Source organism: Agelaius tricolor, unplaced genomic scaffold (assembly GCF_023055355.1).
Source record: "Agelaius tricolor isolate 1412-34295 unplaced genomic scaffold, bAgeTri1.0.p SCAF_1, whole genome shotgun sequence".
Lineage (NCBI taxonomy): Eukaryota > Metazoa > Chordata > Aves > Passeriformes > Icteridae > Agelaius > Agelaius tricolor.
Window position 1 is genome coordinate 74,501,344 of NW_027269261.1, and position 206,869 is coordinate 74,708,212.

The following is a 206,869-nucleotide window of genomic DNA, read 5'->3' on the forward strand; positions in this document are numbered from 1 at the left end:
CAGCAGGAGTAGGTACAAGCCACGAAAGAACACATCAGCAACAGAGCCAGCACATTAGAAAAAAAAGCAGTCACACTCTGGAAAGCCCATGTAACCACACATTAATCTGTTTTCTTTGTAAAACATATCAAGAGACTAGGAAATAACCTGGCATTTTTTTGGCAAAGGGAGAACCCCCTTCAAGGAAACCATCACCTCATGCAGGTGCTACCACAGCAGAAGTTACCACCATGCCAAAATTACAGCTGGGGCAATGTTAACCCTTTTCACAGGTATGTGGAAACCAGCTGTTACAAGGAAGTTCTATGGTGATGACAAGGAGTAGTAACTTTGTCATAGCTGATTGTGTCCATACATGGCACTAGGAATGAGAAAATTTACCACTTCTAACTTTAAATCAGTATTAAAAAAACTAATTTTCTTAAAAGACATCATTGTCACTGCCTTTATGATTTTTACTCCCTGTCTAGTTAGTCCATCTCATAAAACAACATTCTAGGTAATTTATTTTTGAGGAACCCACTATTTTTGTCCTGTACCAACAGTTTATGTAGATCCAGAAAGTAAAGAAAAGCCACTGGTCTGAACTCTCTAAATAAATAGGCCAAATAACTAATACATTGTATTCTTAACTACTGTTTGCCTTGACATTCTCCTTCTTGAAACAGCATTCAGTCATGACTGAAAGACTTACAATGATGCAAAGAATCTATCATATCCTCACAATCTTACCTGTGTTATTACAAATATTAATTGTGGGCGTTGAAGAATTTTCCACTTTTTTTTTTAGGCACAATTATCTAGAATTGTATTCTGAATACTAGATTCCTCTGAGAACACTTCAAAGGTAAGAAAAAAAGTAAAACACATCTGACAGGAACATAACCACCACTTGGTCTACCAGAAGTATCTGAAAATCAAGCAGGTTCCTATCTCTTCCATATTTATTGGAAAAAGAAAATAAAAAAGGGAGGGGGGGGGGGGGAGCATACTAATGTCTCCAGCTGGAAAAGCCTAAATCCTTTTTTGGCTATTCTGCACTATAAAAACTGAAATATGGACATATTTACAAGTGTAAAAAAACCACAAACAGTGGGGTTTTAACCAGAGAAGCATTTTCCCTGACTTCTTTTTTTTATTATTTGAAAAGCACCTTCCTGGGTTGCATTCTATGGACAGGTTGGAAATATTTGAAATGTCTCCTTTATTGTCTAGTTGGGATGATCAACAGAGATTCATTGTTAAATGTAAACAAATAATTAATTAATTTTCTCTCCATTTTACCACTTCTAGTCAATGCATCAAGAGGAAAATCTTTGAGTTGGTGGAATGATTTCTGCAGTCTCACATGATTCTAGGAGGAATCCCTATAAATACAGAAATCACCTTTGTCAGTGACAAACAGGGCTTTAACAGTCATGGTTCCTATAAACTCCTCATCAATAAACATATCAAAAAAGAAATATGCATTAAGTGGCAACCCAAAGCCAGTATAGATTTGGCATGCATCACAGACAATACTTAGTTAAATGCTGAACAAAGCTCATCAGGAATATTGAGGATGTTTGAAGTTAATTACTTGAGCCATGGAATTCTTTCAGGGAATGTCTTTCATTTGCAGATCTCTCGTCATTCAGCTTCAGTTTGGACTCTCTTTCTCAGGCTTGCCACACATCTGAAAATTTGGCAACTATTTTATTACAAAGCATGAACTCATACTCTTGTATAAACTTGGAAAAGATTGGATAGTTTGGTAATTTCTCCTCCTTGGCCCCCACCCTGATTTGTGAACCAACCAGCATAAACCAACATAACATTTCAGGCTAAACCAGTAAAAGAGTCAGTAAACTACTCCTGGACTATTTCTTACCTGACCAAAATTTGGAAGTTAGATTCTCTACCCTTACTAAAGAGGTTGCTCAACCTTCTGCCATCCTAAGGAAACTCAAATAGTTTCCACATGTGTGTGGCAATCCTGCTCATATGAAATATTGGCAGAAAGTGTTTTCTTTCTTCTACCCATTAGAAGGCCAAATGGCTGCAAAAGGTTTTTCATGGGAAGAATTTGTTAATTTAACTAATGTTAAGAGAAATAAGAGAAGAAAATAGCATTATATTTATCAGTCTTCCACAGAAATAAAAACTTCAGTATCTACAAGCAGAGAAATAACACTGGAGTCTAGCTCCTAGTCCCAAACACCCACCCAAGGATGCTGATAACAGTATTCAGAATCAAAAATGTGTTTTTCTACTAGTAAGCCTTTTCCTTTGCCCTTTATAGGCTATTGCAGGTATCTATGAGACATTTTTGTATCTAGTGGTCAGGAAGAAAAGTTTTGAATAGAGAGAAAACACAAGCTAAGACCCTTAAGCGTATAGTCTACCACCAAACTATTATTGGGGTTTAAATATTCTGATGCTTCTGATTATTTTTTTGCCAAAGAGAATCCAACTTCCCTATGTCCTAAAAAATCCTTCCTCCGACTTCCATCAGAGGTCTTTGGAGAGCAAAGCTTTCTAATCATTATATTAAATAATAAGTTCTTCAAGACTTTGAATGCATATAATTAACCCAAGGGTGTAGACAATAAAATGCTAAGAGATAAAAGATTACTTAACATGGAAAAACCCAAATCTCTTAGAAAAAATAACAGATCAGAGCAGAGACACTCCATTCAAATTGAAGATACCGAGCAAGGACTAATGCTGGAAAAACTTTGGTATAAGAAGCAAATGCAAATTTAGCACAAGTTCACAAAGTTATATGGCTTTTATAGAGGCAAATAAATCTCTGAACTACATACAGAGGAAAAGGAATGGGGTTTTTTTCTTTTATCTCTGGACTCTGCCATGGTCCTTTCTACCTCAGTGCTTGGAAGCTATTAATAAATTGGAGGGATTACACAGGAAAGTACATGAATTGTCCAAGGTTTTATAGCAGTTGATTTAAATGAATATGTGAATTTCAGAAGGTTAAATGCTAAGCAGAGAATATTAAAAAAACATATATTTTAAAGTCCAAAACACAGACCTGTTTAATAATTCTGGCTGGGTAAGTTGCAACTTCTTTTGTCAACATTGGGAGACATCAATGCCTTCCCATAAAAAAAACTTGGTTCAGGTGTTCAATTTCTGTATGTGTTTAGGTGTAGAGCTCCCAGATGGCAGCAAAGGTACAGCACATCTGTGAAGCAGCTGCACATGCATTACTTCCACATATCTGAATCAAGGATTTCTGCTGGTTTTGGAACCAGCACATTTACTGTACATATGCTACCCAGTGTAAGTTCACCCAGATGTCCCTGGGATTCCTTAGCTGGCTGTCAAAGATGATGTCTGAGATGTCCTCTGCTATTAATAGTTGGACAGTTGACTCCTGGTTGCCTTTCTCTTCCCAAAGCAAGTTTAGGGGATACATGCTTTGAAGTAACCTCAGCTACTTCCTAACCATCTTTCTTCAAGGAAGACCTCCCAGCTCTAATGGCAAGAAGCATTGCTATTGCTGCAGTAGATCAGTGGAAATGTTTATTTTTGTTTGTAATGTCTATCAAATTTACATGTCTCTCTCAGAAGCCATATCTTGTAAAATCTGTCTGCTAATGAGACTATTGTTTATTTCCTGTATGCTGTCTTTTTTATATACCACACCAAGAAAAGCAATTGACCAAGAGCAGACACAGCAAAGATAATGCAACTGCTGAGAAGATAGCTATAATTAAAAGCTATTATTTACCAATTTACCATGAAAAATATTCTAAGTGAAATATAAACTGAAATTTTCTCTTGGAGATAGCTGAAAATAGTCCCTTAAGACAAAGGAGTAAGAGATTGTTTATAAGGGCCAGTTCTCAGCAGAGGTTTTGGGAAGGAAATAAGCATTCTTCACCAGTTGCACAGTATATTGCCTTAGGCAGAGTACATTGATACTAAAACAGTTTGTCTTATTATTCATCTCTGTTCATTTCTGTAGTTGGTTTTGGTGTTGACATGAAAATAAATGAATAACAGAGTATCTAAACAAATGTTTTGTCTAATGGAGATCTTATAAATGACATGCCAGTTACACAAAATGTCAGATTCTCTTCTGTCGCTGTGTTTTGCATCAAAACAAAGTATGTGATTTATGAGAAAAACAATTAAATACAACCAAAAGTGCATGGAAAGACTCTTTCTAAATTCCACAGAGCTTCAAAATGGATTTTTTAAAAGAAGAAATAAAATTTACTGACAAAAAGCTTTTAACCTCAGAAGGCCCATGGGAATATTAAGAAACTTACACTACTCTGAAAAGAAAGACCAAGTGGAAGTTCCACAAAGCATTTATAGAAGGGGAACAAAATCTAAAATAAGACATGTAGAATAGATTTAGATTAGATTACAGTAATGTAATCCATTAATATTTGGTACACAAGTCTACAGTTCCCACAAACATACAAATATAGATGTGAAAAGTTTAAGTGACCAGTGTCTCTAACTCCTAAATTGCATGTTTCTTATGGTATCAACAGAAGGGAAGAAAGACTACCCCAAAGAATGCCTAAATGAATTTTCTGCCCTAAATTCTTCATCAGAGTCTAGAGAAGTACTTGAAGGAGCATAGATTTGCAATGCCTAGTCCAATTCCTTACTCCTCTTGCTACAGCTACAAGAGTAAGCACCCATGGCTTTTCATATATTGGCCTAAATCTTTTGTGGAATGCTTTTCCCTTGAAATACTCATCAGATCTGAGGTGGAATGGTGTAATTCCCTGCCCTATTTCTTGTTGACTGCTCTTCCCAGGTCTTAATTTCTGACTGGTCACCAGCTGCTCTTACCTACCACTCACTACGAGTTTTACTGATGCTCCCAGTATCCTACTCCACTGTGACTGCCCATGGTGCAATTTATTCACTGATTAATCACTGCTACAGAGGACATTTCTAATTTTTCCACTCTTTTGGGGACTCACGCTTGCCCAGACACCTGAATAGGCTGCACATGATGCACATTACAAAATGTCACAAAACTTGATGCCTATAGTTAGCTGGCCTGAATTGCTGCTCTGTGAACAGAAAAGAAATAATCCTGTTGAACAAAACTGTAATTGTACCTACAGATGCATTTGATTTTTGCCACTCAATACATTTCATTCTGATAAGCTCCTCTCAGGTTCTTTAAAGGAAGAGGACAAGAAGGCCACTGGACCAAGCCAAGAAAACATTCTAGACCAAGTCAATAAAGGAGATCAAGAAGCCAGATGCTGATAACTCTTTTGGGGATGAATTAAAGACTGCTGATCAATACTTCTCTTGGGGCACATATCCTAGGTTCAAATGTGACTCCACACATCTGGAGTTAGTCTTGACTGGCCTGACTTGGGGCTGCCACATTTGCCTCCAGCCCATGGGCCCTGCAGCCCCTGCTGAAGCTGGAGCCTTCACCTCCTCCATGAGCCATAACATAGGTGCACCTGCCTCTGTTTCTGGCCACAGACCCTTTGACTCGGACTCAGATCTATGGACCCAGTTGCAGGCTCAATCTTGGACCAGCCTGGGGATCAGTGGACTGTCTCCAATTCTAGTTACCATTACCAAAGCTGACCCCCATCCTGACTCATGCTCTGTCTCTACCCTGGCCTCCCCGTCACCATGGACTAGCAGGTGATCTGGACTCCTGGCCAATCCCAGTTGCCATCTCCAGGCCTGACTTACTCCCTTGTTTGGAGGCAATGGGATGGGGCTGGCAAGGCCTCTGCCCTGCTGGCCATGGCTCCCATCTACCCAGCCCTTAGGGAGCAGAAAACCCACGCTTGCATTCCAACACCTGGTCTTGAAAGAGTGATCCCACCTTCCCAGTGTAAATCCTGAGTTCCTCTTGCTCCAAGCTCCAGCCACAGTGCCAAAAGTGAGGTGCTCTTTGTACAATTGGTCAATGGAGCTGTATCAGTCTGCCCCATGCCCTACACCCTGCTTGCCATACACAGAATTGCCTTCTGCAGGAAAAATCTATCCCTCTTGGGTTTTGTGTTGCTGAAACGGTTCCCAAGGTATTACATAGTCTTTTTTCCAAGCCCCATGACCAAAGAAGAAGTTGAGATTCCTCAGCTCTGCTTTTCAAGGTTGTTTATTTGCTCTTATCTAATTCTTTCTCTGACACGCTGAGGTCTGTCTGGCAGGTCGGGTTGTGGCACACTGACCACCCTCAGGGCAGTGTTAACTTTTTATTCTAAAAACTACATGTACTTTATTTGCAATAATTTTCCAATATCTATCACCTATGTTAGACAGTCTGTCTCTACCGTAAACCAATCAAAAAGTGTCACCATCACAGCAGAAGATGGAGGACAAGACTAAGAAGAAGAAAGACAGGACATGCCCAGATTCCTCCATCTTGCCTCTTGAACCCCCATTATAAATCCCCAAAATTCTACTTTTCCATCCTGTGATAAATTAATTTTCATTCTACTCAAACCCTTGTGGCTTGTAAATCTTCACACAAAGTTGGTAATTTTTTCCATGGGTTAAAATTGATGGCACAGGTGTTTTTGACTCTGTGCCAAGGTCTCTGAACCCCTTGCCAGGGTCTTGAGCCATCCAGGGCAGTCAGAGGAATGTCCTGGGTTCCAACATATCCCCATGTAAAATTCAAGGGGGATTGATGCTTTTTATCCTCTGTGTTCCAAGATAACTCTTCCCAAGCAGATTGTTCAAAATTTTCCAAGTCAGCCTTGGAGCTAATTCAATGTACAAGCAGGGATACAAAAGTCCCAAGACCAGAAGGGCAGAGAAGGGGTGAGCAGTAATCCCCTTGGCAGGGGCATATGTCGGGTACCAGACCCAGTCCCCCGGAACATGCATTGCATAAATGGATAAAATAAATGGAAGTGGTCCAGAGGTCATCTGTGCTCCCTCTTCCACTCATATTCTAATAACAAGATGAAGATGAAGACTGCTTTTGCCTTTTCTTTTTCCCCAAGACATCTGCCCTCAAAACCAGACAGCCAATTTCAAATTACTTCAACCCTAAGAAGTGAGTTGCCTAAGAATTCTAATACTCTGAAGGATGTTCCAGTGACTTAAGAAGAGTTTGAGTACCTCTATTCTAGGAATGGTTCACATGCTCCACATTCTAAATAACACTAATAACTGTATCTGCATTCAAAGATAGATGACAAAAATTGTATCACACAAATATAAGATAACGGCCCTCCACACACCTTTACAGTCACCTGAAACTAACTGCTCCTCAAAGGAAAGAAAATCTGAGGGTTATGTAAGAAGGGTGCGTATTATAAACTAATGCATATCCAGCTGTTCTAAAATTTTGTCAAATCAAACAAGAATTATACCAAAATAAATTTGAGTAAATTGCTGGCAGTTGTACCTTCCAGTGAGTTAAACTGAAGGCAAACAAAATTTAAAAAGCCAAATATAGAATAATTTTTCATCACAAAGTCAAAATATGGATTTGTTTAGCTGGGGTAATTGTGTCATATTGTACTGTAATCACTCAACAATAATGATATCTATGAGGTTTCTAGAAACAAGGTGGTTTTCTTCCTTAGTAATTTCCAAGAACAGTCATTTATTCTAGAATCATATTGACCAGAAGGCTTTAACTAAACTTTTAGTGAGCAGCTACAAAATACTGAATACCAAATAACTATGCTATATAATCCAATAACTAGACCTTAGAATAACTCTGGGCTTTTGTGAGTACTGGGGAAAGAACCATGCTTGTGTATTCTTTCTGTGCAAGAATGCTAATTTAAACTGATTTAAGTAGTTTAATTTTCTAATCTTTCCTTTGATTGAAATATTTATGGGATTATTGATAGTCCCATAAATTCTGAGCACAGTAAAGACCTGCTCACAAACTGAATACAAATGTGGATGGAAAAGGCCAGATTTCAAGCTTCATTTTAGTTCAGAATTCTATAGAATCAGTATAAATCCACTTTTGAGTCCTATTATTTTAAGTAATTTGATTTATGAATGATGTGAACTAAAAAAAATGCCAAAATTTGCTTCATAGTCCTTTTATTTAACTTTAAATTCTGCTTTGAATTCACCAAGTTTCAAGTTTCTTTAGTTTCAGAGCAAGTAAAAATTCAATAAATTCTTAAGAAACATGTTATGGATAATTACCTTGTTAAAATTCTTGAAGCAGTATGGGTGTTTTTTACTGTACTTACCCTAATATTTGCCCATTGCACACATGTACACTATCATCTTTTATTTGATTCCATAGTTCCTCTTTCTTTGAGGCCTATATATTAAGGAAATAATATTGTTAGGCTCATTTGCACAATCAAAATATCCTATATTCCCATGATTCGTGCATTTCTCTTCTCTACCTTGATAAGGATTTTAAAATTACCTACCTGCACATGGCATGATGATTGGTAAAGAATGCTGTATGAAAGACTGTGCCGGTTAGAACTGAGATTACCATTTGTTTCAAAATGTTCCAGAGAACAATTGCCCACTGAGATAATGTATGTTAAGTAAAGAAAACATCAAACAGAGTTTAACAACAAAGTTGAATCATGTCTTTAAGGGAAATTCTCTGTATTTAACATAGTGCCCTGTGTTGCAGAATGCAATAATAGACTCTTTAAAAAGCTTTCTTACCTATTTTTCTATCAGTGCCATAAAAAAATGCAGTTACAATTCATCATTCCAAAGAGGTGACCCTAGGACTTTAGGGAAACACAAGTAATTATATGGAAAGGATATGTTATAGAAATAATAAAATTCCAGTATAAAGGTCAAGCTATGTGAAGTATAAAGCTTTTATTAAAGAACCTCTAGCTCTGACCTAGAGACCCTCAAAATCATTATGATCATCCCTACCTCTCTTAAAATTAAATGGTTACGTCAAGAAACATATTTTAATATCTTCAGCATAACTTTTACTGAGAATGCTCTCTTGAAAGATCAGATTATAGCAGTATCATGAGGATATTTGAATAAAATACCAGTATTTATGAATAGCAACTGCACCCAGCCTATCTTTTACTTAATTTTACTCTTCCTTGTGCCTCTGGTTCTTTACTTTTAAGAGCAATTTGGGGCAATATTTATTTTAGTCTTAGTCAAAAAATTAATGAAATAAATTCACTCTGGAGTAGTTTCTTATATACTGTTAGAACAGATAGCAGTTCCAAATTTGTCAAACAGAATATTAAAAAATCTTGTAAAAATCACAATAACTGTACCAAAGAGCACCTGTCTTAGCAGATGATGAGTTAATGAGTCCAAAAGACATTAAATAATAGTGAGAGAAGTATGGACAGCAATTGCTCAGTGACCATTCATGACTGATCTGCAAAACAGCATGGACAAAAATAAAAAGGGACACAAATGTGTATTTGAAAAGAAGAAAAAATGAAACAGTTCTCTGAGTACAAAGGACAGCACATTGACTGTGCACTGTGATATATTCTACATGATTTTTTCTCCCTCCAATGTCAACTCTTGTGCAAACTATTTTCAGACATTTTTCTTAGCTATTATTTTAAATTTGCTTGTTTCACAGTAGAAGGCAAGGTGAAAATATTGCAATATAGGCTATAAAGAGTAAGACACTTGTTGTTCAAACATGATGGGAGATGCTGAATGAGATGGAAGCAAGTGGGTAAGTGAAGAACTGCGAACTTGTACTCACTTTTTTGTTAAGCTCCTGGAAAAACAATATTATGTAGGAAGACGGATGCCAATGAAGCACACATTGATCTGTAATAGATGTGGAAAACTCGAGGCTGGGAACCTTTAAACATCAACTAAAAGGGTCAATAGGTAATGAAATCAATGGGATTCTTGTCTCATTTTCAGAACAGGATTTGAGGATCATTACTTTAAATACACTTTTCAACTGGGAATATGAAACATTTATATGATGGAGAATTAGTCTTTCCATGTTTTCCTGCAGACCTTCCTGGCAGAGATAAGAACATCCTTCCCTATTTTCCCCTTCTCTGAATCCACTTCATTCTTCTGTTCTGTTCATAGACATTTTTTATTAACCACAACCCCCAATTTTTTCTATTTTTTATCTCTATTGCTTACTGTATTCATTAGCAGGTGAGCATATATTTTTATAGAGCATGCATGAATAAAAATAACATCAAAAAATGTTTTAAAGTTACATGCAGAAGTGAGAGTGGCAGAAATAAGCTTGCCCATGCAACCCCAATTGATTTATGTTGAGAATATGCATTTTGATACATGCCTTCATTACATGATCATTAACTTTTTTTTTTCCATTGCACACCAGCCATTTCAGTTCTCAGAGTGGATGGTGTTTACTTAATGAACAGCTGTTCAATATTTACTTCATTGTTCAGTACATGGCCCCATTGTTCAATGGATGGCCTCGTGCCATCTTTGTTGCACACTATTCAAACCCTTCTCTAAGGGACATTAATTAACCTCCCCATGAGTTTTCTTTTATGATGCTAATCAGTATAATTTTGAAAGCTTTACAAATATTAATTATATCCACAGTATCCATGTGAGTTTTGTGCACAGCCTACAAACATGAGACTGAAGCAAGGAGATTACACTTAATAATATCCATGAATTTTGAGTATCCTGTCTGACACACCTGGGGTTTGATTTCATTGACCTAAGTTGCAGTTGGGAGTCTTCAGCATGTCTCCCAATATGTTTCCCCAGACTGAAGCTGGCTACCAAAAATATGAAATACGTTCTTTTAGCAGCAGTCTATGCAAAGTTTAAGTTACTTCCTCAGTCACATATCTAGAGCTGAGATGGGAATTCAGTGTCTAGAATTGCATTCAGTCCTCATAACTGTATTCAGTCTTCATAATGAGGCTCTCCCTTTCTCTTACTAAAATCTTTTGCTCCAGCTTTACATTCCTTCCCTGTTCTGCAACAAATGGGTGATGAAGACAACCTTATCTCTGGTACAAACCCCAGAAAGATACTCTCTGTCCTCTCATGGGGACAGAGATCCTAGAGGTAAAAACATATGGACCTCTAACTAAAAGTTGCCATCATACATAGGCAAATCTTTAAAGTAGAATTCCCTACTCTTTGATGCCTAGAGTTTTAAATGTTCATAATGTCTCATTTCACACTTCCAATTTTCCCTGTTACTGATTCCATGCCCAAGTAATTTCCCAGTGGAGAAGGAATTGGGCATACTGGTGGATGAGAGACTGGACACAGCCGAGCTATGTGTGTGGCTGCCCAGAAAGCCAAATGTGTCCTGGGCTGCATTCCAAGCAGTGTAGGCAGCAGGCAAGGGGAGATTCTGCCCCTCTAATCTCTGGTGAGACCCCACCTGCAGTGCTGCATCCAGCTCTGGGGTCCTCAACACAGGCAGGACATGGAGCTTTTGGAGCAAGTGTGGAGGAGGCCACCAAGTTGATCAGAAGAAAGGCTGAAACAATTTGGATTGTTCAGCCTGGAAAAGAATAGGCTTTGGGGTGACCTAATTGTGGCCCTACAGTACCTTAAGGAATCCTACAGGAAAGAAGGATCAAGACAATTTACATGGTGATGTCACAACAGGACAAGGAGGAATGGGTTCAAATTAAATGAGAGTAGCTTTACATTAGACATTAGGAATACATTCTTTACTCTGAGGTTGGTGAGGCCCTGGCCCCTGCCCAGAGAAGCAGTGGATGCCCCATCCCTGGGAGTGTTCAAGTTGAAGCTGGATTAGGCTCAGCAAAGTCTAGTGCAAAGTGTCCCTGCCCCTGGCAGTGGCTTGGAACCAGATGGTCTTCAAGGCCCCATTCCAAGTCAAACCATTCCATGATTCTATGATTCTCTGAATTTCCTCTCTAGTTTTTGTTTTCCTTTAGTTCTCCCTTACATCCCTGAGTTCTTGTTTCTTTAGATATATTGTTTCAGTCCAGCCCTTTTCTTTCTCAAATTTAGCTATTGTTTCTTTTGCATCTGAGCACGATTCCCTCTTTACATTTTTTGTGATAGAACAAGGTTTATAACTGAAAACAGATAATTGTCATAAAGAATATAATGTCAGACCAGTTCCCTGCTCTCATTTTAGTGACCACAGAAGTGATAAAGTCCACCTTTTTTTCTACCACTGTGAGCTGAGGCATGCTCAGTTCTGTGGTGAGGGATGGTGCCTACTGAGCAGAGAAAGATCTATGGACAATCAGACACCTGAGGATGCTTTGGAGCTTTTAATCCATAAAACTTAAGTTTTCTTAATTGTATCTTCACCGAAGTATGAAAATAACCACCGAAGGCATACTTTCATTTTACAAATCAGCCCCCTGAAATTTTTAATTTCTCTTGCCCTAAGTATAGGGGCACTGGCACATTTCAAAGCCTGGATTTCAAGAACTTCAAGGACATGGGCAAAAAATACTTTTTTTTCCTTGCATCATTCCTAGAAATGGCAGAACTGTTTTGGCCAGAGCTTTCCAGAAAAGTACAGCCTGGGACAGCTACTTGGCATGGAAAACTTCAGTCAGAGAAGTTACAGTTTGGCACTATTATAAGTAGAGAAAATCAAAGTTTCATAATAGGAAGTATTAGGTAATTTTAATAATAGGCAGTTCTATCACCTATAAAACCTTTAAACATAAAAAAATATTATTTGTGTAAACAAATATCAAGAAAAGTCCTTTTAAAAAGTGTCCTCGTGAAATGGAGTAAAAACAAACATACAAAAATGTGAAATATCACATCCTGACTCTGAAAAATAAAGACACATATACTTCTCCACCTTAACACAGCATGTGTCTTGAGCTTTCTTCACCTCAGTCCAAAAACAGAAGAACAAAAAACATAGCTTTAATCTGCCAGAAGATTTTTTAAAAAGAAAAATATTAAGTTAGAGTCCTTGCGCTTCCTTCCTTCCCTGTATTAAAGTATGGATAGTCTAGGGCCTAACTTCTGATATTTTTCTGGGTCCTTTAATTTAGCTTAATGAATCTCCAAATAATATATTTAATTTTCTATGTACTGCAATTTGGTGAAGCCTCTTTTTTCACCTCTCTCTCATTTTTCCATTCTGTAATAAAAAATCTATTGCCCTTGATTCCAGTCTCATGGGCCAGGACTTACCTCAAAACTTTAAAATGTCTTTCACTAACTTTTGAACAAATTTATTACAAAGAACTGTCCTCCTGGAATTAAATACACCAGGGATATTCAAGGAATATCAATTGGGAGTGCTTAAGACAGTTGAAAATCACATTTATTCAATAGCCCCTACTTTCTAAAGTCAAAGAGGGTTTTATGACTGCCTAATCAGTCTTGGATAACATTCTATAAATCTTCCACAATAATTTCTGGATTATTCACATAATTTTTTCACTTGCTAGAGAACAGCATTCAGAATCATATTCACTCTGGATGTAAAATCTTCATGTCATGGCAAATGTACCTCATCTTTGGAACAGTGGATTTAGTCATGAAAAACAGAATACAGCACCAGCCCTACATTGAAAGAAAACCCACAAAGTCTGTTCTGTTGTACTGAGGGCAGCAGAGGATTGACTTGAATAAAAGTGATCACAGGCTATGTGGATAGTTCAGAATTCATATCAACCAGCAGAAAGTCCCTGGGATAAAAAGAGTTATCTAAATTAAAGAGTTATATAGATATATATGATACAATATTACTAGTATATATTACTTCTATTGTTTACCATAATCCCAGGCAGTAAACTCACAGAACCTTGCTGGTTTAAATAAAATGCAAGAATGAACTGACTGAAGGATACATTTTAATAGCCCTTTGTCAGGGAGAGTTAACACACTTGCACTTCTAACAACAGCATTTTTATTAAATCTTTATTATGTTGTATTAAAAAAAGTCCCCTTAGCCCTCAGGTAGTTGGTTGATGCTGAGTTTTCAAATGAAATATTTATGAAGTTCTTTGTTTAGAAGTTTAATTGTATCTTTAAATGACTTTCATATGTTTATATGCTTTACCCTCCCATATAAATGCCATATGATGCTCTATCATACTGTCCGGAATAGTCATTATGCATTTCACCATCACAACTGTTACATAACAATAAGCAGAAAAAAAGGACAAAAGGATAACTAAGTTAAACCAGATCTTATACATGCTTATTTTGTTGGTAACACAGATTGTATCTCCAGCAAAATGTGTTTCTAATCATGTAACATAGCATAGTGCTGTAACGCTTTCCATATTTAAACTTTTGGTCAATGTATAATACTATAAAAGATACTAAAATGTACTCTGCACTGACCTTTCTATTTCTCTGCCATGGGCAGAGGGAAGGAGAAGACTCTTATGAGAATGGGGCTAGAATGAGAAGACCTAAGGAGTACTCTCTAAATGAAATTCAGTTTTGCTTTTATAAGAGCTCTGGAGATCTACCACTCCTATGATACAATATTTAAGGAAAAAGCATGGCTTAGAAGCTTTATCAGCCTTCCAAGAAATGAATGACAATTTTCAAAACACTTTCTGGATTTATCAGCTAAAAGGACATTTTCTAAACTAAACTAAAAGCACACTGGTGATTTGTGTCACTTCATTTGCAAGTAGTGCTGCATTAAATTTGACCCCACCGTTTTCAACAATGCTATTCAGGTGTCTTCTGTAGAGCAGATTTTGGAAATCTGGTCCAAGCAGTCTCTACAACTAGTCTTCAAAAGGTCTAGGCCAGTTAGATGACTTGATTGGAGATCCCAAATAGAGGTGTCCACAGCTTTATCTGTGGAAGACATCCACCCATCCACCTGTGCAGCCCTTTTCTGACCCACAGCTAGGGAGGGAGATCATGAAACCAACTCAACTTATTGTGAAAAGTGACACTCTTCTCCATGCCTCGGGCAGGCTGGAGAGTCACCACAAGATGAAAGCAAAGGAAAGAAAAAGATATGACAGAAATTTGAAGGAATAAAAGGAAATTGTAAGTTCATTACTTGGTATGCTTGCTTGTAGTTGCCAGAAAGGATGGGGAAGGATATGATATCTGTGGTGTATATGAACCATACATTACTATCGTGTAATCACAGGTTTTAATACAATGTTAGCTCACAGCACTACTCAAACACCCTCTGCAGATTTCATATTTGTTGTTCAAGTATTACATAAAATCCCTTTGAGGAGAGTATCAGTTCATGGCTCATGAAAACCAGTTCTTTTGGAAAACTGTCATAAAAAAACTCCTGTTGATCAAGAGGGCTGTCAGTGCATGACTGAGTAACATGCCCTTTCTAAAATAGCAAGTACTGTCTTGCTAAATTTGTCCTCTTGATGACAACTTTCATTGTAACAAATGGTCCCTAAGCTCTGTCTTTTCCATATAAAGAACCTCATCCAGTTATTATACTAACAGCCAACAACTTCTGAGAAATAATCTCACTTATTATTTAAGGTAGAAACCAGTGTTTTCCTGTATAATAGAACAATATAGAACTCTATGTGCAACGGGAAAAGCTCTGAAAAGTATCTCTAGGGACCACTGATTTCAGAAGCTTTTTTTAAAGCTGCTGGTAGTCTATAGAGAAGACTACCTGCAAGAACTGACGATTTTGCAAGTTTTTGTACAACTGCTCCAACAATCATGCACATAACTTTGAAGTCCCATGTGTTAACTGCACTTCCTGAAAATTTATGGAAATCTTCTTATCAAAATGCCTATCTTGAAAAGACAAAGTTATAGCTAGATATGATCAAGCATGGTAACCTTTTAAGTCACATTAAAAAAATCAACTGCCGGGTTTTTTCCAATATTTTATAGTGTAAACATAATTCTATGCTATAATTTTACACCAAATTGACAGTAGTATTTCACCAATTTCAGTAATTAGTTAGTTAAATGTATCACACATAAAAAAAATTTTTTTTCAATATTTTTCCAATATTTTGTTCTCATACAAAGGCTGGATTTTATTCTAGTCTCATTGATATAATTCTATTTACTTCACAGTCGTTACTTATTAGCACCAATGAGAAGAGAAACAGAGCCATTAAATCCGTTTCCTCTCTTTTTCTTGATGCAACCTGATGCTTTTTGGTTTACCATGGAATGGTTGCACGGTGAGAGAGACAGATTTGCTTGTGTTTCTAATAATGTGTTCTCTTCAGAGAGAGTCAGTATTTGCCCTGCCCAGTTTGACTGGCTTCACTTTAAAAATCCTTATTTTTGCCTTTAAAAAATTGGAGGTGGTAAAGAACACATCCATTAGGACTTGCTTTCATTTGGGAAATGTGACTGAAAGGAATATCCATTTTTGTCAGAGGGAACTATATTATTCAATTTCTTTTGTGAAGGGAGCAAGTTTGGTCCTAAAAATAAATAAAGCCCTTTACATCCACCGGAATGACATCCAAGAATGATGCTCTAAACCTTTCAACTCTCCATGTCAGGCTTCAAGACCCTTTAACATCAATTTTTTCTTGGGCAGCACTGTCCAGTAGTTGTTCCTTCTGTGTGTTCACCCTTCTCTGATAGGTGTCACTTGGCAGCAAGTGGTACTCCCTGCCTGTTTCTGCCCCGAATAATCTTGGTACTTCCAGCACGTCTCATAAGAAATTAATTCCACTTTTTGTGCTGAACTTATTCTGCTTTCTGGAAAATGCTTAGCAGAACAGTACATGCTATTCCAGATAAGGTCTTATCAGAGAGCTGAATCAGGACAAATAGCCTATCTTTATGGAAGAACTGTTTTGGAAGTATTTCAATTGAAATTTAATGGAAATACCATTAAGCTTTGTTTGGCTTTGTAAAAGGTGATACAAAATACTCTGAATCAGCGCAGCTGAAAAAATACAGTCCTCACTGATGCTCACTGAGAAAAAAATTTTCCCTTTTGAGAGGACTTGGTTAATTACTTTGCTTATTTGTGACCAAAACTGAAAAGAAAAGCAAAAAGCTCTGTCATTACTCATTATGTATGTAATTCATCACAGAATACAGTTCTGTTCCTCTGCTTATTAAGCTCTCCCAGACATTCTTTTGTGTTCTGGGCTTCTGAAAAAGCCTAAAGTAAAACTGATGCTGCCTAATTGAATCACTGCAGTCTTCTGCAAACCTCACTGATTCTTTCTCACTGGTACATCTAAGCTGATTTGGAATTTTAGATATTTAATGACCTGCATGGAAAAAAACCAACTTGATCATTCATTAAAAAAAAAAAAATTAAAAATAACAGTTTGCACTTCTTGTATTTCATTACGCTCAGGCAGGATTCTGCTGAGCCCTGCAGACCCCTCAAGTGCAACATTCTGTTAGTGAAAATGGCATGAAAGGATGAGCAAGGGTGCCACACAAAAAACACCTCAAAGTGGAGAACCACTTTGACTTTGATTTCTTTCTCCTTCTCTAACTGATCTCTCCTTTGAGGAGCTTTTGTGGGCATTACCAGCATAGTTGCAGTACTCTGCTGCCCCAACAGTGTGTGGGTCTGTCAAAAAGATCCTGGTGGGTTGGGTTGACATCAGCTCAAGAGATAAAGGCCAGTTGTCTGGTGATCCTTGAAAAGCATTTGGAGGCAGTCAGCTCCAGCAGTTAGCCAGGAAAGATGGGCAAGAATAGCATGCAAGCATTTCTCAAAGGAGATCAGTCAGAGAAGGAGCCTGCAGCTGTAGAGCAGGGAGGTGCTCTGTTATTGCTCTTGCTATTTTTCTTTTTTCTTGCCTTTAAATAAAGTAGATTATTATTCTTTAAGTAAGTCAGGCTCACCCATGTTAGTCCTTGGTTGAGCTCTGAGTGTTAAGTTGGAGCACTGTGCTGAAAGTAAGGCCATGATTTTCAAAAAGTCTAAGAACTTTGGGCAGATATAACGCAATTAAAGCTGGGATATTTAATGTTGGCACATTTTGAATTATTTTCACAGTGGTGCAGATGAAACACTCCAATTTTGTAGAGAGACCTATTCAATAGCTGAACCACATTCCCATTCCCTGCAGTGCTGCTTCTCCCATGTACTGCAGAGAACAAATAAAAGAGAAGGATCAGGCTGTGCTGTATCAGGTAATGTTCTTCACTCTGTTCCCTCTCCCTCAGTTTCTTCTGTTCCATTGCAAGAGTGAGAGGGAATGTATTCCCAACACCACATCGAGGCTGGAACAGTCACATCCCAGTTTTTGCCCATGGTAGACAGGAAACATGCAATGATAAATCATGGGGTCACAGGCTGAAATCATGCCTGCAGATATGTTCAAGCAGGTTTATGGGCTTTCCTCACCTGGACATTCCCTTCCACCCCAGGGAAGCCTTGCTCAACAGCTCAGTGCCACCAAGCTGCACCACTCTGTAAATTTGTGGACACCAAGTTGAGCAGGAGTATTGATCTGCTAGAGGGTAGGAGGGCTCTGCAGAGGGATCTGAAAAGGCTGGATCTATGGGCAAAGACCAATGGTATGAGGTTAAAAAAGACCAAGTGCCAGTCCTGCACTTTGGCCACAACAACTCCCTGCAGTGCTACAGGCTGGGGACAGAGTGGCTGGAAAGCTGCCAGGAGGAAAAGGACCTGAAGGTGCTGGTTGAAAGCAGCTGTACAGTGTGTGCCCAAGTGGCCAAGAAGGCCAATGGCATCGTGGCCTGTGTTAGGAATGCTATGGCCAGCAGGACTAGGAAAGAGTACTGTACTCAGCACTGCTGAGGGATATTTGGAGTGCTGTGTCCAGTTCCAGACCACTCCAGGAAGGACACTGAGGTACAGGAATGAGAGCAGAGAAGGGCAATGGAACTGGTGAAGGGTCTTGAGCACAAGTCTGATGAGGAGCAGCTGAGAGAGCTGGGCGTGGTTAGCCTGGAGAAAAGGAGGCTCAGAGGGAACCTTATTGCACTCTACAACTTTCTTTAAGAAGGTGATAGTCTGGTGGGAGTCGGACTCTTTTCCCAGGTACCCAGCAACGGGATGAGTGGACATAGCCTCAAGCTGTGCCAGGAGAGGTTTAGGTTGGACATTAGGAGGAATTTCTTCACTGTGGTTAGACATTGGAACAGGCTGCCCAGGAAGGTGGTGGAGTCCCCATCCCTGAAGGTGCTTAATGAAAGACAGGACACGGCCCTTAGTGCCATGGTTTAGTTAGTTGTGTTGGGTCATAGGTTGGACTTGATCTCAGAGGTCTTTTCCAACCTGAGTGATTCTATGACTGTGTGACACATCACGCCCATTGGACTGTATCTTCCTTAGAAAGAGTTTTGCATGAAGGATGCTGTAACCAGTAGTGGTGTCAGATATTGGTTAACTGCTATGAGTAGAAATATATAAAATGTAAACATAGGAAGCTTGACTTTACAATGTCTCTGCCTCCTGCTAGAACTTTTCCTTTGTATAGGCATCATAGGCTCCCTCATGGGAGGTAACAGACAGCAACAGCTATTCAACTTCTAGTTTTTTAGCAAAATGGCAATGAACTTTCCTAGCTAAACCTTTCATGTCCTTTTGGCAAGCCCCAAAGTCCTCTCCTGCCCCCAAATCCCAAATCTTTTCATCTGGGGATAAAAAGCAAGAAATAGAATGGAAGAAGTATTTTTTCTGATGGGCTTGTGCAGTTAGAAATCATAAAGAAATCTACATGCTAAGGTTCCAACAGAAACAGAGATTTGGCTGACTTCCGTAATCTGAATTTTGCATTAATTAAGTGTTTTGAATTTGATTAGAATAAACTAGCCATCTGATTTGGTCCAGCATTTGCCCCTTTCCAGACTTTTTAAAAAACATATACAAAATGATCCAGGATTCTAACTAAAGTAATGAGAAGGGAAAGAGGAGGATGAGGAGTTGAAGACAGAAAGATAAGCAGGACGCAGACAGAAAAAAACACTTTTCATCTCCCTAGGACTTGCATTTGGATTGAATATCTGTTTTACCTTGTGAGACCTATACAGATAACACTTGTATATTGATCCTGAATTCACATACTTTATATATTTTTTTTTATTGGACTGTAATTATTTTCTGAAACTAAGAAACATGAAATAAACATGGTAACAATTATTGGTGCTTTGTTCCTGCTTTTGTTGGATCTTGGAGAGGCACTTGACAACCCAGACCAGGGCTACTTTGACAATGTTTGAAGAACCAGTTCAGCCATAGGTTGATGTCAGCTCCACTAATCAGAACTGTCTCAGCAGATAACTGTATTCATATGTTGCACTGCACTGCTCTGATGTGCGTGGCAAGCTCCACCCATCACACAGGCTACTCAACATCAGCTTTCTTTTCAAGAAAATTTATCTTGAAACTATTCATTCAGCTGCGGTGTCATTAATTTTTCCTTTAAATACGCCTTCACCAATTCCTGATAACACACATGGAAGTGTGACTATCTGGATGCCATCTGGATGCCATCCAGAGGGACCTGACAGGCTTGAGAGGTGACCCAGTGAAAACCTCACACTCATCAAGGTCCTGCACATGGATCAGGGCAATCCCAAATCCAAATACAGCAGGGCTGAGAATGGAGTGACAGCAGCCCTGAGGAGAAGCTCTTTGGGGAGCTAGTGGATGAGAGACACAAGTAACCCAGAAATGTGAGCTTGCAGCCCAGAAAGCCAAACCAAAAGAGGAATTCTGGGAAGTGATTCTGCCCCTCTATTCTTCTTTCCTGAGACCCTACCTGGAATACTGAATCTAATTCCAGGGTCTCCAGCATAGGAGAGGTAGCGTGTCTGAGGAGGTAGCATGTCCGGAGGAGGGGCTCAGAGGACTGGAACATCTCTGCTATGAAGACAGGATAAGACAGTCAGGGCTGTTCAGTCTGGGGGAGAGAAGGCTCTGGGGAGATGTTGTTGTGGACTTCCAATGCCTAAAGGGGCTACAAGAGATGAAGAGGGACTTCGTACAACGCCATGAAGTGACAGGACAAGGGAGAGTGTGTTCAAATTGAAAAGAGGGTGGGTTTACATTAGATAGAAACAAATTCTTCACTAATAGGGTAGTAGACACTGGAAGAGGTTGCACAGAGAAGTGTGGATTGTCCCATTCCTGGATGTGCTCTAGGCCAGTCTGGATGGGGCCCTGAGCAACCGGGTCTAGTGGAAGGTGTCCCTGCCTGTGGCCAGAGGCTGAAACTAAATGACCTTTAAGGTCCATTTCAAAACAAACCATTTTATGGTTCTATGCCTGCTTCAGTCAGTGTGAAACCTTGGAGAAGAGCTCATTGTTACACCATCACAGCCTTGTAAGTAAAGCACGGGGAGCAGAAGGAACAGACCCAGAGTTCAGTTTCCCATTCAGCTACAAGGAGCCTGAAACCTCAGCTCCCATTTCCCAGCATGCTGAACTGCAGGCTATGCACCACTCTTTGTTTGTGCAAACATGTGAGCATGTACACAGAGAGAGGAAGGGAAGAAGGTGTTGAAATTTGTCCTGTGACACTGCCAAGAATTCAAGATTCATGGGGCCAGACAGACACTTAACCGAGTCCGATTGTGTAATCTGCTCAGCGACCCACAGTCCTGGGAATAGAAGCAGTAGCTGTTGATTTGAATCCCCCATTTTCTCCCTTGACTTTGTGTTCTAAGTTATGCTCCATGTGGATTTACCATCACCTATGCACCAGGCAGCTCAGGTGCCACATGTTATTTTCTTGTGCAAAAGCTATACAGCCTTCCGAGGACATACTTTCAAAACATTTAGCTGCAGCAAAAGGTGCCTTAAAGCACAGGCAGCAGCCAAACTGTAGACACTTCAACCTTTTACCAGAATATTTCAGACCTTAAAACAATCCTGGTTGTTATTCTTGGATTCAGGTGCTTCACATCAGTTGTGTTCTGGGCAACTTTGTATTATTCTGGATCTCATCTTAGACATCCACAACATAATAGACCTTTAGCTCCTGCTGTTAATTCATGCAGCACACCAGTGCTTTAGGTTTTCTATAGAGCTGAGCAGAGACATGTCTGAACTGTGTCCAGTAGTTTCATTACTCTGTCACTTAGGATGTATGTGTTCCTGTTCAGGAATTTAAACATTGATAGAAAAATTGGGTATGTTGAAATATTTTGCTGTTCTTTTGATCATCTAGAATAGTTTCCCAGTGCTATACGTCGTTTGAAGAGCACTTTTATGCTAAAAGTTGCTGCTTTTTGTTGTTTTTTTAATCCCAGACTGGAACTAAGTACTATGCAGTTGCTCTCACTGCCCCTCCTACATAGAGGTGAATCAGAAAGGGGTAAAACCCGTGGGTTTAGAACAGTTTAATAACTGAAATAAAATATGATATAACAATAATAAATACAACAATAAATAATAATTATAATTAAAAGAGAGAGAATAAAGAAAATGAAGGAAATAAAACCCAAGGGAAACAAACAAGTGATGCTCAATACAATTTCTCCCCACACACTGACCAATGGCCAGCCCATCCCTGAGCAGTGATTGGCAGGTCCCAGCCAACTCCCCCCAGTTTATGAACCAGGCATGAGGTTCCTTGGTATGGAATATCCCTTTGGCCAGTTTGGGACAGCTGTCCTGGCCATGCTCCCTCTGACTTCTTGTGCACCTCCTCACTGGCAGAGCATGAGACGCTGAAAAGTTCTTGACTTTGGGTAAGCACTACTTAGCAACAACTACAACATCAGTGTGTTGTTGACATTATTCTCATGCTAAATCCAAAAAACACAGCACTGGATGAGCTAGGAGGAAAAAAATTAACTCTATCCCAGCCAAAATCAGAACACACTTTCAATGCAGATGTGAAACAGAGAATCTGCAGTTTCCATTTCAAATAAATAGTGAAAGGGAGAGTTGTCAAAAAATTGTCATTCAGTTGAATTAGGATCTTAGTCATGAAGTTTTATAACTTAAAGACTCATCTCACAGGAAGCAAAAGAAACCTGTAAGCAGGAAAAATAGAGTATGCTGAGCAGAAACTCATAATAACATCTCTGTTGATTCACCAAGATGCCACCTTGATCCCTTTATATGTGATTGGGATAGTGGCAGAAGAAACAAGATTTCTCCAAGGTTTCTGGCTTGGCCATGCCTCTTTCTCTGCATGGACCTGGAGTCTGGAACCAAAATCCATGGTCCCAGAAATTTCGAAGACTAGCTGGAGTTTAACTTTTACTATTTCATTTAATAAAATATGTATATTTGTATAACATCATGGCTATGATGTGCCATGATCCTAACTACAGTTGCCATCTTGGCCCAAGCTTCATCTATCAGCAAAGCTGCGTTTCATTCAGTAAGACTTGAGTATATCTCACTTGGAATTTTTTGTTTGAAAATTCCTTGCAAGACAAAGCCCATGACCCCAGTTCTTTACTTATCTGTATTAAATTACAAGTGTTGTTGCTACACAATGAGGAAAATTTGTATCAGTCAGTTTTAAATGGATTGCTCTAAAATTGTAACAGACCACAGAAAGATTTTGGAACCTTCTGTTTATAGCAACCAACAGAAGTTTTGTTTCCACCCAGTATTTTCCATGACATCTACAAAACACCACTAGTGAGAAGGCTCAAGTGCTGAGATCACTGTTTGTCATGATGACCAAAATTACTTTACAGTTTCCCTGTGCTTCCTATTCCCCCATAATTATTTGTTTTCTCTTGGCTTATAACAAGACTGTAAATTCCTTCAGGTTTCTTTTCCTTTGTTTTTTACAACACTTAGCACAACGGGATCCCAAGGATCTGAAACATTTCAGTAATACTGCAGCTAATAATGAAATCACTGGGTTTTGGTTCAGTGTGGTTTACTTGCAAATCTGTAAGGATAGGGAAAGAAAAGAATTATTTTCAGAGTTCATCTTTTCTACCTCCTTCCGATATTGTTCACCCAGTTCCTGTTACTGGAGTTGGGTTGACTACGTGGTTGGTCCAGCAGTACAATTCCTCCAGAAAAGTTCTTTGCCTGATGAACAAAGCTGAGCTCAATGGCATTGTTATCAGCAGTGACATGGGATATGGTCCTCTAGTTTTGTTTGTACATTTTTTAAATTTATTTACTTAGTTGAGAATACTCACTCATAATAAATCAACTCCAAGCCACTCCCAAAGATCCTCTCCAATACAAAAAGTATGAGGTTATACCTGCTGACTGAAAAGAAAGCACACCCCTTAACTAGGAGCAGATTTCCTCATGGAATACCAGAGAACAAGTTAACTGACTCCCTCTCTTCTACTACAGTGGAAATGTCTCAATTCCAAGATTTCAAGTGGCCAATGCCTGGGAGGAGAGAATCTAGAAAAGTTCTAAGTTACACTGAGAAGGAAGAAAAGGCAGGTACAACATTTATGTAATATAAACATGCCCCTCCCACTCTCCCACTGCTCATATTAGACAGAAATATTACTGGGAAAGGTATTTGGAGTGACTGCTGTGAAGGAAAAGGAAAAGAAAGCAGGGATGATGCAATACTTTGGCAAGTGGATGAAGAAACAGGAAGGGGTTTTGAAGTTAAAATGAAGAAAGTAAAGACAATAATCAGAAGAGAATTTTAAAAATCAGAAAAAATAACATCCATCATATGAATATAGACATTGGTGAGCAGGTGCAATTGCAGGTGCTGACTGGTGGGAAGGAAAGTGAGTACTCAGGTTTTGGTTGATCCTGCTAAGAGGATGAAATGTTTCACTGAATGCATAAAAACCAAAGTGGGTCAAAGAGAGGTAGAGGGCCAAGGAAGAAGGCTCTGCAGTGCTACCTGGAGAGCCAGGAGGAGAACAAGGGAAAGAAGTGAGGGAAGGGGGAAAAAAGAGAGGAAGAGAAGAGAAGAGAAGAGAAGAGAAGAGAAGAGAAGAGAAGAGAAGAGAAGAGAAGAGAAGAGAAGAGAAGAGAAGAGAAGAGAAGAGAAGAAGAAAAATAGAGAAAACAGGGAGAGCAGAGAGAGAAATGAGCAAGCAGCTCACCAATCTGTAACACCAGTGGCCTAAGAAACTCACTATTAAAAATCATTCCTGCAGATGGAAAGAACTGAAGAAAAAGGTCAAAAAGTTTCTCAATTTAGGTTTGCTTCCTTATATTTTAGGTCAGATTTTTTCTTATATTTTTTCCATATGCCCAAAATGAACTTCTTAAATTACTCTGTTTAGAAATAAACACATGGAAACAATAAACATCTAGAACATCAGCTTGCATGTTTCCTTAATGTATGCATATTTCTCTCCAATTTTCCACATGAAATGAGACTAATTCACTTAAATTTCTTGGGATCCACCTCTGTCAAAGTTTCCATGATTTCAGGGTTAGCTCAGTAGTTGGTTAATACCTTCGAGAGCATTGACTTTAAAAGTTTAAGTCAGCCACTCAACTTGTGCATAGCAGAATATTTACACCATATTCAAGTGACCTCTGTCAATTTACACAGATGAGAAATTACCTTTTTACCTTTTATTTCTTTTCCTATAGAAAATAAAATAAAGACAATATTATGCATAGAGATCTAAAGGAATACAATCAAGGTTTCTTCAAAGGTTTTTTACTTAGAGGTATTTTGTGCCAAATTTATTAATATATTCTTTGAAATTTAAATGTGCTGCTTTATATTCCACAGTTATCTGAAAATGTAAAACTAGTTCACAGTCTTACCTTGGTTAATACTGACAGCAGAACTTGGTTCAACAAGAGTGTTTTTCTGCCAATCCTGGAGCAAAGAACTTGTCTTCACACTGTTTAACTTTGTTGTCCCCACTGGCAAAAGGACATGCACATGACAGCCCATGATCATGGTTACTTTTTGTGACACATGCCCTTCAAAAATTCCCACACCCACAAGCCAATACATGAGTGATGCCAGAAAATGCATACCTATGTGGTCCTTCTCATATCTGTCAATGGACTGCTGCCCATTAATTTGGCTAATCCTGTTTTGAATATGCTGACACCACCTCCACAACATCCCAGGGCACCACAATGCAGATTTGCATCGCCTCTTTTATAAAGAGTAATTTTTTTTTCTGGTCTGTTTTCCCTTTTTTCATTATTATGCCCATGACATTTCAGATTCTGTACAGGTGATTCATGCCAAAATCTCACTGACTGCTGCTATGAATTATCTGCCCCAGTTCATCCAGGACAGCTTTACTCCTAATTTTGTAGTGGGAACATATTCCCCAGCTGGAAGGAGAGTGTGGCCCAATATGCAGAAAGAGGTAAGAGGGAGAGGATGTACGCACAGCAGCACCTATTCAGGCACCATGAACTAAGAGAGAAGGTCTTGGGCTGCTGAGGAGATCTGTTGATGTATTAAACTATTCTCAAGGGCTAGTTTAATGTTTGGTGGGAGCCAGGAAAAGACAAAAAACCACTCCACTCCTACCCCTGCCGCTTATACTTTCAAAGACTTCTTGATAGTTTTTAAATAAAATATAACATAAATATAAATTTATAAATATAATTTTATATATATATAAAATAAATATTTTATGCTGTTCTAACCCAGTGGTCCCCAACTTTTACCAGGTCATATGTTGTAACACTGGTTAGAAACTACCTCTGTGTACAAACTCTTTTGGACTTTATGTCTGATTGATTTAAAAAGTTTAGTGTCATGCAAACATGAAGAATACCAAAATAATCCATCACCTTCCAGTGCATAGTATTTTGTCTGTTTAATAGCACTGGTTACCAAGCATTATCAAATAGTGGAACTTATATACCAAGTTCCATGGTTTATCCACTGACAACTAGAATCTCTCAGTTAGAAAGACTTCCATTATGTATTTATTTTACATGATGTCAAACCCATCACAGTCCTCACTGCACAACACTCTCTGGGAAAGACATCACTGTGAAAATGAAGCTGCCTACTTCTATTTTTTCCCTGGTCTACAAATTCTGTGCTACCATATTTTTTTTCATGCCTTCTCCTTATTACAATGAAGAATGATGGAATATTAATTACTTTGTTCTCTGTACACATGGATGTATTTTAATACATCTGCATAAATCTGCTAATTTGGTTTATGTATCACTGAACTCCTTTATGCTTTATTTTTCAAATTGTGGACCATTCTTTGGCTTCTTAGGCTTTCTATTTTAATAATATATGGACATGGGAAATGAAGAGTATGCCAGAAGTTGCAGTATTAAATTAGTAAGTTGTATGAGTGATATAAAAAGCAGAATACTGTCCCCACTTCTGCTCACTATTTGCCAGTCCCCATGTCACTTAAGGGTGTGCAACACTACACTTCAGTTGCCCTTGGAATAGCTTAGTGCTTGTTCTTACAGATTCATCATTATATATACAACTACTTTAGCAGGGATTTTTATGTAGGAGATTCCCATTGATGTTTATTTTTAGGTATCCAGTTTATTTACTTATGCTCTGTTTTAACCAGCATTTTCTTCACACAATATCTTTCTTTTCTGTGATCAACTGCCAGTGGTCCTCCCATAGAACTTTATCTCTCTACTCCAACATACCCTTAAAGGTTGTTTCATGTAAAGGCTATAAAAATGTCAACATGGATTAGCTACATTCATATTTTTAATTATCCAATCATTTGTGAAGGACCTGCTTTCAACTGAATGGCTCTGCAATTGCTTTGTTCCCTTCACTCACAGCTTTTATTAAACTTGACACATTGTAGAGCCTCTTTGACAGCCACACAGGAATCACACAAACAGGAGACAAGGAGCTAACAGAATTTCACCCAGGTGTTTTGACACCACCCCATCATATGCACCTCTCTGGAATATAGCTATGACTTTCAGGCCTACTGCAGGATAATCAGATCTGTCAGATGATGCCATTTTTCCTGCTGTTACCTACACTATAATAAATGGAAAAGGGATTTGGTCTTTTTTACTAAGTGAGTTTTAACTTGTGCAGATAATACTTTTCTAAAACTGAGTTACAGCTGAACTTATGAGAATGATCCCACTATATTTTTATGAGCTTTATAACTTTTACAACTTTTATGTTATTAGATATCATTGTTAATGTCTCAAAATTTAACATTTCAAAAGTTGCTAAGTCCCATAGGCTAAAAGGAACACTTGAAACTTTTAACAGGCAAGCTCTTGTTTGACAACTTACACATAAGTATAAGCTTAAGTTAAAAAATTTAAAGTAGGAAAAAGCACTTGTTTCCAAAAGTATTCACTGGAACAAACTACACAGTGATATGATATTTGGTTTTGTTCTTAGTATCTTCAGATCAAGACTCTCCTGCAACTGCAGGTTAACTAACCAGAAGGTATCAGAAGCAGTAATTATTCGATATTTACCATTTCTATTCTGCATAATGAAATTATTTTGATTAATATAGTGTTATTCTGGTCATGAACTCCATGAACTTTATAGGATGTACTTTATAGTCTGTGATGATAACAATTCTTTATTTTGAAATCCACATGTCATTCTGATGCAGTAATATGTTTTAGAAAGTCAAGCCTAGGAAATCTCGATCTTCAAATTTTTTGGGAAAAATAATCCTACACGAGAAATTTTGAACTTCTTGACACAGTCCAACAATGTTCTGCGAGGATGTCAAGGTAAAAAAAACATAACCAGCTGGGCAGTGATGCATGAAACATTCACAGGAGAAAGCTTGCTTTTACGACAGTAAAAGAATTAATCAGTTCCACATTTTGAACATTCTATAAAACTGACTTCCCAATTTTTTCCTTCCCAATTTTTTTGAAAGTAGATTTCATATAGATTTGGTCTGCTTTGGTTTTTTTCTCAATCAGATTTATTTTTATGCCTATTTCCCATGCAGCATTTGTCTCTGTTCACATTGCTTGTCTGCTCAAATATTCCTCAGGGAAGCAGGAATGGGGAACTTCAGCCTTCCGCAAGGCCTCCAGTGAGGCAGTGGGTTGATCCATGGGATGTAGAAGGATGGTAAAGGTAGGCCTGTGTTACTGGATGGTCAGATGGAAAACAGGGCTTCTTTTACTCTTGCAGCACACACATTTCTCCAGTTTGCAGGGATAGGTCGTGTTTGGACCCAGCAGGTGTGGTAATTTGGAAATAGCAATCCCCTCCTGACCTATGAAGGAAGAAGTGTGTTCCCAACTCACATCACATTTTATGCTCTGCAGACCGTGCAGTGCGGTGCAGAGACCCATTGCAATAGCTCCTCCTAAAAGCTTTGGTTTCTTTTATGAGATGCAATATTTACTTTGTGGATGTCAAGAAGCTGGAGAGGGTGGTTTCTTAGCAGTGACACTGTACGACACACACTTGAATCTTAGCTAAGGAGGAGAGAAGGTTGGAGGCAATAAGGGCTGCATTCTTATGTACATCTCAAGGGAACTGCAAACAATACCCACAAAAGTCTGATAAAACTCAGTGATCTGAGGCACAGACAATGAATGACTTTTTGCCACCTTCCTCCACACATAAGTATGTCCTGTTCCACAATCATCACCTTGAAATCAAGCCAGAGCAGTGGCTGTGGAGGTACATGCAACAAGACGTGGTTAACTCCTGCTGTGTGAAAGGTGTTTGTGATGTGCCATTACCTCCCGCTTTCAATTCTAGCTGAATGTTTCCTTAATTGTTACCACATCACTTCTAGTTTTGTTTCTCTTTTCACTGTTTTTATTGGGAAAATATGCAGATATTTCCCCTGAAATGGAAGCTGGAAATCAACTTGAGATACGGTGAGGTGAGTCTTTTTCAGCAGTTGATTGCTCCCAGCCCTTTCACATACTCAAAGTAAATGCTGGAGTTGGAATGGAATACTTCAGTCCCACAGGTTCAATGCAAAACAGATTTTAATCTGCAGTTTGTATTTTTGCTGGTAACACACATTAAGATACTTGATATCTTAATGAGTTGCCATATTCAAGGCACTGAATCAGGAAAAATAGATTTCAGATGGAAGTTAAGCCCCCTGTAAGCATCCCCAAGCAGAACAACTTTTCAAACTGTGTGTTTTCCCTTTCAAAGAGGCACACATGCAAACAGATTGTTTAGGGCCTCCTCTGAGGCAGTACATACCTCAGGAACAGCCATGCCTCTCTGCAACTTAATGGCCACATTTACAGCAGTAATGAAAATGAGGCACGACTGATTCTCTACCCAGCTGACACAGCAGAGGTTTCATCTGTACAACTGAGCAGTCTTACTGCTCAAACCCAGTGGTACCTGCAAACTTTTTTGCTGTGAATGAACTCTGGTGTGTGCCACCCATGGGTGTCTGTTCAGGCATCACCTGGGAGACAGCTTCCTGGCATGAGTGAAATGCACACCCGAGCCTGTGTGCTAGCAAACAATATGGACAACATGTGGCAGTACCTGGACCTGCACCAGCAGTGATTACTTTATTGGAAGAGATGGAGTCAGTGCGTGTAGCTCCAATTATTTAATGTCAAAGCATTAAGTAGCTATGAGAGCCCCGTGTGGGATACCCTCAGGACTGGTTTTGGTGCCCTATACTCTAAGTCTCCAAACAGACATACCTCAATGAGCACCTATGGCGCTCGTTTGTCAGGATGAACGGGCAGGGAAGCTGTGCTTCCAGAAGTTTTTGCTGCTGTAAGTAAACCCAGTGGAACTGTGTTGGTCAAACTAACAGACCATCCATCCAGTCTGCTGTAGAGAAAGGAGACTCAGATGTCTTTTGTCTCTGGCAGTAATTCTTCCATAGAAATACAATGCAGTTGAACGGGTGCTTTCCAAACACAGTCTACACCATTCTCACAAGCCTGGAGAGCTTTTATTTATCTGTGCACAATGTTTGTTTTTTAATTGGACATTATGGAAACTCTGACAGTAACGTAAAAGATGATTAGCAATAAAACAACATATAAACTAGTGGCTTCTAAATTTAATAATAGGCTAAATGTCTACATTCAGACATGGTTAATCAAAACCAGTTTGTAAACTTCATTTTATTCAGGTCAGCCAGTCAACAGTACATGTAATGCATACTATAAAACTGATTTAGGGCTTTTGGACACCCAAGCATCTACATAAACCAAGCAAGCATTAACCAGGTCTGTCTACTCATAAATTACAGCACATTGTTTTTAAGTGACCAGGATAAAAAGCAACATGCCGTGAACCATCTACATCATGCATTTTTCTCCTTTGACCAATTTCCCAGTTACTCTCTCAAATTATCACTCCAGTTTCTTCTTTGTTCATCCCTGTATTGTTTCCATATAACTGTCCAAGCCCGCCTGCAAGGCAACTAATCAAAAAAGGCTGAATCTCAAGAACATTGACCACTTGATAGTTTGCCCAGCTTATTAAAAATATGAGTTTGACATCCTGCAGCATGTTTCAGCAATTGGTTTACAAATTACAGAATGGCTAAATACAATTAAATTCATTCCATTGTGCATAATAACTATTTAACATATGCTGTGAATCTTGTACACAGATCAGGACTCTGCACTGTTTTCCTACAGCTGTTAGTCAAGTCTTGTTGCCTTGTACTACAGATCCACCAGTTCTTGTAACATAAACAGACTTGAGCTAGGTCATAGCTTTGTTGCAATTTTAACAAAGCTAAATAAAACCTCAAACCCCCATTCAGATGGTTTTAGAAGTAGTGATGGCCTTCCATAAGTGAAATTATTCATTTCTCTGTACTCACTGCAAATCAATACTGGGTTCCCTCACCTCTCTTAGAGGTGAGCCATTCCTAAGTACTGGACCAGTGCCTTGACTCTTTAGCTCAAATAGTAGAACACAGGGAGAGCTGAAATTACTTACTGCTTATTCTAACAGTGGGTTTTGCATAAATTTATATCACTTTTCTTCCCCTTAAAAAATTCATATTTTATCCACTACCACATATGTGATAATATATGGGCTCACATAAGCTAACACGACACAGGATCTGTCTCATGGATATTCCATGCCACTCCGCGTGCATCAGATCTGAGAAGCACGTGATCCATGACTCCCAGGGGATATGAAACACATGTGGGTCTGATTCTCCACGTTGTTATTCCAACTCTACACCCTTGCAACTTTAACAAAGTTACACCAGTGCAAAATTGTTGTACTGAAGTGGAGGATTAAACCCATATGTCTCTTTATATGAGCCAAATTTACAGGACAAAGATTTTCAAATGCATTCAGTAAACATTCAGACTTCTTCAGAGTTCTATACCTGTTTGGTTCTCAAATGGCACTTTTCCTGCTTAAGGAAAAGCTTTATCTTAAGGACAGCAACTGTTACTTGTTAAAAGGCTGTCAGTAAGAATCTGAGTTATTGAAAAAAAAGGCAAAAATATTGAGAAAATTTGCAACTTACAAAACACAAAACAAGACGGCATTTCCTCAAACTCAGTCAGCCATGATTAGAGCCCCTTTTGCATGTTTAGATCCATATCTCTTTGTAGAATCACAACCCATAACCTTTTGAAAAGTCTTATGATTTCACTGTCCAATTTTGAAAAGTTTCTCCTGGCCTCTTTCCAGACAGTACACCTGCAAATTAGTTTAGCAATATTTTACTGCAATAGAAAATTAACTAATTCTGTTTGATTTGGATTTGTATACAATTCTGCAAACTTACAGGCTATATGCTTATATACTAAGTCAGATACAGACAGACATTCATTAAATAAATATTGACTGATTGTCATGAAGTGTAATTTAGGAACAGGGATCTGTGCTGGAGCTCTGAGGGTATATTACTAGTTTAATTTAATAGAGAAACCAAAAAATTCAGATTAGCTCTCTATATAAATCTTCAGAATATTCCACTGTATTCAAAAATTTGATATTTCCTTCCAGTCGATGAAAAATTATTGAACCAGCCTAAAGAATTTTGAGAGCAGATTTTAATGCTATGCAAAAAATACTGAGGAAATCTAATAATGATGAAGATAATTACAACAAAAATAATAAAATAATACGATTTTAAAACTAATGATGTATTTTTATTTCAACAAATTATAGCTCAATTCTGAATATATGTTCTGAATTTTTTTTTCCTTCAGGAAGTGTTTTTGATCAAGGCAGTTATTTATTTGGTTTGTTAAGTGTTTAAAAATTATTTTATACCTCCCCACTTATTCCTGTAATATGATTAGATATAGAAATCAATAAATAAGCCCCATGAACAATTTCATAGTTAGTTATGATAGTATTTCATTCTAATATAGTTATTAACATAGTAACCAAGAAACAGTAGTGACTTCAGTTATTGAATGCCTTGAGTAATATCTCATATGACTATCATTCATGGCCTAAGTTAGAATCAGAAGGGCATATCTAAATACTAAAGGTTTTGTGATCTAAACACCTTTTTGTTTTTAAATAATTATGTACAGACATTTCTTTAGGCTATAATATCTCTCACCTAATTCTAATACTAACAAATATTAGGAGATTGTTTCAGCCACCTGAATTTAGATGTCATATACTTGGGTGAAGGGGCTGAACACATAAGGGACAGTAAGGGACCCACAGAACTGGCAGCTCTGATGTACCACCAACAGTTTTCTAGAGCAGCAGCTGGAGGTGAGTCAGGAAAGAATAATATTCCCATTATAATCTGAATTTCCAGTTTAAGCAGTACAGTCAGTGGCACTGAAACAGCAATTCAACTCACCTGGCACACTTAGGGTAGGATTTGGTTCCTTAAACAAAGGTATCTGCTGCCATTGGGAAGCATAAGAGCCCTTTGGGCATAATATCCATTCATCCCATCCCAACAGACATATGTAGGAGAGAGGAGGTAATCTTTCCTCTTCGTTGAAAATAAACACTGTCATAAAGCTGAACTACATGGTCACTTTTGGGATTTCCTTCATTTGCCCACATGTGTCTACTGCCACGTTAGGTTTGTTGTGTCTGAGATGACCACACAGTGATGGATGTTCTGCAGCAGCAGCAGCTGGGAAGAAAATGAATTGAGATCCTCTGGTGAGACCCTGGCATCAGAAGCCATCTTAGATGCCATTTTAGATATCTGAAACTTCTGACAGGTATTAAACAGAACTACAGAAAAGCCATACCTTTCACCTGTACTGAAAGTCACATGGGATCTCATACGTGGTGTCTCATGAATCCCATTTATACAGTCTATCACCACTGTTCCATGCCTACTCTGGAATTTGGCCTATAGATCAAAGTTTCTACCAAAGTAGAAGCTGTTGGTTGGAGCTCAGCTATATGGGAATTTTCTAAATTGACTATTGAAGCCTTTTCACCTCCTCCTTCATCTCCTCTGTGCTCTCCCTGGGATAATTTTTTTTCTAGCAGAATTTTGTCCCCAACTTTATGGAGTATGACTGGTCACTTCACATGTACTGCTGCTTTCCTGAACATCAGACTCATTAGATGACATTCCCCAGTATTGTCCTCTTATGGACAAGATAAGTAATGCTATCAGAAATGCATTAATTTTATGTAGTTTCACCTCTAAGTCCCATGAACACTGAATCCAGGATTTGATTTTGTGGTTCTTTTCCCCACATTCCAAGGTTTCAACATTTCTTTATAAGACAATTAAGCACCATTCCAAGACAAAAAATATTACAGAAATGGGCAAAGATAGCAAACCTCTGGGCTTAGCCCAGAGAGGAAAAGAGAAGGAAATACTATGAACATTTTTTCTATATCTGAATATGTATCTAACATCTGAATCAAAATAATTTCTACTTAAAGAAGAATTACATTACAGATACTTTTAACAATGCTGCATACAGCATCACATAATGCTAAAACTTTCACGATGCTTTAGAAAACCAACAGGAATTTAAATGAGATATAAACCAGGCATCTGCTAATCCTTCTTCAAGTTTTGTTCCTTCTTTTCTTCTTGTTCACAATATGACTCAGAAGGGCAGATCCTACCTGATATAAAACAGTCCATCCAGCTTTATCAAAGTCATAGTTACGGTCACACTGAAGGAAAATCTGGCATGATGCATCTAAAGTCCAGATTTAACATTAACTGTGACTAATTGTGAATGTTGTAGAGGTTTCTTCCTACGCAGAGTTATGTCTTTACCTGAACAACATTCTGCTTTTTATTATTAGGCCTAAATAGGACATCAAAGGTTATTTTTTTTTAATCTTCATGGAAAAATGTCTCTCATTTCCATAAAACTCCTTCTTACTTTAATTTGCTTCTGAGGACTTCAAAACATCTTATTGTCTGTAGCAGAAGAAACATCTGTTGAAGTCATACATAGTTTATTGGCTGGAATCAGTGATAAAAGACAGCATAGAGACTCACCAAAAAATTTCATTGCTATCAACGTAAAACAAAATATTACAAAAAAACAAGTTGTTGTTTTTTTTTTTTTTGCTTTTTTCATTTTAATAAGAGAAACATGGGGAAAATTTTGCAAGCCAAATAGACAGGAAAACTGTGATTTTAATTCATTAAGCCTCACATGATCAGATTTTGCATCCCAGCCAGCTGAGGCCTAACCACACTAAAAAACTGTTTCGTAATTAGCTAAGAAAGAGAAACAATTTATGAACAATGGTATTTCTCTCCACAGGATTTCCTGTTTAGAGGAATTGCTTTCTACACTAGAATTGATTTTGCTCTTTCTACCTACTGATCTATTTTGCCTAGTGCAGCCTGATATTAATTACTACTGGGTTTTTTTGGCATAAAACACCAACAAGGCCCCAACATCACATTTCAGATCTAAGCCAGCCTCCTAGAAGTGAGGTGGGAAGTATATGCAATGAAATTAGAACTGCCATATTTTTTCCCTTTTTTATTAGTCTTCCCCAATTCATCAACTCTCTGCCTTAGACACAGAGAATTTTAGAAAGACCACCTGGCAGGTTTACAGAAACCTGACTGTCTTATTGGCATGAAAATACAAAGGCAAATAACTTGAATAATGCTTCTGGTGATGAGAAGGAAGATTTGCAAGGTGGTGCATTGGAAACCTTGTTTCATAAAATATACTTCTTGTGTAGGAGGAAGGAAGGAAGGAAGGAACGGCATCATCAGAAGGAACTGATACTTAGCAAGTGTGGTCTCCGGGAGGTACTTTGGCAATTTGATACAATTGTCTATTCAATTTTCATCGACTTGCAGGTGTTCAAGCAGGTTCTAGTGCTTCTGCTCAATTACTCTTTTCTATTTTGATATTCCATTTCCTTTTTAGTGGCACCCTACCTACTTTTTCCTTTATGTTTTGGGTTGGTTTTTTTTTCTCCCTTACACCCTAGAAAATTTAATTTTTCCCATTTTATTAGTAACTAGTTTCATCTTTTCCTTTTACAGATTCTCTCTTCTTTCCACCATGTTCCTTACTCTTATGCATAATTCTGTGTGAATCATTTTTCGCCCTCCTGATTCCTACTTGCCTTCTTTTCTATTAGTGCCATATATACCATTTTCTTTTACTTCATGTCCAGTTTTGTCCAGTTTCTCTTATTTTCCTTTTCCTTTCTTGTCTTTTTTTTTCCCCCAGGTTTCCAAGGTACCTCGGTTTCTGTTGTACACACATATTGGCATTAGGGAGCATGAAAAAAGGCAAGTAATGAAACAAAGTTAGATGAGGAAAACACCAGAGGTCTGGTTGTCTTTTAAACATTTATTTTCTGCATTTCATTTTTGCCTTTTCTGCATTTGCCTCAAGCTTGATGATCATTTTATTCCTCAATGTCCTTCACACTTTTCCAACAGCATCAGTTGTTTTTGCTTCAGGTAAGCATTGTTTATTGTCCTAGGTTGACATTTATTCAACAAAATGTGTCTTTTTCTGCATATACAATTGTGAAATAGGCGTAACTCTTAACTATGGATGAACAGATAGGTTTTGCCTTTTTGAGCCAGATTTCTTAATTCCAAGGTCCAGAGGTTTATGACTTGTTTTTTGTAGTTCCAGATCTGCGGTCAGGATGCCCTAGCACTCAGCTGGAAGCATCTATGGCTTCTTTAAATATTTTTTGAATTTTGTTGTTTCACAAAACTCTGTAACATTTATGTCAAACATCAGTATTTCAAAAAAACCCAGAATATCAATAAGGATCTTCTTCATAACTGTTTTTTTCAAAGCCTGTAAGCCTTCGGTCTCCTTTAAGGAAGCTGCAGACTATTAGAAGGATAATAAAAATATTAGGATAAATTAATGATTCACAGCAGAATCTTTACAAAACATATTTTAACAAGGTAAAAAAAAATATGTTATAGACATCTACAAAGTCAAAAGCAGAACGTGTAGTGAAGAGTCATTGCTACTTGTTCCCTCTCAGCGAAGGTTGTTTCTGCTGTTTCTTCTCAGCGAAGGCTGCCTTTAGAGAGGCTAGAAACAGCATAGAGCTGCTTTGTTTCCATGCCTGAGTTTCTAATCTCTTCCCATACTTATGAAAAAGTAAAAAAGCCTTAGGATATTACAGATTTAAACATAACAAGATTATATTCCTCCTCAGAGGTGCACACTATGATGGATCTTGTGTTTTAAGATGGTTATGGGTACTTCTGTATTACGTATGAGCAAAACTATGAAAATTCATGGAGTCAGAGAATGTAGCTGTATTATAACTTTACAGGGAATTTTTTGAAATTACACTATTATCTCTTCTTTTCTAAAAAACCAAGATTTCCAGGTAAAGCTTGGCATCATAAGCAGCACTTAATGTTTTGCAGTGCAACTTGTTGAATTTCTGTAGATAAACTACCTAAAGCTATACTTGCCAAACTGAGCAGGCACAAATTCTTCTTTCTTTGACCTTATTCTTGCATATCAGAAGTTCCTAAGAATACAGACCTGCTATATTTATCACTGTTATGGTGATTATCAAGCACACAATGAGCAACAGTAAATAGTTTGGGTCAGCAGTCAAAAGGTAAGATAATGCAACCCACCCACTTGCTGCTGCAAGAGACATAAAGTTTTGCTAAAGACATCAAATCCTGAAGGGACTGTATGAACATAACAGTAATGGGAGGAGTTATTCTGAAAAGCCAATACATAATTAAATGTAACATTCCTTTGAAAAAGAAAAATCCCCTACAACAGAGCTAGGGATACCTGAGAATGTAAACAAAGTAATTTTTTGCTACTGTTTATTGCCATTTGACAGTTTCTCTATAGGCTGTGTAAAACAGAAAGGTGGTCTTAGCCACCTCTTTAGGACTGCAGACCATAAAAATTCCTTTTGTGCTAAATACTCTTTCCATAGAAAATGATCTGTCTCATCTAGCTCTATGGCATATGGCAGTTGTTAATACAAAGGAGTCCCATGACATTTCATATGTCTTATAGAATCTTCTCTGGCCTCCAGATGGGTCTATTGTACATTGCTTGCTCCAGGGGGACATCTTGGGTACCATATGTCACAGGCATCAGGAATTTATAGTTTGGCAATCAAACAGTTGCCTACATCATCAGTAAGGGAATCTTAGATACCCAGCTCACATGGGGAATCTTAGATACCCAGCTCACATGCAGATGCACAAATATTGACAGTTATTTAGGTTTAGGCTCTGAATTTGAAATTCATTCTGAATTTAAAGCAATTTTAATTCTACCCCTCAAATTACAGAAGATTAATCCTGCTCTTCATGTTATCCTCCAGTGTAAGCATGGGAAGCACACAGCTGGCTGTCACAAATCAACTCCTTGATTTCCATTGCCTCAGTCGAGCCCCACGACCTTGTCAGGCACAGTGGTGAGACTGACTGGCCTGTAATTCCCAGGTTTTCCTTTTCTATCTTTTTTTAAAACAGGGGTTATGTTTCCCCTTTTGCAGCCAGTGGGAACTCTGCCATAATGCCACAACTTCTCAAATATGATGGGTAATAGCTTAGTGATTTCATCCTCCAGTTCCCTCAGGACCAGGGGATGAATTTCATCTGTTCCATGGACTTGTGCATCTTCATGTTTCTTAGATGGTCTCAGACCTGATCATCTCTTCCAGCAGGTGGTTCTTCATTCTCCCAATCCCTGCCTTTGCCTTCTGGAATTCAGGCAGTGTGGTTGGAACACAAGTTGGTGAAGACCAAGAGTTGTTGAGTATCTCAACCTCTTCCTCATCCTGGGTGACCATGTCTCTCATTTCCTTCCAGAGAGGGTTGACATTTTCCCTAGTCTTCCTTTCATCACTGAGGTACCTACAAGCAAATAAGCTTTGCTTGTTGCCCTCAATGTCCCTGGGTGGGTTTAATTCAATCAGCTTTCCTAACCTGATCCCTGGTCCTCAGAAAATTTCTCTACATTCCTCACAGCCTACTTGTCCTCGCTTCCTCCCTCTTGTACGGATACTTTTTGCATCTGAGTGTGTCGAGGAGCTCCTTGTTCATTCACACAGGCCTTCTAAGGCTTTTGCCTGACTTCTACTTTGTTGGAATGCATTGCCCCTTGAACGTGGAGGGCGGGTGATCCTTGAATACTGGCCAGCTTTCTTATGCCCTTCCTCCCTTGAGGGCTCTATCCCACAGTACATTACCAAGCAGATCCCTGCTTCTCTGAAGTCCAGGGTATTGAGTTTGCTATGTGTCCTCCTTGCCACCCCATAGATCTCAAACTCCTGTGGTCAGGAAGCTGAACCCCTAGCTGCGGCACCAGTCCTGTAACCATTTGTCAATCAACCAGATTTGACTGGCCCTTTCAAACCCTTGTGACTAAGTCCTTGTGACCAAGAGAACTGATGAAAAAAATAGCAGCTCTGCAAAGTTCCCTACTGTTATTCCTAGGGCTCTGCAATCCTTCCTCATCCTGCTCAGCCTGCTCCTGCCTGTACCACTGGTGCCCATGCAGAACAACAGCAGCAGATAATGCTTTGTGTCCTCTACAAGGCTTGGCAGTCTCTCGGTGATGTCCCTGACACCAGCCCCCAGTAAGCAGCACACCTCTCTAGACAGCACATCAGGCCAGGAAATGGATGCTCCTGTACCTCCCAGAAGGGAGTTATCTACTACCACAACCCATCACCTTTTCTTATTTACACTGTTTTTTGTGCAGGGAGCAAATTTACATTTCGTTGCATCACACAATGCTTGACCAAAGAATTAATAATGTTGTGTTTGATCCAGAGCTTCCAAAAGGAAGACTTGCTTATGTTATGCTCTTAAATTAATCTCATTATATTTAAATTGTTTAAATTATTTAATTTTTTAATAGTTTAAACTAAATATTTAAATAATTAGATTATTCAAATCAGTAAATCACTGGCCCTGCTGGGGTCAAAATTATTGCTCTGTTCATGAGGATTTGCTATTGGTGTTTCCTTGATTACTGATGGGTGCCTGCAACAACCAAAATATCACAGGTAGAGTAGTTATTTCTGCATGCAAAAAAGTTGACAATTCCAGTGCGTTATACAATACTGTGCAACAATGTTCTAATATTTGGCCTTTCAGGTTACCACAGAATTCAGGGAGGTCAGAAAATTACAGATATTTCCATTATTTTTGCCTTCTCAATTGATATGTTCTTCAAGTTCCTACAAGGAACACTAATTAAGTGCTGGAGGCTTATCCACAAAAAGTCTCAGTATTCATTACCCTCACAAATAACCACTGCAATACTCAGAGCTGAGTAAATACAGGATACATACACAATTCACTGAGTTTACCTCTGCTTTTATCAGTATGGATCTGCTTTAAAGACTACCCTGAACTGATCAACCATGTTACCAGGATTATTTGCTTTCTGGAAATGTTAGAGATCAATGAGGACTGAAATCCACTTACAGCAGGCACTGTGCCTCCTTCCTTTAATAGCCAATCTCTGCAGCAGTGCTTCCAGACTTCAAAGACAAGATCAGCTAACTCTTCTTGTAAAATAGGCCAAAGTCTACCCAGAGAGAGCAAAAACGTGTAAAATTGGATACAAACTGACAAGGCCTTCAGATGTACTGTATATGGTGAAAGAACTCTGAAAACCTGAAATATGTGTCTGAGGTTGGAGCCTGTGAAATTGCTGCAGTTTTGCCAACATAAAATTCTCCTACAGACTTGAAAACACATAAGAAACTTAAACATTATAGAACAAAGATGGATAAAAGGAACAAAAAAAATATCCAGATTTTACACACTTTGTGGTGAATTATATTTTTAGGGTCAATCCAAATGATATATTTCATAGATTATTATTATACAGTGAAAGAGTTCCTACTCAATTATTAATTAGCCAAGATGGTGGGTTGGCCCTGGCTAGCTCCCAAACACCCAACCACTCACTCAGTCAACTCCCCTCTCCCCTACAAGGCTGAGAAAGTAGAAGGAAGGTGAGAAGACTCACAGACTGAGTTGATAACAGTTTAACAGAGAAAATAAAGGTTGCATGTGCAAGAAAAACAAAGTAATGAATTCATTACTTCCTTTAGGCTTGCAGATATCCAGCCTCTTCCTGGGCAGCAGGGGCCCTGCACACACAATAGTTACTTGGCAAGACAAATACCATAACTTCCCCTTCCTCCTCCTTCTGCCAGTTTTTATTTCTGGGCACAATGACATAGGATATGGGATATCCCTCTGGTCAGTGGGGATCAGCTGTCCCAGATGTGTCTCCTTGTAATATTTTGCCTTACCCCAGCCTTCTCACTAGGGTAAGCAAGGGGGGAGAAAACCTTGATGCTGTGCAAGCACTGTTCAGCAAAAGCCAAAACATTAATGTGTTACCAACACTGTTTCAGCCACAAATCCAAAGCACAGCACCATACAGGCTGCTGTGATGAAAATTAACTCCATCCCAAGCAGAGCCAAAGGGAAATTAGAATTTGTCTGGGTGGCTGGATAGTAAATACATAATAAAGACTAATTAAAGCATAACTGGGTTGATGAAATGTGGATGGAGGAAGCATGTAGAAGAGTCACCAACTACCAGCAAATAGGGACTTGACCAAGGATCCCATTGTCCTTAAAACCACATAGAATCATAGAAAGATTTGTGTTGGAAGGGACCTTAAAATCATTCAGTTCCAACCCCCCTGCCATAGGCAAGGACACCTTCCACTAGCCCAGGTCTCTCAGAGTCCCATCCAACCTGGCCTTCAACGGTTTGCAAGAGTTTCAGCGATCCCACACAAATGGCAATGAGGAGAAAGCAAAATGTTTCATGAAGGTGGAGGATTTCATCCTCATGCCATATTACAGAATGAGCATAACACCCATCCTGTGGGGAGAAAAGAAGGAGATGTAATGCAAGAAGTATAAGTGTAAAACATTTTTTTGAAAACACTGCAATGTGAACAGTACATGCAAATTCTTTCTTCTGATGAAAAGGGGTTATCAAGCCAGCAAGACAGGCAAGTTATTTCAAAGTTCTTCCAGTTTTGAGCAGTTTTTGATACATCTAGACACAGTCCCTGCTTTTTACACTGTTTTATGAGAGAAAGTGTTGATTTTCTTTACATTAGCATTTCCCACAAACCCAACCACAAGTGAGCTCATTCACCTACTTTTGCAAATGGAAGTGGATTTTCAAACCTGATGTTTTACAGATTAAAAAAAAAAAAAGTTTTGGAACTCTGCTTTGGCCTGGAACCCATTCAACTGTCACTGAGGACAAAAATTTTTCCAGTAAAAAAAAAGATGAAAAATAATTTTTTTTCTTTGACACTCTGTACCTCAGATCATTCTCTTCAAGAACTTGGCTCACCCTGTTGTCAATACACATTGTTTGGTCACTGTTTTGGATTTCTTGCTATGCACAAGAAGTTTTCACACTATCTTTCGTAAACTCTTCCAAGAATTAATCTGGCAGGGTGCTGACCATTCTGGCCTGATCCAGAAAAACACTTAAGGCTGTCTTTAGGCACCCGAGTAGTTCTAACCAGACTGAGCTCATAATACTATTGTTTTACAAGATGGTGAAATATCTGTTTACTCATTAAAGTCTGAATATTAACATTCAAGATTGCTTGGTCTATCCATTACAGATGTTTTCTCCTCATAAATGACAATCAAAATTTCATTTGTTTGATGTTTATATCTTTGTTCAGTTTTCTACTCTATTGAATAACTCTCAGTGAAAAATTCCAGGCTCTTCTCAAACAATTTATTGTTCTTTTCTTTTTCTTCATTATTATTAATGGGAAATTCCAAACTTTGCAGATAAGATTTATATACACTTTCAAATAGGTCAGAAAAGGAGAATATCAGAAAAGTTTAAAAAGCCTGTTTTGCAATTTATGGCTTTATTGAAAAAAAAAAACCAAGCAAAAAAAAAAACCCCAAACCAAAAAAAAACCCCAAAAGCTTCAACTGCTTAAAATAATATAAAATTGCCAAAAACCTCTGTGACTGATGTACCACAAAGGAATCTGTCTTGCAAACATTTATGTGCCCAATTAATTTTAAGCACATAAGTAGCTTGTATACCTCACTGTACACTTTCATTAATGACCTAACTAATAGGAGACAGAATATGACTATTAAGCATTCAGATCACACTGTGAGAGGAGAAATAACAACGTCCTGTTGCAAAAAGAGTTAGGCTTTATATTTGCTACATAATCTTAGATTCATTTCAAAATCAAAGGGATTTTTCTTTAGTTCAACTAACTCTTTTATTTCCTTTGGTAATCACTCTCTTAATGCATATAGAAAAAACAATAACCCTTTTCCAAGCAATCTATTTAGATTCTCCTGTAACTGATCACCTTCTCATCTTATTACCATGACTGTATTCCAGACTGTGCTTATTTTTCCTAAACACATGTGTTTCAAGCAAGTCAAGCATTTTCTTTCTTCTATGGCTTTCTGATTCTCTCTGCCCTGGGAATACTTACCATCTATCTCCATGTCAGTGGATTTTAGTGGAAATATCCATATATTTCTTCTGCACTCATGAATATGTTTTGTTTTGGAGAGTCCATTTACTCAAGGGAAAATTCTTTCAATTTTTTTCCCTGGATCTTCAGGTTTATTTTTGTCTCAGGAAAGAACTGAGGGTATTGGCTTCTGGATAAAAAACGCTGTGACTCTGGTCATGTAATACTGATAGATATCACCTCTCTTTATAGTGCATTAAAAATGCAGCTTACTTGCATGGCCTGACGTTAGAGTATAGAGATTAAAACACTAAAGTCTATTAATAGTGTGGTATTCTCAATGATACTTTTTTGTTCTAGGATCCTTCATCTTTTTTTACTAATTTTTAAGACAAGGCATGACTTTTTGTAAGACTGCTTAAGATATTTCTCAAGCTTTTGGCTGTGCCTTACTGAAAAGATGATTGTATTTGAGCAGAACTACAATAATTTTTAACAAACTTATTATCTAAGTTTGTTAAAAATTATTTTACTTTACAGAAGCTTTTAGTTCTGTACAGTCTACAGTCTAAAAGCTTCCAACATTTCCTAGTTAAAAGAGTTCGAATGGGAAGGAATGAAAAAGATGGAGCCAGATTCCTCTCTGTCCCCAGATGACAGGATGAGATTCATTGAAACACAAGAAACTCCATTTCAGAAGAAGAAAAAGCTTTTTTTTTTTTTTACTGCAAACATAATCAAACACTGGAACAGTGGTCAAGAAAGCTTGCGGAGACTCCGTCCTGGAAGATGCCCAAAATCCAGCTGGACACAAGGCTCTGTGCAAGTGGCTCTAATGCACCCTGCTTTGAGCAGGTGGATTTGACTAAGGAACCTCCAGAGATTTTTGACAACCTCAGCTGCACTCTGAGGGGATGACTATGAAACCTGACTCTTCACTGCTGATATTGAAATACCCGTCTAGATGTGGACAGCTGTCTTTCAAAAACTATAGCAGTAGAACATTTGGTCACCATAAAACTGAAGTCACTCTAATAAGATTGATAATAAAACCCAAAAGCAAAGAGGAAAGAGCACTCTGCTGGGATAAGAGATGCTGACACTGGGATTGTTGTTTATTTCAGTCACTGGGAAATGTAAAACCAGTTTCCATATTGTTAGCAGTGAAAACTGAGTAAACTTCAAAATCAGAGTTCCTGGTGCTTCCTCTCCTTCCAGACACCATTACTTTCTCATTTGTAGATACAAAATATTTTAACTTCAGCAAGAGAGTTAAGGTATTAACCATTTTACTGCCTTTTTTCTGTCTTCAGCTGACAGACAGTTTCATGGTTAGTAAACTTCCTTAGACTATGAGATAACTTTTCAGTCCCAATCATATTTGTTAGGTACATATCTTAACTATGAAACTGTGAAACTACTATACAAAAGACATTGCTGCTGCTTTGTAGGTTGATGCATAGGGGCTTAAGATATTAAAATCTAATTGTGTGCCAACTGAGGAAGTCTTTATTCATCCATGACTACATGTTTAATATCATAGCCAAGTGCTTTTGAGCTTTGTTCTGATAAGCACAAAAGCTTATAAATCAGTTAAGGCAGGGGTTTTTTTAAACTATTTTTTATTAAGTGTATATAATCTAGCAAAGAAATTAAGAGTTCAAACACCAGTCATAGGTGAATGAGATATAGGAGGCATGTGTATACATAATTATAGTTTGTGTCCTGTAAAGATAATCTTTCTTATGAAACAATGAAAACAAACATAGAATCAAAACCACAAAAAATATGAAAGAAAGAGTAGAGAGGAAAAGATAACATGAAAGATTAATGCAATCTGCTGTATATTAGTCTGCTATCTGATACTCAAGAGTGTGCTCTGTAACACTGTACTATGACTCAACTGATCTGATTGGAATAAAGGAGTCAGTTTGTGATGAAAAGGTGTAGGTCTTATATATTCAATTTATTTATACTAGGCCAGTCTTCTGCACAAAGCTTTTAAGTTCTGGTAGAAAATGTTAACATTGCATCATAAACCAGTTCTAATAATATTAAAGGGTATTAACTTAGTAATATTTGCAGAGTACACTTAATATTATTTACAAAAAGGAAAGTAAAATAAAAAGAATATTCAATTTCCCAATTTCTATTTTGCAGGCATCACTAGTATTCTTCTAGCAAAACATTTTTCAGAAAATATTTACATTTTCTGATTGTTAAGTCTTCCTTATTGAAGAATATTTGTTAAAACGTGTCTGCCTAAAGTCTCAAGACCCTTGGTGTCAGTTTCCAAAAGGGCTGTGCTGTACCAGCCTGCCAGCTTGTTTGGAAATCACTCAAGAATCCCTAGTAGGGCACTGTACAACAATGGCAAAATCCTCAACCTAAAAGTGTTATGTCACCTTTGAAAATAGGACTAAACTCACTTGGCTGGTGCCACTAGAGCCTCTACCACATCTTTTTTACATTGCAAAACTGTAGTCCAGATAGAGAATTCTGTGGCTGAGAGCCCTGTTATTCTCCTGGAATTTCATAGCTTCCAGGACAACAGTCTAATGTCACAATCTAAATGGTATCATCCCAACATACTCTCCTGGGGATGTCAGTATATTTCCCTTCATGCAGGACTCTTCCACTGCCACCTCCCAGCCAGGCAAGGAGCTCCCACAGACTCTCCATCACATCTGCATCAGAAGCCATTGTCTCAAAAGCCCAGGGGCATCTCAGGTGGCAGCAGAGACTCAAGTGTGGACAACTGCATTAAGGCCATATAGTTTGTTCTCTTATCTAGGTAATTCATACTAGCTGTACTGTAGACAACCCAATTTAGAGGCCTGCATCTGAATCTGAATCTAAATCCCAAACAGAATTTTGACTTGGCATCTAATATTAAGCATAAATTTCCATAACTGGAAAGAAAGTATTTTCCAAGTCAGCATATTGACCAGAATTCTGTTACAGAAAGCTTAAAGGAAGTCAGAGGTAAAATCCCTAATTTTTAACTATATACGTAGAACTAGACATTTAGAAGCATTGCAAATTCCAGTGCTGCATATTTATGCACTTCAGTATATTAAGGAACCATTAAATGACCTGATATGTGAGCATTTGCAAGTACAGGACCTCAAAAAATCTTCTGCATTCTTCCAGATAAAATGAATTTTACAGTAAAGTAAATAAATTGGCCACAGTAGATGGTTTTGGTGAAATACCTCAGAATTTATAAGCAAGAATACTGACATGATGATTGCACTGTACCATTACAATATTGCAATTACATGCAAAATAGGGTTTGTGGATCTCAGTCATTATATTAAATTGCCACATTTATCCTTAGATTGATTTAACATGTTTATAAAAATTTATTAACACTTTCTTATAGTACATTAAATTATCCCAGAAAAGACATGTTCATATTTTGAACCATCAAATTTATTTTGAAAATTTGTTTTTTTCACATTTTAAGAAAGTATTTAATTTTTCTTATCACACTTTAGAGAAGTACATTGCAATAAGAAGAACACTGGGATTCTTCTTCACATGTCAATGGCTGGCCACACTTTTTGTTTTTCAAAGCAGAAAAGCTCAAATTAAGAAACAACTTAGAAGTGACAGATAAAAGCTTGCAAAAAAACTGAAAAGGCAGCCCACTGGGTTTCTTGGATTTTTCTTAGCAGATTTCTTTGAGGATTTTTCATTTTGGAAGTTCATCACTTAATCTTTATTTTCATCATACATACTTTAAAGAAAATCACCATGATTTTCAACAGTCTATTTATTGTGCTACACATCACAATTGGTAATTTAGAAAAATTAACAGTTTCTCTAGAACACATTATCAAAGAACATGTATAACTCTTATGTACCAGAAAGATTTTTTTCTCCCACAAAATCCACTGATGCACATCCAAGAAACCCCTGGACAGAGCCTGCTGAAGATCTTTTGCACTTCATGTATAAGACTACTCAATTCAAATAATGTGTGCAACACTGAACCTAAGAGGCATTAATGCCAGAAACAACAACTGCACCATATCAAGCCCAGGAAAAAGTAATGGGACTAGAAAGGGAGATTTTCCAAAAATCAGAGGTTTTATTTCATCTGTAATATCGTTGATAAATGGAAACGCTACCATGCAAAATCTCAGCACTTTTTTGGCCGGAAAGGCACTCATGCTAATATAATGAGTCTGGATTACAGAGGTTTGCCAAGCTTAGATCATGTATAGATTAGTAATGATGCCTTTTAATGTCTTAATGACCTCTTAATGAAATACATTTATAATGCTACAATTTGGTGAGGACTCACTAAACATTTTTCATATCAGAACATGATGTTCAAAGCTAAGTTCTTAATAATAATTAACACATGTATTGTTCTTTTACTCTTCAAAGTGCTTTAAGAACATTAATAATTAGTTAAAAACCTGTGTGCTGGATGTATGCTATCTGTTTAGGCTCGAAGAGGCCCACAACAATCAAACTGGAGCTAGCCAGTAAAGTCCAAGCAGAAAATAGTCACTTCTTCTGTGTTCTAAAGAATTTTAGATCAAGGCAGGAAAGACCTGTCACAAGATAAATTAAATGCAGGTGGTGGCCACTTCATACAAATAGTATTAGACAAATAATATAAACATAGACTATACTTTTAAAAAATGTACCCAGAATATTAAAGCTTAATTAATTTTTTCTAAAAAGCAGAGGAAGAAAAGGCAACCTCTGAAACAAAAAACTCCCCCAAACCAACTGAAACCTCATTTTGCTAATTTATGTTCTCAGCATCCAAAGTGAGCAATTTTAGCATAAACAGTGGGAGCTTGTGGTGCTGATTCAAAACTTGCTAATGCTCACTAACTGTGAGCTACAACAAACCCCGTGTACATCACACCCCTTTGCTCCTGCGACTGATACGTGGCAGGGCAGGGATTAACTGATCAAAGGAGGGACTGCAGCTGGCTAAATTTCAGGGGCTCATCATCTGCCAGATCAGTACAGGTAGGAAAAGAAATCAGAGGTAGTTGTGGCCAAGCAAGGCTCATCTTGAGTACCCAGAGAACATGGTTGCTTGAGAAGAGAGGCTTTCCTTCTCAGGTTCACAGGCATATGTCCCCTAAGCCAGGGAAAACTTTATTCTGAGAACTTTCCTTCAGTGCTAGAGGAAAATAATTGTTTCACACTATTGTACTGCTTCAGATGGAACAATTAACTACTGCATAACAATGTGAATTCAGAGACTTTTCTTTTTATCTATGAATATTATGGAATTTTAACAAATAATTCAAATACATCTCTGAAAACTCATGCAAGAAGCCAGCTATACATGAAAATCTCATTCTAGTTAGACTAGATTTTAAATTGTTTTAATACCTAATGCAACTGATGTCTTTGTTTTCTAAGGAGAGACAACAGCAACTCCTACATTCACAGGAATATTGTGAAGATAAACATATAAAAGATTAATCAGCAATGGCATTATGTGCTTAAAATAAATTTACAGCTAGATTTAGTCAGTTGGAGTTGGGAAAGATTTGGCTGTCTGCTTATGATCTCAGTTTCAAGGAGAAAAAAGGGTTTATATTTAGTTGAATTTGAATTTCAGCAGTCAAAAAAGGTGTTACTTATTATCCTTTCTAACTTCCTTTGCCTTTTTTAGCAATGTAAGGTTTAAAATAAAGTGATACTCCAAGCTTATTTAATTTGAAGCATTATGAAAAAAATTCCAGTATTAAACTCAGTATGTTTTAGCAATACTTTTTAAATTTTATTTGAGAAAGGAAGAAATTAGGAATAGAAGAGAATTAGGTGATTAAAAGAATGGCATGAGATATTCAAATAATGAATTGTTACTGATTGTAGCAAAGGAAATACCTTTAGTAAGGGGCAGAAGCTGAAAGTCTGATTATTTACGTATTGTGCTCACTTGGATTTCTTCCAGCCATATGCTGGAATTTCACTTTACCTTATGCTAATTTTTTGGCAAATGGCAGTATGATGCTTGTGAGGTCTTCAGAAATATGACCTAGAAAAAGCCGATAGCAAATTCTTGAACACACTTGTTCTACTTAAATTATACAGACAGCACAAGAAAGAAGGGGAGAAGGTTCAAAAATGCTATGGGATCTCAAGCTGCTGACTTCTGAGCCTGAAGAAAAAGTGACCAATTTCCATTCTTTTTCTTGGAAGGCGTAGCGAGGCCAAGTTTTATGGAGCAAGCATTGCCCTACCATAGCCACCTCCCTCCTGCCTGCTGAAGAGTCAGTCTCCCCAGTAAAGCAATTCCAATAGACCTCTGAAATCCAAGGCAGGAAATTCCTTTCAGCACTGCTTTCAGCAATGAAAAGGACTGTCAAAACACCTTCCCAGAGGATTACAGGGCTCCTGCCCAGGAACTAGTGGAGAAAGTTCGGCACTTACATGAGTACAATGCCCCCAGCTCCAGTCCATGTGTAACAAGAGCAGCTTTAATGCACATTTATACTAAGGCCAGTTAACACTTTCAAACTCAGTGCAAGAATTTCACTTCTGTTCCACAGACTGTTAAGAACTTCTAAAAATACACCAAATGTATTCTTCTCTAAGTGTGTGTGCTTCCCAGTTTGCAAATAGAATTGTTTTCTTAATTAAATACTGTCTTTTTGTTTTTCATATCTGGGTAATACATAATTTTACTAAAGACCTTTTTATAGTCTTCCCATCAACCCACTGCATATGCAATCACATTCCACATGCACAGGTATCAGTATGCATACATGTTTCTTCTGCTCTCTTTCAAGCACAGTAACTATGAATTTATTGGTAAACTTGGAAATGTTGCTAATTTCAGTCTTTTTAAATACAGTTGGTAAGGTGGTGCTGCTCACTAGAATTCAGTCAATGATGGCAGGCTGCCAGGACAGGATTGGGTTAGACAAACACCTGAAAGTCCCAGCCAAGATGTCCCAGGGGATGTCTCTGTGTCCTGAGATGTTCAGACATCAGCTGCCAGACCAGAAAGAGCCTGATAGGTCCTGTCTCTCCTGTGCCAGACCCCTACATATGTCTTAGGTGCACAAGAACATGTCAAATAGCACTAGATTGCTACACATAGGCAGCTGAATCCAGTTTCCAATGACTTTCTAAGTAGAGTGAACAGCAAAACTGGCCACAACAGTGAAACAGCTGAGCTCAGTAGCTCCAGTAACAGCCTAACCTCACCTTTGTGCTATTAAAAAATAGTTGTATTGAAAATAGCAACTACTTGAAATGTTACCCCCCGCAAAGGAATCCCCAAGAAAACTAAAACCCCAAAATAATAGGTTCCCACAGACTATAATGGAAATAGCCACAGGACATTACACAGCATTTCTCAAATGGAATTGTCTGGATTTATTATTTCAATGTACCTTGTAAGTTAAGAGGAGTTTGTTGTCAATCATAGAATCACTGAATCCTAGAGTAGTGTGGGTTTAAAGGTCCTTTGAAGATCATCTAGTCCAACCCCTCTGCAATGTGCAGGAACACTTCCAACTAGATCAGGCTGCTCAGAGCCCCATCCAACCTGACCTAGAATGTTTCCAGGGATGGGGCATCCAGCACCTCTTTCAGCAACCTGTTCAAGCGTTTCACCAAGCTCTTCAATAATTTCATCCTTAAATGTAATCTACCCTCTTGTTTTGTTTTTTTTTGTCATGTGCCAGCAAGCCACAGTCTAATATTTGTGTCATTGATATATTTCTATATTTTTAAACAGGTAAGTATTTCAGAGTAACAGACAAAGACCATCACCTCTGGCCTCCTCCTCACCCTTTCCCCCAATTATCTTGTAATTGAACTTGCCTTGGACCTGAATAATAAAACCAGTTGAAACTGGAGGGATATGTCTGTCTATAACCCAGAAGAAAAGTCTGCCATCTTTTAGAAGCCTGCAAAGAAAAAAGTGTAGTAATGTTACAGAAAGAAAGATGCAGACTCTGCACAGTCTGTGTCCATGCAGCATTCTAGAGAGAGGCACACAGGAAAAGTTTCTTCACTACTGCTAACTGATTGAAAATATAATAAGCCAAAAAGAGGTTCCCTTCTCCTGTGCAGGGAAAATGATGTCCTGTGAAGTCAGAAACACAAGCACAAGATGAAAAGGCAGAAGAATTTATCAGAGAATAATGGATGAACCATTATAGGTGCTTTCACGGAAAATGTAAGAGAATCTGATTTGCTGCAAACTGGGAAACTGCCAGAAATCATGGCAAAATATCATCAACTGCTGGGTTCAAAGGGCTGTAATCAGTGGCCCCACGTTCAGTTGAAGGCCACTCACTAACAGCACAGCCAGGGGTCAATAGTGGGACCAGCACAGCCTAACCTCTGCATTCATGACCTGGACAATGGGCCAGACCCTCAGCAGAACTGGGAGCAGTGGGGTGAAGGTGCTCCACGCAGAGCAACCTCAGTGGGCTGCAGAGATGGCCATAGGGGAACATCACACAGTTCCAAAAAGGAAAGTATCTGCACTGGGAAAAGGAATACTTCCACACACCCACACAGGCTGGGGAACAAGTAGCTGGAAAACAGCTCTGCAGAGAAGGACCTGGGGGTCCTGGTGGACAAGTTTTCTTCAGGCCAGCAATGAGTCCTTGGAACAAGTAAGGCCAACAGTGTCCTGGGGCTGTGGCAGGAGGAGCATTGCTAGGAGGATCACAGCAGTGATCCTTGTCTTCCACTCAGCAGTGGTGAGGCCTCATCTGGAGCACTGTGTCCAGTCATGGGATCCCAATGCAAGAGAGACATGGACTTACATGGGCAAGTCAAGCAATGGGCCAGAAAGATGATTGAGGGATAGAAGCAAGAGAAGGCTTAGAGAACTGGGACTGTTCAACATGAAGAAATCTCAGGGAGCTCCTACCAATATTTAGGGGAGTAAAGATACCTGATGTAAGGAAGTAAAGAAGTGGGAGCCAGTGACATGACAAGAAGAAGTGGGCACAAACAGAAATAAGGGAAATAAGATTAAAAATTAAAATACCCCAAACCATCTTTCTTATGGTGAGACTGGTCAAACACTGGAAGAGGTTGCCCAGAAAACTTGTGGAGCCTCTATCACTGGGGAGATTCAAACTCAAATGGCCATAGAGCTTTGAGTAACCTGCTGCAGCTGACTGTGCTTTGAGCAGGGGAATTGATCTAGAAAAATCTCCAGAGTCCCTTCCTATGTTATCCTTCCTGTGAGTATCTGTAACTGTAGTTTAAAAGGGCAGATGAAAAAGCAGAAAAATAACATTTTGCTTTGTCTTTTCTATGCTTAACTTCTAGAGTGAAATTATAACTACGTAGTTACACTTGTCTGTGTACTCCATTCACCATTTGTGCTAGACTCAGGAGCAGATGGGTTGACCTCTCTTTCATTTGATATCTAAACCTCGTGTTTGTTTTCGAACTATATCTCTTTCCAAAATTAAACAAGGGAATAGAAAATCAAAGTCACCTACTCTGCCCTATAAAGTACTATAACAATATAATGGTGGCAGAGAAAGGAGAACAAGGGTTCTAAAATGTTAAAACTTGCTTTCATGTAACACTGACATAAATTAAATGAAAATTATAATACATCATAAAATTAAAATTCAGTCACAGATTTTACTTTACCAACAACACAGTTTTAGAGTATAAAGAATATTGCATTATTATCAAAGGTACAGACAAAGCACACATGACATTTTAGGGGATTTAATGTAGTAAAACTTATGCTAAAGCTGTGGTAAAAAAGAACAATTTGATACATTTTAAATGGCTGAAGCAGAAATAATTTTAATTTACTATCTGCATTGGGACTAAAACCAAAACATTACCACAGCAGGTTTTTTGCTGCATATTGACCTCAAGGGCAAAGTAGTTGGTCCCATCACTAACAAGAAGGAAATAGTGTAGAAAGGTGTTTGGAAAGTTTACCACTTTCTAGTGGTTTGTATTTCATTGTCGCCCTTTAACTCTGCATATGGGTCTATGACTGCTTAAAGGGAGACCACATACAAGTAATCATAATTAACAGTTCAGAATAAAATTCAATATTCTGCAAAGGCTAAGCAAAAATGTGATCCATGTTGCTGAGGCAAAAGGTTGGGCTAGAAGTGACTTTTTACAAGAGACCAAGTTCTGTACCTGAGCTGGAGCCTGCACCCCCTGAAACATCAGAAAATCTCTGATGAAGATTCTTAGCCAAACACAGCTCTCATTCATGACTAACAGTTCTCATGGTCAGTTTTAGATAGCAACAGGAGAAGGCAAGAGGAAAAAGAAACCACAAATTATTCAACTAGTTCTCAAACGTACTTATAAATGGAATTTATTTTCTTGAAATTCAATGTTTTATTTCATTTACAGTTTGCAGCTATTAAATATGAGGCAGTTGCTGTGTGAGTTGTTCCAGTACACACAGCTGCATTAACAGCTAGCTACAAACACTTTTTACACTAGTGGGTACTTTCAAGAACCAAATGTCTCTTCAGGAAGTTTTACCAGCAACTTTTTTTCATGTGCTTATGCAGTTTCAGCGATTTTGGTATGTTATTTTCCACATACATGCACTTTTTTCTGTCTCTGCTGCCTTAAAACTAATTTCCACTCATCTGTGGGCAACACTAACAACGACACTTCCATCTGTTCCTCGACAGGATTTTCTATCCTGTAACTGTTGACATGTAAAGGGCATTTTCTATTTTGTTTGGACATTAATTGTGCTTTCTTTGGATTAATCATTTTAAACAGAACTATGAAATAGCTTTAAATATATAGGTCATAGCAATTATTGTGTTATTTATATTACTAAACAAGTCTGCAGCAGATGGCCTCCAGGGCTCTGGCCAGAAGAACCTAACTCCTGCAGATTTATTTGGTGCTTAGAGATACTACCAACTAACTTCTCCAACCTGCTTGAATGCCATTGTGCCTCTCATTTGATGCCAGCAAAAATATTCCAGGCTTATTTGTTTCAGCACCAATATTCCTCCAGGCCTTCCTGGTACCTGGCTATATAAAATGTTCCTACTTGGGCCATGGGTCAGAAGCCATGCCCCTGCAGTAAAATGAAGCAGCACCAGAGACCCTTAGCCATCCAAGGCATGCAGCCTGGTCACATCTACACTTGCTAGTACTTGGCTCCGTTCTTTTTTGGAGCTAGGTGGTACCACTGCGGCCATTAGACAAAGTTGTTATATTGTTATAGTTGTGTAGGGGTTTTTTCATTCATAAATGCCTGAAAAATACAAAGACTGTACTGCAGCCCTCCAGGGTGACTTCTCCGTTTCACAAAATGTGGGCTGGATGCAGTGTGATGGCATGGGCTGGTTGAGAATGCAAAGGCTGCTAGAACAGCTCTGGAAGACCACATGAGGTGAAAAACATAATGTTTGGTGGAGGCTTTTTAATCCTGACTACTTAACATGGCTTCTGGTGCAAGTCCACGCTGTTGAATGCACCCAGGACTGTTCATCAGAGTGTTCACAGGCCCAGAACAGGGCAATGCTTGACCAATCTGAACAACCAGTGGTTCAGCACTAAAGGACACTCACTGGTCCTGTTTCATGTATCAGTAAAAACATAACCAGGGAAGTAATGCCAAATACTCATGAAAATCTGACCTTATAAAGTGCTACCCCAAGTTTTCATAACATAATTTTTTTTTCCCTATGCCTGAATTAAAGGAGCCCTTAAATGTATTTATTGTATTCCACCCTGATCTACCAGAATTTTTATGCATGTGAGCCCCTTTAAGATCACTGTTTTTCAGGATACTGTTTGTTTAAGCAAGCCTATGCATGTCCAGAAACTCTGGGACCATTGTTCTATGTTGGATCATTCACATGCTCAAAGTTTTGTGTTTGCTGTACTGTGACTTTATATATTAAAAAAAAAAAAAGCACCTGAAACCAGTATTATATACATATATACATATGTATATAAAATAGATCATACATACAACCTTCAAACTTCTGATTCCAAAGCCTTGCAGTTGTATTTTTTAGTCTTATAATACAGGAATACCTACAAAAATGTTACTGCTGCCATTTATGATATGAACATAACTCAAAGGCACAAGATCTGCATGTACTCACACTATTAGGCACAATGAGAAAATCAACACTATGTCAAGTTCATTTTTTTCCAAGGAGATGTGGAATAATGACATTTTCCTACCTAAAGTTTCCCTTAGCTCACAGACCAGGGCAAAGTGCAAAGTGAAAGAGCTTTCTGTGACTTCACCACAGTAACTTACCAACTCTTGCTCATATCAAAAGAAATACATGCATTCATTATTTTAATATCACACATGAGCTAACCTGCTGCTGACAAACCAATTTTATAAACAGTTTAATAAAATGTACTCTGATCAACAATACATCAAGCACCTCAGTGGTTCTTTTATATATTTGCACATTAGACAAACTGAGTTCTGGAATAAGAAATGACCTGAAGGATTTGATGTGAATCTCAGAAAAAAGGTGATGTTAGTTGCAAATAGGAACATGAAAACTGTATCAGATCAGGCCAAAAGTCCATTCTGTCTTTGACAGCCTCCAACAGTTGTTCCAAGGAAAGGGCAAGTACATCAGGCTACTTCCCTGGGGCAAACTCTGGCAGAGTGAGAGCTCTTAGGGCTACCTGAGCCTTTAAAGAGTATTCTCATGTTTAACAGTCCCTGATAGATTTTCTTTCCATAAATCTGCCTTATCTTTTTGCAAATTCCAGTGAAATTTTAGGAATCTGTGACACTTCCAATGAAGTTTAAGACTACTTAAAATACTTTTTGTTTTGAGACTGCTGCCTATTAGCCTAATTTGTTTTCCAAAGGTTTTGCATTAGAAATTAAAATGAGGAATCACTGTCCATTCAACTTGGTTTCACAAACCATTGCCATTATTTCCCCAAGCTACTTTTCCCATTAGCTTGTCTTCCAATTTCCATTTTACTTTCTACTTACTATGTGGAGGAATTTCAGATCTGTGAAAAATTTTGTCACATTTTCCATATCTTTTGTAGTTACTGTACCCCTTCTGAGAGATAGGAACTGCAGTCCCTGTCCAAGCAGAGAGCATGTCACCATAACACAGAGTAAGAATCATGACATTCACTTCCCAATGGCTGCTAAATATTACCTTATTGTGGAAGCACAAGGCTTTATAATGCATCTAGACACTCAGCTTTATCTCTTTTCCTATATTCTTTATCTCATATGTCAACATGTCCATCATTTTATTGTTCAGTAGGAATCAAGAAGTCCTTCTGCAACCTGACAATTTTTCTTAAACCTAAATAACTCAGTGTGAACAACAGATTTTACTACTCCAGTGTCCGCCCCTTTTTCCAGATTATTTATACCTGTGTTGAACAGTACTGACCTTCAGACAAACTCCTTTTAAGTCCTACCTGTTACACAATCCATTGAATAAGATGATAATCAATTCCTAACCTTTCTTTTCTACCCTATCTTTCTACCAAGTATCCAGCCATCTGAAGGTTGTAATCTTTATCTCATTGAGCTTGTTCACCAGTGCACACCACCAATTCACACACTAAGGTGAAGTATTCCAATTTTTGTTTCGAGTTTGTGCAAAGTCAGGAGCTTGTAAGACACAAAAGGCTGGCTCCCCAATCATCAAAACTTTACATTATTTATATGTTTTAGCCAACAATGCCATTAGCATTACACAATTTTTTCATTAATTAGCACTCACACCCCTTATATGCTAGTTATAACCCTTGTTTCTCATGATAATTAGTCCACATGCACAATTCTTTCCTCCATTTGAGTTGAGAGTTTGTTTAGAGTAAGTGGTCAATGAGCTGATTCTCATGATTTCCTACTGCTGGACTTACCTTTCCCTCAGTTACTATTCAATTTACCTGCTACCCTGGCTTCTACTGGAAACATCTCTTCCAACACTTCTACCCAAAAAGCAGCATTTTAGCATGAAAACCTCCCTGAGCTCCTCTCTGATCAGCAGGGGGTTTAGTTTATTCATTACATTTTCTCTGCGCTCCTCTCACACCTTACCCAGCAGGCATGCAGACTCTGTGTCAGGTTCCTGGTGCTTAGGGAAAAAATTTACGGCTACTTTTATTATCTTCACAGAATCACAGAATCAATTAGGTTGAAAAAGACCTCTGAGATCATTGAGTCCAATCTAACAGCAGCATGTCAACTTGGCCATGGCACAGTGTCATGCCCAGTCTTTCCTTAACACCTCCAGGGATGGTAACTCCACCACCTCCCTGGGCAGCTCACTCTGAGGTCTAATCATCCTTTCTGTGAAGAATTTCTTCCCAATGTCCAACCTAAACTTCCCCTGGCGCAACTTAAGACTATGTCCTCCTGTCCTCTTGCTAGTTGCATGGTGTTCTTTTGCAAGTTGATCCTCAAAACATCATTTTTTAAAAAAAAAATTTAAGTGGGGAGGAATGTGTGCACTTTAGTGTCTTGCAACAGTCCAGGTGCTCTGGTCCAGTTTCCTCACTTAGATGCAGCTAAGGGAAACATCCCTGGTGATGCTGGATGACAGCCAGCTCAAAATGAGCCAAGAACATGCCCAGGTGGCGAAGAAGGCCAATGGCATCTTGACCCATATCAAGAACAATGTTGCCAGCCAGACTAGGCCTTGGTGAGACTGCACCTCCAGTAGCGTGCTCAGTTTTGGGCCCCTGATTTTAAAAAGGTCATTGATGTGCTAGAGTATTTTCAGCAAAGAGCAACAAGGCTTATGTGAAAGGTCTGGAAAACATTATGAGGTATCATGAGGAACAGCTGAGGGAGCTAAGGGATGACCTCTTTGCTCTCTAAAACCACCTGACAGAAGGTGATGGTCCCTTCTGCCATGCCTACAGTGAGAGCACCAGAGGAAATGGCCTTAAACGGACTGGGGAGATCCAGATTAGATACTAGAAAAAAAAAAATTCACTGTAAGAGTTGTCAGATATTAGATTAGGCTACCCAGGGAGGTGGTGGAGTCACCACCGTTGGGGATGTTTAGGAGGTGTCTGGATCTGGTGCTGGGTTGATGTGGTTTAGTGGTTTTGGGGTTGCAGCAGCAGCAGAGGACTGATGGTTGGACCGGATTATTCCACCTTGGTGATTCTACAATTCCAGCCTTCAAACATACTGAAGGATAACCCTGCACTTCGCTACCTCCTTCTCTGCCATTTTTTAGGCACCCCAGCTCATTTTGCTGTTTTAAAACTACCTATTCATTTTCTCCTTTGCCAGAATTCCCAAAGAAACCGTGACCTGTGAGAAAGAGTGAATGACAGGCAGGAGGAAACCCCCGAGACGCGCGTCCCGGGATGACCTCCCCTCTTGCTCCTGCCATTCCCAAGCGGGTGGCGGGCGCCTGAGGCCAGGTGAGTACGGCTGGCTAGGAAGGGCAGGGTCGGAAGGGCTGGGTAGTAAGGCTGGTCCCCTGCCTCAGGGGGGTCGTAGCCGCCGCCCTCACGGCGCGGGCGGCGGGCGGCGGGGGGCGGGTCGGGCCCGCCCTCAGCGCGCCCCGCGGCCCCGGCGGAAGGAGCGGCCTGGCCCCTCCTCGCCCGCTGCTTCCGCCCGGTGTCGGCAGAGACAGCGCCGGCCGCCGCCGTGCCGGGAGCCGGGGAGCCTGCCAACGGGGAAGGTGAGTGTCGCAGCGGCCGTGCCCTGCCCTCCCCTGCCTCCCCTGTCCCTGTGCCGGGGCCGAGAGCCGCCCCGAGCCCGCGGGCCGTCCCCCTCCGCCGCCGTGCGGGGCTGACCCGCAGCTTCGCCCAGCAGGGAGGTGCCGCCAGCCCAGCTGTGTCGGGTGTCAGCTCTGTTACGGACCCGTTGCAGCGAATAACTGGTGATCTCTAGGCGTGCGCTTGAGGATGGACTGACACATCCCATGCCGAAAGAAACGCTTCGTGCGTGCTCCCTTGACTTGTTTTGTCATGGAGGAGACTTCATGAAACGAGTCCTAAGTGGTGTCTCCTTTGCAGAAAATAACTGAGGTGATGCTATTTGTGGTGTTTTTTTCTGTGTGTTAGCGCTTGTTCCTGTGAAGCATCTCTCAGAGCTGAGTGATGCTTGTTATCTTGGTGGCGTGTTATAAAACAAGAAACGAGGGAAAAGTCTGTGACCTGAAGGGCCTATAAATAGGAAAAGAGGAAAATAAGATTATAAATTCTTAAAAGCTAGAAGTGAGATGAGATTTTTTTAAGTGGAAAGAGGTGTATTTTAATGGAGGTACTGGTTCAGAAAAGCAGGGCGTCCTGCAGGCTCACGCCCTCTTTCCAAACCTGCTGTCTGCCAGGTTTGCTGTCACTGCTGGTTCTGGGGCGTCATCCCTGTCATCACCCACCTTCATGCCTGTATTTACTACATAGGAGAAGAGGTGCCTGTGCCAGACAGGGTGAGCAGCAGGTTCAGGAAACAAGTAAATGCTGGAATGGAAATGTGCAGTGAAAGAAATTAAGGTAATAATGAAGGGCTATTTGAGGCATGACAGTTGATGAGAGCTTTCTTAGTGGTAAGTTTTTTTTTGCATTGCAAAAATTTAGAAACAGCTTATTTTCTTGAGACATAGCTATAATAATAAAGCCTTGAATGACTTGAGTGATGCAGACTCTTATTTTTTTAGGTGTTGAATACTCCTGGCCCTCTGGGACCTTATGGTGCCCAGTTAAGGCCTGGGAGTCCCTCCACATGGGTCTGTGTCAGAATCTGGATATGAATCTGTATCCCGTGTGCCTCAGAGACTGAAGCCTTCAGTTACTAATTGTGATTACTACAGCTTCCTATTTTCTTGTGACATTTGCTTATGATGTCAATGAGGGAAGTGGTCACACGTTTACATGCCTGGGTAAGCGGCGACACTAAGACTTTATACCTTCCATCATGGAATTACTACAAGGTTTATATCAAAGCAGTCAAAGTCAGTGATTTTTTATGAATCTTGGACAGTACACTAAGCCAATGACTGTGAGACAGGCAAGCATGCATAGTTCTTCCTTATGTAGTTCAGATACTCTGAGTATCCACTCAACTTGCAATAAGGTGCAGTCCAGGAACTTTCTGGAATAGATGTGCTGAGGTCTTAAAGAGCCACTGTGGATTTCCCCATCAACGCATCCTTGCCTTTGACTCATAGGTAGCTCTGGTTTTCCAAACATCCAGCCTCAAGGACTTCTGTGGGCCAGAAATCCACTAACTCACTAACATCTGTTAGTTTTTGACACACTTCCTGCTACTTCTACATAGCATTATCTATTTCATTTGATTCACAAGGACAATTACAATAAATTGTGTATGAGTAATGGTAAAACAAAATTTCCAGTATGACTGGCCAAGCCAAAGAACTTGTCAGTAAATTTGACAAGATTTACCCTACAGCTTCCTAATTGTATTGTTTTCAGTGCTGTTTTTTATTTGTTTTTAGTTGATAGCTTTGATTTCTTTTAAATGAAACTTTATTTTCCCATTCTTGTGGTTTGTTGTAATGAGGGCACCTTGTCTGGAAAAAGGGGTGGTCCCAGTTTTGGATGATGTCTAGCTTATTTTTATTGAGTATTAGAATCAGAATTTCAAGGTTTCAGCTTTAGAGCATGCTATGTATGCATTTGTACAGAAAACATGTTTGCAGGATATGAAGGACAGGTAGTTTTCCCTTACTTAATTCAGGCATGCTCTTAATAGCAATGTGACTGTTTTTTCTGCAACTGACAAACTGCTGTGTTGACACTGAAATGTTTGACAACATTGGATACCAGTTTACATGTTGAATGATGACATTTAGATGTCTTGTGAGGCTTGTAAACAACTTATACTGGGGGAAGTAAATCATTCTGGTAAAAAAATATTCATAATAGGAAAAAAACCATGTAATATGAAATGTCTGAGCTTAAAGAACAATTAAGTGTGAAACAAATGGCAGTTTTCACACTGAATACGAGCCTGAGTACATAATCACTGGTGAAATGAATGAGAACTGCTTGTTTAGCTCGATGGGGTTGCACAACCACCTCATGTAGTGTGACAGCACCTTGTTACCATATGTTAGGTAATGCTGATGTGCCAGAACAATGTCTAACCAGTGATGCTACAACTTCAGGTTTGGCAGGATTTCTCTCATCATTATCCTTGTTTCTTTCTTGAGTATTTTTGCTTCCTCCTGCTGCTACCATGCTGTTCACTTGGTTCTTTCCTTTTTCCATCTCATCTCTAGCTTCCGTTTAGATTCTGTTCCCATTGTCTTTTGTTTAGACCAATTATTTATTCAAATCTTTAGTTTTAAAAAAAAGCCAAAGCACTTGCCATACAGACTTTTCGCAGAGTCTGAGATTTGGAATGAGTATCAGGTGATAATTAGATTTTTATTTGAAGCTGTGATGAGCACAGGCTTTGTTCTTGTATGTATTTGTTCAAAGTCATGAGTTATCAGGATTTAGCAGAGTTATCTTGATGGGAGGAGCTGGGCTCTTGTGCAAAATGCTGTAATAGAGTAATTTCAGGGGTTACTGGTGTGGTGAGGAGCAAGCTGCAGTTTTCCCAGCATGGTGAATTGTCTTTGGATCCTCTTGTGACTGGGACAGTAGGTCTGTATGTCCGAGCTCTGGGATGTGTGGGCCTTCCTGCAGCACTGGTTCTGGAGAAACCTTCTGGCTCCTGCACCACTGTGTCCAGCCTGGCTGTTCAGTTCCCTGTCCTGCTCTCCTGATGAGCAGAGCCAGTGCTTCTTACTGGGAAGGACTCGGACTCCAGGCCTCACATCAGTAGTACAGACATATTGCTGTAGTGACTTGGAAAGGGATCTAATGCTGCTGTTACTCATGTCTTCTGATCGTTGCTTCTCCTGTTTGACTTCTGTGTCCTTTGCACAGAGCTCTGTATAGTTTGCTTTCATGTCTCTGCTTGCAGTGCCTTCCTAACCTGTTTGGGTGAGTGGATGAGTATCAGAATGTACAGCTGCTGCAGGAAACATGAGGAGGTGGTAAGCAGCAAGCATGGGTTGAGAGGTTACTGAGAATGCAGCTGTGACTAGTAAGTTGGTCTACTGTGAGTTGATGGGATTTTGACTAATTCTTGTTTGTCCTCATTAGAAAGCAAGAAAACCAGCAGCAGCTGGAGAACTAAGCTGAAGGTGGGATAAACAGTTGATGTAAGAACATACACAAGTTGAAATAATAAAATGAGAAGAAAAAGGTGTTCAGAATTTGGAGCATATTTTTAGTTAAAGGAGAATAACTAACATGGGAATATGGAAGAAACAAAGAAATAAGGGATAGTTCTGTGGGAAGATTTATGCTGAACAGCATAGGAAAAGATGGGGGAAGCCAGATCAAGGGTAGTGTGATGCTACTTGTGGACTTTTTTTTTAAATTGTACTTGTGGACTTTTTTTAAAATTTGATATTTGCTTCTTGCTAGTATTCATTATGCTCTTTGAACTTTGCATTGCTTGACAAGACAAAAGAAAGGGTAGTGCTCTCCATGAAGTGGTGAATCTTATTCTGATAGGAGGAGGAAAAGGAGTTATCAAACATCAGGTGAAAGAGATTTGCTTTTTTCTGCTTTTGCCTGTTATTATTGCTGCTGAAAGATGGATGTTTCTTCAAATGCTTAACTTCTGAGAGCTGTGGTGTCAGTGAATACGTAGGTTGCTGTTACTTTAAATTGCTGCATTTTTATGTTTCATTGAATCTTAGGCAGGTTACCTGTATTACTTAAACATCTGCCCAACAGAAATGTGGGACCTGTAGTTCTTTTGATGTAGGAGAAAAAATATGAGTATAGAATATATGGTTGAAGAGCCAAATAGTTTTTTGGCATTTTTTTTTTCTTTTGAAAAGTTCTCATTTTCCCTAGGAATAGTAGGAACCACATGGTAAAGAAGCATCATCTTTTTTTAGTGGGCAAGTTTTTTTTCCCAAACTCTTAGACCACAAGCAGGCTTATTTGCATGAATGTTTCCTCTCTCTCAATTCTGTTTTCAGTTTCTTCTTGTCCATGTGTCCTTGATAACCTAACCTGTTCCTTCACTCTTTTTTTTTTTTCTTTCTTTTTCCAGCATATTTTGATATTTCTCTCTCTCCTTTGAAGCAATACCCTGTAAAAGGCCATGTCTTCTTCCCATAATTCACATAACTGTTCACTTTTGAACATGCTTTGGTTTGTGTGGTGATTTGTGCTGAAGTTTAGAGGCCAGGGATGTTTTTTCTATATCCAAACACAAGCATGATGGGTTCTTGTTCATGATCCCACCTCTAACTTCACGCAAGTTTTAACCCAGTCTGTAATCGTGGTGTTGCATTTCAGTTTTGCCCACTGCCTCCCAAAATACTGATGATCAACATAATTCTAATAAACAAGTTGCATACTTTGCAAATTTTACTATATTTGTGACAATTTTTTTCATGCTATCCATTCCAAAGTGATTTATTCTCCCTTTGACTTTCTGGGAAAGTTTATTTACAAGATACTCTTGACATGAGTCTACTGTCTTTGAAATTTGTTGGTCAGAGGAGACCTGGCATGTAGTAAATCCCATGGAGCTGGCTAAGGCCCCATGGAGAATCGAACAATAGGAACTGCTGAGACAGCAACATGAGTTCCATAAGGCAGAGCTACAGTATCCATGAGAAGCAAGAACAACATCCTCGTTGAAGGGCCTGAAGGCAAGCTGGCAACCATCCGCCCATTTGTGATAAGGGCCCCCATCACCCTTTGGGGCAGAGAGGTTCTATCCCTGTGGGGAGCTTCCCTACGTGTTCCCACTCAGGATTTCTAATCGGGGCCACTGAGGCACGCGCGCTGCCAGAAACACCTCGTCTCACCTGGAAATGCCACAAGGCAATCTGGATTGAACAGTGGCCCCTCTCTAAAGCCAAGCTGTGCGCCCTAAACACCCTCATGGAAGAACAGCTCGCAAAAGGCCACATAGTAGAGTCCGATAGCCCTTGGAACTCTCCAGTCTTTGTTCTACCAAAGCCTGGGACAAACAGGTGGAGGCTCCTCCACGACCTTCACAGAATCAACGAGGTGAACGAGGACATGGGCCCCCTCCAGCCTGGCCTGCCCTCCCCATCGATGCTGCCTAGAGACTGGACACTTGCTATCATAGACTTTAAGGACTGTCTCTTCAGCATTCCTCTGCACCCTTAGGATGCACCACGGTTTGCTTTCTTCGTTCCCTCTCTAAATAAAGAGGCTCCACTCAAAAGATATCATTGGTGTTATCTTCCTCAAGGCCTAAAAAACTCACCCACTATTTGCCAGTGGTACGTGGCTCACATCCTGTCTCCCGTTGGGAAATTATTTCCAGACGCTATCATCCACCATTACATGGATGATATCCTGGTGTGTGCTTCAGATAAAGCTTACTTGGACAAAACAGTTAAAAAGACTATTGAAACCATAGAAAAGGCAGGAATGGAGATTCGTAAGGATAAAATACAGTACACCAACCCATGGACTTACCTTGGAGTCCAGATCTGGGAAAGGACCATCGTACCTCAGCAGCTCACCATAAACGACGACCCAAAAACCCTCAGAGACTTACACAGCCTGTGCGGATCCATCAACTGGGTACGTCCACTGCTAGGAATTACAACAGAGGGCCTTGCTCCCCTGTTCAATCTTCTTCATGGGCCTAGGGACCTGGACTCTCCCTGCACTCTCATGGCAGAAACCAGAGGTGCCACCACCAAAGTCCAGGAAGCCGTGTCTTCACGCAAAGCCCATCGCTTTGAGCCCAGCCTGCCTTTCCAGTTCATCATCCTGGGAAAAGCACCTGGATTCCATGGACTGATTTTCCAATGGGACTCCCAGCTTCGAGACCCTTTGTTGATATTGGAATGGATTTTTACAAATAGCCAGCCTACAAAGACACTTACTACCTACCAGGAGGTCATAGCACATTTAATAAAAAAGGCTAGGACTCGCCTCCACGCTTTCAGGTTGTAAGTTCAAATGCATATACTTACCAATAACTCTTACAGACTTTGAGGATTTGCTCCAGACCAATGAAAGCCTCCAGTTTGCCCTAGATAGCTATACGGGTCAAACTTCAGTTAAGATCCCAAAACACAAACTTTTTAACCCTGATGTAACCTTCCATTTGATTCCAAAACGAATCCAAAGTAGAAAACCTCTCAAAGCTCTAACCCTCTTCACAGATGGCTCAGGGTCTTCCCACAAGTCAGTGATTACATGGAGAGACCCCCAAACACAAAATTGGGAATCTGACATACAAATAGTGGAGGGATCTCCACAGATCACAGAATTAGCTGTTGTCAGAGCCTTTGACAAATTTAAAAACGAACCTTTCAGTCTGGTCACAGATTCAGCTTATGTTGCTGGGATAGCTATGAGAGCAGAACATGCTCAAAGAGGTTTCCAATCCAAAGTTGTACCAACCGCTCTCTAAATTGATACACCTGATCTCCCACAGAAAGCAACCTTACCATATAATGCATGTGAGGTCACTCACTGACCTCCCAGGTTTTGTTGCAGAAGGTAACAGAAGAGTGGCTGCATTAGCAATGGCAGCAGAAACTGCTAATCTTTGCCCAGGCAAAGTTGTCACATGCGTTTTTTCATCAAAACGTACCTGCCCTTATGAGAATGTTCAAAGCTCTCAAAGGATCAGGCAAAGGCTGTTGTTGCTACATGTCCGAACTGTCAAAACTATCAGATACCATCTATGGGGACGGGAGTCAATCCCCGAGGTCTGAATAGCTGCCAGCTGTGGCAGACAGATGTAACTCACTTCGCACCTTTTGGAAGGTCAAAATATGTGCATGTATCAGTCGATGCGTTTTCGGGAGCAGTATTTGCATCATCACATCCAGGAGAAAATACACTGCACACAATAAAACACTTTCTCCTCGCCTTTCCTGCCCTGGGAGTACCAAAGAAGATTAAAACAGATAATGGACCTGCCTATACCTCCTGCAAGTTGAAGGAGTTCTTCAATCAATGGGGCATAGCACACAAGACCAGCATACCTGCAAACCCCACAGGACAATCCATCGTGGAAGGGACACATCAAACCCTCAAAAGAGTCCTCGATCAACAGAACAGAGACACGAGAATCATATCTCCAGTGGAAAGACTTTGCAAGGCTCTCTATGTCATCAACTTCCTGAACTGCACAGCATCAGAGCCTGACCCACCAATACTTCGCCACTTTGCAAATATCACCCAAGCAAAGCTCACTGAGAAACCACCGGTGCTCGTGAAGGACCCTGAAACACACCAAATTTCTGGGCCTTACCCCAGTTGATTACCTGGGGTAGAGGATATGCGTGTGTGCCACTACCATCCGGTCCGAGGTGGTACCCAGGAAAAAACATAAAACCATACCTAGGCACTGCAAACACTACTCCTGCAAACGGGGACAAGAACTCTCCTGAGGCAAACACAAGACCACCTCAAAACCAAACCAGCTCTGCCTGGAGACGAAGACGTCGCTGAATACCCACAAACACAAGAACAGACCGCCCCATCACAAGACAGCAGACAAAATTGAAAACTAAATAACATTCTGCTGCATCAAGCAGATGTTAGATAGCCTTAACACAAAAGTGTTCTCTGAATTATGTGTTGTTACCCTTTTTTGTATTTCAAAAAAACCCTATTATTCCCTCTTTCTAACCTTTTAAAACCCCTTAGCCTTCTACCCACTCCTCCTCCCTTAGTGTAGCTTGGAAATTAAAAAAAAGGGGGGGAGGAGGGGAACAGAGAAAAGAACAAGGGAGAAATCCCTCTGATCATAAAGATAACAAATTCTGCTTATATTCCCTATCAGAAGCCCTATTCCTGCCCAAAGATGAAAAATATCTCCGTTGGTGCTGTCCTCACTGCTGCCTGGATGTTCTTCACCGTACCGCATGCCTTCGGCTGGATTAGCCCACAGCCTAGCCATAATGTTTGGGTAACCCTAGCAAAAACATTAAAACAGGACAACATATGCTTGTCCATGGGAAGCATTGATAACCCACTTTCCACACAGTAGGAATTCCCTTTGTAGCAGATGACTGGCCTGTCTATAACTCAGAGATCCTCCACACCACAGGTAAGAGACCCAATGTGGCTGATACTTGGGACGAGTGGACAAAAATTTTGCCCGATGCTCAAGAGGAACCCCAAGAATTAGATCTGTTGGGGTCCTCCAAGGCCACATATTGTGTCAAATTTTACTTTAGATGTCCAAAAAACAATTGGCCAGAAATTGACCAGAACAAAAACACATATCGAAAAGAGATATCACCAATTAACAAAGCCTATAACTCTCACGATTGGTGCAGTTACACGGCTCGTGTGATTTCTGTGTCCTCTCTCCATCCCAAAGTATTACCCAAGGGAATGTTTCTCATCTGTGGTGACAGAGTATGGGCTGGGATCCCCTCCTGACTCCAGGGAGGTCCCTGTACCCTTGGAAAACTTTCTACCCTTACTCCAAACATCACCCTGTTACATAATTGGAAAAAAGAAAGCAAATCAAAAGCTAAAAAAGGTCCTACACGGAATTTGATGAAAATGTGATCCTAAATTATACGATTGGAACAAACCAAAAAAGATTGCTGTCTCCCTGTTCTTACCCTGGGTAGCTGCAGCTAAAGCCCTCAGTGAAATCAATCACCTCAGGTGCTGGCTCAGTAAACAAGCTAACGCTACATCTGCAGCCCTGAGTGATCTCTTAAAGGAAGAAGAGACCACAAGACATGCTTCTCTCCAAAATCGAGCAGCAATCAACTTCCTGCTGCTTGCCCATGGACACGGCTGTGAAGACTTCGAAGGGATGTGCGGCTTCAACCTCTCTTCACACTCGGAATCCATCCATGCGAACATCCAGAAACTGAAAGATCTCGTGAAGGACTTGAAAGTAGAGAGAATCCCAGACTGGGTCAATGAACTTTTCGGGCAGTGGGGATTAACAGGATGGGTTGCATCTTTGGTTAAGGGAATGTTGTGGATTCTCCTTGTAGTTGTTAGTGTGTTAGCTATGTTCTCATGCCTCGTTCACTGTTTCAAAAGAACTATAGCGAACACTTTTTTTCTAAAAACAGAAAGTGGAGTTGTAGTAAATTCCATGGACCTGGCTAAGGCCCCATGGAGAATCAAACAATAGGAACTGCTGAGACAGCAACATAAGTTCCTGTCTCCCTGACCCCCGCCCCAAAGCTTATCTCTGTAACCCTATAGGCTATGTTACTTAACCCTTACTATTGGTCAAGTCTGGATTCCCCTTAACCCTATAAAAGGGGCCTACTTTAGCCCATTCGACAGAAGAGCTGTCGCTGGCACCCTTCACAGACTGCCCCAATAAACATCGCTGTGGAACCCCAAGGCGCTCCCTTCTCCTCTCTCGCCGTCTGCTGCAGCCTCAAGCCAAGGGCTACCTACCCTAGCAAGCAGGAGCTGAGATCCTAAGAGAGCTTTCAATCACTAAAGGGCTGATAATCACCGAGCTTGCTAAGGGGGTTAGCCCGCGGCGATCGGCCTCGAGCTAGCCTAGCTTTCGGGCACCCTGCCTCCCTGAGGACTGCGCTCCCAGGCTATCTTGCACTGCTTGATAATAAGGCCAGAATAGAGGCTTTATTATACTGGCATAGTTTTGTTTTTTCCCTGGAAACCTTTCTTACCATGTAGACATTGTACTTCAGCAGCAGCTTTTTATGTTCTTTCACGTAGATACTCTATTTGACTGAGGTTTTTTGCTGACATTGCAGTTTAGTCTCAGAATATAAAGTATATTTATTATACCTACATGTTATTCATGTCTACTACCTTCTGTTTATTCCCCTGTGAGATTTCAGTTTTAAAAGCCCTGGTTTTTCTCTGGATCCAGTACTTTACTGCAGTATTTGGAGGGAAAGAGATCTTTAAAGTTGTTTTATTTCACCAGTAAATTTCAATAGTGCGTACAAATGAGCAGCTTTTTCTTCATTTGAGACTAAAAGGTTTCCCAAAATCCCACTTTGTGTTCTGGAAAATGCTTCATACTACACCAAATGAAGCCATCCTCTTTGCTTTCATGCAAATGAAACTATCATTACTTCCTAGAGTAGATTTGTTTCGTTAAGCAGCAGCTGTCTTGCTCATTTCATTTTAGGTCTCTTTCAAATTATTTCAGAGCAACTCTTTCAAATTATTTCAGAGCAAAGCACCTTTTTGGAATAAGGTTGGTGGGGAATCCATCTGTTCCTGATTTGAGTCCTCAAATGGATCTTTCCAAGCTAACAATGGACATTCTTAGTGTTATCATCAGGCCTGTGCATTGACTGGGAAATTGGGAATTTGCTGGGAGAATAGCTACCACTTTCTTGTAATCTGTGGGATTCCCAACCTTGATTTTGCTTATGAAGTTACTTTAAGAAAAAACAAACCAAGACAAAAAATGTTTACTCATTTGGGGTCATTTTCATGTTGGTAGCTCTCAACAGTTCAGAACCAGTTTGCTTTTGAAAAAGTGAAAGTTACCATCTTGTGATTAAATAGAATAGTGAGTCATGATACAAAGGACCTCTTCCACTGTATCCTGAAATGTGTTTGATAAAACATACTCCACTTTTAGAAAGTCCTGTCTTGTTCTTTTGGATACATTTGTGGTGTCTGGTATTGTGTGAAGCCTCAGGGACCCTTGGCCACACCAGGGTAACTTCTCAGAGATTCCTCCATGCTCGCTCTCACTCCAGTGTTCTGTGTTTCTAACCAAGTGTTTAATTCTGATGGCAAATGGAGGAGCTTTGATCTAGCTGGTAACAAAGGACATGGACTCTGCTCTTGGAGCACTGGGCAAGCATAACTGGAGTTTTGTGACCTTTGTTAAGCTGAAGGTCTGTGATTGCCAAAAGAGAAAGAGACCAGGCATCAAACTTAGAGTGTTGTTGCCAGAGCCATAGTGAAACATATCTGCTTGCCGACTGTTAAGTGCTGTGGACCACCAGTTGATGCTTTCAGAGGCGTGGCTGCTTTCATAAAGGCTTCATAAAGGTTCATAAGTGTGCCTGATCCCCATGGAAGTCTTTCATTTGCTTTTTCACCTTCTTGAGAGCAGCAAGGAAATCAAGGCCAAGAGTACTTCCTAATCCATTTTCCCAGGGTTTTGATCATCTTATCTGTTGAATAATTTTGTGCCACACCAATGTATCATTGTGGGATCTGAAAATGTTTTCCAATTTCTTGATTCTCTAAGTCCAAAACTCTTTCAAATTATTTCAGAGCAAAGCACCTTTTTGGAATAAGGTTGGTGGGGAATCCATCTCTTCCTGATTTGAGTCCTCAAATGGATCTTTCCAAGCTAACAATTTTTGATTTGTGAATCCTGTCCTGCTTTGATGAATAGCTGTCTCAATAATTGCTTTTATAATGTTTGGCGGTGACATGTGCACCTTGTCTGGTACAAAATGAATACCCAGAGGCTATTTTCCCTGCATTTCTAACTCTGGGACTGTGCACACTTTCTTGGTCATTGCTACAAGATTATTAATGGTAATATCATGTTACAAGGTCTTGCAGGTAGATACAGTTTTTAAACTAAGTTTCTCCTTCTTTAAGTCTTTGCACAGTCCCCCATATGTTGTCTATGAACTACTTTCAGACTTGAGAAGTGATACCAGTTTTCATTTTGCACTTCAGCTTTTTATCATTACAACCCTAAACATGAGTAATTTGTGCCCCATTTCCACGTGTCACTGATATTTTTACACAGTCTTCAGTGAAATTCTCCCAGCAGTTTTACTCCTTGAGGGAGTGGCATGGGGGAATGACACAGGAACAAAACAAAGGGAAGGCATTGTATTGCAAGCTCATCAAGTGATCACTAAAAACAAGGCTTCCTAATTGCTTCACTGGTTTTAGAGGAAAGCAGTGTTATTTTGTATAACTATGTTGCTTCGATTGATGTGTCTGCAGTGTAAATTTTTTAGCTTTGTTCATTTTTACAAATAATGCCTAACAGTTTTATTTATTAATTCAGAGCTAGTGTGAAAGGGACTCGTATACAACTTTGACAGAGAATTGTGCTGGAAAGTACAATGAAGAAATGTTTCATTTTTATGTGCTACTGGCTGCTGCTGCTTTTCTTACACAGAATTGGTCAAGATTTGTGACTGATGTCACAACAGCTTGCAAAGAATTTGGCCTGTGTTTATTGTTTTCCCTGAGAAAATCTGGCATCCATTGTTTGTTGTTTGTCCAGATAAATCTTTGATGAGATCTGGACATCATGTGTCATGTCATAGCTCATCTCTCACATCATGAAATCCCCACTTCCCTTGTTCCTCTTTGCAGTTTTCTTACCAGGTCACTCTGTCCCTTTCTAGTTCCTAGCTATGAGCCTGTAGGTTCCAGTCTGCAGATCAAAGAGCTTATGTCGGGTCTAGATGATTCTCCTGTGGGAGTAATGTAGAAATTGTCAGAGCCTTAGTGTAGAAGGCAGCTGAAGGAATCTTGCTATTTTTCCAGTTATTCTTTTACATAGTCACATAAAATCACGTATTAGGGCAGGGTTTCTTTTTTATTTAACCTGGTACAGTTAATCAATAGAATACATCTGCTTTAGTTTCCTATATTTTTGGGGAGCTGGTCTCATTTAGATTACTTTTCTCTGACCTAAATACTTAGTTATTGTCATGGACTATGTTCATGAAACTCTGCATTTACTATGGTACTAGAAAACTTGTTTGAGATCCTTGTTTTATCTCCTGCTTTATTTTTTTCTGCTGTTTTAGGACCATAAGAATTGTAAACTGTTGATTTGTGGAAAACTCTGGAGAAAACTTAGTCCATCCTTCTGCTGAGATCAAAATTACCATTTTGTCCAGCTGAGTCTTAAAAACCTCCAAGAAACATTCCATTGTGTTCTTAGCAACTAGTTTTTTATGATGCCTTGGAGTGTCAAGACACAAGTTGTGGCTGTTGCCTCTTGTTTTACCATCTTCCATTGCAAAGAAAGCTTTGGCTATGCTGCTTTTGCAGGTCTCCTTCAAATGGCTCTAGGTTGCTATTTGATTGCAGCATGGGAGACTGAAAAAGCACAGTTCATAAAGCTTTTCCTCTAGCCTAGTTATTTACTTGACCCTCCCAAGTTTTCTTGTGTTCTTGATGTGAGGGGCTTGAACAGAGCTGGGCTCAGTGTTGGAGGTATGTTTCTGATGAAAATCCTGAGTTTTGTAGGTGCCAGTATTGACCCAAGATTACTTGACAGCTGACAGACAGTTGTTGATTATCTTTTAAGCTTGTTCAGTTACTTCTCAAAATATGCAAGTCAGTTTATTCAGCCTGCATTTCCTTGGCCTAGAAAAGAGAATGCAGTGGGAGACAGTGCCAAAATTCTAAATAACACAGTGTGCATTACATTTACATATTTTCTTTCATTCTTGTGGCCAGGTATTTTATAATTAAGGGCAGTTGCATTGCTTAGCATCGTTTGCTCGTGGCAGACTGGTCTCTTTTTCTGATTGACATCTCTTCCTTTATGTGATCAGAGGAACTTACACAATACATGCTCCTGTGATTTTTTCCTGTGGAGTCAGCTGAGCCAGAACTGCCTATAGTGCCTTGGGTGCTCTTTCTTGCCTTTTCTGCTGGAAAATGGCCGTGACTTTAAATATCTTTTCATCCTTAACCATCAAGACCTCCACTGATTTACAGTGGTTTTTAATAAACAGCATCCTTGCAATTGACATTTTATGGTGTATCTAGTCCAGTATCACGAATTTACATGCATCCAACTTTGTAGGTTATCCCTAACATGTAGTCCAGGTCCTTTCTCAAAAAGGTCAAAGCAGGTCACATTGCTAAAAGCATTGTCCAGTTGGGGACTGTCCTGCCTTTCAGGGCAACTTGCATTATTTGATAGTCCTAATTGTGCATGTAGGGGAAACCTTTATTATTGGAATTTCCTTCACGGCAACTTTTGACTATTTTTCCTTGTCCTTTGGACATACATCACATGCTTCAGCATCCATATAATCTAATTGGCTTTCTCTAGTACACTGATGTCTTGCTTGTCTGAGGAGTCCAAAACTAGACACAGTTCTCCAGATGCAGTCTTTCCAATGCCAAGCAGCAGGAGATACAAACATTCCAAGATTGCAGGCTATTCCTTGTGCAGCCTTGTATACACTCGAGCTTGATGGTTACAGGGGCTCATAACTGGCTCATTTTCAGCTTTCCAATAATTTGTGCCTTTTTTTGGAAAGCCACTTCCTAGCTTTTGAGCCCCTAGTCTGTGTTGCTGCATTGGGTTGCTGAACTCTTGGTGCAGGACTTTCTATTTGCCCTTGGCTTTCATGTAGTTCCCACCTTTTCAGCCTGTCAGGGTCCATTTGGATAGCAGCCTTGCCCTCCAGTGTTTCAGTTGGTTTGTCCTCCTCCCCCAGACATTTTGCAGGACCCTTCTGAGAGTGGCTCCTGTCCTGTGTTCAGTGGAGACATTGGACATTATTGCCCAATACTCATCCTTGAAAGACATCATTGGTAAATTAATGCTTGTTTCATGTTCTTGGGTACAACTTCGAGTGGGATTTATTATTTTATTTTTTTTATAACTTTTTGTGAACTGAGATGAGGTTGACTGGCCTAGAGCTCCCTGGACACTCTAACCATGGTGGTTGCCTTTTTTTGCAGTTTCCAGGCATGGTTTCCAATCATAGAATTGTTAAGGTTGAAAAAGAGCTCTAAGATCATAGAGTCTGGCTGTTAGGCCAGCACTTCAATGTTCATCACTAAACCATGTCCCCAAGGGCCACATCTACACATTTTTTAACACTTCCAGGAATTCCACCACTCTCCTGAGTAGCTTTTTCCAATGTCATTGTAACTTACCAGAAAGGATAGAGAGTGGCCTCACAGTAGCCTTGACCATGAACACCTTGGGGTGTGTCTCTTATGATTTTATGGAATCTTTTATGTCAAATCTGCTGCAGTTGTCCTTTCTCCTTTATTTTGGTATCACCATTGTTTTATGCAAGTTACCTTTGCCCTTGTGGTTATCATTGCATGTTTCACTACAGCATCTTGCTTCAGAATAGGTACACCAACCTGTTTGTCCTGTCTTGTGATTGAATAGTTTATATGCCAGATATCCATTTAATTACTCTGATTACATTACATGGTGCTTGTCTGAGTTTGTGATAACTCTTTTATTGAACACTCTTAAAGTGTTGATCAAATTTTGTTATTTCCAAATTATCTTTGAAATAAAATGTCAAGTCCAAGTAATAGTGTAGGATAGAGCAGTTAAAATATGTTATCAGGAAAGAGGCATAAATAATTAGCCCGATGCTTGCAAAGCTCACTTAGCTTTACTATCAGCATTTTACTTTGGAGTCAGTTGAACCAAAGATGAAAAGAATTGGTCCTACAGCAGAGATAATCTCCCCTTTGTGGATAACTCTATTTCCAGGTGCTCCTGTCTGAAAAAATGACTGCAGGTGGCTTCTGGATCAGTAGGGAGACACCTAAATACATGTGTTGGTTTGCAGGTGCACCTGCATGTCTTCATATGTTTTTACTATGGTCTTTGTTAACCAGGAGAGGATTTTTCTAATCTGGAGGTGGCAACCAAGAAACTGATCCCACAATTATTCCCCTAATCAGTTCATGTAGTGACACCTAAGGCTTTGTATCCTGTAACAGGAGTTTGTTTTCTGGTAGACACCTACGTTAAGGGTGTGTTAATCTGGAGCTAAAGCCCTGTGAATCGAATATTTCAATATTCTAACAGAAATTTTTGCACCAGATTAAGCACTCTTGACAGAAGCTGAATTTCTTGTAATACTTTTCCTATATTTGGTTGCAGAATTTATGTGCAGGGGTTGAAGAGAAGGAAGAAAATACTTCTTGGGATGTAATAAGGTCTGATTTCTTAGGTTGATGCATCTCTTTGAGTCTTGTTACCTTTCTCCATGATAACTTGTGAAACTCCCACCAGTCAAGTTTGTCCTTCTGTCTGCTCAACATTCTTGGAGCTGCTGTGGCACAAACTGTGCTCTCTCTGTGGGCTGACAGAGTCAGTAGGAGCCTCATCTCTCGAAACCTCTGCCTGTTAAATCTGTTTGGAAATTGATAGACTGTCTTATGATATTTCTAGGGGAAATGCAGGCAATTTGTGCCAAAAATAGATGCCTGTAATAGAAATACTGTTCTTCAAAGCTTCATTTAGGAAGGAGAAGGAGATCCAGAGGTATTTTTGGCTATTATTGATTTCATCTTGAAACAGGTCTGAATAGTATTCTGGGAGAATATTCACTATATTTCCCCTGTTTTTCTCTTCTGTCCATTTTTATTACCAAAGGCTGTAAAGTTGTAAATTAAAACTTAACAATAAATAAAAAAATCCCTCAGACACTACATAGAGCTAATACAAAGAAGCCATTTGGGATTGTCTCAGACAGGCAGTTTTTCAAATAACCATTTCTTCTTCTCTGGTGTGCAGTCTTCTTTTCAGGTACTGCAACACTATGTGTTTTTGAAATTATAAGTTAAGTTAAAGACTGGACCAAAGCTACAACAACAGGTCTGTGTGAACCTGAAAATCCTCCTGTGCCAGTCCAAAATGTACTGCTGAGTTTTCTGTTCTCATTGCTTAACTTCTGACCTTAATGTTGCAAATACTTCTTTTGAATGAAAAGTTGTCAATGGGATTTCCATTTAGATTTGTTATGTGAAATCAATTCAGAATGAAAATATGCAACAGATTTTATTGTTTGTGATCATGATCAGAAACTTTGTCCAAAACCTACTTTCTTGGGTAAGAACTAGTAAATTTTGCTTCTTGGATTGTAAACACCTCAGAAAAGGAGTGACAACTTATGATTACTGTGGTTGTTGATGTAACTGGATTTCTTTGTTGAAACTGTTCTTGGCTTCTTTCAGCTTTAAATAATGAAGAAATACAAGCAGGGATAATGCATTAAAATGTACCTCTTTATAGTTTGGCAAAATTGACTTTACTTACATTTTAGTCACTACAAGTTAGATAATATTATGGCAAACAATGAAGTAGTAAAGGTGTCTGCATAATCATTAAAAGAACTTTTTGGGGATGCTGGGATGAAATGGGCAGATGGGGGTACAAGGTTTCATCCAGAGAATTGTGCTGTAATTGGCAGCATTAAAGAATACTTCTCCCTTCCCTCCAGAAGTGTATTCTGTTTGTACTATATTCAGGTTTTTTCATGGTGGTACTTGTTAATTCAAAACAAAACATTTTCTGTCTTTTCTGCATTGATTGTTCTTTACCTTAAACCTTTCAAAACCTCAGATTAACATTTGCAAAAGTAAAGAAATATTGTTTATTCAAGTGTACTTTTCTAATGTTGTCAAGTGTCGTTACTTAAAATTTCAGTCAGATCTGTTCCTTTTAAGTTGTGTTGCACTGAGAATTTTTCGGTGACTATTAGTTGAGGGTAGTGCCTCCCACTTAATAGTGCAGCAGACTTCGTAGATCTTTCAGGCTTTGGTTTACATGCCTGAAATTTCACAAACTGACTAGGAAATAGAATTTGTGTCCTTGTACTCAAAAATGAATGGTCCTTTTTCACTAAGCAAAAATAGTTGAAAACCTAATGTTATTTTTAACTATGCTTTTGACAGTTAAAGAACTTGCAAAGATATTCATGCACTAGTTCTGTTTGGTATTTTTTCATTTGTTTGCCTTCAAACAGCTTTCAGATTAATCTTCTCAGTGGACAAGTATGAACAAGAAATTTAAAATAATTTGCCTTTAAGCTAAAATAGAGCTTATTGTCCAGTTCATCATTGTGTATTTCTGAGACAGAAACTGAAAGATGATGCTTTCTCTCATATAGTAGCAACATGTATCACCCTCTCCAGCCCCTTCAAACATCAAATACTGAACTGGGCTTCATATTACTGGATATGGCAGCTGTTGGGGGAGGGTGGTTTGGCTGGGTTTTTTTGCAGTTATTCTGGGGGAAGGCATAATGACAAAGAGACAGCTCTGTAAGTATTGACTGTTATAACAGTATCTTATTCTGCTCAACAGCAAACATGGGGTCAGAAGAGCCAGTGCCCTTACATGAAGAATTTATCTACTGTTGTGGAGCTGCCACCCATGTCTTGAAGTGCGGGCCCTGGAAAGACCTCTCAAAAGATGAAAGTAAAAATCTACCCAGGCTCTTGTTCATGATTATTCCTGGTAAGGGTCTTTTTTTGTGTTTAAGTCTAGAAGTTTGTTGATTGAAAGTGGTCCAGTTTCATTTTCAAAATTCTCACTATCTAAGTGGTAAATTCTGGCTTGTGCACATGGCCAATAACTCAATAATACTACAGTGGTGAAATTTCTTTGTTACATTCGATTGCTACTGCTACCTTTATTTTTAACAGTGCCAGAAGGCAGCACTTAGAAATTAGGATGTCTTACTCATTTTCTTAGTGGTGGTGGTTTACTGAGAGCATTGTAGGCTTTTGTTTATTTTCATTGCTCTTCTTCTATTTATCTCTTGTACCTTGAAGTGTTACTGCAATGTCAGCTGTGTACAAACTGACAGATGAAAGTTACAGTATTTGAGGAAAAATTCTAGATCCAGTTGTTTCTTTTAGTTTTAGGGTTTTTTTAATAGGAAAAGTTTTTTAACTTAGATTTTTACACATGAATTTTTATGCTTACCCTCTTGAACTCAGTGAGTATTGTACAGCTCCTAATTATATTTAAATGTGGCTGTCTTAAAATGAGAGCTCTAAACTTGCCTTTGGCATATGTTAAAATTAATGGAGAAGTTCTAAGTTTGTTGAAGTCTACCAGTGAACTGTAGGAATCCTGATCCTAGCAAAAGTAAAGCTTGAACCCACTCAAGCTGTGACTCTTTGACCACCTTACAGTTTGCAGATTTCTAATGCTTTCTGTTGTTTATTTGGATGTTCTGGATACTGTTGTTATTTCTCCCAGAATGAGTGGTACAAATAATGACTTTTCTGAGTATCCACAACTTTGGTTCACTGTTAGTGTACCTAGTGGCTATTTATGGGACTGTGTGTGGCTTGGTCTTTAGTAGTGAAAGAGAACACAGGTCCAATTTTTCAGGGGTTTTTTTCCAATGTTTTGGAAGGTCCATTGGAACATTTGGAATATTTTATGTTAGTTTCCTTGGGCACAGTGGTTTTATGCCTTTGCCTCCAGGAGCAGAATAGTAACTTCTTAAGCCAGTGAGAGTGAAGTTTAAATTCTTTTCTTAACTGAAAAGAAGCCATATATGAGTACCTCTTGTTCCTGTTTTGTGGGGAATAACCTTTTAAACCAAATACTCTATGCAGTATCTCTTCAGTATCTCTATGGAGGTACAAGCCTGATTTCATGCTTTTCAATTGCTGCTTTCTCTCAGTTGTGGAAGGTTTAATTGAACAGCTAAGTTTAGAGTTCCTTTTCCCCACAAGTTCTGGAGCTTTCACCTGTCTTCAGAGTGATACCTTCTGTTTGGGGTGATAGTAGAGACTGTAACAAAGATAAATCTGTAAAGCTAGATTATATCAGTGGAAAGATATGTAGGAGAGGAGCACAAAAGTCAAACATTAGCATCCAAGGCATGGTACCTCTGCAAGGCCTGTAATTATTCTGTTCAAAATGTACCAAGTCACATTCATTGCATGGTCTCCATATTCATCATAGGAAACCTTTAATGCAAAAAATGTAGTGGCAGGGCTACACGGAGCTGATTTCTTGCAGAACAGTTCTGTGAAGACTCCTTAATAACAACTTAAGATAGATGCTCAGAAATAGACATCAGTGAAATATTCAGTGTACTTCTGTCATGGTCTTCAGGCTTTTGCAAGCAGCTGATTTATGGTTTTGATCTTATTTCGGAATTATGTTGGTAATAAGCTGGAACTTCTCTCACTGCAAAAACAATTTAAGACCTCAGCAACCACTATAATGCTCTCTTCACTTTAGGTACCCAAATTCAGTAGTGAATAAAGTTACCCAAGCTTCTTGCTGTGGCTGGCAGGGAGCTTAGTGGGACCTGGCATAACTGCATAAGGTGCAGTTTTGCTTCTCATAAAACAAATGGTGAGGTTTTTTTTGCTACTGTTGCATGCCTCATTTTTAGCCTTCAAGGAAACGCTTATCTACAGTGCAAAAAACACAGCCTTAGGAGAGATATGGACATTTGGTCAATGTGTTCATGTACCTAAAAATCAGGATTAGATAGCATTTCCTTTGTGCTTTTGTAACTTCCTGAGTATTAAATGTGGAGCCCTTCTGGAGTCCAGCCATTTTCACACTTGAAAGGCATGTATCCATGGTTGAGATTCTTTATGGAATGAGGGAAAGAGGGGCAAAAGGACGGCTTGGTACTGTCAAGGAAAGCCAAGGAAAGCAAGTCAAGGAAAGCAATATGCAGACAAGGGCAGCTCTGACTTTAAAAAAAGAGAGCATGCACAGGCAAGTGTTGAGTGATCTGAACTGAAGGTGGTTGGTCCTGCTGCATTTGTTACTCTGTTCTGTGTATTAAACTGCTCTGGTACATACTTTTCCAGTCCTAGTGAAATTCAGGCATATGATTTTGTTAACACGTGGTCAAACCAAACAGAGTTGTGGGTGGGTATTGAGAAAGGTGACAAAATTCTCAGCTTCTGCTGGAATTGAATTGTTGCAGGAGATTTGAGAATAAATCCTGTGTGTATTTATTTTTGGTTTGTGTTTTAATCAGGTTACTTCAGAACAGAGAGGATTCCTCTTGGGTCCAACTTAGCTTTCTCCCTCTCCCCACTTTTTTAAAAAAACACCTCTAAAACATTTTTCTACTCTGAAATCAATGACTTAAAATGAAACAGGATTCTGCCTCTTGAGAGCTGATAGCTCACTGTGCTTGAAGCAGTTGAAAAACAGAGCATGCAGCAGGGTTTAATCTCATTTAACTGCAACAAGCTAATTCTTTTTTGTTAGTGGCAGTGTGAGTGAACTTATAATTTTAATAAAGCTTTACTGTATTAATTGAAATGTTTAATACACACTTTGTTTCATAGCATTTCTTCTTGTGTCCACAAAACCTCTGAATAGGAGTAATAATGTGTCTACTAAAGTGTAGAAGGTCCAATTTTTCCTCAGTCTAGAATATATGCATATACTTGTTTGACTTTCTGAAGATAAATTCTTTTCTGTAAAATTGATGAGATTTACTCATGAGAGTAACATTAAGTGTGTACAGATGGAGGATCAGGTACATGGTTTTCTGGATGTGTAGGTGTCATGGAAAGGACGGGAATTACTGGTTTTCCTCTTGTGTCCTAAAGGACTGTTTTCACTTTTACAATGTTTGTTTAGTTTAAAATTAGCAGTGAAATACAAAATCTGCTACAGCAATATTTAAGATGTCTTGTGTTCATTGAAAAACATAATCCACAAAGTGTAATGGAATTTTTTTCTGTTTTAGTAGTATCTATTTGTGCCTGTGTATTTATGAAACATTTAGTCTTGTAAATAAATACTCTACAAATTTTAAAACCACTGTGCTGGTGGTTTTAGCTCATGACATTTTGCTTTTCATCAAAGTTTTTCTTGCATTTCATTGCAGGGGTACATTGGGATACCTTTGTTTCAGGCTTCATAATTTGTGTTACCGTTGCTGTAAACAAGGCAATTTTGCAATTTACAATCTTGTATTTGGTAAACATATATAATGTAAATAGGTGGGTTTTTTTGATGGTAAATCATGTTACACAAGTTTCATTCATTAATATACAGAAATAATTTCAGAATCTGGTTCTCTGGCCTGCATTCAGAGTACTCCCTATGCTTTGCCAAGTTTCTTGATCTGCCTGTTTGCAGTTGAATCACTGCTGGGTTTTTGGATCATGTTACTGTTTTACCAACTCATGCTGTCACTTGGTGATGTTTAAGGGCTATGAGGACTTGAACACACACTTTTTTCAAGTATAAAGATATTTCTTCTGAACTAATTCTCTGAGTCAAGAATTGAGTATGCACAACATAAATTGCATATTTGGATTCTCATCTCTTAGGAGTAGTTACATGTACTTATATCAACAACACTGCTTCACTTGAAGACTGCTGAACTATTTTTTAGCAGTGAAAGCAGTACAAACAATTTGTCTGGATTATGACAAGTCTTTAGTATTCTCTCTCTTGAGATGAGAGTTCCTGTTAGTTTTAAAATCTTTAAATTGCCATTTTTAACTGTAACATAGGGACTCTAAAAAGCTTTCTGTACCTTATCTGGCTTTGTCTTCACCTGCTGTTTTACTTAACAGTCATCACCCTCAACACTTGCATAAGGAAAGTTATAATAAGAATCACAATGTTATAATACTTCTCAATAAAACTAATTGTATAGTCCTAAAGCTTAGTTTCTTTGTATTTTGTTTCTTTGGCTCTCACCAAACCAGTTTCTTGAAAGTTATTAATTTTTCACTCTGCTCAACAGTTACTGGAATGAATTGTTCTTCAGGAGGGTCTACTGTCACCACTGAGATGAAGGGGTAAAAGCATCTATTTCCTCATTCAGCAAACTGTGTAAAGCATGTTTAATTCTCTTCAATTTGGGTTTAGAATGGACATTGATTTATACAAAATTTATGTGATTGAATGCTCTTGTTGGTACAAAATCTTCCTGTTATAACTTGGTCTGCAACAACTGAAGTAGATGTAGTAAAGAATCTCAGTATCAGCAGATGAGCTTGCAGTGTGTAGCTTTTGGCAACCTTAGCCAGGATATAATCTGGAATCCTGCATGGAATCTTGGCACCTCATGTGGATGGGTCAGACTGTTTATGTGAGGCAAAATCTGATTTTGGAGTCAAGACCATGAAGTTACTCGGGGAAGGTGCTTTATCTTCTCAGACACTACTTTCCAAGTCAGCAGCCAGGGTCTCCTCCCCCAGCACATAGCAGTGTCCGTGATTTGCCTTTGAAATGCAGCTGGAGAAAAGGGAATGTTGCTGGCAATGGACAGACATATTAGGAGGAAAATAGATTTCTTACCTCCTGGGCAAGGGGTGCTCTGGGTCATGTATATTTTGTGCCTAAAGGCACTGACTGAGCTCCAGCAGTAATTCTGTGAACAAAGTTGAGAACTTGTTCTGTCTGAATGCATTAGGCAGTTTTTTTCCTCTTTCTAGTTTTGTGGTTGGTTGTTCTTATTTGGAAGAATAGTACCAGAGCATCATCCAGGAAAAAAAGTCTGTCCTCGTGTGTTCTCTGCAGTTTTGTCACTTACCGGCAGGATTATGAGAGGAACTCTTAGGAAGTTTGGTTTGGGTTTTTTTTTTGTTTGTTTGTTTGTTTACTTTTTCCTGGTGGTTTGTTGGGGTTTTTTTGGCGGGGGGAGATGAGGAGGTGGTCCAACTGAGTCCATGACATGACACCTGGTTCAGAAAGGGACTCTAAGGCCCAATTTCATCCAGCCTGATTAAACAGCTAATTCAGATGCCAAAGGAAGGAGCATAAATTTCTGGGTAGTTTGTAGAACCAGAGGGTAGGGATGGCACCCTGAGCATTTCTGCCTACTGGGGGGGTTAGGTGGCTGCCCTGAGATGTGAATCTCCAGCTGTGAAGGTAATAAAAACTTCACTGTGTGTGCAGCCTCCTCTGACTCTGCATGAGCAGGGAGGAGCTGGACTCACATCTTAGATGATCCCTTCCAAATTCAATGATCCTGCAAATGTGACCCCTGAACTGGCCATCCAGGCTCCTTGACCATGTGTGGATTCTGGTCTTGGTTGTTATTGGGATACTTCAAAAGATAGTAAAATCTATGAATAATCTTAGATAAATACTTGATAAGAATTAGTCATCCTTTCAAAAACTGTATTTTGCTTCACAGCTGTACTGAACAGTGAAAACCTTTAACAATGAAACTGGGTTTGTTAAGTGTTGGGAACCAAATAGAATTAAAAATTGGTAAGGAATGAAGTATGCTACTTTAATACAGTATAAGCAGAGGATGCCAGAAGAGGGAGCTGTTCTAAAGATTAGAAAAAAAAAAGGGTGTTTTGGCAAAGTTATTGCTATAGTTGCCAGATATATCATACTACAGGCTTCACGTTCTCCTCTGAATGCACAGGTAAGCATTGACTGATTCTCTACTGTATTATTATCAGAAAAAAAAAATAAAATTAGTAGTTTTATAAGACCATGTTAGAGTGATTAACCAGTTATGTTAGTTGTTGAGGGTCATACAAATGCCTTTTACTTGCATTAGGAGGAGTGAGGTAAAGCAAGTTAAATTAGAGCAGAGAATATAAGATTGGAGTGCGGGGGCTTCTGTTCCCACCTTTCCATTGGGTTCCTTCTCAGTATATGGCCAGTCATCCTCACAAATTGTCCCAAAGCACCAAAAAAATCTTCATTCACATTTACAGTATTTGTAATTGTACAATAACCTAAGCTTCTAAGCTAGCATTCACAGCTAACACCAAGTAAATAAATTAACATTGAAGCACAGCTGCATAGAGTGAGACAACAAATACTTCCTCCCTGGAATGTTTAAATCATTGACCAGCTCCATGGGCAGTTCCACTCTTACTCACTGTGAAAAATTCTTGTGCCAGGGCAGGTATCACCTCCAATGTACAGCAATAAATAGCCAAAGGACATTAAGGAAAATAACTCATCACATAAAAATACTTCAGGTCTTTTTTAAAGGAATCATTCATTTAACTTTGGATTTGGGGGGTTGAATTAAATAATGCTTCTACATGCAATGAGAATTTTTAGGTGAAATTCTGAAAGTGTAAGTACACTAGTACTTATGTTGAAAAAAGCTCCAGAGGTCCCCTATTCATACAATAACACTTTCTTAATCCTGTGTCACATATTTCTGGTGACCTAAAGCTGAGGTTGTTTCTTATGTGGATGTTTTCCATGATATTAACATTGTACTTTATGTGTTTATCTTTACCTACCCCTACTAGTGTAAGGTACAAGTTTTCATGAGTCCTGTTGCCTTTCCTCATTTTGATCATGCCATCCCAAAGAGAGTAGTGCTTCTGTTGTCCATCCTCAGCTGAAACAATGGAGCAGAGAAAAAGGAAATTTTAGATGTTCAAAAGTGAAGATGTTGCTATTTTGCACATCTGGTCCAGGGAATCAACTAAAAAATCTTGTTTGATTGGAGTCTTGGCTCTCTTGACAAGGCACTTGGGGGGTTATGGAGCTCAGAATGGCAGCTAGTCCAGCTGGCACACTTGAGTCACATGTGGCTGATCAGCATGAACCAAAAAAAGTCTGACTTTTGCATCTGATTTGTGTCCTTATTATATGCTGTTCATATCCAAACAGCTGAGCAGAATTCCTTCTGTGTGTGCACAAATACTCTATTTAGGAACAATTTCTCTTTCACATTTTATCTTAGCAGTAGCATTCATCCATTCTGTGATATTTGCAGTGCTTGAAATTAAACTTAGTTCTGCAGATACTGTACTGGATTATTTACCATAAACCATTGTTCCTTACTGCGTGGAGAGGATGGCTGTGAATCTGCAGTGCTTTCCTGAAGAGAGGAAGAGAAATGCTGTGCTCTTTTATCATGGCCTCACCTGCAGCATAGGGATTGAAGCAACTACTTGATCTTTGAATGTGTTATTTGCCTGCTGGGCTGCTCATTGCACTGGCTCAGAGAAAACTACCTGGTGTTCCTAAAATTTTCAAGAATGTCTTTCTCTGTACTCCACCTCTCTGTATTATAATCTTACATGATCAGTATAACATAATTAGAATTTTCCTGGAAAGTCTCTACCATTACCTGCTTTGATTAGCAGGTAACACTTCAGCAATTGAACCTCTCTTTAGATGTGGGTGGCTATTGAGGAGACTGGCCATTCATATAGCTCTTGCCTTCACACAGTTGTTAGAACCATGATGTTAGGTGTAAAGCAGATGTTCCTGAGTGTAAAGTAGTGTGGAAGTTAGAAACTATTTGTAGAGTGTTCATTAAGACTCACCAGACAATGGAAATCCAAGAGATTATTGCTTGGAGCACTTAAAAAACTTCCTGAGGCCATTATTTTGCAATTCAAAATGTTTGTCAACAATACTGGCATAGGGTATTCCTTTTCCCACCATGCTGTGCCATTCCACCCCTCAGTTATGCCAGAACAATACTTTGAGAGATCATGCTGTGAATTAAATAAATACATACATTTATTTCTGGGGTCTTTTTACAGCTGGAACAGTTCCCTGTTTGGGTTCACAGCAGGGCCCCCACAGAGCTGTGCCAGTGTAATTCAGGGGCTGGTGAGCTGTGGTAGAAGGGTGGGAATGATAGTCAGGGGGGAAGGTGGGAGTTCCTTCAGCTGCATTTGTCACAGAACTTTCTGTTGTTAAATTATGGTGTCAGTCCCCAGCACTCAGCACATGCATGAGTTCACATGCTCTGTCTGGAGACCTTGGCAGGAGCTGGTGCCCCACCAGCCTCTGCAGGTGGTAGTGATTCTCTGAGAATGCCTCTCCCTTGAGCCTTCTGCTTTTGTTTCCACTGCAGCTCCAGCTGAAGCTGCCAGCTCTTTACATTTGACCCTGAATTCTCAGATTCTGACATCGAGAATTTGTATTTTACATTGAGATGAACTTTTTCCTTTTTTCTGAGTAAAAGAATTGGCTTACCTACTCTCCAGTAACTGGTATGGGGGATGCAAAAGTCATCACTGAGAACAGACTACACTGTTGAGTTCAAGGTTTGTGCTGCATAACAATCCAGGTAGAAGTACATAGAGTAAGATAAAATGTTTTTCCTTTTCCCTATGATTGCTCTTCTTATCAGCAGGTAAGGAAGTAACAGCACAGTTTTTTATTTCAGTGAGACATAAACACTGCAAGACAGTTTTTATTCTTGTGCTTGTATGGGGTGTATGTCATTATATTTTGTGTATTTGCACTTTGCACAGGAGCAAAAGCATACACAAAAACACACACAAATCAAGAAACAACCCACCCATATCTACCTGATATTTCCAAAGCTACTCCTCCCAACTTTTCTAGCCATTTCTTTAGCTCTAATGCAAATATTCATGACTTAATTACAAAATCAGCCTTGTAATTTCCTCAGGTGATCGTGCATGTAAGATACTGTAAGCTGGAGTTGTTTGTGCATGAAAATTAAAGTATTATTAGCCACTGATTATTTGGTTTGTTTCTTCTTTATAAAATGTGAATAAGTATCACATGATCCTCCCCTTCACTTACTGAGGTAAATAGTTTGACTTCCTGAGGACGTTATTTGTAATAGATAATACTAATTTGTCTGTACCTATTTGATTTCTGTTTTCAGTCCACACAAAACTTTGAATATGTTAGTGAATTTTCCCCAGGCTTTTTCTCAGACATAGTGGATGCCAAAGGATAGCAAAATAAAAGCTTGGCTGGAAGACATGCATGCTGGTAGAGTACCCCTTGAAGGAAAGGTGTGTGTTCTATCCCACATTATATATTAAAAAATTAAATTCTTGGGACACTGTTCTTCTATATTTTTGCTGCTTCTGGACTACTTGTTTGTGACTAATATTTTAAAATATGCTGACAGTTGAGCTTTGTTTACTGGGTCAGCCCACGAGCTTCCATTGTCTTTAGAACAGAAAAAAACATAGTCTTTCATTAAAAATAAAAACTTCCTCATGCAGAGAGGAGCCTGTATGTCAGATCTAGACTTGGAATATGCCATTTTTTTTAATTTCACAGTGCTCCAGAAGTAACTCTGATGGGGGCTTGGCACAGTTGAGCTTGTTAAGTTTGAGAAGGCAGAGTAATGACAGGATGGTTGAATGTCCAGCTGTGTTTGACAGTACTTCCCTCCACTAAATCTGGGTGGCAGATGGGACTTACTGAAGTGACTTACTGAAATTTCTCAATCCACAGCCTTCTTTTGGTGTCCTCTCCCTACTAATGAGGCATTTTCAGCATGGATCCTTCCTGCCTGGCTGTGTGAGCAGTGTCAGGGGAGGAAGTGATCCCTCTCCTGCAGCATGCAGTGGCTTGAGTTGGCCAGAGTTATGGAAAAGTTGTGTTCTAGGGTATTTTGCTTGATTTGAAAATTTTAAAAAAGATCTGTTTCTCTTCATGGGATGTCTGAGGTGGGAGGGAAGAAGAAATTGCTTAGTGAAGGACTTACCTATGAAGGAAATCCAGTGTTTCCATGTGCATCATGTACAAACAAAGGATTTAAAACATTTAAAGCTACAGCAGCAGTGTATAATGTACTTACTTTCTGTGAGCTGATACCAGAAATACCTGAGCTACTACAAATTTGCCTTGATATTAAACATTTTGACTTAGTATCTGAATAGAATGAAAACTAAAAAATCCTCTTTCAGATTCTAGTTAACACATGATCTTATTTCTGTCTGATAGTAAGCCTTATGGATCACTGAATCAGTACTAGAAATAAATATGACCCATTATGTTCAATATCTGGATTATGGAAAACAGTATGAACAGAAACTCAGTCATATCTCTTGCTCTTGTTTTTCTGTTATGGGCATGAGGGTAGATTTTGTTCATTGTCCTGATTTCCCTTTTAGAAAACAAACCTTGATTATCCTAGTTGGATTAAAAAACTCTCATAGGAATAAGTAAATACATAGTGATACATAAATACTGCCTTCCATCTCTCAGTTTTAGATATTTTTTATCCATTGTCACAGCCTTCTCTTAAGAGGCAGAAACTCTTGGCAATAGGTCTTGAATGGGTGAATAAATGTGCTTGTGAAGGGATTTGTGTTTTTATGTTTGCCTGAAAAAAGTGTTTCAGTTGAAGTCTTCATGGAGCATCTACTTAGGACCAGTATTAATACCCCACCTACAGGGCCTTTTTCCTCAGTCAGAAAAACAGTGGTGTCAATGCAAAGAGTCTGTTCCTAAGGATGTGTGTTGGTAAATCTTGGTTTATCCATGTTCAGGACAGTTTGTTCTTTTATCTTGCATTTCTGAAGACCCAAGGCAGATGCAAATGCAAAATTAGTTCTCTAAATCACCTTAGAGTGTTGGTTTCAAATGCAACATTCTTGAAGTTTCAATACACAAAAATTGCAAAAACACATTTTCAGTCTGTTTTTCTGAAATTAACTGTCTTGGTGCTCTCTCTTGCCATTTATTTCCTGTCTGTTACTACCTTGATAAAACAAAACAAGCAATAGCCAAAACTAATAACCCCAAAGCACCCAAACCTGTGTGTTTTCTTATTTTTTTTTAATTCTTACCAGTGGTACAATATAGGAAAATCTGATATAGGTTTTAAAATATTCTTTTTGGTGCCTTTTGAATGTATTGTTTCCTTTATCCTTGTATACAATTCAAAAGTGATCAAATTTTCAGATCTGTGTATCTGCACAAAACAAATAATTTGTGGTTGTCTTGGGTTTGAATTATTTTTTTCCCATCTTTGTCTTTTTCCTGCTGCTGTTGTCTCATCAGAACTGTGTTATTCAGATGTTTCGTAGGCTTTCTTGTGAACCCATTTGACATCAAGTCTCGTGTTCCTCTTCATGCATTTCCTTTGTTCTCCCTCTTTCTTTTAGGAGGTTTGTTTTCTTCTGGTCCAATGCTGCTTCAGACCACGGAGCTGGCTGGAAAATTCCCACTGGGAATTCTAGACCCAGCACAGAACTCGCAGTAGCCTCTCAGCCAGCATTGGTTGTAGGATGGTTTGGGTCAGACCAACCACCTCTGGGGTATTAAAAGTAGTTTTTTTCTATCTTCATCTGCTTAAGAGACTGTGTATGTGTAGGTGTGTACTAGGAGATCTAACTAAATGTTTTAATTTTTCATTTACTATGTGGAAAACAACGCACAAAAATTATTTAATTGTAAGCACTAGAAAATTCTGGGTTCTGCTATTGAAAAGTGTAAAAAATTGGCTATTCCATTGAGAACTCAATTATTTCAGTTTTATGTCTCAGTCTTAACTCCCTTCCAAGAAACATTAGTTTACAGACACATTAAAAAATAAAAATCAAGGCTTCTTTTGTATTTATGTACCTCTTTTGGTTGAGATGGCAGAAGTAATTTTGAAGTACATCTGTGGACTTTATAACCCTTGCAATATTGCTTAATTACAAAGTTCAGTAGGTTTGCAGTGGATGAAATCAGCATTTTGTACTTCATATCTTATCTGCCTGGATAGATGCTGTTAATTATTGCCATGGGAAAACCAGCATATACTGTCACAATTTTTAGCTGGTAATTTTAATTCACAAGCTTCAGGCATTCTTATCACTTGGGCAAAAACAGCTGTGTTAGGTTAATTCAGGTTTATCAGACTGTCTGTGGGATTTCTTTATAGGTGAATGAACCTACATTTATCCTAAAAGTGAAGCAGCATTAGGGAACAACAGACAAGCTTATTGGCTTTGCAAAATATAATACAAAGAATGTGTATTATAAAATCCTATATGTAAGTTTTATAGCTGTGTCAAACTAATAACAGTGTATGTGTGTAGGTATATATAGGGAAAAAATGTGAAATGTTCTTGAAGAAACTCTCTAATAAGCTGTGTTACAGACACCTGGCTGAATCCTTCTGAGATTCCCTATTTTCACAACCCAAGCAAATATCTTACAGTGCTTTCCAGCCAAATTCACTATTCCAGAGTTAGAGAGGATCAAACAGAGTTTTCACATGTGTTTCTGTATAACGTCCTTGTAATGTTTTGCTCCTTGGCTGATGCTGCTCCCCTAGAGTAGAGACTATGAAGGGATACAGGACGAAGAATGCCAGACCCTGAGATGTGCAAACAGGTGAAAGCTTCATTGACATGAGTTTATGATGGTCACTCAAATGTTATTTGACATGTTTTATATGAAATCCCTTGACCTTGCATGTCAGAGAGACCTGTGTGTTGCCTTCTAAGGCCTGTTCACCAGCCACGGTGTCAGATTCTGCAGTTTTCTCCCAAGTGTGAGAACATCATTGTGTGTTTTGCATGCTCCATTTAAATTCTTCTGACATCTGCGTGGGCTGCTTTCCATTCATTAACATAGGGGAGTTGCATCTTCTTCCATGGTGGCTGGTCAGATGCCAAAGGCAGATTAAGTTTCCTTGAGCAAGGAACTTGTCACTGAGGCTCTTCAAGTTGGAGCTGGGAGCTTTGGCAGCTCTGTGAAGAGGCAGTGAGAATCATCACCACAAAAATGATTTTCATGTGTCCTGCTGTGCGCCCCTGGATTTCAAATTTGATTTACAGCTGCTCTTTTTATTTTATTTTTCTTTTTAGAAGCTGCATTTGTTTTTTCATGCAGGAGACTATAGTGTAAATACTGCAGCATACCCTTCATTCTGAAACTGTGGGTTATTTCTAAAATTACATTTATGGTAATTGCTGGCATATTTTCCAGTTCCTTAAAGTTCTCTGTAAACCCACTGCTGGCTGTGTATTTCCCTTCTTGTATTCATGTAGCTGCCTTTGTACTTTATGGTCCTGCTGAGGTCCCAGAGCAAGCAAAAAGCAACTGCTAGAGAAGTGCATAAAGCACCACGGCTCAGTGCCAGCCGCTGCTCCCAGGGATGGTCAGGCTCCTGGAGACACCACTGGAAGCACTGGGAACATCTCACAGGACAGTGCATGGAACCCAAATGCTTGTTTCAAAGCAAGGTGCAAGAAACCTTGTCATTGTTTGGGATGGCTGGCCTAGTTACATGGCAATTTTTCATTCACTCCCTGCCACTATTGGCTTTTACTATATACTGCTTAAATAAATCTTTCTCAATTCAGCTATCCCTTCCAGAACTGCTAAAAATTACTTAGTTTTATGTTTTAGTCTCAATTTCTTTTTAGCAAGCTGTATATATTTTTGACTTACATTTTTTCTGCAGAGAAGGCTTCTTTCTTGTTTTGGTGACTATCTTCATTTCTAACCTGGAGCATTTTTTCCATTGGGCTATCTAATGCTTGTGTTCTCTTACCTGTGGTTTCCATTTGACATGAATGTGTTCTGTTGCTGAAGAATTCAAAATGCTTAGCAATTTGTAAGCCATAAAAGCTGTCATTGCTTGTGGGGAATGGCTATGGTCTGTGACTTTTTACGTGAGCATGATGTGTTTGTTGTTTTCTCCATTAAACTGATGGAGTTGCACTGATAATGCACTGTATGTAAGTTTAAATTTATCAAGTCTGAATAATTTCTCTTGTGGAAGTGCAGCATCTCAAATATTAGTATTTCATTTTAAGACAGGCCAAGTTTGACTTTGTGATGCATTGTATAGGAAATAATGTGAAATCGGGATAAAGGTTATTCTTTAGAAGTGATTTCCGGGTAAATATTCTGTTTATAGAAGTTGTTCTCTCTCCACTGCCTAAGTGTCTTATTGAGAAAGCAGATGGCATTTAAAAATCTTGATTTGATGGAAAAAGCATTAACAGGAAAATGCTTGAAAGTGAGAGGTAGGCAAATGCATCTTTATAAGTCATGTTTGTATTTCTACTTATTTGGGTGACTAAAGAGTAGTAGTTCTAGTTCTTGGAAGCCTGTATCTGCAGTATATAGAAGTGGAGAATATTTACCTCCTAAAATAGCTCTAAGTTCCACCTCTGCACTCTTGGTTGTTCTGTACTGTTTTGTGTTAGCTGTGGGTGGAACAGATCGGAAAAGGAAGCAGTGGATTCCCGTCTTCAAATTAAAAATGGAAAGACTTTGAGCTTAATGTAGAATAGCTGGGTGAAATGTCATGTGTTACAGAGAAAAACAGGGAGTATGGCAGGAGTCCTTTGCATATTGCAGCCTATGGGTACATCAGATAAAGTAGTCCTGCTGTTCTCATTCACTGTATAAGTTGTCCATTTGACGCAGTCTTTCCATGAAGTGCTTGGAAATCTTTTGCAAATTAGACAAATCCTCAGTGTATTACAGTCTTGATTCTTTTTCTATTATGGTCACCATTTACAGCTATTGTTTAAAAGACTTCTGAAACAACATAAATGCTGTTGAAAATTAAGCACAGTTGAGAGTAACTGCTTAAGATGTGCTTCATGCTTCAGATGACTGCAATTTGAGATTTATTGGCATGCATGAATGATTCAGCTGCCCTGAGGTGTCTAGGATTGATGTGGTATTCAAATAACTGGAGTAACCTTCAAACCATGAGGGTTAACACTGCATTTACTTATGGTTTCCATTTTTTGACACTTAGTTGCTGAGTGATAGAGCATAGGCAGTTCTGGTTTACTGTACTGGGAAATCCTTCTAAAGCACAAATGAGCACTGCCTGGGTGCCCTCATGATTGACCTGGTAGTTCTTTATCTATAAAATAAAATAATTTAATTGAACACAGTCCAGTTGCAAAGATCAACCTAAAACGTTATTGATCACAGACTGCTGTACATATTAAATCCCAGTTATTTCTATTAGCTGTTACTATTACTCTGTTATATGAAGAAAATCTTAATCAGTCCAGGTTTTTTTTTTGTTTCCTCTCATACAGTATTTTGACAGCAGCTCAATCAAGAACAAACAAAATTACTTTGAAGACATATGAGATAACCATTATTCAGTCATAAATATTGTAGAGGCCAGCTTTCAAGAGCAGGGACTATTAATCTGCATTTACTTAGGTCATTGCAAATCTGGAATAACTCCATTGGAATTGCAAGTTCAATGAAGAATAAATTTATAGCTGCTGTACACATGGTGATTTTTGCTGTAGAAATTTTCTGCAGAAATTTTTGCTGTTAAAATTCTGGTTGATTTTCATTCCCCTGTGTGCCAGCAGTTCTCATTCATGCCCCCTCAAGGCATTTTGAAATGCCAGTAGCAGTTCTAACAGGTCAGATCTCTCAGATATCTCTTACCAGGAGAAGATGCTTATGAGAATTGGGGTTTCTTTTTCATTTATGGATTTTCTCTTTTACCTGCCTAAAAAACACACCAAATTATCACAGCATAAAAGTCTCTTTTCCCTGAAAGAAGTATTAGATTTTCTTAGGCTTTGTATAATATTTGATGCAAAGCCTCACTGTTCTTCAGCTGATGACCAAATCCTGAGCAGATTTTACGTCTTAGGTTCACCTGCTGCTTATGGAAAAGAGCACTAAGATATCTAAGCTGCTGTCATATCTCCCCATCCTTGTTCTGCATTATTAAAGGAGAGAAAAGTGTAAAGAGAAAATGCTATGATTGAGATTAATTTTGTGATTCCTTTATCTCAAAACTCCTAATGGTGTTATATTCCAGGATTAAACATAATGCAAAACATTATGATCATTTGTACTACAAAAGGCACAATTGATTTTAGATTGCTGCTACTTTTTTCTTCTGCCTTGCTGAAAGATAGATTTCCTCTGTGTATCATCAATCCAAGGAACTTGACAAATGATGTCAAGATTATGTTTTATTGTCTCTGGGGCCCTTCATGTTATATATTTTTGATGTATGAAAGCGTGATTCAATTGTATGGATATGTGAACCTTGTGAATTTTAAATTGTTTTCCTGGAAATCAACTTGCACAAATTTGATTGTGTTCTGGAGTTTTTACAAAATGACAGTTTCTTTTTTTAAAAGTCTCCTTTAATGGCAAGCTTACAAAGAGATGCTCAGAAATACATAATAACTGATTGTGATGTTTTGGGGTTGAGGATTTTTTTTCCCCCACATCTGTGTAGTCCAGTAAAAATAATGTTTGTCTAAGATCACTAGTTTTATTAAGATTTAAAACCCCCCAGAGACACTTAGTACTTGCAAGTGAGGGGTGAAGTGTGTGAGATACATTACCTAGAGGGAAAGGCTCCCTTCCTGTGCTCGTGCATCATCCCAGGGTAAGCTGTGGTACCACCTCCCGTGCACGTGGCTCTGCTCCAGGTGGCTCTGGGTGCCTCGGTGGCACTGGGCTCAGGGAACCTCTTGAGACAGCCATGAACTTACTGTGTGCTACCTGAACAGCAAAAGGGTGGGAGTAAAACAAGAAAATTTGAAAACACCCACAGAAAGAGAAGTGGAATAACCCTTGTTTTTATTTCCATACACCGTTTTCACAGGTACTAATTTGATTATAGGTCTAATCCTTCTCTGTCACTATCAATACTTGCACAGCTCAGCCTCTGTTATTACAATGAGATGGATATAGAGGAGTTGACAGAATTTGAATGAAGGCTTTTTTGTTTTGTAATACACTGCTGTTATTTTGGAATGTTGTTGTCTTAAAAAATGACAGCCTTTTGACACAATACTGCTCATGCTGCCTTTTGCTGTTGATGATACCCAAACTAAGAATTGCCTGATGTGGGAGTTGAAAGACACATAACTGAGCAATCCCAGCCATGATGGTGAACTTTGCTGGCGTCTAAACAATAATAAAAAATCAGTGTAACTACTCTGGAAAACCAATAAATAAATAAATAAATAAATATGAATTTAATGTTCTGATGTCTGTGTGGAAATTTTATGCATCATATGGAAATCAGGAAAGTTCTGCTTTGTCTTCATATGAATTTCCTCTCCAATTTACATCACTAGTGATATCCAAACGAGAAAGAAAAAAAGGAGGAGCACAGTATAGAGTTTTGTTTGGCACTCCAGAGATCCCTTTCATAGATGTACTTTTATCTTTGGGACAGTATTTCAGTTTCCACTTCAGCAGTGGTATATGACTGTTGATATTTTCTGTGTTTAACAGTGGATTTTAGAGTGGGGTGGTCTGAATTCCCAGGGCAAGCCATGGCCATTCAGATACCAGCCTTTTATGAGAAGTCCTCAAAAGCTGCTGGGACACCAGGAGGGAGGACAGGTTATCCCATGGTTCTAGAGCAGAAGAGTTGAAAAGGAAAGAGCTTCTCCACTGGTGTAAAAAGGGACAGATAGAAAATGAAGTTGCAAGCAGGAAAATATTTATTTGGTCCAATGTGTTTAAGATAAAATCATCCTTTCTTTTAGGATCAGGACAGCCTTTTTGTATAGTAACAATGCCACATACCTATTTTGAAGTGGTAACACTGAGATATTTGGAGAGCAGGCATCTGGATCACGTGATACATACTGTAGACTTTGTGATGTTTTAGTTTCACATTCCTGTAACTGGATGGGATAGATAAGCAAGCTGGTTGACCTCTGATGGAAAAATATGTTTTCACTTGTGTTGGACTTCAATTTTAGGTTTTGCAATTTCGAAGTAATTCTGTAAAATGCTTCCCATGAGTGCCATTGGTCACTGGAATTAAACAAGTTGAATAGCATAGGGGAAATGAACATAACATTGGGGAAATGAAAACTGGAAATGTACTAGAGAAAATAAATTAGCAAATTGCTGTGTAATGCTGTTTAGTTTGTTTTGAAGCAGATTGCTTGCTGTTGGAAGGTTATTATTGACTGTGCTTCTATGTTTTGTTTTTTGGCAGGTAACCCAGGACTGGCAGGTTATTACAGGACCTTTATACAGGCCCTTTATTGTGGACTGAACCAGCAGTATCCTGTCTGGGTTGTGAGCCATGCTGGACACTGTAAACCTCCGAGTGGGATGGAAATGATAGAAGGTACAGTACTGTAACCTGTGCATACAATTGTTTATACCCTTCTAGTTTCAGTGGCAAAACTTGTGCTTATTGAAAACAGATTGACATGAGTTATAAATGTCTCCATTGCATATCCACAGAACAATTTTCAGTTGTATGAGAAGAGAAGTTAGTGAAGTATTTTAAGTAAATTAGATTTGCCAGACAAATATGTGCTGTTAAGAGAATAAGAGAGTTTACTGTTGGCAGTTGTTAGAGGCACATTACAGTGAAGAAGGTCTAGAATGTGTTTATGTTGAGAAGAGTAGATAGAAAAGTACATTTTTTAATTAAATGTCCAGTTCAGAGATTGAGTACGTTAGAAGAGATTTAATTATCTCAGAATTTAAAAAGAGCTGTACTAAATGAGTGAATTACCTGGAAGCAAGTCTTTCTGAGACTAGAGTATGGGATGTTTGCAGGGGAGAGGTTGCTTGTGTATCTGTTAAGAGTCTTTTGACATGCAGATCTGCAGCAAGAGATGGTGCTCCAAGCATAGTTAGAAGGGGGAACCTGCAGTGAATTCTGTCCTGAAAGCTGATTGATGTTGGAAGTCCTCTGGACTTGGTCAAGCTACAGTGGCGTAGCACAGTGGTGTAGCATAAATCGGCATTTCTGATATTTTCTTCCTATATCACACTGTGCTGACACCCCACTTTGGAGACCACTGATTTAGAGTGTGCAAGCATTTAAATTGTGCACTTGACTTGTGAATTATGCTGCCCTGTAAAGGGGTCTTAAATGTAGCAAACTACAAAGGAATAATATGCCTGATAAGATTAAGTTCAAGTACATTTTGGAAGTCTAAAAAAGACTAAAGTAAGTTTTCCAACAGCAGCCATCAATCACAGACTACTTCCTAATTGACTGGAGGGATATCACTTAGCAATTTGGAAACTGAACAAAGCTACACCCTTCATTTCCACTTCTGTATGATATCCTTCTTTTCAGAGAACTCTTGCAAGCCCTGCCCCACAGAGGCACACACCATTAATTGAACATTTCTCTGCTGTAATTCTGCTCCCAGCAATCAATCCACTGTGCAAAACTATTTGAAACTTAATTTTACTCATTGAATACAATATAGAAGTTATACCTCAGTTTCAAAGTCCTTATACTCCTCCTCAGCTTTTAAAAAGACATTTGTTTTGAACACTACTATGAACATAAAACAGGCCAACATCAATGCTTAGGTGTAGGCAAAATTACAAAAAGGAGAACAGTTTTCTAGTTCTCTCTTATTTTATTTAAAATTAGTGTAAAACATATGCATAGACAGCAGGTGTACATACATAGCAATGTTTTAAAGTGGTTTCATTCTGTGGACATCTGCTGTGGCTGGATGAGAAATAAGAAATAGAACATTTCACACAGAAGTAAGTGTAGAATCTTGGGATCATTACATTTGGAAAAGATCAAGGCAACTAAATGCCACCATACCCACTAAACTATATCATGTGCCACATCTGCTTGTTTTTTGAACACTTCCAAGGTTGGTGACTCCACCACTTCCCTGGGCAGCCTGTTCCAATGCTTAACCACTCTCAGTGAAGAAATTTTTCCTGGTGTCCAACCTGAACCTTTCTTGGCACAACTTGAGGTTGTTTTCTCCTGTTGTATCCCTTAGAGACCAACCCCTGCCTGCTTGGCTACATCCTCTTTTCAGGTAGCTGTAGACAGCCACAAGGTCCTCCCTGAACTTATTTTTTCCAAGCTGAACACCCCCTGGTCCCTAAGCTGCTCCTCAGCAAATTTGTGCTTCAGACCCTTCCCCAGCTCATTGCCTTTCTCTGGACACACTCCAATGCCTCAATGTCCTTCAAGAAGATGGAAGGCATGCTTTTGTTTGTCCTTAGGACTGCCAATAAACTACTTTTGGTAGGAAAGTGAGACTGGGAGTAAGAAAAATTAAATCAGAAATAAATTATTAATTTATTTGCCTAATAGTCTGTGTTTGCCAAGTGCTACAGAAATATGGAATCCTGTGATTCATATCTTAGTCAACTAAAGAGGCACAATTGATGTATTAAAATGTCATATACCTAATTAGTAGCTAGTCAGCATTCATTACTTAATGATACCATATTTGGTCAAATGATAAATAATATTCAAGATAAATCTCTAGAACTTGGTAAACAATATGGATGAGTATTGAGTTAGACACAGTCAAATCAGCAAGGCATGTTTTTCCTTCTGAATGACAGGAAATTTTGAGTGGCATTCTTAATAGTCAATTTACAAAATAAATTTCTAGTTAAATCTTCAATGTTCTATGGACTGTAGAAGATAATAGTGTGTCCTTAAAATCTGCTAAACTAGCCTTAGTTTATGGTTCTTGGTGAAAAAAGATAGGTAATGATTGATTTCTAGTCCATCAAAAGAGTGTTTTCAAAAGAGTGTTTCCACTGCTTGCTCTTTACACAGGGGGAGTAGGGCCTTCAGACCATTTTGAAACTGAATTACATCCTAAGAAACAGTATGGGAAAAGCAGAGAAGTGGTGAAGGAATAATAAATTATCTGTGAAGGCATTGATTATGTGAACCCGAAATGTTAATGTACCATCAGTGTGAAGTTTTGAACTCAAATTAAGTTGTGCATAAAAAGAAATAAATTCTAGTGTTACAGGAAAAATTGGAAGTGGTATGTAGCTTAAATTTATTTGATATATTGCTTCTTGGCTGTTGTTATAATTCATCTGAATGGAGTTTGCTTTTGCAGCCCTCTGGCTTCTAATGAAACTGCAGAATTGGCTATGAGTGAGAATCTGCCTCTAGCTCAAGTGGTATAAATCCAGAAAAAATGACTGAAATTGTTTGGGTAAAATTGAATTTATACTTCAGCAAGTTAATAATCTTGTTAATTGCTGGCTAGTTGTCCACCAAATGACAGATAGAAGTGTGGGCATGATTAGCAGATATGAGCCATAAGTTTTTACCATCATGATATGCTGTGCTGGCAGGAAAGAGCACAAAATAGTAGCCTGAGCAAGACAAAGAGTGTGGTGTTCTGTAAGAAGAGGTTATGAGTTATTTAGGACCATGATTCCCAAACTGTGATCTGGCTGATCAGATGCAGTTGGCACTTTAGCTGCTTTCCACTTGCTAAGGGGAATGAATAGTAACTAAGAATACTTTTCCAATAACACTTCTGTGTAAGCATTTGCTGCAGTGCCCTTGGAGATGCCGTGCCACCGTGATGTGTGGCGCTGGCAAGGAGTGGGATTGTGGTCTGCACTGCTGCAAACAGGAGAGGAGGAGGTCATGGAAGTTTGGTGTTCCAAGAACTTGGGTTCCTAAAAATAGGGACTTTTCCTTGTTGTGTATCACAGAATTATAGAATGGCCTGGGTTGGAAGGGAGCTTAAATGTCATTTAGTTACAGCCCCCCTGCCATGGACACAGACACCTTCTGCTAGACCAGGTTGCTCACAGCTCCATCCAGCCTGGCCTTAAACATTTCCAGGGACAGAAGTTACATGGACACAGGGACTCTGTATGCATTTGGTAGTTTTTGCTGGCTTGTGACTCATTTATTTTAAGTAGAATAGATGTTTTTAGCAATTGCTGATGAGGGAAAATACCTACATTGCTGAATCAGGTGGATCAGCGATACTGGCAGTTTCTTTGGTCAGTACAAAAACACCTCAGAATTAATCTCTGTTGTACTCAGAAGTTTTTGTCCTGCAAATCCTTATCTATGCTTCAGTCCTATATGATTAGTTATAACAGCTGATATGTGGCCACACTGAGGTATTGAGTGATAAATATGTTTAAAAAGCATTTATGTCTGGCATATTCATATATATGGGAGAAAAGCAGTAGGAAGGCAGCTGGGCTGGCATTTCACATACATACTTTAAGCTTATGCATATACACATTTAATTCATGTTACATACATTTAATTCACATTAATTTCTATTTCAACAACATTTTCTGCTTCCTAGGCATATCAATTAAAATATCTGAGAGTCATTGAAAGATGAATTATCTTTAATGTAAGTTCCTTTGAGGTTTAGTCAGTTATATTTCTGTATTACAGATGCAGAAAACTCTGTAGTCATGTTTATTGCCTAGAAAACATTAAAATTCTGCTTAACTGTAATGCAGATTTATATGACACAATGTCTCCCAGTGTGGTGGTATCACACTGTAGATACAATAAAAACCCCAAGTTTTGAGCATGCCATCACAGTAGAATTATGCTGGTTTCACAACTATTTCATACCAAGTGTTGTTTTTTAATGTATAGAGAGGGGAAGGTTCCTGTTCACAGAGCTGGCCTTGGCACGGATGAATCACATGGAGCTCCTCACGTGGTATTTATCAACAGTGAGGGACCCCAGGTCAGGGTGTGCACAGAAGGACTGGCTGTTGTCACAGGATGGGACAGGAACTGTCCCTGCAGTGCAGTCCTGCTGCCCCTCGTGATCCAGCAACTGCTGCTGCCCAGAAACCTTATTCCTTCCTTGGAAAAGGCAGCCTAAGGAAGGAAGCGTTGTGTGCATGTGTAAAAGTTATTAGGAGCCATTTAAATGTTGAGGTTTTTGTCTTAGCCTGGTAAGATCTGAATTTTACTGTATGGCTTTAATACTAAGTGTCTATTTTAAGGAAACAAATGGTCAGTTCATCTTATGAACCCACTGGAATGCTTGAAATCTAGATGTGCGAAAAGTAAGCAGCCCTAGGGATGCTGCACTACTCCAGTTACTTTCCTTTAAACCACATTCAGTTAATTATTCATGGAGGTCCCGTAATCATGCCCATAATTATGCAAATACATCCTTAGAGTGATATCTTGGCATTTGGCATTGACTTTATCAGTCCTGCTTAATTTTAAGCATGTGTTTAAAAGTCTTGTTCCATTCAAAATCAAAACTAAGAAAATTAAAATTTTGCCATATATGAAATATTTCTAAGTTGCTCTGTTGTTTTCTTTTCTGACCATTCAAAATGTTAACAATTTTAACTGTTTATATTATCATACCTTAGCAGCCATGTATTTAATTATAAAGATCATTTAAACACTATTAAGCTCATTTTGATACCACAATGTATATCCCATTGAATTTGATGGAGTAGTGACTAATTTTTACTGACATTACAAGGAATAGGACTTTGTCTTTACATTTCTTATGGCTATATGAAAAATGGGTTCTCTGCATTCTCCTATTTCTTTCAGGGTTTTCCCCTAAGTCTGTTGACATAATATCTATTGAAATATTATTAAAAAATGTCTATGTGGAAAGCTTTTTAATCCATTCTAGTATCTTCAACTAATTCCTTGGTTAAAAGAATCAGAATTTTTTATCCATACCTACAAATAAGAAAAACATAATTCTGTTTTTAAAGATTTTTGAAAACTGATACAATCTTCTGGATCTTTATCCAGAAAAAAAGTTGTTAAAAAAAAAAAAAAGGCAAGAATTCATCCATTAGAGAGCTCAATGTCTTTACTGCATTCCAGGAAACTTTGGATGTAGGCTTTGAAATTGTTTATGGGTTATTTTGTGCATTTCATCCCATGACATAGGTATGTTCTGATTTGATACCAGCTGATACCAGCATTTCTGTTTAGAAGCAGGTGGCTTTTATTGGGGGGGTGGAAGTGCTCAAGAATGTTCTACCTGGTCAAAAGGTAACAGTTCCATCTTCTGGTATCTGTCTGAAGTCAGGTCACAGTTCCCTGGCATGAGCAGTGCTATGATGTTTTAGAGTAGCTTGCTTAAATGTTTACCATACTGTTAAAGGGAAAGTAAAAACCTAATGTAATTTGAAAAAAACCCCACAATATTTAGATGATCAGGTTATTTTCGCCAGGGTGAATACTTAGGCATCTTTTAACACAACTCAATTTGAAAGATATTCTTGCATCTGCTAACAGAATGACAACAAAGTAACCCCACAGCAGGGAATAATCGTTATGTCTGAAGGTGTAAGAGGCCTGGATTCGTTTTTGTAGTTGAGTCAAAAAGTTTATTCACTTCACAGGTTGGCTGCAGGAAGGAAAGCTGATCAATAGTTTAATTTAGCAATTCTAATTTATATTAGGGACTTCTGATACCCACAAAACTTGCAACAAGTGGTGCAGATCTTGATGGGATCAGTCCAGGGTTTAATGACATTTTTATTTTTAATTGATAGTGATCTACAGCTGTAAGAATGAGAAACTATCAGTAATGCACATCATCATTACAGATTCTAAAAATAATCAGGTTTGGAACATGGACCCTTTCTGGTTTTGTTTCAGTTTTAGGAATTTCCCTTCCTTTGAGGAGCAATGTATGCATCTCAGGAAAATAAAGGAAACTGTAAGGCAGAGTGGGCAGAAGAAGTGACTGCAAATGGCCTCATTCGTAAATAATCAGTAATGAATTACTGTTACCTCTAGTGTATCTTAAATTTGTAAGATCTGAGTAGAGGCAGAGTGCTTGAAGAAATGATAAAGAACAAAATTATGTGGTACTGTGGATTCAGATTGAATGAGTGAGTCTCATTGCTGCTTGCTGGATGAAGTTTTTCTTTCTTCTAGTTTTGATACCACGTGGCACTACTGTCTTTCTTTTAAGATAGACATACTCTTACCTTTCTAAAGGCTGAATTTGAGGTTTTGTCAATTAATAAATATATAAAAATAACCTAATTTACTACAGTTATTGAATTACTTGGTGTGGTCAGGTGACTACTTGTTTGCCAAGTAATTCCCCATTGGGTTAAACATTGTAGATAATTAAAATTCTTTGGCAATTTCATTGGCACTTTTTTTAGAACAGAACTATGGTTTCAAGCATATTATTGCTGAGCCTGCTGCCACTTCCTTCCATGCTATGGTTTACGTGATTTGGGGGATTTTTCAGTTAATCACAAAGAGGGCAATATCAGTGTTCCTAAATACACTTCAGTATGAAAGTACTTGAGCATATTTGGAGCTGTTTATGTCTAGAGTGCAGGTAAAACTCAGGTAATGTCTTATTATATAAATTACACTGTAAAGCCTCAGGCAGTTTCAAAATGTTTGTATTGAGCTGTTGGTTCAATGTCTGCTAATGTAAATGAGTGAGGAAACCAGACTTTTTACAACCGTGACTCCAGAACTGCTTGTGGTGAACTGATTTACTTTCCATGAAGGACCTCTCACATGTGCAAATGAACACCAAGAATCCCTTATTCATCCCCTTCCATGAGATAAGGCTGCTCAAAGCCCAGTCCAGCCTGTCCTTGAGGGAAGGGACATCCACAACTCACAGTACAGAATTTCTTCCTTATACCTGAACTAAACCTACCCTCTTCCAATTTAAAGCCATTTTTCTTTCTCCTATCACTTCATGCCCTTGTAAAAAGGGCATGTCCCTCTCTATCTTGCTTGTAGTCCCTTTAAGTACTCAGTTTTGTACTGGTGGCACTTGAGTCTCTATTTCACCTATCAGGTAAAACTCCAAGTAGAATAAAGCCATCACAGCAGTACCTTGGACAGGTTGCCATGGTTGTATGCTGGGCATTTCAGATGGGTGGCTAAGAAAGAAACCTTCAGCATTTTCTTCAGGAAGGTTAAAAGGAAACTGCTATCTTGGTAACAGAGAATTAAATGTTAAACAGTGTAACAGAACACTGGAGAAGAAAAGATAAAAATCAGAATTTAAAGCAGTCATTTCACAAAAATGTGTTTCTTCCCCAAAGATACAAAATTTGCACTGAACAGCATATGCAAATGGTTACTTAAAGCATCAGCAACTGATAAAGAAACCTGCTACATTTATACTAAGTACAAGGTGAAATTCTATTTGCTCTGCTGAGTTTTACCATTGATTTTCATAAATTCAGACTTTTGCAGGGGCTGTTTTGTCTGTTTCTCTCTTGCCAGTGGGGATCAGTGCTGGGAGTCACTGAGCCATGGTTGGTTCCCTCTGCTGTCAGGTCCCACTCCTTGTGTGAAGAGGAGCCCAGGCAGAGATTACAAAGCTTTTCAAGGCAGGTAGCATTGCGAGTGTTGACTGAGTCCTGTGAGGTGATACTGCATTGCAGAATATTTTGCAGATGTGCTGTGCTACAGCCCTCAGCACTGCTAGCAGGGGGTCATGTTCTCTGCTGCCATAAACTGACATTTTTGCAGTTTTTGACATCTCTTTGCAGTCAGTTCTGTGCTACCAGTTTACTGCAGTAGGGAATAGAAGATAATAATTCTAAAGGGTTCTTATAATCTATCAGTTTTGAGGGATATAGGTGAAAGGTGGAAAAATGTTATACTTGCCTAAGTAGATAATTTACTCCTTAAAAAGGATGTTGTTGCTACATAATTTACAATATTAAATTTAACATTTCTATGGACAAATGAACATAGAAACCTACACTTTTCTTTATACTTCTATTGAAACAGTGTCATCCAAGATGAATATTCACAAGGGCAAAGAAAAAGACTAAGTTTATTGGCTGCCATCCTGATGCCTATTATAGGAGCTGGTGAAACAGGAAGTGCATTACTGTTATTTTAGTATTATTCTGAAGAGTCATACTTAATTGAACATGTCAGTCTTGGCTGATACCACACTAATGAATAAAATTTTGGGATAGATTTTTAAGAAAAATTGCGGCTGGCCTGGCAAATTAAAAGTTACAGCTTGAATTCAGTAGAAGCATCAAACACTTCAGAAAATGTCACCCATCAATCTGTCCAATCACTGTGAACTACAGATTCTGTATTGTAACTTGGGCTGTTGTATGACTGCCCCTCTTAACTCCCTGCTTTTTCCCTTTTCTTTCTCTTAATATCATGGTGTGCACCTTCCCATTTTCTCTTACTTTGAAAATAATTCATTTTATTTCCTGTCTGTGAAATAACATGGGTTGTCTTCCTTGGCCAGCTGTCCTACTCTGCTCTAAACTGTGGCTCTCCCTTGTTTGCTCTCAGTCCTTCTTTCTCTATTTGTATCTGTTTAAACTTCCCAAAGTTTTGAAGTGCTGTTTTCAATAGGTGTGACTGTTGGACTTGCCTACTGTGGTGCAGCACCTCATTTGTCATAACCAATGGAATCAATGCCTGTGAAGTGATACTCATCTATTTTTGTTCGCTTCAATACACAGTTTCTACTGTCCTTTCCTTACAGTCTCTGCTACACCTCCCCATTCTTGGTGGTGTGCAGAACATCATTCTTCTGGTTTTCTTCCATTGTTAATCTGTATAAAAGCAAGTTGTGTTGAAGTGTGCAGTGTTGTTTGTGTGGGTGAGTGGGGGGCATTGACACAGCCTTGCCCTTGGCTTCAGAAACGAGAAATATAGCATGGACAATCACCTTCCCAGGGACTCAGATCTTTTTGCTTTTTGCTCCTTGAAGTCATTTTATGTTGGAAATTCAGATCTGCTCCTATACAGGGATGGGTCTCTAGCTTGTACCCTGCAAAGTGTGGGGTTTTTTGTAAGTTTGTTTTACTGTTTGTTTTCTCTCTTCATAATACAATGCTGAGAATTCTTACAGATTTCACTTCCTGCAGTTATTCAGCTTACTGACTATAAAGTGCAGTCATTCAAATATAGAAAACTTTACCCTATACATTATGTAAATCACCCATATAACATTTGCTTTATGCTCATTAAAGTGCTTGGAATGGAGATGTTGATTGGCATAGAACTGCATAATAAAACACTTCTTAATGGTGTTTGCCTTGCACTGGGGACAACCAACAAAATTCTGCTTCAAAGTTTGTACTGTTATTTCATAATTACTTGATAATAATTACTCTGAACAGAGGGGAGCAAGACTGGAAATGTAAAATAAAATAAATTTTTAAGAGATAATTTTAAAAGTTCAGAGTGCTCCTGTATGCTTTTAATAAAAATCTGGGGTTCAGTAGTTGTCATGTTTATTAGTTCATTCTGTCAGACTACTCCTGTACTAATTTAATTATAATACAGCTTCCTTTGAAAAACATATTAGGTGTTAAACAAGTGTCCCAGCAATAGGTGTGTAGAAAGCAAAGGAAATCAATAGTTCAATTTGTATAATAAGGCCATGTTATTTTTCTAGTAAAGAAAGTATTACATATGACCACTTCAGTATCTTGAGTAAATGGTAATTTATTTGTGGAGGATACCTTTACAAAAAGTAATTGCTCTAATAAACACTAATGAGTGGTGTGTTTATCTTAAAAGTTGCATGAACAGTTCCTGAGGGTGCTAGGGCCAGACTAAGGTCTAAGGGTTAATCTAAAACACAATGCTTTAAGACCTGGTTCTTAGTGTCAGGAGGAGTTCTTCAATATTTATTTAACATTCTTTCAGGGTTTCCATCCTATTTCTTTGGCATTTTATTGCTTGCTGATACAAATTATCCATGGTTCACTAATCAAGTGAAAATGAAACAGTCAGGCTTTGAGCAATATATCTTTAGGGGATGCCCATACTAGACCCACAAACATTAAGTCTCAATTTTTAAGCTTACAGTTCTATTTTAACACTTTCAAATGGCATGGTTCAGTTTTGAGGAATTATGGTCTTTTGCTATGAAGAAAAAAAGCATTCAAATGATTTATTTAATTTCCAGAATTAGACTTCATATTATACACACCATTTTAACAGCTAATCTAAGTAATTCAGTTACAGTTTCTGCCTCTTGCTACATAAAGGAAAAGAGAAAAACTTTCCAGGTGATACTTCATCTAAACACAGATTATTCAGTCAAAACTACTGCTGCTCCCACCAGTCTCTATGTGTTTGTGGTGGAAAAAAGAGGTGGTATGTAAAGTCTAAAACACTTGACCCAATATGTTGGTTTTACTTGGGTATTTGGTGGAGATGCAGAGGAATTTATATGTCCCTGAACTACCCCATTTGTTCAGTCTCCAGACACTTGTCGTTTCCCTGCAAAAGGTCCAGTTCTGAAAATTCTTAACCACATGAGTTTATAAAAGTGATTGACTGAAGTTTGTCCTTAGATATCCTGCTACCACTTCTTAGAGTCAATGGTCCATGGAAGAGGAAGATACAGTGCAGGTAGACCAGTGGTTTTTATTTCCCTTTCCTTCATTATGTGTAATTGCAGGTCACCTTTCCTCATGGTTCTTTACTTGTTCAGGAGTAATTCGGAGGCCTTGTTTATGAGCTGATCTTGGGACATACTTCAAAGGCACTCTATGGCAAGTAGACAAGTGTCCATATGTACTGAGCTCAAATACTCAGTCACCTGTTGTGACCAGGGCAGTTCAGAGTTTGGACCTGTAAAATTGTGAAATTTGGGAAGTGCAAAGGTGTGCAGAGATTTGAAGGTCCTGTTAGAAAGTCAGACCTCTGGTATCTTTTTGAATCTTCCAGTAAAAAGAAGTCTATGATTCAGCAGACTTTTTAATGAAAGGCTAACTTTTATGAATTGGCAGCCTCAAGTCTGCTCATAAAACTGCTACACTTTTTTTCTGCATAAGAATTTCCCTTGCACACACAGCAGAAAAACAAACAAACACAATTCTCTGTTATTTCCCTGAAAACCAAAGTCCTCTTTCCTAGCAAGATTAACTTGTTTACTATTCTTAGAGCAAACACTTTATTTTAATCTATCATTGTTTTCTACCTGTAGTTTTAGCAGAGGTTAGAAAAAGACGTTCATTCAAGTGATGGTGCATTTGTTTTTCCAAAGGCACATCAGAAAATTAACGCTTTGCCAAAAAAAATAAAGAAATACAGTATTTCTTTTAATACACCTATAAATAAAGTCTTAAAATCATGTCTTGGCCCAGATGGGGTGTTTGTAGCATAAGGTACAAGTCGTATAATTTCTACTATCTGAAAACTGCTTAAATGCGCTCTCCTTCAGCCATGGCATGTATTCCACACCTGAGGTGAAGTCACTCTGGTCTCTTCTTTGATGTCGAGCCATTGGAGTGCTGACTGCCAGTGTGTTTGTGCAAGTCTGTTTGCTTACACAAAGAACCCATTTAAGCTTCTCCACCCAAGAAATTCATGTTGATTTTGGATAATCCCTGGGCGATTTTATTCTGTAAAATAAATAAATAAATCTTTCCGACTTGTGATGCAGCCCAGCTCTTGCACATTTTGGACTATTAGAAGTGTAGCATTTGTGTTGGGGAAACATGAAGTGACACGAGGCGTGGGCAATTTTATGTTTGTCCAGATGTCAAATAGGATGTCTATTTCAGTATTTCATGGTTATGTGACACTGCAGCTTCACCTGAGGAGTGTGGGGTTGGTCCATGATGAGAGTTCTGCATGAGGATTACCAGACCCCACACTGCATGCTCATTCCCCAGTGAGGCTTCTCTAGGAATAGTTCCAAGGTGATTGGGTTTGGCAATAAACCACTATTTCAGAAGAAAAGGAAAGGTTGTATTAAACAGCTGAAACAGTTCTCTGGGGTCAGCTGTCAGGACTCACTGGCAGTCTCAGAGGGGTTCTCTGTGTGTGCAACACAGGCCAGTAGCCAAGGGAATCAGAGCATCTTTGCTCTGAGTGTGTGAGGAGGGCTGCACTGGGAGTGATTTGGCCCACAGTAGAATGAGTGTCCATGATCATCATCAATCACAACTGACCCATCCATCCAATTAAAAATCGCTTCTGCAGCCTCCACTCTCCCTAGCTCCCTTAAGGAAACACTGGTGCACAGGCTTGAATTGAGTGTTCTCAAGTCTGGCCAAAAGCAAGGAGGTAAAAGCCATTGTTTTCACTTTATTCTGAATCCCCAGCCATGTCCTTCCTCAGGGTTCTTGCTCTGGCAACACAACTGTTCTGAACAAGCCAATAGCTTTGGATATGTTGGCCAGAATGTCTACACTGCTATTTATTAGATAAATAAACATTAAATTAGGTATGTAATGTCTTAGCTAATTAACTGTATTTGTCTAACATAGTTAATCTAAACTTGGAAAGGATTGAGATGGGCTTAGACTGTCTCTGCTGTGCTGTTTATTAATTTCATGGCAGCAGTCTTCAGCAGCTCTTTTAGCAGATGCTGAATTCGTGTACGGAAAAGCCATTAACCTCATGAGACTGAATAATACAAATAAAAATTTGTCTTGTTTCCTCCTTGGTTTTTGGGGTCTTGTGAACCATGAAAAGTTCTCTACAAGATTTATACACCTACTTTACCTCATCTTCCCTTGCTTTAACTGGAAAATAAACTGAAAACACTTATTTTCAATAATTGAAATCAAATGTAAAACATTAAAAGATGTGTTGATAAACTGAGATGGCAGGGCCTGAGTGAAACAATACAGAAATGATAGCAAATGATTACAAGGGACAATTGACTCACTCAACTCAACACTATATATGTTACCAACACATATATATTGCAATTTGTGTTGAAATATATATATACTTAATATAACATATTCTTTCACTTGTTGCTTTATCCAGTGGGCCATCATGTTTCTACTATGCTAGCGGTTTTTGTGTTATGTATACCTGTAATTAGACTTGGGATGTAGACCACCAATTCCTTCATGAGGCTGAGCTGCTGTGTAATTTAATGTAGGAAAGGCAGCTTTTGCTAAAAGTAGAAACTAAATTTAAAAAACAGTGTTTTTGCCTTAGGCTTTTATTTAGGGTTTTGGAAAATAGAACAAACTCTTTGTTTTCCATTACATGAAGAAAGCCTAATAAACAAAGCATCACTTCTCATCTAATTTTGCATTCCTTGGGTGTGTTTTGGTAAACCCTTTTTTGTTTTGAGTAAATTGCTCTAAATTATGCTGGGATATGAGCATCGGTAGTTTTAGCAGAAATTCTAGTTTAACTGAAGAACAACTTTGTTGCGACTTCGATGGTAATTATTTAAACTCAGAAAAGATCCATCTTGAGCAATTATTTTGCTTCTAAAGGGTATGTTTCCTACAGATGATCAAAAAGGTGATGTAGTGCCAGCCCACTTGGGCTACCAGTTAGTTCTGTCACTATCAACCTCTCAATAACTTCACTACAGCAGTGTTAGTAATCTTTAGTATTTGAGGTTACTGTCCAGTTGCCATGAAATTTACTGTGTATGAATTAAAGCACTGACAACCATACTTTGATAAATGCTGTTCACAGTCATAGGCAGTTAACTCATAGTTACCTCTTTCCTCAAGCAGGTGCAGAACAATCTGAAACAGAACTACGATTCTGACTTTCTTGTACAGTAGTTTTCAATGCATTTCAGTCTTTTTATAGTATTTATCTTTACAATGTCTTTGCCTGATGGACATTTTCTTCCACATCTATTTTTCACACAGGGGACTGTTGCAGAGCTCATCAGAAGACACCAAGTGGGAAGTTAAACACCTTACTGGGCCAGTTAGGGCTGTGTGTGCACTCTGTTAGCTGCTCCTGAGTTGTTAGAGGTGGGTGGCTTTTGCCAGAAGCCTAGGAGCCATCTGTAGGACCATGGCCCAGTAACTTGCTGGTCCCCACTGTGTGTCCAAACTATGCTGCTAGGAGGTTTAGCTTACTTCAGGCTAAAACTGCACTGCTAGTCAGCCTGTAAGGAGCATAAAAGATCAGAGGTTTAATCTGTAGTATGAAACTGAATCCTGAGATAATAGCACAGATTTAAGAGATTAAGTGATGTTAGTACTACTCCATCTTGTCTAGATAAGCTAGGGGCATTCATTCCCTCATTCTTTTTGGCTCTTTTCTATTACTCTTTTTTGTATTTCTTCTTACAGTCATGTTGGTAGAGTAGTCCGGCATAAACTGGAGTGGTGTATCCTTAACTTAGTGTTTAGTTTAGTGGGTAAAGCACTTTTCTAGCAGATGAAAGAGCTGTGAACCCCCTTAGACTGGGGAACTTCAGATGCATGTCACCCTTGCAGTAAGCAAGTTAAAGATGCCTGAATTGCTGTATATTTTTACAGACACCAGTTCAATTTGTCTTGTTGACTTGCCAGGAAGCAAGAAGCCAAATTCTCATCATAAGGGATTGCCCAAGCTCTTTTAGAAGGTCCATGGCAAAGCTGGAATAAAATTGTACAGTAATCTAGAACCATGAAGCTCTAACTTGATTTTCCTCTTTGCAGCTGAATTGACAATGAAAAGAACTTGCATTAACAGGGATATTTTATGTAGGTGCTAGTGTTCTATGTTGACACATAGGCATTTTCTCTTTTTCCTCATTCCATAGGACATTTTTGTGCATCTTTAATACAGGATATTTTGAATATCTGAAGGTTGCTAGAGCATGATGACATATATGATAGCTTGTCTTCTGTGGAGAGGGACTCATTCCTGGGCAGTATTGCTGTTGTAGGTCCTGATCTCTCAATGTAAAGTTGGATTGATTTAAGCTGATCCAATGCCCTGAGTTTGGTTTTGTTCTGAATGAAGGAGATTAAAATAGTGGATGATGTGCTATGAAATCTCCATGTGTTTACATATCTTGTGGTGGTTCCCAAGCTACACATAAGGCTTTACATCCGGTGCATGTGATTTATCAGTGAGTATTTTCCAGTGATGGTAACTAAAAATTAAATTTTTAGGTCTGGTGAGGGATTTTTTGGGGTTTTTTTGTGCTTGGTTTATTTGGGTTTTTTAAAATGAATACATGTTTTTATTTCAGTGTTCTACAAAGAAGAGGGGCAAAAAAAAAAAAAAAAGACATGCCTGAAATTTTATTCACTGAACCAAAAGACTTCTTTTCTTTTATGTTTCAGACACAGATATTAAGGAGCTAGAGGATGTTTTTGGACTTAACGGACAAGTAGAGCATAAGCTGAACTTCCTCAAAAAGAATGTATCAAAAGATATAAAGCTGGTACTGATTGCTCATTCTATTGGTTGCTACATCACCCTGGAGATGATGAAACGAGCATCAGAACTTCAGGTACATGAACCTTCTGGAGTGGGAGTTGCTTTATTAGCAAAGCAGTACACGTGGTCAGCCTATGGCTAATGCCATGTATTTCCTGTCGAAACTCGATTCTGTTATACACAAACAAACAAACAAACAAACAGAAAAAAGGCTTGATCCTAGTAACATGTAAAGTAACAAACATCCTAGTAACAAATAAATACATATTTATGACTTCCTTGTTCTCATTTTTAATTGATTTATAAACAAATCACTAGATGTTTGGCAATTGCATTATGTGTTACACCAAAAATTAAGACTGGTTGTGATTTTTATAGTGATCTCTTATCTTGAGGCAAACCAATTGCTGGTTAGACATGGGAAAATGTATAGGAATGAATAGTAACATAAATTATGAAAGACATTGATTTTAAAATTTAATACAAATATCACTGCTTCTGCAATTCAGTCTTGGTTTATGTAACTCAATGAGAGTGAGAGCTATAACTGCATGTTCTGTATATCTGAACATTTTCCTTTGTCCCTGTGAAGCAGTAAGAAGGCTGAAGCAGGACCATATCCTTGCCCTCTGTAAATGGCAAACTGTGCTCAATACTAACTGTCTGTTAGTGGCTGATAAATGGAGAATAGGGAGTTTTTATTCTTAAACATTCACTCTTACTAAATGATTGCTTCCTCCTTTACTTTATAAAATCTTCAGTGGAAGGAAGTTCCATGTTAGTGGTGACATGAAGTCTGGGGTTAATATATGCATGTGGTTAATATATGTAATGTATGTGGTTAATATATGCATATCCACTGCTTCATAACCAATTCCACCATTAACTTCTTCCTTTAAAGGTAAAAGGAACTAAAAATGAGAAACATGAGGATAAACTGACATATAATAATAACAGGCATATTTCACTTTGTGATTGTAAACAAGAATATTTTTAAACAAGAGAAATTATATTTTCAGAAAGGAGCATTCTAAAAAATATGTGTATTAATTTGTCCAAACATGCCAACTTTTTAGGAGTCAAAATCTTTAGTCTTTATTGCTCAAATGATTTTATCTGCTTTCAATTAAACTAAAAATTGTTGAGTAGCATTTTTACACCTGGCTCACCAGATGCTGGCAGCTTTTTGTCAGTATTTTGAAATGTAGGGATCTTTGGGACCCTCTTAGACCTCATGGTGCATGGTGTGCATAAAGTTAATATATGGCAAGCTACATTTAAGATGCGTTCAACAATAGAAAATATTTGTGTAAGCCAGAGAGTATTGTGCAATCTTTGTCCCTTTGCCAAAAATAAGTTAACTCTTAGGTTTTATAACATATGAAGTGTGATAATAAGAAACTTGTGTTTCCATCTCTCGCTTTATTTTTACTGGAATATTTGATTCCCACAAGATTTTGAGCACATGTGTATTTTAGTAGCTAGATCATTTGATTTTATATTTGTGTAGTTCTTGGTGATATTTTTTCATTATATGAATTTTGGGTTTGGTCTTTAAATTCTCTGCTTTGCAAAGAGCCTTTCATTATTTACAATTTATTATTCTGAGCTAGAGGTTAATTTGTTGTATTTTTTATTCAAATAATCCAGTAAACATTTATATTTGGAATGTATGTTTAGCAGATTTGATATTTAGAATCACAGCATCATAGAATTGTTAAGTTTGGGAAAGATCTCTAAGGTCATTGAGTGCAGTTGTCAATGCAGCACTGCTGTGTTCAGCAGTAAACCATGTCCCCACAGTGCCACATCCACGTGTTTCTGGAACACTTCCAGGATGGTGATTCAACCACTTCCTGTGCAGTCTGTTCCAGTGCCTGACCCCGCTTCACTGAAGAAATTTTTGTTTCACAATTTAAAGCTCTTCTGTAGTCCAACCACTTATAGAATAGATTGTTCCTCCCTAAGCATGCATCAAAAGGAGAAAGTACATCCCCCTTCTCTCTCCTCCTTGGTTCCTCTCCAGCTGTCAATTTTCACAGAATTACAGAATCATCAGGGTTGGAAGAGACTTTCAAGATCAAGTCCAGTCATCAACCCAGGACCGCCATATTCATCTCTAACCCATATCCCCAGGTTGCCTTACCCAGTATGCCTTTTCAACACTTGTATAGACACTGCCTCCACTACCTCCCAGGGCAATTTATTTCAATGCCTAACCACTCATTCAGTGCAAAAACAATTTCTAATAACTAATCTGAATCTCCCTTATGCCATTTCCTCGTATGTTTTCCCTTGAGACAGGGCAAAAGAGACTGACACCCATGTCACTGCAGCACCCTTTCAGTTGTAGAGGTCTCCCCTGAGCTTCCTCTTCTCCAGACTAAAAAACCCAGCTCCTTCAGCCACTTTCCATAAGACTTGTCATCTAGACTCTTTACCAGCTTTATTGCCCTTCTTTGGACCTGAATGCTGCTGCTATCTAGGGCCCCTGTGCTCTGCAGCTAAATGGAGTACTGCATTTTTTCCTTACACTTGTGTGAAATAATGTTTTCCTCTTTAATTAAGAGAAATGAAATAGGAATTGCCAATTTATTCCAGCATGAATTCAGTTTTGGAGCCCATCCCTATTTTCCCATTGACTCTCAGGGAGGCTTCCATTGAGTGTTCCTTCAGGAGACCCATTAACACAAACTTAGTCTTAAGTTGGTGCCTTTAACCAAGTCTGATTAGTAGAGAAGGGCACCCATGTTACATCCATACTTGTAACTAAGCAAGGCTATGGCACAGATTTTAGCACTGGGACAGTGATGCTTTAAACTTGTCTTTAAATGACTTTCTGGCCCAAAGGAAGCAGCAACTCCCAGTAGCACTTTTGCATGGTTCTGGGCTTGGCTGAGGTCCAGGACCATTCCCAGTAGTTAGTTTGGATGCTGGCATCCTCTTTGGAGGCAGGAGACTCATCTATGTGAGCACAGACCATCCCATGCCCTCCTGTTCAGTGAAAAGCTGCAGAATAATTCCTGGCTGCTCTATTTTCTGGCTCACGAGTAACCACAAACACTTTCCAGTTGTCATGGTGGGCTTCAAGTCTTAAGAACAGTCACCTCTCCGTGGGAAGTAGAGCATCCAGATTTTGCCAGACTGCTAAAAAATTTTGGCACTTGGAAGGAAAAAAATCAGCCTCACTTTGTGAAGATGGAAAACTGCAGTAATGTACAGCTTCCTTGATTCCTTGATACTTGCTCTTAACCTCATAATCTTCTTCGCTCTTTATTCAGACAACAGAACTGAAAAATGAAGCTCAGTGACAAAATTATTTTCTCAGTTGTTGGAACATGCATCTGACCCATAAATATGCTACATCCTCCACGCATTCTATTCTAAAATGGAAATCCTTACTTGGAGGATTTCCTTGCATTTTACTGGCAACACTACTGAGTGTTTCCTAAAACACTCCATTTAATCATTAATTTAATCAAAGATTGACAAGTTTCCTTGCTAGTGAAATTCAATCTCTTAGAGCATTACTCTTTCATTTACAGTGATGCTTTTGAAATGCTAACACCTTTGTGGTAGTAAATTAACTCTTGTTGGTGAGTACAATATAAATATTGCTCTTCCTGTAAAACTCATTGAAGAGGATGAGTTTAAAACCTCTGAGTATTATCAATTTAAGAAAATTAAATTTCTGTAATATGTAAATCAAACCCATGCATTGCTACTGTGTCTCAGTGGTGTGAAGAAATATTGGGTATTGCTGTAATTTGTTGATTTCATAAATGATAGCTAAAACCACAGAACTTGGAATAGTTGTGCATAAAACACATTTCTAACTTGGAAACCCTGACACATCATTTCTGTGCACATACTGATTATTTCGTTTCAGTTGCTGAACACTTGATTGTGAGTATGGGAAGCACTTTCATAATGTTAGGAAAGGGAAAACAACCATGTTTTTAAATATGGGTACTTCAACAAGAAAACAAAGTTCTTTACTCTGGAACTACTGGAAATCTACAGGATCTGTGAGATTGTGAGATTGAAGGAGGGGGATTTTTTTAACAGTACAGGAACTACTAAGCATGTCTGACCTTTGAGATCATAGGGAATCTTTTCAGCAGGATTAAAGGAAGGGGGAAAGAATATATGAAAGCAGTGACAGTCATTCAGTTTCTGTTTTGCTGAGATTAGAATCTAAATATGTCATCCAATACTCATGGTGTCACCATTACAGAAAACATCATCTGAAAGGATAGCAATGTAGCAGGTTGTGACTAGAAGTTCTTTTATGTTTTATGGAAAGAGAGACAAGATGAAAATATATCCACTCATGAGAGAAAAAGGAATATAAATTTTTATTCCATATTTGAAAGTTTCATTTGATATAATAGCATCTGATTCCAGTGTTGATTACCTAAATTAGATGTCATGGTACTTTAAACAAAGTCAGTTTATATAGCTGTTGTCTTGGTGAATTAACTTCCGATGGTCTCACTGTCTATTATAAAATATGCTTGGCGAGGCATATTTTTAACCACCTTGAATGCTCCTTTTCAACAGTAAGCTTATCTCAGATATTTTGAAAAGTACAGTGAGACTGAATAAAATAGACAAGTATTATAGAAATATCTATTGACAGAGGGAGTAATAAATATATGAATTTCTTGTTAGTTGCAGGCCTAAATGAAAAAGTGAAAAAAATCAGCATAAAAATAAAAATGGGTAAAAGACTTACAGTAACACAAACTCAGTGACAATATTTGTGAAATTATTATACAGGGAAAGAAACAGATGGCTATGCTTAGCAGACTTCACAAGGGAATTGGTGTACATTTCAGATAAATGTGTATCTTGTGAAGAGAGCTATGATTTTCTAGGCCATGATATAAAACTAAACTGGGTCTGGTGTTGTTTTCTTCTTCAGTCCATGCATCCGCATACGAAATGTGAAATATATATTAAAAGAACAAGCAAATGGCATTGGGCTCATATACACCCACCTTCATCCCCCTTTACATGTTGAGGAAGCAAGAAAAGACTTACTCTGACACAATTTTACACAGATTTAAACATCGATATAAGTTCAGTTGCCTTCAGGGAGATGAGTGTGTTAATTTAACTTTATGGGTGTTTTAAGTGGGTCTCTGAGTTGGATTATTTTTATGAGACACAGAGAGAGATTTGGCAGTTCTATCAGTTCTTGGTGTATCGAGTCTTTGGAAGCATATACAAGGAAGCCCAGGCGGTCTGAGACAGCAATTGAAATAAAATTTGCTTTAGTTGACAGTTTACACATTACAGAGTCTGCAAAATCCACCTTGGAACTCTGGATAATGCTTCAGGCAGTATCAGGAATTCTGATGGAACAGGCAGTAAAGCAGCAATAGGAACGTGGGGCATATGCAAACATTATGCAGCTCGCTCGCCTGGAAGAAGAGAGAAGGAATGCAGATGATTTATTAAATCTAACCAAATAAAATAAATATGATATTGTAAGATACTTTATTAAATCTAACCAAATAAAAGAAATAAGATACAAATAAAATAAAATAAGCATCAAAGAAGTTGCTATGAAGATTTGTAGAAAGTTTTTTTGTCCTAAAAAAGAAAATATGAAAAAATCTTCACATGAAAAGCTAAGGCAAATATAAAATATGCTCTCTGTTTGGGTGGGAGGCTGCAAAATAAGGAGATGGGTTCATGGCAAACAAAGGTTTTTAAGGGAAATAGTAACTTTTGACTGAGACACTCATAAAAAGCTTGGATTTAAAATTTCAACAAACCTTGAAAACACCATCAGCAAAAGGCCGATAACTGCAGAATGAGGTTGAAAGTGTCAGCTCACCCAAGAGACTGCTAGCAGCCATTATTTTCACTGCCTTGATGACAGACCCTAACCCTGAGGGATCCAGTTATATTGTCTTCTACCTTTCCCCTTCAAAAAAAAGCTTTAAAAATGTAAACTGTAAGAAAATGCAGCAGTCAACAGGCAGACAGCTCTTTTGTATAACCCTCAATGGACACAGCCTTTGTCAGCAGGAGCAGACACTGTCCATTACCATGTGCTGTGTAGGTCTGCTAGAAATTACTTCACAGGCAAACAACCCCACCTTGTAATACAGCGAACAAAAGAATGTTAAGTGTCTCAGGGATGCAAAAAAAAAAATTCAGGAAACTTAAAATGAAATGAGATAAACCCTGTTGAAGGTGATACAACTCTTAAGATGTGATGTACCTGAGGGAGGTTTATATTTTAAACAGTTTGCCATGTGTGTATCCATAGTGTACTTTGTGTGGTTTTTGAAGTGGGTGAGGCAGGTAGGTGTCACCTGCTATATCCTAGATCTCTATGGGGAATAATGGATTACATATCCTTCAATACTCTCCTGAGTCAAGAAAATTTGCTGTCCATAAGTGAAGATGAGATTGGTAAATAGCAGAGTGACAATTTTTGCAATTAAAAGACAGGCTTGACAAAATCAGCAACACTGGATCTGTCAGCTTGTAATTACCAAGCAGATGAATGATAGCTTTTGCTTTTAACACTGATCACATTTTAGGAGTGAGAATTCAGAGTTGATAGCAGCATTGCCCTAAGATTTCCATAAGATTTGGATCATAAGCCTCTGATCAGAAGGCCTGAGATAAAGCTTAATTCCCAAAATTTTCTCTGAAAAATTATGTTTTGTTAATAATGTTCGCTGAAATGTCAACTTCTCTCAACTTGTTTAATACACTGGCTTACTGCTCAGTTGAATATAGAAACAATATGAAAAGCAAGATTTTGATCTGTGATGATTCAATGAAGTAAAACTTAAGAACGATCATTCTGATTTCAAGAGACTTGATTTTTTTCATAACATTGCGTTTATTTCACTGCTAACGAAACATCTGATTTCAAGTGTATGTAGTCAAAATTCTAATACACCTATAAAAATTATTTTTTCTAGGAAGTTAAAAGACATTAAAGTAGCCAAGCGTATAAACAGAAAAGAAAGAAAAATAAACTGAAAAGTGGAATCTATGATCATTCATCAGGAATCCAAAGTAAAACATGAGAATGAGGCGGAAATGAAGGACTAAAAATAAAAAGATGGTTAAAATGGTAAATAGCAGAATAACAGGATTTACTAAGTACTTTGAATTTTTACAGATTTGTTAATAAAATCTTGTTATTTTGAGTCTTCAGAAATTAGATTCATATTGTAATAACTAACTGAAATGATTGTATAAAAATGAGGGAATTGAAAGCAAGAAGTGAGTTTCAAAAACAATTAGGATTTCTGTATTTCTGTTTTAAGAAGAGCTCAACTCAACGCCCTTCTACAAGCCAGATTTCCAAAGAACATTTTATGCTGGGAGGTGAGATCTTTTGAAATTCTGCAGATGTGTGCACATAGCTCTTGAAAATCAGAGAGTCATCTCTTTGGAGAATTGGGCCAAATGATTGGAATTCAGTATATGTTGCACATAGCTTGAATTTTTTTAATGTTTTTATATGGCAGTTATGTGCTTTTACAGAAGTCAACGGAGCCAAAAATCTAGCAGTTCTCATGCTGTTTTAATAGTAGGTGAAGGAGAACATAGCCAGTTAGGACATTGAAGAGTTGTTCATGAAAGGAGCAGGTGAAGGGATATTGTATAGTTTTTGAACATAGACTCTGCAAGCATAGTTAACTCTTTGAGCTCAGCTTTAGCTCTAGTAACCAATATCTGTTCCTAGAAGCTCTATATTAAAAGGGGATTTTGCTGCCAACTTAGAGCCCTCAGCAAAGAAGCTGAGCTACTTTGTCAGCTCTTGCCTCATGCTGTATGTGGTACAGTTGCTCAAGCCATGAGGAAGAACTTGGCTTGGAACTTTATGAAAGAGGTTACTGAAGATGGACAGGGCTGTAATTGCAAATATTTCCTACTCTGCCATATTGTTCATTTGTTCATTGCACATGATTCATGGTGAAGCCTAGGGGTATTCTGCTGCTTTGGTTCCTACCCAAGAGTGGTTTGTCCTGTTTGAAGAGTTCACTGCGGGAGTGAAAGGAATCAGAAAAAGACACAAACTTCATATCAAATACTTATAACATCTCTGAGCTTAGTTAGCACATCCATTGCATTGGAGGGCATTTTTAATACCCTGTAGAATTAAGTTCAGGCAAATACTGGAGACTTTTTTTTTCTGTATCACTCTAGTACTTCATTGATTGCTGATTATTGTAGGGGAGTTTTTGCCAATGACACTATTGATCTTTTCAGATATCTGAGGATGTGTTCCATGACCATAAGCCTCTCTTTAGGGAACTAAATCAAGCCCTAGATTTCTTCTTAGGAATCCCCATCTGTACTCTTATGACTTAAGCTATCTTCAAATTAAATGTAATAGAAGTCCTCTTCCTTTTCTATTTGTTTCAATGCGTGTTTGAAATACTTAATTTCTGGTGTTTGGATGCAAGTCTACTTATCTGTGGCATTTTGTGAAAAAAACTCATTGGAGTTTGCTCTTTTATGTGGAATTGAGTGTTAAGTATACATTTTAGCACAAGTTCAGGAAGGACAATGTGTTTAATTAACTTATTACCTTTGAAGTCCTGTAAGGAAGTTGAATTTATGTTAATGAAAATATGCTTTTAATAACTTTGTTACAACATTTTTAGTCACTGGAAAATGTTAAGAACATTCTGCTCCATTTCAAATTCCAAAACAAAGCATAGTTTTGTATAAGGAGCAGAATTTACTGAGTCTTAATTGTTCTTGAAAACACTGAATTTCTGCTCCTCTATTTTAAAACAGTAGTATGACTACTGCAAGTGTATTTTACTGAAACGGAAGATACAAACCCCAGTTCTCAATAAATATAATTTAAATTGCGACCTTTAATGGCAGCTGGCATGGCTCAGACTTTTTACCTGGCACTGGCAATTGAAAGATATTCTACAAATTCTTGTTTTCAGTTGCACTAAAACCCTTACTTACCTGATGACCAGTTTTATTTGTGTGATAAATTAGATATGATAATTTTTCTCTCTTAGCCGATTTCTGCATATATTCAATTTGTTATAATAATTAAGGCTAGCAGTAGTCTCTAGTATTGCAAAGGAAGGAATTTTCTATTTTTCCCTTACTATTTAAAATCCTAACAGTTCTGGAAAGATGAAAGCAAGGATGGAAAAATGAGCTGAGAGAATTCCTAACTCCCTTCTCTCTCTTTTTACCTTTTTCTGATACCCTGACAAGAATTTGGGATATAAGTTCTCTCTCAAACCTCAAATATTCATGGTTTCTTTTCATTCTCTGACAAAAATATGAAGTTCTGCTTAGTGTATACTTCCTGACTCATCCTGTTTTTCACTGATATCACAAGGCAGAACATTACTGTTCTTCTTTCTCTGGCGTACAGCATTACGCCACTAAGCGACTTTAATTAGTTAAAATGGTAGGGGCCTGAACTCCTTCCAATATTCAATACCAGCTTAGCTTGTCTAACTCCTAACCCTTTGAGCTGAGAAAGACTATGGATCTGGTTTGACTGGATGCCTTTTTGAGGGCTGACTTAAGTGAGCGGTAAAATAAACCCCTTCCAAATGTCATGAGTGGAGCACTTAAAAATACAAGTCCAGGGATCTCAAGGCACTGATGGAAAATCATGGCCTTTCCTTTTCATCAGCAGAATGAGATTATAATTGTAAAGCTGGTTTCTCATTTACTTTGTTCAGCTCCATTTCCTTAAACTGAATGGATTGTCATTGAGATTTATTGGTAGGTATGGCTGTACATCTATGGCTGTGAAAGCAGTTGGTTCAAGACAACACAAAGTCTGATTGTTAATGTTTTCTTTTGGTTGAGCCACCTCTTCACTTTAAGGGCATATTGCTGGTTCATCCTTAGTGGTAAATGTGCCAGGGCATGTGTACAAAGGTCACATTTGCCAGTCCCTGTGCCATAAGGGTACCTGTAGATGCAATGTGGTGATCTCACGGGAGTGCTACACTGAAAAAAAAACCCACCCTGTTCTTCCAAAATGAAAACGGAAAGAATTTCTGCTGGAAAGTGGCAGCTGCATTCTGACATTCATGTAATGGGAGCAACTGAAAGCTTTATGGTGTGTAACTGTGACACTGCATTCCAACATAAGCTTCTCCCTGCCCTTCTTCCAACCAATAAACTATTCTTCCTCTCTTTTCACTCTCACCCCTCCTAATCTTCTTCTGTTTATATGCTTTAATCATAATAGCAACAAATCCATCCCTGCTGGTATTATCACACCGTTGCAAATTTTGGCTGTCTCCTTTGGCACTTCCCTTGTAGATGGAATGACATTGCCCACTTTGATGGGGCTTAATTCTCTATGTAAAATACTGCCCTGTCAATGAATATTTTCTCTATTAAACTATTTTCAGTCCAACAATAAGATACAGATTTTTGGGAGAACAGTTTTCTCGTTATTACCTTAACCCATAAAAAGGCTATTTTTTTTTTTTAAATTCAAACATTTTGGGCAAGTTTTCAGTTACCCAAATATTTGTAGTACAGAGTAATTTACATTTCAGCCCTGTGAGACTTATAAATGTAATGAACAGTCTGTGTGTTTAATATTTTTTATATTTTTAATAATTTGCAAATAGTTCAGTACGTAGAGCTGACCTGTTGAAAAATAGTTTGCAGTGTCTGTAGAGAATACTTCTGAGACTTTTGTGTATTTAACAGAATTCTGAGCTTCAGCTGGAAAAATTCTAGGTGTACTTCTTACTGGAAAATATTTCAAGTAATGTGAAGCAACAGATAGTTTTTTCCTGTGCCATGACCCAGTTGTAAGGTGAGGTATGGAAAGTCCCTCTCCTATTGCTATAAAACAGGTTTCAGCATTAGAAGTAAAGTACACAGAAAATATTGATACCAGCTGAAAGGTGTGATTGAAAGTGTATTTATTTCAAAGGAAATTGTCAAAGGTCTCAATTTACTTGTCAGTCCAAGAGATTAATCTCTAACTGCCATGATTAGTGTTTTATGGTAGCCATGGTCTTCATCTGTCTATCCAAGAATAGATAAGAGAGTCTTGGTTTCTAGAGCTGGGAATATTGTATCTTTGGTCATATCTACATGGAGTGTAGGCTGTCACGTTTAATATCTGGGAAATGATCCTTTGATCAGAATTTATTCCTGGGGCAGAATTAAGACATATTAAAATCTTGAAAATTTTGCCACTAGTTTCAACAGGAGCAATATCACACACCCCCCTGTACTGTAGGTGTAGTCACAGACCAGCAGGAGTACTCAGAGAGACATTGGGCACAGTCTCATTAGGGCTCTTCTTTTTGGTTACTCTGTTTGTGATCACTGATAAAGGTGATTTCTTACTCTCAGCAGCTGTAGCTGGATACTGCTGAGATTTCCATGCCTCTCACTTGGTTGTCCTCAGTTACCTTTGTCCCATTCCAGTTCTTTTGTAATTAAACTCTGCAGAGCAACTTCTAGTATTCTCATAATAATACAGCACAAAGTTAATACTGTAGAAGCCTGATGGTGATTCATGTTTTAGCAGGACTCTTCATATGGAGAGTCCAATGAGTTTGGATGCAGGACTCCAGTGCATAAGGCTCAGAATCAAATTTATGCTAAGTCAGTGGAAACGGGCCTTAAAGTAGACATAAATTTAATCACACCTCACCTTGGTGCAAATGACACTCAGATCCACATACCTAAGGATGTAATCATTGTACCCAGCACTGTATTTGTCATTACACTGGAGATCATGGTTTGAAATACAAATATATTAATAAAAATGCTGGTCCTTGAATTTTGTTTCCATCCAAGTGGAACTGCCAGGAAGCACTGGAAGCTTGGGGTCTTATAGGTGTACTTCAAATAAAATTGGATAATGTATGTTAAATAAAAAAGGTGCCAGGACATGGAAAAACCGTGTGATCACTGTAAAGTATTTTAAACAGATGCAAATTTTACCTGCTATATATATATCATCAGGTAGAAGTTAAAAGAAAATAGTAAAAAAATAAGCAAAAGTTTTAATCCATTTGAAAAAATGTGTGGATTATAAATATTTTAAAATAGTTGGTCAAATTCAGATGTTGAAGGAGGTATCATTTATATTATAATATTGGATATGTTGAATGTAAGAAACAATAAGTTAAATAACATAAAAATTCAGTTTGTTGTGCTTCCTTGTAAAGGAAGGTACCAAAAAGGAAGATACCAAAAAACCTTATGGTCAAGAAATATGAACCAGCTTACACAAAAAGGAAGTTTCCCTTAGATTTACTTGACTGCTTCTTGGCTTACATTTCTGCCATTTGCAAATAGTGACTTTGTCTGATATCACTGAGGTAAGCATTGCCCATACAACTTAATTCCCTTAAAAAAAAAATCCAAATATGACCTTACATTTTGCATCAGTTGGTGCCATTATAGAACATTGTGAAGTTGTGAGAACTGAGTTATGCCCAGTTTTACAAGATGGGTGAAACAGTGTGCCCTGTATCTTTCATTATCTTGTATCTCGAAGGAAGTTAATGCTATTGAAATGTTTGGAAACAACATACTTCTGAGGTTTTCAGGAAGATTTATATGTATGTTTTTTTTCTTAGAGAAACCTCCCAGGAAGCATGTATCTATATACATTGTTTCCTGAAGAGCTGATATAGCTGATACTTCTTGTGTAGGTCCAGATAGGAATAGCTAAAACCATGGGGTATGTGGTTATATGAATTTGTGTTGTCATGAAGCCAGCCTGTTGTAGTCCCTGGAGTTCTCTCTTTTATAAATCAGGATGATGGAGATCTGTCTAAGTTGACCACCTCCCTTAAGGTCAGTAAAATAGTGATGAAGTTTTCTAGAGGTGAGAGGTCTGCATGGGCTGTACCTATGATCAAACAGAAACAAGAATGGTCTCCTCCTCAAGCTGAATTGAATATCCCAATCTATTAGAGTATGCTATAAGTAATTTTAACTATAAAGACATAAAGTTAATTCTGAAAAAAGGAGAGTGCATCAGACACCAAGAGGCAAAGGCATCCTTGACATCAAAGGTAAATGGAAAACAGCACTTGGACTGGAAACAGCCCTTGTCACACAGCCAGCCTGAGCTTAGGATGTGAGTAGTTAATGGAAAAGACTGTAAAGAAAGCTAAGAGAGTCCATCTGTTATGGTGGCTGTAGGTTTGCACTATGTAGATATTGTAAATATCATATATACATATGTTTATGAAATTTAATTATTATTATTATAATATCTGAGATGTTTATGGACTTTTCCATAGTCCACCAAATATTTTTTGTCCTGATGTTAAGTATAGCTTCTGTGCCCTCATCATCAGATGATGGCCTCATCTGCCTTCCTTGGAAGCAGTAAAAAATGACCACAGGTAGAGAGTATATACAGTGTTCGCTATAGCACTGTAAACCTCATTTACATGCTCACAGTAAAATTCATTGAGTATTTGAAATCACAAAGGAATTCTCCACCAACACTGATCTCTGTGTTTTGTTTTGGTAGCATTTTCTCTAGGCTGAAAAAAAAAATCCTTTCCTGGGCTTTTAAAAATATTTTAATTTAATGAGTTCCATATTAGAAAAGGGGGCCCATGAGAGTGATAGTGTTGTGAGTCTGCCATCTTCTCATCCTGTGCTGTATCATCAATTTTGGGGGTTTAGATCTTTTTCCAAAGCATCATAAAATATGTCATTGGGTGCTGGAGGATTTCTTACAGCTTGATGGGAAGGAAATACAAAATAGTTGTGGACTGGATTTAATGATCAATCTTGCGCTGGAGTGTTGAAAAGTTCATCTTATTAACAGAATACTTTGAATTATAAGTATTTTTTCCATGGTGTTCCCAACTTCACTTTTCTTCTGATTTTTTCTCTTTTTTTGGAGGAAGGGTGAAGGCTTTAGGAATAATGTGTGATTGGTTTTCTCCTCCTGAAAGGATATATTTCTTTCCTGAGCATAACCCTGCAGATATTCTGCCAGCTTGCTGTATAACTGAAACATAAATACATTTTTAATTTTTGAATGTTTTAAACATTTACACGAAAGAAGGAATAGCGGGGGGAAAACCTTTGCTTTTTAAGTGAACGCATTTGCTTTTCATCATTCATTTAGTCAACATCTGTAATATGCAGTCCCAGGGCCATGTACTTGCATGAGAAAAGTTGAATATATAAGTAACATCATCAGGCTTTATATTAACTAGTTTTTTACAGCTCCCTGACACAATGTTCTGGTTTGGGAAGTCCAGGCTGTCTGTACATCCATGTAAGGGGGCATTTCTCTTTCTTGCACCATTCCTGCTGGTAACAGTTCAACAGCTGGGACACTATACCTTGATGCAGCATAAAAATTTGTGTCAATGCAGACTCCTAATGCCTGCTTTAACATTTTAGATTTTTCATTTCTTTCCATCACACTTACTTATGTCACTTGTTCCAGCCATAATATTATTGAGTATCCTTTGCATTTATAGCCCTTAAAATTTTGTGTAGGTATGATTCTCCACCCCATTACCTTTTTGCTCCCATTTTGCCATACAATTAATGTGTTTTTTTTCTCTAAATATAACCTCTTCCAGAAATTTTATCATCCAAGCCCCTTGTTAATTTTAGGCTGTATTTATGGCTCACTCTTGGTTGAAATCTTTCCATTTAGGATGTAGAGCACAGGATGCAATCTGCATTATCTCCCAGAGGCAGAGCTTCCTCTGGCATTTGTGATGTGTTTCCTCACTGTGTCTAACATGAAGTTGTAGAGCTTCTCTCTTGTTTGCTTTCTGCACCATATCATATTGCAAACTTGCATCTCCCACTTGTCTTTATCACTGTATTGCTTTCCAAGATTTTTGCTACTCATTCATGCTTTAGATTATTTTTACTTAGCATATTTAAAAATAGTAGTAGCTTCTGAGTTTGTTCTGTGAGCTGAATAATTAAAATACCAAATTTAACTTAACCTCATTATTACACCACTTTCCAGTTCAGGAGTGGGGTGAAGGTGGGTGTTGTTTTGGGGCTCTTGTTGGTGGGCAGGTATTTTCTGAACTTCTGCTTAGGAAAACTACCTTAAACATCATAAAACAGACACCCACGTTAGATCTCAGAAAGGTTGCTTGGCATTTACTGAAGCACCATATCCATGGAAACTGCAGTCTAGCTACAAAAGAGGTAGTGACAGTCAGTATGAAATACCTCTAGCTTCTTGTCTTATACTGCCTATCTGAAATTTGAAGATCAAATCTTCAAACATTCACCTGATATCATAATTACTGCATATTTTCAGTTTTTACAAAAGTAATACATTCTGGTCTTCTTACATTACCATGTTAAGGGGCACCAGTGTATTTACAGTGTTTTCAGTGCTAGAGATCATACACTGCAGTGGATGGGCCTCTTTAGAGAACACTTGCTCAGATGCTGCTTCATGGTAGCATTTCGTTTCCAAAGTATTATTTAGAAGTGTGCCCTGCTGCTTCTCCCTGGATTTTGTTCTATATGATGAAGCTCCTAGTTAGAAGTTGTAGGTCCTCTGTAATTAGTGGGAAGCAGATAATTCTACTAGAAAGTGTTTTTAGATCACTTGATATTTTTTTAGGATCTGTCCATGACAGACTTCAGTTGGGAGTCTTGGGTGATTTAACTCCTATCTCAGGCACCTCAGTTTAGAACCAGTAGTGAACTTGGATAACACTGAACCAAGATGGACTCTGAAAGGGTGAAGGTTTGTTCTCAGTTATTTTCCCACCATTTCATGGTGCAATTTCAGCAGATACCTTTAATATCTGTGTTTGTAAACGCATACACAGTTAGTGATGGGCTGTTCTTTCTTTGCTGAGCATCTGATGAATGATCCCTTGATAACAGAGGGGAGATCTTTATATCCTTGCCAAGGTTGCCCCACAGTGTGTTTAGAATCTCATGCAGACAAAACTGATTATTAAATATCACTGAAAAGGTCAAGGTATTTCTGACTGATTGAGGTAAATATGCTAAAAATTGTATTTAATTTTTTTTTTTTTTATAAAACATAGCAGGGCCCACCCTGTCGCTCCTGTCAGCAAGTGGCAAATACAGCTTAGATTCCAGCCATGAATATTCCGAGACCCAAACTTGATTGCTTCACAGACGTCCTGTATTTAGAAGAATCCCTGGTCTACACTGTTTTTTAACCTGTGCCCAGATGTCCTGCTGCCTTTGGCCAGAATCCTGCCAGAGAACATAGTAAAAGGTGTTGGTCTTGGAGCCTAGGCCCGAGCCTGGTTTCACTTACCAGTACTGAGGTTATGATGCAGACTGGAAAACGTGGGTTTTATCACATGTTAGGAGATAACATTTTTTGTACTGGTTTCACCTCTTTCTCTTTACAGAAGACATACAAGGGGGAAAAACCATGCTAGCTAGTCAACAAGGAGTGCCTCTGCTCTGATAAAGCTCAGGTTATTGCTGTGCTGACAAAGAGAACTGTTTGTTATACTGCTCTTCTGGCACAGCTTAGCTGCTCTGTGCATGTATGCATGCTTTACTGTATTTGTGAATTTGCTCTTTTAGTGTAAGATGTCATTAATATTCATGTAACCAGAGTGCTGGATGGGGATCTCTAGGTATTGCTGTATTTATTCAGGGAAGAATTAGAAGCATGTACCTGAGTATGTGCACGTGTGTGTGTGTGCATGTGTTGGACTTGGCACATGCCCAAGGTAATGCCAAGGCCTAATGCCTTAGAGGTAAAGGCACTGAAGTTGTCAAGCAAAATTTAATCCAAAGTTTATGTGGGAAATGGATCTATGGACTGCTTGCATGCTTTTATGCTCAGTCCTTAAAAGTTCATTTGATTTTACATACTCACGTTTTATATCTTTGGCGCTATTGTTTGGGTGCATATGTTTCTATGTAAAAGGAAAATAGCATCCTGGCCTTGTAAATCATGTTCATCCTTAGGATCATTGCTCTCTGCTGCTGTCCTGTTGCATTTACACTGCTGTGCTCTAACCTACATGAAAACATGAACTGGGTCATTGTATGTTTAAAGGTGGCATAAGGTAGTTCTACTGAACAGTAATTTCTTCAGACACTGGGAGAGAATTTCTGTCTGTGTGTCTGTGCATCCTGAATGTGCCTTCACAGCTCTGCATGTGTTGATTCCCTTCAACAACTCAATCCCTAGCTGGATCCTCAGGATACCTATGGAAATTCTACCAGAAGGTCCTGTGATCAACCCTGGATCCTTGATTCACTTTGTTCTCAAACTGTGACAATTCAAATACCCTTAGTGAAGTTGAGCTGACAAACATGAACATGATGCTGTTGGTGACAGTCAAAAAGTCTGTTTTTCTTAGGGAGCAAGAGTTCCTTCAGCCCGTCAGAGAATTTAAGAGTGTTATTTAGTTTTACCAGCATGTTCACAGAGTTGCATATACTAACTGCATTTGTCTTTAAAATAAATTCAGCTCTTCAGGGAGCATGTTATGTGCCTCATAGAAGACATTTTGTAGAAAATTTAAAAATCTTTCCTTCTGTCACTTAATCTCACAGATTTTATATAATGGAATTAGAAGTCTGGAAAGAAAGAAATAGAAAAAAATAGAATGCATCTGATGCCAGGACACAAAGGGAAAATTTGGGCACTAAGAAACAGGAAATGTAGAAAATTTTAAAGGAAACTTTGAAATCAAGTGCTTATTCCTCTACCCTGTTCTATAGTCCCTGTATGTTGGGAGGAGTCCATAGAAGATGTTAACAGAAGATTCTTGTGCACTAAGCAGCCACTAGTGAACTAAGCCACCATGACATTATTTGTAACAAAAAATATAAACTTTCCTATAAAATGTTCGTTATTTACAATTTTTTACATTTTTGTTTTACAGAAACAGTTTGGTTACCCAGAAAAGTAACCTTCAGTTAGAGCAGAGAATTGTAATTTACCATACAGTTATTTAAAATATTCCAGCTTTTGCAACGTATATTTTCATGTGGAGTCATCTAACTTCACAAATTTCAGTTTATTTGTCTATAAAAAGCATGCTAAGACTTCTCTGTGGTGCTTAATTCTGATAAAGCACTTTGAAATAACAGTTGTAAGATCTTCTGTTAACTGTGTTTGAAATATTTGTTTTCTTACCTTTTTAATATGCCAAACATTTGTTTAGAATTACAGGAGATCCATAGGGTAAAGTAGAAGAAAATGCACACAGTATGTTTTTGATTTCACACCAGGAGAAAAAAAGTGTTTTGTCATTTGTGTCCATTCTTTGGCTCTTTTGCTGTCATGAAATCCTGTGGATTTGTTGATATTGAGCTGTGACAGAGTTCACTGGTGCAAAAACCAACGACATCTTAAACTGACCAAGAAGAAATTATTCAAGATTTTAAAGTAGATCTCTATATTTTACATATTATATTCTATTAATGAGTGAGTAAAGTGAAGTGAACGGGCAAATCCAGCAGGTCCTGCTGTGGGGAGAGGACAGCCCAAGCCAACACTGTCTGGTTTATCCTGTGCGTTTTCTTGGAAATCTGCTCAGCACAGCTGTGGCAATAAAGCACAGAATACTTCCCTGATCCTTGTTGTTTTGCCTGCAAGTTTCTGCATACTGAGTAGAAGAAATTGTGTGATTAATGTGGCATTCTGTGTCAAGGATAGACTGTAGATTACCGTTAAGTGCATCATTATGTTATCTTTGAGAAATTTACTAGGTTTCACCTGACAGATAATAGCTTTTCTTCTGCCAGCACAAGAGGGGAATAACAAACTAATACATGGAGTGACCTAATATATATCAAAAGAAATGCTGCTTTTGACAGAGAAGCAGCTCTTGCTTTTTGAAGGGTTTTGAAGGAATTTTAAATTAAACTTCCTCACTTGTTTTCTTTCCAGAGCTGGCTGTGTGGGTGCAGTGCTGTGCTTAGGCTCTCCATTACTGAGCACCGGATGGTGCAGTGACTCTGATGTAACACCTCATGGATTGTTTCCTTCCTTCTGCCCCCTGATTTGAAGTCTGAGTTCCCTTTGGGCTCTGAAATGCATAACTGGTGTGGGATCTGAGCCTTGTGATCTTTTTGGTGGTGGTTATTGTATTGACCATTTCTGCCATCCCAGTTATCAAGAATGGGTTATGCAGCAGGAGCAAGTGCTTTCCAAAAGCCTCCCTGCTCAAAAGCCAGTGAGAGCCTCCAGCAACCACTGCTTCTGTCATTAAAACAGTGTGAACCGGTGATTTATTTCTGAGGAAGTTTCACTTTCTGGTATTTTCTTCAGTGGACCAGAATATTTTTATTTTATGGCTCTGATAGAGATATCTCAGCATACCTGTGGTCTGTCATGAGCAGGGGTGGTCTGTTCATTGAGATCCAAGGGACAGGACTGAGAAAGCATGGCTGTAATTACTGTATTCACCTACTTGGAGCCTCCTCTGAAAAAAAATCTTTGAAATGGCTCTTGCTCTTTTCTGTTGGTCAATGTTTGCCTTTTTGCATCCTGACTGCTTTTCTCTCCTATTTTATTTCTATTAGCAAAATGTCTCTCTGTATTAAGAGCAGGTAGCATGGTGTGACAGCCCTCTCCAGGCCCTGGCTGTGTGAGCTCAGAAGGCATACACCTGGGGGCCTGAGTCTGCACACAGCATTTCTTGTGTAATCAAAACTGGCTGATTTCAAAAGCATTGACCTCCTGTTGTTGGCATTGAAGGACTTAACTGCTCTGAAAATTAAGTGACTTCTTTCAGTACTGGTTGTAAGTGGCATCCAGTTTTCAAGCATGATTTTACATTCTCAGCACCATCATTTATTTACCAGTCCCTTAAAGAAGTGATAATACCCATTCAAACTTCAAATTGTAGCTGAAGAATATATTTCAACTCATTCAGTAGAAGGCACTAGTGGAAAATATTACTGTGGGGATGTTTTTAACTTTATCCAATTTGCATACTTGTAGTATTTTTATAAGGAAACCATTTAAACATTTTACAAAAATCCTTTGCTGGTGTGGTTGAAACTATTAAATTGTGCAGTGTTAAGCAGCAACTTATTGGAAATTTAATGGTTTGGCTTTTTTGTACTCTGTTCTCGTTTTAATCAAAACAAAACAACTTGCAACTTTTACTGCAAATCCAAACCCAAGTTTGGACATAACCCTTATGCAGTGAAGCTGTGAAGGTACTCAGTTGTCATTTTGTCATGTTGCTTTGGATAGATTTAGATAAAAGCTCAATTGAAAGCCTGGATTGTACAGGAATGTATGTGTGGAATCTTGCTAGAAGCCTTTGCTTTATTCTTTAATATTTATATGGACCAGTGATCCTGGGAAGTGAATCATATTCATTGGGGATTCTTCCTAAACAAAGCACCTTGGTAAATACCATGCTGTTACGGAATGGGTATTTAATATTCCTTGTTTTGAGAGCTCACTTTTCCTGTAAAATAAGTAGTTTCTCTTCCCTCTGTGTTCTAAAATTTACTGTGCAGGTCATATATTCCTGAAGTTAATGGACTGATTGCTCTAGATACAGAAATATATAAACAGTGTCAAAAGGGAAACTCCCCAAGTCCCCACTCCTTCCTCCTGTGGTGCGTGTTGAAAGAATCAAGAGCAGAACATTCTGGGCTGGTTTGTTCTCTGGATGCATGCTCAGGCCATGCACCATTTCATTCTCTCTGTGATATATACACACTGCTAGATGAGGGAGTAGGAGCTGCCTTGGCATCCACATGAGTTATGTGAAGAGTTTGCAGGTAATGTTAGCTTTTGGTTCTTAACAAAATGTAGAACTTCTGAGACACTGCATCAGATTATAGGCCCTTAAACCATTTGGGGTTGGAGCCCTGTGAAATGTAGAGTTAAAAATTAATGATTAAATAGAAGCAGCTGCCTTGGTGACTAAACAAAAGAACATCTATTCCTTGAATAGTGAACTTTAGTGTAGGTGCTGTCCTGAGTGTTGAAATCTCACAGTTCAATAGCATGATAAGTGAATAACTGGTAAATAAATTGGCCAGTTGTACAAATACTGTTGATTGTCACAACAATCAATAGTGACAATTACAGTATAATTTAAGAATGCTTGTACTGTTTTTAGTGGGTTGACCAAAGCAGAGTCAAGGATAGGTGGTACACATCCTGGACACGAGGTGTGTTTGCCTTCTGTCGAATCACTGGCCAACTTCCTGTAGTCCCTGGATCCATTTGAGTCTCTGTTTCCAGAGTCTTCTCTTGCTCAGCTCTCTGCCTTTCCATGTGCTTAACAGATAAATATTACTGGACTTTGAATTGGGGGTAGTGTAAACTAGGTGAATCTGAATATTACTCTCTAATATTGTTAATATTTGTGCATTATATCTAAACTTATGGTAAAATATACTGTATTTTTGTTATATAAATAAATATTTGTAATACTTCTTTTATTTTGACTGATGGTTTTCTCAAGAAACTTAAATGAATTATGAGGAGGGTTACTATAAATAAAGGCATCATTAACCTTTGCACATTATTTAATGGTATTTATATGTCATTCATAGTTATGACAATACATGGTGGTTATATAGCCAGTGTCCTCCATTTTCAGAATAATTTGTTTTATATTAATTCTGAAAAATTTAACTTGAATAAAATTCTGTGCCATCTGCCTGATTTCAGGTAGTGTAAACTGTGTATAGATAAATTCCAGGCATTTAAAAAGTAAAAAGACAAAAAATTATTAACTGATGGTGAGCATTTGAATCTTATTAATTTCCTTAATTTTACCTGAATATTTCTACTTCATTTATTTCAAGACACAAATAGGACATGCTTTTTTGTATGTGTCATTATAACAAATTGGGTTAAATCTCATATCTACATTTCTGTTGCAAAGAAGTTGAACTAAATCTTTTAAGTAATTCTGCAGCCAAATGCACATTTCAAGATCATGTCTTGGGAATTCAGCAGTACATTAAGAAATAGTGGATAAATGTTTAAAAAATACGAATTTTACATTTCTCTGTTATTGTCTGCAAAGGGTTTAAAAAAGAAATTAAATAAAATTATCCTGCATTTTTTAAATTTGTGGGTCATTACAAAATGCAGGAATGTACAGGATGGGGTAACAGTTTTCTTGGTTTCTCCCTTTTCTGCCAAGGTTTAGCAGCTTTCTCTGTGGTTAGTACAGCCATCCAAGCAACTAATCCTATATCTATAAACTGCAATGTCAAAGGATTAAAGTGTGCCTGGGAACGCAGGTCAAATCTGCTTTAGATCACAACAGTTTGGGTTCAGCTCCTAGCTGAAATATCACACAACTACCATGTAATTTAGTACAAGTTTTGCATTCCAATACTTCAGCTGCTGGTTGCCTTTAATAAAAAGAGGCCCAGGATTGATTTCCCTGAGAAGGTATTTTTCTTTGTCTCAAACCAAAGCAGTATCAGCTGGAAAGCAGAAGGATTTATTAAAATAGTATTTTTATATAAATAACTCTTTCAAATTCTGCTTTTAAAATTCTGTAAGAAGTACAGTTTCTGATGGTGGGTGCATGACACAGAGGTTTCCCTTCCCTCTCTCTGTCTGGCTGAACACAGTGACTTAGGAGACAGGGGGCAGTGGTGACAAGTTCCTGCCTGGCAGTGTGTCTCCTCTGGGACTTCTCCACCCCTCCAGGTGCCCCGGAGTGACAGCTGTGAGGCTCTGCAAGAACAGTAACCAGAACAATGGTTCACCTGGCTTGAAGGTGTTGCTGAGGTTGTCAGTCTACAACCTGCTTCTATAAAAATAGCTACCATGAAAAAAACCAGACGAGTCATTTTCCTGCAGACTCCTTCTGAAGAAAACAGACCCACTTCTTACAGAAGCCTGCTGCCTCCCTGAGCTGGGTTAAAGATGTGAACAGAAAGCCTCCCATCTTCCCACGCTGGTACAGCTCTTGGATTATTATCAATTATTGGTTCTTCAGGCAGATAGTAATGAAATTGCAACAAGCAGCCCAAGGACAATCAAGAGAGACTTCAGGGCTTTGGGACAACTGGTTAAGGAATCAAAAGCACAGTTGGTATTCTCTGGCCTTCCAGCTGCAGGGAATGATGAGGGAAGAAACAGGAAGAACCAGCAGATCAGTACCTGACTCTGACCAGTTGTTCTCTGAGTATCCAGACATGGACAGTGAGCAGAATGAAGCCCCCATAATGTATGGGGAAATGGTTAGTGACCTGCTACCCAGCACAGACACACAGTTGTCAGTGACCAGCAGGACAAGGGCAGTGATTGTCACCCTGTACTGGGCAATGTTGAGGCCATACCTCGAGTGCTGAGTTCAGTTTTGGGTCCCTCATGATAGGAAAGACCTTGAGGTACTGGAGTGTGTCCAGGGAAGGGCAGGAGAGCTGGGAAGCACAAGTCTGATGAGGAGTGGCTGAGGGAGGTGAGTGGAGAAAAGGAGTTTCAAGGGGACCATATTGCTCTACAACTACCTGAAGGAAGGTTGTGGCCAGGTGGGGATCAGTCTCTTTTTCCAAGGAACAAGTAATAAGACAAGAGGAAAAGGCTTGAAGTTGTGCCAGGGGAGGTTTAGATTGGATATCAGGAAAAATTCCTTCACAAAAAGGGTTACCAAGCACTTAATAGGCTGCCCAAGGGAAGTGGTTTATTCACCGTCCCTGGAGGTATTTAAATGATGTATAGATGTGGCACTTGAGAATATGGTTTATTTGTGTATGTGGCAGTGCTAGGCCAACAGTTGGACTCAGTGATCTTAAAGACCTTCTCCAACCTAAAGGATTCTGCGATTTTATTATATTTCCTGAATTTTTGCAGTTTGTTCTGTTACAATGCGCAGATTGTGTAAGCATCTCTGGGTGGCATTCCCTGCCTTCCATTGGAGGGCTGCTGGGACCGGGAGTGCTGCACACAGGTGTAGAGGCATACATCAGCTGCATCTCATCTGGGAGTAAAGAAATATAAAATATATTTTACAAAAATAACAATCTAATTTACACAACATGTAGAATGATATGCACTAAGCAGACATATGTTACTACATTTATTGATATTGAGTCACCAAGAAAGCCCAGCTGTTTATACCTTATTATCTACCAATGCAATGTCCAGATCCTCTCTTACTTTTTTTTATTGATACTTCTGTTAGGTAGGGTTGTGTCTCTTTGAGGGTTATTCCTATATGAGTTATAGCAATATATTTTTACTTCCAGAAAAAAGTTGCAATTGTTCTTTTAGAATATTTGCTTGATGTTAGCATTGAAATATAACTATGAGTAAATGTATTAACTCACTTTTGATTAGTATGGGTGGGTGTGACTTTAATTCATTTCTTTTTACTTTAAGGCTGTAGTGTATTATTGTAACATAAACTAATTACCACCTTCAGAAAGTCTATTTCATTATAAGATATAAAAAGCAATATCTTATGCCAGTGTACCCCTTGTAGTGAAGAGGCTGTATGCTTCTTGTTCTGACCAAGTTTACCTGTATTAAGCTGCAAATTGAAAACCCTGTATGTTGTCAGTTTTTAAAGTTACCATCACAGCAGCTGACATTTTTAAATTTGTTTGTTTGGTTTACTTAGAGAAAGCAGTTTACCAGGTGAAATGAAAAGCAGTGTACTTTTCCTGAGATAAAAAGCCCGCCGGGACTGAGCCGAGGGCTCCTGCCTGCTGCCCTCTGCTGGGGTTACTCCTGCTGGTGCTTCCAAAGGCCACTCACCTCTTGAGTTCTTATCATAAAACATCATTTTGTAACTGTGTACTTGTTTGCTTCCTGTTTTAAAAGACTGAATCTGGGCACATCACACACCTTTGGGGCAATGTGCCTGGAAGCTCAGTCTCACTGCGATGGAGATTCTTGTAAAGGTTGGGTCTGCAGGCTGGGCTGTGCTGCTGTGCCTGGAAGCTCAGTCTCACTGCGATGGAGACTCATGTAAAGGTTGGGTCTGCAGGCTGGGCTGTGCTGCTGTGCCCTTGCTGACGGTGCTTTCTGTGCCCTGGCAGGTCCTGCGCTCCGTGCTGCTGTTCCCGACCATCGAGCGCATGGCTCAGTCCCCGCAGGGCAAGCTCATGACGCCCCTGCTGTGCAAGCTCCGCTACGCTCTCTACATGCCCGTGTTCCTGCTGTCCTTCCTGCCCGAGGGAGTCAAGGCCTCCCTGGTGAGGTTTGCTCTGCGGGGGATGAAGACCTGTGATGAGTCTTCAATAACAACCTCCATAAATCTCTTCAGTGTCGACTGCATTGGTGAGCACCTTTCTGTGTTAAACCATCTTTTGTATTTTTCTCATTTAGTAAATGTTGATTTAGTTTTTTAGTATTAAAGCATGAGTTTTGAGGAATAACAGATCTAGTCTTTTCTAAAATTAAGACCATGGGTACAGGAAAGTCTTGTATGAGTAAATTAATCTTAAAGGCAAAATAACAAAATATTTTCACAAAGAATATATATTTCTTAAGCAAACTGACCTATACTACTGACATGATTTCTCATGTGATTAAAACACTCTTTTTACAATGTACTTTATGTGACTTACATCTGCTTAGTTTTTGCATTTCATTCATATTGGATGGTGAATGTAAATCAGTAATCAGTTTCACAAAGAGTTCTTTGCATCTGTTTTTATTAAGCTGTTTTAGCCAGCTGTGTAGATTCTGTCATCTGAATTGGAATATTGGTAAATTCAGAAAAGGACCTTCAGTCTACAAAGACTCATAGAATTTACTTTATGCACTGAATTTCAGCACTTTTTTGGGCACAAAGAGAAAGATTAACGCTCCTCCAGTGTATATTGTACATATATTTTACACATTCTAGCAAGAGAAACAACTTTTAAGAAGCAGAATAATTTCAGATATATTATGTTAAGTTTAGAATGAAAACCAGAACGTGAATTGTGCTATACTCCAGGTATTTTGGTAAGTTAACAGTTTAAAACAATTTGGAATGGAATTGACATGCTAACGCAGTAATAATAGCAAGAAGGAAGTTTTGATTGCGTTAATAGTAGTAAAAACACATTCCTACATTTCCAGTTGGGCTCTGTCTTCTATCAGTTAAATTTTACTTACTAATCATCCAAACAGATGTGCCAGAGTAACTGGGATTGCATTGAGGGGCTGTGCCTTTCATGGATCTGTGGCTCTGTGTGGGAGGCTCCCTGTACGACTGTAGGGTTTGTGCTGCCAGCCTGGAGAGCCCCACTTTTACAGACTGGACATAATGACAGTCACTCCCGTGCAGTGCCCTGTGCCTGACAAAAGCAGACTCCTGCTTGCTAATACACATTTCTGATTGAACTCCTATAGTTTGTGGCTTGAATTCCTATTAATTGATGACAGTTTCGTGGTGAGCAAGGAGAAAGCAAGCATGCAGTCATACCTACATGAGGTGCTCAGGTGTCTTCCTTTGATAGTTTTGTCTCAGAAAAAGGTATGTGGGGGTCTGTGAGGTCACATCTCCACAAGCCAGGAATCCTTCTCTGGTCCCCACAGATAAACTTGTACCTCTAAAATACAGGTTATACACAGCCAAGGTTGTATTGGAAATGGTCCTTGGCCTGTGTTAACCTCCAAAAAACAGGGCCAGCCATTGTTTGTATGTGTTGTTTGGCCCAGGCCACACTGCAGCAGCAGGAATAATTGAACAGAACGGATTTTGTGTTCTGCTGTTGGAGGCTGACCCTCTGAGCTCTTTAGTCCCCAGGTGAATGAGCCAGGTTGATGTGTGCCTGTCAGCCTGTTGTAATTTCCTCTGCGTACCAGTGTCTGACCTGTGTCCTCGCTGTAAGGTAAATTGAGGCAAGAAACCAGGCTGAAGGCTCTTCACTCATGGGATGTATTCTCTGCCTATGTTCAGTTTGTTGCCTGAATTAATTCTACCAGAGTGAAAACCCCTGGGAGCCAAAGCCTTGTAAAACTTGCATAAATAGGCCTTATTGATGGAACTAGTTCTTTTGGGCTTGTGATAGCATCTCTCTCAAGTAGAATTCCCCTTTGGTTTGCATCTTTGGAAACTGATGGTGTTTTACAGCCCAGTGACTCAGGACCACATGTGTGGATTAATAATCTCTGAGCATCCGGATATTGCCTGTTAACCTTCTCTTTTATTGTTTGAGGACAATAGAAAATGTTAGCATTCAGCAAAAATTTGCTAAATCTAGCACAACAACTGAGTGTGTCTTATGAGACTGCTCATCTGTGAGTTACTGAAGCCTCTGAATTTTTGGTAGACGCTTTTCTGAACACTTCCTTTTCCCCTAAAAAATTACTAGATATAGTTCAGAAACATTCAGCAAATGAGGTTGTTTCTTCTCTCCAGGAAGGTTGCATGTCAACTCATTAAAAATATACATATTGCCTTTGGCATGTAACTCTGTTGCATTACTGTAATTGTAATAAAAGCTGTGATTAAGGGCAGAAAAGATGGTAAAAGTTTCCTTAAATCTAATACGTCCGTTAAAACAACCCAACCTGCCAGGGATTTGTTACCACATCCAAAGCTTAGTCACAACAATGTTTTCTCTCCTCTGAAAGGAAATGAGATTTGAAAACTTAATTAGAACAGAACTCTAAGACCAAGTGCTTCTCCCATTGCCACTGAGAGTGAAAAGCTCCATTCAGTTGCTGCAGAATCAGGCCATTGGCTGAAAGAATCAGTGAAGGAAGAATTACATTACCTATTATTGCCCCACTTCCAAATTATGTTTGTTCCTGCTTCTTATCCAAACACGTCTTTCTGTTGTTCTAACTCCATAGTTGATGATATATGGAAGCCCCAGTTACACAGCAAGAGGAATTGTGATGACACTGTCCAGAAAGGGAACAGAATAAAATGTCTTGTCCCAAAGAGGAAACAGTACAGAAGGAGAAGAGACAGCAGGGACTGTAAAGAAGATGGATTGTAAGGAAGGATGGGAACATACAGTGTATAAATAATAAAGGACCTATAAGAAACAAGCAAAAGGGGCTGAAGGGCCTTTGCTTACCTGGTTTAACTTCTAGCAAAGATATCTTAGGGCAGAAAAAAGCATTATAATGAACAAACAAGCATTTGGGTACTTGTATTTATGAACTTAGGAGATCAATAGACAGAAATATTAAACATTAGTGACCCTGACTTATCTGAAACATTGTCACTCTGTTTATTCAGGCTAGCAAAACAAGGCTACCCCTATCTAACACAGCAGTGGTGGTTCTACAAATCATGTTTAGTCCTGAAGTGCTGGAATACTTTGGCACTCCAGTGCCCTGAAATTTGTAAACAGTTTTTTGGTGACAGATGCCAGTAGCAGACTTACAGTGACAGTAAACCATTCTATCTACATGGAACAGGATTTATTGTCCAGCCGTTCGACTGGCAAACTTCCTCCATTTGTTTCTGTAAAATTTCCACAAAAGCACAGACATTACATAATGGGTAAACACTGCACAGCTTTTTTGAGAGGCAGGCTCAAAGGTCAGAGGTTAATGTCTGGATGACAGGGAAGATACAGATAAGCACAATAGCAAGAAAAACCTCTAACTGGCCCAAATGAGGTGGGTCCTTTGTGATCTTGAACCTGTGACTTCCCTGGAGGAATCTCCCTGTTTGTTTAACCTGGTCGGGGAGCAGGGGAGCACTGCAGCCTGGGCCAGGGCAAGGTCTGCTTTGTACTGTTGGGGCAGGTTAGGAAGGAGGGGACTCAGAAGCCTGAAACAAGGCTATCAGATTCATTTAGGCTGTCACATAAGTGAAAGCTGGAAATAAGAGATGCCTAGTTAATTTAAGCATCCAACAGAAGTTGTAAAACAAATAAGATAAAACTCCAGAATTGTGTTTCAAATTTTATCTTGTTCCAAGTATGGAAACATTCAGATTTCATGTGGAGGGTTTAAATTTCCCTTGTTTTACAGAGGCAAAAAGGGCTATAGCAGTTTCAGGCACTCCACAGGACTGTAAAGAAAGCAAGTCCCAGCTGAGGTATTGAGGCTTGTCTCCCAGCTGTAGCTGCTTCTCCCTCTCAGATGTACAGGATGACAAAATTAAATCCCTGAGGTGCCAGGGAGTAAAAGATTTTATTGTGGGATACATTTTACACAACTATAAAATAGCATCTTTGAGATTAATTTATATCAAAAGCCAGTAAAATGTAAGCTTCCAGTTGCTATGAAAATGGAACAGAAGTTTTTACATTGACGACTCAAGTTATTTTAAAAGTTTATTTCCAGGAAGCCAACTGGGAGGTAGCATTCTGGGTTTGAATTACCCAGCCTCAGGAGTTATCATGGCTTGAGATCTGTTTCTATTCCAATTCTTTTTATTTATCAGAGAGATTTGAAATGTGACATTACGGTTGGTCTCCATCTGATCACTATGAACATCATGCTGTCTGAGTAGCTGGCTCTAAAGCAGGAAAGGCGAATCACACCCTGCAATGACCGATGCGTTTTACTGATCACAGAGGGACTCTCTCTACTAGAAACCAAAAGCAGAGGGAGATAAATGTCATTCAGAATCCACTGACTGTTCTTTTTGCTTCAGATACCAGAAAACAATGTGTTCCAGATTTTCTATGCAGCTTTTACCCTTGCTGCTAGGACAGTCACATATCTCATACTTTGTCTGCATTAGAATTTACAGCTGCTGATTTCTAGTGAGAGTCTTGTTATTTGTTTCCTGCCTTCTTTGAAAACTCATTTTACATTTTCACCTCAATTTCCTGACAAGTAAGATGGGAAATTTTTTTGAGATCTTTTCCTGGGACTGAAGTGCTGTGGAAATACCCATCTAACCAAAATGTTTGGGTAAGGACAGCGCATCCTGTTGTGTTCATGGAACTCAGTAGCACCTCCACCTATTCTGCTTGTTTTTCAGATATAAAAACCTGTGCTTAAGGTATTAGGTAAGCACTTGATAAAAACCTTCACATGAAATTGTGAAATAAGAGGTTTTGCCCCTGAAAAATATTTTTAAAAGCTATGTAATTGCACATATAAAATTTAGTTTATATGTGCAATTACATAGCTCTTTCTTGCTCTGCTTTTTAAATTAAAATGCAACAGAAGTTATGATGGGCAGATGGAAATTCAGCACAGAAGGCATAGTTCTATTGATTTTTATTTTGTTTTATGGAAAAAAATCAGAAGAGCTCTGCCTTCCATGCTGAATGGAACAAAACCCATCCATTGAGGCATGCACAGCCAAGGAGGATATGCACATTATATACTCATCTAGGTTTTATTTTTCAAATGCTGTACCACCATGTTTAAAAAAGAACCCAGTGTTCAAGACAATGGATGAGCTATTGGCCAGCATCACATAGCTGGTCAGCAGCAGAGCTCTACATAGACCTGCATCCCAGGGCAGCAACTTGATCTACTGAACCTGCCTAGCCACTAGTTTAATCTAAAAATACATATATGGATGTCAGTCATGAGCAGCTTCCCCAAACCACACTGGCCAGACAGGCTGGTGCATGCAGTGCATTTTAAAATAGAGACAGAAATTGATACTACAAAGGATTTCAGGTAGCACCTTTCAGTCTCACACCTACATCTTTACCATCCTACCATCATAGTAGGCAGGAGAATAAAAGCTTTCCCTACACTCTGGGCACTGGGTAACTGTGCAGATCTTTGAACCCAGACCAGAACATTTTCAAGTTGGTTTTCCAGGCTGATGGAAATCCAAGTCCTGGTAGTAAAAAGTGATTGCTTTATTTCTTCTGATGAATGTACATTGCAGATAACTTCTGGCTACAACACAGAAACTATTTCAAGGATGTTTTATATTTAAATATGTGTAGAATTTCAGACATGATGGATAGCCAGACAAAATTTCATGGTGAACAGAAATTACTGACATGGTACATAAATTCCATCTACATAAACTAAATCATGTTACATCTGTGCAGAATAGTGCAGTATATCACAGGTGGGCAAAAACAGTGGAGCTCAGCAGGTCTCCTCTCTTCCTATGTGCATTCTTTGATGCTCAGTGGGACAGAAAGAGGTCAGAAATTATACAACAGATAGTCTCTCCTTCTTCACTAACATCTGATTAATTAGGCTTCAAGAGAAGTCTGTCCTGAAATCAGGTAACTCTACAGCCATCTCCTGAAAGATGTTTTTTGCCCCCTGAATTTGCTCTGCCAGAAGGCTGCTTTGGTAGCCCAGCAGCCTGGCCCAGTGTGCAAAAACCTCTGGTCCTGCAGTGTTTCTCAGCAGCCTCTTGTGTGCTGTCACAGCTCAGTCCTATCCACTTCTGACATTTTAAGTGATGATCGTAATATGTGTTTCTGCAAAGTGTTTAAGAGCGTGTTTCCTTACCTGTGGAAACACAGTAATATTTTATCACCTGCTTCGAAGGAAAAGGCGCCAAAGAATAACAGTCTTTAATATTTTCATGTTTCCTTTGCTACTGTTTATTTTCCTGTGTGATGCCTGACTAAAATGTTTGTTTAATGTAGTCGGACAACTCACCTTACCAAGGCAGCACTTAAGCTGATGGAAAAACCTCACATCTGCTCTATTCTTTCTGTGTGAATAAACTTTTCCTTATTTCAGAGTGGGATGCTCATATTAAATTACTGGAGGAAGGCAATGACTTTTATGTATTTATAGTCCTATTTATTTATTAAAGTTAATCTGCTTCATAATTTACCCCATTTCCAAAAGAAAGAAAGATGTTTAATGAGGACTTTTATTACTTGCAAAAGCTTTTACTTTCCTGTGAAAGCCTTATGAAAATAATAGTAATAATGTGGAAATTTCTCATTTGGTCTGTTTCTGTTAATTATTCCTCTCTTTCTTCTTGGGGGAAAACCCAACATAAAAAACTCCCATCATAAATATTACTCATAAGGCGTGAATGTTTTGATAGTGGAACTGCTGATCATTTCCATGAAATGTGAGGCACAGTTGGGATTTGGTTGGGGAAGGGGAGATTGTTTATTCACCCCTGGTGAGGCTAAATCCCCAGGGACACGATTTACGCCCACAAATTTACAGTGAGTCTAATGATGTGTTGCAAATGGCATGAAAAAGGAAGAGGTAACATCAACAAAGCCGAAAGGATGTTGAAAATAAGTATATGCCAGTGAAGTGCTACCAGCTACAGTTGCTTTGTGTTAAAATATGCCAGACAGTTATCTGTGAGCTGGCACTTTATTTTTCCTGGGCCAATACAACCCTGAATTCAGGGGAAGGACTCCCTTCTGCAGTAGGCTCATGCCTTTTGAATGAGACCTGTTGCCAAAACTCCCCCAAGGAATATATGAAGTAGAATTCATGGCTCTGATAAAACTTGGTGTTTACTGGTTAGAAATTTAGCTTGATCCATCAAACTCCTTCATCATGCAGTACCAGCAAAGCACTTAAACTCATGCTAAATCCATACCCATGGGTAAACTCTAGACATTTGTCTTGGAATAAGTTTTTTTTTTCTGAAAATGACATTTACGAAGCTGGTAATTTATTTAGGGTTTATTTATTATGTGACTGAAGGGGACACTGGTTTTAATTCTTATGATCAGCTACATGTAGCTACTCTAGCATCCACTTTGCTGCTGCTCCTTGTCATGAAGATGTCCACCAGCACTCAGTAATTCTATAATGTGACAATACTGACAAGGAGAAAATTCCTACAGAATCTTCATGGATCTGAGAAGGAAATGGGGACTTTTCTTAAGCAAACATAGTGGCACAAGAGATTGCTTTCTGCTTAGTGCAAAGGCCAGGTCTATTTAAAGCAAGCTTTAAAAGAATGGATTCTGTTTATGAGTACAAAGTGGTATAAAGTCCACCTTTCTTGTGAATCAAAGCCACTCCAGTTGTGAGAATGTTCACCTTTTTCAAAGGATGGGTGATCCAGATGTTGAATTTCATGAGGCTTCCTCAGTAAAGAATCAGCCCTAGGTCCCAGTCCAGAAGGGCACTTAAACTGACCTCCATGTAGCTACTCCTAGGCTAGACCCTTGTCTAGCAAAGCAGGGTAATCCCACAGAGCTCAGGCAGGAACCACAGGGTGGAGATGCTGAATTGCTGCAGACAGTGTCCATCCTGGCCATTCCTTATGGACTGAGCACCACCTACAGCAGACCCTTCTGTGTCCCTCTTGCAGACACTTTCCATAACCAAAGTCTGGACGCTGGCAGAACTCCCAGCATCACAGCCATCTGCCACAGAATGAGAGCTTAAGCTGGAGATGAATTTTTCTACCTAAGGGACAGTTCTATCATTTGAAGATGGTGGGAGTAGTTCCAAAGTAACTTCAGGCAGGATTAAGCCTGTGGACATTTCAGTTTTCCATCACATATGCCACTTCATCTGCACATGCTTCATCACACAAAGTAAATGAATGTTTTTCACACTCTGTAACAAAGCATCTATTGTTTGCAAAGCACCTGGGTATAATTGTTGAATAACTTTTTATTTTTGCCTTTAGCCTCTACTCTGCTTTCTCAAACACAGCTGACTGATTTTCTTGTATAGTTCTGCTCTTCCTGCAACTGTAGTACCAAGCAGATTGGAGAAGCCCATCCATAACAATTGCAGCTGTTTCTGCCTCTTCATGTCCATCATGGTTATACATTAACTGCTATGTTTGCATTCTAAATTCAAGTGTAAACTTAAGCAGACCCCAAAGTCAATGTTTATATCTTTTAAACCTCTAAACATCAACATTTTATCTAATGTGTCTGTGCATGTGTGGAAGCACATGTTCCTGCATTAGTCATCCTTGATACAAAGCAGTTCCTTCTGTTTGATGTTTTAAACAATAAGTTATACGATATTTCCAAGATTGCTGTTGGCAATAATTACCGGTAGAAAATATGTTTTCCTCATAGGAAATTACAGTGCTGTTTGGTATTATTAGTTCTTACCACTGTTTTCTGACTCCTTTAGAGGAATGACAGAGATTGCTTCCTCAAGAGCAAAGGATAAACTGGAAATGAAACTAATGTTACACTTCACTGAAGAACCTTACAGTAAGACAGGCAACTTACCAGGAAGAAAATGTGATCAGATAATAGTATATTTCTTGAGGTAAACTTATTTTCAAAAATTAGTCAACTATTTGCAGGTTATTTTGATACAAATGCAGCATTTAAGAGCTGTATTGCAGCATGTCAAAGTTCAGATAAACTGCACAGCACATGAAAATCACAGACTCGCAGAGTGGTTTGTTTTGGAAAGGACTTTAAAGATGATCCTTGCCATGGGCAGGGACACTTTCCATTAGAAAAGGCTGCTCAAAGCCCCATCCAACCTGTCCTTGAACACTTCCAGGGATGGGGCACCCACAGCTTCGCTGGGCAACCCATTCCAGTGTCTCAGCACCCTCAGAGTAATAAATGTGTTCCTAATATCTAATCTAAACTTGCTCTCTGTTGATTTAAAGCCATTCCATCTTGTCCTATTACTCCACACCCTTGTAAATTCCTGTCAGCTCTTGTATAGACCCATTAGGTATTGGAAGGTGCCATAAGGTCTCCCAGAGCCTTTGTTCCTCCAGCCTGAACAGTCGCAACTCTCATGGGAGAGTCTTTGGCCATAATCATCCCATTGAAGTCAGATTATTTTATTCTTGTACCCTCTGCATGAAGTCCCTTGGAAGGACAAGAAAAACTCTGTGTGCATATCTGCAACTCGATGTTCAGCAGTAGCAATTTAGAAATAAACTGTAAAATCTGTGGAGCAGAAATGTTATTTTTCCTGATAGCCTAAGTAGCCTCTGTGATGCTGAAGCCAACTTGACTGGGGCTTTTTGCACTCCCATGTAGTATAACTCTTTCTTAGATGCAAAAAAAAAGATCGAGTCAGGCACGCAGGACTCTTTCCTTTGGTTACAATTAATGGAAAATTATCAATTTAATTTTATATTGTCCAATTTACCTTTACAGAGGCCAGGAGTGGGAATTTAAAGTTGTCAATGTGCATATTTTAAAATATTTCTGAAGCATTTTGTAATAACAGATTATTGTGAAATTATCCTGCTGTGAGGCAGATTTGCTAAGGGAGGCATTAATTAAATGTTCTGGAAGAAAGAGACTGAGAATTTGTGGAGGTTTTGTGGAAGTCTCTTGTGTGACAGAAGAAAGCATCACTTCAGGCTTTTCCATGTCAGTATTGCCAGCACCTGACAAAAGATGTCCCCAGTCTCTGCATGGTCCTTAGCCAACACAAACAACAGTCTGATGTAATAGCAGTAATAGAAATTAAATGGCAAATGGTGAAATAGCAGATTCATTCTGTGAAAAAAACCTGACAGTAAATGATGGTTTTGTAAGGCAGAGCATCAGAAGTGTCCAGGGAAGCTGTAGTGTCAATATGGGAAAGAAAGATGTATGGAAACAAACTGTAGAGAGTGAGAGACTAATGACAGGGTAATGAGGTTACTTGGTTTTCACAGGGCATAAGACTTGGCTATTAAAATCACTCTGCTTCCTCAAAAGAATATTTTAAAGTGTACATAGTGGTTGAAGCACTTTCAATCAGACCAGTGTCATGGGAGCTTTGGCTTCCTTAGCCATGAAAAGGTGATTAACATTGAAACATTTAGTAAAGGATGCTTGATGATGAATTCAAGGGAGAAGATAAAAAATCCCTCTGTATTATCACTGTGAGCAAATTTCTGCTCATGAATGATGTGAAATTATGGTAAAGAAAGAAAATCGTAAGGGAGAAAAGGACTACTGGAAGGTGGTAGATGTGGCAGGTGATGTGCAGGTCATGTAAATTTCTAAAGTATGGAAAATAAAATCACATTGCAAACCTTTAAAAATCATCAAAATTATTAGTTAATTGTCTTAACAGACACAGGTGGGAGAACTGACAGAGCTGGAATATAAATATGAAGGGACCTAACACTCTTGGGAAAGAAGAGCAGGGAGAAAGGAAGAGGATGTGCTTGTCTTAGCATCCACATATTAAAGACAAGAGACCTGTTGAATATTACATTCACCAGAGCATGACAGATGGAATTAAGGGACTTCTAAGAAAATTTGGAGCTATCCAAAGTGCAATATGTAATATGGTTGATGGTTGTAGAGTAGGGAATCCACAACATACACTGTTCAGCTACTTCTCACAGTGCATTGCTTTACCTATATATTTATATATATAAAATATATATATCTATATAAAAATATATATTTAATAGAGCAGAAAAAGAAATTGGCAGACAATATATGCAGTTTGATACAGAGGATGATGCCTCATTTGAAGATGAGGCAGATTGGCTTCATATTTTCACAAAAGGGTAACACCTGTGCTAGAACAGAAATGCTTAACACATTTACAACATAAAGCTCTATTCACTCACTAATCTCCTTAAATCCTGCCATAGTCAGTGGAGAAATAGGTAACACTTGTCTAATCTGTCTAAGTCAGTACTTAAGGATGAGATGAACCATGTACTTTCGTCTGACTGTGAAGAAAGAAAAATTAAGCTTTAGATACCCACATTTAATCAGGTGAATCCTATGACAGGCATAAAATAGAGTTGTTTAGACTGAACAGGAGACAAATGAAGAACATAGAAAGAGTTTTCAAGTAAAGGGCAGTAATTTAACTTACATGTCCATGGTAGATGAGGTAATATATAATGGAGTACATTGCAACAAAAGTGATTCAGATTAGATTTTAGTTAATGATATGAGCAGAATTCTAGATGGGATTTCCTATGAAGATAATGAAACTTTCATCATGTGTGCTTCCTAATGACAGGACGCATAAGTACCTGCTGAAAATAACATAGTACCATTGATTCATCTTAAGAAAAAGACACCAATGGAGATCCCTTCCAGCCCTGTAATGTCATACACACTGATTAAATAGACAAGAGTAGCATTGAGGATTTCAGAACCCTTAATGAGGGACAGTTTACCTTAGAAGAACCAAGCAAAACAGGTGAACAGATGCAACATAGAATGATTGAGGAAACCCAAATAAAGGTAAAGCATGCCTAATGTCAGACATTAGTTAAAAGCAAATATGAAAGTTCATAATGTGACTGAATTTGGGTATGTTTTTAACCTTCTCCAGTTAGCATTCTCCAACTATTCAGGCTCAGTTGAGTTAGCACTGCCATGCATTGTCCCCATAAGCAGTTTGTGTGGGGGAAGAATCTAATTCTGTGGAAACAAGCCATTCTATTCCACTTGGCCTCAGGGTCTCCGAATAGTTTCTGGCTCCACTTCATACACTGGTGCAGATACAGCCTACATTTGTACCTGCAAAAGCAACAACAGTTTGGTTGTTGAAAACAGACTGTGGAAGTTTGACTTCACAATTGTCAAAGCAGAAGCTGGAAAGGTGCATTTTGTGTTGGCAGAAGGGTAAAACAGACTAGGAAAGGCTTTTTACTAAGCTGTTGATCAGTGAAGGGACAAAGCACTATCCAAACAAAGCCAATGTGGAAATATGTGCTTTACAGCCTGCCCTTTATGGAACAATTTAGTAGATTTTTCTGTAACCAGTGAGTACTTGATGAAGGTACAATGAAAGGCACTATAATTTTCCAAACCATCAGGCCATGTTTGGGAGAACTATGCTATGCACTGCGTTTAAGAACAAACCTATAAGGCTCTAATGTCAATGAAGGGCAAACTAATAAAGAGCTTTGCTCAGATTTCTGTGTAAGAAATGTGGAATAGCTAAGTAAATTGTAGCCACTCTTCAGTTTTTTATTTCAAGTCTAGTAGAACTGATGTTCAGTACTTGTAATAATACACTAAACAAGAATGTTGTTTTCTTAATAAATAGTGACAAATATTGCTGAAAAATTAGCTCAAAATTGGATTAATATAAACACCATCATACTGAGATATACTGTTGACTTACACAGGAAATAATAGCTGGAAATGAGGTCCAAAGTCCATTTTGCCTGGTCTCATTTCCAACAATAGTCAGAACAAAATGCTTCCAATAAATAGGCAAAAATTCTGCATTAGAAAGGTCTGCCAGTTAGTAAAGGCATTGTTCTTTGAGGTAAAGGCTTAAAGACCTGAGGCATTTGTAGTTACAGTATGCAGCTCTAAATTATAGTATGTTAAGAGAATTCTAAATATTTCTTGACTTCCAGTGTCTTTGTCCTCTCTTGCTAATTTCTTGGCCCTGAGAGGTTCTTACTGTAATGGGCTGATGTAAAGTTGCTTTCCTTTCACATGTTTTTCTACTTTTTAATATTCTTTTATATTACAAATGATTTGCAAAATATTTTTTAATAACTCAAGAGTTCTCTTCTGGGCCTGGTTGCACATCAGGTTTGTGGCTTTTAATCAATAGTGAGCTGTCTTTCATTAAAAGACAATGTCAAACACAAGGGAGGACAGAGACCAGATGCAAAATATTGTTTTACTGAAGAATAAATGAATCAACTGAGTGACATTCAACCTGGAAAAATAAAGCTAATGGAATACATAAGAATTTTTTTTAAATATCTAAAGCATAGGTTCTCTATAGATAGGGAACAGAATCAAGGGAGCCAGAAGTAGTGAGTGAGTGAGCGTTGCCAGGAAGGGCCATTAAACTTGTTGTGCTGCAGAGTCTCAGAATACCCTGCAGAAGTACTGAGAATACCCACAGCCTGCACCACAGTCACAAGGGGATCACTGATCTCTCACAAACCCCTTCAGTTCTTTAGTCATTCCTTGGTGAAAAAAAGACAGTATCTTAGTATGTATGACCTTCACAAAACAGTGTAAGGTGTCTCTCCACTCTCTGTATTCATCTGCTTGAGGGGTTGGTTGATCTGAGTAGTGGCACCAGCTTTGCATGTTGTAAGCATCATGAAGGCAGGGCCATGCTTTTCTTTTCCTCTGAATTTGTCCACTCTAGAAACTGTTACAGTATGTTCTTCCAAGGTTGATGCTGCTTAAACTGTACTATCTGGACCTTGAAATAAAAATTTGGCTTTGTGTTTCTCCTTGTATCCATTGCAGAGCATAGCTCCTACTAACTTATAAAATAGAACAATGTGTAGGACTTAATAAATTTACACCTACAGCCACAATCTTGTTGATAGAGTCAACATAATCTAAAGCCAGCAGCAGTGGGGAAATGAAGTGAGCTCGGGTAACCCTTTGTAGTCTTATGTTTGTCTGATGAACAAGCTATTAAAGAATGTGTGTGTGCATCCATTATGTTGTCTAGATTGGGGCTATCTTCACAACCACTCATTTTTGTTGGAAAAGGAACTATTTTGATGATTTCCTGAAAACTATTAGCCAATGAAGTTGAAAAGGATTTTTTTCCTTTGTTATTGTCCCTTGTTTCATTAGTATGGCATCTCTTTCTGTCTATTCTTTCAATCACTTTAAATTCATTTCCGTAGCCCAGCAAAGAACACAGTATCATTTTTATGTAATTAATATACAGGAAAATTTATATTTATGTATAAATTATATGATTTATACATAAATAATATTTAAATAATAAAATAATACTTAAGTAATTAATATACAGAGCAAACCAAACAGAATGAGCTCTAGTCACAGCACTACAACACACTACTATTTTTAAATTAATCTAGGGCATGTATATCTCTGAAAATTTATCAGGATTAAGTCAGAAATACATAACCTTTTGTATTTTATGGATATGTGCGCTGTGTTTAAGTAATTTTTTTCAAGAGTTCTTTCCATAAAACATAGTTCCAGATCATCTCGAATTTTCTCAGGCAACATAGTGTGACCCCTCAGTTTTTAGTGTGAGTTTATGATTAATTTAGCCCTAATCTAATCTTTTGTTTGCAAATAAGCAAGCAAATCTTCTTTGGATATTCAATAATCAAGCAAGAATTTTAAAGACTTGAGGAAAAACACATATTTCTGTCCAAGTACAGGAAATCTCTGTATTGCTTCAAAAATCAAGTATAAAGTTTATCTGTCCTGAGTAAGAAATGTGTGCAATTTGCACAACTTCCCAAGTTCTAGCATAGATCTCTTGATATCCAGCGAGTCAGCAGACGAGAAATTAGTTTTGACTATTGTTCTAAAATCTTTAGAAAACAATGATAATAATTCTAGGCATGCATTTCTTAAAAATCAGGAAGTTTTCTATTTCACACATGGTTTGCTTGGCTACACTGTGGCTGTATCAATGTGTTTGAAGTTTAGCTCAATAGATATAGGTATCCATCTAATGACTGGCTGCTTGAATTGGAGATTAAAGAACCCGAAGCATTGAAAAGCTTGATTGATTTCAGTCATTATTGTTTGTGAAAACTAATAATTTAGCTGAAGGATATTAAGTCCTTGCTGTGACACTTTGGGTTAAAGAGCTACCAATGATATAAAGCACTCTATTCTTTTCTGGATCCTTGATTTGAGTCCAATCAGGATTCCTCTATCACAAAACCCCAACAAATAAATCAAACACATTTTGGCACAGTTTGTCGTCTCTGCTTAGCAAATGTATGAGACTGAACTGACACTGATCCTTAATCACCTTTAATCCATGGAGAGGGAATGATCCTACCAGGGCAGGAAAAAGGTCACTGGCAGGATCATGGGGAGAAGCTAAGTTGGCAGTAAATTGCATAAGCCTGACCTGGGAATAAATGAGGAGCTTCATTTTCAAAGTAATCTGTGTATATAAAAGATCTGCAAAAGTTACAGCATTTTAAGGTATTTATGTGTTAAAAACACAATAAATATGGTGTTTGTCTGTTAAAACTTTGATTCACTTTTAAGCTCTTCGGCCTAATTGTTTATAATAGTTAATTAACACTAGCTTTTTTTGCTACTAAATCTTGGTAACCTGGTTGTGAATTACAAGGGGTATCAGCAGCTTGAGATGGAATAGAACATGATAAAAACTTCGGGGTTCTACAGCTGTCACCAGGTACCTTGGCCAGTTTCTGTAGGTTTGCAACCACATTTTTTTGTTTGTTTTGTTAGAAATAAACCATATGAAGGAATATTTACAAAGGCCATGATACTGGAAAAATTCGTGTTATAAGCTTCAGTTTCTGCGCTTTGGATTATCCCATTGACTCATACTGACTCATTATGCATCAGTCCAGTATATGCAAAAGTACACATTTGAAGGAATGTGATTATGCCATGAAAATTAAGAACAAAGCCCACTCAAATTTGCTTTAGACTGTTAAACCAGATCAACATATTGAATAAGCAAAAAGATGTTTACAGGAAAAGCTAAAGAGCTTCTATATTTCTTTTCCTAGAAATCCTTGACTGGTTCAAAGCCAAATTGTTAGGAGCCTGTTTCCTAGATAGGAATTGAGAGTGCAGGGGCACTGGACTTTTGCCTTCCATGCAAAGGATAAGAAAAAATAATTTTTGTTCCTTTCTTCTAAACTTTTTTCAGGAGAGAACTGCAGTTTATGTATCCTCAGCTGGTAGGGAGATGGCTTCATAAGTCACATCCCTGCAAGACAGGATTTAGGATTTAACTCCAGCCTTGATACTGCAAACCATCCTTGCCCACTAAGGAGCTTTCAATCCCCTGTGTGTGTCTGTGACTGGAGTTGTGGAGCACTCACACTCGTGTCTGTGAGAACACCCTCCCCATTTCAGGGTCTGAATATCCACGTTACCAAAAGAGCTGATGTGAGTGGTGTACATCTCACTTACACATCCCATCACAGCAGTGCTGTGGTTCTTCAGACCCTGAATGTTCTCATGATTTATCACTGGGTGAAGTCCCTCCTTCGGTCCCTTCTTGCTTTTGGGAGGAAGCTCTACAAGTGCACAACTTCTCATAAAGCTCATCAACCACACCGTACACCTTCATTTTATGGCAGGATCAGCTTATTTCAGTTGAACTAAGTATCAGTTAGGGACTGGTGGAAGACACACAGATTTCAAACTACAGGACAGTTGTCATCCTTCAGATATTTAACACTGTCACTTCAAACATTCCTGCTAAAAGTAGAGGCAGAAGTGTGTGTGTGCAGTATTAGGTCCTCCAAGCCTTTGGTATTGGCTTCACTAAGCCAGTTCAGAGAAAGATTTTAAGTTCAAAAAGCACAGTTTTCTCACAGAGGCATGTTTTGACTTCGGGTACTTTCAGACTAACCTTCGGCTCTGTTTTTGAGGTTTTCTTCATCAGATAGCTGTGAAGATTTTGTTACTTGATCACTGTAAAAAGCAACGTTCAAGGTAGTGGTGAGCAATAATAAGGGAATATGATGAATTTGGCTCTGTAAATTTCATTATTGATAAAGAAATATATTTTTCAAGGACTAATTATTAGACATTTTTACACAATGTTTTTCACTTGCAAGTATTTTTAAGACAGTCTACAAAACACACTTCATTGTCATAGCAGCCTGAAGCGTGTTTTTAAAATGAGAAAACTGAGACATAGAGATTTTTTAATTTGTACTGGGTCTCAGAGGATTTCAGTGATTTCAGAGGATTTTAGTTCACAAAAATTCCAGGCCTCTTGACCTTTCATCCCACAGTCTTATCTTTCACTTGTAATGATTTTTCAGAATACTAATTTCAGTCTTCTTTTACTTTTACTGAACCCTGGATATTTCTCTCTTCGGTGACGGTGGTGGATGCCAAACAGATGGAAGCTACACACTCACCCTAGCCCAGGATGGACACTGAGGTCTCAGCTCCAGCAGAGCTTCCACACAGCCCATTAAGTGCATTTCCTACATTTGTATTTTGAGCCACAGTTCTGCAGGTTGCTGGATGTGCTTTATTTTTGTGCAGTGAATGGTTCTGCAGGCTTGGGTGAAACAGCTTTCACACAGGAAGTTCAGCATGTGGGCTCTACATTGCATTTTGTATTCTACTTGAAATCATGACAATAAAACCCAATAAATATTTTTCCAGGACTCTTGGTAATGATTCTGGGATTCTAGAGATTTCCTGCTAAAGCAGGCATTGGCACAGGTTGGAAATCTTTCCAGAGTCAGTAACACCAGGTAGCAAACACTGTGCAGGTGATCTCACAGGACAACCTTCCTCTTCAAACCCAGTGACAGATTTCAGACGCCATTCATTTTTTAAGTGTCAATACCTGGTTGTGCCCAGTTCACAACCTGATTTTCAGAACTGCTGAAAAGCTCAAAGTTACAGTCCTTGAGAGCTTTTTTAGATGGCTTTCTAATTGCACACAAAAGAGGTAAGTTCTGAGTTATTTCCTTAGAAAAAGCCGTTTGGTATTCATGAAATAAGGAAACAGAACAAGTTTTTTTTTGAAAAGGAAAGAACTAAATATTCAAAAAATGCCAAGGTTAGCAGAGTGTAGTATTAGGAAATAGCAGAGAGATTTCTCCCTGAACTTGTGACTTAGCTTTTGAGAAAAATAGCTTTTTTGAAGAAGCCTGATTGACATTCCATAGCAGCCAGAGAGAAGGTTACTGTTCCTGCTTTATAATGGTATAGCTTTAAATATAGCTTTCCCCAAACATTAAACATCTTACAGTAATGTGGATTAGAGGGAAGCAGTGGATTTAGGATATTTTGACTTTAATAAAAATATTTGCAGTGTTCCCATTATGTTTTAAAAAAGTTTGGGAAATATGACATACCTGACGGCACCTACTAGACAGATGTATGACTGCCTGGAAAATGAGATTCAGGAAGATTTTTGAAACTAGAAAGATATATCTAGTAGGGTTTTGTGACAGTCTTATCTTCATTCCTTTAGTATTTAGTAGCTGTTCCCTATGTGACCAGCAGAACATAGTGTGTGTGTTTGCTGAGGTTACAGAAAGCACCATACTAGAATAGGCTGCAGATGTGCTGGAGAGGGACAGGATCAAAGTGACCTTCATAAGCTAAGACAGGTGCTGGGGAGCAAGGAGAGAACAGTGCTGTCATTCCTTAGGGAGCCAAGTTGTTGTCTGTGTAAATTTCTTACAAGGGTGGTAAATTACTGGTTAAGGAATAGTTCCACAAGAAAATATAATGGGAATATTGTGTGTCACAAGTTCATGTGTGTTAATGTGTTGTAAAATGAAGCATGATTCTCATACATATGAAGAGGTACAAGGGCTGAAAGAGCTGCAGCTCTGCTGTTGAAGAGAGAGAGATTCACTGGCATGAGCTGAAATTCAGCATCAGTAAAATTCAAGAGAGAGATGAGCCACTGGTCATATCTACGGGAAACCAAGAAAGAATAGTAGCAGATGTAGAGAATGGTATCTAAAAGGTGAGGTTGATGTAAGTATAAGGTATCTGGCCTTTGTAGAGATTTGCCCTAAAATTAATTTTATTAACTGTGTTTACAATTAGAGGAGCTCAGGGCAACACACTTAAAGTGAATGCGTCAAATATGTGTACAGATCAGTTTCCTGAGGCAGCAAGGTTCATAATTAATTGCATATGACATTAAAAAGTATTTCCTTTTATTGTTTTGTATTTAAATGTTTTGTGCTCTAAGAGAGGGAAGAGCAGTGTGTCATAAAGTAACACAAACGTGATGGCAACAGATGTTTATTGTACTTCTTTGATTGTTTTGCCCACCATTGTCAGTTTTGCAGTGTCCCTCAGGGGTTGTGGCTGTCAGCATACAGAGTAAATGGTTCTTCAGGTGTGGTCACATGGTGTAGTGGTACTGCAGAATTCCATAGTGGTACTGCAGAATTCTGCATCATCTTCCTCCTACTGTTTAAGAAACTTGGTCTATGGTCTGATTGGACTTTTGAGTTAATGTGGACAGTGAGCACCAGTCATCTTGGCGATCTCTGGATTCTGATTGCATTCTTTGCATTGATTATAAGCTTGTAATGGAAAAAACACTGGTTTTTTTTCTGCATGTATCTTGATTTCTTTAATTTGAACTTCATTACTGCATTGATTTTTTTTCTCTCTTCTCATTGGCTCTGTCTCATTCTCACTGCCTGTTCCTCACAACCTAACTAACATCATGTCCTGTGTAAATGCTGTCAATAAAGGACCTACCTGTTTACCTGATGATTAAGAAATCAGGTACCCATTTGTTTTTAATATTGACCTGGACTAGAATCTTCGGCCAGGATTCATTCCGCTTCAATTTAGTAATTAATTAATTCAGTAATTAATTCAGATTAAGGTCTAAAGGTTTTATCCCTGAAAATAGAGTCATCTTGAAAAGTGATTTAATCAATAGCAGAAATTATTAATTTGCCAGGTATGTTCAGTAATTATTTCGAGATTTTAAAACAAAATTTCAAATTTTATTAATTTATTAGGATTTAATTACATTTTATTATTATAAATTTATTATTTTTAAAATTGTGATGACTCTAGACCTTCTTTATTGTTATGAAGACCAGATTATCTAAGCCTATTTTTTTATTTGCTTCCAAACTCCTTATCATATTAAAGCCTTTCATTTTATAGATGTTTAATTCCAGCCAAAGTTTGTTGTGTCATATGTGAGAGAGTTTTTTAAAGACCTGTAATTTTTGTAATCTAGTTATGCATACTTCAGAATTTAAAGATCAGTAAAATCCTATTTTCCTTTGTAAAATCAGTAGCAATTAGATAGTATTTTCTACTCCCAAAGCCACAGAAGAGGGTGATTCTTGTGTAGCAAGATTGTTACTAACTCAGCAATTCTCAATTTGGAGTTCTTTCAAACCCTAAATATACCTTCTAGCCCTGATGTATTTTGTGTTCTCTCCCCACTGTTGCTTCTTCTCGATATCTCACTACTCAAAGAGAAATTGTTATCACCAGAAAAAGAATATAGAGAGCAAAACCCTCCTGAATGTATTGAACAAGAAAGTTGGATGCCATAAAGGAAAGTCATTTATTTTCCAAACAGCATCATTATCTTCTTTAGCTGCTCCCTTAGCCTATACAAATTCTGTTGTCGGCCTCTTGTTTCTGATATACCTAAGGAATATTTTATTGTTTATTTTTAAATCCTTTAATGTTTGTTCTTGGAAACCTACTTCGGCTCTTTGCAATTTCCTCTTACTTAACGCCTGCTGAAGTTTAAGTTCCTGTTTATTGGTTTCCCTAGGATCATGTTTCCAAAATTTGAAGGATTCCTGTTTGGTTGAAATAGACTCTTGAACCTTGCTGTTCATCCGGTTTAGCTTAATCCTGCCTTCCTGGTTCCCTTTCTTGCACAGTGCCCAAAACTTCAGAGACATTTCCTTTTGAAGTACTGCCCTTACTGCCTTTGCTGTCTTACAGTTTTACTTTTAGTATCCCTGTGACTCATCTCAGCTTACTACATGTGTGAATTTCACTTCAATTCTTACTATTTACTGAAAAAAAACACCCAACCCACCCAGAAGTATGAGCAGAGTGCACTGAGAACAGGAGGTAGGACAGAGGACCCAGGAAGATGGGAGAAGAGGAGCAGGACAGTACTTCTGTTCCCACTGTATGACTGAACTGGGAGTGGAGAGCTGCCTGCAGCGTCCCAGTAGTGTTGAATCTGTCAGGTTCTGCCCTGAGGGCCACTGCTATTGTCATCCCTGGCCTCCATCCACTGCAGGTACTGCAAGGTAATGCAGCAGCTCTGACTGCCCATCTGCTATCTCCTGTGGCCTGCTAACAAGAATTGCATTTTGGGCTGAAAAGTAGAAGTCCTGACATAGTGAGATCCTACAGGGTGTTTGGTACAAGTCCTGTTGCCACAGATATCCTGCCAAATCCAGGCTATTGCACTTGGTGCTTTGTGAAATCCTCTAAATCCAGGGAGACAACTTGGTCACCTGAATATCCAGCACTTAGAGTAGCAAGGGCTGCTCTCCACATCCTGCCTTCTGACACAGACCAGGGCTTTTGGCAAACAGCTTCAGTTATAGGTAATAGTCTGAGCACTAAAGTCATAGAGTTACCACATTAGAAACATAACTCAATCAGAAATTAACTGCATTCCTATGGAATTCCTCATTATGGACTTACAGAGTGGTTTGGATTGGAAAGGACCTTAAAGATCACCCAGTTCTAACTTCCCTGCTATGGGTAGGGACACCTTTCACTAGACTTGGTTTTTCAAAGCCCCATCCAACCTGGCCTTGAACACTTCCACGGATGGGGCATCCACAGCTTCTGAAGCAACCTGTGCCAGTGCCTCACAGTAAAGAATTTCTCCCTCACAGTCAAGAATTTCTTCCTAATATCCAATCTAAACTTGCTGTCTTGAGCTTGAGGCCATTCCCCCTTGTCCTATTACTCCATGCTCTTGTGAGAATTCCTACTCTGTCTCTGTTGCAGCCCCTTTGGATACTGGAAAGTGCTATAAATCTTCCCCAAATCCTTCTCTCATCCAGGCTGAACAGCCCCAACTCTCTCAGCCTGTCTTCACAGGAGAGGTGTTACAGCCCTGTGGTCAGTTTAGTGACTCTCCTCTGGACATGTTCCAATTGTCTTTCTTATCTCTTGTTTAAGTTTTTCCTGGATGATTTTTGAAGATACATTTAAAGATGTGCATCCTTCTAAAAACAAGGAATTTAATCCATCAGTTTGAGGCTGAATTGAGAGGACAACAACCAGTGTCAGGATATGAACTTAGCAATGCTGTAGATGCACAGATTTTGCCAGCTGCACCACAGGATTGGATGACTGGGTTGCTAGAAATGAAACTGCACAGCGACTCCTTTTCCCAGCAGAGTAGGGTGGGACCAGCAGATTTGTTGGATTGTCTATGACAACCCTTTCATCTTGTCAAGGAAAGGAAGAACTTGCACAAGCTGCATTCAATGTTTAATTGAAGAAGGCAGAGCTCTGCAGGCCTGTAACTGAATTGCATCTGCTTTGGCTGGCTCAGAAGTAAATATTACTTTCTAGGATTTTTTTTATTCATTTGAAAGCACTGGCTTTGTCTGTTAACATTTGATCTCCAGTGGCATCACTCATCTCTCCAGTGGCATTCTGTTTCCTTAGAGCACTGCTGGAATTCGGCCAACTCCATGTTTTGGTCACCACCAAAGACCTGTGTGATTGCCACTTCCTCCCCTATCTCACAGTGTGAGAATGTTTTACTCCTGTCTCAAAGCAGCATCAAATCCAACACTGTCATTACCTACTTGTGCACAAAACTTAATTGGTTCGGATTTTTAAAATTATCAAAGTCTTTCAATTTTCTCCTCTTTTTCAGGAGAAGATTTAGTATCTTAAAATACTTTCAGTTATTTTGAGACCTAGAAATTGAAATGTTTTTTGATAATTTAGCCATGTTGGTTTTACCGGTGAGAAAGTAGAACCGGTGAGAAAGTAGAATATTGTCATTTATTCCCACATATAGGTTGTGAATGTCTCTGTGATCAGAGGTCAGGAGAGGCTTGGTCATTTTATTAGCCCAGTAAGCTAACTGGTCCAAAAAAGAGCTAAAAGAAGCGCTAATTCTTTGGCTAGCTTCACATTTCTTCAGTACAGCGTGATGATGACAGAAATGGATAGCCCTTATTAAAACACTCTCTCATATTCTGGAAACATAATGCATGGAGCAACTCCTGATTCTGCAGTTGAATACAAGGTTTTTTCTAGCAGCAGAATTCATAATCTGCAGTGCTTGTTCAAAGCCAGGCTTTGGACTGTATGATGAGCTTCTGTAGGGTCTGTTGTATGAGAAGTCAGGCTAGGTGGACAGTGTGATCCTTCTGTGTCAGAATGTTTAAATTGGGGAATATTTAGGCATCCAGAAAAACCAACCCAACTAAGCACTTTTCAGAAGTGCTTAGTTCCCATTGCTGTCTAACATATAAGGGACATGCCTGAACTCAAGACTTCATAAAATTAATTAGGTGTCCAAATGTTAGACTCCGTCATTTATGTCTCTAAAACAGTGTCTTGCAGATCAACTCAAAATAAATTGCACTAAGCTATTTTTAATACTTTACATTCCAGAGAGCTAAGACTTAGACATTTGGTGTCCAGTCCAGTCTTGATTGGACACGTGCCATCAATTTTATGAAGGACAACCACATATTTGTAGCTGCCATTGTTTTTTTTACTTTTTTGTGTTGAATGTTCGAATGACTTGCATAATGATATGTCAATATTTTAATCATCTACTGATTAATAATGCCTTGTAATGTATGTTTTGTATTTAAAATCCAGTCTTGAAAACCCTCCATATGGGATTTTCATGCTGACCTTTACTTTTCTAAAAGCATGTAATGAAAGCTATCATTAGAGTTCTTTCTCTGGTCAGGAGAGAAAGTCATCACCCTGGGCTGATCTAGAAGTCTGTAGGATAGATGGATTGAGTTACAATTGAAAAATCCTTTCCCTCTCCATTAATTATGGAATTAATTAATAGGAGGTGAGTTAATTCAGTCTGTATGCCTTTTTAATTGTTAGGTGAGATAAACTCTTCTCTTTCTGCCCGTGGCATTATTTTCCATGGGATTGTCAAGACGATGACTGCTCGAGTTGCTCTGGTTTTTTGCAGAGTTGTGTATGTATTGTACTTTTTAACAGTTTTGCTATGTATTTACATTATTCCCTGTTTCTTTTTCTGTAGCCAACATCTTGTACATGGCAAGCCAAGAAATGATGAAGGTGGTGGAAAGAGACAGTACAACCATAAAGCAAAATTTAAAGAAGGTAACTGTTTAATCCTCAGTTTTCAAAGGAAGCCCACATGCATGAGGTGTTACACACAGTTATATTTATGCAAAACCATGATTTCAGCAGGCTTGATTCTGCTTTTTTGTGAGTGTCATTCCATTAAAGGGATCACTGATTCTTAAAACGCGTTGATCCACACCTTTGTAGATGTAGCATTCATCACTATCAGATGTACCAACCCATCTGGTTTGTTTTCCTTGCTGGAGGAGAAGCAGTCTGTGTTCTGGCTGGACATGAGGTGTGGCTCCCAGTGGGGCCTGTAGTTACCTGGGTTCTGATCACACAGGTGGGGTGTCAGTTATTATCATGGGATTCTCCTGGCTCAATCTTCGTAGCTTCAGAATTGAACAGAGAGGTGTCAGCAAAATTATGGCTCCACCCTTTCACCCATTGGACTGTAACATAAGGGAAATTCCTCAGAGGCTGGAGCTACTACTCTACAGGTGAATTAATTCATTTCAGGGACATTTCTCACACTGAGCTTTCTTGTCTGTATGGATTTATTGTTGAAAGAGATTCTGTAAAGTTCTTATCTGCACCAATCGCATTTTCCCAGTCATGGTTCAAGAGTTGGCACAGGCCAAGAACTGTTCTAATTGGAGTTCTGATGTGGTCACCCTGTGGTCACCATGTTTTGGAGGCTGAAATAATTTAAAATGTGACCGTGGTCAGACAATTCCAAATGGGTTATGAGCCAGAAAACTGTCACATTTAATAAACTTCTATTGTGATAGCCCCTGTGAAAGTAGATAATCAGGGTAACATTTTCTACTGTGTTCCTTTCCTTCTCTACAGTTTTCTGTATCATCCCTGTCTTTTTGCTGGAAGAATGATTCTAGCACTTTGCACTGGAAGAGATTTTCCTCAGAGAGGAGTTTTCTAGGACAGAGGTCCTAGATTTTTAGGACAGAGGTCCTAAAATTACTCCATGCCTTTTAAATAGAAATGGTATAAAGTTCATTTCATAAAACAGTCTTTCTTTTTGTGGCTGAAAATATTTATTTTTTAGTCAGTCCATTTGCCTTCTCTGCACTTTGAAAGGTATGTTCATATTTTAAAGGAATTGAAGTAGCACACATTAACAGGGATCCATGCACTGTACCAGGCATGCCTGGGCTTTCTCATTTTTGTTGCAGAGCACTCAAAGTTCTGCACTTTGTGGGGAATCTCAGAGAAGAGACTGAAGGGCTCACCTTGCAGACTGCAAATACTCCCATTGTCTTTAAAAAGCTTTCCATGGGTTGGATCCAAAGCCCAGTGAATTCAAGGAAAATGGTTGATTTTATTGACTGAATCACTCCTCTGAGTGTCAGGGAGCTGGAGGGTCTGCCTGTTCCCTGAAGGATGAGCCAAGGCTGACCCCACACAGGCAGGCAGTGCCCTCTCCAAGCAGGATGCAGTCCCACAGCACCTGAGCAGGGCACAGGAGCAGGGTCTATCAACTGACCCAGACAAGGCAAAGCAATGTAACAGGTCCAGCATCCCTCCAGAGAATCCAGTCAGGAGCAAAAGGGGACAGGGGCAGAGACAGGAGTGGAGACAAGGCTACAACGTGGGTCCAGAGTCTATCCAGGAGGATTACCAAAGACATGGTAGAAGGGAGGCTGCAAGGTGGGAGCCATCCAGGTGTAAAGCTGTGTACAGTGTAGATCTGATGTTGGTCTGGGACACAGGGCCAGGGCTGGAGTCACTCCACAGTGTAGCTTGGGACTAAAGAAGGACAGAGCTGGAGACCCGGGAGCCCTGCGCAGGAGGTGTGGGCTGGGGCCAGGCAGGGCTGGTGAGGCTGTCAGTGCCCTGAAGGGTGGGACTGCAGGTCCCTGTGCTGGCCAGGCTACAAAGAGTGCAGGAGCAGGACTCCAGGTGCTTGAGGAAATGTTTATCACAAGCACACGTGCTTGAAGTTAAGCAGGAATGCTTTGTTGGGTGGGACAGTGGTGGTGACAATCCGCTGCAGCTCCAGTGACTTCAGGTGGTCAATCAGATGCCTCACATTACAAAAATTCTGATTTCTTGTACTGAATGAAGGCCCACAGCTAACAGTAAAGTTTGCAGGTGTCCTAGTCTGCTCCATCTGTGCTTTTGTTGACTCTGTCAACCTAAGCGTGGCCTTGGCAGGCAGGAGCTGGTTTAAACCTGTGTTAACTTTCTTTTATTGATTTTTCTATGTCCTCATACATGTGTGGCAAACATACTCAAGAAAACAAAAAGCTGAAGCAAGCTTGTACGAGTTAGCTAACTGAAGAAAAAGCAAGTCTTAAAGTGAAGCTAAATGCTTCTCTTTTTTCATCTTCTAGTAATTTCTGGGAATGTAAGAATTAAGGGAAAAATTTTCAGTTGGCATCATGTTAAATTTGAAGAGTATTGACAATAAAAATGGGCTTAACTTATAAAGGTTGGAAGTTTATAAAAACAGGAACTATAGTCCAAGTTGCTATAGAACTGGCAAGCTGTTACTTCAAAAAATTTATACTGTTTAGTAGTCTCTGTGATCATATGGTAAAAGCCAATCTTAACACCTGACTTTGCCAGCTGCTGTGGAATAGAAAAGTTATTTCTGGATCTTATTTGCATTCTGTGATCTGAAAGAAGAGACACAAAATTATTCCAATCTTTCCATGTCCATGTTTAACTACAATTAATACTAGCTAGGGACCAGGAGAAATTTTATCACCAGACTGCGGATTCTTAGTGTAACAAAGTTAATTGCTTGGATTTATGTTGAAAGAATGGGAGCTGGAATATTGTTTGGATAATTAAGTGAGGTTTTTCACTTAAACTCTTTTAAAGTCAGGACTTGTGCACATTAGATAGCAGTGGAACTGTATGAGGAGGATGGAGACCTGTCTTCTAACAAAGTAATATATGATAGAGCCTTTGAAATATTGTGTAAATCTATTTGTCCAGATCAAGCTGTACATGGATGTACAGGAGTTTGAGCTTCATGTTGCAGTGACATGGGGGGTTGTGATAAACCAGAAAATCCAAACAAATAAGGTAAGGGATACTGATAAAAGATTTCCTCAGACCTGGAGGTTAATTATTAGCTGATCATGTCTAAGCTGAGCTACCTGTCTTCTTTCACTGTAATAACACCAACTCCCTTTCCTAACAGAAGCTGGAGGCAAAGATACTACTGAACTAGAGGAAGTTTATTGAATTCCTGCACAAAAGGAAGTGGGTGTAATTCCATGTTCTTAAAAGATGGATCAGCACTAGGCATCATGAAGCTTTTACAAACAGAATAAAAAAATTTAAAAGGCAGAGGAAAATGGATGTATTGGGCATTCACTAGCATGCCTGGAATGGACAATGATTTTTCCTTATAGAGATTATCTACAGAACTTAGCTTTTTAAGTTTGCATTGGGTCCTGTTTATTGCTCTCTTTTAAGACAGCCTTATTGAGTCTTTTTCTAAGCATATAAACCTGTTATAATAAATATAACCTTATATAAATCAAGAGGATAATTGCATGAAAGGGTAAAACTAGGTGCTTACAGAGGAACCCCTCTTAAAATAATCACCCCTCAGATTTTGTGTTTATTGAGAGATGTATCTGGCTCATTAGTCCACGTGTAATACACAATAGTCCTATTTGGAAATGTAGGATCTGCTCCAAAGCCCTTTTAAATCCATTGAAGAGCTTCCACAGGCTTCAGCAATTTTTGAATCAGTGAACTTTTGTAGTGGTTCATAATTTTTTAAGATCATAAACTATCTCCTCCAACTGCAAATCAGGATTCTTTTGGTTGACATGTTAGTCCAAAAACATTTATATGTTCCTTGAGCTTTTTGCCAGTGGTCTGGTGTAGCAGTTGCATTGATTGCATAAGGAAAAAGACAGGAAACATCTGAAGTAGACATACAAAGATGAAAAAACCCAACCTGTTGTCTGATAAGAAAGTTACAAACTGGAAATTTATCAACACATTAACCTATTTTCACTCAAACTGTGGAACTTTGTATTGTAGGTGGCTTATAGACCTTATAGATGATTAAGTGGGGAAGAAATACAGTTTTGAAAAAATTGAATTAATGAAGTCTATGTTTACTACTTTGTGCTTATTCCAATGGTGTATTTAGAATTTAAAGCAGTGCAAGTTTATATCACGCCAATGATACCGTAGATAATATGTTCTCCAGAAGTATCAACTAAACTGTGACATGCAGAGATTTAGAATAAAGGCTGAAGAATTAAGTATTTCCTCTCCACAGAGAAGTGCTAGGCTTTTCTTTTGCAAAACTGTCCTTGCTAGAGAATTTTTTTTTTAACTAAGCAACCAAGAACTATTTTGACCCCTGAAGCAACTGTTTTGATGTTGCCCAGTCTTTTTGTTTGAGTCTCTGTGGACATCCATGTGGGTTAGTAGTGATTCACAGTGACAGGAGCGTGATCTGAAGGTAGTGCTTAAAAAATTGTTACAAAATTTTTTACAAAAAATTGTTACAAATACTTTGCCTGCCCACAGCATGAGTGAGGTGCTTGCCTACATTTGTGAAAAACCTTTCAAACACTCTTTCTGAATAGGTGCAAAGTGTTCTCTCTAGCCAAGAACACCTCTTTTTTTGGCTGGTCTCACATCCTTTTTGGCTTGCACTCCCTGGAGGTGCAGAGTTGAAGCCAGGGAAGTTGCACATCTGCTTGGGGATTTTGGTGTCTGTGTCATTTAACCAGAAGAACCAGCTTTTCATTGAAGTGCCCAGAATGCCTAATCAGGGATCAGCAGCTTCTCTCCTTGGTGGAAAAGGATCCCAGTGAGCATTTTAAAAAGTCAGTGTAGCACTATATACTTACCTGTGATGTTTAATTTACTCTGTAACTGAGTGCCTGTTACCATCATTTGTAATGTGTGGTATTCTAGTAAAGAGGTGATGACAAGAATTTCCAAAATGTTTGGGGTGGGTATAAGGTGTGTGCTGCACACAGTGAGCAAAGATAGCATCCTTTCCCCAGCCTTCTGAAGAATATTTAAAAGTTACCATCAACCCCTTACTACCTCTTTCTTTCTTAGTTCCCCTTTGCAATGCTTCCCACTGGGGAGCATTGCCTTTTACAGCCAGATTCTGATCCTGCTGGTGCAGGAGACATTTGACTTACATTAAGTCCTACTGAATGTAGACTATGTCAGGCTGATACTCAGAGGGAAAAACTGTTTGCAGTAAATACAGTTGGAAGAATCTGTCCCAGCAGTAGTATTGCTTAAATAGGGGTTTCAGGTCTGTTTGTTTTTATTTTGGTATTTATACAGACTTGACTTCTGAGATGTTCATGTTCCTGACACATCTAAATATATATCCTCAAAATGCTTTTAAGTCTTTAAAAGTAACATAGATAATATAAATAAGTTAATCACTCTGATTTGTTGATAAATCCTGTGCATCCTTTTTAAAAGCACAGTTTTACTTTGCATTGAGTTTCACCCATCATTATCTGTGAGAAAGTGGAAATAAAAGTGGTCTCTGTTGATCTCATGGGTCTTTGTGCAGAGCAGCCAGTAGTGTTGATAATAAACTGCAGCAGAGTTAGAGAAGCCCTTTTCCCTTTGCTGATTTACCAAGTCTCAGCATCGATAAAGGCATGAAAACTGTGTGAGAATACTTGAATATTCTCACTGGGGAGAGCCCTCAGACACCTGGAATCACATGCAAAATAGCCACTACATCAGGCCCTATCTAAGGGATTGCATCCTAATTTTTCTGATAGTAAAACGTTTCTTCACCTCCTTTCCAGACAGGGAAACTGTTTTGTTTTTTTTTTATTTATGTTGGCTTAACAACACTGGCCACCATTATGTTAAATAAACTCAGCACAAGCACTTGAACTACCCATTACACCTTCACTGCAAGTCCTACAGGTGGGTATTTAAAAAGAGCATCAGGACCCCAGATTGTCAGCTGCCTTTTCTCCGAACAGTCCAACTGAAAACATTGGGTTTCACACTGCTCTTGGAAAGCTGAGAAAACCCAGTTCTGATGAAACCCGCTGAGAAGCAAGTTCCCCAGGACCTTGCCATCAAACTGGCTGATCTCAACCATGGCAGCATCACGAGGGAAAGAGATGGTATCTCAGAGAGCCATATCCCAAAGCATTTAGGGCTTCCTAAGGCAATGCCAGCTCTTTGAATTCCCAGAAGCCAAAGTACAACTGAAGCAAATTTTAAAAAAGTATGTCCCAAACCAGTCAGTTCCCCTATTCTTTTGGCAGGATAAGGTGGAGACACTTTCATAATTCCAGAGAAGCTTAGTAATTTTCTATAAACCTTGGTTGAAACTGAAATTAATTCTGGGATAATGCCTTTTAAACTAGTTTTCATCCAAGAACAAATAAAACTGGTTACTGTTGAGAGATGTCATCCAGAGAGAAGCTGCTGGAGGAGCCAGTGAATGCATGTGGGAGTAATACTGATAAAATGTGAATGTATCAGAGACAAGGATTTCAGCAAGGACACTGGGGCAGTCCTGCTGTTGCATATATGCCACTCCTTTATATCCACAGAGATCAGTCCTTCACTTTTGGCCATCAGCTGGAGTGGTGCCTGCCCATGTAATAAGATCCTAAATTTGTTATAACATGTACCAAATTCCAGAGAAATAAAAAAAAATTCAATTAATATCTTTTAACTTTTTTTATTTTTTTTCAGTGCTGGTCTTTGACAGTTACAGAAGAGGCAGAAAAGAAATCTCTCTGTAATTTGTACTTCTGTGAACTGTCATACATACTATAACAAGTGCCAATGGAGTCAACTGCAGGAAATCTTTATTATTTTCTTAGAAACTCTTTAAAATGTAAACATCCTGTTGATACAAATCTCAGATTCTTCTGATGTTTACTTAGCAGCTGCCATCATTGTGCAGTGTCAGAGTACAAATACCATATTACAGGGTATGAGGCTGACAGAACACTTTTTGGACTTGTGTTTTATCTTACAGAAGCTAAGGCTGAAAATACTTCTGAGCCATTTAATGATAAATCATCATCTAAGAATACTGCTGTTATTTTAAAGCTATTTGGAGTTTAGAAATTGCATAACTATTTCAAATGCAGCATTGAAATGGATGGCAAAGACAGCCCACATCCCCTTCACTGTGCCTTCAGGATCAGCAGATCCTGAAGGAGGATATGTTTGAGTCACTCATAGCAAGCAGGATATTGCATCAGGAATCACAAAGTCTTTGTCATGTCCAGTGGTAGGTGCCATTTCCCTTCTGAGTCAGGAATACCTGGAAGTCTCACCATTCAATATTGAAAAAGAATAAAAGATAATCCTCCCACCCTCGTGGCAGAAAAGTTTAAAAAATGCAAATATTGGGAAGTTTAAGCCCACAGCAAAACCAGAAAGAACTTCCTATTTATTGTTTTGCAAATCTGTTTATTTTTAATCTAGTCTAATTATTTTGGGGGCCTGACTCATCATTTCTGAATGCTTAGATTGGCAGCAGCTTTCCATTGCTGGTGCAGTGGTTGTGCTGACTCAGGCTGTCTTTACAGCCATCCACCATCCACAGGAAAATATGCATTTTACAGATCCATGCAGGCCATATAGTGCATGCCAGTGTTCCCTACATTAATGGAGATCCCATGTGCCTCTGGTTACACATGGTTTGTTAATTATTCCTGCCTGCCTGCTGCAATAGCAAAGCTCCTGGTGTTAAAATTAAATGGGAAGATGGATTCTGGAAACTTTCATTTAAATATATCTAAAATTGTGCTGCTTAAATGTATTAGGAAAGAGGGGGACATTTTAAAATCTGTGTATTTCTTGTCTGTGTGTGACACAGGCAAAGAACAGATACATTTTGTTATTCAAAAGGAGATGGTCAATCTCATAAATGGCAGTCAAGTAGCTGTCAGGTTTCCTAGGCCCTGTACCAACATCTGGATCACTGAAAATTTACACCTTGGTTGCAGTCTTGCTCTATCTCATAATCCAGTAATAAGGAAGAATTTGAAATTAAAAACCACTTCTGTTAAAGTTTTGGATGTGCAGGTGTGAGCACATGGGGAGAGTGCACACACCAACACCTGCGCATGAAATAAGCAGGCAAAATAACTGCACCATCAAGTTCCCCAAATCTTGTTTAAAAACTGTTCTTAGTTGATTATAACAGACCCAAACCTTACTTAGTTGCATGTATGACACACGTCTGTCCTACCTTGACTGGTTCTGTTTCAATCCAAAGGATTCTACAATGTCTGCAAAAGCTCGGGGAAAATGCACTGTTTTCTCATGGTAGCAATTCCTAGCTTGGAGAGGGAAGCTTCTCATTCCAGTGTAGAGGAGACAGATGCTGAGCTAGTAAAGAGGTAACTAGTGAGGGAGCAGTAAACAGAGAGGAGGAGGAGGCAGGAAGAACCAAAGGCTCTGTTTGTTTGGCCAAAGGCAAGCTTCTGGTGCTATAAGAGGTGATGGATTGGAACTACCCAAGCAAGGTCATTTTTCCTGAATGTGTGATGGAAATTGGGATGCCTGGTACACATGTAAACGCCACAGTACAGTCACCTGTACATAAGATGTTTTTATGCTGAACTGAACCCAGCCCTGCTGACAGGAACAGCTGCTACTCTGAGAGATGCTTGAGGAACGGTGCTGGGAGTAGAGGCTCTAGAAAAAACAACTAGGGTTGAAGTTGGGACTCAAAATGAGATGGAGGACCCAGGAGACTAAAATCTGGACTTTGCAGGGCAAGAATGGGGGACTAGAACTAGAAGCAGAAGTATTACCAATTGGAAATAATGAGATATGGAGAATAAAACTAAAATAAAGAACCAAAGGCGGTGTAGGGCAGTCTTGAGACCAGAAAGGGTTTCAGAAAGTCACCTGTAAAGAGTGAGCAAATGACTGGACAACAAGACCAGTAGTTGGTAAAAGTTCTGCCCTTTTCTGCTTGGAATGGAACCTAAATTTCCAAAATCTTATTGTTCTTGTTCTCAGCAGATGCCATTTCCTATGTTTGCCTTAAGAACAGAAGCAGAACAAGATAAGGGAATTTGTAGAGATGGATAGTAAGTAGTGAGGACCTGGTGTTCCAGGTCCTGAGGTACCAACAGTTGGCTAAATGTCCATTGGTGACTGGAGGTTTTTAAGTGTGATCCTGGAGAGCATCTTTGCTTTAGTTTCAGTTGGAAGGACTCCATGTGGTCCAGAGTATGGTAACCAAAGTATGGTAAATATGGACAAACTGGATGTTTGCTTCAAAAACACACCATAGATTTTCAAACTAAGTCATTAATTTCTGTGCTGGATGCCTCCAGTGTGACAGCAGGAGGAAGGTGTCCCATGCTTCTCTGGCCAGAAGCTGACAGTGCTGCTTCTTTCAATTACACCATGACCTTAAGGAACAGAGGCCTAAAGCAGCAAATCTAGAGGTGTTGACACTGTTGGCAGTACTTGTAGGTGCCACATGTGAAATAGCTGAGGTTTGGTTTACCTCCTCAAAGCCCAGCAGACTGTACACACAGGTTCTGCTAAAACCAGCTGCATTACCAAGCATTTCACAGCTGGGGAGCACTGACCTCAATTCAGACACCTTTTGTGTAAGTATGCAGCACTGATCTTTCATTAAAACATCCATTTTCCTTTTTCTTCTTTCATTAACCAAAAGAGGTGTGTAATGGAGGAGACAGCAGGATGTCCAGCCTCATCTGTGGCAGAAGGGGTAAAATGCCTATTGAAATAAAAGGGACTAAGTTGATGGTAAAGGCACCTAAACTTTGAAGAGAATAGGCTCTTGGTGAAGTCATCAATATTTTTCATAGATAGTCACAGTTTGTTCTCATTTTTCTGAATATCTCATTTAAGACCTTGAAATGTGTATTACAGACAGATAAACTGTGTTTCAGAACACCTGCAAAAGCAGTCCAGGAATGCTGTTCTTTGAGTACAGTCGATACTGTATAATGCTGCACACTCTGGAAAACCAGCTTGAGGTGTTTCACTCTACACTACATGCTTTCATATTAATAAATGTAGTTTGACATTAATTTCTGTGCTCCCCACCTGCAAAATGAAGATAAAAATTGCCACTAAGGTGTTGCAAAACTAAATTAATAAATGTGAGCATGTGAATCCTGTAGTAGTGCATGCCAGAGGAATGCAGAGCATAAAGAAAATAAATCCTGTCTGTAAACCATGAAATATGTAGTAAATAAATCCCCAGACCGCACACAGAATTTAAAATGAAAAATACTATCAAATAGCAGCTCATCAGCTGAATATCATCCTGTCAGTGGATTGAGTGAATCAAGGATCCTTTGGATCATGCAGTGAAAGATTAAACTGTAATGCAAATATACCAGGGGCAAGCTAAGAATGCACATAAATCTTCTATTTAGGCATTTTCAAATCTGTGAGTTCTCAAGTTTACAACCCTACCTGGAGAACAGCCCATTTCACAGTCCATGCAGACTAAGCCAAGTATTTCATCCACCTTTGTAAGTGTAAATGGCTTTTCATCTTTTTCTAAATGATTGTGTGATGAGTCTCTAATTTGCCTTTCAAAAAATATAACCATTTCAAGGACTACTCCATTAAATTGGAGCTTCTCCATTGCTTTTTTTCCTCCTCAGTTTCATAATCTTTAGTTCTGTATCTTTTGGTAATGGAGCCCAGGGTTAAAAATAATTTGGTCAGATGTTTTGCTTCCAAAAGGCCTGAATGCATCTGGACATTTTACATTAGCTTTTGTGAAGAACTTTTGCTAGTGTGATATCTTGTAATTGAAGGCAAGATCAAAAGAAATTTTCTGCTAGAGCAAGCAACACACACCTTGTTTTCAGCAAGTAGTGAGTGACAAAGGAAACCAATAATGTTTGTTAATATGGGATGGTTTATGTTCTATGTTTTGCACAGAAATAGAAGTATAACTGGCCTTGGTGTCTGTGCTACTGAGATACTATATTTTGGATACAGCCAATAGTCAATAATGTACAAGATTTGGGCAAACTTTAGCAAGAGAAAAGTGAGTTAGACAAAACCTTGTAATAGTTTGTGAAATGCAGTCTGGGCTCTTAGCCCACCTCTACCCCAGTGGGTCCATTTATTTATATTCCACATGGCTACAAAATGATGGAATTGAAGATATTTGTGATGAAAGGAAAACTTCTTGTCCCCTAATTTATGTTAGCATTGCTCAATTATTCACCAAAGTACAGAAATGAAATATGAAACAAATGTGAATAATGGAATTGGGCCAAGCTGTGTGTGATGTGTTGAGCAATCAGCATCCTTCTGGTACCTGCATTCAAACATTTTAGTATGAAGAGTGCTCCCCATTAATCTTGTCCTTGTACAGTCTGAAATCCATAGGTTTTTACTCTCTCCCAGAAAACTACTTTCCCCTCATATACTTTATAGAAATTAAAAAGCATAGCTATAGCAGGCAAAGTTGAGCTGAAATGAGGAGAAACGATGACATGGGGAAATGTGACATTCACTGCTTCTAACAGAGAGAAAAGTCACTCCCTGAAGATGGCATTTTCCTGGAATTTACAACTTTCATGTTTAGGTGGGCTCTAGGACAGGTAGCACCTGCTTCATGTATGTCATTGGCCAAGGTTATTTGGGCAAGATCAAAACAAAATGGACTTTGGCAGAATTTTAGTTCCATGTTACAACCCAGAAGAAAGTTGTTTGTTGGTCTCTGGGAGGTGCCTGCACTCCACACAGGCTTCACAAGGGTAAGACAGAGAGTTGGGACAGTTCAGCCTGGAGAAGGGAAGGCTCCAGGAGACTTTGGAGCACCTTCCAGTACCTAAAGGGACCTGTAAGAAAATCAAGAATGTAAGAAAATTTTTCGCAAGGCCTGTTGCAATAGGACAAAGGGCATTGGTTTTAAACTGAAAGCAGATCAATTCAGACTGGCTGTGGGTAGGAAGTGTTTTCACAATGAGGGTGCTGAGACACTGGCACAGGTTGCCCAGAGAGGTGGTGGAGATGCCCCAGACCTGAAAACATTTAAGATCAGGTTGGATGGGGATTTGAGCAACCTAATATAGGTGAAGATGTGCCTTGTCATTGCTTTTTTAAAATAGCTGGAAAGCTAACATAGAAAACTGCTAACAGCTATGAAAAACACAACAGCTGGGCTGCTTGGGGGGGTGGACTTCATGGACAAGTCAATGTTTTGAGCCATAATAAGAAATTTACTAAGTCAGCCAGGCTTTCATCAGCAGATTTCTGTTTTCAGAGTTAAACCTGTATTGTGTTCCACAGTTTTGCAGAGCATTTAATTGTCTTCATCATACATGCAGACCTGGAAACAGCCAAGAAGTACCAGTCTGCTATTCCTCACAGTGTATCTCAGGATTTGATGCGTTACTTCTTTCCAAACTATTGCATTGGTTGCTCCATCAGTAACATTCCACACTGGTTATTTGATATGCTTTTCTTCCTAGCTGATTTTTTACTATGGAACTGGAGACAGCTGGTGTCCACAGCACTACTACGACGAGATCAAAATGGATTTTCCAGACGGGGACATCCGGCTCTGTGAGAAGGGGCTCCGCCACGCCTTCGTGCTCGATGCCAGCAAGGAGATGGCTGCCATGATCACAGACTGGCTACAGGATGATCTGACCAAATTATAAACACTAATTCAGTGATCAACAAGAAAAAGAAGTAATTATTTTGTGAACGTGTAAATTTTTTTTGTGAGAGAGTCTGTCTTATTTTTTTTCTGTTTACTATAGATTATGGCTTGTTTTCTATTGAGATGTTTCAGAGAAAGTTAAAGAGAGACTTGCTGGTCCAAAGTATAGTTTTATTGACTCAGTGCTTATGTAGTTTCATCCTGAGTCTTCAGGACTCTGGAAGACATGGCAAAGGGTGGAATATTTATTGACTGCTGGCATTCTAGACAATGCTGACACAACTGTACCTGAGCTGCTTCCACCCCACTCTCTGCTGCAGAAGTGTCAGCATGTGGGTGGGTCCTGGCAATGGGTCCTGGGCAGCCCTGACCTTGTCTCCTCTGGGTCTCAGGGGGTTGGTGGTCAGGCTGAGTTTGGGATGAGTTCAGGGAAGATGTGGAGATCAGGTGTGCAGTTTTTCCAAGTCTCACCATGGGTTTGGGGCACTGCCAGGACTCCTCAGGGTATTAGAAATGCTGTAAGGTATCTGTGGCTGCTCAGTAAGGGAATATATAAGGATCTCTTACCTGGAACATGGCCAAGTGTTTCATTTTTCAGTTGACTGTAGAGAAGGGAAAGTACACTGGTCAAAAATGCCAGTATTTAAAAGTTAAAATGGATCGCAGAATCCATGTATAACAACTTCTAGGTGGCCTAGCACTCCTAATGAAGTCCATGAGAACAGTGCTTGCTCAGCAACTTTAAAGAATTGAACCACTTTTGATGCATGTCTAAATTTCAGTTCTTTGCTCTAAGGACTGAAGTATGAAATTTTCTGCCAAGCCACAAATTAGGTATGTTCACCATCAGAAAACATCTGTTACTGTGCCATGGCTGCATCCATGACATGGCATGAATGTTACTGTGGAGAACCAGACCCTTGCATGGTGCTGACAAGTTCCCTGTTCCTCACATTTGGTGAACCCTTTCCTTTACAGATGGAAAAAAAAAAAAAAAGAAAAAAGCCTCCTACCAGTTGTGATAACAAAAGAAGTTGCAGGGAATAGCTAGAAATGAAAATATTGCAAGTAAGGGGAACAGAGCCAAGTGTAATCAGGAAAAGCTTTCTAGCCATGAACCTGTGAAAAAGTCTCCCTGTAGAGTTCATAAAGACATTTATAAATAAGCAAAACACTACAGAGTAGTCAGGGGAGGTCCTGTCCTTGCAAAAAGATGAATTTAGATGATGCACTGAGTATCTAACTTACATGATTTATTACCAGTTTTGATACGTGTGAGAATGGTATTGGAGAATGTTCTCTGTGATGCAAAAAGATCAGTTAGTTGCTTTGTTTTCTTACACAATTATGCACACCCCTTCCACTGCTCTCTAAATTAGCCTTGAACCTTTCACTAATATTTAGAGCAACTTGTAATAGAGTTCAGTTCCTGGATATCTGGGACTAGTTTTCAAACCTGCAGACTGACACTGGATTTAAGTGACCTTCTCTGTATCAGAAACTGGTTTAGCTTTTGAGACTAGCCAGTGGTTTTTCCAATTACACTGCCACATAATGAAATGGCCATGATGAGTGGGGCAGGAATGCTGGGAGCACAGTTTCAGCAGCGTGGGGAGGAACCAGACACTTTCAAAGTGAGGAGACTTTGCCCATGCAACTGATTCTGCCTATTGGAGAGTCATGGGACTTTCCATCTTTACAGTTCCATATTCAGTCATGATCAAAACAATCTTTGTGCTCACTGTAGAAATCCATAGTTGTGTGTGTGCGTGTGATAGTCCCCAGATGTTGGGATCATCCCAGCTGTTTGGCCTTGTGGCAGATGCTCCCTGCATCTGCTGGCTGAGGTTTTCCCTGGGGCAGAGCCAGGGAGGACGTGCCCATAGGTGGAGATACTTTAATGTACACATATATGTACATGTGCACCTGTCTGTATGTCAGCAGCATAAAAACCACAGCTCACTTGGTTGTTTAGGTTTGCACATTGGTGTGGTTGGACAAAACATTTGTTCTTTGAAGTATGTGGAGTCAGGGAATGGACAAAGACTTGGTTGTGGGAGTTCAGCTGTTGTAGTGGATCTCCTGAGACCAGACAGATTCTTGCATTAACCAAAGATGACAAGCAGCTACTACAGCCTGGAAACTGAAGCACCTACGAGAAGCAGTTGTTTACAGTGCATTATGCGTATACTTTGTATGAGGAATTAATTTAGCAATACTTGTACTTGACTTGTGTATGCCTTTTATACAAAAGTTAATCCATTATACTAAATCCAAATTGCATTAAGACCTAAACTGAGATTAGGTCTGGTCAGTGATGACCAGATCTACTGCAGAAGAATGCCTTACAATTTTCTTAAAAGAATTTTCTCTAGTATTAAAAATAAAAACCATATTGATTCAATTGCTACCTTCTGCCTAGAAGCTGTTACTGTAAGGCAAAGATCTGAAAATTTGCTACTCTGTTCATTGCTAAAACACACGGGCCTACTTTCCACAGCTGTATTTCCTGAGAGGAGCAGATCCCACACAGTGAGAATCCAGCTCCTCAGAAGCCCGTGGTGTTCATTGTCACCCCAGGCAAAGAGTGTCAAAAATGCTTGTGGTCCAAATGTGCCAATTTACCATGAAAACACAGTGTGGTTTTTGCCTATTTTAGACTATTTAAGAATTCTTGGAAAACCTATCACAAATATATTGACTGTAAGCTGTAGCACCTACTCACTGTCATCCACATCTGTGCTTGATTCTCACCACACAAGTAACCCTGCTAGTGCAGTGACTTTGACTCATGTGCAAGTGTTTTGCTAGATCGATACCTTTTAATAAAAGTACACAGCTCCAATAACAAAAATAAAGAAATTTATGGTAAAATGTAACTTGAGTCTTTGTTTTGGTAACTTGTTTAGTTCTAGTTCAGCTCTTTTATTACTTCATGCATACAAAATCTACAAAAATACTTTCCAGACCCCAAATTTCACATGCAATGCAGACATCTGCCAAGTGCACAGAAAATCCGTGGGTGGTAGGCACCTGACTCTCTTAAGCATTTTTATCCAGAGCCTCTCCAAAATAATCAATCAGTTTCCCCTTGCTGCTTCCAGCTCCATGTTTGCTGCTCTGAATGAGCTATAGAGTGTGTGGATCAGTGAGGCTTGTCCCTTCAGGAAGCTGGATGAGTGCTTGCCCAGTGTTTATGGTGAAGAATTTGGAGTTGGACTCCAAGCTAAACACCAGATTCTTGACTCACAGAGACAGATTGCATACATGAGCCACAGCAGATAATCTCTTCTCTGCAGCTGAGGTCATTTATGTATTTATTTTACAGAAAATGGGTTTATATGTGCATCCACCCCCCATCCCTTTCTTTGGTCTAGCTAATTGCCAGCAAAGACTTTAAACAAGACGTTCAATGTTATCATTTTAAAGTCACTCAAACTATTACTGGGTTTGGATAGAGTCACTAGACCCAAGAGATTTGTTTTACTCTGTGTCACAGGTCGTGCTGAGACTCCCTACAATAAAAACTACAATAAGTTTCTGAGGCTCTTCATTTGCAGGCAAATGTTCTCTTTCCTGGCACATTTACAAAATAAGGACCCAGAGAGCGTTTGTGAGTGACCAGGAACTATTAAAACAGCATATATTTCTGGAACAGCTGATGGGGCTGAGCACAAGCAGCAGACCCAGCAGTCACAGCACAAGCAGCTGCCAGGAGCGATCGCTGCTCTCAGTAGCAGCAGGCAGAAGTTATGGAACAGGCTGACACTCAGGTGGGACAGGCAGGAAGGGATTTCATTAAAAACTCTTTCAGAGTGCTTGAGCTGATCAACAGCCTGTGTTTTGCCTATTGCAGAATGTGCTTGCAGGAGAACAGTTGTGTTGCAGAAAGTAGTTTGCAGCAGCTAATAAAATACAGGTGTTTTTTAAAACATCTGACTGACTGTACCTGACTGCAGGGTTTGCCAGTCAGACACTCAAAGATCTTTTCCCTCCTGTTTGGAGCAATTCACACTGAAGGAGGATATGAGGGGGGCCTCCTGCTCTCCTCCTTTGTGAACATCTTCAACAAAGCCCCCAGACTCAGAAATACTGTGCTTCATACATTGAGAAGGAATCCATGGGATGAGATAACTTACAATTAGGAAAAACAGGCTTTCCTAATGGCAAGACTCATCTACTCCTCTTCCCTAACCAGCACCCTTAAAATTTGGAAAGTATTCCACTGTCCTGATCTAACTTGTAGGACACAGGAATGCCATTTTCAGAACATAAATGTTTTGATGTCCTAACATGCTCTCATCATGCAGGGGGTATGGCAACTCATTGGCAATTATAGGAAAGAACTTGTATTTTCACCCACAAAGTAAACCCGTGGGATTTTAAGTATCCAGAATGGTTGAGCCCCAGTTCAGATCCTGTCCTGTTTTACCAATGCTAGGCATTTTCTTCTGTTGTATTCATGTTTGACCTTGGACATCTCCTCTGTCCTTGCTGTGCCTTTGATTTCTCTTCAGTTACAAACTGCCCAGTTTATGTTGTCAATCACTTGAGTAGTCTGCAGTGCTGTGGAGTGAAAACCATTGAACACAAACCCCACCACTCCCACTGGTTTCAGTGAAGATGTGGGGCAATGCCTGTGAACAACCATTTGCTCTCACCCTTCACTGCTCTGTTGAAAACAGCTTGTTAGGATAGCACGTTCCTGTAAAACTGCTCACAGCAGGGGCCAGGGGCAAAATGTCATCCTGCCTCCCTGCTCAGGGAACCTCTACCAAAAGATCTCCTCTTTGGCCAGTGTCACCAAAAAATGGGCATGTGGGGATGCAGAACACTGACCAAAAGGTGGGTCCTGCTTGGTCAGTCACTCAGTGTGCCCTGGGAATAGAAATGACCATGCCTCGCTCCAGTTCAGTTCTCCACATTTCTTCTGGGTCTTGAAAGCTGAGTTTGCTTTGTTATGTCTTAAACACATACCTGATGCCTTCCATGCCTCCAAATGTGCTGTACTCCACACCTGCATGTTCACAGTACTGTGTGCTTAGGGATGTAGGAGAGATAATAATCCCTATTGCCTTCACTCTGTCTCCAAGGCACCTGGTTGATGGCCATTGCAGGAGCACCTGCTAAAGCACCTCACTCTCAGTCCAGCCTGTCCTTGAACACTTCCAGGGATGGGACATCCACAGCTTCTCTGGGCAACCTGTTCCAGTGCCTCACCACCCTGACAGGAAAGAATTTCCAGCTAATATCCAGTCTAGATCTCTCCTTTTTAGTTTAAAACCATTCCCCCTTGTCCTATCACTATCTGCCTGTGTAAAAAGTTGCTCTCCCACTTTTTTACAAGCCCCCCTTGTAGCACTGAAGTCCACAACGAGGTCTCCATGGAGCCTTCTCTTGTCCAGGTTGATGGAGTCAATGGAGGGAATCCTGGCTGGCTGTTCTGGAGCTGGATAGCTTCTCATCATGGCAGGTGAACACTATTCAGAAACACGGGGAAGAAAAAGGATGTACATTTGATGATAAATCCATCACAAACACTCACTGTTCTGTGACTTTATTTATTGGAAAATACCTGTGGCTTCCCTGGAAGGCAGTTTAAAATGAATGGGTATTTCATTTTTGGTTTAACACCTTAGGTAACCCAGGGAATAAAGGTGGTTTACAAAGGCTGCTCTTGACATCTGGTTTTAGGACACAAGCACAAGTCATCAAAAGAAAATCTTGCAGAGGTCTATTTATCAATAAAATATTTAATAAACTTATCTGTACAAAATATTAAAAAGGTTATTGAAGAGTATACAAGAATATTTATTTAACAAATATATACTGCTATATAATATATTCAAGAAAATATAGATTGCTGTTTACAGTTCATTTACAATCCCATATGTACAATCTATTTAAACTTTAGATACATACAAACAATGCATTTACACCATCACGTACAGAGCTATCTTCTTCAGAGATATTTCACACACCCAGACCTGAAAAAGCTGCACAAATACATGGATAGTTCAGAGGCACACACAGGGATACGAGTATTGCTTCAAGAATCATAACTACTAGAAATACAGCTATTAAAAACTTTTTAATTTTTTGATATTTTCCTTTCTAATCAAAGAAAAAAAAACATATAAATAAAACCACGACTGACCAGCAGAGAGGCTCGTTTTGTCAGAGGAACTCCAGAAAATGTTGACTTGACTCCAAAAACAGAGAACAGTGATGGGATACAAAGGGACTGGGCAAACTGGATCAGCATTGCTCCCTGCTTCGTCTGAGACAGGGAGCACGAGGAGCAGAGCAGGTCTGTGCTGCACAGACAAGTGTCCATTTCCTTTCAGCAGCATCTCCACCAGCTTTTGTAGTGGAGCTGCAGAGCTGGACAGAGCTGGTGACGCCAGGTGGGCACAGCCCCTGACTGCTCCTCAAGCTGTGGGAGCTCCATTGGCACAGGCACTGCACAAATGTGACTTCAGCTGAAGCTGAAATGTGGGAGCTCTGGACCTTCAGCACCTCAGACATTTCTTTAAAAGGTTTATCACTCACAGCAGGTGGGATGGCTGTAGGCAGCATGATCACCCCCTCCCTGGGCAAGGACAGGATGAGCTGCTCCTACAAAATGCCCCATCCCAGCTGATCACTTCCTACACAGCAACTTAACTCTGGCACCTTCAATGACCAATGGCCTGTCCCCGTGTGACCATCCCTTTTCCTGGCCTGTGGATGCTGTTCCACACTGCTGCTGCTGGCTGAGCTCCTGGGAACTCCTTGGTGCTCAGCAGCTCCTGGCACACAGCTCCCTGGGATGACCAGCTGGGAGCAAAACAACCCTGAACTTTACCTCCTGTTTATTCCCTACTGTTCTCCTCCCATCTCTTCACCAAGGCAGGATGGAGGAAATGAATGAAACACCACAGGGAACGCTACCATCTCCCCAAAAACTGGGACCAATGCCACAGCTCCCAGAGAGGCTTGGCCCAGCCTCTGGGTCTCATTCCTCTGATGATGGAGACCAGGGTGGCACCAGCACAGGCTGACATTGTGACAAAGAGAAAGGGAGGAGAGACCCAAACACTCCCAACTTCCATCAGAAAGGCACTTGAGTGTGTGACCCATTGTTTGCAGGTCCCCTTCTCCCACCAGCTTCAACCCTGCCAGACCTGTCACCTCTCTGTCCCCTGCCCAAAGGCACAGACTGCACCACAGGGACAGACTGCACCACAGGGACAGACTGCACCACCTCCTCCTGCTGCTGAGCCTCAGCCTTCCCTTCCTCACCCCTCCTGCCCCACCAAACACCACAGCAATTCTCCACACTCCCCATCCTGAAAACCCAAAGCATGAGCACAAGTATCAAAGCAGAAAAATGAGCTCACAAAATGTATGACTGAACTATTAAGTGGTGATGACAGAAAAGTGGAGAGCAAAAGCTGCTGAAAAAACATTGAAAATGTGTGGAGTTCTGGTTTTATCCATGGAATGGATGGGAATGGATCAGGCTTTAGTTTAAGATTTTTCAATACCAGTTCCATGCAAATGCTCTGCTGCCCAAGCTTCCCACCCTAGTCCATCCATTGAGCAAGAGTCCAACATGCTGCATCCATCAGCCAGCCCATTCTCCTTCCCACCACCACCTGTATCAGGCTCCTCTCCAACATGGAAAATTCAGGGGCTGTTTGAGGACTGCAGTCAGTAAAAGTGAAAAGCAGACACAGGGATTTTTGTGTCTTGAGGTGCAAAGATGCAAAACATCCTCTAAGATGCAGGGAAGGCTCCTTGGTCAGTGGGCTACACCAGCATGAATTCCAAATTTTCTGTAATTTTCTGAAGGCCCAGATCACTGGCTGGTAGGACATAAAGTGATTTTCAGAGATATCTTTGCAGTTCTATGTACCTCACAACATGTGCTGGGAACAAAGAGCTTAGAAGGACTGAATGCAGCTGGTTTTACCTTGGAAGACATAAACCAGCTTATGACAAAACTGAAGGTGTCACACACACCAGCCTGGTGGAACATCTCTCTCTTTTACCAGCCATTAATTCAAAGATAGGAAAGACAAAAAGCTCTCCCCCTCCCACACAAATTCACAGGCTCCTGACCATCAGCAGCACCCCACCCACAGAACAGGTACTCCCCAGCTCCTTTCCTCATTGTGCTTCCATGGAGGACACACTCCCACAGTGGGGACACTGCTACACTCTGCTCCTGCCACCCTGCATCTCCATTCTGACCCCACATAAAGGGACCCCTGATGCCAAGGGAGCTGCTCTGAGGCCAGTGGGACACACATCACCTGCTGATCATGAGCAGAGTCACACTGCTCTCAAAGACCTTGCTTTTTCCCACACAGGTTTTCCCATCCCCTCACCTACCCCTCAGAGCACGATGTGAAGAGAGAAAAACTCAACCCAAAACTCCAACTGCACCCAGGAGAGGGGGCACAGGAAGTGATTTGATGGAACTGCCCAACCAGGTCCATGGGACAGCCCTTTGCTCTGATCATCTGTCACACACAGACGTGGGGCACCCAGCCCCATTTCAGGTGGCAGCCTCTGCGCAATACCCAGGCTCTCGCTGAGGGTTTCTGGCTTTTCCTCCCTGGCACATGGCCCTGCTGCCCAGGCACAGACAAAAGAGAAGGCACTTGGATTTCAGAACTCAGCATGGATTTCATGCTCAGCAGGAAACCATGGCATTTCCCAGCAGTTTTAGTACAACACAAGTATGAGCTGGGCTGGTATTTGTGATGTATCTGCCCCCTTAACGTGGGTCCTGTGGGTTTTGATGGAACTACAAACACTGCTATTGATACAATCATGACAAAAAACTCCTGTTAAGGCTGGAGAGCAAAGCCATGGCAGCCCCTCAGCATCCAAGGTGCTCTGCTCCTTTTGCCCAGATGCAGCCCTTGGCACCAGCATTCCCAGGAGCTCCCAAGGGATGCCCCAGCCTGTCCTGTCCCCTCCCTGCCAGCACCAGGGGGTGTGTGTGTGTCTGCTGCTCCGTGGGGGAGAGCACAGGTGACTCTCCCCAAATACCACTTTAGTGCCTGTGGGATAAGGGCTTAAACTGCAAAAGGAGCTGTTTGTTTTGCAAGGGGAGTGTGATGGATAAATATCACTGCCCAGTGAGAGCTGTGCAGCCAAGGGCTGGGTTAAAACCCCCTGGGTGCAAACACACTCAGGAGTCACTGGCACTCAAACTTGAGCAGAAGGTTCAAGGCTTGGGTTTGCTTTTAACCAGAACTGGATTTTGCCTTTGCAGCCTTTTCCTCATGGGTATGCCAACCATCAGCCAACAAGCAAAGAGGATGTGGCTCCATGTGCCAGTGCTGATCAGATGTGAGGGCACTGGGATCAATGCAGCTGTGCCAGGATGAAGCCACATCAAGCCCCTTTCCATATGAATCCTTCTCTCTGCCAGAGGATACTGATTTCCCTCCTATCATTGGATTTAAGTATGATGTAAAAAAAAAAAAAAAGGGGCGACACATGGTTAGAAAAGCCCCCTATTTTAAGATAATTTAAAAAAAATTTTCCTTTAAAAAAAAAATCTATGATTCTTGGGAAGTATTTCTAGGCCAGAAGCACCCCTGGTGACCAGGGTTAAACAGGGCATAAAGTAATTTTCCTCCCAACTTTTCCTGAAGGCAGTGGTTTGAGCACAAACTCAAAGAACCTCTGGATAAGGCACACACACCAGTCAGTCCCTGTCCCAACTGGGCAAGTTCCCCCAGATCCCAGCCCCAGTGCTTCTAAGTCAAATGAGATCACTCTGCAAGTTTCCCTACTCCTGTGCAATTACATTCCCAAGTCAGAGAGGAGGGAGCCAGTTAAGCATGGATACATAGTCCTTTTCAAATGCTTAATATTTCTAGTTTCACTGTAATTATATCCTGCAGATAAAAATGGTGCTCAAGGTCAAACAAATCCTCCAGGAGAATATGCACTGCATGGAAACTGTTTGGGTTTTTTTTAACTGGAAAGGTTGTATAAATACTGCAGATTGAGAACCTATAATTATCCATTAAAATCACTCTGAGACTGCTGAATTAATATTTGTCCATGTTCAACCTCTAGTCTCATAAAGTTTACATGTGCCCAAAAATCAGCTCAGGCAGGAGGCAACTGATCAGAAATATATTTTTCAGGGCCTTTCCTTTAGCATTAGAGCGTGATGTTCTTTGGAGAAGCAGCTCCAGGGATGGGGGCTGGGCTGGGCCACCATTATCCTGCAGCCAGGGCCCCACCAACCTCTCCAAAGGCAGGATTCACTGCTCCATGGCCTCTACAGACACATCCCTGTGTTGCCCCAACAGTGCAGGGCTGCAACAACTCAGCTGAGAGAACCTGGGAAAGGCTTTTACACCCACCACTCCCATTCAGAATCATGCAATCATTAAGGGTGGAAAAGATCATATCCCTACCATCAACCCCACATCACCATCAAATTCACCATTAAACTGTCTCCTCAAGTGCCATGTCCACACAGTCTTTGAACACTTCCAGGGATGGTGACTACACTTCCCTGTGCAGAGCTTTACAACTCTTTCCTCTGGTGACTTTTTTCCCCAAATATTTAACCTAAACCTCTACACATTTGCAGCAGCTCTGATGGTTGCTGCCCAAGACTAATCCCACTGTTTGGTGCAACCTCCAAATCTGCCTGGGGATGGAGAGGCAGCCCTTGCAGTCATCATGCAGGGATTCATGAAGGGGACACTGGTGGCTTTTGCTCTGGAAATACTCTGGGATCAAGGACCAATGTGAGAGCCAAGCCCCACAGCTCACTGGGGGGGATCAGCACAGTTCCCCACCCAAGCCCCCAGCTCCACTCTCCTCCAGCCCTGCCTTGCTCATACCCATCCCCCTGGAGCTGCCCCAGGCAGGGAGCTGCCTCCCCTGACTCCTGAGAGAAGCAGAAAGAGGATCCAACTCCATCCTTTGCCCTGCCTTTGTCCTCCAGAGGTTGTTTGCCCAGGAATAGAACAGGAGACACTTGGCACACTTGGCACAGGCCCCAGCACCTCTGGGCTTCTCTTGGGGGGATGAGGTTTGCTCCCCCACCAAACACTCCTGTTCAGGGGTGCCCACAGCCAGGACAGCCAGGTTGGGTTCCCAAACGGGTGAAACCATGGACAGCCTCACTGCCAGCAGCAGCAGCCTCTGTGCTCCCCCCATATCTTCCCCTCTTGTTTATCCTTGTGATCCAGGCCATGGAACTGCAGCAACTGAGCCACTGCTTCTGTCCCCAGCACCAGCAAAGCCATCACTGGGCTCTGGACAAAAGCCCCAGCAGTGGGCACTGCCCCAGAATTGGGGTTGGGGTGAAGAGTTGCAAGACCCAACCTGTCACCCTACTCTCCATCAGCCACCTCCAGACCCGAGGTGGGTGACATCTGTCTGTTCCCTGCAACTCTGGATGAAAAATACCCACAAGAACTGGGAGCCACTGGCATTAGCACCCCTGGGACACAGGACCACAGGAGCAGGTCTCAGGACACCTTTTTGGTGGAGGCTCACAAGAGCCACCAGCCAGCAGGGGCTGCCAGGAGCTATATATATCTTCCTTGGATGTGAACTGCCCATGAACCCTCACCACAAATATTTGGAGGAAGGGGAGGGGGTAAAGGAAACAAAAACATTTTAAAAAATTGTCTCAGCAGTGAGAAAAACTATCAACCGACCAAAGGCAATTGAAAAATTAGGTACTTCCAAAGCTTGGTAACTTTATAACTGATGTGGAATCTGGCAGCTCGAGCACTGCTGTGCCAACCTCCTTCCCCAGCCAGCTGTGCTGAAGGCAAAGGGCAGAGGAAATCCACAAACCCTGGTGCTGACCCCTCCTCACCCACTCAGGGACCTCAGCCTCCCAAATGCTGACAGGGAGAAAACCCATGGCATGGACTTGACCCTTCCTCTTCCCCCCACCTCCATCTCTCAGCATCCCCCTGGACCCCTGGAGGCGGGTACATCATTAGCATATATTTACATGCATGCTGAGGTAGGGATATGAGTTTTCCTCTTGGATGCATGGATGTAAAGCCAGAAGAGCTCTGCAGGTGTCAAGGGGGTACATGAGACTTGCGGGCCCCACACTTTCTCCCCTGAGCTGCCACCAGCCCCAGCCTGAGGGTGCAGAGCAGGCTCCGTGGGCAGGGATGGAGGGAGGCTGGGGGGTTATCCCAGTGGATCTGTCACTGTTTTCCATGGACACATTCACTTCCTACTGATGCACTTGAGGGGAAGGGGCTGTTGAACCTCACCAAGGCTTTTCTGATCTTTAAAATCAATTGGATCTCAGTAGAGTTCTTTGAGGTGACCCCCTCCCTGCCCTGGCCAGGTTCAGCCCTCCCAGCAGAACACCCCTGCCATGGAGGACAACTGGATCTATGTAGGAAAAACCCCATGTTTCCAGCAGGGATTTACCTCCTCCAAAAGCAAACTACCATCACTAATAAGCACTGATGCTTACACACCAACACCCTGGCCACAAGAAAAAAAACAAACCATCAAACACAAACTCTGTGCAAATACATCTCTGGTCTAAGCCAAGCCACCCAGCAAAGCCAAAGTTTGGTACCAAATCCCACAGAGGTGAAGCAGCAAAGCCTCCCAGCATCCAAAGCACACCCTGGCATGGGTGAAGAGCTTCTCTGGTTTAAAGGTAATTTATTAACTCAGCTCCTGAGTTACTAAAACCCTTTCAGCACATGTCAAAGGAGCCCACTTCACATAGCAGTCCCTGAGGGGAGCGCTCAGCCCTCTGCATGGGAAAGGTCTGTTCCTGGAGGATCCAGCTCCCTTAATGGAGCAGGGAGCAGCCAGCACTCCAGGGAGGGACACAGCTCCCTGGGAAATCGATGCCAAAGGAAGACAGGGTGGAGCTTAGTGCTTTTATAGAGATTATTTGGAAAGAGAAGAACTCGAGTGAAATGGCTCTTCCCTAGGGAACTTAGGACCTTTGTTTCTCTCCAGACATGCTCAGGATGGCAGTGTGACTTGCAGGCCTGATGCTGGGTTCCCAGTATGCCTTGGAAACACAGTTTTGTGCAGGAAAGGGAGGGGACTCACCCACCAGTACCTCCTGCAAGACACAGACAACAAAGCCAGCGCTTCCGACCATGTGGAGTGGAGGCACCTCCAGCGAATGCCTCCCAGGGCCACTCCCATCTTTCCAAGAGCACAAGCTCTGCATCACACCTGACTCTTTTAGCCTCTGGTTCTCCCTCTTTCCTGTCTCTGCCAGCAGACTCACAAACCTCTCCACACTGCAAACAGGTCTGGACCAAGTGATTACAACCCACACCAGCCACAGGTTCTCCACCCCCTGCCTTCCCCCAGGGATCCCTTATTTTTCCACCAGGAAACTCAGGGCAGCAATTTGAAGACTGCCAGAAAAACTCATTTGACTCAAGAAAAGAGCATTCCTATCTCACCTCCATCCCACTGCCACAGCCAGAGGGTGATGCTGACCTGATCCCTCTGCTGCAGACACCACTCCACCTCCCCCCACCCCAGGTCATCATTCTGACCAAGACAATTTTGGCTAGACATTTTCCAAAACCTTTGGGGAAGAAGTTGTCAGCTCCACTTAGGCAAGCCAAGTGTATCAGGCAGAGCTCAGAGGCTGGGGAGACATTCCCAAGGCACAGAGATGGTGGCAGCCTCAGTCTCAGAGGGGCACCCCCCATCCCTCTTGGGGTCATGGCCAGGGTGGCCCAGGGAAGACAGGGGGCACCTGCTCTGAGCTTGGCATTTTGGGAAGGCACACACCAAAATGTGTATGTGTGTATATATCAATATATATATTTTATATATATATATTTATATTTATATATATATATAAAATGGGCAGGGCTGCTAAGCAAGACCAGGAGGGACAGGGAGAGCTGCAGAAATTGCTACCTGCAGCCACACGTCTCCACGACCATGTCCTCATACTGTTTGTAAACCACGTTGTTCCCAGAGTCAATGTAGAGGATGCTGATGGGGCTGAGCTTGGAGGGCACGCAGCAGCTCGGGGGGGTGGACTCGGGGTCCATGGAGTTCATCAGGGTCTGGATGATGGCGTGGTTGGTGGGCTCCAGGTGGGAGCGCAGCGGGAAGTCGCAGACCCCCTCGCAGTGATAGGCCTCGTAATCCAGGGGGGCGATTATCCAGTCATCCCAGCCCAGCTCCTTGAAGTTCACGTGCAGGGGCTTCCTGCTGCAGCGCGTCTTCGCCTTCTTGCCGTGGCCTCTGCCCCCAGAGCGGGCCGCAATGGTGGTCCTCCTCTTCCTGCGCCTGAGGAACGCCTCCTGCCCGGGATCGGGGGGCTCCAGGAAGGGGGGGCTGCCCAGGGCCTTGATCTTATCCCGGATCTCCTTGAAGAGGTTCTCCTTCCTCTGGGTGCGGGAGAAGGCCACGAGCAGGGCTCGCTCGTGGGGCTGCGGCCGGGGCTTGCCGAAGCCCAGCTGCCGGGGGGGCAGCGGCTGCCCCGAGCCATCCGACACCACCCGCAGCTGGAAGCACAGCAGCTCCCCCGGGGGAGAGCTCTCCCTCTGATCCCGCAAGGCCTCCCGGACATCAAACACCTCCCATCTGGAGGAGCCCGCGTCCAGAATGTCCGCGGCGCGGGAGTCCAGCAGCCGGGGCTCCTCGCCGTCCCGGGCGGGGCAGGTGGCGAGCAGGAGGTGGTGGAAGGAGCCCTCGGGGGACAGCGCCAGGCTCCGGTTCTCGGGCACGGAGCGCAGGATCCGCAGCTCCGCGCCCGTCACCTCCTCTGCCTCAGGCAGGCTGGAGATGTCAAAGAGGTACCGCTGCTCCGAGGCCGACGGGGAGGCATCTGGAAGAGATAACACAGAGAGAAAAAAAAAAAAAGGGAAAAAAAGATTTAAATATCAGCAAGCCAAAGCCAAGCGCCCATTAGGGAGGTGCAAGTGACGCAGAGGTAATGGGGGAGATCTCGCTGTGCAGCACGGCTTCCTGAGCATCCCAGCGGGACACAGGCTGTGTGCCCTGCATCCAGGAGCGTCACTCTGCCTGGGGGCACCGAAAACAAATGAGAAGGAGAAGGTACAGAGGGAGGGAGAAATCAATTCAAACAAGTGGCTTCTCATCAGCACTCTTCTCCACATCCTGAGGAGGCTTCTCTGCTTCCTCCCAGGTATTCCAGTGACCCCAGATGCAACACTATTCTGTTTTGGCACGGAAGCCACACCTGAACCTGTGCAGCACATTACCAGCCCCAATCGGCAGTTTGTCACCTATTTCTTCTGCCCCAAGTGTCACTCACATACACATGCTGTTAAAAATTCCACTTTCCCCTCGCAGACAGTCACAGGCACACAGGTCTGATAGAGGCAACCAGAGCGGCTGAAAGCGAGCCCAGACTCAGTTTGGCACTATTTTTAGTGCATCCAAAGACCTGACACAGACTTGTGCAGTTTCTGGAACTGAATAAATATACTCAATGTGAATTAAAAAAGAAGCACCAAAGGAGGTGGAGCTGGGAAGAAGAGGTGAATTGAGTTCTGGGAGGGTTGTTTTTTTTTGTTTTCTCCCTCGTTAACGAGAAACCTGACCTGGGCATGCTGCAAACATCTCTGCTGTGCCCGGAGCGCCCCGACCCGCTGCCGGCAGAGCCTGCCCGACCCCCCCGCCCCGCACCCGCCCAGCCCCGCCGGCAGCGCCGCTCGGCGCAGCCTGCGCTGCCCGCGGGGGGAAACTGCTTCTCCCTGTCATTCGCTGCTGCTGCTGCTGCTGCTATTATTATTATCATTAACAGTACTATTATTATTCATTATGGTTATTAAAATTACTATTTGAAAAGCAGATCTAAAATTCCTATGAGAAGCAGATAAGAGCAGATAAGGAGATCTCTTTGAAGAGTTCATCTGGTTTCGTTTTGCGCTGAAACTTCCCAGGACCTGTGCTCAGCTTTCGCCCAGCACTCACAAGCCGAGCACTGCCCACCCTCCCACCGGAGCATCCTCCTCCCGGTCCCGCCTCGCTCCCCCGACGTTTCCCCATCAGTTTCCAGTAAACCTCCTCCCGCAAAGGCTGCCGGCAGGATACGGCCCCTTCTGGGTGTGGGAATGGGACTGGGGGGGCTCTCCCACCAGCGACAGGGACAGGGTGCGGCTGGCGCTGCTTTTCAGTTTGCCTTTTCATTTTATTCGATCAGGAATGTATTATTATTTTCCCCCCCAGCCGTGCGAACTTGGCCGGCAGGGCGCGAAGTACATATATACATTTATTTGTTAAAAGTTTATCATTAGGTGCGTATATTATTATTATTATTATTATTATTATTATTATTATTATTATTATTATTATTATATTCTCGGGTATGAAGAGGGCAAAAGAGGGCGAAGAGGGGGAAGGGGACCGCGATGCCGAGCTCAGCCGGTGGCGTTAGCGGGAGTCGCTACCTGCAGAAATCGCTAACCCAGTCGCTCCGGAGCGCCGCGGCCGCCCGGGACACCGCGGCTGCGCTCCCTCCTTGGCCCAGCCCGGCCCGTCGCGGTGCCCCGCGGAGTTTTTCGGGCTGCAAAGGCTCTGGCAGGACGGGGGATGCGGCGCGGAGAAGCTGCTCTCAAAGGGCGCCGCACGCCCCGGCCCCGCATCAGGTGGCGGCAGGTCCCGGGAGCCCCGCACCGCCGCTCACGCCGTCCTGGCCGGCTGCACCTCGCACCCCGTCCCGAACCGCATCCCCAGGCACCAAGCGCCATCCTCGACACCGACTGCGTGTGCAACCCCATCGCCACCCCAGAGCCCCGCTCTGCGCCACGCTCATCTCCGCCGGCAAGCCCCTTCACCGGTGCCAGGCACAAACCTTTGGCTGCCCCCATCGTCAACCCTCCTAACCGTATGCTCATGCACAACCCCACTCCCAGCCCTGTCCTCGCCCCCACTGCCACGCTCAGATTCGCGCACGGCTTCGTTCCCGTTAAACAACCGGGATGCGCAGCCCCTATCCCGTGAAGCTCCATCCCCTGCAACCACCCCGTGCGGAAACCAGCGCACAATCCTATCCCGGGCACAGCCCTGTGCTCGGACCAACATGCGAGCATCCTCTCCGTGTGCCACCACGTCCCCAAACTCACGCTCAGAGTGATGCACAACCCCGTGTATCCATCCCCACATGCACACAGGAGCCGATCCCCACACCCGTGCACCGTCTCCATCCCCAAGCCGCATCCTCATCCCCAAACCCATTCCGAAGCCCAGGCATCGACTTCTCTCCCGCCCGACGGCGGAGCCCCGGCGGGGCGGCCGTTCCGCGCTCGCCGGCCCGGCCGCGGCTGCCCCGCACTCACCGCTGCGCGCTCGCTCCGCGAAGCCCGTCACGGTGTCGGCGCGGCGGCCGGGGGCGCGGCGGGCGGCCAGGCGCTGGTACAGGGCCACCATGTAATGATGCGGCACCACCGTGCCGTTGCGGAGAGCCCCGTCCCTCCGCGGCGGGGAGGAGAAGGGGGAGGCGGCGGCGGCGGAGGAGGAGGAGGCGGAGGAAGGCGCGGCTGCCGAGGGTCGCTGGGGAGCGGCCGCTGACGGGCCGCGCACGGCGGCGGCCTCCAGCCCGCGGCGAAGGCGGCAGGCGCCCAGCAGGCAGAGGCAGAGGGCGGCGGCGGCGGCGCGGAGGCGCATGGCGGCGGCCCGGGGCTCGGCGCGGAGCTGCTGCCGCCGCCGCTCCCCGCCCGCTTTTGAACATCGTCTTCGCCGCCGCCGCCGCCGCCGCCGCCGCCACCGCCGCGGCCGCGGCCGCCCGCCGCCCGGGGGCGCCCCCTGCCGGCCGCTCGCCCCTCCCCGCCCGAGCGCCGCCCGCGCTCGCAGCCGCCCCTCCCGCCCCGGCAGGTGAGAGACCCCCCCGGAACCCCTCGGGCTCCGCCCCGCCCGCCCCGGCAGGTGAGAGACCCCCCCGGACACCCCTCGGGCTCCGCCCCGCCCGCCCCGGCAGGTGAGAGACCCCCGGATCCTCCCTTAGACCTCGCCCCGCCTGTCCCAGCAGGTGAGATACCCCCGGATCCCCTCTGGACCTCGCCCCGCCTCCTCCGCCAGGTTAGAGGAAGCCCCGGACCCTCCATCGGATCCCGCCCCGTGTCCCCCGGCAGGTGAGAGATCCCTCAAGGCTCCGGGCCAGCACCCGATGGGGGCACCCGCACCCCTCGTTTGGCGGGGGGAGCCGCGTCCCACAGCCCCGTGCCAAGGCGTCACCCCAGCCTGGCTGTGGGGTGGAATGGGGCTGTGTTTGACTGTGGAAGGCGACCCCAGTTCGGATGGCGGGAGGTTGGGGGGCACTACCACCTCTGTTAGCCGGGGTCATATTTCGGAGCGGGGACTGACCGGGAGACCACCGAAGACTGGACCGGGAAACTTCTCCCGGTATTGGAGCGGGTCACTCAGCACCTCGTACCGGGGCGGGGGTCCCGGTCCTACACTGGAGATGGGCCTGTCCCGGCTCTGTTTCGAACGGAGGAACCGCCACCCCATGTTTCGGGCAGACCCCTTTTCCCCGACACTGGACCGCGGGGGTGATGCCGGCGGTGGGGCCGGGCCGGGAGCGGCGGGGGGAGCCGGAGCGACCCGCTGTGGGGCGGCCCCGGGGCCCAGGCTCCCCCCGCACCGCTCCGAGATGCCCCGGGCTGCCCCGAGCCTCCATCGGCCCCGGTAATTCCGCCTCGGGAGTCCGACACCGGAGCAAAACAAAGACCCAGCCGGGCTGCGGGCTGATGTTTTCCCTCGCGCGGAGGGTTTCCTTGGTAAAATTCAGATGTTTCCTTGGGTCTCGATTAAAATAACAAAGTGGGGTATTTACTAGGATGTTATTTCAAGTCTCTTAAGTCCCTGGTTATGTCTGTTGCGATTTCTCCGCAAATACAAAAACAAGCGCTGCGATGATTTATTTGAAAGAATGTAGGTGTTTCGCCAAAACAAACACGGCTTTTTTTTTTCTTCTCCCCCCCGAAACAATCGCTTCTCACAAGCATTTGTCACTGCAGCCTCTTGGATTTCTTTCTGCTATAATTTTACAGGTGTCCTGTCACAGCATTGTGAGCAGGTTTCTAATGCCAACCAGCGGCTTTGCTCGGTATGTACACACACACTGTGCAGAGACACGGACGGCACTCCCAGGACACCATCCCAAGAAAACCCCATCCCAACAAATTCCTGTCCCATGCACGCTAGATGGCCAGGCCTGAAGCCATTTGCACACCTTGCACAGCACTTGTGGAGTTTGCACAGCCTTTGCACAGGGCTTGCACAGCCTGCCCATGGGGTTGGCATGGCTTGCATGGCATTTGCACACCCAGTGTGTTCACACGGGGCCTTGCCCACACCAGCCCCCCCCAGCAGCTACTGACCCCCGGGAGCCTAACCCAGCTGGGACAGGAGGCAGGGCAAGGGCTCGCAGAGGAAGGCTTCCTTAACTCTTATTCTTCTGTCAGTCCCTTATTAAATCCAGCCTGATGCTGTTCAGATAGTAAAGGTCATTTTTAAAAACCATCTGACAAGACCTCCCAGCCCTGAGGCCTCACTCCCCCCTGGCCAGGGTGCTGAGGCTCCACTCAGGAGCCCTTCCAGAACCAGAACATGGCAGCAAGGCTCAGAGCAATTCTTCCCAAAGATGAGAAGGCTGAAAAGCACTTTCTGGTCCTGTCCCACTTTATCCCACCTCAAAGAGCAGCCCCAGGCTCCAAACTGTGCTCCTGATGCTCCCACTGCAGCACATGTCAGCACTCAGTGCTGCCCAAGGAAGAGATCAAAAGGGTCAGCAAAAGGATGGAAGGATAGTGGGGTGGGAAGGACTGTTCCATGGGCAGACAAGTCTATCCATAAACCTCCGGGCTTCTTGCAATGGTTTCTGGAGCATCCTGCCTGGAACCATGTCACACAGTCAGTTTTATGGGAAACAGTGAAAGGTACAAAAATGGTGAGTGTGGGCCCCAGTCCCACAACCCTTCAGCCTCAAGCCCCCAAGTCTGTACATCCTCCTGCAGTCTGGGGCACATGTAACACACCTGTGGAATGCCAAGCTTCACCAAATTCCCTGGGACTGGAACTGTCACTTTCACTGCATTTTTGATCTGTATGTTTCAAAAATTAAAGTTACATTGATGCAACAGACAGCTGTGCCTCCTGATTGTTCTTCCCCCACAACTTTTTTTTGCCCACAGACCAGTTCTCTTCTCAGCCCCCAGTGTGGGCACCAGGGCCAAATCCCTCCCTGCTGCGAGCTGGCAGAGCTGAGCAGTGGGTTCCTGTGCATCAATTTGCACCACACCATCCTTGTCCCTGTGTGCAGCTGTCCCCATGACAGAGCCTTGTGCTGCTGGATGACAAGAGGCAGATCCCTGTGCTCATTGTCTATATGGAGACCCAGACACAGGCACACAGACCCCCACCCAACCCCAGTGACATGGACACACGTCTGGGAGCACCAGAAGGCACATGAACACACACACACACACACACACACAGGTACCCCAACCCAAGCAGCAAATCCTGCCCAGCTGAGCCAGAGGGTAGATGTGAAACCCCACAGCTCATCCTCCCAACCACACAGCATCTATCGAGACGCACAGGCACTGACTTTCCCATCTGTTCTCCATTGCAGCCTCATTTAAACCCTTTTGGGCTTTCTTGAATTTCCATCAGCCCAGCCCAGACCAGCTGCAGGACCTTCCCAAGCCTCCCGAGCCCTGCACAGCAGCACAGCAGCTCCTGCCCCCAGTCCTTCCCTGTGCTGGGGATGGGCTCCCTTCTCTCCTTGCAAAACTTTTGTGCATAATTTCACCCTGGCAAAAAGCCACTTTCTACCAGCCCCCTTCCAAACCCAAATTAGCACGCTGCTGCAGCAGCAGAAATTGGAGAGGAAAGGCTGCAGTTTTATTTTACAACTCAATTAGCAAGTTTATACAGAAAAAAACACCCACATAACTGAGGGAGATTTTCTGTCCGTTCAGCTTCACCAGTAAATAGACTGGTTCTTCCTGAGGGCACTCCCCACTGCTGTGGGCACAGCAATGTGCTCCTGCCTGTGGGGCCCCTCAACCAATGGGCTGACCCTGGCTCCAGCCCTGCTCACTTGCTCCATCTCTCTTTGCTCTTACACTTAAGAATCCTCTAGGTATCTCTATCATGGGCTGAAAACACAGTTTTGAGACTGTCCTGACACCCTGTTCACAGAGTATTAAATCGGAAGTGTGCCAAAACCTAAGATGAAGATAAAGGGCCACATTTGCCCCTATTTTTTCCCCAAGAACCAGTCCCAAGTAACATGAAGCCAATGGCTGTATGCCCAGGAGGGATCCTGACTCCTGAGACAGCTTGCACCATGTCCCACTACCGTCTCTCTCTTCCTTGACCAATAGACCCTTCTGGTCAGGTTTCTGGAAGGAAGGGGACAGTCTTCTCACTAAGCCAGTTTTATTACTGGGAACGTTTTTTGCATGGTGATTGCTTCAGGGTCACGAAGGAATAATTTGGGCTTGTCCCCTCTGTTGCAGTCCCCCTTCCTGAGGGGGGACTACTTGTCCTTCTGCATTGTCCATGGCAGCTGGGGACTTTTGTGTGTGGAGCACTGAATCATCTCCGTGCTCAGGGGTTGAGTCCTGGTCATGGTGAATCACCCTGCCACGGCTACCTCCTCTTGAACAGCTGTGGGCACGGTCCCAGCCTGGCAGAAGGGCTGCCCTACTGATGCTCTTCAGCACAGGAGTGATTCAACTAGAACCCCACCAGGCATGGAAGACCACTTCCCAAAGTAGGAAACTGAGGCAGAAGGGAAATCCTCAAGGAATAACCATGTGCCTCATGTCTCAGCTACATTCCCAGAGCTCTGCACCTTCCCTGTCATCAGCCCTTTCTACTGGAATAGAAATAAGCTGCAGTGACAAACCCCCTCCACACCTCAAAACTGGAGGTGTTTGCAGCTGTTAGCTGAGCCAGTGGGGCTCCACCAGATTTTCAAGTCTTAAGCAAGTTCAGTGATCAAACCATTGATGCCAGTGGCTGTTTGGAAGAGTGTGTTTTCATGTAGTGACCACACAAGAAGCCTCTTGGGGCTTCACTTAACAAATGTCTTCTAGCGAGATGGCTACAAGTGATGGCAGGGCCAGCTCAGCAAGTAGCTAAGCAACAGCATCGTTTTCTTTCCAAATCCTCCAGCAACTCCTTCCAAAACTTACTTAAACTGAGGCCAAGCTGAATTCTTTCTGATTGTCTGCTCAGGGATAGCCAGGGAAGATAAGACAAATCAAGGTACAAACTCCATGCATGAAACATCAGATGGATTCAAGGACCCTGTAGGCTGCTTTGCTTCAGGCCCAGAGACCTGACGTCAGCTCAGTCTGGCTGCCTAAAGCTGTGCTTGTCTCACATCACTTTCTGTTTGAGCAGTTTGAGCACTGAGCTCTAGCTAGGGGACAGGAAATGCTTTGTGGAGAGTTCAATCCTTCTGGAAACAAAAAAGCTTCTTGAAAAAAGCTTTCCAATATCCCCTCAGGGAAAATTGTCCTATTCAGCATCTGGTTGACAGGGTCTGGCATAAGCAACTTGAAAATAGTGAGTCAAAACACAACTGAGCACTCAGTCAATTTAAAAAAAAAATTTAAAAGCTGACTCTGCTTTTTGAAAAGTGCAGAGTCAGCAAGTAATTTGTCAATGCACCGTCACAGATGCTGGATCATGGTGATGGCTCACCCCAAGTGTCCTCACGGTGGTAATCTAGGCCAGCATCTGGTTGGAAGGGGTGGGATTCACTTCCCTTCAATTTTGGGTTCCTCTTCAGTTTAACTAATCACCTTCTTCCCATTACTGGTTCCTGGAGGGAGAGCAGTACCTCCAGAAAGCAGTTCCGGCAGCATGAACACAGAGCCCAGCTGAGCCAGCTGTCACAGAGGTCAAGAAAGCTGTCAGCTGTCTCCTCCCCACCCCTGGATGAACACGCTACAAGGGGAAGCATTGCCCTACAGCTCTCCTCAAACTCTGCTCCATGATTCCTTATTCTTATGTATTAAATCCTTTGATCTCCACTCAGTCTTTTTTTCTCTCATCAGTTTCCCACATCACATCCTCCCCAACTTCTTGTCCTCCAGCTCCCAGTCCCTTTGTCAAGGCCCCTGAGATCTGGGGGGCATCAGGGAGGAGAAGGGGACACCTGGCTGGGAGAGTATTTGCCAGCAGATACCCAAAGGAACACCAGAAAAGGAACAGAGTACATAACCCTGATCTTTCCAGTTCCCAGCTCCTCCTAGGAGATTCCTTCTCTGCCCTCTCCCCATTCCTTCCAGCCAGTGCTGCTCATGACTACTGTGTCAGGCTCATTTCTCTGCCACTTGAGACAGAATTTCTCCATACAAAACCAAGTTCTTTGCTTTACATTGCAATGCAAAGTCTTACCACCAACTCCAGTTATGGGTCATAACTCCAATAATAACTCCAGTTACCTCACTCATAACTTTCTGGGTGCAGCTGTTCACCACTATGAACATGTAAGGAAGGTGTCTGGGGTTTTTTTCCCCCCTTTAAGTTATCCTCCTATCCTTTGGTATTGTTGTTACCTTTTTTCTCTCATTCACTTCAGAGTTCTAATCCCATGCTTTTATTTTCTGCCACAGACCTGACAAATGGAACTAAATTCTGGCAAATCTGGTTTCCTGCACAGTTACTGGGACATCAGCAAGCCCTGGGGGTCAGCTGAGGTGTGCAGATGGCCAGAGAATACCTGCCACCCTCAGCCCCAGCCCAGCACTCCTCTGTGCCTGCTGCTCTGCTGGGCTGTGAGGAGGAGGAATGGAGGAAAGTGGGTGTATGGGTGGGGGAAAAGATGTGGTGCAAAGTCGTGTTTGATTGCAGCTTTGCATGGTCTGCATCACTCCCACCAAAGCTTGTCCCTGAGCTCCCTGCCAGGGCAGCATGTCCTTCCATGACACACGTGGGGGGTTTGGCCCCACAGGAGAGATGGATCTCACCTGAGAGGCCCCACAGACAGCAGCACACACCATGGGGCAAACTGAGCAGTTCACAAACCAGTTCTTACCACTGACACCTCCTGGTCTCCTACCCAGTTCTGCATTTGAACCCCACAATTTCTGCTTTCCTTTTCCATCTTGCCTTTTCAAACTTTTTTGTTTTGTAAACAAAAACTCATGCTGTGTGCCTCTTTCTCCTTCAGCTGCCGAGCAGCATGAGAGGCTCGGAAAAGAACTCATCCCACGGAGCCATCGCCCCGTCCCAGCTCAGTAGAGGGGCCGGTGGCCGCGCTGGGACCGAGCATCCTCTGGCAGCCTGCGAGCCCTGGGAAGGGCTCTCCCAGGGCAGGAGCACCATCTCCTGGAGAAGGGATTTATAGCACTGCGGCTCCGTGGAAGGCGTTTTCCGAGGCGCGGATGGAATGTGGAAGGCACTAGCAGTTCGGAAGGCACCCACTCTGGTTTCTCTCCGCGTAGGCTGTGAAATACTCATAAAGCAACCCTGTACAAGTGTGTCCTGTAAAAAGGAGGGAGATGGGAAACTGGCTGCAAATGAGAACACATTTTGTGGGCACACCCCTTTTTCTCTCTGCTGTGCATTAGACAGACTTGAGTGTGAGTTGCAGGATCAGGTGTTAAAGTTTTTACTATGGGTGTGTCAGGTGAAGTTGCATTTTATTGCACATTTCGGACTGTCTCAAAGAGTCATCGAGTTAATACAAAGAGCAAATCACATCTTACTTAAGGAAGGGTCCTTTGCAAAGTTTTGAGATGTAACTTGAACATGAACAAGCTTTCTGCCTATGTATCTTTCCATTGGTAAATGCAATAAAAGGAGATACGTGCAATGCATTACATCCTGCAGCCCCTGCAGATTTATTTAGTTCTCTCACTAAAGTTAAAGGCATGCCTCTGGACAGGGACAGCTGCATGGATGGAGCCAGTGACACACATCAGTGTGGAATGTCAAGTGCCCTGTTGGGCATGACCTTGATTGTGTGTTCTCAACTGCCTATCTCAGCTCTTTGCAGACAAGCTGGTGTAGGCTGACATCAGTATTTGGGTAGCATCTGTTTCTGCCTCAACCAGAAAGGCACAGACCTGTTATTTATAGTAGGACACAAAATGGTCCCAGGGCTGGAGAACCTCTCCTATGGAGACAGGCTGAGAGAGCTGGGGCTGTTCAGGCTGGAGAAGAGAAGGCTCTGGGGAGACCTCACTGCAGCCTTACAGTACTTACAGGAGGCTTACAGAAAAGAAACAGAGCCATTTTTTTATATGTGTAGACACAGACAGGACAAGGGGGAATAGTTCTAAACTAAAAGAGGAGAGATTTAGATTGCATGATAGGAAGAAATTCTTTATTGTGTGGGTGGTGAGGCACAGCCACAGGTTGCCCAGAGAAGCTGTGGATGTCCTATCCCAGGAAGTGTACAGGTCAGGTTGGATGGGACCCTGAGCAACCTGATCTAGTGGAAAGTGTCCCTGGCCATGACAGTAGGAGGGGCAGAACAAGATCATATTTCAGGTCCCTTCCAACCCAGGCCTTTTTATGACTCTATGATTTATATTTAATGCAGGCAACACACTTGCTTTGCCTTGCCCATTTGTCTGTCCTTACCCCCCAGAACACTTATGCACAGGTTCAGGCACCTGAGACAATACCAGATCTTTATTGTGAATATATGGTGCTACCTGAGACATCCAGATCTCCAGCTGCTGCCTCAGAAAAGAGGACAGCCTTCTAACCTTCTGCCTCATTGACCAGCACAATGTCTATAGACCTTTTCCAACCTAAATGATTCTGTGAGTCCTGAGTATCCTGCAGAGAAACCCCAGGTACTTATTTTAGCACCTGAGCACGCGACCTTTTGAAAAGATCATCAGAATTTAGTAGGAAAAAAATAAAATAAAATGGACTTTCTGATACTGAAGAAATCCTTGAAGCACACAGCACTATGTGTGGGTCACTTCAGCAGTGTACAGGGAGCTCTGCTTATTTCTGTGGTTCACACATTGATCTCAAGGTTAGTAAGTCAAAATATGCCATTCTAGGCTCCTTCATCTGTGTCCAGAAGAAAAGTACAGCTCAAAATACTTAATATGACTGAGTCCTGTATGAAATGAAATGAAATGAAATGAAATGAAATGAAATGATTGTTGGGAGGGCAGCTGCTGATTTGCTAACCAGCACCTCACACTTGGAACAAGGAGGTGCTAAATTCTGCCTCTGTCCTTTCTGTAGGGCCTCACCCTGCATGCAGATTCAGTCCTGGCTGACAGTTTTTATAAAGAGTCAAAGGCACAAGGACAGTTAAAGGTTGTCCTGGGCATTAATGAATTACCACTGTGGAAACTACAAGTGAACCCAGATCTGACTCTTCTCTTTTTTCCTCTGAATCTTCTTCACAGTTTTTTCCTCTGTACAGTACTGGCTTCTGGATACAATATTTATAAGAGAGGTTGTGAATATAAAGGCTCATGAGCTCTTCAAGCAGACATAATTGTGCAAGCAGAGGTAGCCACTTGGGCTACATCTAAACATGTACATGAAATGTTTGGAGGAACACTCATTGGTACCAAGGTCACGTGCTGTGGATCAGCCTATGTCCACATGGATAAACTCCCATCATCTCCAAGGCTGATGGTCATGTACAAGCTGTCAGCTGAGAAAGGTTCCCAGCCTCTGTTAACAACTGAACTGCCCCAGGAACTCTTCATCAGGATCTGAGTCCAAAAACACACCAGAGACCCTCATAACTCTGTGACAATGCTGAGCTGGCTCCCTGGAATTATTTAATTTTATTGGGTAAATGAAACACTGGAGACCCTGGAGATCAGGGCAGGGTACCTGACAGGCTTGTGTATATAAAACTTAGGTCACGGTCAAGATTGTCTGTGACCCTGCCTTCATTCCTTCAAAAGCTTATTCCAGCATGGCTGAGCTGAACCTTAGCCAGCCAAGAAAAAGTGGCTTTTCTTGTTGGAAGAAAGGTCTGGGCCCTTGGTATTTGGTGGGGAGCTGAGAAGCTGGCAGCAAGAGCAGTGAAGAACATTGCCTTGGGAAGGTAGCTCAGCCAGGGCTGGCTGGGACCCTGGGGCAGCCACACTCCTTCCCATCTTAGTTTTTCCCTCTCTTTTGCAACAGGTCCCTGACTGCTCTTGTGGGCAGCTTGGGAAAAGGATTAAGGAAATACTAAAGTTGTATTTACAACCTTGCATAGGATTGGAATGGATGTTCCTGGTGGAGTGTCAGGAAGGAAGAGCACTTTCCATGCAAACAGTTTTTTCTCAATTCCTGCATTTCCCTTTTTACTTCCCAGTTCAGCACTGCCCAGACCACTTCCCCTGACTGTGCAATGCTTGGGTAGCAATTACCATTCTGGTTTTGTAATTGTAGCTTTCAATGCCCCAGTGATTGATTCTAGCTTAGGCTCCATCATATGAACCAGGAATGAAAACAGCTGGTTGTAGGACCAGCTTGAACAATGTGCTCTCCCAAGGAGACTTCATTTCCATTCTCCTCAGGGTGATTGTTTCTCTCACCAGGTGGTGGTTGCTTCTTGCACTAGAGAAAACTGAAAACTTGACTCATGAGAAAAATATCCAAAATGTTTGCTACACCACTGTACCATAAAAGGCCACATCTCTCTCTGGGGACATTTTTCCCTCTGTCTTTCTGAAGCACAATCACCCACTTCTCTAAAATATCCAACACCCATATAGTGCCACTTTAGTATTCACTGTTTTGGAAGAGTGTGATAAAGAAGTATTTAGGGTAGATTCATTTCACTTGATCTACAACATGAGATTTGTTAGAGAAACATCAGCTGTGCCACTCCTTGGATCAGAATTTTTCCTTTTGTCCATTGACTACAAAGCCAGTCTACCAGATCAGCACAGAGCAAGATGCTGTGCAGGCCAAAATCTAATTTAAAGCAAGAATAATCTCCCTGTGTGACACTAGATAAGCAAGTAGTTACTGCTTCATAACACCTTTACAATTGTAGCCACAAATATCTTAATTAAAAACCCATGAATGTAAATACCCATGTCCATGACCTGGGGACACCCAGACTCTGATAGCCACTTTCCGAGTAAGCATCAGAGCATCTGACTCAAAATGCTTGTTGTAAAATATCTGTGGGCTAAACTCAGCTCCTGAAAGAAACAGCAATGACCTGGCAAGATATTCACCTTCCTACCCCAGCTGTGTCTGAATGACTGGTTGATGAGATGGGTTGTACTGATGGTGCTATGAGACAGAGGCATCTTGCAGATCTCCTTGGACAACTGGGTCACTCTATCCTGGCTGTCACCTAGAAAAGGTTGGGCCATTGAAATGGCTCTCATGGCATCTGCCAAATTAGTTATCTTGGGATGAAAAAATGCAACCGAACCAAAGTGACTCAGTTTACCAAAAAGCCTGTATTGTACTTGCCTTTTATTTCCATCACATTGGAGGTATATGAGAAGTGGCTGGTGAGCCAAATCAAACAGGTATCTGCTGAGTTTATGCCTCAGTTTTTCCCTTAGAGGGACACAAATCCTGGCCTCTCACCTACTGAGCTGCCAGGTTTTTACAGTGGTTGGAGGAGCTGAAATTTGTCCAGCCATTTCCTCCTGTGTTGTGCTTGGTTCAAATGGGTCATTGAGTCACTGCAGTGTTTTTCAGTGGGGAGCAGCCACAGAGACTGGCAGATACAGGGAGCAACAGACAGAGCAATTGTACACACCTTTTTAGGAAGAGGTGCTGAAGAATAAAATACTAACACCCCTTCACCTCCCAGCCCTTTCTGTTTTGCTTGCTAATTCCAAAAGTTGAAATTTTTCCTTTTGTGAGAATTTCAGTCAGGTCCAGAATCACTCATAAAATGGAGGAATTGTTCCAACAATGACCCTGAAAGGTTTCCTAATTTTAAAAGGAAATCCAGGAACAAAGCCTGGCCAGCTCTAACCAGGATGGTTCACACTGTGCCCTGGTGGGCAGTTCAGCAGAGAAGCCTGGGTCTCCATCACTCTCAGCCTTTACACTTACAGTCAGGAATCTGCAGGAAGGGAGTCACTTCCACACTTTCACACGGGTAATGAGCAACCAGGAGCCAGCACCAAAACCAAGCAGGCCTTGGGCTCTTGCTCATCTCCAACTTAATTACTTAGCACAAACATAAACACCTCCAGAGCTTATTTGGTGGGAGTGAGGGAAGTGATGGTAAAATCCTTGGGCTTCGGTTGGGTGTGTGGTGAAGACAGACTTGAAAAACTTGGCAACATATTTAGGTGGAAACTTGTGCAGTTATTGACTGTTCCTTCACTTTTCCTGGACTGGGGAAATACTTTCCATTGCTGCTATGTAAAGACTTAACTACCCAAAACCTATGGTTTCTTTGGGGGGAAAAAAATTAAAATCACTGCATCTCTCTACTGTAGATGTGGTTTTTGAATAATACAGACAACTTTCTGCATTTTAGGGTTTGGTTTTATTAAACTGAGGGAAACCAGGAAATCTCATCTTTTCTTCCTCACTGGCTACCATGAAACTGATCCATGATTTACCTAGTACCCCCAAACTTAAGAGAGGTGGAATTTTAATTCCAGGGCTGCAGCAGGTCAAGAGCCAGGCTTATCTTTCAGCAGGGATTACCTATGGTTTATACTAGATTATTCCTGACATGTGGCTCATCATATTACAGGTTAAATGTTTAAAGCAGGGAGGAAAGCATGAGGCATAATGAATAACAGCTCTATAACTCTGCTCCCTTCTCTCCAGAATAAATCTATACTGAGTTTAGGAGGTGTGCAGATTAAAAGACTGCCATGACAGGCTATCAACAACCTTACCACATCATATAAAAAGAGTGAACCTTAAATCTACCATTTTGGCTACCTTTGAAACTCACTGAGAAGCCCAGTCCTAATATAAAATCTCCTAGTGGTTCACATCTGGGTTTTGTAATTGTCATCTGAAAACAAATAGTGTTAGGAGTGATAAGTGAGTGATCATCTCACTGGACTCTTAGCACAGCCTTTTTCAGTAATGAAATTATATTGCATCTCTCCCAAATCAAGCTGGAAAAAAGTTCCATGTCCAGCTTTTAAACTGTGTTTCCACCGCTGATTTATTTTGTTTTTAAATATGTTCCTCTGCCCTTGCTTTTTCCCCCCACATTTTATTTACTATACCCTAAGCAGGGCTCTGATTTCCCCTCATCCTGCCATGATTACAGCTAGAGTCCTCTGCCAGGGATTCAAAAGTTGGTGGACAATTTCCTCTGGGCTTATAAACTCACTGTTGTTCTCCTGCTGCTTTGAGGAGATGAAAAGCAAATCCATGAGCTGCCAAGAATCACACCCAGGCAGGGATGCAGTGCTGCAAGAGCTGGTCCCTGCTCAGTGTACAGGAGACAGACATGACCCTGGGATGAGTTCATGGGGTCACACCTTGACCCTGATGGAGACCCTTCATCTCCCCGTGCCCCTGTGAAGAACAGGGAGGGATTAAACTGTAGGGCTGCAGTCCCTTCACATCGAACAGAATGAACAGAGCCCAGCCACAAATCACTCAATATTCTAACAGGCTCTGAGAGGTTTTTCTCCCTTGCTTTAACCCTTTGTGGGACCTCAGTGCCTGCTGGAGATGGCTGGTGAGCAGTCCTCGAGCACAGGTGGTGATTATTCCCCTTTTTCATACCACTAGGTCCACCTTCATCCATGCTGAGGCTGGTGGCTGAGAAAACCCCTCTGGGCTGTGTGTCAGTGAAAGTTAACTATTTGTGTATCAAAAGTAAATACAGACATCAGTCCTAACTGCAAACACATCTCTGACTGACTTTAGCTCTGTAGAAAATCCCAGTGTAACTGGTTGTGAGCATGAGCTGAGGGTTACCTTGGAGCTGGGATTGTGTGTGTGAATGAATGGTGCCAAACAGGGCTGGGCAGTGGGCTCCCAAAGGGGGAGTGCCACGGTTTAGCAGATGCTATGAAGAAAATTAACTCTGCTGCATGCAAAACCAGCCCGATGAGACACAGCTGGGGACTGCAGTCAGCACCAGTGCCCGTCCCGTGTCCATAGGTGGTATTTGAGTGCTCTCTAGTGGACAGAAAACGGATCAGAGGCGAACAAAACTGATGTGCTGTCCCTGAGCCTAAATCACTCTCAGCTGAGTGTCTGAGCATTGTGTCTGTAACACCCACACACCATGGGCCTGTGCTGAGCGTCTGGGAGCAGGATTTGGGAAGGGGGCTCAAAGCCAGGTCTCCCTGATCTGTGACACTTCAGGGCAGAGGTTTGATGAGAGAGCAGTGCAGGGTGGCAGGGGATGCCCACCTCACCTGGTAAGAGCTGACTCACAAGCTCTGACTCACAAGAACCACCTCCACCCCTTTACACTATTTTTCAGTGCTTTTCCTTGTGTTGAAGGAAACACCTGCAGTTCCTGCTCTTGTGTGTAGTCAGAGGTTAGAAGAGCAGAGGTACTGTGGAAGGAGAGTAGCAACATTGGTCATGGGAGGGAAGAAAGAAGTGGGGAAAAATTATATGGACTCGTTTCCCAGCTGCTGCTAAGCCTCAGGAGCCCTTTGTTCTGAGAGCCCTGCCAGTGCTGGACATAGTAGCTCTGAGGGAAAATATTCTTGTTTCATAGCACAAAGTGATAAGCAACTGGGTAAAGTGGAAACCTAGATTATGTCAGTGTGAAAAACCAAGGTTATCAAGAAGTCAGCTCGGGACACAAGCCATAAAATAGTTATGTAGTAGGTATTCCCAGACCAGCAGAACCATACTGCTGAACCCAAATGTTCAAAAGGTGTCCCAAAATCATGACACTTATAAGGATATTGTAGTGCAGTTGGGATTTACTTATAGTAGGTATCTGTTGTTGTGCGTTTTTATACTTTGTAATACTTTGAAGTAGTTTTGTTTTGTATCCCCATATTTTTCCCAAATGGTTTATCCCAAACTGTACCCCCCTCCCTTTACCTGTGTTATCCCTCTCCCGGGATGAGATCATCCCCAAACCCCCACCCTGGCTCTCTGTCAATCACTCAGCATCCCATCCCCTCCATCCAGAAGTTTCGGTCCAGGTCATCGAGTGATTAGCCAGAGGCCAGGAGTCAGCCCCCAAGCCTTGCCCCATACGCTGTCCTATATGTCCATCCCCCAGTACCCATTCCTTAGGGTCACTTATTGGTTGGTAAAATGTTATCTACTTTTGGTTTCCACCTCCCTTTAAATGTGACCTTGGCACATCTCCCGGGGCTCTCGGCAGGAGGCCCCCTGAGGTGCAGGAGCTCCTTTGGGATCCTAATAAAACCTTGGATTAACCCCTGCTAAGAGTCGGCCCTTTCTCTTCTACCGATGTCTCTGGTGTCTCTTGTGCTGCAAAGGCGCCAGCCCAGGTGCCCTCAGCACCCTCGGGGCACAGAGAGTGTCTCCCTGCTGCCAGCCCAGGTGCCCTCAGCACCCTCGGGGCACACACAGACAGTGTCTCCCTGCCAGCCCAGGTGCCCTCAGCACCCTCGGGGCACAGAGAGTGTCTCCCTGCTGCCAGCCCAGGTGCCCTCAGCACGCTCGGGGCACACACAGAGAGTGTCTCCCTGCTGCCAGCCCAGGTGCCCTCAGCACCCTCGGGGCACACACAGAGAGTGTCTCCCTGCCAGCCCAGGTGTCCTCAGCACCCTCGGGGCACACACAGACAGTGTCTCCCTGCCAGCCCAGGTGCCCTCAGCACCCTCGGGGCACAGAGAGTGTCTCCCCCCAGCCCAGGTGCCCTCAGCACCCTCGGGGCACACACAGACAGTGTCTCCCTGCTAGCCCAGGTGCCCTCTGCACCCTCGGGGCACACACAGACAGTGTCTCCCTGCCAGCCCAGGTGCCCTCAGCACCCTCGGGGCACAGAGAGTGTCTCCCTGCTGCCAGCCCAGGTGCCCTCAGCACCCTCGGGGCACACACAGAGAGTGTCTCCCTGCCAGCCCAGGTGCCCTCAGCACCCTCGGGGCACAGAGAGTGTCTCCCTGCCAGCCCAGGTGCCCTCAGCACCCTCGGGGCACACACAGACAGTGTCTCCCTGCCAGCCCAGGTGCCCTCAGCACCCTCGGGGCACACACAGAGAGTGTCTCCCTGCCAGCCCAGGTGCCCTCAGCACCCTCGGGGCACACACAGACAGTGTCTCCCTGCTGCCAGCCCAGGTGCCCTCAGCACCCTCGGGGCACACACAGACAGTGTCTCCCCCCAGC

The 206,869-nt window shown here is 40.6% G+C and overlaps 2 protein-coding genes and 1 long non-coding RNA gene across 3 annotated transcripts; 2 read left to right on the forward strand and 1 right to left on the reverse strand.

Moving 5' to 3' along the window:
* The first annotated feature begins 58,968 nt into the window (after positions 1-58,968).
* On the forward strand, positions 58,969-176,551 carry LDAH (lipid droplet associated hydrolase). Its single transcript, XM_071440037.1, has 7 exons — positions 58,969-59,125; positions 77,479-77,631; positions 95,765-95,899; positions 111,541-111,710; positions 136,604-136,844; positions 160,977-161,059; positions 173,479-176,551. The coding sequence occupies exons 2-7, from the start codon at positions 77,484-77,486 to the stop codon at positions 173,668-173,670; spliced, it is 969 nt and encodes a 322-aa protein (XP_071296138.1). The 5' UTR covers positions 58,969-59,125; positions 77,479-77,483; the 3' UTR covers positions 173,671-176,551.
* A 2,858-nt stretch (positions 176,552-179,409) lies between these two features.
* On the reverse strand, positions 179,410-191,353 carry GDF7 (growth differentiation factor 7). Its single transcript, XM_071440049.1, has 2 exons — positions 190,982-191,353; positions 179,410-188,505 (listed from the first exon to the last, which is right to left on the reverse strand). Exons 1-2 carry the CDS (start codon positions 191,307-191,309, stop codon positions 187,583-187,585), a joined length of 1,251 nt encoding a protein of 416 aa, XP_071296150.1. The 5' UTR covers positions 191,310-191,353; the 3' UTR covers positions 179,410-187,582.
* A 291-nt stretch (positions 191,354-191,644) lies between these two features.
* Positions 191,645-193,785, forward strand: LOC139591780 (uncharacterized). The gene is made up of 2 exons (XR_011679746.1): positions 191,645-191,773; positions 192,695-193,785. It is a non-coding gene; the product is annotated as an uncharacterized lncRNA (long non-coding RNA).
* Positions 193,786-206,869: the final 13,084 nt, after the last annotated feature.

What these genes read in the sequence shown, in the direction of transcription:
- GDF7 (XM_071440049.1), bottom strand. Translation starts at nt 191,309, where the DNA reads ATGCGCCTCCGCGCCGCCGCCGCCGCCCTCTGCCTCTGCCTGCTGGGC. An exon ending in CGCGGAGCGAGCGCGCAGCG is followed by an intron (nt 188,506 to 190,981) that starts GTGAGTGCGGGG and finishes TATCTCTTCCAG; the next exon opens with ATGCCTCCCCGTCGGCCTCG.
- LDAH (XM_071440037.1), top strand. Translation starts at nt 77,484, where the DNA reads ATGGGGTCAGAAGAGCCAGTGCCCTTACATGAAGAATTTATCTACTGT. An exon ending in CTTGTTCATGATTATTCCTG is followed by an intron (nt 77,632 to 95,764) that starts GTAAGGGTCTTT and finishes GTTTTTTGGCAG; the next exon opens with GTAACCCAGGACTGGCAGGT. An exon ending in AACGAGCATCAGAACTTCAG is followed by an intron (nt 111,711 to 136,603) that starts GTACATGAACCT and finishes GTGCCCTGGCAG; the next exon opens with GTCCTGCGCTCCGTGCTGCT.